This window comes from Aythya ferina (genome assembly GCF_964211825.1).
Source record: "Aythya ferina genome assembly, chromosome: 33".
NCBI classification, from domain to species: Eukaryota; Metazoa; Chordata; class Aves; order Anseriformes; family Anatidae; genus Aythya; species Aythya ferina.
Window position 1 is genome coordinate 1,015,276 of NC_140330.1, and position 263,438 is coordinate 1,278,713.

The 263,438-nt window shown below is 55.3% G+C and overlaps 25 protein-coding genes and 3 long non-coding RNA genes across 51 annotated transcripts; 16 read left to right on the forward strand and 12 right to left on the reverse strand.

The window, feature by feature from the left end:
• Nucleotides 1-479: 479 nt before the first annotated feature.
• On the reverse strand, nucleotides 480-7,730 carry MRPL4 (mitochondrial ribosomal protein L4). The gene is made up of 9 exons (XM_084501662.1): nucleotides 7,597-7,730; nucleotides 6,857-6,884; nucleotides 5,999-6,248; nucleotides 4,708-4,759; nucleotides 3,265-3,382; nucleotides 2,272-2,378; nucleotides 2,080-2,189; nucleotides 1,895-1,965; nucleotides 480-689 (listed from the first exon to the last, which is right to left on the reverse strand). Exons 1-9 carry the CDS (start codon nucleotides 7,657-7,659, stop codon nucleotides 544-546), a joined length of 945 nt encoding a protein of 314 aa, XP_084357788.1. The 5' UTR covers nucleotides 7,660-7,730; the 3' UTR covers nucleotides 480-543.
• LOC311425711 lies at nucleotides 2,311-3,043 on the forward strand. Its single transcript, XR_014686408.1, has 2 exons — nucleotides 2,311-2,440; nucleotides 2,710-3,043. It is a non-coding gene; the product is annotated as an uncharacterized lncRNA (long non-coding RNA).
• Nucleotides 7,731-9,572: 1,842 nt separating the features above from the next.
• On the forward strand, nucleotides 9,573-16,826 carry S1PR2 (sphingosine-1-phosphate receptor 2). Of its 3 annotated transcripts, none has more exons than XM_084501797.1 (2): nucleotides 9,573-9,603; nucleotides 15,350-16,826. In XM_084501797.1, the coding sequence occupies exon 2, from the start codon at nucleotides 15,401-15,403 to the stop codon at nucleotides 16,451-16,453; it is 1,053 nt and encodes a 350-aa protein (XP_084357923.1). In that variant the 5' UTR covers nucleotides 9,573-9,603; nucleotides 15,350-15,400; the 3' UTR covers nucleotides 16,454-16,826. The 3 variants fall into 3 exon arrangements, with proteins under 3 accessions (XP_084357923.1, XP_084357924.1, XP_084357925.1); XM_084501798.1 differs by lacking the exon at nucleotides 9,573-9,603 and adding an exon at nucleotides 14,188-14,220; XM_084501799.1 differs by lacking the exon at nucleotides 9,573-9,603 and adding an exon at nucleotides 14,343-14,359.
• On the forward strand, nucleotides 11,418-14,008 carry LOC311425669 (uncharacterized protein; the record flags this gene model as incomplete). Its single annotated transcript, XM_084501613.1, has 2 exons — nucleotides 11,418-11,496; nucleotides 11,595-14,008. The coding sequence occupies exon 2, from the start codon at nucleotides 12,917-12,919 to the stop codon at nucleotides 14,006-14,008; it is 1,092 nt and encodes a 363-aa protein (XP_084357739.1). The 5' UTR covers nucleotides 11,418-11,496; nucleotides 11,595-12,916.
• A 3,032-nt stretch (nucleotides 16,827-19,858) lies between the features above and the next one.
• DNMT1 (DNA methyltransferase 1) lies at nucleotides 19,859-35,776 on the forward strand. Of its 6 annotated transcripts, none has more exons than XM_084501666.1 (34): nucleotides 19,859-19,953; nucleotides 23,303-23,345; nucleotides 23,832-23,939; nucleotides 24,046-24,310; nucleotides 24,568-24,640; nucleotides 24,828-24,918; nucleotides 25,041-25,081; nucleotides 25,366-25,417; nucleotides 25,728-25,811; nucleotides 25,897-26,006; nucleotides 26,115-26,233; nucleotides 26,346-26,438; nucleotides 26,940-27,091; nucleotides 27,205-27,392; nucleotides 27,663-27,852; nucleotides 28,255-28,352; nucleotides 28,484-28,631; nucleotides 28,717-28,832; nucleotides 28,966-29,167; nucleotides 29,271-29,407; nucleotides 29,507-29,680; nucleotides 30,123-30,344; nucleotides 30,957-31,149; nucleotides 31,277-31,367; nucleotides 31,971-32,105; nucleotides 32,245-32,527; nucleotides 32,614-32,755; nucleotides 32,981-33,147; nucleotides 33,230-33,407; nucleotides 33,722-33,917; nucleotides 34,559-34,722; nucleotides 34,809-34,925; nucleotides 34,999-35,089; nucleotides 35,258-35,776. In XM_084501666.1, exons 1-34 carry the CDS (start codon nucleotides 19,895-19,897, stop codon nucleotides 35,302-35,304), a joined length of 4,569 nt encoding a protein of 1,522 aa, XP_084357792.1. In that variant the 5' UTR covers nucleotides 19,859-19,894; the 3' UTR covers nucleotides 35,305-35,776. The 6 variants fall into 6 exon arrangements, with proteins under 6 accessions (XP_084357792.1, XP_084357793.1, XP_084357794.1 ...); XM_084501667.1 differs by having other exon boundaries at nucleotides 29,274-29,407; XM_084501668.1 differs by having other exon boundaries at nucleotides 23,877-23,939.
• Nucleotides 35,777-35,890: 114 nt separating this feature from the next.
• On the forward strand, nucleotides 35,891-38,529 carry EIF3G (eukaryotic translation initiation factor 3 subunit G; the record flags this gene model as incomplete). Of its 2 annotated transcripts, XM_084501669.1 has the most annotated exons (11): nucleotides 35,891-35,997; nucleotides 36,235-36,284; nucleotides 36,726-36,818; nucleotides 36,913-37,001; nucleotides 37,082-37,141; nucleotides 37,317-37,421; nucleotides 37,508-37,697; nucleotides 37,803-37,910; nucleotides 37,991-38,127; nucleotides 38,232-38,338; nucleotides 38,457-38,529. In XM_084501669.1, exons 1-11 carry the CDS (start codon nucleotides 35,978-35,980, stop codon nucleotides 38,470-38,472), a joined length of 975 nt encoding a protein of 324 aa, XP_084357795.1. In that variant the 5' UTR covers nucleotides 35,891-35,977. The 2 variants fall into 2 exon arrangements, with proteins under 2 accessions (XP_084357795.1, XP_084357796.1); XM_084501670.1 differs by lacking the exon at nucleotides 38,457-38,529 and having other exon boundaries at nucleotides 38,232-38,342.
• Nucleotides 38,530-38,594: 65 nt separating this feature from the next.
• Nucleotides 38,595-43,766, reverse strand: LOC311425670 (suppressor of SWI4 1 homolog). The gene is made up of 13 exons (XM_084501614.1): nucleotides 43,629-43,766; nucleotides 42,688-42,858; nucleotides 42,491-42,592; nucleotides 42,230-42,280; nucleotides 41,984-42,154; nucleotides 41,824-41,900; nucleotides 41,618-41,725; nucleotides 41,423-41,546; nucleotides 41,244-41,322; nucleotides 41,028-41,157; nucleotides 40,785-40,942; nucleotides 40,280-40,579; nucleotides 38,595-39,702 (listed from the first exon to the last, which is right to left on the reverse strand). Exons 1-13 carry the CDS (start codon nucleotides 43,644-43,646, stop codon nucleotides 38,636-38,638), a joined length of 2,556 nt encoding a protein of 851 aa, XP_084357740.1. The 5' UTR covers nucleotides 43,647-43,766; the 3' UTR covers nucleotides 38,595-38,635.
• Nucleotides 43,767-44,906: 1,140 nt separating this feature from the next.
• Nucleotides 44,907-46,852, reverse strand: RDH8 (retinol dehydrogenase 8). The gene is made up of 6 exons (XM_084501671.1): nucleotides 46,707-46,852; nucleotides 46,056-46,217; nucleotides 45,790-45,969; nucleotides 45,614-45,707; nucleotides 45,343-45,526; nucleotides 44,907-45,238 (listed from the first exon to the last, which is right to left on the reverse strand). Exons 1-6 carry the CDS (start codon nucleotides 46,810-46,812, stop codon nucleotides 45,014-45,016), a joined length of 951 nt encoding a protein of 316 aa, XP_084357797.1. The 5' UTR covers nucleotides 46,813-46,852; the 3' UTR covers nucleotides 44,907-45,013.
• Nucleotides 46,853-48,293: 1,441 nt separating this feature from the next.
• On the forward strand, nucleotides 48,294-66,097 carry COL5A3 (collagen type V alpha 3 chain). Of its 3 annotated transcripts, none has more exons than XM_084501672.1 (67): nucleotides 48,294-48,398; nucleotides 49,838-50,005; nucleotides 50,109-50,322; nucleotides 50,395-50,557; nucleotides 51,010-51,132; nucleotides 51,230-51,385; nucleotides 52,134-52,247; nucleotides 52,328-52,489; nucleotides 52,644-52,691; nucleotides 52,812-52,853; nucleotides 52,933-52,995; nucleotides 53,177-53,251; nucleotides 53,321-53,404; nucleotides 53,485-53,541; nucleotides 53,658-53,711; nucleotides 53,795-53,848; nucleotides 53,989-54,042; nucleotides 54,122-54,175; nucleotides 54,251-54,304; nucleotides 54,391-54,435; nucleotides 54,608-54,661; nucleotides 54,775-54,819; nucleotides 54,941-54,994; nucleotides 55,072-55,116; nucleotides 55,192-55,245; nucleotides 55,359-55,403; nucleotides 55,492-55,545; nucleotides 55,667-55,711; nucleotides 55,939-55,992; nucleotides 56,172-56,279; nucleotides 56,372-56,425; nucleotides 56,512-56,565; nucleotides 56,691-56,735; nucleotides 57,752-57,805; nucleotides 57,887-57,931; nucleotides 58,098-58,151; nucleotides 58,247-58,300; nucleotides 58,409-58,462; nucleotides 58,565-58,672; nucleotides 58,801-58,890; nucleotides 58,985-59,038; nucleotides 59,183-59,290; nucleotides 59,403-59,510; nucleotides 59,838-59,891; nucleotides 60,037-60,090; nucleotides 60,266-60,373; nucleotides 60,488-60,541; nucleotides 60,670-60,723; nucleotides 60,810-60,863; nucleotides 60,988-61,041; nucleotides 61,166-61,273; nucleotides 61,405-61,458; nucleotides 61,645-61,698; nucleotides 61,831-61,884; nucleotides 61,989-62,042; nucleotides 62,155-62,262; nucleotides 63,191-63,244; nucleotides 63,332-63,385; nucleotides 63,481-63,588; nucleotides 63,703-63,756; nucleotides 63,977-64,012; nucleotides 64,147-64,200; nucleotides 64,295-64,538; nucleotides 64,647-64,759; nucleotides 64,905-64,973; nucleotides 65,097-65,333; nucleotides 65,430-66,097. In XM_084501672.1, exons 1-67 carry the CDS (start codon nucleotides 48,332-48,334, stop codon nucleotides 65,574-65,576), a joined length of 5,325 nt encoding a protein of 1,774 aa, XP_084357798.1. In that variant the 5' UTR covers nucleotides 48,294-48,331; the 3' UTR covers nucleotides 65,577-66,097. The 3 variants fall into 3 exon arrangements, with proteins under 3 accessions (XP_084357798.1, XP_084357799.1, XP_084357800.1); XM_084501673.1 differs by having other exon boundaries at nucleotides 51,230-51,376; XM_084501674.1 differs by lacking the exon at nucleotides 55,667-55,711.
• Nucleotides 66,098-66,576: 479 nt separating this feature from the next.
• Nucleotides 66,577-78,784, forward strand: OLFM2 (olfactomedin 2). 3 transcript variants are annotated; one of them, XM_084501677.1, is made up of 6 exons: nucleotides 66,577-66,700; nucleotides 74,040-74,189; nucleotides 75,000-75,155; nucleotides 76,295-76,517; nucleotides 76,808-76,914; nucleotides 77,838-78,784. In XM_084501677.1, the coding sequence occupies exons 1-6, from the start codon at nucleotides 66,644-66,646 to the stop codon at nucleotides 78,513-78,515; spliced, it is 1,371 nt and encodes a 456-aa protein (XP_084357803.1). In that variant the 5' UTR covers nucleotides 66,577-66,643; the 3' UTR covers nucleotides 78,516-78,784. The 3 variants fall into 3 exon arrangements, with proteins under 3 accessions (XP_084357803.1, XP_084357801.1, XP_084357802.1); XM_084501675.1 differs by lacking the exon at nucleotides 66,577-66,700 and adding an exon at nucleotides 70,503-70,678; XM_084501676.1 differs by lacking the exon at nucleotides 66,577-66,700 and adding an exon at nucleotides 70,503-70,678 and having other exon boundaries at nucleotides 76,298-76,517.
• A 6,968-nt stretch (nucleotides 78,785-85,752) lies between these two features.
• On the forward strand, nucleotides 85,753-87,298 carry LOC311425659 (microtubule-associated protein 1 light chain 3 gamma-like). Its single transcript, XM_084501602.1, has 4 exons — nucleotides 85,753-85,839; nucleotides 85,949-86,004; nucleotides 86,249-86,355; nucleotides 86,774-87,298. Exons 1-4 carry the CDS (start codon nucleotides 85,788-85,790, stop codon nucleotides 86,991-86,993), a joined length of 435 nt encoding a protein of 144 aa, XP_084357728.1. The 5' UTR covers nucleotides 85,753-85,787; the 3' UTR covers nucleotides 86,994-87,298.
• Nucleotides 87,299-99,597: 12,299 nt separating this feature from the next.
• Nucleotides 99,598-111,746, reverse strand: PIN1 (peptidylprolyl cis/trans isomerase, NIMA-interacting 1). Of its 2 annotated transcripts, none has more exons than XM_084501679.1 (4): nucleotides 111,512-111,746; nucleotides 109,967-110,167; nucleotides 104,029-104,139; nucleotides 99,598-100,878 (listed from the first exon to the last, which is right to left on the reverse strand). In XM_084501679.1, exons 1-4 carry the CDS (start codon nucleotides 111,597-111,599, stop codon nucleotides 100,769-100,771), a joined length of 510 nt encoding a protein of 169 aa, XP_084357805.1. In that variant the 5' UTR covers nucleotides 111,600-111,746; the 3' UTR covers nucleotides 99,598-100,768. The 2 variants fall into 2 exon arrangements, with proteins under 2 accessions (XP_084357805.1, XP_084357806.1); XM_084501680.1 differs by lacking the exon at nucleotides 99,598-100,878 and adding an exon at nucleotides 100,887-102,585.
• A 143-nt stretch (nucleotides 111,747-111,889) lies between these two features.
• On the reverse strand, nucleotides 111,890-113,860 carry UBL5 (ubiquitin like 5). Its single transcript, XM_084501681.1, has 5 exons — nucleotides 113,781-113,860; nucleotides 113,350-113,410; nucleotides 112,909-112,992; nucleotides 112,761-112,798; nucleotides 111,890-112,120 (listed from the first exon to the last, which is right to left on the reverse strand). The coding sequence occupies exons 2-5, from the start codon at nucleotides 113,403-113,405 to the stop codon at nucleotides 112,077-112,079; spliced, it is 222 nt and encodes a 73-aa protein (XP_084357807.1). The 5' UTR covers nucleotides 113,406-113,410; nucleotides 113,781-113,860; the 3' UTR covers nucleotides 111,890-112,076.
• Nucleotides 113,859-116,571, forward strand: FBXL12 (F-box and leucine rich repeat protein 12). The gene is made up of 3 exons (XM_084501678.1): nucleotides 113,859-113,993; nucleotides 114,197-114,269; nucleotides 114,533-116,571. The coding sequence occupies exons 1-3, from the start codon at nucleotides 113,887-113,889 to the stop codon at nucleotides 115,304-115,306; spliced, it is 954 nt and encodes a 317-aa protein (XP_084357804.1). The 5' UTR covers nucleotides 113,859-113,886; the 3' UTR covers nucleotides 115,307-116,571.
• A 1,362-nt stretch (nucleotides 116,572-117,933) lies between these two features.
• Nucleotides 117,934-120,862, forward strand: LOC311425720 (hepatic lectin-like). The gene is made up of 6 exons (XM_084501682.1): nucleotides 117,934-118,138; nucleotides 118,988-119,095; nucleotides 119,357-119,431; nucleotides 119,727-119,878; nucleotides 120,199-120,311; nucleotides 120,519-120,862. Exons 1-6 carry the CDS (start codon nucleotides 118,096-118,098, stop codon nucleotides 120,652-120,654), a joined length of 627 nt encoding a protein of 208 aa, XP_084357808.1. The 5' UTR covers nucleotides 117,934-118,095; the 3' UTR covers nucleotides 120,655-120,862.
• Nucleotides 120,863-121,550: 688 nt separating this feature from the next.
• On the forward strand, nucleotides 121,551-146,490 carry LOC311425721 (LIM homeobox transcription factor 1-alpha-like). 2 transcript variants are annotated; one of them, XM_084501684.1, is made up of 9 exons: nucleotides 121,551-121,604; nucleotides 122,436-122,501; nucleotides 125,599-125,785; nucleotides 139,883-140,115; nucleotides 140,619-140,776; nucleotides 140,870-140,947; nucleotides 141,601-141,733; nucleotides 142,117-142,275; nucleotides 142,631-146,490. In XM_084501684.1, exons 2-9 carry the CDS (start codon nucleotides 122,444-122,446, stop codon nucleotides 142,783-142,785), a joined length of 1,161 nt encoding a protein of 386 aa, XP_084357810.1. In that variant the 5' UTR covers nucleotides 121,551-121,604; nucleotides 122,436-122,443; the 3' UTR covers nucleotides 142,786-146,490. The 2 variants fall into 2 exon arrangements, with proteins under 2 accessions (XP_084357810.1, XP_084357809.1); XM_084501683.1 differs by lacking the exon at nucleotides 121,551-121,604 and adding an exon at nucleotides 121,860-121,949.
• Nucleotides 146,491-149,889: 3,399 nt separating this feature from the next.
• CHCHD5 (coiled-coil-helix-coiled-coil-helix domain containing 5) lies at nucleotides 149,890-151,705 on the reverse strand. Of its 2 annotated transcripts, none has more exons than XM_084501686.1 (4): nucleotides 151,597-151,705; nucleotides 151,400-151,525; nucleotides 151,130-151,281; nucleotides 149,890-150,352 (listed from the first exon to the last, which is right to left on the reverse strand). In XM_084501686.1, coding segments are annotated over exons 1-3 (279 nt in total). In that variant the 5' UTR covers nucleotides 151,599-151,705; the 3' UTR covers nucleotides 149,890-150,352; nucleotide 151,130. The 2 variants fall into 2 exon arrangements, with proteins under 2 accessions (XP_084357812.1, XP_084357811.1); XM_084501685.1 differs by having other exon boundaries at nucleotides 151,385-151,525; nucleotides 151,597-151,644.
• A 75-nt stretch (nucleotides 151,706-151,780) lies between these two features.
• Nucleotides 151,781-166,568, forward strand: ATP13A1 (ATPase 13A1). The gene is made up of 26 exons (XM_084501687.1): nucleotides 151,781-152,137; nucleotides 152,660-152,749; nucleotides 153,056-153,246; nucleotides 153,596-153,668; nucleotides 153,968-154,123; nucleotides 154,532-154,601; nucleotides 155,226-155,332; nucleotides 155,958-156,087; nucleotides 156,354-156,409; nucleotides 157,044-157,170; nucleotides 157,443-157,580; nucleotides 158,071-158,191; nucleotides 158,829-158,986; nucleotides 159,750-159,925; nucleotides 160,216-160,326; nucleotides 160,852-160,977; nucleotides 161,333-161,441; nucleotides 162,028-162,227; nucleotides 162,592-162,688; nucleotides 163,073-163,254; nucleotides 163,575-163,689; nucleotides 163,981-164,177; nucleotides 164,616-164,758; nucleotides 165,339-165,450; nucleotides 165,672-165,815; nucleotides 166,164-166,568. The coding sequence occupies exons 1-26, from the start codon at nucleotides 151,820-151,822 to the stop codon at nucleotides 166,272-166,274; spliced, it is 3,558 nt and encodes a 1,185-aa protein (XP_084357813.1). The 5' UTR covers nucleotides 151,781-151,819; the 3' UTR covers nucleotides 166,275-166,568.
• Nucleotides 166,569-166,826: 258 nt separating this feature from the next.
• Nucleotides 166,827-169,364, reverse strand: MVB12A (multivesicular body subunit 12A). Its single transcript, XM_084501698.1, has 9 exons — nucleotides 169,127-169,364; nucleotides 168,954-169,046; nucleotides 168,396-168,492; nucleotides 168,193-168,319; nucleotides 167,958-168,095; nucleotides 167,705-167,802; nucleotides 167,290-167,354; nucleotides 167,152-167,202; nucleotides 166,827-167,068 (listed from the first exon to the last, which is right to left on the reverse strand). Exons 1-9 carry the CDS (start codon nucleotides 169,214-169,216, stop codon nucleotides 167,006-167,008), a joined length of 822 nt encoding a protein of 273 aa, XP_084357824.1. The 5' UTR covers nucleotides 169,217-169,364; the 3' UTR covers nucleotides 166,827-167,005.
• An 8-nt stretch (nucleotides 169,365-169,372) lies between these two features.
• On the reverse strand, nucleotides 169,373-172,573 carry DSN1 (DSN1 component of MIS12 kinetochore complex). The gene is made up of 12 exons (XM_084501692.1): nucleotides 172,474-172,573; nucleotides 172,351-172,372; nucleotides 172,202-172,256; nucleotides 171,759-172,013; nucleotides 171,272-171,345; nucleotides 170,990-171,062; nucleotides 170,685-170,772; nucleotides 170,296-170,355; nucleotides 170,044-170,115; nucleotides 169,788-169,935; nucleotides 169,631-169,718; nucleotides 169,373-169,541 (listed from the first exon to the last, which is right to left on the reverse strand). The coding sequence occupies exons 1-12, from the start codon at nucleotides 172,506-172,508 to the stop codon at nucleotides 169,456-169,458; spliced, it is 1,056 nt and encodes a 351-aa protein (XP_084357818.1). The 5' UTR covers nucleotides 172,509-172,573; the 3' UTR covers nucleotides 169,373-169,455.
• Nucleotides 172,574-172,677: 104 nt separating this feature from the next.
• PBX4 (PBX homeobox 4) lies at nucleotides 172,678-191,838 on the reverse strand. Of its 4 annotated transcripts, none has more exons than XM_084501691.1 (9): nucleotides 191,661-191,838; nucleotides 183,613-183,686; nucleotides 176,272-176,513; nucleotides 175,723-175,913; nucleotides 175,273-175,408; nucleotides 174,868-175,024; nucleotides 174,563-174,669; nucleotides 173,857-173,943; nucleotides 172,678-173,481 (listed from the first exon to the last, which is right to left on the reverse strand). In XM_084501691.1, exons 2-9 carry the CDS (start codon nucleotides 183,659-183,661, stop codon nucleotides 173,389-173,391), a joined length of 1,062 nt encoding a protein of 353 aa, XP_084357817.1. In that variant the 5' UTR covers nucleotides 183,662-183,686; nucleotides 191,661-191,838; the 3' UTR covers nucleotides 172,678-173,388. The 4 variants fall into 4 exon arrangements, with proteins under 4 accessions (XP_084357817.1, XP_084357814.1, XP_084357815.1 ...); XM_084501688.1 differs by lacking the exon at nucleotides 191,661-191,838 and adding an exon at nucleotides 187,582-187,883; XM_084501689.1 differs by lacking the exon at nucleotides 191,661-191,838 and adding an exon at nucleotides 187,473-187,778.
• A 183-nt stretch (nucleotides 191,839-192,021) lies between these two features.
• Nucleotides 192,022-199,436, forward strand: LOC311425728. The gene is made up of 3 exons (XR_014686409.1): nucleotides 192,022-192,258; nucleotides 192,428-192,534; nucleotides 198,366-199,436. It is a non-coding gene; the product is annotated as an uncharacterized lncRNA (long non-coding RNA).
• A 413-nt stretch (nucleotides 199,437-199,849) lies between these two features.
• LPAR2 (lysophosphatidic acid receptor 2) lies at nucleotides 199,850-218,544 on the reverse strand. Of its 5 annotated transcripts, none has more exons than XM_084501695.1 (4): nucleotides 210,643-211,000; nucleotides 207,825-207,924; nucleotides 205,758-206,500; nucleotides 199,850-201,660 (listed from the first exon to the last, which is right to left on the reverse strand). In XM_084501695.1, exons 3-4 carry the CDS (start codon nucleotides 206,488-206,490, stop codon nucleotides 201,359-201,361), a joined length of 1,035 nt encoding a protein of 344 aa, XP_084357821.1. In that variant the 5' UTR covers nucleotides 206,491-206,500; nucleotides 207,825-207,924; nucleotides 210,643-211,000; the 3' UTR covers nucleotides 199,850-201,358. The 5 variants fall into 5 exon arrangements, with proteins under 5 accessions (XP_084357821.1, XP_084357822.1, XP_084357823.1 ...); XM_084501696.1 differs by having other exon boundaries at nucleotides 207,825-207,931; XM_084501697.1 differs by lacking the exon at nucleotides 210,643-211,000 and adding an exon at nucleotides 209,305-209,592 and having other exon boundaries at nucleotides 207,825-207,931.
• Nucleotides 218,545-218,641: 97 nt separating this feature from the next.
• LOC311425730 lies at nucleotides 218,642-223,044 on the forward strand. The gene is made up of 2 exons (XR_014686410.1): nucleotides 218,642-219,228; nucleotides 219,986-223,044. It is a non-coding gene; the product is annotated as an uncharacterized lncRNA (long non-coding RNA).
• GMIP (GEM interacting protein) lies at nucleotides 219,562-238,243 on the reverse strand. 2 transcript variants are annotated; one of them, XM_084501700.1, is made up of 21 exons: nucleotides 237,999-238,243; nucleotides 231,668-231,761; nucleotides 231,491-231,566; nucleotides 230,599-230,662; nucleotides 229,787-229,912; nucleotides 229,459-229,523; nucleotides 228,928-229,038; nucleotides 228,607-228,687; nucleotides 228,022-228,210; nucleotides 227,765-227,902; nucleotides 227,178-227,368; nucleotides 226,746-226,858; nucleotides 225,886-225,972; nucleotides 225,520-225,618; nucleotides 225,295-225,434; nucleotides 224,834-225,022; nucleotides 224,592-224,729; nucleotides 224,290-224,486; nucleotides 223,438-223,732; nucleotides 221,831-221,951; nucleotides 219,562-221,341 (listed from the first exon to the last, which is right to left on the reverse strand). In XM_084501700.1, exons 1-21 carry the CDS (start codon nucleotides 238,018-238,020, stop codon nucleotides 220,833-220,835), a joined length of 3,045 nt encoding a protein of 1,014 aa, XP_084357826.1. In that variant the 5' UTR covers nucleotides 238,021-238,243; the 3' UTR covers nucleotides 219,562-220,832. The 2 variants fall into 2 exon arrangements, with proteins under 2 accessions (XP_084357826.1, XP_084357825.1); XM_084501699.1 differs by lacking the exon at nucleotides 237,999-238,243 and adding an exon at nucleotides 234,014-235,351.
• Nucleotides 238,244-245,836: 7,593 nt separating this feature from the next.
• NXNL1 (nucleoredoxin like 1) lies at nucleotides 245,837-247,226 on the reverse strand. Its single transcript, XM_084501794.1, has 2 exons — nucleotides 246,888-247,226; nucleotides 245,837-246,278 (listed from the first exon to the last, which is right to left on the reverse strand). Exons 1-2 carry the CDS (start codon nucleotides 247,211-247,213, stop codon nucleotides 245,981-245,983), a joined length of 624 nt encoding a protein of 207 aa, XP_084357920.1. The 5' UTR covers nucleotides 247,214-247,226; the 3' UTR covers nucleotides 245,837-245,980.
• Nucleotides 247,227-247,684: 458 nt separating this feature from the next.
• SLC27A1 (solute carrier family 27 member 1) lies at nucleotides 247,685-258,407 on the forward strand. The gene is made up of 12 exons (XM_084501701.1): nucleotides 247,685-248,013; nucleotides 250,154-250,548; nucleotides 251,070-251,231; nucleotides 252,190-252,259; nucleotides 252,362-252,453; nucleotides 253,071-253,180; nucleotides 254,446-254,655; nucleotides 254,786-254,912; nucleotides 255,168-255,305; nucleotides 255,715-255,879; nucleotides 256,724-256,870; nucleotides 257,616-258,407. Exons 1-12 carry the CDS (start codon nucleotides 247,847-247,849, stop codon nucleotides 257,771-257,773), a joined length of 1,941 nt encoding a protein of 646 aa, XP_084357827.1. The 5' UTR covers nucleotides 247,685-247,846; the 3' UTR covers nucleotides 257,774-258,407.
• A 1,230-nt stretch (nucleotides 258,408-259,637) lies between these two features.
• Nucleotides 259,638-262,464, forward strand: PGLS (6-phosphogluconolactonase). The gene is made up of 5 exons (XM_084501702.1): nucleotides 259,638-260,159; nucleotides 260,248-260,355; nucleotides 261,097-261,198; nucleotides 261,621-261,761; nucleotides 261,987-262,464. The coding sequence occupies exons 1-5, from the start codon at nucleotides 259,653-259,655 to the stop codon at nucleotides 262,122-262,124; spliced, it is 996 nt and encodes a 331-aa protein (XP_084357828.1). The 5' UTR covers nucleotides 259,638-259,652; the 3' UTR covers nucleotides 262,125-262,464.
• Nucleotides 262,465-263,438: the final 974 nt, after the last annotated feature.

The window sequence follows — 263,438 nt, forward strand, 5'->3', positions numbered from 1 at the left end:
CCATGGGGTGGCTGTATGTCACCGTGGGGTGGCTGTATGCCCCTATATCCCTAAGGGGTGGCTGTATGTCCCCATATCCCTAAGGGGTGGCTATATGTCCCCACAGGGTGTCTGTATGTCCCCATGGGGTGGCTGTACGTCCCCATGTCCCCACAGGGTGTCTGTATGTCCCCAAGGGGTAGCTGTATGACCCCATGTCCTCACAGGGTGGCCATATGGCCCCATGTCCTCAAAGGGTGGCTGTATGTCCCCAAGGAGCATCTGTATGTCCCCATGGGGTGTCTGTGTGTCCCCATATCCCCAAGGGGTGGCTGTATGTCCCTGAGGGGTGTCTTTATGTCCCCATATCCCCATAGGGTGGCCATACATCCCCGTGTCCCCACGGGGCACCTGTACCACAAACCCAGGAGCCACCCAAACCCTAAAACGAAGTCTTCAAGCACACCCCCCCCCAAAAAAAACCAACAAAACCCGAGAGCTGGGCACGACCTCACTTTAATGGGGCAGGGGGAGGAGGCGCAGAGCCCCCAGACCCCGTCCCGGCTATGGGATGTCACTGTAGGGCATGGAGAAGGGGTAGAGGGGCGAGTAGCGCGTGTCGTGCCACAGCAGCTTCTTCTCCAAGAAGTCCACGGCGGCCACCGTCAGCACCAGCGTCTGGTGCTTCAGCATGCTGTGGACGTTGAGACCTGCGGGGACACGGTGGGGACACTTTGGGGACGTTCTGGGGGCGCTTTGAGGTTCTTTGAGGTGCTTTGGGGATGCTTTGGGGATGTTCTTGGGGGCACTTTGGGGACTTCTGGGGCGCTTTGGGGCACTTCGGGCGTGCTTTGGAGAGCTTTGGGGCGCTTTGGGGCACTTTGGGGATGTTCTGGGGGCACTTTGGGGACTTCTGGGGCGCTTTGGGGACGTTTTGGGGCACTTCGGGGACGCTTTGGGGTGCTTTGGGGAGCTTTGGGGCATTTTGGGGGTGCTTTGGAGAGCTTTGGGGCACTTTGGGGACACTTTGGGGCACTTTAGGGCACTTTGGGGTGCTTTAGGGCAATTTGGGGATGTTCTGGGGGCACTTTGGGGACTTCTGGGGCGCTTTGGGGACGTTTTGGGGCACTTTGGGGACGCTTTGGGGTGCTTTGGGGAGCTTTGGGGCACTTCGGGGGTGCTTTGGAGAGCTTTGGGGCGCTTTGGGGACACTTTGGGGCACTTTAGGGCACTTTGGGGCGCTTTAGGGCACTTTGGGGATGTTCTGGGGGCACTTTGGGGCACTTTGGTGACATCTGGGGCACTTTGAGGATGTTTTGGGGCACTTAGGGGATGCTTTGGGGAGCTTTGGGGCATTTTGGGGGTGCTTTGGAGAGCTTTGGGGTGCTTTAGGGTGCTTTGGGTATGCTTTGGGGACATTTTGGGGTGCTTTGGGGATGGTTTGGGGCATTTTGGGGACTTTTGGAGAAGCTTTGGGGTGCTGTGGAGGCTTTTGGGGCACTTTGGGGATGTTCTGGGGGCACTTTGGGGACTTCTGGGGCGCTTTGAGGACGCTTTGGGGATGCTTTGGGGCATTTTGGGGGTGCTTTGGAGAGCTTTGGGGCACTTTGGGGACACTTTGGGGCGCTTTAGGGAGCTTCGGGGGTGTTTTGGGGTGCTTTGGAGGCTTTGGGGACACTTTGGGGATGCTTTGGGGGCACTTTGTGGACATTTTGGGGACTCTTTGGGGACACTTACGGGGACGTTTTGGGGACGCTTTGGGGATGTTTTAGGGCACTTTGGGGATGTTTTAGGGCGCTTTGGGGAGATGCTTTGGGGACACTTTGGGGAAGTTTCAGGTACACTTCGAGGACGCTTTGGGGGTTGCTTTAGGGACATTTTGGGGACACTTCAGGGGACTTTTGGGGGCTCTCACCTATGACAGGGATCAGGGTGATGGTTTTGAGGCCGGCCACGGCTTTTTCGATGTTCTCCGGCATCTCATCGCTGGGGAGAAAAGGGAAAATTACGCTTTGGGGACACCGGGACGGGGTTTGGGGACACCGGGACGGGGTTTGGGGACACGGGGGGGGGATAATGGGGTGACAGGGGGGGGCTCACACGTCAACGATGAGCACGGAGCTGCCCCAGTGGCGGTACCGCGCCAGGTCCTGCAGGTACCGGGGGTCGGCCGTGGGCATCTCCAGGTTGTCCACCACGTGCAGCTGGTCCTAGAAAAACCCCAAATGTCAGCGGGGGACAGCCAAAAACCCCCCTTTGGGATGGATTTGGGGTTTTTGGGGTCTCCCGTACCTGCATCAGCTTGACGGTGAGCGCCACCTTCAGCCCCAGCACCCGCACCTTCATGGGCAGCATGTAGTAGTAGCTGGTGGGGCCCCGCGGGCCGTGCGCGATGCCACCTGTATGGGGTCGATTTGGGAGCTTGGGGGGGTCCTAAATTCGTCTCCCCCCAAAAAATAGGGTCCCAACATCTTAAATGGGGGCCCCAAGATCCTAAATTGGAGCCCCAACACCCAAAATAGGGACCCCAACATCCCAAAGGAACTACAACACCATAAAGGAAACCCCCATACCCTAAATGGGGACCCCAACACCCCAAAAGGAGACCCCAACACTCGAAAATAGGGCCCCAACATCCTAAATTGGGGCCCCAACATCCTAAATTGGGGCCCCAACACCCCAAATAGGGGCCTCCACACCCCAAAAGGAGACCCCAACACTCCAAAATAGGGCCCCAACATCCTAAATGGGGGCCCCAACATCCTAAATTGGAGCCCCAACACCCCAAATAGGGGCCCCCACAGCCCAAAAGGGGACCCCACAGCCCAAAAGGGGACCCCAGCACCCCAAATAGGGACCCCCACACCCCAAATAGGGACCCCAACATCCCAAAGGAACTACAACACCATAAAGGAGACCCCCATACCCTAAATGGGGACCCCAACACCCCAAAAGGAGACCCCAACACTCCAAAATAGGGCCCCAACATCCTAAATTGGGGCCCCAACATCCTAAATTGGGGCCCCAACACCCCAAATAGGGGCCCCCACAGCCCAAAAGGGGACCCCACAGCCCAAAAGGGGACCCCAGCACCCCAAATAGGGACCCCCACACCCCAAATAGGGACCCCAACACCCCAAAGGAACTACAACACCATAAAGGAGACCCCCATACCCTAAATGGGGACCCCAACACCCCAGAAGGAGACCCCCAACACCCTAAATGGGGACTCTGGGGCGCTTTGACAGCCCCCTCCGACCCCAAACACCTTATGGGGTCACTCACCCCCCCGCCACAGCGGGGATCGGATGCTGCCGTGCCGCGCTCGCCCCGTCCCCTTCTGGCGCCACGGCTTGCGCCCGCCGCCCCGCACCTCGGCACGAGTCTTCACCTTGGCGTAGCTCTGGGGGGGGCGAAATTCAAATCTTAATTAAAATCCTAATTAAAATCTTAATTAAAATTAAAATCCCGGGCACCGGGACCACCCCCCGAGCCACCCCAAATCTCCAAACCCGCCCCGGTCACCCCGAGGTTTGTTCGTCCTAAAAAATTCCCTCTTTTCGCCGCCTAAAGGTGTCCCGCTGGCACCCAAAGGTCTCCTTCTCGCCCCAAAATCTGCCCTCTCAGCCCCAAAATCTCCCTCTCAGCCCCAAAGCTCTCCCTCTCACCCCAAAAACCTCCCCCCGAGCCCCAAAACTCTCCTTCTTGTCCCAAAAACCTTGCTCACCCCAAAAACCTACCTCTCGCCCCAAAAACCTCACTCACCCCAAAAAACTCCCTCTCGCCCCAAAGCTCTCCCTCACCCCAAAAACCTCCCCCCGAGCCCCAAAACTCTCCTTCTTGCCCCAAAAACCTTGCTCACCCCAAAAACCTCCCTCTCGTCCCAAAAACCTTGCTCACCCCAAAAACCTACTTCTCGCCCCAAAAAACTCCCGCTTGCCCCAAAGCTCTCCCTCTTGCCCCAAAAACCTCCCCCCGAGCCCCAAAAACCTCACTCATGCCAAAAAAGTCCCTCTCGCCCCAAAAAAGTCCCTCTCGCCCCAAAACTCTCCCTTCTTGCCCCAAAAAACTCACTCTCACCCCAAAAAACTCCCCCTCACCCTAAAAATCTCCCCAACATCTCCCTCTGCCCCAAAACCTTTTCCTCCGCCCCAAAACCTCCCCCCAAACCTCTCCCTCTCACCCCAAACCTCTTCCTCTGCCCCAAAACCTCCCTCTGTCCCCAAAACCTCCCCCCCAAAGCCTCTCCCTTTCACCCCAAAACCTCACCCTCTGCCCCAAATCTCTCCCTCTCACCCCAAACCTCTTCCTCTGCCCCAAAACCTTTTACTCTGCCCCAAAACCTCTCCCCCAAACCTCTTCCTCTGCCCCAAAACCTCCCTCTGTCCCCAAAGCCTCTCCCTCTCACCCCAAAACCTCTCCCTGTCCCCAAAACCTCTCCCTCTGTCCCCAAAACCCCTTTATCTCCCCCCAAAACCTCTCCCTCTCCCCCAAATCTTTCCCCCTCACCCCAAAACCTCCCCCTTCCACCCCAAAACCTCTCCCCCTGTCCCCAAAACCCATTTCTCTCCCCCAAAACCTCTCCCTCTGCCCCAAAACCTCCCCCTCTGCCCCCAAACTTCTCCCTCTGCCCCAAAACCTCTCCCTCTGCCCCAAAACCTCTCCCTCTGCCCCAAATCTCTCCCTCCCACCCCAAAACCTCCCCCCCGACCCCAAAACCCCACTCACGATCCTCTTGAAGTTCTTCTGCCACGTGGCCACCGCGTGTAGGATGTCCAGCCTGCGGGACACGGGGTGGGGGCATCACCCGGGGGTCCCCCAGTGACCCCATACCCCAAAGGAGACCCCCACACCCCAAAAGGAGAGCCCAGCACCCCAAATAGGGACCCCAACACCCCAAATAGGGATCCAAAATCCTAAATGGGGGCCCCAACATCCTAAATTGGGGTCCCAACACCCCAAATGGGGGCCCCCATACCCCAAAAGGGGACCCCAGCACCCAAAATAGGGACCCTAACACCCCAAATAGGGCCCCAACATCCTAAATGGGGGCCCCAACATCCTAAATTGGGGTCCCAACACCCCAAAAGGAGACCCCAACACCCCAAAGAGGGTCCCCAAAGCTCCCCCTAGACCCCAAAGGTGACCCCCCTGACCCCAAAACAGCCCCCTCCAACCCCAAAACCCCCCCACTCCAATCCCAAAACAGCCCCCCTCCGACCCCAAATCCCCCCCTCCGACCCCAAAATCCGCCCCCTCTGACCCCAAAAGGCCCTCTCCATGACCCCAAAAGCCCCCCTCCAACCCCAAACCCCCCCCCTCCAACCCCAAATCCCCCCTCGACCCCAAATCCCACCCTCCAACCCCAAATCCCCCCCTCCAACCCAAAAAGCCCCCCCTCCAACCCCAAATCCCCCCCTCCAACCCCAAAATCCGCCTCCTCTGACCCCAAAAGGCCCTCCCCATGACCCCAAAAGCCCCCCTCCAACCCCAACCCCCCCCCTCCAACCCCAAATCCCCCCCCGACCCCAAAACAGCCCCCATCGACCCCAACCCCCCCCCCTCCGACCCCAAAGCTCCACCTAGACCCCAAATCCCAACCTGAAAAGCCCCCCCTCCAACCCCAAAACCCCTACACCGACCCCAAATCCCCCCCTCCAACCCCAAATCCCCCCCTCCGACCCCAAATCCCCCCTCGACCCCAAAAGCCCCCCTCCAACCCCAAATCCCCCCCTCCAACCCCAAAATCCGCCCCCTCTGACCCCAAAAGGCCCTCCCCATGACCCCAAAACCCCCCCCGACCCCAAAACCCACCCCCGACCCCAAACCCCCCCCTCCAACCCCAAACCCCCCCCAACCCCAAACCCCCCCCCGACCCCAAAAGCCCCCCCTCCAACCCCAAATCCCCCCCTCCAACCCCAAAATCCGCCCCCTCTGACCCCAAAAGGCCCTCCCCGTGACCCCAAAAGCCCCCCTCCAACCCCAAACCCCCCCCCCCCGACCCCAAAAGCCCCCCTACCTGGGCGCGATGGCGAAGACGTCGGGGTGCAGCTGGGCCAGCCCCAGGCGCTGGTGCTGGGGGTGCCGCAGGGACCCCACCCACGCCTGCGCCGAGACCCCCCCCGGGGCCACCGGGACACCGCAGGAACGCAGCAACGGGGACCGGGACGGGGACAACAACGGGGACAACGGGGGGGATGGGGGGGATTGGGGGGGTTGGGGGGGTTGGGGGGGTTGGGGGGACAGGGGGGGTGTAGGGGACGGGAGCTCTGTTGGGGGATGAGGGGATGGGGGCGGTGATGTCCTCGTGGTGTGCCCGACCCCAAAGCCACCCTGTCCCCAAAGATGTCCCCGATCCCACAGCCACCCTGTCCCCAGTATCCCTGACCCCAAAGCCGTCCTGTTCCTAATGTCCCCATGATGTCCCCGACCCCGCAGCCATCCTGTCCCCAATATCCCCAACCCCACAGTCACCCTGTTCCCAATGTCCCCAGCCCCATGGCCACCCTGTCCCCACGGATGTCCCCGACCCCATATCCATCCTGTTCCCAATGTCCCCAGCCCCATGGCCCCACTGTCCCCATGAATGTCCCTGACCCTATGGCCATCCTGTCCCCATGATGACCCCGACCCCACAGCCACCCTGTCCCCAACAATGTCCCTGACCCCAAAACTGTCCTGTCCCTAAGGATGACCCCAACCCCACAGCCACCCTGACCCCAGTGTCCCCATGATGTGTCTGACCCCACAGCCACCCTGTCCCTAATGACCCCAACCCCGATGCCCCCCTGTCCCCATGCCCCCCCCATCCCCCCAGTGTCCCCCAGTCCCCCCAGTCCCCCCAGTGCCCCCCCATCCCCGTCCCCCCCCCACTCACCTGCGCCGCTCCCGGTGCTCGCCGCCCCCTGCGGGTTCACGGCCGTCAGCGGGACCCCGGCCCCAAGGACCCCACCAGCAGGCCCCGCCCCCCTCCCCACAAGCCCCGCCCACATCTCCAGGCCCCGCCCACATCCCCAGACCACCGCCCACCCCTCCGAGCCACGCCCACCCCACACAGACCCCTCCCACCTCGCCCAGGCCCCACCCACCCCTCCAAGGCCCCCCCACCACTTACCAAGCCCCGCCCCCCTCCCCAGACCACGCCCACCTCCCTAAGCCCCTCCCACCAACTCAAAGTCCCTGCCCACCCCAAGCCCCTCCCACCACCTCCCAAAGCCCCGCCCCCTCCCCACGCCCCTCCCACTGCCAAGCCCCGCCCACCCCACACAGGTCCCGCCCAGCACCTCCAAGCCACGCCCACATCCCCACACCCCTCCCACCACCTCCAAAGCCCCGCCCACCTCACCCAGGTCCCGCCCACCTTCCCACGCACCTCCCAGCCACGCCCACCCCCCAGACCACGCCCACCTCCCCACGCCCCCACTCCAAGCCACGCCCACCCAACACAGGCCCCTCCCACCTCTCCCAGGCCCCGCCCACTCCTCCAAGCCCCCCACCCCCCGCAAGGCCACCTCCACCCAAGCCCCGCCCACCTCCCCCAGTCCCCGCCCACCTCCCCCCAGCCCACCCCCACCCCCTCCCAAGCCCCGCCCACCGCCCCCAGGCCCCGCCCCTCACCCGCGCGGCCCGGGCCCAGGCCCAGGCGGCGGCGGCGGCTCCGCGGGGCCCGGCGCGGAACATGGCGGGGGGGGAGGAGGGCGCCTGATTGTGACGTCACGGAAGGGGAGGGGCCTGGCGCGGCGCGCGCGGCGCCCAGTGATGACGTCAAGGATCGAGGGGCGGTGTGGGGCGGGGCTTCTGGGGAGGCGGGGCCAGCGCTCCCAGTACGGCCCAGTGCTCCCAGTATCGCCCAGTGCTCCCAGTACGTCCCAGTAACTCCCAGTGCTCCCAGTATGCCCCACTATCCCTCACAATCCCCCATCCCCAGTGCTCCCAGTATCCCCTAGTATCCCCCAGTGTTCCCAGTACCTCCCAGTGCCCTCCAGTATCCACCCAGTGCTCCCAGTACCCCCAGCACCCCCCTATCCCTAGTGCTCCCAGTATCCCCAGTAACTCCCAGTGCTCCCAGTACCCCTAGTTCCCAGTGCTCCCAGTATGCCCAGTGTCCCCAAGGGGCCCCCCAGTATCCCTCAGTGCCCCAGTACCTCCCAGTGCTCCCAGTTCCACCCAGTATCCCCAGTGCCCCCAGTGCTCCCACTAACCCCCAGTGCTCCCAGAACCACCCAGTGCCCCCAGTACCCCCAGCACCTCCAGTCCCCCCACTATCCCCAGTGTCCCCAGCGCTCCCAGTGCCTCCCCCCAGTATCCCCCAGTTCCTCCAGTACCCCCAGTATCCTGCAGAACCCCCGGTGTCCCTGTGCTCCCAGTATCCCCAGTGTTCCCAGTATCCCCAGTATCCCCCAGTCCCCCCAGTATTCCCAGTACCACCAGCGCCTCCCAGTGGCCCAGTGCTCCCAGTACCTCCAGTGCCTCCACTATCCCCGGTGCCCCCAGTCCCCTCCCAGTCCCCCCAGTATTCCCAGTACCACCAGTGCCCCCCAGTGGCCCAGTGCTCCCAGTACCTCCACTAGCCCCAGCACCCCAGTACCCCGCCCAGCCCCCCAGTATTCCCAGTACCCTCCAGTGCCCCCGGTACTCCCCAGTATCCCCAGTACCCCCAGTAGTGTCCCCCAGTAACCCCACGTACCCTCCAGTGCCCTTGGTATTCCCCATTCCCCCCCAGTATCCCCAGTATTCCCAGTACCACCAGTGCTCCCAGTAATCCCAGATACTGCCCAGTACCCCCAAGTCTTCCCAGTCTTCCCAGTACCCCCCAATCCCCCCGGTGCTTCCAGTACCCACCAGTCCCCCCCCAGTCCCCTCCAGTTCCCCCAGTACCACCAGTGCTCCCCAGTTCTCCCAGTACCTCCACTATTCCCAGTGCCCCCAGTCCCCCCCACTTCCCCCAGATACCCCCAGTCCCACCAGTACCTCCCACTACCCCCCAGTCCCACCAGTGCCCACAGTTCCCCCAGTACCCCCCAGTATCTCCCAGTCCCCCCAGTACCTCCCAGTCCCCCCAGTTTCCCCCAGTACTCCCCAGTACTCCCCAGTTCCCCCAGTACCCTCCAGTACCTCCCAGTTACCCCCAGTTCCCCCAGTACACCCCAATACCCCCAGTTCCCCCTGTGCCCCCCAGTATCCCCCAGTCCCCCCAGTACCTCCCAGTCCCCCCAGTCCTCCCCAGTTCCTCCCCCATCCTCCCCCCCCCAAAAAAAAAAAAAATAAAAATCTCCCTCCGGAAGCATAAAATCCCCCGATTCCCACCCAAAAATCCAGGGGGCGTGGAAGGGGGGGAGTGGGGAGGGACGGGACACACCTCCTATCCCCGCCCCCCCCCGGGAAACCCCCCCCCAAATTATTTATGGGGAGGGGGGGGCACACCCCAAAGATGCTCCAACACCCCCCAAAAGAAAAAAAAACGGGGAGGGGGGGGGAGGGAGATGGGGAAAGGGGGAGGGGATGGGGGGAGGGGAGGGGGGGGGCGTCACCGACCCCCCCCCCCCCCCCCGGGGGCGGGGAGGGCCCCGGGGCCGCCCCACCCGGAGCCGCCCCCGCGCACATGCTGGGAGCGGAGCGCAGCCGGTAAGAGGCGCCGCGAGCCCCCCCCCGTGGCCGTGCCCCGTGCCCCCCCCCCCCCCATCGGGCCCCTTTACCCCCCGACCCCCCCCACCCAAAAAAAAAAAAAAAAAAAAAAAAAAAATTTAGGGTCCTCCCCCCCCCCCGGGTTTCCTAAAAACGAGGCGCCAAATTCGCCCCCCCCCTCCCCAAAATCCGGTTCACGGGTGGCGACGTGGGTGGGGATTTTTTTTATTATTTTTTTTTTTTGGGGGGGGGGGGTTGGCGGGGAGAGGAGGCGGCCCTGCCCCCCCCCTTTCGGTGCCCCCCCCCCAAAAAAAAATAAATAAATCCGTGCGGATTGCGGCTGCCCCCGGCCCCTCTATTAAGGGGGGGTGCCCAAATTTGGCGTGCGCCCCCCCCCCCAAAGTAAAGGATCCGACCCCCCCGCGGCTCCCCGCATCCCTCCCCAATTTCCCCCCCCCCCCCAAAAAAAATAAATTATGGGTGGCCCTATCCAGCCCCCACCCCACCGCGATGGAGCGGGACCCCCCCTTTCCACGAGTGCCCCCCCCAAATGTGTGCCCCCCCCCCGGTGTCCCCCCTTGGGTACCCCCCCCCAATTTGCCCCCAGACCCCAAAAATCAGTGGGGGGGGGACACCACATCCACCCCATCACGGGGAGGGGGGGCCCACAAGGGACCGATCCTTGGTGTGGGGGGGGGTCTTAACACCCCCACTCATTATCTTTGGGGGGGGGGTCCTGGCCCCTGTGCGCCCCCCCCCGTGGTGCTGGGGCCGCCGCCAGCCCCCATTGTTCGCCCCCGGCCCCTTTGGGATGGGGCGGGGAGGGGGGGGGCCCTAATCCAGACCAGCTGCCGCGGCCCCCGCCGACATCTGCCCCGCAGCTGCGTGGCCCCCCCCGGAGCCTCGGCCGTGGGAGCGGGACCCTTGCACGCCCCCCCCCCCCCTCCATGTGTGTGTGTGTTTGTGTGTGTGTGCGCCCCCCCCCTCCAAGCTCGGTGTCCCCGGGGGGGGGCCGTTGGCCGGTTGTGCAAGGGGTAACGGCTGCGGTGCTGGGTGGTGGTGCAAGGAGCTGGGGGGGGGGCACTGGTATGGGTGTGCAAGGGGGGGGGCACTGGTATGGGTGTGCAAGGGGGGGGCACCAGTATGGGTGTGCAAGGGGGGGGGCACCCGTGTCTATGGGTGTGCAAGGGGGGGGCACCGGTATGGGTGTGCAAGGGGGGGGGCACCAGTGGGTGTGCAAGGGGTGGGGGCACCAGTATGGGTGTGCAAGGGGTGGGGCACTGGTATGGGTGTGCAAGGGGGGGGGCACCACTATGGGTGTGCAAAGGGTGGGGGCACCCGTGTGTACGAGTGTGCACGGGGTGGGGGCACCCATGTATACGGGTGTGCACGGGGTGCTGGCACCGATATGGGTGTGCAAGGGGTGGGGGCACCCATGTGTATGGGTGTGCAAGGGGTGCTGGCACCCGTGTGGCATCCCTGGCACTGGTACGGGCGTGCAAGGGGTGGGGGCACCCGTGGGTGTGGGTGTGCAAGGGGTGGGGGCACCCTTGTGGCATCCCTGGCACCGACATGGGTGTGCTCTTGTGCATTTTGGGGTCCTGGCACGTGCGTGGCCTCGTGTGTGTGTGCACAGGGTGCTGGCACCCACAGGGCACCAATATATGGGTGTGCACAGGGTGCTGCCACCCGGGTGCCATCGCTTGCACCAACACAAGTGTGCACAGGGTGCCAGCACCCATGGGGCACTGCTATATGGGTGTGCACAGGGCGCTGGCACCCATGTGGCACCACTATATGGGTGTGTGTCAGGGTGCTGCCACCTGTGTGCCATCGCTTGCACCAACATGAGTGTGCACAGGGTGCCGGCACCCATGGGGCACCGCTATATGGGTGTGCACAGGGTGCCAGCACCCACGTGCCATCGCTTACACCAACATGAGTGTGCACAGGGTGCCAGCACCCACATGCCATTGCTTACACCAACACAGGTGTGCACAGGGTGCCAGCACCCATGGGGCACCAACACACGGGTGTGCACAGGGTGCCAGCACCCATGGGGCACCAACACACGGGTGTGCACAGGGTGCCAGCACCCATGGGGCACCATTATATGGGTGTGCACAGGGTGCCAGCACCCACAGGACACCATTATATGGGTGTGCACAGGGTGCCAGCACCCACGTGCCATCGCTTACACCAACACGATTGTGCACAGGGTGCTGGCACCCACAGGGCACCAACACACGGGTGTGCACAGGGTGCCAGCACCCACGTGCCATCGCTTACACCAACACGATTGTGCACAGGGTGCTGGCACCCACAGGGCACCAACACACGGGTGTGCACAGGGTGCCAGCACCCACGTGCCATCACTTACACCAACACGAGTGTGCACAGGGTGCTGGCACCCATGGGCCACCGCTATATGGGTGTGCACAGGGTGCCAGCACCCACGTGCCGTCGTTTACACCAACATGAGTGTGCACAGGGTGCCAGCACCCATGGGACACCAACACACAGGTGTGCACCGTGGTGCCAGCACCCACGTCCCATCACCCTCCCACACCCTCGCGTGCCCCCATGGGTGCCGACACCCCCGACCCCCTTGCACACCCGCGTGCCCACCCCGCAGCCCCACTCCGCAAACACTCCACGGCCCCAAGGGGGTTTTGGGGACGTTCTGGGGACATTCTGGGGACACGGGGTGAGGGGGGGGGATTCGGTGGCCGTCCGGTGTCCCCCCCCCCCCCCGGGGCCGGATCCTGCCATCTGGCCCCCGCCTCCGCCGGCCGCTTAAACCCAGGCCGCCCGGGGGCTTATCCAATTTGCCGGGCGGGTATTTTGGGAACAAGCGGCCCCTGTGCTGCCCGGCCCCGCTGACCCCGCTCCGTGCCCTCGTAACCTAGGGGGGGGCCCTGACCCCTGTGCCCCCCCCCCCCCCCATGAGGTGCCTCGGGGGTTGAGGCCTTGTCTGGGCCACCTCCGATCCTTTTTGTCTGGGCCTTCTGTGTATAAGGTGCCCTAAATCCTGCCCGGGATCCCCCCAAAATGTCCCAGGATACCCCAAAATGCCTCAGGATACCCCAAAATGCCCCAGGATACCCCAAAATGTCCCAGGACTCCCAAAAATGTCCTAGGACCCCCCAAAATGCCCCAGGATACCCCAAAATGTCCCAGGATCCCTCAAAATGTCTCAAGATCCTCCAAAGTCTCCCAGGATCCCCCAAAATGTCCCTAGATCCCTCAAAATGTCCCAGGACCCCCCCAAAGATGTCTGAGGACACCCCAAAGCGTCCCAGGATCCCCCAAAATGTCCCAGGCCCCTCCCAGCCCCATCCCGCTCTGCCCCCCTCTTGCTCCTAGGCCCCCCCTCAGAGCCCAGTTTGGGGTCCCGGTTTGGGATCCCGGTTTGGGATCCCAGTTTGGAGTTTCAGGAGAGAATACCAGTTTGGGATCCCAGTTTGGGATCCCGGTTTGGGATCCTGGTTTGGGGTTTCAGGAGAGAATCCCAGTTTGGGGTTTCTGTTTTGGGGTCCCAGTTTGGGGTTCTGGGAGAGAATCCCAGTCTGGGGTCCCAGGAGGGAGTCCCAGTTTGGGGTCCTGGTTTGGGGTGCTGGTGCAGGATCCCGTTGTGGGGTCCTGGTGTTGTTCCCAGGAGCAGATCCCAGTGGGGCTCCCAGTTTGGGGTGCTGGTGCAGGATCCCAGTGCAGCATCCCGGTCCTCCCGGGATTTTGGGTCCCGGGGGAAGGATCCCGGTGGGGATCCCAGTTTGGGGTCACGCTTTGGGATTCCGGGGGAGGATCCCGGTGGGGATCCCAGTTTGGGATCCTTTTGGGGGTCCTGGATTTGGGTCCCGGTGCCGGATCCCAGTACTGGGACCCGGAATTTGGTCCCGGGGGAGAATCCCGGTGGGGATCCCGCTTTGGGGTCGCACTTTGGGATCCCAGGGGAGGATCCCGGTGGGGATCCCAGTTTGGGATCCTGCTGGGGGTCCTGGATTTGGGTCCCGGTGCCAGATCCCAGTACTGGAACCCGGAATTTGGTCCCAGGGGAGAATCCCGGTGGGGATCCCGCTTTGGGGTCACGCTTTGGGATCCTGGGGGAGGATCCTGGTGGGGATCCCGGTTTGGGATCCTGCTGGGGGTCCTGGATTTGGGTCCCGGTGCCGGATCCCGGGGGGAGAATCCCGGTGGGGATCCCGCTTTGGGGTCACACTTTGGGATTCCGGGAGCAAATCCCAGCGTGAGGACCCCTCTTTGGGATCCCGGTCGAAAATCCATCCCCCTTTGGGGTCCCTTTTTGGGGTCCCGTTTTGGGGTCCCGTTTTGGGGTCCCGCTGCGCTCTCCGGGGCCGCCCGTTCCCCTCGCTCCGCCCGGCGCCGCGTTCGCAGCCGCCGGTAACGGGGCCGGGGAGCCACCGGGGAACGGGGACGAGGGGAAGGGGAAGCGGTGGCCGCACGGCTCCGTTTCACCGACCCCAACCACCGGGGGGGGGTCCCCGGGGGTCCCGACGACCGAGGGGCGGTGCCCGGGCACCGGGCGCGGCTGCGCAGAGCCCGGGCGGCGGCGGGAGGCAGCGCTCGGCGGGGCCGGCACCGGCACCGGGACCGGAGGTGGGGGGCACCCGTCCCTTTTTCCCCCCCCCCCGACCCCCTCCCCTTCACCCTTTTCCCCTTGGGGGGGGTCCCAGGACCGGAGGTTTTGGGGTCCCGGGACCGGTTACGGGGTGGGGGTCCCGGGATTGGATACGGGGTGGGGGCCCGGGGATGGGTCCCGGGGGGGGGATCCCGGCATCGGTTGCATGGGGAGGGGGTCCCGGGGGTGGTTGCGAGGGGGGGGTCCCGGAATCGGTTTCGATGTGGGGCGTGGGGGTCCCGGGAGCGGTTGCGAGGGGGGGTCCCGGGAGAGGTTGGGCGGTCCCGGGACCGGCTGGGGGGGTCCCGGCAGTGATTGCATGCGGGGGGGGGGGGGGGGGTCTTGCAACGTGTCTGGGGGTCCCAGCATTGTTCCAGCCTTGGGGGGGGGGGGTCGGGGACACAGCCCCCGGAGCCCCCCACGTTGCTGAGAAAGCCCCGCCCCACCCCAAAAAAAGAAAAAGGGGAAAAAAAGGGGGTGTGGTGTCGCCATTTGGGGCTGCGTGGGCCTTATCCTGATGGGGGGGCAGCGCCGTGCCCCCTGTCCCCACGGGGAGGTGGCGGTCCCCATCCTAACTGGGGGGGCGCAGTGCTGGTCCCCCCCTCCCAAACTGGTGGGAACTGGGGGGTGGTGCTGGGTCCCCAGTCCCTAACTGGGACGAGCGCGGGGTCCCTGTTGTGGGATGGGTGCTGCGTGGGGGGGTTCGGGGCCAATATTGGTGCCCCCTGTCCCCATCCCCATGTGTCCCAGTCCCCACCAGTGTCCCTACTGGTGTCCCCATCCCTCCCATGGGCTCTGGTTCCTCTGGGCGCTCTGCGCCGGTGCCTGGTGCCGGCCCTAAAATGTCACCTCCTCCATCAATGGGGCCACCCACCGTGTCCCCAGCGTTGGGGACGGATCCGGTGGCCCCGCTCTGCACCCCGGGCAGCTCGGAGGCTCATCTCTTATCGCTGCCATCCGGATTTCCTCTCTGAGTCATTTCTGCTCCGTTGCGGCCACCCGGCGCCGAGCGCGAGACGCCGTGTGCGTGCCCGCGCCGTGACGCTCGGAGCGCACAGCCGCGTCGTCCCCGGTGCCACCAACCCCCCGGTGCCTTCCTCCCCGCAGGTCTTCCTCCGCCGGGCGCCGCGTCCCGGCTCGGCGGCCGGGCGGGCAGCCATGGGGAGCATCTACAAGGAGTACTTCAACACGGAGAAGATCCGGGAGCACTACAACTTCACCAAGGAGGACTCGGAGGGCTCGCCCAGCGCCTCGCGCTGGGCGGTCTCCATCCTCATCGTCGTGCTGTGCTGCTTCATCGTGCTGGAGAACCTGCTGGTGCTCATCTCCGTCTGCCGCAACAAGAAGTTCCACTCGGCCATGTACATCTTCATCGGCAACCTGGCCTTCTCCGACCTGCTGGCCGGCTTGGCCTTCATGGCCAACATCCTGCTCTCCGGGGCCACCACTTTCCGCCTGACGCCGGTGCAGTGGTTCGTGCGGGAGGGCACGGCCTTCGCCACGCTGGCCGCCTCCGTCTTCAGCCTGTTGGCCATCGCCATCGAGCGCCACGTGGCCATCACCAAGGTGAAGGTCTACAGCAGCGACAAGAACTGCCGCATGGTGCTGCTCATCGGCGCCTGCTGGGTGATCGCCGCCGCCATCGGCAGCTTGCCCATCATGGGCTGGAACTGCATGAGCGACCTGCACGACTGCTCCACCGTCCTGCCCCTCTACTCCAAGCGCTACATCCTCTTCGTCATCACCATCTTCACCCTCATCCTCCTCACCATCGTGGGGCTCTACAGCCGCATCTACTGCATCGTGCGCTCCAGCCACGCCGAGATCGCCAGCGCCCAGACCCTGGCCCTGCTCAAGACGGTCACCATCGTCCTGGGGGCCTTCATCGTCTGCTGGCTGCCGGCCTTCATCATCCTCCTCATGGACGCCTCCTGCCCCGTCCGGGCGTGCCGGATCCTCTACAAGGCGAACTATTTCTTCGCCTTCGCCACCCTCAACTCGGCCGCCAACCCCATCATCTACACGCTGCGCAGCAAGGACATGCGCCGGGAGTTCCTGCGGGTGCTGTGCTGCTGCGGGGCCGGCCGGGGGAGCGAGCCCCCGGGGCGCTGCATGCTGCCGCTGCGCAGCTCCAGCTCGCTGGAGCGCTGCACCCAGAAGCACGAGCTGCCCACCTCGCCCATCACCCGCGAGTGCACCACCTCCGTCTGAGGGGTCCCACGGACGCCCCACGGACACCCCCTGGGCATCCCATGGACACGTCACAGATGTTCCATGGATATTCCGTGGAAATCCCATGGACATCCCATGGATACTCCACGGACACCCCGTAGATGCTCCGTGGACCCCCCCCGTGGACACCCCATGGATGCTCCGTGGGCACCCAGGGACACCCCGTGGGTGCCCCGTGAACGCCCCATGGATATCCCATGGATATCCCAGAGATGCTCCATGGATATCCCAGGGTTGCCCCAAGGACACCCCATGGAAACCTCATGGATACTCCATGGGTGTCCTGTGGATGTCCCATGGGTACCCCCATGGACACCCTATGGATACCCCGTGGATACCCCATGGAAACCTCATGGATACCCCATGGGTGTCCTGTGGATGTCCCATGGATACCCCATGGAAATGCAATGGATACCCCGTGGAAACACCATGGAAACCCCATGGATACCCATGGAAACCCCATGGATACCCCATGGAAACCCCATGGCCACCCCAAGGATCCCCCATGGAAACCCCATGGCCACCCCATGGCCACCCCTGGCCCCCCACGGCCCCACAGACACCCCACAGCGGGCACAGCGGTACGAAGGGCGCCGTTTCGGGGGCCGGGCTTCCCTTTCCAGGTACGGACGGACGGACAGATCCCCCAAACACCCTCCCAACCCCCCTCCCAGTCTCCCCACTCTCCCGTGCGCCGCGTGCGTGTGCGCGGGCACGGCCACGCGTGCTCCTTCCCACGCCCTGCCCGAGCCCCGGGGCCGCCGCCGGGACCCGTTGGACGGGTCGGCGCGGCACCGCCGGCGCCGGTGGCGAATTCCCTTCCCCGTGGGGCTCCCCAAGCTCGGGAAAAACCCAGCCCCGTGGGAAACGCCGTGGGGTGGAGGTGAGGGAGGGGGGGTATTTTTTTTTTTTATTATTTTTTTTTGGGGGGGGAGGGTGAGGGAGGGGGACAACAGCGTCCTCCCACCGCGTGCTGGCGCGCGGATGGGGCCCCGCCGCGGACCCCCGACCCCGGCACCCGCCCACGGGCGATGTTTGTATTAAAACGTGGCTTTTCCACCCGCCTCCGTCTCCTTTGTGGGTGGGGATGGGTGTTTTTTTTTTTGGGGGGGGGGAGAGGGGGGCGACACTCAGAGCTTGGATGGGGACTTTGAGGTGTGGGGGGTGTGGGGTCGCACTGGGGACACGTCCCCGGTGCCCCCCGGCCGCGTCGTGCCGTCACCGGTGCCGAAAGCAGCCCCGGGGCTCGGTGCGGTGGCGGGAACGGGAAGCCGGGGTTTTCCTGTGCCGAGGGGGGGGGCCGGGGGCGGCCGCCTTCTGCTTTCTGTTCCTCTGGGACCCGGGGGCCAGACGGGAACGGCCCCGGGGGGAAGGAGGCGGCCGGTGGCGGCCGGGCCTGTGCGCACGTGCGTGCGCGGGCGTAGGGGTGTGGACGGGGCTGTGTGCGTGTGTGTGCTTGTCTGTGAGTGTGCACACGTGTGTACGGGTGTGTACGGGTGTGTACGGGTGTGTACGTGTGTTTTTGGGTGTGTATGTGGGTGGACGAGTGTGTACGAGTGTCTATGAGTGTGCACACGTGTGCCTCTGAGTGTGCACACATGTGTCTCCGAGTGTGCACACGCGTGTCTGTGTGTGTCCACGTGTCTACGCGTGTCTGTGAGCATGCACGTGTGTGTTTACGTGTGCACACGTGTCCATGAGCATGTCTGGGTCTCTGTGAGTGTGCACACGTGTGTACGCATGTGTGTTCACATCTACGTCCGTCCACACGCGTGTGCGAGGGCAGACGAGGCCCCGTAGGCCGCTGCTGCCCCGCGGCCGCCTCTGGCCCTTCAGGGGGGGGTCCTGGGGTTGGGCCTCACCCCCCCCAACCTCACAATGGTAGGACCTCGATCCCCCCCGGTCCCAGCAATGGTACGACCCAGAGCCCCCCAACCCCACAGGGTTTCAGCCCATATCCCCCCCATCCCTACAGTGGTACGGCCCAACCCCCCCATACCCACAATGGTACGACTCCCACCCCCACAATCCCCTCCCAAATCCCCCCATTGGTACATTCCACCCCCCCAATACCCCCCCCAATGGTCCACCCCAACCCCAATCCCCCCCCTCCAGTGGTTCAGCCCCATCTGTGGCCCCCCCCAATCCCCCCAATGGTACATTCCTCCCGAAATATCCTCCCCCCAACTCCCACAGTGGTACATCCCATCCCTGGATCACCCCCTAAATCCCCACAATGGTATGTCCCACCCCAAATATCCCCCCCCAAATCCCACAGTGGTACACCCCACTCCCCCCACCCACCCCCCCGCCATAGTTCAGCCCCCCCCGTGTCCCCCCAAATCCCCCAATGGTACATTCTTCCCCAAATACCCCCCCAATCCCCCCAATGGTACATTCCCCCCAAAATATCCTCCCCCAATCCCTACAATGATACATTCCCCCCCCCCAATACCCCCCCAATCCCTCCGATGGTACATTCCCCCCCAAATCCCCCCCCCAAATCCCCCAATGGTACATTCCCCCCCAAAATATCCCCCCCCAATCCCTACAATGGTACTTTCCCCCCAAATTTCCCCCCCCCATCCCTACAATGGTACATCCCCCCCCCCCCCCAATCCCGACAATGGTACATTCCCCCCAAATTTCCCCCCCCATCCCTACAATGGTACATTCCCCCCCAAATAACCCCCCCAGCCCCCCCAATGGTACATTCCCCCCAAAATTCCCCCCCCCAATCCCTCCGATGGTACATTCCCCCCAAATTTCCCCCCCAAATCTCCCCAATGGTACATTCCCCCCCAAATACCCCCCCAAATCCCCCAATGGTACATTCCCCCCCAAATTTCTCCCCCCCAATCCCTACAATGGTACATTCCCCCCCAAATATCCCCCCAAATCCCCCAATGGTACATTCCCTCCAAAATTCCCCCCCCCCAATCCCTACAATGGTACATTCCCCCCCAAATATCCCCCCCCAAATCCCCCAACGGTACATTCTCCCCCCCAAATATCCCCCCAAATCCCCCCAATGGTACATTCCCCCCCCAAATACCCCCCGATGGTACATTCCCCCCCCAATATCCCCCCCCCAATCCCTACAATGGTACGTTCCCCCCCAAAATACCCCCCCCAAATCCCCCAATGGTACATTCCCCCCAAATTTCCCCCCCCCCAATCCCTACAATGGTACATTCCCCCCCCAAATACCCCCCAATGGTATATTCCCCCAAATACCCCCCCAATCCCTCCAATGGTACCTCCCACCCCCACTCAGTTCCCCCCCCCACCCCCGGGAATGGACCCTCCCATCCCCAATCCTCCCCCCCCCCGCCCTCCCCGGAATGGTCCCGCCCGGCCCCGCCCCCGCCGCTTTCCGCGCGCTCCCGTCCCGGCCCCGCTCCCGCCGCCGCCCTCCCGATGCCGGCCCGGGCCGCGCCGCTGCCCCCGGCCCCGCTGCCCGCCGAGCTGCGCCGACGGTGAGTCCCCGGGGCACCGGGGGGGAACCGGCACCGGGAGCACCGGGAGCAGCACCGGGGCACCGCCGGGGCACGGCCCGGGGGCGCTGCGCAGGGCTGGTTGCGGCGGGGCGGCGCGATGCAATGCAACACGGTGCAATGCAATGCAACGCGGTGCAGTGCAATGCAACGCGGTGCAGTGCAACGTATTGCGATGCAACGTGATGCGATGCAACGTAATGCAATGCAACAGGGTGCAGCGTAATGCAGTGTGCAATGCAACGCGGTGGGTTGCGGTGCGATGCAATGCAACAGGGTGCAGCGTAATGCAGTGCAATGCAACGCGGTGCAGCGTAATGCAATGCAACGTAGCGCGACAGGCTGTAATGCAATGCAGTGTAATGCAGCGTGCAATGCAACGCGGTGGGTTGCGGTGCAGTGCAATGCAACACGGTGCAGCGTAATGCAATGCAATGTAACACGGCAGGCTGTAATGCAATGCAGTGTAATGCAGTGTGCAGTGCAACACGACGGGTTGCAATGCAACACGACGGGTTGCAATGCAACACGACGGGTTGCAATGCAATGAAACGGGTTGCAATGCAACACGGTGCAATGAAATGCAGAGTGTGGTGGGATGTGATGGGCTGCAGTGCAATGCAATGCAACGTGGTGCAACGTAATGCACTGCAACAGGCTGTAATGCAGCGCAGTGCAGTGTGCAATGCACTGGGCTGCAGCGTAATGCAACACGACGCAATGTAATGCAATGGGATGCAATGCAATGCAGCACAGCGCAACACGATGCAACACTGCAACAGAATGGGATGCAATTCAATGGAAGTAGATGCAATGGAACACAATGCAACATGGCGCTACGTAATGCAGTGCAGTGTAACAGGCTGCGTTGCAATGCAACGTGGTATAACGTAATGCAATTCAGCAGGCTGCAACGTAATGCAATGCAATATGGCACAGTGCGATGCAATTGAATGTAATGCAATGTGCTGCAGCACGCTGCACTGTGATGTCATGCAATGCAATGTCATGCAATGTAACGCAATGCTGTGCAGTGCAATGCAATGCAACAGTCTACAGTGTGATGCGATGCATCGTAGTGTGATGTAATGCGACATAATGCAATGCCTTGCAATGTAATGTGATGCAATGCAATGCAGTGCAACTCAGTGCAGTGCCATGCCATGCAATGCAACCTAATGCAACGTGGTGCGACATAACAGAATGCAATGCAATGCAGTGCAAGGCCATGCAATGTAATGCAACATAATGCAATGCAACTTATTGCTATGCAATATGATATAATGCAATGTGATGCGATAGCATGTATGCGCTGCATGCAATGTAATGCAACAAAATGCAACACACCACAAGGCAATGTACTGCAATGCAATGCAATGCAATGCAATGCAATGCAACAGAGTGACCCCCTCCACTGCTCTGTGCTTTGCAGCCCACCCTGGGCACAGCCTTGATGCCTGGCAGCGCCCTGCACCTTGTTGTATGGTACTGATAGCGCCCAGCAGCGTGGTGTGGTGTGGTGACAACACCCTGCCTTGCCCTGCACTGACAGCCACCCTGTGTTGCATCGCACTGCACTGACAGCCCCCTCGTTGCACCGTGCTGACAGCCCCCATGCTTTGCATTGCCTTGCACTGCACTGACAGCTCCGCTTTGAGTTGCATTGCACTGCAAAGACACCTCCGTGTTGCACTGCACTGCACTGCCACCCCCCTCATTGCACTGCATCTCGCTGCATGGATCCGACAGCTCTAGGCCGGGCACTGACCCACAGCACTGTGCTCCCCCCCCCCATGCAGAGCATCACCCCCAGGCAGTGCAAGGATCCCGATGCACTGCACAGCCCCCCTCTTTGCCCCCCCCCGCACTGCATTTCCCCCATGCACTGCCCTGAAGTCCCCCGTGCAGTGCAATGCCCCCTGGTGCTGTAATAATACCCCCCAGCACTGCAATAACCCTCCCAATTCTCGCCCTGACCCCCCAGGACTGCCGTAAACCCCCCCAATTCTTGTTCTGACCCCCCCAATTCTTGCCCTGACCCCCCAGCACCGCTCCGCACCCCCAGCCCCAAGCACCGCCACGGGGCACGGTTCCCCACGCTGTGCCCACTCCCCCCGTCGCCCCCTCTTCCTCTGCATGGGGCAGCCCCGACCCCCAGAATCTGGGGGGGTCACTGAGGACTGGGGGGGCCCAACGCCTGCCCCACGGCCGGGCCCCACGTGGCGATGGGGGCGCCCGCCCGTGCCCCCACGTGGCTTGGTCCCCGCGCTGCCACCCGGGGCAGGAAGAAAGGTTTGTTGGGGTTAGTTTTGTTGTTTTTTATTTTGGGGGGGGGGACAACATGCACACCACGCTCAACCCCATCCCCTCGTGGGGTGGCAGCGTGGCGGGGAGGGGGAGGCACAGAAATTCCTGCCTCGATTTCCCCCGGAGGGGGTGGTTGCGGAAGCGGGACGCCCGCCTTCCTCCGGGTGCCGCGGCTTTCGCGCCCGCTCCCGCTCTCTTGCGGGGTGCGCGTGGATATTGGGGAGGGAGGCGGGGGGGGCTTCGTAATGCGTGTGCCCCCCCCACACCCCAAAAAAATCCCCGCCAACCGTCTCGCCCCGTCCACGGGGAGGGCGCCCGGAGGGGCTGGCGCTTCCTGTGCCGCGCTCCCCGGCCGCTATTGTCCCTTCCGCTCTCCTCCCGGCATCCCCCCGGCCGGCGGCGAGGGGGGGGCCCCCAGCGTTCACCCCGTGTGTGTGTGTGTGTGCGTGCCCCTCCCCGTGTCCCGTGTCCCCCCCCCCTTCACCCCAAAACCCACCCCTTTTCCCCACCACCACCCCAAACCGCCCCGCGAGTGCCGCTTCGCTCTCCGGTTCGGCCGCCGCTCTTCCGGGCACGCCGCATCCGGCTCCCCGCGTCCCGGCTGCATGGCCGGCCCCGGCTGCCGGTGAGGGACACGTCCTGCCCGGGGTTAGAGGGTCTTGGGGGGGCTGGGAACGCTTTTGGGGATCCCCAAAAGAAGGGGTCGGGGGGCGTCCCGGCGCCGCTTTGTGCGCCCGCGGGACGGCGACACGTGGCTGCTCCCCCGGCGTTTCGGCCGTGCCCCGTGCCCATCCTTGCGCTTTATTCCCCATCCCCGGCGCCGTTTCGGGGTGTAGATTTTGGGGTACGGCGCCGTTTCCTGCTCGTGCACGCAGCGGCGACCTTCCCTGGGGTGCGTGCGGTTTGGTGGGGGGGGGCGGACACCCAGGCGCACGGACACACGCGAGTGATTTCGGGGCGCAGCCGCCCGGCGTTCCTCCCCGCCGCGGATTCCCCTTGACCCCCTGCCCCTCTCCTCTGGCAGGCTGCAAGCTTTGGAGCGGGATGAAGAGAGCCTGAGCGAGAAGGTGGGTGCCGGGTGCTGCCGCCGCCGGCGGGAAACGCCTTTCCGGGGCTCCCCCCCCACACACACTCCCCCCAAAAAAAAAAAAAAAAAGCGCGCGCCCTCGGCTCAGCTCGCGGTCGGGCTCTCGGTGCCTCTTTGGCGCGCGGTGATTCATCGGCGTGGCACGGGAAGGGAGCGCTCGCGAGGCTCCGGTTCGGGGCTCACCCCGGGCAGGGCGGGATGGGGACGGGCAGGGCGGGCAGGCCAAGTGAGAGCCCGTCTCCCCTTGCTGGCCCAGCTTTTTCCCCGGACACGTGCCCTGCGGTGAGGTCGCGGTCCCGCTGCGGTCCGTATGTCCCCGCGTCCCCGTTGTCACGGAGCTCGCCATCATGTCATGTCAGGAGGTCCCCCGGCAGCTGGGTGAGCGGCGCCCGGGTTCGGAGCCGAGCCCCCGCGGGGAGGAAGCCGCGTCCGCCCCCGGCCCACGCTGTCCCCTCCGTCCCCGCAGGAGAGCGTGCAGGAGAAGCTCAGCCTCATCCAGGGCTTCTTGCAGGCGGATGTGCAGGACCAGCTGAGCGAGCTCGAAGCCAAACTGCGCTGCGAGGAGCTGTCGGAGGTGAGACCCGGTGCCCGGTTTCCTTGCGGGGGGAGCGGAGAGCTCAGCTGCATTTTGCTCCTGCCCCGTTCAAACCCACGCTGATCCTCTTCCCCCTTCCCTGCAGGAGAGGTACCTGGCCAAGGTGAAAGCCCTGCTCCACCAAGAGCTCTCGGCGGAGAATGGGGACGCGGCGCCGCTGCTGCGGGCGTCCAACGGGTGCTCCAAGAACGGCGCCTACGGCAGCGACGAGGACTCGGAGCGGGCTGGGCCCGACGGGGAAGAGGACAGTGCGATGGAGATGGAGGAAGCGGCCACCTCTTCCTCTTCCTCAACCCCCGTGCCGCGGGCCCGCAAGGCCAGGAGGAGCAGATCCAACGGGGAGAGCAAAAGTAACGGCTCCGCTCTCGCAGCCGCGTAAAAAGCAGCAGGGAATCGCCCGCCGCCATTCAACACGGAGCGGGAGCGCGGTGGTTCCCCGTGGGGTGGATAACAGAGCCCCTCCGGATGGGGGTTTGGGGTCTCTTTGCCTTGCTGGGGGCTGGGGGGGGGCAGGGAGGGGGCTGTTGGCTGCCTGGGGGCTGGGGCAGGTGCAGGGCAGTGCGTCCCACGCCGCTAACGCCGCCGACCCTGGCTGTCGTCCCAACAGGGTCTCCTGCCAGCTCCCGGGTCACCCGCAGCTCCGGCCGGCAGCCGAGCATCCTGAGCATGTTTTCCAAAGGGTCAGTACGCAGGGTGGGACCCCTGCCTCCTTCGGGGGGTCCCCGGGGAGCCTTCACCCTCCTCCCTCGCTCCCCGAACCCGCCGGGTTCCCGCGAGGAGCCGGAGCCCCTCGGCGTCCCCCGAAGCGCTCGTTACGCCCGGCGTGGAACCCCCGGGGGCTGACCCCCCGGCGTTTGAAACCACCAGGTCCAACAAACGGAAATCGGAGGAGGTGAACGGGGAGGTGAAGCAGGAGGTGAGCGCGGAGAAGGAGGATGAGGAGGAGCTGGAGGAGAAGGTGCGTGGCGGTGCCGGCGGGGGGTGAGCTCGTGGCCGGGGTTGCTCGTGCGTCCGCGTTGTTCCCGAGGCCGCCGGGCGCTCCGTCCTCATCCTCGTACACCCCTTCGTTTCTCCCTCAAGGAACAAGACGAGAAGAGGATTAAAATCGAAACCAAAGAAGGGTGAGGAGCAGAGCCTGCTGTTCGAGCGTTTTCTGAGCGGACCCTGGGGACCCCGCAGCGTCGGTTCCGGCCCCCTTGGGGCTGCAGGGTCGGGGCCGTTCGGCCCCATCGGCACGGGGAGGAGCAGGGGGAAGCAGGGGGTTTTGGGGAGGAAGCAGGGGATTTCGGGGGGAAGCAGGGGATCCAGCCTGCACCACGCTCGCGCCACCTTTAGGGGCCAGTGGGGACGTTTCTCTGCTCTGTGCCTTCATCCATACCCCCTCTTTGTGTTTTCTCACTCCCAGGTCTGAGATAAAAGATGAAATTACTCAGGTTAAAACTACAACACCTGCTAAAGTAAGTCGCTTTCCCAGCCCGCACCCCGGCGTTTTTGGGGCTTTTTTATTCCTGCGGCTCTTCCACGTGGTGCCTGGGGTTCTCGGAGGGAAGGGGGAAGCCCTTTCCAAGCACGCACAGCTGCCCAAAAATAAAACCCCAGCGAGCTGGGGAGCAGCACGGCCCGCGAGAGCTGCCTTGGCTGCTTTCAAAGAGCCTGGATGCTTTGGGAACGAGAGCACGGGGCCGCTCGGGGAAAGGAGCTCGGAGCCCGAGGCTGGTGGAGGAGCGGGGAGAGAAGAGCTCACGCCGCCCCCCCCGTGTCTTGCAGACCACCCCTCCCAAGTGTGTCGACTGCAGACAGTACCTCGATGACCCTGACCTCAAATTCTTCCAAGGGGATCCCGACGATGCCGTAAGGAATCGGCCCTTTTTGGGGCACGGGGTGCTGCCGGGCGGGGAGCGCTCCTCCAACGCCCTCCTCTCTGTGTCTCGCCCAGCTGGAGGAGCCCGAAATGCTGACGGATGAGCGCTTGTCCCTCTTCGACGCGAACGAAGACGGCTTTGAAAGCTACGAGGACCTTCCGCAGCACAAAGTCACCTCTTTTAGGTGAGATTTGGGGGGAGCAGGCTAGGAAAACCCCCCCCGGATTCGCAAACCTGGTGGAAAAAAGAAACAAAACCAACACGAAACGCAACCTGCCTCCATCCCCACCAGCGTCTACGACAAGCGAGGTCACCTGTGCCCCTTTGACACCGGCCTGATCGAGAGGAACATCGAGCTGTATTTCAGCGGAGCTGTGAAGCCCATTTACGACGACAACCCTTGCCTGGACGGTGAGCGTGGTGCGGAGGAGCCCGGGGGGTCTGCGGGGCCGGCGACACCCCCCCCCCAGTGGGACTCAGCTCCTTGGGTTTTGGGCTGACATCTGCGGCTTCTCTCTTGCAGGAGGGGTGAGAGCCAAGAAGCTGGGGCCCATAAATGCCTGGTGGATCACGGGCTTCGACGGCGGGGAGAAAGCCCTGATCGGCTTCACCACAGGTGGGCGAGCCAGGGCGGCGGGCTCGGCACCTGTGTCGGTGTTTTAAAGTCCTTGCTTCAATCAGGGTCACTCCCGGAGAGGCTTTTCCATTTGTTCCTGGCCCTAACTAGGGGAAGAAGCTGAGTTTTTGGGGTTTGAAAGCGTTTCCCTTCCCGTTTCCTGCAAGGAGCAGGAACGGCACCCTTCCAGGAACCTGTTCTGTTCCAAACAGAGGTGGTGTCAGAGGAGGACGTAGCTCCCCTGGGCAGCAGCAAACGGAGTTTGTGGTGGCAAAGCAACCTGGGGTTGTCTTGGCTTTCTCCTGAGGTAGCAGCACGCCAAGAATAAAAGACAAGTCCCCGGGCAGGGTGCCACTACCACGTGTGCTGAGGTCCCTTGTAGCCGTGTGGACGGGCTGGCTTCCCCCCCCAAAAAAAAACAAAACAAAACATCTCCTGCAGTCCTAGCTCGGTCCTGACCGCCCGGTTCCCCGGTTCTTTACCTCCCGCTCTCGGCCGCAGCCTTCGCCGACTACATCCTGATGGAGCCCAGCGAGGAGTACGCGCCCATCTTCGCCCTGATGCAGGAGAAGATCTACATGAGCAAGATCGTGGTGGAGTTCCTGCAGAACAACCGCGACGTCAGCTACGAGGATCTGCTCAACAAGATCGAGGTGAGCGGAGCGACCCCCAGGATTGCGCCGGGCCGCGGGGAGATTTGGGGACGGTGGAGGGGGTTTTGCTCCGCCCGTCCTCTTCCCCACCCCTAACCTGCCCGTCCTCGCAGACCACCGTGCCTCCCGCGGGGCTGAACTTCAACCGCTTCACAGAGGACTCGCTCCTGCGGCACGCTCAGTTCGTGGTGGAGCAGGTGGAAAGCTACGACGAAGCCGGGGACAGCGACGAGCCCCCCGTCCTCATCACGCCCTGCATGAGAGACCTGATCAAGCTGGCTGGGGTCACCCTGGGGAAGAGGTGAGCCCCCATCCTTCCCCGCACGGCCGTGGAAACCCGAAAGTTTGCTCCCCGTCGGCTTTGCGGACGGGATCCTCCCGGGATGAAGCCCGGTGCTTGCTCCCAGCTGGGAGAACTCGAGGGATTTAACCCGGGTGCTTTCATAGCAGCGGGAGATGGGTGCAGAAATCTTCCCAAAACTGGCCCAGAGGGAATCCCTTTGCTCCGTGGGTGCTGAGCGCGTGGCGGGGGTCCGAGGCGTTGGGCTCACGGCTCTCACCTTGCCCGCAGGCGAGCCGTCCGGCGGCAGGCCATCCGGCACCCCACCAAAATAGACAAGGACAAGGGCCCCACCAAGGCCACCACCACCAAGCTGGTGTACCTCATCTTCGACACCTTCTTCTCGGAGCAGATCGAGAAGGACGAGAAGGAGGACGACAAGGAGAACGCCATGAAGCGCCGGCGCTGCGGCGTCTGCGAGGTAACGGGCGCGTGGGGCCAGGCGAAACGGTGCTGTCCCCACCCCGAACGCCCCCCCAGCCCCATTTGGGGTTCCCGCATCACGAGTTCGCTGGGTCCCTCGGGACGGAGAAGCGCGGAGGGGTTTGGGTTGGAAGGATCCCTTCTGGCCAGGGACGGCTTCCAGTAGCTCAGGTTGCTCAAAGCCTCGTCCAACCCAATTCCGAACGCTTCCAACGCTGGGGCATCCGCAGCTTCTCCAGGCAAAAGCTGTTCCAGTGCCTCAGCACCCTGATGGTGAAGGATTTCTTCCTGAAATCCAAAGAGGAGCAGTTCCTGAGGCCGTCCCGTAGCCCCTGCCCCTCCTGCCTGCGGGGTCCCTGCTGCTCCTGCCCGTGCTCAAGCTGATTTCTCCCCGCCACAGGTGTGCCAGCAGCCCGAGTGTGGCAAATGCAAGGCTTGCCAGAACATGGTGAAGTTTGGGGGCAGCGGACGGAGCAAGCAGGCCTGTTTGCAGAGGAGGTGCGTCCCCACCGAGCCACCCTGGTGCCATTTGTCCCCCTCCGGAGAGAGGGGACGGGGTCTGCAAAGCGCCAGGTCCGTCCTGGTCCCCGCACAACGGGGCTGCAGCCACGGTCCTTTTGTGACCCCAGGTGCCCCAACCTGGCTGTCCGGGAAGCTGACGAGGATGAAGAAGTGGACGATAACATCCCCGAAATGCCGTCGCCCAAAAAGATGCTGCAGGGCAGGAAGAAGAAGCAGAACAAGAGCCGCATCTCCTGGGTGGGCGAGCCGGTCAAGGTGAGGCTGGGCGCACGGGGCCGCAGTGGGGCCGTGTCTCCCGTGGGGATTTAAAGCTCTCCCCGACCGTCCCGTGCCTCCTCAGAGCGATGGGAAGAAGGACTACTACCAGAGGGTGTGCATCGACTCGGAGACCCTGGAGGTGGGAGACTGCGTCTCCGTCAGCCCCGACGATCCCACCAAGCCCCTCTACCTCGCCAGGTCGGTCCCTGCTCGTGGTGGTTGCCAATTAGGGAGCCCTAATTGCTCTCCTAATTGCTCTGGTGAGGCTCAGAGCAATGCAGCCCCTTCCTGGTGTCCCAGGAAGGGCATAACCCTGGCTCCTCGCCCGCAGGGTGACGGCCATGTGGGAGGACAGCAGCGGGCAGATGTTCCACGCGCACTGGTTCTGCCCGGGCTCGGACACCGTCCTGGGGGCCACCTCCGACCCCTTGGAGCTCTTCCTGGTGGACGAATGCGAGGACATGCAGCTGTCCTACATCCACGGCAAAGTCAACGTCATCTACAAGGCGCCCTCGGAGAACTGGTCCATGGAGGTGGGGGAGAGCCCCGCGAACTCCGGCTGGATTCGGCGCGCGGCGGCGCGCGGCGGCGGCGGAGAGGCGGCGGCGCCGCTCCCTGCCAACACCTCTCTCCCAGCAGGGCGGGCTGGACATGGAGATCAAGATGGTGGAGGACGACGGGAGGACGTACTTCTACCAGATGTGGTACGACCAGGAGTACGCCCGCTTCGAGTCGCCGCCGAAGACCGAGCCCACGGAAGACAACAAGTACAAGTGAGCCGCGAGCGGGGCGGCGCGGGGGAACCGCTCCTCGCCAGAGCCGCTGGAGCCTCCCCGCGGCCCCGTCACCGCGCTCCTGTCCCTGTCCCGCAGGTTCTGCATGAGCTGCACGCGTCTGGACGAGGTGAGGCACAAGGAGATACCCAAAGTGGCCGAGCCCCTGGAGGAAGGGGATGGGAAGATGTTCTACGCCCTGGCCACCAAGAACGGAGTGCAGTACAGGGTGGGAGACGGCGTCTACCTGCTGCCCGATGCCTTTTCCTTCAGGTTGGTGCTTGCAGGGGGCTGGAAGCACTTCTAGGGATGCCGTCCTGTCGATCCCACAAGCTAAGCACCCGGCGCCCTGATTTCCGAGAGCTTTAACCCTGATTTCACCTCCCGTTATTGAACGGAGCGACTTCGCTCCGAGAGCCGGATCGTTTCCCTTCAAAAGAAAGAGCTTGGGTGGATGAAAGAGGGAACAAGACCCTGCCTGCTGCCCTATAATTAGGGGAAGAGAAATAGCAAAGCCCTTTAGGAAGAGGGCTGCAGCGTGCAGGCACCTCATGCGTGCCCTATTCCAGAGTGGCTCGGTGCCCGTGCAGCAGCGAGGGGGGCAGAAGAGGTGGAAGCAAGCAGGGAGGTGGAAGGAGGATGCTCCGGGCTGCGTTATTTTATTTGGGGTGCTGGAAAGGGGCTCCCCAACGTGTTTTCTCTCCCCGCTCCCCAGCATGAAACCCGCCAGCCCGGCCAAGCGCCCCAAGAAGGAGGCGGTGGACGAGGAGCTGCACCCGGAGCACTACCGCAAGTACTCGGAGTACATCAAGGGCAGCAACCTGGATGCCCCCGACCCTTACCGCGTGGGCCGCATCAAGGAGATCTTCTGCAACATCCGCAGCAACGGCAAGCCCAACGAGGCTGACATCAAGCTGCGCATCTTCAAGTTTTACAGGTGAGCGGGGCCGGGAGGTTCCCACCGGGGCTGCCCGGTGTTTTGGGTGCCGGGAAGAGCTCGGTGGCATCGGCACAAGGTCTCTGCGGAGCCCGCTGGTACTTCGGGCACCTCTGTAGGACCTTGGGGAGCAGCGTGAGCACTGCCCGAAGGGGTTTGGGGCCGCTGGAGCCTCTGCTGCAGCGTGCTGTCAGCGCCGTCCCGGGGTGTGGGTGTTTACCCAAACATTTGCAGGCTCTTAGTCATCCCCCGTGCACCGCGGGGAGATGTGTGCGAGGAGCCTTGGCAGCGGAGAGGAGCGTGCTAACGCTCAGGCCACGTGTTTGAGGCCTCGCTTCCAGATCTCTCCGCCTTTAAATTTGCTTCGCTGCGCGGCGCTGGCTTCCTCTCCTTCCCCCCAGCAAACCCCAAAAGGTCCTTTGGGTACAAAACGAGTCAGCCCTTTGGTGCTGCGCCCAGCTCGTGCTAGCAGACGTGCTGCGGGAGGAAATAAACCCGCTTCTCTCCGCGGAGACGGAGCCGTGCAGCGGGGGGGGAGCACCACAACCTGGGCCGGACCGGGGTTAGGGTTTGCCCCCGAGCGTTTCCCCTAAGCAGGAGCTCTTTCTGCAGACCCGAGAACACGCACAAGTCCATGAAAGCCAGCTACCACGCAGACATCAACCTCCTGTACTGGAGCGACGAGGAGACGACCGTCGATTTCCGTGCTGTGCAGGGCCGCTGCACGGTGGTGTACGGCGAGGACCTGACCGAGAGCATCCAGGACTATTCCGCGGGCGGCCTCGACCGCTTCTACTTCTTAGAGGTGAGGGGCACGGCCCCAAGGGGACCTGAAAACACGCGCTGAGCTCTGCCAGCCCGCGCCTCGCATCTTGGCGAGGAAAGCTCGTAGTGTTCAAGCTTCCCCAACTCCTTCTCCCCCCCACCCCAAGGCTTACAACGCAAAAACCAAGAGCTTCGAAGATCCTCCCAACCACGCGCGGAGCTCCGGGAATAAAGGGAAGGGGAAAGGCAAAGGGAAAGGTGAGTGCCTAAGGGGGTGGGTGGCGGCGTGGGGCACCCGTTCGCGCCTGCCGTTGGGTGCTGCGGAGCCGAGATAAGATTTGCCACCAGCCAGATGTTGCTGGGCTCTTCTCCCGCTCCGGTGCTCTCACAGGATGCAACTCTGCGGTCTGTGGCTCTGTTCTTAAGGGACAGCTGTGCAAGGACCTCACCTCTGTGAAATAAACCTCTCAGCAACGGCATCTGGCCCCTCTTGAAGTTTTTTTTTTTCCTTGCTGGCAGCCCTCTGCTGGGGCTGGCCGCTCTCTAGCGTAGGGTTTTGAACCCTGCCAAGGCGAGGAGCTGCTCCGCGAGCTCTTGCGGCTCTGGTCTGAGCCTGAAGCTGTCTGACTGCATCCACGGGCTGTTGGGTGGAAAGGGATCACGGGGGGAAGAGGAGAGGCTTTCCTTCCAAATGCAGGGGCGTATTCTGGCAGTGGCAGAAGAATTACGGGTAGAAAGGTGCTTTAAGCCGATGGTTTAGCTGCTGCTGCTGCGGAGGAGGAGGGCAGAAAAATTCGCCTTGTAAGCACTGAGCGGAGGAAATGACTTTGCCTTTTGATGTGAGCGGGGCTCTGCTTGCAGGCAAAGGCAAAGGGAAGTCGTCCGTCCCCTGCGAGCAGAGCGAGCAGGAGCCTGCTGAGCTGAAGCTGCCCAAGCTGCGGACCTTGGACGTGTTCTCTGGCTGCGGGGGGCTCTCCGAGGGCTTCCACCAGGCAGGTGAGCGGCAGAGGGGGGGGAAATCTCGCTGCTCGCTTCCTCCAGCCCTTATCTTAGGAGCCCCGAGCTGGATCGGGGAGCACGAAGCGGCGCTCTGCTCATCCGAGCAAGCCCAGGACGCTCTGCCTCGTCTCCCCAGGCGTGTCGGAGACGCTGTGGGCCATCGAGATGTGGGAGCCGGCCGCCCAGGCTTTCCGGCTGAACAACCCTGGCACCACCGTCTTCACGGAGGACTGCAACGTCCTGCTGAAGCTGGTCATGTCCGGCGAGAAAACCAACTCGCTGGGGCAGAAGCTGCCGCAGAAGGGGGACGTGGAGATGCTGTGCGGAGGCCCCCCGTGCCAGGGCTTCAGCGGCATGAATCGCTTCAACTCCCGCACCTACTCCAAGTTCAAGAACTCCCTGGTGGTCTCCTTCCTCAGGTAAGGAGGTGGCGGGGTGCGGGCACGTCCCCGGGAGCCTCGACCGCTGCTCCATCCTCGTTCGTGGTCCCTCTCCCTCCTGGCAGCTACTGCGACTACTACCGGCCGCGGTTCTTCCTGCTGGAGAACGTCAGGAACTTCGTGTCCTTCAAGCGCTCCATGGTGCTGAAGCTCACCCTGCGCTGCCTTGTCCGCATGGGTTACCAGTGCACCTTTGGGGTCCTGCAGGTGGGTTCGGGGCACGAGCACGGCACCCCGAGGTGGTTCACGAGAGCAAAACCCCTTTGACTCCAGCCTGGCTCTGCTCTGAACCGTCCCCTCCAAAGCGGTGCAGTTTGAGCTCTTTGGTTTCCTTCACTCCTCTGCTTTCGAGGGAGCTTCCCAGCTTTTTAGGGGGGAAACTAGACAGGGATTGCCAGACCCCGTTGCTCAGGAGGGTCCCTTCCTTCCCAGGCTGGCCAGTACGGCGTGGCCCAGACGCGGCGGAGAGCCATCGTCCTTGCTGCGGCTCCCGGTGAGAAGCTGCCCATGTTCCCCGAGCCCCTGCACGTGTTTGCGCCCCGTGCCTGCCAGCTGAGCGTGGTGGTGGACGACAAGAAGTTTGTCAGCAACATCACCCGGTGAGCCTTCGGAGCGCCGCGTGGCTCGTCGAGGGTTTAGCTCGTAGGGTTTAGCTGCTCACGGCTTGCCCCGTGCTCCCAGGACGTACTCCGGCCCCTTCCGCACCATCACGGTGCGGGACACCATGTCCGACCTGCCCGAAATCCGGAACGGTGCCTCTGCCCTGGAGATCTCCTACAACGGGGAGCCCCAGTCCTGGTTCCAGCGGCAGATCCGGGGCTCCCAGTACCAGCCCATCCTCAGGGATCACATCTGCAAGGTACGTGGCGGGGGGGGGTGACGCTGCGTTAGCACCCGCCAGACCCAGAGATTAGGGCAGGGATGTTTTGTGGGTGCTGAGCAAATGGGGTGAGATCATCCCCGAGCAGTCCCTGTGTGTTTATCCCAAAACTTGGGGCAATTTGAGAGGCAAAAACGAGGCTGGTGGAGCTGCTGGGATCTCTCCCTCTCCCACAGTGATAGCAATGGGGCCGCAGACCTGGTGCTGGGCTGACCGGCGTCCCTCCGAGCCCCTTTGCCCTGCCACCGAGCGCTGGGGCGGTGGGAGGTGACAAGCAGGCTTGGCGTTTGCAGGACATGAGCGCCTTGGTCGCGGCGCGGATGAGACACATCCCCCTGGCCCCCGGCTCCGACTGGCGCGACCTGCCCAACATCGAGGTGCGGCTGTCGGACGGCACGACCACGCGCAAGCTGCGGTACACGCACCACGAGAAGAAGAACGGCCGCAGCAGCTCAGGAGCGCTGCGGGGAGTCTGCTCCTGCGCAGAAGGTAGGCGTCAGCACCCCAGCCCGTGGACTGGGAGATTTCCTGCACCTTGTGTGGTGGGACGGGGTCAAATCCACTTCTAACCTTGCTAATTAGGGTTAGGTAATTCAGCCCAGCGCCCCTTACACCCATTCCTTCCCGCGGACATCGTCCTGGTGTCCTCATCCCCGCAGGACAAGCTGCTCCCTTCACCATTGATATAAACGCTTGCAAAACCAATTTTCCCTCTGCAGCTCGAACGTATAAAATAATATCTTCTACTCACCCCGCTTCAGCTGATATTTGCTCTTTTAAACCTCCCGAGTGTGAATTTCCCAGCCTGCTCTATGAGCTTCATTCTTTAATTTCATCTGCTGTGGCTGGCGAAGTTATTTCATTTCCACGCTTTCCAGTGACACAGATGAGGCCGTGTTCCTCAAACGTGGACGTGTTCCTCAAATGCTTTTTTATTATTGCTGGCATTTACGGAGCTGCCTCTGATGGGAGCCACTCGAGAGGCGATTCACAGCGAGCTGTGATCAAGTTTAATCGGGCTGGTGGCACGCGCGGCCCCACAGGGTCAGTCTGGGGAGAGAGCAGCGGATTGATAGCTTTTGCTGCTTTTTTTTTTTAATGTTTGGATAATTGCTCCCCGTCTCCCCCAGGGAAGCCCTGCGACCCCGCGGACCGGCAGTTCAACACCCTCATCCCCTGGTGCCTGCCCCACACCGGCAACCGGCACAACCACTGGGCCGGGCTCTACGGGCGGCTGGAGTGGGATGGCTTCTTCAGCACCACCGTCACCAACCCCGAACCCATGGGCAAGCAGGTGGGTGCCGCCGGATCTCTCCCCCCCAAAACGAAGGGTGTCCCCCCCCTCTCTCTTTTCTTCAGCTCCTTCCTTTGTCGCCGCAGGGCCGGGTTCTGCACCCCGAGCAGCACCGGGTAGTGAGCGTGAGGGAGTGCGCCCGCTCCCAGGGCTTCCCCGATACCTACCGGCTCTTCGGGAACATCCTCGACAAGCACAGACAGGTGAAGCGCGGCCGCTCGCGCGCGGCACCGCCGCCGCTGAGCCCGCACCAACGTAACCCTACCTCTGTCGCAGGTCGGTAACGCAGTGCCTCCTCCTCTAGCCAAAGCCATCGGGCTGGAGATCAAATCGTGCGTGTTGGCGAAGCTGAGGGAAGACACCGCGGGTAGGTGCGGGGCCAGCGGTCCCTACACCTCACCAGAAGGGGCTCAGGGGATTGGGATTGGCGTTTCTGCTCGATTAAAGCAGGAGATGAGGGAGGTGGAGAATTATTGGGGGCAATAACGGGGGCTCGGGGAGCACCGCCGCCATCACCCCCCTCCTCTCCCCACAGCGCCCAGCGCCCCGGAGAAGATGGAAACGGTGGAACCGGCTGACTGACGCGCCTCCGGCACCAGGACTCCCAAACATGCACTGATTTATTTTATCCCCTTTTATTTTTTGGTTTTGTTTTTATTTTTTTGTTTGTTTTTTTTTGTTTTTTTTTTTTGGTTTGTTTTTAAAATTCTCGGTCCGTGGGACCTTCCCTGCGGCTGTGCTCGTGCCCACGTCTCTGCCCTCCGCCGCTGTCTGTGATGGTCGAACTCCACTACCGCCCCGGTTCCCCCCCCCCGGTGCAGCCCCCCCCGGCCCCGGCAGGGTGCCCACGGGGCCCCCAGCACCTCCGGCGGGACCCCCCCCAGGTCCCGGCCCTGCCCTGGCCCCCCCCCCCCCTCCCCACCCTCCCATCTCCCGTTTTTACGCCGCAATGTATTGAAAATAATCGGCCGCTTTGTACAAGTGGGAATTGATACTTTATGTAGTTTTTATATGTTGTAATATTTCTTCAAATAAATCTCTCCTATAAATTATAGCCCCCTCCCCCCACGCCTTTCTCAGGCTTCGGGGGGGCGCAGTAGGCCTCAATCCCCCCCCTCCCCCGCGGGCCGTTGCTTAGCAACCGCTTCCCGGCATGCACCGCGCAGCCGGCTCCCGGCACCGGAAGTGAGGCCCGGCTGGCCGGAAGTGAAGCGCTTCCCTTCCGGTGGGGACGCGTGAGGGAAGCGGCGGGGCGATGCCGACGGGCGACTACGAGTGAGGGAGCGGGGCCGGGCCCGGGGCGGCGGGAGGGGGCCTGGAGGGGTGGATCGGGGCTCGGGAAGCGGAATCGGGGGCCGGGGGAGGGAATCGGGGCCCGTGGGGGGGCATTGAAGGGAAGCGGCGGGGAGTCGGGGCCCGGGGACGGAGCCCGGGGGGGGGGGGGGGTTTGGGGGCCTCAAAATGGCGGAGGGGGGAGCGGGGCCGGCGCCTGACGCTGTGCTGTGTCTGCAGCTCGAAGCCCAGCTGGGCCGACCAGGTGGAAGAGGAGGGAGGAGAAGACGGTGAGTGATCGGGGCGGGGGGGGGCGGCTTCCCTGCCCTCCCCCCGCCGCCCCCCGGATTTTTTTTCTCAAAAAAAAGCTCAAATCCCCCTCAAATCCCCCGCAGGGCTCGGTTTGGGGCTCCCAACCTTGTTTTCCAGGACTGAGAGAGGGAGCGGGCTGTGTGTGACCCGTGACAGAGAGCAGCGCTCCTCTCACCACCCATATGTCGCCCATTTTAGGGGCGGAGGAAGCCTGATTGTTGCAATTTTAAAGCATTTCGGCTTTTTTTGTGCCCAGAAGAGAGCGTGGGGCTCCTCTCCTCCCTACTGGGAGAGGCTCTACTTGCCACGATCCCATAAAACCAGCGACCAGACCCCACAAAAGCAGCAGGGTGCTTTCCCCTTTTGCTTTGTTCACTCCAAACCCTGGCAGCGATGATTTTCCACTTCTCTTCCCGCAGACAAATGCATCACCAGCGAGCTGCTGAAGGACATCCCCCTGACAGGGGTGCTCGGGGGGAGCCTGAGCGCTGAGGCCGAGCTGCTGAAGGGAGGTAAGAGCTGCCTAAAATCCCTGGGGGGGGGGGGCTCTTCCCCTGCCCTTAAACCCCCCCCCGGGCAGCCCAGTCACTGCTCCCCACCCCGCAGGCCCGCTGCCCTCCCCAAAGGAGCTCATCAATGGCAACATCAAGACCATCACGGAGTACCGCGAGGAGGAGGATGGGAGGAAGGTGAAGGTGAGTGGGGCCTCTCCTTGCTGTCTCTCTCCCCCTCGTTGCTTTTGGGGGCGTTAATCGTCTCTGTGACCCTTCCCCAGATCATCCGCACCTTCCGCATCGAAACCAGGAAGGCCTCCAAGGCGGTGGCACGTCGGAAGGTGAGAGTTTTTTGTGGTGAGGGTAGCAGCAGGATGGATTTTCTTCCGTAGAAAAAGGGAAAAGCAGAAGGCAGCGCTCCAGGAGCTGCTGCTTTTTACCCGGTCTGCGTTTGGAACGGTTTGGGAAGGGAGCGTGAGTGAGGAAAACCTCCCAATCTGCCTCGTTTTTCCCCAGAACTGGAAAAAATTTGGCAACTCGGAGTTCGACGCCCCCGGCCCGAACGTGGCCACCACCACCGTGAGCGACGACGTCTTCATGACGTTCATCACGAGCAAGGAGGTGAGGCTGGGGGACGAGGGGGGGGGGACACCCCGGGGAGCCCCTAAACGGGCCCAAAAGGTGCTGAGCCCTCTCCTTGCGCCCAGGACCTCAACTGCCAAGAGGAGGAGGACCCGATGAACAAGCTGAAGGGCCAGAAGATCGTCTCGTGCCGCATCTGCAAGGGCGACCACTGGACAACGCGCTGCCCCTACAAGGACACGCTGGGCCCCATGCAGAAGGAGCTGGCCGAGCAGCTGGGGCTGTCCACGGGCGAGAAGGAGAAGCTGCCCGGAGGTACGGCACCCCAAATCCTTCCTCTTGGGGCTCTCCCCTGCCCGAATTTTGGGGCGGTTGGGGTTTTATCAGGCCTCCTGTTTGTTTTTTTTTTGTTGCCCGCAGAGCCGGAGCCGGTGCAGGCTCAGCAGAGCAAGACGGGCAAGTACGTGCCGCCCAGCCTGAGGGACGGCGCCAGCCGCCGCGGGGAGTCCATGCAGCCCAACCGCAGGGGTAAGGCTCGGCCTCCTCGGCCTCCTGTCCCCCCCCCCGAGTGTCCCCTGCTCCCCCCTGAGCCTCCCCTGTCCCCCCAGCCGACGACAACGCCACCATCCGCGTCACCAACCTGTCCGAGGACACGCGTGAGACCGACCTGCAGGAGCTCTTCCGCCCCTTCGGCTCCATCTCCAGGATCTACCTGGCCAAGGACAAGGCCACGGGGCAGTCCAAGGTGGGGTCAGGAGGGATTTTTGGGGGGGCGCCACCCCTCCCTGTTCTTCCTCCACACCTCCTCTTCCTCCTCCTCACCCCTCTCCCTCGTTTTTTTTCCCCAAGGGTTTTGCCTTCATCAGCTTCCACCGCCGCGAGGACGCGGCCCGTGCCATCGCCGGGGTGTCTGGTTTCGGCTACGATCACCTGATCCTCAACGTGGAATGGGCCAAGTGAGTACAGGAGGGTGCCGGGGGGCACCCAAGGGTGCTGGGGGGGCACCTAGGGGTGCTGGGGGCTTACCTCTGGCTGCTCCCATCCTCACCCCATCATTTTTTTTTTCCTCCGCAGACCCTCCACCAACTGACCCCGCTGCCTCCCCTCTGCGCAGCAGGCCCCTCGAAATAAAAATACTACAGCACTACGCCGCTGCGTCCTCTCTTCCTACCCTCCTAAGCTTTTCAGCCTAAAAAAAACAAGCAATTTCGCCCCAAAAGTCGCACCACGACGCGACGCCGACGTTTTAACCTTTACTCCCCCACCTCTCCGGGTGGAAAACGTTCACCCGAGGGCCTCGCGGCGCCCTGCGGCGGGGCCGTGCCCCCGTTCCGTGCTCCCGCCGCGCTCCGGGGCTGCAGCTCCAGGCTCTCCCCCTGCTCCTTGCAGCAGCAGCAACAGCAGCGCACGCTGTCGGCCAGCGCGGCGTACAGCAGCGGGTGCAGGCAGATGTTGAAGTTGACGAGGATTTTGCCGAGCTGGGCGGCGGCGTGGACGGCCCGCGAGACGCCGCAGTCCTCCAGGGCCGGCCTCTGGCGGCGCCTCCACAGGTTGAGGTTGCGGAAGACGTGGTAGGGCAGGTAGGAGAAGGCGTAAAGGGCCACGCTGGCCCCCACCAGCACCCCGATCCTGCGTTTTTCCAGCGGGCTGAGGTGCGGGTTGCGAAAAACCACGCGGGCCACGGCGCCGTAGCAGAAGGCGGTGAGCAGGAAGGGCAGCGCGCAGCCCAGCGCCGCCAGCAGCAGGCTGTAGGGGATGTAACGGGGCAGGCGCTCCCGCGCTGCGCTCCCCAAGCACTCCACCGTCCCCTCCTCCTCCTGCAGCTCCGAAAAAACAAAGGTGGGGGCCGAGAGCCCCGCGGCCAGCACCCAGACGGCCGCGCTCAGCGCTTGGGCGTGCCGGGAACGCAGCCGCCCGTGGAGCCGCAGCGGGTAAACGATGCCCAGGTAGCGGTTGAGGCTGATGCAGGCGACGAAGAAGGTGCTGCCGTAGAGGTTGCAGTTGAAGAGGAAACGTTCGAGCTTGCAGAGCGTGGCGCCGTAGCTCCAGCGTTTGGGAGGCCGGTAATAAGCCGCCAGGGCGGGCAGGGAGAGCGAGTAGAGGGCGCCGCTGACGGAGAGGTGGAAGGAATAAACCACGGGCGCCGGCCACGGGCGTTCGCGGGCCAAGCGGAACACGGCCAAGGCGTTGCCCAGCAGGGCCAGGGGGAATTGGGCCGCCAGCACCGGCCACAGCGCCTCCTGCGAGTGGCTGAAGTTGGAGCAGGGGCTGCCCGAGGTGGCGTTGGCCATGCCGGGGGTGGTTTTAGGGTCGCTGATTCAGCGTGGGGTGGTTGGAGGCGGATTGGGGAGGATTAGCGAGCCCCTTTGGGGTTTTTTGGGGGGTAGGATGCGTCCCCCTGTCCCGCTGAGCACCCCAAGGACTGTGCTTCGTCCCCTGCAGCCCCAAAACTCGTCCCACTCACCCCGTTGTGGCTCTGCGCCCGCTCCCAGTGCTCACTGTCCCCTCTGAGGTGGCAGCCGCGCTCTTCCTCACGCTGTCCCCGGTGCCCTTCGTGCTCCTCTTCCTCCCAGCACCCCACCCCGGGGCACCGAGGCTCAGGAAACGCGGCAGGGACGGGCGCTTCCCCTTCTCGAGCCACCTCAAAACCCCAGCCGTGACGGCCCCGTCCCCTTCCCGCTGGCACAAGCGGGCAGCTCAAGCTCTGCCCAATTAAATCACGCCCCACCTTAATTAAATTAAGCTGACCCCGCGTTTTCGCTCCCCCCCCCACGGCCAGCACAGCACCACGTGCTCATTCCAAGCGTGTATTGAGCAGGAGCAGGGCCCCCCCCCTCGGTGCCCACTTCCTTCTCCCCCCACAGTCTCCACGCGTGGCAGGCGGCTGCAGCCTCAGCGCTTCCCCTTCTTGCCGTGCCCGGGCCGCCTGAAAATGATTTTTCCCCTGGCCAACAGCTTCCCTCGCCTCTTGGGGCCGTGCTTTTGTCCCTCCCGGGCCGGCCGCTCGCTTCCTCGTCCCGCTTTTCGCCCGGCTGCTCCTTGGGGCTTGGAGTCCGTCCGCGCCGGGCCCTTTTTTCGTGCCACCGGGCGAGGTTTTGGGGCTCCGGGCTGCTCCTGCTGGCTGCGCCGCCGGCGTTTCCGCGGCACGGCAGAGCCCGAGGGGCCTCGCGGCCTCTTGGCGCGGTTGGGAAAGAGATCTGGGCGGGCGGATGCCGAAAATAAAAACACAAAAAGGGGAAGTTTAGCGGGGCAGAGGGGTTGGCCGGGCGGCGTTGGCGCCGGGGGGAGGTGTCAGCGCGTTTACTTGCAACCGAGATCACGGCAAGCTCAGGGTTTTTCGCTTCATCAGCCACGCAGGGAGGAAAAAAAGAGAGGCTGAGCCTCAGCCCCTCGTGGACTCACCTTCGTCGGGCTCCTGGCCCAGCTCCTGCCGATAATATTCGGCGTCGCTCTCGTCCGACTGCCCGGCCGCATCCTGCTGCTCCGGCGCCCCGGGGTCCTCGGCGTCGCTGTCGCCGTCCTGCTGCCGTTTCCTCCGGATCCCCGCGAGGCTTTTCTCCCTGCCAAAGCGTTGTCGGTGCCCACCCAGCCTCCGATCCCGCTGCCTCCTCCTCCTCTCCTCCCTTCCCTGCCCTCCCGCCTCACCGGTGAGCCTCCCGCTGCTGCCGCTTGCGCTCCACGGCCGCCTCCTGCTGCTGCCGCCGCTCCGTCTTCAGCTTCAGCTTCGCCTCCTTCCTCGCCAGGATCTCCTGCACCTCCTCCTCCGTTTTGTGAACTGCCGGGGAGAAAACCGAGCTCCAGGCGCCGACCTCAACCCCCCAGCAGCGGAGGCTCAGCAGGGAGAAGCCCGGCGCCACTCACTGAAGCTGTGGAAGAGCACGTTGCCCTGCGCCAAGCCCTCCTCCACCTTCACGAGCTGCAGCGTCATGCGGGGCCCGATCTAGGCGAGGCGGGAGCAGAAAATCAGCTCAGCCCCGAGCTCCCCGGGACGATCGCGGCCTCCACGGCGCCGTCGGGAAGCCGGGGTCCTCCCCACGCACCTCGGTGAGGCGCACGGCACTCTGCTGAGCCTTCATGTTGCCCCGGCCGGCGTAGGCTTGAGGCAGCTCCAGGGTGTTGTGGGTCCCGTCCTGCTCGGCCTCGCTCTCCGACAGGTTGATGTCTCTGCCCGGGAGGAAGAGGAGCGTTGGGGCTGGGAGGAAGGCGCCTCCGAGCCCTTCTGGCCCCGCACGCACTTCACCAGCAGCTCGCTGATGTCCTCCAAGCGGCTCATGTTTGGGAATTTCTCCTGCAGCAGCTTCTTCAGGCCCTTGCTCACACCCACGGGCACCACCTTCACGCTGCTGCGGGGCGAGGAAGAGGAGGAGGAGGTGAGCAGGGCCGGGCAGCGAGGGAAAAGAGGGGGAAAAAAGGATTTCCAGGCACACAGCACCGTGCTTACTAGTGTCGGAAATCCAGGAGCTGCGTCTCGGCGTCGTAGCTGATGAGCAAACACCTCTTGATGTTGTTGAGGTTGACCTGCGGGCAGAGGAGGAGGAGTTTTAGGAGGAGAAACGAGCCCCGCGGGGGGGATCCCGGAGCCGGAGCTGGACCCGCCTCACCTTGTGGACGTTGATGGAGGGAAACATGTTCTGGAACATGCTGGCCATCAGCTTGACGTGGATCTGCTGGAGGCCGAAGTTGCTGAGCACCAGCAGCGGGTGCTGGGTGAACTGCTGCTCGTGCATGCGGTGCCGTTTGAGGGACGAGACCACGTCCTTGATCAGCGAGTACTGGGGGGGCAACGGGGCGGTGAGGAGCTGCTCCACGACCCAACAGGGGTGGAATCAGCGCACGGGGACACCCACCTGCATCACTTTGAACGTCAGCGTCGGGCCCCCGGGCAGCCGAAACAGCTTCTGCGGGGAAAAAGGGAACGATGAGCAGGGGGGGAGGCGACTCTCAGCCCCCCGGAGCGAGCTCCGCAGCCGCATCAGTGCGTTTACTTTGCACAAAATCAGCGCCGAGGCTCAGCTGGAGTTTGTCATCAGCTGCAGCTGCCAGCAAAGGGATGAAATCCCCCCCAAATCGTCCCCTCCCACCCCCAAAAAAGACCCGCAGCCACTCACGAAGTTGATGCTGGAGGTGGATTTGCTGAAGACCAAAAAATGCGTCACCCCCAGTGGCCCGGCCACGGCCACGAAATCTTTCATCGAGTTTTTTTTCCGCACCTGCAGCGGGGGAAAGGGGCAAACCCTTGAAATCCTTCCCCCGGGAGGCTCCCGGTGAGCCCGGTAACCGGGGCAGGATCCGTCCCCGTGCTCACCTTGAGGGCCCGGGCGGTGTAAGGCTCCATCACCTTGCGCACGTCCAGGATGAGCTGGCGCACGTTCTTGCCCACGCGGCCGCGGTGGAAGACGAAGGAGTGGGGGACGGTGCCGAAGTCCTGCTGCGCCTGCTGCACCGCCGCCGCCCGCTCCTTCTTCTGGTTCTTGGTCTGTGGGGGCAACTGGTCAGGACCGGGAAGGGGCAGGAAAGGGGGTGCAGCCCTCCCCGGGACCCCCAATCCATGCTGTGTTTCCCCCCGGGAAGGACGGAGCCCCGGTTCTGGGGGTGCTGTGCCCCAGGGGGTGCCTGGTTCTGGGTTTCCCGTTCTCTAAGGCATGGCCTTGCCCCTTCCCCATTTCGTGAAGCCCGTTCCTGGCCTGTTCCCTGAGTTCTGGTCCCGGTTCCTGCCCCGGTTCCCTGCTCCTGGCCCCTTCCCGTTCCCCCGGCCCTTTCCCCGTTCCCTGAAGCCCGGTCCTGGTCCCTTCCCTTACCCCGTGGCCCCCAGGACCCGCTCCTGGCCCCTTCCCTGCCCCCTTTCAGCCCATTTTGGGTCCTTTCACCCCATTCCAGCCCCTCCCCGCTCCCCGAAGCTGGCTCCCGGCCCCTTTGCCGTTCCCCAAGGCCCCTTCCCCGGTTCCCTCCCCGCTTCCCCGAGGCCCGGTCCTTTCCCCGATCCTGCTCCCAGCCCCTCCCCGCTCCCCCAGACCCGTTCCCGGCCCCCTCCCCGCTTCCCCCAGCCCCAACCCCGACCCCCCCCGCTCCCCCCAGCCCCCCAGGCCCAGCGCCTCCCCGAGGCCTGGTCCCGGTCCCGGTGTCCCGAGCCCCTTCCCCGGTTCCCCCCCGGCCCCGTGACCCCCAAATCCCGCTCCCGGTCCCGTTCCCGACCCCCTCCCCGGTTCCGTGCCCCCCGTCCCGTTCCCGTTTCCCCCCCCCCCCGACCTTGCTGGGCCTCCCCATCTCCCCGCCGCCTCCTCCTCCTCCGCCGCCGCCACCATGCGGCCGCCGCCACTTCCGGTGCCACCCTTGAAGCGTTCCCCCGTTGCGTCACTTCCGGCCGGTCCCCCGGTCCGACGCGCCCCCGAGCCCGCGCCTCGCGTTCCGCCCCCTGTTACCATGGTTACGCGGCCCCCCCACCCCCCCAAAATTCCCCCCGGAGGCCTCCGAGGCCCGGGGGTACCGGGGGGGGTTTCTCAGCCGGTCCCCGGCCTGGCCCCGAGCCCCCCCCCCCGTGTAGCCGCCAGCACAAAGCTCAGTGCAGTGGGGGGTGAAGTCACAGCTTTAATGGAGCCCCCCGCGGGGGTCCCCAAAACCCCTCGGGGCTCCACAACGTCCTCAGAGCCCCCCTGGGGGCTCCCCAATACCCCCAGAGCCAGCAACATCCTCAGCCCCCCCTCCTCAGAGCCACCTGAAGCCCCCTCAGGGCTCCCCAATATCCTCAGACTCCCCCTCAGGGCTCCCCAAAGCCCCCCCAGGGCTCCCCAGTACCCTCAGAACCCCCCCAGACCTCCTCCTGACACTACTCCAAACACCCCAAAACCCTCAAAGCCCCCCCAGGGCTCCCCAACATCCTCAGAGCCCCCCTCAGGTCTCCACAACATCCCCCAAGTCCCCCCAGGACTCCCCCAATGCCCCCAGAGCCCCTTCCCCACATCCTCAGAGCCCCCCCCAGGGGTCCCCAACACCCCCAGACACCCCCCAGAGCTCCCCAACCTCCTCAGAACCCCCTCAGAACTCCCTAAAACCCCTCCAGAGCCCCTTCAGCGCCCCCCAAGCCCCCCCTCAAGCTCCCTCAGGCCTCCCCTTGGCACTACCCCAAACACCCAACAACCCCAGACCCCCCCCCCCGTGCCTCCTCAGGACTCCCCAACACCCCTAAAAACCCCCAAAGCTTCCCCCCCCAAAAAAACAGAGACCCCCCCTGGGGTTGCCCTAGGGTTCCCTGAACCTAAAGCCCCTCAGAGCTGCCCCCCAAACACCCTAAAACCCACAGAAATGCCCCAATACCTCCAGTTTCCGCCCCCCCCAAGCCCCGTAACCCTTTGAGGCCCCCCAAAACCTCCCCCCACCGGTCCCCAAGCCCCCTCCCCACCTCCTCGCTGCCCCCCAAGCCTCCCCGACCCCCTCCCCACACCTCAGAGGGCCGAGCCCCAGCGGGACCCCCACCCCTCTCCCATCCCTTCACCCCCCTGCCCGCAACCGGGGTGCTCAGGGCAGCGCCCCCACCACCTCCCCAACCCCAATCCCAACAAAGGGGGGGGGGCCGCCGTTGGTCCGAAGACCCCCCCCCCCACTTTTTTTTTTCCCCAGCAAGACCCCCGCCGCGCTCAGAGCGGGGCGATCCTGCGGCGGAAGCAGCCGCAGGTGAGGCACCGCAGCACGGCCATGCTGAGGTGGAAGAGGGTCCCGTAGTGGAAGAGGAGGCGGTAGTAGGTGCCCACCGACAGGTCCCCCGAGGGGTCGGCGTATTTGAGGGCCACCAGCGGCGTGTAGAGCCCGTTGGTCTGCGTGCGGAACGCCGGCCGCCGCGCCCCGATAACGCTCACCATAGCCTGGGGACGGATGAAGCCGCCTAAGCCTCGAGGTGGTGAGGGTCCCCTTCGAAGGCATGGCCCCAAATCGTGTCCCCACCCTTCCCACCCTGTCCTCCTCGCACCTCGGCCACGGCCGCCGGGCTCTGCCCCAGCGTGGCGAAGATCTCGTGGGAGGCCGGCAGGTAGACGTCCTTGAAGTACCGCACCGTGGCCTCGTCAGCGCCGGGGAATTCGGAGCGCGCCACCTCCTCCATCAGCTTCAGCTCGAAGTCGGTGTTGACGGGGCCCGGCTCCACCATGGAGACGCTGTAAGGGTGTGGGGAGCTCAGGGGGGGCTCTGCGGGGTCCCCCCGATCCTATTCTCCCCCCTCCCCGAGGTCTCCTGGTGCTCACAAGACGTTGAACTGCAGCAGCTGCACGGCCAGGCTCTCGCAAAACCCCTCCACGGCGAACTTGGAGGCGGCGTAGACGTCGTTGAAGACGATCCCTGAAGGAAAAGAGGGTCTGGGGTGGGCGAAGCCCCCCCAAAACCACCATCGTCGTCATCGTCCCCCTCTTCGGGGCCTCACCCTGCAGCCCCATGACGCTGCTGACCACCACGATGTGGCCGCTGCGGCGCCGCTTCATCTCGGGCAGGACGGCCTTGATCATCCTCACCGCCCCGAAGAAATTGGTCTCGAAGACGCGCTTCATCTCCTCCACGCTGATGCTCTCCACGGGGCCCACGTGCCCCACGCCGGCGTTGTTCACTGCGGCGGCCCCGGAGGGGGCTCAGAACCCAATCCTGGTCCCCATTTCCCCCATATACACCCCCTCTTAACCCCGCTGTCCTCACCCAGCACGTCCACCCGGCCCCCGGGGATGCTGCTCAAGCACTCGGCCACCGAGCTGTCGCTGCAGACATCGAGGCGTTGGATGCTCAGCGTCTTGCCCAGCGCCGACCCCGCCGCCTCCTCCAGCTTCCCCTTCTTGCTCAGGTCCCGCATGGTGGCGATGACTGCGGGGAACCCCGCAGTTGTAGGGCCGAGGGTTGGAGAGCCAAACCCGGGCGGCCTTTTTCCCCTAAGCTGCTTTGGTAACACTCTAAAGCCTCTAAATCCTTCTCCCGGAGACTAATCCCCGCTGTAGGGTCGGCCACGGGGTGCACGGGGTGAGGGGACGCGGTGAGCAGGGGGCACGGGGTCGAGCATAGGGTGCGGGGACCCCGTGTGGGTCCGCTCGGGTGCTGCAAACACCGGCCCCGAGCGTGGTGTGTGCTGCAGGTGCCGTCCCTGACCCCGTCCCTGTCCCTGTCCCTGTGTCCTCGCGTCCCCAAGCACATGGGGGACACCTGGGTGAAAGGGGGCGTGAAATTTTTTGGGGCGCTACGCGGAGGAAGAAACCCCGAGGGTGCCCTCGTTGGGGTGAGCGCAGCAAGGTGGGACCCCAAACCCTTCACCCTCCCGACCCCAAAAGGATTTCTAGGGCCGAGGGTCGCCCTCCTCACCCTGGAAGCGGCGCTGGGGGTCCTGTGCCAGCCTCACGGCCACGGCCAGGCCGATGCCGGAGGAGCAGCCGGTGACGAGGACGGTGCGGGGCGCGGGGCCGGCCATGGCTGCGCTGGCCTCGAGTCCAAAGGCTCTTATGGGATCAGGACCCGGCGTCACGTGGCGGCGGGATCAGCCTCCCCGAGCCCATAGCGGGGTCCCACCGCCCCCAGCCCCCATCCTTTGCCCATAACCCCCCCCAAAAACAAATAAAAACCCCAAACGGGGGTACGCGGCGCTGCGGCCCTATAGCGAGGTGCTGCCACGGGGACCCCATATCCCCCCCCGGGGCGGTTTAGGGGCGCTGCCACAAGGTGCCCATGGGGTTGGGGAGGGGGCTGCGGTGCCATATGGGGTCGGGGGGCTCGGCTCAAAGGCCGGGGGGCGTCCGGGGGGGGCCCTGTTACTGCAGAAACCGTGGTAAATATTTGCCAGGAAATGGGAAAATGGGGTCAGCGGGGCCGTGACTCAGGCGATGAGGCAATGGGGTGGCTGCGGCCAGCCGGGCCCCGGGGGCCAGCACGGGCGAGCGGCAGCTGTGGTGTGGGGCTGGGCGCCCCCAAATCCCCCCCCCTTTAACCCTCCAGGCTTTGCTGTGGGGTTGGGAGCACCATAAGGGGGGGGCTGCGCACCCCAAAACCTCGCTGTGGGGCTGGCAGTGGGGTTGGGGGGTGCGCGTTCCCAATCCTGCCGTCCTCGCTGGGGGGCTGGAAGTGATTTGGGGTCTTGCGGCCCTAAATTTTGCTGTTTTGGGGGGGGGGTGCAGCCCCAAACCTGGCTGGGGGGGTGTCTTGCACCCCCAAACCTGCTCTTTTGTGGTTTTTTTTTTTTGAACCCCTAAACCTGCCCATGGGGTCAGAGTAGGATGAGGGGCTCAGCACCCCCAAACCTGCCTGGGGGGGGGGATCTTGTACCCCCAAATATGCCCATGGGGGGGTCCTGCACCCCCAAATCTGCCCGGGAGGGGGCAGTGCACATCCAAACCTCCCCATTTGGGGTTTTGTGTGCCCCCAAACCTGCTTGTGGGGCTGAGAGTGGGGTGGGGGACAAGTGCCTCTAAACCTACCTGTGTGGGGGGGTCTTGTACCCCTAAATCTGCCCCGGGGGGGTTCCTGCACCCCGAAACCTACTCATGGGGGGGCACTTCTGCACCCCCAAACTTCCTCATTTGGGGTTTTGTGTGCCCCCAAACCTGCTTGTGGGGCTGGAAGTGGGGTGGGGGTCATACTCCTCTAAACCTACCTGGGGGGGGGGGTCTTGTACCCCCAAATCCACCCCGGGGGGGGGCAGTGCACCCCAAAACCTCCCCATGGGGGGGCACTTCTGCACCCCCAAACCTCCTCATATGGGATTTTGCGTCTCTCCCCCCCAGCCCCTCTTTTTGGGGGCCGTGTTCCCGAACCGGGGGGGGGGGGTTAAATTAACCGGGGGGGGTGGGGGGGCTCCGCCCGGGGGGCTGGGCCGGGCTGGAGGCGGGGGCTTTGGGCGGGCCGGGGCTTCCCCCCCCCCCCCCCCCCCCCCTCCCGCCCCGCTGGGCTCAGCACGGCGGCGGCAGGGCCGAGCTGTGCGCTCCGGTACCGGGGGCATGGAGCCCCCCCCGCGCCCCGCCGCCCTCCTCGCCCTCCTCGCCCTGCTGCCAGCAGCCACCGCAGGTACCCCACGGGGCGGGGGGGGGTATTTTGGGGGGGGGGTTCCCCTCGCCCACGCGTGTCCCGTGCTGCGCACCCCCCTGCCGTGGGCACGCGTGGGGGTCCCCTCTTGGGGTCTGGGGGGGGGCTCGGTGACTTCAGCACCACGGACAGGGGTGGGGAGGGGGGGAGGTGTCCCCCCCCACCCCCCCCCACCCCCCCCTACCCCGGGGGGGGGGCAGGCAAGCACCCATTTTTGGGGGGCACCCGCCCGGAGGTGGCTGCGGGGGTCCCCCTGGGCTGGGAGAGGGAGCGGTGAGGGTGGGGGGGTCACCGCGTGGGGGTCGTGCCCCCAGGGTTAAGGGTGCCCCCCCCCCACCCAATTAAGGGGTGCCCCCCACCCTGGTTAAGGGCCCCCCCGTGCAGCCCAAGGGCTTGGTGTCCCCAAAGGCACCCGTGTCCCCTCCACGGTGCGTGGCTTGGAGCAGGTGGGACACGAAGCTGGGTCACTCGGGGGGGCTGTCGGGGTGGGGGGGGGCATTTTGGTGGCAATAACGGGGATTCACCTTCAGCATTCCCACGCCCCCACCCCAAAACACCTAGGCCAGGCATTTCTGGGTCTGGGGCCACCCACGACCGCTGTGCCGGGAAAGGGGTGGGTGGTGGTGGTGGTGGTTTTTGGGGGGGGTCCTGGCTTGCTGGGGGGGGGTCCCGGCACGCCACGAGCCCTCCCCGGGGAGCACGAGCAGGAAACCAGCCCCATGTGCCGGGGTCAGGAGGGCCTGAGATTCGGCACGGCCGCCGCGGGGTCAGCCCGTTCCCAGCCCCGGCCGTGTCCCCGCTGTCACTTAGGGTGCCCCAGATGGGGGGGGGGCACAGCGTGGGGAGCCCCAGGAGGAATTTTTCCCCCCCCCCACTCAACCTCCTGCACCCGCTTCCCCCTCCCCAGCTTGCCCGGACAGGCTCCTCCGTGCATCTGCCGCCCCGGGGCGGGGGGCCCGGTGCTGTCTGATGTGGCTGCATTCACCCCCTCCCACCCCAAATCCTATGTCCCCCCCCCGTCCCCACACACCTGGCCGTGCCGGGATTAACCCTCAGCACGCCCTAAACCCTGCGGGATCCCCTCGTCGCCCAGCCAAACGGGGCGCTCAGGGGGAGCGCGTGCGCGCGTGGGGGGGGGGGTAAAAGGGTAAAAAAAAAAAAGGGGGGGGGGGTCTCCAGCCCCTTGGGGTGCTCCCGTGCCGCGGGGGCGGAGGAATGCGCCGGAGGAATCTGGCGGCCGCGGACCGGACCTTGGGCCCACACAGCTGCCTGGCACCGGCCCCGTTTTGGCAGGACGCAGGCAGGGGGATGGGGACGCGGGGCGAAAATCACCGCCGAGGGTGATTCGGGGCTTTTCGGGTTGGGGGGGGTCCTAATAACCCTCCGGGGGGGGTGGGGGGGGGTCTCTTCTCGCCCCGCAGCCGTGCCCGTGGACGTGCTGCACACTCTGGGCATGAAGGACGGCCGGGACGGCGTCGCCGTCACCGCCGGGATCTGCACCCAGCGCCCCGGCACCGAGGACCCCGATTTGGCTTTCCGCGTGGACAACCGCACGCAGCTCAGCGCGCCCACCCGCCAGCTCTTCCCCGGTACCCCCCCCTCCCACCACCACCCTTTTTCTTTTTTTGGGGGGGACCGCGAGCATCCCTAGGGCTCGGGTTGAAGGCCCCCCCGGTTCCACCCCTGCTGCAGATTCCTCCTTCCCCGAGGATTTCTCCATCCTGGCCACGGTGCGTGCCCGGCGCGGCGGCCAAGCTTTCCTGCTCTCCATCTACGACGAGCGCGGGGTGCAGCAGCTGGGGCTGGAGGTCGGGCGCTCGCCCGTTTTCCTCTACGAGGACCAGGACGGGCACCCGGCCCCCGAGCGCTACCCCGTCTTCCGCAAGGTGAACCTGGCCGACGGCAGGTGAGCGTCAGAGCCACGGGGGGGAGGCCGGATTCTGCTCCTTTTCGCCCCAAACCAGCCCCGTCTCCGCAGGTGGCACCGCGTGGCGCTGGCCGTGGAGGGCACCAACGTGTCCCTGCTGGTGGACTGCCACCTCCTCGCCACGCTGCCGCTGGAGCGAGGACCCCGGCCCGTCGTCAGCACCGAGGGGGTGACGGTTTTCGGGGCGCGCCTGCTGGATGAGGAGGTGTTCGAGGTGAGGGTCCCCCCCACACACACCCCAAAAATCCCCGTGCCGTCGTCCCGGCTGTCACAGGAAAATGGGGTGACGCCTTGGGGGTCGCTCCCGCTGGGGGCTGCTCCCTGTCCCCGTTCCCCTCCTCTCATTCCCTCCCGCTGCAAATGTCAGGGGCCACGGGCAAAGAGGACGCTTTGAGGCAGCGAGGCGATGGAGCTGCTGTCCCCCCCCCGCTTATTTTTCCCCCCAGGGAGCAGACAAGGCTGCCTTTGTCCGCTCGCCCCCCCCCTGTGCCTGCAAGCCAGGGCCGAGGGGGTGTCCGTGCTGGCTGTCCCGAGCTGTGCAGGGACAGGGCACGCATCCGGGGCGTCTTGGGAGGGGGAATTAAAAAAAAAACAACAAAAAAAAAGAACAATTTCCCCCCCACCACCCTGCTGCCACCCCCTTCGCCCTCTCCTTCTTCGCCGCAGGGTGACATCCAGCAGCTGCTGATCGTGCCGGACCCTGCGGCCGCCCACTCCTACTGCCAGCTCTACATGCCAGCCTGCCACCAGCCCCTGCTCTACCCGCTCCTGGCCCCCTTCCCGGAGGAGGTGGGCACCCGACCAAGCTCGGGGGGGGACCCTCGGGTGCTCCCCTCCTGCCGACACCCCCCGATGCCCACGTTTTTCTCTGCGTTGCCCCTTGCAGAGCGGCCCGGAGCCCAGTGCCGCCCCGCGTAGGAAGGGCAAGAAGGGCAAGGGGAAAGGCAAGCGCAAGGGCAAGGGCAAGAAGAGGAGGAACAAGGAGCTGCAGGAGCAGCACGAGGCCCCCGAGCCCTCCGCCGTGGCCAGCCAGGTAGTGAGGGTGAGCAGCCGAGCCCCGAATCTGGTTTAAATACGGAGCGGTGTGAGTGGCCCGAGGGACCCGGATGCGTCTCCGAGCTGGCAGTGCCTCGGCACGGTGCTTTGCCTCCAGAGCAGCTTCCCCGCCTCGTCTTTGTGCAATTTGGGGCAAAACGGGCCGGCTCCGGCAGCGCTGGCCCCGGCGGAGCCAGACCTTTGGGTCTGTTGGATGCGATTTTGGCAGGGCGCTGGCCGTGCCGGCTCCTCCCCGCGCCTGCAGGGACGCCGGTGCCGATTGCACCTGGGGCTGAGCCGTCCCCACGGCTCCTGGCCTGGTCCCAGGACCCGCTGGGGGTCCCCTGGGGGCAGCCCCCTCTTCGCCTTCGTCCTCCCTTGGCTCTGGAAGTGGGTCGGGGCTGCAGCTGGAGGCCGGAGGCTGGCCAAGGGCCGCGGTCCCTCCTGCCGATGACTCAGCCTTGGCCGGGTGGGAGAGCCCCGGCGAGGGGTGGCCGAGCTCCAGGTGCTGCTCGGAGCCAGGGGCTGCACGGCCCCGATGTGCAAGGGAACGGCAGCCCCGGCTGCCCAGCCCTGCCTCGCCCTCCCCAAACCCAAGAGACCAACGGCTCCGGCGTCCCGAAGCTGGGCTGCGGCTTTGGGGACACCCCAAAATCGCGGTGTCGCTGCGGGACCCCGTGAGGGTCGCGGGCCAGTGCCTCCCTTTGCTGTAGTGCTGAGATCCTCACCCCGTGCCCTTTCACGCATCACCCAAGGGCATCACACCCACCCCGACGCCGCCGTCCTCGGAGGACAGCTCCTCGCCACCGGTCACCTCCAGCCTGGCCACCACCGTGAGCGTCGCCCTGAACCTCACCGAGCCCTTCGAGGTACCGCCGGGGCCGGGAGCAGCAGCGGGCAGGGGATCCCCAAAATCTGCGCATCCCCAGCATCAAACCCTGTCCCTCAGGACGCTGGCGAGGAGCTCGTGCTGGAATCCGGGGAGGACGGAGCCGCTGGGGTTGCCAGCGGGGAGCCACCGGGCTACGAGGACTACTACGACGGGGACCCCGCGAGCCCGGAGCGCTTCGGCCCCGCCGAGCGGGAGGAGACGGTGATCCGGGCTCCCCAGGTAACGCTGGGGACGAGGACCGGGACCCCCTCCAGGCACGGCCGGACGAGCTGGGGCCACGGTATGGGGTCCGGGGGTCCTGCAGGCGGTTCGGAGCTCAGCCCCGAGCTCGTGGCCGCGGTCCCTGACCCCGGCGCCGCGCTGCGTCCCGCAGGAACCCAGCCTGAAAGGGGACAAGGGCGAGCCGGCCGTCGTGGAACCGGTGAGCAGGGGGGCGCACGGCCCCCCGGGGACACTTAGAGCCCTCTTGTGGGTCACCTGTGGGTGGTGGCTTGCAGGACGGGGCGCAGGGACGCGCCGTGCTCACTCCTTTCTCTTTTAGGGTCGGCGATTCGAGGGGCCGCCGGGACCCCCGGGCCCTGCGGTAAGGAGCAGGGGGGGGTGCTGCTGCGGGGAGGGCTTGCAGAAGCCCAAGCATTAACGCTCCTCCGTGTCCTCCGCAGGGGGAAACGGGACCTTTGGGACCACCGGGGCTCCCAGGGCTGCCCGGGGACCCCGGAGAGCAGGTATGGAGCAGACGGGGAGGGAGAGCTGCCCCGCAACGGGGCCGGCTGTGGGGCCGCAGGCGTTTCGGCTGCGTGCCGGGGCGTGCGGGGCGATGGAGCTGCAGGCCCTGACCTGACAGCTCGGCTTCTGCTGGCGTGACGGTGACGAGCACCCCCCCATTCCCCCTCCCCAAAAAAAAAGGGCCCCGCGGGACGGCCGGGGCTGCCAGGAGCCGATGGGATCCGCGGCCCCGCCGGGACCATGATCATGCTGCCGGTAGGTGCTGGGATGTGAGGCTGGGGGGGCTGCTGGCTCCCCCCTGCCCTCACCCCGCTCCTCTCCCAGTTCCAGTTTGGGGGGGACTCCCTCAAGGGCCCCACCGTCTCCTTCCAAGAAGCCCAAGCCCAGGCGATCCTGCAGCAGGCGAAGGTCAGGACCCCCCCCGCGCCCACCCCCGCGGCTCAACCTCCCCCCTCCCGTCTCACCCCTCTCCTCCTTTCCCTCCCCAGCTTGCCATGAAGGGCCCCCCCGGCCCCATGGGGCTCACCGGCCGCCCGGGTCCCCTGGTGAGTGCTGCTGGCGTGGGGGCTGCTGCGGGACCCCCTTGGGGTGCCCACCTCACACTGGGGTCTTTGGGCACCCCCCCGTGGCGGGGGCTCCACGCTCTCCGTTTTTTTTTTAGGGTCTGCCAGGACACCCGGGCCTGAAAGGGGACGCAGGGGACATGGGGCCGCGGGTGAGTCTCGTAAGGTTGGGGGGGGGGGGGGGGGCTGTTGGAAGCCTTCCTCTCCTCTCACTCCTCTTCCTCTTCTCCATCAGGGTCCCCGGGGACTGCAGGGACCCCCGGGACCACCGGGGAAGCTGGGCAGACGGGTAAGCGCTGTGGGTTTTAATTGCAGCCCCCCCCCCCCAAAACGCCTTACCCTGCTGCCACACGCCCCCAAACTTGCCCCCTCACCCCTGGGGGGGGGGGGCACGGAGCTTTTTGCCCCTTCCTCACCCCCTTCTCGCAGGGTCGCGCTGGAGCAGACGGTGCCAGGGGACTCCCGGGGGACACCGGACCCAAGGTGCTTGGGGTGCCAGGACGCCCACAGCCCCCTTTTTTTTTTTGGGGAGGGGGCCGTGGGCTCATCTTGTGCCCCGCAGGGTGACCGGGGCTTCGATGGTTTGCCAGGGCTGCCGGGGGAGAAAGGCCACAGGGTAAGTGCCACCGCGCCGCGTCCCCTCCTGCCGCCACCCGTCCCGGTGTCCCCTCACCTCCTCTCCGTCCCGTAGGGTGACGTGGGGAAGCCAGGACCCGCGGGCACCCCCGGGGAGAAAGGAGCCAGGGTGAGGATCCTGGGGGGGGGCTGGGGAAGGATCAGGCCCTGGTGGAGCGGGCAGGACACGCTCAGCTCCTCTCCGTCCCCCCCCAGGGCTCCGACGGCTTGCCGGGACCGCGGGGACAACCGGGGGAACCCGTGAGTATCCGTGGGGGGGGGCTGGCCTCGGTTGTCCCCCAGCCCCAGGAGGTTTTGGGGGGCACGAAGAACCAGGACAGCCACGTTTGGGGGGTTTTGGCCCCCCCGCAGCTTTTTGGAGGGGAGATTCGGGCTCTGGCCCCCTGCTAACGCCTCCGTTCCTTGGCCCTAGGGCATGCGGGGGCTCATCGGCTCCCGGGGTTCCCCCGGCCCCCCGGGACCACCGGTAAGGGGCAGCGTCCGTCTGTCCGTCCCCGTCTGTCCGTCCGGGCTTTTTCTGCAGGGCGTCGCTTTGGGGTGCAGCGCCCTGAGGCTCCCTCCTTCCCCCCCCCCCCGCAGGGTGCCAGCGGCATCGACGGCGCGCCGGGACCCAAGGGCAACGTGGTGGGTGCCCTGCTGGGAGCCCCCACCCCAAATTAACCCCAAGGGTGGGGAGGCACGGGAGGGTGCCCGCAGGGTTTTTTTTTGGGGCCGTGCTGATGGATTTCCTCTGCCCCCCACCCAGGGAATCCAAGGGGAGCCGGGCCCCCCGGGCCAGCAAGGAAACCCCGGTCCGCAGGTAAGGGATGGGGGGGCCAAGGGGGTGTCCCCACGGGGCTGGGGGTCCCTTCTCAGCACCCCACTGTTTTCTCACAGGGTCTGCCCGGCCCCCAGGGCCCCGTTGGGCTGCCGGGGGACAAGGTGAGTCTGGAGCTGGCACGGACGAGGGGGTGGTCCCACCGTGTCCCCCCCCCCTCACATCCTCCTCTCGCCCAGGGCCCTCCGGGGAAGCCGGGAATCCAAGGGGTGGCTGGGGCCGACGGGCCCCCGGTGAGTAGCGGCGAGGGGATTTGGGGTCGGGCTGATCCCCGGCACCGCGGGGACAACGGGGACACCGCTGTCACCTCCCCATCTTGGGGCTCAGTTTTGGGGTGTCCCTGCAGGGTCACCCTGGCCGAGAAGGGCCGGCCGGAGAAAAGGGCCTCCAGGTAAGGGGACGGGTCCCAACCCCGTGTCCCAGGCACGGCTGTGGGGTCTCCCCTGTGGGTTTCTTGCTGATGTTCAGCCTGTCCCCAGGGTCCCATGGGTGCCCCGGGTCCCGTCGGCTATCCGGGACCCCGTGGGGTGAAGGTAAGCTCAGCTCCCCCCCACCCCACGCGCTGCGTGGCCCTGCTAAGGGACGAGGTGGGGGGCCCAGGGGGGTGTCCCCCGGGGTTGGGGTCCTCCCTCGGCCCCCTTTTTGTCTCTGCAGGGAGCTTTTGGGGTGCGGGGCCTGAAGGGCAGCAAAGGGGAGAAGGTAAGGGGTGGGGTGGCGAGGGGGTCAGCGGGGTGGGGGGGTCTTGGTCCCGTGGTAGCCCCAGGTTTTGGGGGGCACTCGCCCCTGCCCTGGGGTAGCCTTGGGGTTGGGGGGGTGAGGGCTGCGGCTGGAGACAGCTCTGCATTGGGATTTGGGGCTCGGCCCCACGCTGCGACCCCATCCGCACGGCCCCATCCCCTTAAAACCTGCTGCCCCCCCCCCCTCAGGGTGAAGATGGATTCCCTGGCTTCAAGGGCGACATGGGTCCCAAGGGTGACAGGGTAAGCGGGGTGCTGGGGTCCGGGGGGGGGCTCCTCCCCACAGGGCTGCAGGATTTGGGATCATACGGAGTGGGATGGAGCTGGAGGGGGAGATAATTTGGGGAGGGGGAGATATTTTGGGGAGGGGGAGCTGGGGACCAGCTGGCAGCGTGCTCCCTGCACCTTTGCCTTGCCTTTAGGGTGACCAAGGCTCGTTGGGACCCCGTGGCGAGGACGGCCCCGAGGGGCTGAAGGGGCAAACGGGTCCCATGGGGGAGCCGGGTGCCGCTGGCCCCGCGGGGGAGAAGGTGAGAACTGTCCCCATGTCCCCATGTCCCCATCCCCGTGTCCCCATGTCCCCCCCGTAGCCCACACCTCAACCCTGCTCTCTCCTTTATAGGGCAAACTGGGGGTGCCGGGCCTCCCAGGCTACCCCGGCCGCCAGGGCCCTAAGGTGAGCAAAGGGGGGGTGGCATTTGGGGTGTCCCCAAGGTGTCCCCAAGGTGTCCCCGGGTTGTGACCCGTGCTCTCTGCCCTCAGGGATCCGCTGGCTTCCCGGGTCCTGTGGGGCTGGCGGGAGAGAAAGGGAAGAGGGTGAGTGCCCTACAGCACGCCACAGCACCCCATTGGGACGTTCCCCATCCCCCACGTCCTTCTGGGGTGGGGGGGACACCCCCCGTGTGCTGCTGTCCCCCCCCCCACCTCGTCTCTCCCCACAGGGCAAGGCTGGCCAGGCCGGGCAGACGGGACAGCGAGGGCCCCCGGTGAGCGGCCGTGGCCCCCACCCCGAGCTGGGGGTGATGGGGGGCACCCCTGGGTGCTGTTGATGGGGGGCACCCCTGGGTGCCGTCGGGAAGCCTGCTGGGGGTGGTTGTACCCCACAGGGACCATAAGGAGGCTGGTTGTACCCCACAGGGACCATTATGGGGTCAGTTATATCCCACAGGGACCATTGTGGGGTCGGTTATACCCCACAGTGACCACCATGGGGCTGGTTTTACCCCACAGAGACCATTGTGGGGTCGTTTTTATCCCACAGTGACCATTATGGGGTCGGTTATACCCCACAGAGACCATCATGGGGTCGGTTTTATCCCACAGTGACCACCATGGGGCTGGTTTTACCCCACAGAGACCATTATGGGGCCGGTTGTACCCCACAATGACCATAGTGAGGCTGGTTATATCCCACAGTGACCATTGTGGGGTCGTTTTTATCCCACAGTGACCATCATGAGGTCGGTTTTATCCCACAGTGACCACCATGGGGCTGGTTATACCCCGCAGTGACCATTATGGGGTCGTTTTTATCCCACAGGGACCATTATGGGGTCAGTTTTACCCCACAGTGACCATTGTGGGGTCGGTTTTATCCCACAGTGACCACCATGGGGCCGGTTGTACCCCACAACAACCATCACGGGGCCGGCTGTACCCCACAGCCACCACCCCGGGACCGATTTTACCCTACAGCAGCCATCCTCAAGGGCAATTCAACCCCGTTGCGACCATCCCAAAGCCATTTATGGCCCACGGCACCCATCCTGGGGCCATCTTTGGGTCCTGCCCTACCCCACAACCCCATGCCCTGCATCCCACCCACATCCCATGGCATTTAGGATCGGGGGGGGGGGCTCTCATTTCCCACAGCAGCCAGCCCCAAACTTCCATCTGCGTCCTACAGGAGCTGCTTTGGGGACAGCCGTGTGTCACCCCCCTCTTGTCCCCTGTCCCCCTCCCAACCCCACAACTCCTCACCCTGCTCTTTGCCCCCCCACAGGGCCTGCCGGGGGAGCGAGGGCTGCCCGGCCCTACAGGGAAACCCGGCCCAAAGGTTGGTAGGAGCTTGGTTTTGGGGTCCTCCTTGTCCCCACTGTCCCCCCCCCTCGCTGCCACCCTCTTTCTGTCTCCCCAGGGAGATCCTGGCCACGATGGGGCCCCCGGCGTGGTGGGGGAGAAGGTAAAGACGCTGCACAGCCCCAGGGTGCTCCCCTAAAAAGCCACCCCAAAAAGGAACGGGGCCGAGCACGGGGGTAACGGGGTGCCAGGCTCGACGGGGGGGGGGGCACCAGAGCTTTTGGGGGAAGCTCCAGCGCCACCACCAAAATTTTTCCTTCTTCCCACAGGGCCCTCAAGGTCCGCAGGGTCCCCACGGCTTCCCGGGCACCAAAGGGCCCCCTGTAAGTTTTGGGGGGGGGGGGGCAGCGTGGGGAGAGGAATGGGGTTTTGGCGTGTCCCCCTGCCCTCCCCTCCACAACCCCCTGCTCCTACCTAGGGCCCCCCCGGGAAGGACGGCTTGCCGGGACACCCAGGGCAGCGTGGCGAGCCGGTGAGACCCCCCCCACCCCGAACCCCCGGCCCCCCCAGGGGACAGCAGGCGAAACCCAATTTTAACCATTTTTTTTTTTTTTCTTTTTTTTTCCTTTCTCCTCCGCAGGGATTTCACGGCAAAACCGGCCCCCCCGGCCCCACGGGGGTGGTGGGACCCCAGGTGAGGGGGAAAATCAGCAGAGCTCGGTGTGGAAGTGAGCTTGGATGGATGGAGAGACCCCCCCCCAAAAAAAAAAATGCTCACCCTGTTTTCTACCCGCAGGGAAAATTGGGCGAAACGGGGCCGGTGGGCGAGAGGGGGCACCCAGGCCCCCCCGGCCCCCCCGGGGAGCAGGGTCTGCCCGGAGCTGCTGGCCGAGAAGGAGCCAAGGTAGGAGCAGGGCTGGGGGGGCCGCACTCCCACCCCCTTTGTGAGCTCTGGGGGGGTCTCGGGGGCTCTCCCCGGGCTCTTTGGGGTCAGAGCAAAGCTCTCTGCTCCTCCTGTCCCCCCCCCCGCAGGGAGACCCCGGCCCGGCTGGTGCTGCAGGGAAGAGCGGCCCCCCCGGCATCCACGGCTTCCCCGGCGCACGGGGGGCACCCGGAGAGACGGTGAGTGCTGCGCCGGGGGGGGGGCACAACCCAAAACAGCCCCCCCGGGAGAGGGGGAGCGGGCTCCTTCCTAACCCCCCCTGCCCTCCCGTAGGGTCCTCCCGGCCTGAAGGGTGGCGAAGGGCCCCCCGGCCCCCCCGGCCCCACGGTGAGTACAAAGTTTTTGGGGTTTCCCTCGTGCGCAATTCGGGGAGCGGATTTGGGGAGGAGGAGGAGGAGGGTGACTGGGGGGGGGAGGAAGGCTGCTGAGCCTTTCTCTCCCCCTCCACCCCTGCCTCTCCTTTCTCCCCAGGGTTCCCCCGGCGAGCGAGGCCCCACGGGGGCCGCGGGAGGCATCGGTTTGCCCGGCCGGGGGGGTGCACAGGGCCCCCCCGGCCCCCTGGGCGAGAAGGGGTCCCCGGTAGGTGCCGCAGGGCGCAGGGGGGCGAGGCGGGGGGGTTTGGGGCAGCTCCGGGATGAGCTGGGGGGGCCCAACTGGCCTCTTCCTCATCCCTTCCTCTTCCTCCCCGTAGGGTGAGCGGGGTCCCATGGGGCCGGCCGGGCACGACGGGATCCAGGGCCCCCTGGGGCTGCCGGGACCCCCCGGCCCCCCCGGCCCCGCTGGAGAGGATGGAGACAAGGTGAGTCGTCACGGGAGGGGGGTGCAGCTCAGCCCCTCCAGCAGCATTTTTTTTAATTTTATTTTGATTTTTCCCACATTTTGCTGTTGATATCACCTGGGGGGGGGCTCGGGGATGCGTCCAGGGGTCTGGGGACCCCCCCCGATGGGTTTGTGGCTTCCCCAGGAGCGGGGGGGATTTTCCTTGGCCCTGCTTCCCCAGCCGTGCCAGCTTTCCCTGGCCTCCAGCGCTCCCGGCTCGCGTGTGGGTGACATGGGGGGGGGGGGACAGCAGTGGGGGGGGGACACACAGGAGTTTGTCACCTTGTCACCGTGTCCCTCTGGCCAGGGCGAGATGGGGCTTCCCGGACAGAAGGGCAGCAAAGGAGACAAGGGCGAGGCGGTGAGTGCCGAGGGGCTGCTCTGCCCCCAGAGGGGTCCCGGAGGGGCAGAGCAGCTCCAGGAACGGGGCAAGGTGGGGAGGAGCGAGGGGAGAAAGGTTTTGGGGCCCCCCCCCGAACCCCACGGGGGTGCTGCTGTCCCCGCAGGGCCCTCCGGGACCGCCAGGAATCCAGGGACCCATTGGGCACCCCGGCCCTGCGGTGAGTTTTTTTTTTTGGGGGGACCCTTCCCACCCCGTTTCTTCCCCCGATCCCACAACCGAGCGCTTGCCCGCGCCGCTTCCCATCTCGGCTCCATCCGCTGCCCCCCCCCGGACCCCCCACCCCCCCAAACTGGGGTCTGCGGGGGGCCTGACCCCGACCCCTCTCTTGGCAGGGAGCTGATGGGGAGCCGGGGCGCCGCGGGCAGCAGGGGATGTTTGGGCAGAAAGGAGACGAGGGATCGCGGGGTCACCCCGGCCTGAGCGGCCCCCCCGGCCTGCAAGTAAGGAGACCCCCAGCTGGGGGGGGGGGGGGGAGCCTGCTGGGTCGTTGGGGACACCACGGTTTGGGGACAAGGGACACGAGAGACCCCCAGCTAACCCCAGCTCCACCACAGGGCATGCCGGGCCCCCCGGGCGAAAAGGGCGAAAACGGCGACGTTGGCCCCATGGTGAGGACCCCCCCCCCCGGATTCGGACCCCCCTCCGAGTCCCTCACCCCCATCTCCAGCTCCCCACGCAGCCCCTGTGGCTCTTTGGGGTCTGACCCCGCTCTGTGCCCCCCCCCCCTCCCCGCCAGGGACCCCCCGGAGCGCCAGGACCCCGTGGGCCGCAGGGACCCAGCGGTGCCGAGGTGAGTGCAGCTCGTGGGGGGGGGGGCTCGGCTGGAATTTGGGGTGCCGACGGGTGTCCCCCCCCCCACAATCCTCTTGCTTTTAGGGTCCCCAGGGAATGCCGGGCGGCGTAGGACAGCCGGGGGCCGTGGGAGAAAAGGTAAGGATGTGGCTGGGTCTGGGGGGGGCGACGGGGGTCTCGAGGTCTGGGGGGAGCCAGGGGGTTGGGGGGGGGCCACGTGCACCTCCCTGTGCCCAGGGGGGTCTCTCTCCTCACTTTTTAGGGTGAGCCTGGTGAAGCTGGAGACCCCGGAGCCCCTGGAGAGCCTGGCCCCCCTGTGAGTATTGCAGAAAGGGGGGGTGTCCCTTTTGGGGGGGGGGGCAGAACCCGGCGAACGTTTTCCTGCCCAAAACGCCCCGAACCCCCCCCTCCCGCTCTGATCGCTCCCCCTCCCTCTACAGGGTGTGAAAGGAGACGTGGGGGAGAAGGGAGACGCGGGGCCGTCGGGGGCAGCCGGCCCCCCCGGCAAAAAAGGCCCCCCCGGAGAGGATGGAGCCAAAGGCAACCTGGTAAAGGGAGGAGCGAGACGCCCCCAGCTCCCCCCCCACCCCACAAGCACCGAACCCGTGCCCCTTCCCGCTGGCCCAAACTCTGGGGCTCCCTCCCAGCCCCCCCCCATTTCCCCCCCCCTTTTTTCCAGGGTCCCATCGGCTTCCCAGGGGATCCCGGCCCCCCCGGAGACCCCGGCCCACCGGTGAGTTTGCCCCCCACCCCCCCACACCGTGCCCCAATGTCACCCCATGTCCCCACCCCGGGCTTGGGGGGGGTGGGGGGGACACCGCGGTTCTCTCCTCCTCGAGGCACCCCAAAAACCTTGGGGAGGGGGCTCGGGGAGGGGGGGGGGGGCAGCACAAAAGCTCCCCCCTGCCCCGTGTCGCAGGGTCTGGATGGGGCTGTTGGAGAGAAGGGTGACAGCGGGGACCCCGGCCTGCCGGTGAGTGGGGCAGCAGGGGGGGGGCTTAAACCCCCCTCCCCAGGGGTCTTGCACATCCGTGCGCCCCCCCAGTCCCCGCTTTGGGGCCATTTTCACCCCAAAATCCCCCCCCCCTCCCCGGCTTTGTTTTAGGGTCCGCCGGGCGCATCAGGAGAACCGGGCCCCCCGGGCCCCCCCGGGCGGAGGGTGAGTAGGGGATGAGCAGGAGGATTTTGGGGGGGGGGGCACAGCACAGTGGGGCTGCAAATGGGGCCAGCCACAGCTCCTGGTGCCCCCCCCCCTTTTTTCAGGGACCCGTGGGACCCGTGGGGCGCGAGGGCCGTCAGGGCGAGAAGGGTGCCAAGGTAGGTGGCCCCCCCCGACCCCCCCCAAAACTCACTGCCCCCGCCAGCCCAGGGCAGGACGCGGTGTGGGGCCAGCCTCAGCTCCCCGTGTCCCCCCCCCCCGTGTCCCCAGGGGCAGCCTGGCACCGAGGGGCCACCCGGGAAGATGGGACCCGTGGGGGCGCAGGGACCCCCGGGGAGACCGGGCTCCGAAGGGCTGCGGGGGATCCCCGGCCCCGCGGTGAGTGCTGGGGACGGGGACAGCGGGGAGGGGGACATTGGGATGGGGACAGTGGGGACAGTGGGGGTGAGCTACAGGGATGGGGGCAGCTGGGATGGGGACAGTGGGGACGGGGACAGTGGGGACGGGGACATTGGGATGGGGAGAGTAGGGATGGGGACAGTGGGGACAGTGGGGATGAGCTATAGGGATGGGGGCAGCAGGGACGGGGACAACGGGGATGGGGACATTGGGATGGGGACAGTGGGGACAGGGGCATCGGGGTAGGGGACATTGGGATGGGGACAGTGGGGGTGAGCTACAGGGATGGGGACAGTGGGGATGGGAACATTGGGATGGGGACATTGGGATGGGGACAGTGGGGACATTGGGGATGAGCTACAGGGATGGGGACAGCGGGGACAGGGCAATCAGGGATGGGGTATGGGGATGGGGACAGTAGGGATGGGACAATGGGGATGGGGACAGTGGGGACATTGGGAATGAGCTACAGGGTTGGGGACAGGGGCATTGGGATGGGGACAGTGGGGACAGGGGAATCGGGGATGGGATATGGGGACGGGGACAGTGGGGATGGGGACAGCAGGGCCAGGAGCATTGCAATGGGATATGGGGATGGGGACAATGGGGATAGGGACAGTTGGGGACATTGGGGATGAGCTACAGGGATGGGGACAACAGGGATGGGGACAGCGGGGACAGGGGCATTGGAGATGGGCGACAAGGATGGGGACAGCGGGGATGGGGTCAGCAGGGACAGGGGCATCGGGGGCAGTGGGGACATTCCCATGCGGCCCCAAAACCATGGCTTGGAGACGTCCCCTCGGCCCCCACCGCTGCAACTGGAGGCGACGGCAGCTCGGAGGGGCATTTTTTGGGGGCGGGGGGCTCACCCCCGTGCCCCTCTCCCACCCCAAATCTCTTCCAGGGCGAACAAGGCCTCTTGGGGGCACCGGGACAAACGGGACCACCGGGCCCCCTGGTAAGGCAGGGCCATCCCGTAGCCATCCCGGCCGGGCGCAGCGCGGGCACCGTGACCCCCCCCCCCCCCCCACTTTGCCTCTTTTAGGGTCCCGTGGGATTGCCCGGCCTCAAAGGAGACCCCGGCCACAAGGGAGAGAAGGTGGGACGGGTTTTTTTTTGTTTTTTTTTGGGGGGAGGGGGCTGGGGGGCTGCTCCTTGGGGAGGTGGCTGCCTCACCGTCCCTTTTGTCCCCAGGGCCACGCCGGTTTGATTGGGCTCATCGGACCGCCGGGGGAGATGGGGGAGAAGGGAGACCAGGGGCTCCCGGGCATCCAGGGCCCCCCAGGACCCAAAGGAGACCCCGTGAGTGTTTGGGGTCTCCCCCGAGCTTCAGGGGGAGCTGCGCAGCTCGTGGGGGGGGGGGGGGAGACGAGGCACAGGTAGGGCGAGCACGGGGCTGATGCTGACTCCCCGCAGGGTTTGGCCGGCCCCATCGGCCCCACCGGCCCCCCCGGCCCCCCCGGGTTGTCGGTGAGTATTTGCCTGCACTTTTGGGGGTGCTCCAAGCCTCCTCCTGAGCCTCCTGCGCCTCTCCTGCCTGCCTTTAACTCCCCTAAAGGACCTGGGGGCTTTGTCCCCAGGATGGGAAAGGGGCAGGGGGGGGCACGAGCCCCGTGGGGGGGTCAGGGGCAGCTGCACGCCCAGGGTTGCTCCCAGCCCCCGCCGCTCCCCTCTTTTCTCTTCCCCGCAGGGTCCCTTGGGCCAGAAGGGCTCCAAAGGCTCCCCGGTGAGTGCTGGGGAGGGACGGGGATGGGGACAGGGTGGGGGCTCCCATCGTGTGCTCCCATGGGACCCCCCCCCCACTCCCCAAAGCTGGGTGGCAGCAGGGGGCGAGCACCGCGTGGCCGAATCCTTTTGCAGGGCGCTCTGGGTCCCCGAGGTGACACCGGGCCCCCAGGCCCCCCAGGACCACCGGTAAGGGACGTTTTGGACGCAGGGACAACGGGGGGGCTCTGCTCTTGAGCCCCCCCTCATCCCGCTCTCACCCCTTTTTCCCTGCCCTCCCCAGGGCCGCCCGGCTGAGCTGCTCGAGCCGCTGCCCTCGAGCCGGAGCGGGAGGCACCGGCGGGCAGCCCAGGGGGCTCGGGGCGAGCGGGGACCCCCCCAGGACTACGAGGGGCTGGAGGAGGTGTACGCCTCGCTCAGCTCCCTGCGCACCGAGGTCGAGCAGCTGCGGCGACCCCTGGGCACCCCCGAGAGCCCCGCGCGCGTCTGCAAGGAGCTGCAGCTCTGCCACCCCCACCTGCAGGACGGTGAGGGCTCGGGAGGGCGGGGGGGGGGGGGGTGACAAAAGCGGGGTGCTGGACCGGCCCCGTCCGTCTGTCTGTCCGTCCGTCTGTCCTTCTTGCCCTCCTCCCCAGGCGAGTACTGGATCGACCCCAACCAGGGCTGCTCCCGCGACGCCTTCAGGGTTTTCTGCAACTTCACGGCCGGCGGCGAGACCTGCCTCTTCCCCGAGAAGAAATTCGAGGCCGTGAGTTCGAGAGGGGAGGATGGGGGGGGGGTCCAAAAATCCTCTCCGCCAGCTGGGAAAGCGGAGGGGGGGCGTTTCGGGGCTCGCTTTTCCCCGAGGGGCCGCGGGTTCGAGGTTTTGCCTCCTCTGTCACCCGCCCCCCCAGGTCCGTCTCGCTGCCTGGAACAGGGAGAAGCCGGGGACGTGGTACAGCACCTTCAGGAGGGGCAAGAAGGTAGGAGCCACGGGCACGAGGCTCCTCGAGGGAGGGCGCACGGTCCCCCCCGCGGGGGACCTCAACCCCGCGGGGGTCCTCAACCCCGCGCCGTGTCCCCCCCCCCCACCCCCATCCCCGCAGTTCTCCTACGTGGACGCGGACGGGAACCCGGTGGCCGTGCCCCAGCTCACCTTCCTGCGCCTCCTGAGCTCCAGCGCCCGCCAGAATTTCACCCTGACGTGCCAGCACGCCGCCGCCTGGTACGACGCCCGCGCCGCCTCCTTCGCCCGCGCCCTGCGCTTCCGCGGGGCCAACGACGAGGAGCTGGGCCACGACCACCCGGCCGCCCCCATCCGTGCCCTCCACGACGGCTGCCAGGTGAGGCTCCTGAGGCCCCGCAGCACCCCGTTTGCTGGTTTTTCTTTTTTTTTTGGGGGGGTTTCCCAGCCCCTCGACCCGCTCCCGTCCCCGCAGGAACGCCGTGGCCAGGAGCGGACGGTGCTGGAGGTGTCCTCGTCCCGCGTCGAGCGGCTGCCGCTGATGGACGTGGCCGTGGCCGATTTCGGAGAGGCCAACCAGAAATTCGGCTTCGAGCTGGGCCCCGTCTGCTTCGTGGGCTGAGCCCGGCCCCCGGACACGGGCGGGCGGGGGTCTCCGTGCCCCCCCCCCGCCACCCCCTGCGCCAGGGACAGTGCCCCAGGCTCTGCTCTGGCATTCTCAGGACTCGGAGCCGCCGCAGCGCCGTCCCCTCCTGCCCTCGGGGGCCCCCCCTTATTTATACTGCCGGCTCCTCGAGGCGGGAGGGGGGCAAAGCTGGGGCAGGGCACCCCAGATGGTAGGGAGGGGGGGCCCGAGCCCCCTCCCCGTGGTGCTACAACGCTCCCTTAGTGAAGCACTGGACGTGCCCTCGGCACGGCGACACCGGCGCGCAGGGACCGGGGGGGCACCAGATCCGCGGCAACCCTCCCGGTGCCATCGCTGGGGATACGATTTTACCGTGGTCTCCTGCGTGGGGAGCCCCCTGCCCATTTTTTTATGTTTTTTTTTTGGGGGGGGTCTCCCCGTTTCACCGTGGGGCAGAGCTGGGGAAGCTCGGTGCCGGTCCCGGTGCCGTTACTGTACGATAAAGCGACTGTATGGAAGCTGGCTGCCCCCCCAAATCCTTCCCGATTTCCACGCAAAGGGGGCGGCTGGGGAGGAGGAGGGGGCCCCCCCACTTCGGGGGGGGGGGATTTACCTCGGGTATCCCTGAGGGGACGAGGTGGGGGGGTCGGGGAAGGCTTCGTGCGCCCCCCGGCGCCGCGGCGCAGCGCCCACCCGGTGTCCCGCTACCGCATCCCGGTGCCCCCGCGCACCCCGAGCATCCCGGGGGGGGGGCAAGAGGACACCCCCCCACCCACACACACACGGCAGCCCCCCCTCCCGGTCCCGGTGCCGTTCCACCCAGCTCAAAACGTTTCGGTTCCGCCCAGCACGGCCCCGGCCCGGTGCCTCCAGCCTCCCCTACCGGGCGCGCCGCGCCCTGCACCGGGCCGGTGCCGCGGCTGCAGCCGGTGGCGGCGGCGGCGGCGGCGGGGCCCGGCCGCGGGGATGCGGCTGCGGCGCTGAAACGGGCGCGGCTCCGCTCCCCGCTCCGCTCCCGGTTCCCCGGCGGAGGCTCCGGTAACGGCGGAGTCCGCGCCTCCACCATGCGCCTCTTCCCCGGCCTCCTCCTGCTGCTCTCCGCCGGGTCCCCCGCGATGCAGGTAAGGGCGGGGAGGGGAAGGGGGGGGGGAACCGGGAGCTGTCCGACCCCCCCCCATCATCAGGATGCCCGGTTGGGCACCGGGGAATCCCCCAGCGCCTGCCCCCGGGGTGTCCCCGAAAGGGGTGGGGGGCGCGCCACCGGGCACCCCAAGGTGCGGGGGCGCACGGGGTGGGTGCCGAGCGTCGCCCCAATGTCCCCCCACCCGCCCTGCCTCGGGGGTCTGGGGACGTGGGGACACGGGGACGGCTCCGCGTCCCCTCCCTGGGGGTGAGCCCCGGGTTTGGGACCCCCGTGGGGTGGCGGCGGGGACGAGGCGGGGGCCACGTGGGGACGCGCCTTCACACGTGGCCGCCGAGCACGAGGGACACGGCGGCGGCCTGGATCCGGGTGCAAGGGGGGGGTCCCCAGGTTGTCCCCAGCTTGGGGACACCGAGGGGGTGTGAACGTTCCCTGGGGATGGAGCTGGGGGTGGTGGCAGGGGGGTGACACCCATGGGTGCTCCCCAGTGGGGTTTGGGGACGGGCGTGGGTGGCTCAGGTCCCCTGGGTGGCCCCGGGGTGGCACAGGACCACGTGCCATCACCCCGCCGATGTCCCCATGTGCCGCTCGGCCTTGTGCCAATGGCAGTGCCACCATCCCCGTGGGGACAAAGACACGAGGGGGGGGGGTCTTTAAATTGTCCCCGTGTCCCCCATGTCCCCGCCGTGCCACCCGCACCACCCTCCGACCCACCCTGGCCCAGCTCAGCATGGCTGCTGCGGGAAGGGACCGGGGTTTTCCTGGAAAAATGGGGGTCGGGGGTGTCCCTACCTGTCACCCCCCCCAAAAAAAAGAACCCCCAGGCCCACGGGTGGGCGGCCGGAGCCTCGTGCCGGGCCTGCAATTAGGCTCTTCATTATGAGCTGCTCGATATTCGGCGGCGGTTGTGCAGCCTGTTGAATATGCATGAGCCCGGCTTGCGTGGGTGGGGGGCCGCAGCCGCATCCCAAAAAGGGGGGGGGGTGCTTTTGTGGGATGCCGGGGCGATGCCCGGTGGAAACGGGGCTGGTTCCAGGTGGGATTTGGCGTCTCCGTCCCCATTTGTGGCCCCTGCGTGGGGATGGGGCTGGGGGCGCCCCAAAGCAACCTCGGGGTCCATCCGGGGGGGGCAACGGGGCAGGGATGGGATATGGGGACCCAAGGGTGGGAGGGGGCTGCGGAGGGTTCCCAGCCATGTCCCAAAATGTGCCCCTCCCAAAAAAAAATGCCCCCTCGCCACCCCTTTTGGGGTTGGGTTTGGGGTGTTCTCGGTAACGAGCGGGGCTTAACGAGCTTTTTGTTCCCGCTCCACGCTGGATGGGGACGCTGCAGCGGGGTAATAAAGTGGGGAGGAATTTGGGGGGGCCACTATGGGGTCTCCCCATCCCCTGGCTGTGTGATGCCCCCGGGGGGAAGCTGCCACCCCAGAGGTGAAGCCCCCCCCCCCCCCAATTCTGGGCATCTGCCAGCACCAGGGCCTTGTCCCCATACCCAGGGGACACGGGGACATGGGGACACGGGGACATGGGGACAGCCGGCCCTATAGGCACTGCCCCAATCCCTCCATGTTTGCAGCACAAAACCCCAACCCCCCCCGCCCCGTTGGTAGCAGGTGGGGCTTTTTTTTTTGGTTATCCCACCCATGGGTGCCAGCGCGGGGGAGCCTGTGCTGTGCGTGGCCGTCCCCACGCGGGGGCACTGCGTGACCGTGGCGAGGGCCGGAGCCGGAGGCCCTAAAACGGGCTCAGAGCCTCGGTGGGGCCCCTGCACCGAGAGGGTCGGGGCTCTGCACCAGTGTGCTGAGTGTGTCGGGGCTCTGCATCGATGCACTGAGTGTGTCAGGGCTCTGCATCACTGCACTGAGTGTGTCAGGGCTCTGCATTGCTGCATTCAATGTGTCGGGCACTGCATCGCTGTGCTGAGTGTGTCAGGGCTCTGCACCACTGTGCTGAGTGTGTCAGGGCTCTGCATTGCTGCACTGAGCAGGGTCAGGTCTCTGCATTGCTGCACTCGGTGTGTCGGGCTCTGCATCGCTGTGCTGAGCGGGTCGGGGCTCTGCATCACTGCACTGAGTGGGTCAGGTCTCTGCACCAATGCACGGAGCAGGTTGGGGCTCTGCATCGCTGCACTGAGTGAGTCAGGTCTCAACACCAATGCACGGAGCAGGTTGGGGCTCTGCACTGCTGCACCGAGCAGATCTGGGCTCTGCATCACTGCACTGAGCAGGTCAGGTCTCTGCAGTGATGCACAGAGCAGGTTGGGGCTCTGCATTGCTGCACTGAGCTGTTCAGGTCTCTGCACCATTGCGTGGAGCAGGTCAGGGCTCTGCATTGCTGCACTGAGCGGGTCAGGTCTCTGCATTGCTGCATTGAGCTGTTCAGGTCTCTGCACTGCTTCACCGAGCAGGTCGGGTCTCTGCAGCATTGCACGGAGCAGGTTGGGGCTCTGCATCGCTGCACTGAGCTGTTCAGGTCTCTGCATTGCTGCATCAAGTGGTTCAGGTCTCTGCATCGCTGCACTGAGCTGTTCAGGTCTCTGCATCGCTGCATCAAGTGGTTCAGGTCTCTGCATCACTGCACTGAGCTGTTCAGGTCTCTGCATTGCTGCATCAAGTGGTTCAGGTCTCTGCATCACTGCACTGAGCTGTTCAGGTCTCTGCATCGCTGCACCGAGCGGGCTGGGGCTCTGCACCCTGCGCTAGGTGAGGGGACAGCACAAGGAGGAGGTGAGGATTTGGGGGGGCGTCTGAGAGGGTCTGGAGCTGGGGGGTGGCTGCAGCCTCAAAGCAGGTTGGGGTGCAGAGGTCACTGCTATCACAGCTGGGGGGGGTGGGGCAAGGGGGCCGGGGGTCCTGCTCCCCAAGTTGGGGGGCTCTGGGGGTCTTGCTCCTCAAATCAGGACCTGGGGGTCCTGTTCCCCAAAGCAGGGTCTTTGGGGGTGCTGCTCCCCCCAACCCGGGGGTCCCTGGAGGTCCTGCTCACCCCAAACTGTTGGCTGTAGGGGATCCTGCCCCCCCCCAAAAAAAAAAAAAAAAAAAAAAGAGGGGTTTCTGGGCTTCTTGCCCAAAAACAAGGGGCTCTGGATGTTCTGCTGCCCCCAAGCGAGGGGCTCTGGGGGTCCTGCCCCCCAAAAAGGGGGGTCTCTGAGGATCCTGCTCCCCCCAAACCATTGGCTCGTGGGGGTCCTGCCCCCCAAAATGAGGGTCTCTGGGGATGCTGCTTCCCCAAACCATTGTCTGGGGGGGGGGGAAGGGGTCCTGCCCCTCTCCCAGGTGAGGGTCCCTGGGGGTCCTGCTCCCCCCCAACCATTATCTCCGTGTGTCCAGCCCCCAAAACCATTATCTCTAGGGAGGGGGGGGGTCCTTCTCCCATCCCAAATGAGGCTCCTTTTTCGGGGGGTGGGGGGGGGAGTTTTCCTTCCCCTAACCCCCCCCCCCACCCCCTTCCCATCCTTTCCCATCCCTTAACCCCTTTCCCATCCCATCCCATCCCACCCTCCGGGGGCGGGATAACCCCTACCCCAAAAATTAAAAAATTAAAAAATAAATAAAAAAAATAATTAAATAAATAAAAAATCTTTCAAAAAAACCCCAAAAAAAAGCCCGGGACCACCCCGTGCCGACGTCACGGCGGCGCTATAAGGGCGCCGAGCGCCGCTCTTGGGCTCCGCAAGCGGCGGGGGCCGGTGCGGGGCTGAGCCCCCCGGTACCCGGTACCGGGCGGCGGCGCCCCCGAATTTGGGGAGGGAGGGGGAAAAAGAGGGGAAAGGGGGGGGTGGGGGGGGGCATGCGGCGGCTTGGGGGGGGGGCGGCGGCGGCGAGATGACGGTGCCGCTGCTGAAGATCGGGGCCGTGCTGAGCACCATGGCCATGGTCACCAACTGGATGTCCCAAACCCTGCCCTCCCTGGTGGGGCTCAACGGCACCGCCGTGTCGCGGGCGGGGACCTCGGAGAAGATCGTGAGTGGGGTTTTGGGGGTGTTTTTTTTTTTTGGGGGGGGTAAAAAGGGGGTACGGATGGGGTTTGGGGATGGGGACGGGGGTGAGGAGCTGCCCTTGGTGATGGGCAGGGTGTGGGATGCAGAGGTCCAACATTTTCTTCCCCCCCCCCCCCCACGGTAATATTTCCCCCCCCCCGGTAATAAATGGGAGGAGGGAGAGGTGGGACCCCCCCCCCACACACACACACACGCACCCGCAGCGTGTTTATAGGGATCCCAAAGCATCGGGAGCCCCCCCCCCATCTTCTTCATTGGGACCCCAAAGCATTGGGACCCCCCCGTTCCCTTCATGGGAACCCCAAAGCATCGGGAGCCCCCCCCATCTTCTTCATGGGGACACCAAAATATAGGGACCCCCCTCCCCCGGTTAGGGAGCACCAGGACCCCCCCCATCCCCTTCATGGGGACCCCAAAACATCGGGACCCCCCCCATCTCCTTCATTGGGATCCCAAAACATCGGGACCCCCCCTAAATAGAAAGCATCGGGACCCCCCCCATCTCCTTCATGGGGACCCCAAAACATCGGGACCCCCCCTAAAGAGAGAGCACCAGGACCCCCCCCATCCCCTTCATGGGGACCCCAAAACATCGGGACCCCCCTAAAGAGAGAGCACCAGGACCCCCCCATACCCATCACGAGGACCCCAAAATATCGGGGACCCCCCCGGTTCAGGAGCACTGGGACCCCCCCCCCTCCATTCCTGGGACCCCAAGGAACAGGGATCCCCTCCCCACCTCCAAATGTACAGGGACCCCACTGCCCCCCCCCCGGTCAGGTGCAGTGGGACCCCCCCCATTAATGGGGACCCCAAAGCACCGGAACCCCCCCACCCCATTCAGGGAGTGCTGGGAACCCCCCCATATTCATAGGACCCCAATGCACCGGGTCCCCCCCCCTAATTTCCCCCCCCCGGGTAGGGAGCACTGGGGATTCCCCGAATTTGGGGACCCCCCCGCGGGCATGTGAACCCCCCCAGGTATGGGGACATCCCTTAGATAAGAGGAGCCCCCTCTGATCACAGGGACCCCCCCCAATCATGGGGAGTCCCCCCCCCCATTATAGGGACCCCCTCTGGGTATGGCCCCCCCCCAGGTATGCGGAGACCCCCCCCAGGTATGAGGAACCCCCCCCTTTGGGCACAGAGCCCCCAGCCCTCCCCCCTCTTGGGCAGTGCACTCCAGGACCCCCCCTCCCCAAAAAGAAGCCCGGAGCCCACTCAGGGAAAGAATCCCCAATTTTTAATATATTTTTTTTTTTGGGGGGGGGTCCTGGCCCCCCTACGGGGTGTCCTGTCCCCCCCCAGACACAAAGCAGCCCCCCCACAGGACCTCCCTGCTCCCTGCAGCTGGGGGGGGGGAGCTCCAGGGGGGGTTTCTGGCCAGGGGAAGTGGGTGACCCCCCCTTCATTTTCAAGTCCCCAAGCTGGGACCCCCCCACGTGTGTTGTGTCCCCCCCCAAAAAAAATTATGGCATTAAAACCTGCGTGAGGAGCATGAGAATAAGTTGGGAGCAAAGCGGGGGGGGGGGGACAGAAAACATTTTTTTGGGGGGGGGGGGCTGCAACCACAGCACCAGGGCTGGTGATGCTGCAGGGGGGGACCCTGGTGACGTGGGGGGGTGTGGACACGACCCTCCTGTCCCCCCCCCCCCCCCCCATGACCCTTCTTGCCATAACCCCCCCCCCCCCAAAAAAGCATCCTGCCCCTCCCTGTGCTGCACCCCACTGCGGGGGAAATCCCGCTGGGTGCTGCGGGTGCTTCGGGCACCCCCTTTCCCCCCCCCTTGTACCCCCCCCATCCAAAAGGGTCTCTCCCCATAGCCCCCACCCCACAGCCGCTATGGGGCGGGGGCTCCCTTGGGTGCCCCCCCCGGCCGAGCGTCTGCAGCGGCCGAGGATGAGCGCGGCGGCCTTCGTCACCGCAGCCCCCCCCCCCTCCATCCCCCCAGCGTGTCGCAGGGCAATTAGCGGCGCTGGGGGGTACGCGGCGTTAATTAGTTAATCATTAGGCACTCTTTTTGGGGGGGGGGGGACCGGGAACGCCGCTCACGGGGTCAGGCTGGGAGTCGCAAAGTGCCGGGAGGTTTTTCTAGAAAACATTGTTTTTTTGGGGTGATTTTTTCTTTTTTTATTATTATTTTTTTCTTTTTTTTTTTTTTTTGGGGGGGGGGGGGCGCGAAGGGATTAAATCATAAAAGCGGAGGTTGGAGGTCGAGGCTTTCGGCCAGGCCGGGGTAGGAGGCGGCGAGGCCGCTCGTCCTCCCTAGGGGGTTGAGAGGGGACCGCTGATGCTCGGGGACCCCCCCCCACGGTGTCCCCAAAAAGATGGAGAGGGGCTGGCGGCCCCCCCAGCCCCCCCCCCCCGGCCGAGGGTGTCAGCAGCGAGCAGGCAGCTTGCCCGAGGAGCTCTAATTAATAACCCCGTGACAGATTGCACAGGCCTTCGGCCAGGCCGCGTTTAACCCCCTACTCCCACCGCCGCCGCCACGATCCTCTCCCCCCCCCGCTGCCTCCCACGGGGCACGAAGCATCCTCACGGACCCCCCCCCGGCAGCTTTTTGGCTTTTGGGGGTGCTCCCGGCGCCGCACGAAGCCCGGGGTGGCGGTGGGAGCATCGCTGCCAATTTGGGGCTCGGCGGCTGAATTATGCCCCGAGCCCTCCGTGAAGAATTTAGGAGCGAGGGGGGGTCCCAGGGAACGTGGGTTGTGGATGTTCCCTGTGGCATCAGGTTTTATGAAGTGCGTCACGGCACACCCCGGGGCGTTTTTTGGGGGGAGATGGATGCTTTTTGGGGACGCTCCCTGCTCGGGGATGCTCCGCGGGGCCGCTGCTCGCCCATGGGTGCCAGCCAAGCGCTCCCTTCGCCTCCTTCTGCCGCCGTTCGGGATCGGGGCGACTTCACAGCGCCGCCGGCTGCTCTCTCCCCGGGATTTGGCCACGGCCGTGCCCAATAAATCCCTTCCCGGGGGAGCCCCCGAGCTCAAAGCGCTGCGTGAGAAGCCAGGCAGCGTCCCTCGGCTTGTTGCAGGCGACGGGGTCATTTATCTCCGCCCGGCTCGGCGAGGAGGAAGCCGCTTTGGAGAGAGAGAGCTGAGCTCGCAGTCGATTTTCATAATTAATAATTCTGATTTACGCATGAAACGCGAAATGGCCCGGCACGACGAAACGCCGCTTTGTGGCGTGAATAAATCAGGGGAATCTCCCCCTTCGGCTTCCTGCCTTAAAATTGGGAGGGGGAGGGAAGAAAAGGGAATAAACGCCCTGGCTGGAAGGCCAAGAGCAGGAGGGCGAGCTGCTGACCCCCCCCTCTGTCCCGCAGACCCTATTCCAGAGCCCCGACGAGGGCTGGCAGGTTTACACCTCGGCACAAGCCCCCGATGGCAAATGCCTCTGCACCGCCGTCATCCCCGTGCAGGGCTCCTGCTCCCGCGACCTGCGCAGCCACCAGCTCCGCCAGCTGACCGAGAAGGTAAAAAAATTCCCCGTCGTTACATGGGGTTTCTTTTTGGGGTGGGGATTTGCTGCCCTGGAACAGCACCTGGGTGCGGGGTGGGCTGCGGTGGGCGCATCCCTTCCCCTGGAGCAAGGATGCTGGCGGTGATGCTCGCCCTTGGCATCCTTGGTGCTCCTCCAGGCAGCCAGGCGCAGTCGTAGGGTGGCTGGGAGGGACTTCCAAGGAGGAATCATCCAAAAAAAAAAAAAAGGAAAAAAAAAAAAAAAAAGCAGCAGAAGCCATCAATCAGCTCCTCTCTCCCCAAACCGACCCCGTGCGGTGGGACTGGGGCCGCGCGCGCCACCAGCCCGATTAAAGTTTGATCACAGCTCGCTGCGAAACGCCTCCCGAGCGGCTCCCATCAGAGGCGGCCCCGTAAATGCCAGCGCTAATAAATAAATAAGCGTTTGAGGAACACGGCCACGGCCGCGGCGTTTGAAAGCGTGGAAATGGAATAATTTTGCCGGCTGCGGCGGATCAAATTAAAGAATGAAAGCTCGTAGGGCGGGCTGGGAAACGTGGGCTCGGGTGGTTTTTTTTTTTAAAAAAAACACACAAATATCAGCTGAAGCGGGATGAGTAAAAGGTATTGCTTTATGCATTCGAGCTGCAGAGGGAAAATTGGTTTTGCAAACGTTTGCGCGAGCAGTGGAGCGGGAGCAGGGATGGGGACGCCAGGACGACGTCCGTGGGAAGATTCGGGTGCATACGGGCACCGAGCTGAATTACCCTAATTAGCAAGGCGGATTGGGTCCCTGGTAATTAACTCCCCGTCCCACCACGCAGGTGCAGAACATCTCCCAGTCCATGGAGGTGTTGGACCTGCGGACCTACCGGGACCTGCAGTACGTGCGCAACACCGAGGCGCTGATGAAGGGCTTGGACTCCAGGCTGCGCGTGGCCGCTGAGAGCCAGAAGAGCCTCAACGCCAAGAGCTTCCAGGTGAGCCCGACACCCTTGGGTGCTGCTGGGGGTGGCTGCAGGGGCTGAGTGCACGGCGCTGCAGGGTGGGTGTGTGGCCTGGGGGGGTCGTCGATGGTGGTGGGCTCAGATTGTGAGCGCAGAGGCCAGCACGAGCATCCTCGTGGGGGTCCGGGTGTGTCAGCATCCCCGTGGGGGTCCCAAAAGTGAGCATCCCTTTGGCGATCCCAAACCGAGCATCCCTGCAGGGATCCCAGAACCGAGCATCCCCGTGGTGGTCCCGAAACTGAGCATCCTCCTGGTGGTCCCATAGCCGAGCATCCCTGCGGTGATCCCAAACCGAGCATCCCCGTGGTGATGCCGCGATGCCACGTGGCCAGGACGGCCGTGACGGCCAACTCCCAGCCCAGCCAGCCGCAACGAGTCACCTTTAATTAAACGGCCACCTTTAATTAAATGCAACGCTGCTCTTCCCCAGCCAAGGCCCGATTCCCACCTGGCGAGGGGCAGCTGCGAGCGCCGGGTGCCAACAGCTGCAGCCCACACGCCGATGCCGCCGGCCCCGCGCCCCTCCAAATCCCATTTTGGGATTATTTGGGTTTATTTTGGGAACCTCTTGGCTTCATCCTGACAGCTAAGGCGTGTTTCTGCCTCGGGAGCGGCTGCTTCTTGGCACTGAATGTGGCCGGAGGAGGCTCAGGGCCCTGCCAGTTGCAGGGGCGAGGCATTGATTAAACACCGGGGCTGCAGCAAAGCTCGCCGGTTTAATTGCTGCAGGAGGTGTTGGCCCCCAGACCGGGATGTGATCCTGCCCTAAAATGACAGGCAAGGAGGGAGAAAAGGCACAGGGAAACCAAGTCATTGCCTGGCCGAGGTCAAAGCGCCCTCAACCTTCTCCTTGGGCTAAAATAAGCAGATTTTTTTACATCTCTGACCTGGTGGAGGGGGGAAATTCTGCTCCCATTCCTGCATCCCTCGCTGCGTGCAGCATCTGTGCATGCTCCCACCCTGTGCGTGCAGTGACAATTAATTTCCACCCACCCAAGCGAATTTTTGGGGTGAACCGGGGGCTGTCCCGACAGCCAGACATCACGGGGCAAGCACAGCCTTAATTTAAGGAGTGTTTCTCTTTTTTTTTTTGTTGTTTTTGTCCCCCTAAGCAGGAGCTCAAGGACAAGATGACGGAGCTGCTGCCGCTGCTGCCCGTGCTGGACCAGTACAAGGCGGACACGCGGCTGATCGTGCACCTGAAGGAGGAGGTGAGGAACCTCTCCGGGAGCCTGCTGGCCATCCAGGAGGAGATGGGCGCCTACGACTACGAGGAGCTGCAGCAGCGGGTGCTGATGCTGGAGGCACGGCTGCACGCCTGCATGCAGAAACTGGGTACGGCGGCATCCCAGAGCTCACCAGTCCCATGGGATGCTCCTGCTTGGAGGGGGTTTCCTAGGGGGAATTTTGGGTGGGGGGATTCTCCCAGCCCCGGTGACAGCAGTGTCCCCTTCCTGGTTCATCCCATACCCAGCTCCCCCTTTTGGCAGCTTCCCATCCCTCTGCCCCATCCCTGTATCCCTGCCGAGCTCCGGTTCCTGCTGCGGGATGCCCTGGGAAGCTGGGGAAGCCGCAGCCCCCACGTGTCCCCCCCTCATAACCCCGCTCCCTGTCCCCCTCCCCAGGCTGCGGGAAGCTGACGGGCGTCAGCAACCCCATCACCATCCGCGCGTCGGGCTCCCGCTTCGGGTCGTGGATGACCGACACGATGACGCCCAGCGCCGACAGCCGGGTGAGTGCCGGGGACACCCCCGGGGACACCCCCGGGGACAGACCCACCTGGGCTTCCCGTGGCTCCAGCATGGGTCTTTTGTGGGTGTCTTACCCCAAAAACCCTCCAAGCCCCAGCAGAGGGGGGTTTCGAAGTGGTCAGCCTCCAGCTCGGCAGGGTTGGAGTTGAAGTTTTGCAGAACTCCTGCACGCAATTTGGGGTGCACGCTGCCTGTGCGCCCGTGGTGCAAGCTGCCTGGTGTGCAACACCCCTCGGTGCATGCTCTCTGGGGTGCACGCTGCCCGGGCACTCAGGATACACGCTTTTTGGGTTGTGCATGCTTTTTGGGGTGCACACCTGTGGTGCACGCTCTCTGGGGTGCACACAAGCTCTCCAAGCTGCATGCTACCTGGGGTACACCTGCATGCCCCCACTCTCTGGGACGCATTCCCCCTGGTGCATGCTCTCAGGGGTGCACGCCCCCTGTTGCATGCTCTTCAGGGCACAAGCCCTCTGCAACGTTGCTTGCAGGACACGTGCTGCCTCCACGGATCGCCACCAAGTGCTAGTGCAGGGAACGGGGCCGTGCAAGGTGCAGAGGGGCCGTGCAAGGTGCAGAGGGGCCGTGCAAGGTGCAGGGGGTCCGTGCAAGGTGCAGGGGGTCCGTGCAAGGTGCAGGGGGTCTGTGCAAGGTGCAGAGGGGCCATGCAAGGTGCAGGGGGTCCGTGCAAGGTTCAGGGGGTCCGTGCAAGGTACAGAGGGGTCGTGCAAGGTTCAGGAGATCCGTGCAAGGTGCAGAGGGGCCATGCAAGGTGCAGGGGGTCTGTGCAAGGTGCAGAGGGGCCCTGCAAGGTGCAGGGGGTGCCATGCACATCCTACAGCCCACCCCATCATCTCGAGGCCAGGCGTTTGGGCCGCTCACCCCTCACCCTCTCCCGCTTCAGGTCTGGTACATGGACGGCTACTACAAGGGCCGGCGCGTGCTGGAGTTTCGGACGCTGAACGACTTCGTCACGGGGCAGAACTTCGTGCAGCACCTCCTGCCGCACCCCTGGGCCGGCACGGGCCACGTGGTCTTCAACGGGTCCCTCTACTACAACAAATACCAGAGCAACGTGGCCGTCAAGTACCATTTCCGCTCGCGCAGCGTGCTGGTGCAGCGCAGCCTGGCCGGCGCCGGCTACAACAACACCTTCCCCTACTCCTGGGGGGGCTTCTCCGACATCGACTTCATGGTGGACGAGAGCGGGCTCTGGGCCGTCTACACCACCAACCAGAACGCCGGCAACATCGTGGTGAGCCGCGTGGACCCGCAGACGCTGGAGGTGCTGCGCAGCTGGGACACGGGGTACCCCAAGCGCAGCGCCGGCGAGTCCTTCATCATCTGCGGCACGCTCTACGTCACCAACTCCCACCTGGCCGGCGCCAAGATTTACTTTGCCTACTACACAAACACTTCCAGCTACGAGTACACGGATATTCCCTTCCACAACCAGTACTCCCACATATCCATGCTGGACTACAACCCGCGGGAGAGGGTGCTCTACACCTGGAACAACGGCCACCAGGTCATCTACAACGTCACGCTCTTCCACGTCATAAAGACGTCGGGCGAGCTGTGACCCCGCGCCGGACTCCTCCGCTCACCCCGTTCCTGCTCTTTATTTTTCTACGCCTCTCTCGGGGACGGAGCCTTCCTCCTCCTCCTCTTCTTCGATGATTTTTTTTTTTTTTTTTTTTACATTTCTTTGGTTTCTCCCCGCGGTTCATGGCGCATGGATCTCGTCTGCCTTCATTTGAGCTCGCCTTGGTTGGTTCTGTTTTTTTTTTTCTTTTTCCCCTGATTTTCTTTATTTTGACGGCAAATAAAAGCAGTCTCTTTGACATTTGACGAGGCTCGTGCTTTTATTATTATTATTATTATTTTTTCCCCCGCTCTTTTTATGATCTGGCGCTCAGCAGCTCGGTTGTCTCTCCTGCGCCCCCTCTGCAGCCGGCTGCGCTCCTCCAGATGTGCCGGAGCCGTTGTTTACGGGCATGTTTAATGCATGCGGGTGCGGCGCCGGGGAAATGACAGCAGAGCCGAGCAAGGCAAGAGGAAGGGAAAATGCAGCACAGCTGCGGCGAGCGGCTGGAGCAGGCGCTGCAAGGGCAGCGAGCCCCAAAACGGGCACCCAGAGGGGTCGGGGCGACAGGAACCTGGCCCCTGGGTGGGGGGGAAGGATGGAGGGGATGGGATGGAGAGGTTCAGGGGATGGAGAGGTTCAGGGGATGGAGGGGATGGGGAAGATGAGGGGATGGAGAGGGATGGAGGGGGTTCAGGGGATGGAGAGGTTCAGGGGGTGAAGGGACAGAGGGGATGGAGGGGTTCAGGGGTTGGAGGGGCTCAGGGGATGGAGGAGGTGGAGCAGATGAAGAGATGAGAGGATGGAGAAGATGAAGGAGTGGAGGGGATGGAGAAGATGAAGGGCTGGAGGAGTTGGGGATGGAGGGGATGGAAATGATGGTGAGGATGGTGGAGATGGAGAGGAGGAAGGGGAGGAAGAAGATGGAGGAGACAGAGTGGGTGGAAGGAAGGAAAGGATGGAGAGGACGGAGGAGGTGGGACAGAGGGGGTGGTGGTGACAGCGAGGCCAAAGAGGTGAGGGACAGGAGGACCTGTGGGTGGAGGTGGCAGAGGGGCCAGGGTTGTCACCAGGCCTTGGCAGGAATCCCCCCAACCTGGCAAACCTCCAGGGGTGGATTTGGGCACAGCCCAGCCCGCTCCAACCTCGATGATCAGTTTGTTGTGTGGGGGCTGCAGCTTGGGCAGGGGGGAACCAGCTTGGGCGGGGGGAACCAGCAGCCCTGGGAGCTTCACATAACGAAATTGGGGCGACCAAGGGGTTCGGAGGTGGGCAGACCCCCCCCTTGTGCACCCCTTCTGCAGCGCATCATTGGCACCGGGGTGCTCCGGGTCTGGGGGCTGCCCCCCAGCAGCGCCTCTGCCCCAGCCCCAGTGATGGGGATGCGAGTGGGGGCTCAGCCAAGTCCCCCTCCAGCCCCATTTGGCGCCGTGGCTCGAGGCTCGCTCATGCAGGGACTTTAATTTGCTGCCGGGGCCGGCGGCCAAGAGCGAGGCACGACCCTGGCACGGGCAGGGCGGGCATCGAGCAGAGCCAGGGGAGGAAGAGGAGGAGGAGGAGGAGGAGGAGGACGGGGCTCGGCCCCGTGTGTGATGCACAAGCGCCCGGCTGCTGGCTCCAGGCAGCGGATGGCAAATCCCCTGCAAGGGTGATTTAGCAATTAATGCCTGAGCAAGGCTCCCCGCCTCGGTGAGGCCGTATCCAAGCGACCCGCGGGCCGCAGACATCAATGCGGGGCCGGGCTGCAGCACGGCTGCTGCGAGGAGCCCTCGTTTGTCAGCAGCAGCTTCCAGCAGCGCCGGGGGCTTTTCTCCAGGCTGCTGAGAGCGGGGCTCAGCAAGGAGTGCAAGCCCCATCCCATCCCAATTGCCTTCCCCTTCCCCTCCTCATCCCATTCCCATCCTTATCTTGACCCCATTCCTCTCACCGTCCCCATCCCATATCCATTCCATCCCCTCCTCCCTATCCCCATCCCCATCCCCTGCCCATCCCATCTCAATTCAATCCTCATCCCTACCTCTGTCCCATCCCATCGACACCCCATCCCATCCTATTCCGTCTGTAATCCCCATCCACTCCCATATCCACATCTCGTCCCTGTCTCCATCCCCATCTCTTTCCCTATCCCCACCCCATAGACATTCCCATCCCCATTGCATCATCATCCCTGTCCCTATCCTCACCCCCATCCCATTCCTATGCCCATCCCATCCCATCCTACCCCATCTCATCCTCATCCCATCCCAATCCCATCCCCATCCCATCCCCATCCCATCCCCATCCTCATCCCAATAACATCCCATCCCCATCCCATCCCCATCCCCATCCCCATCCCATCCCCATCCTCATCCTCATCACAATCCCATCCCATCCTCATCCCATCCCCATCTCATCCCATCCCATCCCATCCCAATCCCATCCCCATCCTCATCCCATCCCCATCCCATCCAATCCCATCCCATCCCAATCCCATCCCCATTCTCATCCTGTCCCAATCCCATCCCATCCCCATCCTCATCCCAATCCCATCCCATCCCATCCCATCCCACAGCCCCAGCCCCTTCTCCCCAAATTCCCTTCCCCTTCTCCATGACCACCCCCAACCTCCAAACCCAGCACAGATTCTCCTCCTCCGAGGCCACAAAACGCCCCCGAGCCCGACGGCTCGCTAACGAAGATTAATGGGGTGAGCGAAAGCTCTGGGGGACAGCGAGGGCAGCGTGCCCTTATCCCCGCCACCAGCACCTGGGGGCACGCATCCTGAATCGCTCAGCATCGCGTGTGCCCCCCCCCAGCACTCGGGGCCGAGCCGGTGGCCCCGTGGGAGCGGAGGCGACGCGGCGAGTGCTGCAGTGCAGCTGCCGGTGACGGCGCCTTGGCTCGGGGAGAAAAACGCTGCCTTGCCTCCGCGCCGTCGGAACGGCTGCGAATGGGGAAGAAGGGGGGGAGGGGGGGAAAAAAAAAAAAAAAAAAAATAAATAAATAAATAAACCGAACGCAGGGTGTTTAATAACCTGACACGTGGAGAAAGCCTGCTGGAAAGCAGCCTGACGCCCTGCCCGAAATCACTCATCCTGCAGGCTGGGTTTTTCCAGCCGATTGTGATTCCTGCGAAGGCGCAGCCCGGCCGGGAGGCGCATTGGTTATTCCGCTCCCATCCCAGCTGGGGACTCAGCACCACGCTGGGCATTTTCCCCCGATATTTCCCCCAATAATAGGATGGTTTCTTCACTCCCCCCCTCCAATGCATACAAAAAGTGCCCCAAAACCACCAAAACCTCCCCGGAATGGCTACGAGGGATGCGAAGGTGGCGTCCCAAGGCTCGCCAGGCACCAGCCCTCCCGTTACTAACGAGCTTCGTCATTAAGCGTCAGCAGATCCACACCCCCGCGCCCGCCCGAGCCGGGGATTCGGCGCTAATCATGTTTACTGCAGAGACTTATTGTTGTGTTCGCAGCCGCCGCTCCCGTCACGGCCCGCCGGGGACTTTCCCCCGAAACGAAAGGCAGCGGGAGCTCGATAATTGAGGCTTATTTATGGAAGGGAAGCGGGGAGCAGAGGGAGCTAAAACCGGCCACCGAAAAAAAAACGAGCGCCGGGCTCCGCTCCACCAGCCTCCGGCGCGTTGAGATTTACACCTCAGCCTCCCCACGGGACCTCCCCGCTCCCCGCTCCGGGCTTTTAGCATCCATTGGGAGCGGGAGATGCGGCCCCGGGTGGATTTATGGCCGCTGGAGATAGCGGCGAGGTCGGGGGCTGCTGCTGGAGGAAGCCATCCATCAGCAGCCTCCATCCTCCCCGGGTGAGGCCGGGCCTCCCACCAGCACCACCCCGCTGGTGGGCAACTGGTCGGGGCTGGGCGCCGTGGCTCAAACAGGCAGCGAGTCCAAGAGTAGTGTGCACGGACATTTTGTCCATAATGCACGGAGCTGCAGCCTAAATTGTGTCGTTAGATGGGGATGGGGTTGGGGGAGGAATTGGGATGGGTTGGGGTTGGGGTTGGGATTGGGGTTGGGATGGGGTTGGGGTTGGGATGGAGTTGGGGTTGAGGTTGGGATTGGGGTTGGGATGGGATAGGGATGGAGTTGGGGTTGGGATGAGATGGGGATGGGATGGGGATAGGATTGGGATTGGGATGGGGATGGAGTTGGGGTTGGGATGGGGTTGGGATGGGGTTGGGGTTGGGACAGGATGGGATAGGGATGGAGTTGGGGTTGGGATGGGGATGGGGTTGGGATGGGGATAGGATTGGGATTGGGATGGGATGGGGATGGAGTTGGGGTTGGGATGGGGATGGAGTTGGGATGAGGATGGGATTGGGATGGATTGGGGATGAAGTTGAGGTTGGGATTGGGATGGGATCAGGATGGCGTTGGGATTGGGATTGGGATGGGGATGGAGTTGAGGCTGGGATTGGGATGGGATGGGGATGGAGTTGGGATTGGGGTGCGAATGGGGATGGAGATGGGGTTAGGATGGGGTTTGGGGTGGGGTTGAGATGGGGATAGGGTTGTGTTGGGGATGGGATGGGAATGGGATGGGAATAGGGACAGGGATGGGGTCGGGATGGGAATAGGGCTGGGAATGGAGATGTGGATAGGATGGAGATAGGGATGAGGATTGGGATTGGGAAAGGGGTGGGGATGCCATGGAGCAGCCAGCATCTACCTCTTACCCCTACACCCCATCAACACACCCCAGAGCCCCCCAAAACCTCCCACCCCCCAACCCTTGGGCAGCCTGCCCCTTTAATATTTAATGTGAGATTAAAGCCAAACCTAGGGGGATTTTTTTTTTTTTTTTTTTAATTCCAGTGTATCACGAAATGAGCTATGAATAAAACTTAACTTGGGCAGAAGAGGATTTATTTATGAGTTTCAGCTGAAATTTGCTCCGCCAGGGCCCCGAGCGGAGCAGGCAGGAATACAGATGAGCTCCTGCTTCCAGCAATGCCAGCCAGCAGCTGGGGAAGCTGCAGGTATAAATTTTACCTCCGCCTTCCTCCCTCCCTCCTTCCCCATATCCCGGCCCCGACGCCTGCTTTTTGTCTTTTATTTGGATTATTCCGGCGCTGTTTGCTCTCCGAGGAAATTACAGTCGGGAAGCTCGGGGGCTCCTCGTGGATGCTCCTCGTGCCCCCACAGGGCAAAAGCCACCTCCACAATGGGGTTTTTTCCCCCATTTCCCCCAAATCGAGCCCCCCGTCCTCACAGAATGAGCACCCCAAGGCTGAGCATGCCCCCCCCCAATCAGGAAAACCAATTTACTTCCACCTTTAATTAATTAGCTCGAGCTAATGAAAGCATCGCATTTCCACAAAGACCCCGGATCCCAGGGTCCAGCCCGGCATCGCAGCAATATTTGGAAATTAAACCGATAAATAATAGATGCTCCCCGTTAATGAACTGATTTTTAAATGGAGATCCTTTATTTATTTATTTATTTTAAATTTGCGACTTTTCTGCTCTCAGGAAAGTCATTAGCACCTGCCTGGGAGCAGAATTAAGTCGGAGAGCAGTAATCGATTCCTTTTATTAGCAAATTGCGAGGCGCTTTAATATTTATTGGCTTATTGTTTGGGAATCATCTGGGAGGAAAATGCCCCTCTCCCCCTCTGAATCCCACGCAAAGTTTCGAGAATTAAATTTATTAGGGGTATAAATTTATAATGGCTTAACTCGCTACACAGATGGAATATATATCGCTAATGTAATTTTCCAAACCAGTGATGAGCGTGTCTGAGGGATTTTTTACGGCAAAGTAATACAGTCTAATATATTGCAGAACAGCAAAATATATTAGATATGTATATGAAACACATCCAAAAAAAAAAAAAAAAAAAAAAAGGGATGATGGATTGTGCTGTGCTGCACCCAAAGTGCCGGGGATGCTGCTTGGCTGAGATGCTCGGCGCCCACGGAGACTGCGTGGGGACAGCAGCAGCCAAAGCACGGGGTGGGGGAGATGCTGATCCCCCCCCCCAGGATCCCGAGTGGTCCCTAAAGTGTCCCGGGACCCCCAAACCTCAGCCCTTGGCTTTCTGCCTCTCTCCTGCTGCTCCTCCGAAGCCGGTGCCTTCCTCCCGCAGCCCGAAATGGCCTCGTTATGCCAAGGAGCTCATTTAAGCGAGGCCAATTTCAGTCCCTGGCATGTCTAAATGAGCTGGGCTGCTTCCCTCTCCTCCTCGCTTCCCAAGGTTAGCGTGCATGAGTGGCTCTGGAAAAAAAAAAAAAAAAAAAAGGAGGAAAGAGAGAAAAAAAAAAAAAGACAAACAGGGTCTAATTGGCGTAATGGGGGCTAATTGGTTTCCAAAAGCCGCCTCTCCCCTGACCCAAGGAATTGGCATTGCCTGAACAACACCAGCAGCCTGCTCTCCCGTGGGGACCGCGCTTCAGCGTCTCCTCCTGGGGGCACCAGCAGCACCCAAAGGTGCGAGGCTGGGTGCTAGGGGGAGGCTGCTGATCCCAGCACTGAGCTCTCGCCTGCTTGCAGCCTCCCAACCACCCGGCCTTCCTCCTCCCTCCCTCCCTCCTTCTCCCTTCCCTTCCCTCCCTCCTTCCATCCCTCTTTCCTTCCATCCTGCATCCGTCCTTCCTTCTTTCTCCCTTTCCTTCCTTCCTTTCCTCCTTCCCTTCTTCTATTCCTCCCTCCCTCCCTCCTTCCTTCCATCCTTCCTTTTCTCTTTCCATCTGTCCTTCCTTCCATTCATCCCTCTCTCCTTCTCCCCTTCCTTCCTTCCTTTCCTCCTTTGCTCCTTCCATCTCTTTCCATCCCTCCTTCCTTCTCTCCTTTCCTTCCTCCATCCCTCCCTCTTCCATTTCTTTCCTTCCTGCCTTCCCTTCCTCCTCCCATCCTTCCCTCCCTCCTTCTTCTATCCATCCTTTCTTCTATCCATCCTTCCCTCCATCCATCTCTCCCTCTTTCCCTCTATCCATCTCTCCTTCCTTCCTTCCCTTCCTCCTTTACTCCTTCCATCTCTTTCCATCCCTCCTTCCTTCCCTCCTTTCCTTCCTCCATCCATTCCTCTCTCCTTCTCCCTTTTCTTTCTTTCTTTCTTTCTTCCTTTCTTTCTTCCTTCCTTTCTTCCTTCCTTTTCTTTCTCCCTTCCTTCTATTGCTCCCTGCCTGCCCAGCAGAGCCCAGACCCCCCTAATCACCCCCCCGGCCCCTCCTACCCCCCCGCAGCTGGGGCGGCCCCAGCCCTATATCAGCAGCAGCTGCCCCCCTCCAGCAGCCCCTGCCTGCCCCCACTGCCCCTCCAGCCCCAAAATGCAGCAGGCCGAGAGCAGTGCTCGTCCCTTCAAGCAGAGGAAGAGCCTGGGTGGGTCCCTGGGGGGGGGTGGAGGATGAGGATGAGGAGGATGAAGGATGGGGATGGGGATGGGGGTGGGTGGTGCTGTGCTCACTGCTCCCCCCTTTTTCTCCCGCAGCCACCAGGATGCACGAGGTGACGGAGATCCGCATCAAGTACCCCAACAAGATCCCGGTGAGGGCTGCGCCCCACTCCCTTCCCACCCCCCAAAATGAGCCTGGGGGCTCTTCCCCAAACCTCAGCATCCCAAATGAGTCCCCAGTGTCCCCCTCCAGGACCTTGAGCACCCCCAGGGGTGGCACCTTCTCCCCCCAGGAGCAGCTTCAAAGACCAACTCTGCTTCCCTGCGCCCCCCCTGCAAGTCCCTGAGCCCCCCAGCCCCTGTCTCGTCCCCCCCAGCCTCTTCTCCCTGCTGCAGGTGGTGGTGGAGCGCTACCAGAAGGAGAAGAACCTCCCCCCCTTGAGCAGGACCAAATTCCTGGTGTCCCAGGACCTGCCCCTGGCCCAGTTCGCCGTCACCCTGCGGTAAGCGACGAGGGACACGGAGGGGTCTGGGGGCTTATTTGGGTGTGGGGGGGGGCATCGACACCCCCATCTGGATGCAGCTGATCCTGCAAAACCCAACTTGGAAGCTGCTGCTTCAGGCATTTGCCCCAGCGGGCAGGCCTTGATTAGCCTCAGCCTGATGCAATTAGCCTCTTGCAATTAGCTGAGAGCGTTTGCTCGCCGACGTCTCCAACCTGCCCCAGCCCTGCAAGCGAGCAGCATCTGGCCACGAGCTTGGGACCCCCCCCCCTCCGTGCTGTGCCCCATCTGCTCGGGCTCTAGGAGGCTGGGGGAGGATGCGGGTGAGCTCTGCACCTCTCCTCCGGGTGGTTTTTTGGGGTCCTGCCCCCGCCAATCCCCCGCAAAACTCACCCCGTGCCTCCCCTCCCCTTGCCAGGTCGCGTCTCTGCCTGGCCTCCTCGCAGACCCTCTACCTGCTGGTGAACAACAGGGGGCTGCCCAACATGACCGTCACGATGCAGGAGCTGTATCGCGACAACAAGGACGAGGACGGCTTCCTCTACCTCACCTACGCCTCCCAGGAGATGTTTGGGGGGCTCCTTCCCCCGCAGCCCCCATCCAGCCCCGACCTCACCCCCTCCCCGGCCGTGCTTTGATGGCCGTGGCTCTGTCCCGGTCCCAACCCCTTAATCTTTGGGATTTAGGCCCAAATCGCTCCCCTGGTGCAGCAGGGGCTGGTGCTGGCTCGCTCGGGGCCACGCAGAGGTTTTTCTTTTTTGGGGGGGGTTTTGTGCAAGGCTTTGCAGCCCAAGAGCCATGTGGAAACCTTGGGCTTCTCTAAGCCACTTTGCTCTCCTTAATAGGATCGGGGCTGAGGAGCTGGATGGGTTGTGGGGGTTTTGTGCTAAGCTGCTGCTGGAATAAAAGAGAAAGAGAGCGGGCTGGTTCCCCCGGTCATCAACCTGGCTTCATCCCTGTCTTTATTGGGGAGAAAACACAGAAAGGGGCAAGGATTTTGCTCCCCGCATCGGATATGGGGCAAAAGCAGCCCCTGGAGCAGCTCCCCATGTCCCTTCCCTGCTCAGAGCCTGGGGTTGAGCCCCCCATCATCCCCCCCAAGAGGGCACGGGGCAAAAAACTGCAGCAGAGCTTCAAACTGGGCTCAAATCTTGGCGTCGTGCTGTGAGTCAGGCACCGCCGGTGCTGCAAAGCGCTGCTTAAATATTTAAGGCTTCCCTGGCGAGAAAGTGCCTCGTCACCCTGGGTGAGTATTTCATGCACGTTTTACGGTGGAAAACGTTAATAAATAAGCTCTAAAATTAGCCGCCGCCAGCAGCAGGAGCTGGGTCCCTGATGTGGTGGGGGGTGACTCAGGTTTTACCCCCCCCTCCTCCTGCACAAGGATGGAGAGAAGGGGCTGGGGGCTGCCCCTTGGTGCCACCCAGGTCCCTCAAAGCCATCTCTGCCCCCCCCCAAGCAGTGCAGCACCCGAGTTTTTGGGATGGGACGAGGCATTTCCATGGATGCCAGCAGCTGGGGAAGTATTTTGGGGCACGGTTTGCCTCCTGAATTGCTTCAGGAAGCTGGCGCGGGGTGTTTTTGTTGCAAACAGGTATTTAATCCGTCAGCCTGCAGCTGATCCAGCCCAGCCCCAAACCCTGCTGAATAGGGAAGGGGCTGGCACACCTCGCAGTGTTTGCACACTCCTGTTAGCTCTTGGCATCCTGTAATTAAGGCCGGGAGCTCGTCAGGGCGAGGAGTCTGTTTTACCCACGTGTGTAGCTCCACGGGGCTGGCTCGGAGCACCCCAGCAGCTCCGTGCTGAACCACCTCGTGCGAGCACGCTGCTTTTTTCACCAGCAGCATCCCTCTGACACCTGAGACCTGCCTGGAAGCTTTCAGGCTAGGAGCAAAGCAAAAAAGCACCACGTGTGGTACGAGGGGGCTGGGGAGAGACCCCCCTTTTCCATCCATCCTCTCCTTCCCTCCCCTCATCAGAGCAGGATGGATGGAGCTGGCATTTGGGAGATGAAAGCGCATTCTTCACCGCTAGCGGGGAGAATTGCTTCCCAGAAAGCGTCTGCAACCAGGAGAGGCTGAAAGCAGGGAGGACCTGAGCTGCCTTGCAGCTGTGCTCCCCTGCAAATCCTCCCCCAACGCATCCATCCCCTCCTCACCGTGTTTTGTAGTGGTTGCAGAGGGATGGAGAGCCCTTCCCTGCCAGGAAAAACTCTCAGTTATCCAGGTGGAGCCGGTGCTCAGTTAAATCCAGCACCCTGGGAAGCCTCCAAACCCTCCTGCAGGGCTGCACGGTGTCCTGGATGCAAGCTGCTTGTGCACTTTTTGCACTAATTGCTGTTTGATTTTTGCACTGATTGCTGCCTGCAATTATTGATGGGTGCAGCCAGGAGAGAGCTCAGGGCCAGAGCACTGACACCTTGGGGGGGTCCCACTGCTGGCCACCAGCCCCTTCCCACCATGCGGGATGTGGTGCTACCCCCAGCACCCCCAGTTTGATTTGGGGAGGGGTTTCAGAGCACGGCAGCTGCTTGTCCCACGCCCTGCTGCTTGCTGAGAGGAGCCCCCAGCCCCTTTAACCCTCTTGTCCTGGCTTCAGGAAAAGGATGGGGTTGGGGAAGATGGGCAGTTCTGCTCAAAACGAAGGGGCATTTTAAGGGGAAGAGCTGCCTGGAATCCCGTTTCCCTTCCCAGAGTAATCCCAGGCTCCAGCTCCATCGCCCCCACCCTCCCTTCCCACTTCTTCCTTCCCAGCTGATGGCAAATCCCTCGCTCTGGCCCCGAGCTGTGCCAACCTCCCCGTTACAAAAACTCTCCTGTGGTTTAATCACTTTTCCCTGTGTGTTTGGAGCTTTTTTTGGTCCTGGTGTGCTCGGTGCAAAGCTGCTGCCAGCCCCGTAAGTGGGGAAATCCCTCCGGGGAGCAAACCACACGTGGAGGAGATGCCTCAGGATCCGCACTAGTGTTATCCATGGGGGGCTTTGGGCTCTCTACTCGCTCCAGATCCAAGCAGAGACATAAAGCGCTGAGGAGCCCAGTGAGGATTACCCAAAAGTGGCTGTTTATCCTATAAAAAGGCTCCTCGGAGGGATGGAGCAGCTCGGGGAACGCGGCACACAGGCGCTTGACTTCTTCCCATTACAAATCCCTGAATGGAAGCAGCTGGGAGATGGGTCCCCAGGGAAAAACCCTATGGTGGGTTTTCCTGGGGAAAAAAAGGCATTTTTAGGGCCAATGGGAGGCAACTGATGTGCCCCATGGGATGAGGAGCTGCAAAATGAGCATTTTGAAGGCATTTTGGCTGCTCTGGGTGGCCTCAAAGGGCACCCAAGGAGCATGGGTGCAGGTGGTGGGGGAACTTGGGTCCATCTCCATCACATCCTGCAAGGAGAGGGCAGCTTGTCCCCGGGGGGGGGGTGATGGATGGGGGGCAGCTCTGCCCCGTGCAGATGTGGCGATGCTAAAAGATGCCACCTGCCTTCTGCTTGGGCCGTCAGGAAAATAAAATAAAGCAACCAGCTCGGAAGGGGCTGCTGATGGACTTTTCGGCTGCTTCGTTTATGTTGCTGAATGCCATTTGTAATCGTAAGCTGTCCCTCCTCGCGCAAATATAATCACATATTTATTGCCAAGACAATTCTGAGTTAATTATAAGGCAACTAATTTTCTCAGCAGGGCCTTGCAGTGTTTGGGTGTGAAGGAGCCAGCTGTAACGCCGAGCACTTCTCCTCCCCGTTTCTTACACACAACGCAAGTTACTCAAGTTCCTAAAACAGAGCGAGAGAAACATGGGCCACCAATGCCCTTTTTGGGCTCAAATCCCTCAAAAAAAGGCGAGAGCAAGCTGGTGGCTGTGTCCTGAGGCCAAGCACCAGGTCCCACCTGCACCAGCTGGGCAGGATTTTGCCCCTTGCTCCTCATCAAGCTCCCTTCACAGCTGGTGTGTGGCTTCATCAGCAGGGCAACATCCCTGCTTGGGCTCTATGGGGTGGGAGAAGTGGCGTGCCTTGGGTTTATAAATCTGTCTTTCATCTCTGAAGACGCTGTTTGTGTGACAAACACTGCTCAGCACACTGGCTCCTGATTATACTCAGTTCCTTTTGTCTCACCCTTGAATAGATGTTTTCCATCCCAGCCGGGATAATGAAGCCATCTCCACATTGAGGTGATTAAGCCCTCGCTTACACCCGCTTCCTCTGCCTGCTTTCAGTCCCCATCCAAAATCTGGGGGCTCCTTCCATGGAGCATCTGCCTTGGGTTTCAACCCTGTGGCCACAAAGCGATGGAGAAGGCTCAAAGGCTCCTGCACCATCCACTGCCCCCCCAAACCCATTTTTCCTGCTGTCACTGGGGTGGGGGTGAGGCTGCTTGATGCATCAAAATAGCCCCAAATGGAAAAAAAATTAAACCCCAACCCCCCAGAAGAGGGTTTGCTGCCCGGTGGGACGTGGCACCTCTGCGCATTTTGCAGGGCTTGAACGGCTTTGAAGTGCTCAGCGAGCCCAGCCTCAACGTTTTCACTTCTTCGGAGCCATTTATTCCCCTTTATTTATCCTGGGATCCCCCAAGGCTCTTTAATTTCAGCGCTAAATCCAGCTTGATCCGGCAGCGGTGATATTTCCTGCCTGCATCCCTCCCCTCCTCATTACTCGATATTAAAAGCGGTTTCGCCGCAGTCACATCCCGCCCTATTTGTAACCCGCAGGAGGGAAATATTTCAGAGCCGAGCTGGCTGCACCCAGCCTGGCTCCTCGCCTGCACCCTGAGCATCGTAAGGCACCGAGCCTTTGGGGGATCGCAGGATTTTGCTCGCCCTTGGCCACCTCAGAGCTGGGTTTTGGCCGGCGCTGGCTCCCCAGCGGGATGAGGAAGGGCAATGATTCACCTTCCCGATCAGGCAATTAGCACCAGGTCTGCAGCTAATGAGCTGTCCTGGCTCGCTCCCGGGCAGAAGAAATGAAAGAGAGAAATAGGAAGCGCAGCGCTGCCCTCCCAGCACAGCCCTTTGAGGAGGGGGGGGGCTGGCAATTAGGGAAGGGCTGCGAGAGGCAGGGGCTGCAGGACCCCAGCGCCACCCCCAAAAGGATGCTCCAGGCGTGCAAGGGGGGGGATCCCTCGCAAATCCCTCCGCTTCCCAGCCCCAGCAGGTTTTTAGGATCGAGGGGGGACGATGCTGAAGGCACCTCGGTGGCGTTAATGCGACGAACTTCTCTAATCGACGCTCGTTTATGAAAAAAAAGCCTTCCAGGAACCCAGCCTCGTCTCTGGCTGCTCTATTAGCACCGATCGGCAGGCTGCCTCTCAAAATAAAGCCTTGGATGTGACCGGGGGGGGGTTGTGTGAACCCTTTTTCGGGTTGTTTTTTTTGCAGAGGTGAGAAAGGAGGCGCAGGAGGGCAGAGCAGGGGGGGGAGCAGCTCCATTAACACCGCTGCTAATTGCGTTCCTGCTGTGCAGCGCGAGAGCAGCCAAAAAACACAAATACATAGAAAAAATCGCTATTTTGCTCCACGATCCCGGCTTTGCCTGAATTCTCCCCATCGGCAGGGGCCCCCTTGGTGCCCAGTGATGGAGCAGAGGCCGGAGAGGGGACACGAGGACACCCAAACGCCAGCACCCACCCAGAGGAGCACCTGGGGGCTGCCTCTGACCCATCCCAAAAAGCACACGAAAAAAGACGAAGCGAGAAAAAGGAGGAGGAAGGGGAGCTGGAGAGGAAGAGGAGGCTCTTCCCAAGGACCAGGCTGCCTCAAACCTGCTCAGCTCCACCGCGAGCTCCATCACAGCCTCGTGCGTGAAGATGGAAACCCTGCCTGGCCCTGAAGCTTCAAATAATTCACCGCTTTCCCCGTCCGTCCCCCGAAACCGGCAGCGCTGCTTTGTTCAAATTAAAGATTTCCCCCGGGACCGCAACCTGGCTCCTGCTTTGCAGATTTACAGCTGCTGGAAAGGGATAAAAAAATGTGCTTTTTTTTTTTTTTTTTGGTGGCAAGTGCTCCCGGTAGGACTCCTTGATGTCTGGGTAATTTCGTTATCCGGGCACGAGGGGCCCCTTCCTTCTGCACTTGGCATAATAAATTCGCGGAGAGCAAGGGAGGACTTTTACCTTCTTACCCAGCGTCGGAGCGGGGGAAGGAGCAGGGAGGGAAGGGGATTCCCTCCACCAAGCAGCCCCGCAGCGAGGCCAGGTGGGAGGAACAGATCTTGGCAACAGCTGGACGGCCGCGAAGCTCGCCCTCTCTCCGCCGTCGCCTCCCGGTTATCTGCAGGCAAAGCAGCCAGACAAAACTCCAGCAAAATAAATAAATTCCTCCGATGCGAGGAGGAAGGAGCCTGGGGAACAACCTGAATTGCCCCTGCCCGAATCCAGCAAAAAGGGGAAATCCGTCCACTGAATCCGCCGGGGCTGAGTGGAGAATCAAGGTCGTGACTTTTTTTTTTTCCCCCATTCGTCGGGGGGGGGGATGCAATCACGCTGTGAATCCCCCGTTTAAAGCCACGCTTCGTGGCGTTGCAAAATCACAGAATCACAGAATTCCTAGGTTGGAAGAGACCTCAAAAAATGAAATGAAATGAAATGAAATGAAATAAAATAATAAAGTAAAATAAAATAAAATAAAATAAAATAAAATAAAATAAAATAAAATAAAATAATAAAATAAAATAAAATAATAAAATAAAATAAAAAATAAAATAAAATATAAAATAAAAGCATTAAATGCACTAAAATTGGAAGGGGACAAGGGGAGAGAGGCACCTGGCCAGAGGCAAAGCTGCTTCTGCCCACCAGGGCCTCATCCTGCCGGTGCACTCATTCTGCATTAGCAGCACATTCCCTGGAAGTAATAGCAGCCCCTCAGGTCATTAATATGGAAATGTATTCCCGCTCCACGGCAGCGAGATGTTTGTGCAGATTGGGAGCAGCTTGCTGAGCTTCGCCTCTGAATGCGTGGACATTAAAGCTTCCCCATTACAATGTTGATGATTTCTTCCCTTGTGATGAATAGCCTGCCATAAATAGACTCTGATTAATTGCGGCTGCACTTGGAGGGCTGGAAATGCATCATTTGCCGCTGTGGATTGGGATAATGGTCATCATCTGCCTTTGAGAGCCATTCAGCAGGAGAGGGCTCGGCTCTGCCGGGGAAGCCAGGTGGCTGCTCGCGAGTTTCTGCGCCAGACCCCCAGCTCCCAACAAAAGGCTCGGGTGCCTCGCCGCAGGCTGCCTGCGAGCTAATTGCAGCTCTTTCCACTCCTCGCTCTGATTTACCACCCCTGCTTCGGGCGCGGGCTGGCCGCTGGGAAGCAGAAGGGACCGCGCGTCCTGAGGAAAGGGGCAGATTTTGAGAACCGAGCCGCGAAGGGGACGGAGACGGGCGGAAAAATATTTTTATTTTTTTTCCCCTTAGCTTGCAGGAGCCACGAGGGCGTCCTCGCACGCTTGAATAAACCAGAGGGAAGGCACCCAAACCGCAGGGCACCCCGAGCTGCAGACGGAGCCGCGGGCACCGCGCCGTGCCCAAAAGCTGAACCCGCTCCGGGCAAAGCCGCCCCCCCCCACGAAAGGGCTGCCCCAAATTACACGAGGCAGGGAAGCAATGCCAAAAGGTCCCTCTCCAGCACGGGAGATGCTGAGCCCCCCTCCCAGCACCGCAGCAGCAGGCTGGATGCTCGGGGAGTTGCCATGGAAACCCGGGAGCTTTGGGATGCAGCTGAGCATCCTCACGGGGTGGGACGGTGCAGTGGGGCGCGGAGGGCTGCAGCCCCAAACTCAGCAGGGATTCGGGCAGCGGTGCTCCCTGCAAACAGGGGGGGAAAGCCGTTCCCCGCCTCGCCCACCGGGCTTCACTCCCTGCTCATTAACGGGGCTGAAATGAGCTCATTAGGCAGGGCTCGCAGCCCTGGGGTGCTGCTCCTGGACAACCCCGAAACAGCCGATGGGAGCAGGTTGGGTGACAGGTCCCAGCAGGGCAGAAACTCGCGGCTCAGGAAGGAGTAATAGGATTTTCCAGCTCTGCTGGCTCAGTGGAGGCAAACAAGGGCTCAGAGATTAAAGCCCGTAAGTGAATTATGGCAAGACAGCCCCGCTGCCGGGCCCACGGGGAGGGAGCTGAGGCAGCACGACGTGCCGGGACGGCCGCTTACTTGGGGTCTGTTTGTCCAACTTCAGCTTCAGCCGCTGGCTTTTCATGTCAGGGGGGTGAGCTACAGCAGGTTATCAGCGTCGTGCTTGATTTACTGCACCCAAACACCAAAGGCGCTGAAATAAATCGTGAGCTCTGCATAACGAGGTCATGAAGGGTGAAAAGCAGCAGACTGGGGCACGTCGAGGGCTGGATGCATCCCAGGGTGTGTTACTGCAGCGAACAGCAGGCGTGCAAACCGTCTCTGCTTTGCATTTCTCTCACTCCAGCTTCCAGCCCTTGCCTCTCACCCTGGCTTTTCTCTGCTGGCCTCAGAGCCACGGGGATGCTTGCCCAGGGGCTGGCGAAATCTCCTTTTCCTCCCCCAAAAGAACGATCCCTCCCGGCGCTGCAGGTTTCCAAATATTTGTTTGAAGGGACCGTGTTTAATGGGCCAACTGAAGAGCATAAAACCAGGCACTAATTGGCTCGGCGAAAAGCCGAGCTCCGGCCGTTCTGCAGCTCCCATCACTCCTGTCACTCGCCAGGGCTGACGAGGTGCAGCGTGATTCATCATTGCAGCCGGGGCTGTGAGAAGGAGGAAAAACAAACAAACAGCCCACTGGGCAAACCTGCTGCAAGCTGGGGAAGTTTCTGACTCATCTGGAATGACGAGGAACGGCGGCGGCGCTGCCTGCTGCGCTGGGACAGGTTTGTGCAAAGCTGCTCCCACCTCCAGGGCCGTTTTTCCAGCTCGTGGCTTCCCCACAGCAGCTCCCAGCAGGGCGAGGAGGCAGCAATCTGCAGGAGCAGAGCCCGGCTCCTATCCATGCCCAAACCTTTTGGAGGAAGGAGGTTTAATGCAGGAGCCTGGAACCGTGCACGGGAGCCGGGCAGCGCTACCCCACCCCAAAGCATCCCTGTGTAAATTCCAAAGCTGAGTAGCTGTCCCAGGCTCCTGCCATCCCAGCACGCAAGCACCAGGTCCTGCTGGCCCCACGTGCCTGATTTCCAGCCACAGGGAAGAAAATCCTCGGCCCTGCCACGGGATTTACCAGCACTGTGGCCACACACGCCTTCGAAGCACGTTGGGCTGGATCCAAATAACAACAGTGATGCTCAGTTCCCTGCCCGAATCCTATAGGAAGCAGAACTACGAGAAGGAAAGCAGCTGTGATGCATTTGGGGTGGAAAAACGGTTGCTTTTAAGAACAGTAATAATGAAAGAAATCAAAACAACACTTTTAAAAGCAAAAGGGGACGTTTGGCATCGCGCAAGGGCAAAAGGCTCCCTATACTCGCGGCCAGGTGCCCATGGGGAGGCAGGAGGGGGACAAGGAGCCCTCGCTCCACTGAAACCACTGGAGTCTTTGTCACATTTAAACATTCTTCAAGCCCTTTTGTGGAAACAGCGACCTGAATCCTCGCCCATGCTGCTGAACATGAATAAAGCATGCTCCCCATCCATTATAGAGCAGCCGGGCGGCACGCGGCGCCGCCGGCTCCCCGCTCGGGTCCTTCCCTGCTGCTCACGTGGGCAGAGACCAGAGGTGGTGAATGCCCCGAGGAATTCGGCCTCAGCTGCGTTTTGAAGGCCAGATTTCCCTCCCCTGCTCTCCAAGCAAGCAGCAGCCCCCTGTGACTTGCTGCTCTCTAATAATTCACCGCTGCAGGCACGGCTCCCACCCTTCCAGCATGAGTTTGCAAGCCTGGTAACGCCCTGTGAGCCTGGCTGGGCTGCGGTCTGTGTGTTTTGGGCTAAAATATAGGGAAAAAAAAACAAACATCTTGGTTCTCTCTAGCCCCTTTTGGAGGACGAGCCCGGTGCAGAACATCGCGTCCCTCCACGCTGTACCCGTGCATGCTCCCTGTCCCGTGCCCTCCAGCCTGGACAGCCAACGAGAGCTGGCTGTCCTTTAAGCTCCCTAAAAATAATTAGCAGGAAAGTTCATTACAGCAGGGCTAAATGCTCCGGCGGCGTCCTTGGAAGCTGCCAGCAGCTCTCCTGCAGCTGGCAGCGGGCGCGCACGCCGCTCGGCTGCCCAGACCCGTAATGAAGCGCGGGGGGGAGGCGCGCTCGGCAAATTAGATCCAGTTGATGATCCAATTAAGGGTTATGTTTGCAGAACTATCGGAAGCAAAAGACGCTCCCTGGGCGGACGCCACGCTGAGAGGCAGCTTGCACAAAATGGCCCTGCAGGGAGAGGCCTCTCGCTTCTTATTCGTTGCAACAGCTGCACCCAGAGGTCCGGGCGCCCTCCGAGCCAAAAACCGCGACCGGCTAACGAGGGCGACGGCTCCTTGCTGGAAGATTTGCAGTCCGAGCAGCACGTTTCCTCATCTGTAACAGATATAACAGCTCACGTAAGCAAAACGCGAGCGCACGCAGCAGGCGAACGAGCCTGAGCACACGCAGGTCCTCTCCGGGCCAGACTTTGCCTCCCCCAAAAGTCCTTGCACCATTTCCTTTGTCGGGGTTGAAGGAAAAACGTGTGGTGCCAGGAGGGGAAGGAGCGACCTGAATGTAAGGGATTAGCCAGGAAACCTAGCAGATTTGTTAACTGAATGCAGAGCAGCACCAGGGCAGCTGAGGAAGGGGAGGAGCGGGCTTCTGTGGATGCGAAGAAGAGGATTTTGCTGCACTTGTGACATTCCTGGGGAAAAGGATCCAAAGGATCAAGGTATTCGGGAAAAGGGATTAGATGGAGCCCAACAAAAACAACCAGAAAACGTGCACGCCTCAGCAGAGCTCCTCTGCCCCTCGGTTGTTTCGGAAAACCCAGCGATGTGCCAGCGAAGCCCTGGGAGCAGAGGCACCGAATCGAGCCCCCGAGCACGCAGCTCTACTGCTTTTATCCAGAAAAGGCGATTTTTGTCAAGCCTCCGTAAAAACCAAACTCGTTGGGATCGAACCACTCAGCAGCACAAGCAACGAGCGCCGTTTCAACACAGCCACCACCAGAACCTCACCCCAACGTGGCTGTTATCCCCTCAAGACTTGGAGCCACGAGCCCGGACCGTGCTCCGTGGTGTGCTCTCTGCATTCCCAGGGCAAATTTTGGGCTGATCCAAGCCCGATTCCCTCCCCAAACCCCTCTCCAAGGCTGGAAGCGGGGATCCCTGAGCCGGGCAGCCCCGCTTTAATTCTGGATACGAAGTGCCTGCTCTGCCTCCAACCCAGCTCTCGATCTCCTGGGATGTGACAGCCTCCTCCTGGAGAGCAACCAGAAGAAATCCCTCAAATGATCCTGCTGGAGAAGTGAAGGCTTCAAACGTGGCACAGTCACAAGCGGTTACCGTCAGCGTCACCGCCCCGGTGCCGGCATCCAAGGGCTCACACGCGCTCGGAGGACGGAGCCAGAGCCCCTGCAGGCCCAGGAGCCGCGCCGCTCACCCGTGACTCCCCCAGGAACGATGCTAGGAAGGGAAGAGCCCCGAATCCAGGCCACGACGGCGTGCCAAATCGGGTTACTGTATCACAGATGCTCGCCGAGCGCAGCAACAAGCGCGGGTTCCCCGGGGAAAGGGCAGGAGACCAAGGCAGCTCATGGTCTGTCACCCCTGTGAAGAGGAGAGCGGGCGCAAACGAGGCGAGGACGCGGCTGTTTCGGGATGGAGGAGCCGGGGGTTTTGCCACGGGGCTTTGGGAAACGTCGCTGCTGCTCCAGGCACATCCCTTTGGTCATCCCGAGCCTGTCCCAGCCCCTCCAAGCTGCTCCACGGCCACCCCAGCGCAGGAACGGTTGTTCCCTGCCCTCACCTCTCCATCTCCTGCTCCAAAGATCCAAGAGATGTGCAGACGGAGAGGAATCGCTGGCGAAAACAACGACAACCTGCAGAGGAAGGGCCTCGCCGAGCAGAAATGCCAATCCCCACCTGGAGCTGCAGGCCAGCAGCCCGTAAGCGAGGTATTGACCAGATCTTGCCCCGAACCCCTTTGGCTTTGACAGCTGCTTTGTTTTCAAGCGTATATATGGCAGTCCAAACCATGTTTTCAAGGATTTATCCCTCGTGGCATAAATCCCAAGGACATTTATTGTCTCTTGCTGCTTGGACACCGTTGGACAGCAGAGCCCCAGCGGCGTAACGCTTTAGGGAGCTCCCAGCAGTAGGAAATACCCCACAGCTGCTGCCTGCATGAGAAACCCCCCCCACCATGCACTTTTTAGAGGCCAGCTCCCTCTCACACAACCTCACAGAGCTCCTGCCCCATTACAACCCACCGGTAACATCTTCACCCTCACCCCAAAAAGCTCCCCCCCTCTCTCTCATGGCCACTGGTCCCAGTTTGAAAGCCTGTGCTGGGACCAGCACAGCACCAGCACCAACTGGGAAGCAAAAACCCCTGCAGCAGCAGAAAGGCTCTCGCCTGGTGCGTTTCCAGACAGAACTGCCACCTCCGCTCTCATTCATTTACCTTTGATCCTGCTTTCATGATACCGCGCGGTTATTTGAGGTAATTTCCCTTTTTAAGTCCTCACCTGCTTGTCACCCTGTGCTGGGTGTTTTTTTTTTTTTTTTTTGAAATCGATGCGTTGCTATGGAAACCAACTTTTATCTGAAGCACAAAAACCTTCAATTCCCCCAGCATAACCAGTGAGGGTAAAAGCAAAAGCAGAAACGCCGGTGATACTCGCGTGTTTGTTTTAGGTGAGCACGATAATTGCAGAGACGTTGCCTTTCCCCAGCTCTAAAATGGGAGCTCTCAGGAAAAAAGCACACCAAGGAGCCGTCGCGGCTGGTTTGGAAGGGGACACCTACGTTTGCAGAACTCGGGAGGGAAGGATCAGTTATCAAATTGCACTTTTAGTACTTTTTTTTCCACCCGAATTAGCAGCTTACGGCAGGATTTGAACAGTTCTTACAAAACGAGACAGCGACTCGACGCGAAGCGCGTGAACCCAACGCCAAGAGGGAATAAAGGATATTAGCTTACAGCTTAAGACAGAAATGTTGAGAAGTTTTTCTTAATACCACGCAAGCCACATTTCCATTTGAAGGATTAAAACAATCAGCATCAGCCAACTCAGCAGATATTGCAGAGGTTTTCATTTGCAGTGGGAGCGGCGAGAGCTCTACAGACAGAGGAGGAGAAATAATCAATACCAGAGCTCCTGAAATGTTTCATTGGAGAGGGCTTTATTTTCTGCTTACGAGAACTGGAACTTTACAGCCGGTTTGCATCGGACCAAAGCTGGGATTTCATTTTTTCTTTCCTGTTTTTATTTTGCTAAACATAAGCAATGCAAGTGGAACCGGAAAACAATGACTTAACAGTGTCTAAACCACAAGTGGATCGAGAGCAACTCGAGAAAAAAAAAAAAACAAAAAAAACAACCAAAAAAACAGCCTTCTAGCTAAAAACTGAAAATCCACAATACAGTCCGCCCTACAGCATGGCACTGCCTGACGAATGGAGCGACCTCGGGCTGGAAGGGGCAGCACCCTAGGGACCGCGATGCAGCTCGGGCTGCCTACTGCTCTCCCTGCCGCGGGAACTACTGGCCGTGAACCTCTCTCGGTTGCTTTCAGGACCAAAAGGCATCTTCAAGTTTTAGTCCAAAGCGGCGGCGGGAGCGGGGGGAAGCTCCAGGGGCCACCACGGGACGGGACAGAGGGACGATCCTCACGGGGAGAGCTGCAGCGAGGGAAGCTGGGGGAGAAGGCGCGGGTGCCCCACGCCAGCTGGCTCATGGCTCGCTAGCTTAGGGTCAATTTCCAAGCGGCCGGAGTAAATCGCTTCTACAAACCGCCGGGCTGGACTGCAGAGCAAACACAGTTTATTCTGGTTAAAAAATGTGTTTGAACAAACATGCAGAGGGGCGGGGAGTTCATTCCGTCATAGCACCAGAGTTCACGAGTCAGCTTCACCATCGTCAGTGCTGCGCTGCAATAAATACTCTGCGTCTCTAACGGGGAGGAGGTGGGAAGCACTGAAGTGTGACCTTTAGCATTGACAATTCCTCGGCTTAGGAGACCTGTCAATATAACTCAAGCAGCTGTGGCATGCCAGAACTGTTGTTTTTAACATTCTCTCTGCTCATGAAAGATGCTACTGTCTCATTTTGATTGCGTTCTCACCCTTGGCTAACCATGCATCTCTGCAGGTGAAAAACATTGTGTCAGGTGCCACAGGAGATATTGAGATATGAAATGAGCTTTTTTTTTTTTGTTTTGTTTTGTTTTTAAACTGGATATGAAGTTCATCTGGGAGAGTGCAGGGTTGGAGTAGGTTTTTTTTTTTTCCTTTCTTCCCCTCGCCCTTTCCTTTCTACGTGTCACCAAGGCACTTCACTCTGTGCGTAGGATGATGTGGATCCCTGATTCTGTGAAAACTGGTCCGCTCATCTCGCCCGCCCTCAGCGCAAATGAGGCATCTTCAAAAGGTTTCTGCATCTGACCTGCAGAGAGCAGCAACGAGAAAGTTCAATTAAGCCCGGCAAAGACTGGAAAAGCTTTCTGAGCAAGCAAGCTTCAAATGAAGACAGCTTCCAGGCAAACAACAAAGTCACCAATTAATAACTTGCAGGGGGTGTTTGTTTTTGTACACTCCCAGAAGATGATCCAAAACAACTCATTCACACATGCGTGTACGCACTTCTTTTTTTTTTTGGTTGTTTTTTCCTCCTTGAACAGAGATTTTCAGATCCTGCAGACATCACTGCAGCAAGGGGGGATATTCGGAGAGCTGCAGACTCGGAAGGCAGAGGAAATCTGTTCTGCAGACTCACGGGCACAAGGGGCTGTTTTTGTCTTCCAGCCTCATGCCCCCTCGAGGTGCGCAGGGAGCGCGGACGCGGTGTGCATTACAAGCTGCGCTAAATAATTTACAAGGCACACGTGGCTAATGTCATGACCTAGATAAGAGCTGCTGGTAGGGCTCCGAGGCCCTGGCTTCCAGGAGGTTCAGCAACCTGGGCTCAGGAAAGCCAGAGGAAGTTCCCCACGAGGGGAATAACGAGCAGAACGAGCGCGGTTCTGAGGGGAAGCAGAGAGAATAAGCGGCACGGGGATGGGATTTGTGCCTGGTCTCCTGTAACAGAAGTTAAGGCGAGGAAACCGGCAACCCCCGGCCAAAATAACGAGGCTCTGGCATTACCAAAAGGCCAAAATCTTGTTGGGGGGACTCTTGGCAAAAGCTTAAGCAGCAAAAGGAGATGCCTGCGAGGTGACAGTGCAGAGGAAACCCTCGCTCTCTGCTCGCAGCGCTGGCCACATTCGTGACACTTGCCTGCGGAGAGTTACAGCCCGGTGCCTTGCCAAAAACGCAGCATAAATCTCCTGAAGGTTTGCGACCCCTGTCTCCAAGCTTCAAGGCGACGCTGTGGCTTTGGATTCTGCTACACACGAGGAGAGGGCTGCGGAAAGCTTACAGGCTGGATCATCAGCAGGCGTTTCACCAAAATACTGTGTTTTTTGGAAATTAAAGCTTCCCAGCCCGCTCGGCGGCCACACAGCCGAGAGGCACCGTGCGTAGCCAAGCAGCATCGCCAGAATTTAGGTTTTATTTCGGGTCCTACACCCAGCTGTACCCGTTTCTCTAGCAAGGCTGCTAAGATGCCACAAAAGCTCAGCTCCTCCCTTTCAGGATTAGCCCGAATAGCTTCGGCTTGGTGTTTTCCCCATCTGAAAAAACATTTGATTACTGAAGCGATCCGATGCCCCTGACTTTCCAGTTTCAATTCTCTCTCTTCAGCATTTAAATTGCTAGGGGAGGCAAACAGCTTGCCTGGCTCCCAGGCTCCAGTTACAAAGCCAGCGTCAATCACCATCAGATAAAAACCACCTTGGCACCTCAGGTTTTCGGTTCTTTTCTCCTAAGACCTGAAATCTTTCCTTCAGCTCAAGTAACGGCCTCACCGCTACCCTGCGGCGCTCAGTCGAGCAGAAGCAAGACTTATTTGAAGGGTTTCAGGAAGATAAATGGAAATGTTTTAATAACTTCACCTCTGAAGAAACCAGTGTTCCAAGTTCTAACAAATTACATTTGCAGCCCTGGAAGAAAAGCGGCAGAGATGGGGACAGCGTGACAGCTGAGTTTGGCCACCGCTCATAGCTCTAGTGTCATCTAGTGGAGACTGCCTCTTGCAACATTCCTTTAGGTTTTGCTGCAGCCAGAAATAAATAAATAAATAAATAAATAATGTATTTTTGTTTTCCCTGCACTCCTCCACAGACCACAGGGAGCTGAGAGGTGCTACTGAACCCGGCCTCCTAGGGCGGATGTTTTGTTGTATAGGAACCCAGAAAATATCATCGTCTTGCCCTGTGACTGCAGAAACAAGTCCCTAAAGAAACAAGACCCTAAAAAGAAGCAGTGATTAAATACAGCATACTGGCCAAAAAAGAATAATCAAGAAACCAGAACCTACATTCCTGAATACAGTTTCACCTGCCAAAACCAGGTGGGCTTCGGGCAGCAGGGGCTGAAGCAGCAGCTCCGGAGCCCCTTCCAGCATCACCCCTGCAGCAGCAGCACGCCCACCGGTGCCTGAAATATTTCGGGGGCACCCTCCCTGCGTGGGTGACAGCCTCGGGGCAGCTGTGCAGGCTCCTCCTGCCAGGTTCGTGCGCTCACCGCAGGGTTAAGAGCCTGGGACGAGCTTCTGAGTGCTCCAGCCTGCTTCCCACCAGCCCCAAGCGTGAGCTGGGGCTAGAAAACACTTCCACCAAAATGACAGCAGGCTTCGACGCGCTGCTTGCTGCTTCAGACGTGGGCAGCTCTTACTACAGATCCTCCTCTGGGATTGCTGCAAGTTCCTGCGACTCCGGGGCACGGATTAGAATGACAAATATAGCATTTTCTCTCTTTGACGGGTACCTTTCTTGACCTTCTCCAAAGAAAATCTGCACGGACACCCTCGCTGCAAAGATTTGGGGTTGTTCTTTAAATACTGCAGCCGCACTCGTGACATCATTGCTTTTATCTTTTGCTCCTAGTGGAAATTACTGCAAAAAGCGCTGGTGAGATAAAGCCAGACAGGTTTCAGCGCTCCTCTTTTCCATCCCTAAGATCAGTCCTCCTGCCCTCGCAAATCTCATTAACGAGGACACGTCCACGAGCTTTTTGTTATTGCTCCCTGACTGCGCCAATCGATAGCCCTGTAACGAATTCCCTTGCCAGCCACATTCTTTTGGTGGGCTGCAAACTGTTCCCATTTCCACAATTTGTTAATAGCTCTCTCATTTAAGACTGGGATGCCAAATCATTTATCCGGCATGTCCTTCGCGAGGCTTAACCACTTCTTCCTTACCCGTGGCCTGTTACATTGGGCAACTGGATTTCCACTCAGCACAACCAGAGAAATCCTTCCCTAGAGGGAAAAGCCAATTCCAACATCCCCTCTCTGCCTGGAATAGCATTATGGTTGCACTGCTAATTGGTTTAACGTCTAGGCAGCAAGCTACATTTCCTGCCCAGCAGGCTGCCGAGCACACAGATCCATTTTGGTGTCTCTTCCCCTGCAGTTACCCAAATTTGCTCCCTGCCAGGGAGCTCAGCACCCCCTCGGGAAGCTGGTGCTGGTGGTGCTGCTCCGAGCTCGACTCACCTCGTCCGAAGGCGCCCAGGTCGCCGCCCGCTTTCGCCGAGCTGCAGTCGCTGAACTGGGAAGCGAGGGATTCAAAGTCCTCTTCTCCCGATTTTATCTTCTGGATGTAGCCTGTAGGTACAGGGAATAATTTGGTCAGGAGAGGGAAAACAGGGGGGGAAAAAAGACAAAAATCAACACCTCCACCCCCAAACTTGACCAGGGACAGTGCAAGAGAAACATTCCCAGCAAAGAAGGGGCCATCGTCGGTTTTTGGAGGTGCCTGAAGCATTGCATCCCACAAGAAAAGGGGTGCAGAGAACCACATCTGCACAGCACTCGATGTTCCCCCTCCCACAAAGCCTTTCAAGCCCGAACAAAGACAGCCAAAACTTCCCTAACACCCCAAAAGCAATTGGCACAGAGTTTTTATTCTGCCGAGCACGTTTCCACCTTTACCCCAGGGTCCGTTTCTATTTAAGCTTCTGTTAAAAGAAAAAAAAAAAGTTAATTCCACCGACTGCTACCCCTAAAGCACGGGAATTTATTACTGGGCTTCGGAATAGATGAGCTTTCGACTTCAGAAGGGCTCGCCTCGGTGGAAGACCAAGCACGAAGAAGCCCCAAGGAGCGAGTTATTTGCAAAGCCAGCTTTTTAAAAGGTCAGTAAAGAAACATCCGTAGCCTTAACCGAGAGCCCTGCCTCACTGAGCCAGACCCACAGAAACCCCTGTGGTAGCTCATGAGACAATCCAGGAGCTGGTTCACCTGGCAGAACACATTTTCCAGTTCCCGGCGTGCCAGCAGGGCTGGGGAGCCGGTAATTACAGAAGCTGAGCGTGTGCAGCCATGAGCGAAGCTCAGATGCCGCCGCCGCATCCCTCAGCCTTTCACGGATGGCTGAGATGAGAAAACCCCGTGCAGATTCCTGCGACTCGACTGACTTTGGCTCCATCAGGAGCCAAAGCCCAAGCCAGCGTGGGTCCAGCTGACTTGCAGCCACCCCCTTCCCAAATGTGACTCAGCAGCGGCCACGGGAAACGTTTTTGTGTGAGGACAGCTGCCTAAGGTGGGATTTTGGGAAGCCTTCTGCCTTCCCAGCACAGCCTGCTCCTGCTGGAAGGGCCTGATTTCTGTGCCTCGGCCCATAGGTGAGGAATTAAGATGAAGCCACGCTGAAAAAAAAAATAATTCGTTTGCATTTTAAGCAGGGAAACATCTCCAAGAGGAGGCCAGGAAGCAACGGAGCCACAGGTCCCTACCCCAGAGGAACAGCCCCAGACCGGGGCTGGTGAAACCTGGCTAAAACCTGGCTAAACCAATTTCTCCGGAGAGCTTTGCTTAGGTTTTAAATCCCTCCTTGCAGAAACCTCCTCTCAGCTTCCAAAAGAACTGGCAAAGCCATCTTCCGTGTCAGACCAAGGCAGTCTTCCACCTTCAGACAGAAACACGAAGAAGGCGGCGGCGGCAGCAGCGCCGCTTGGCTAAAATTTTGGCTGAATTCAAAGCAAAACGAGGCTGGAACAGGGCAGTAAGAGCAGCTCATGTTCCTCAATGAGGAATCAAGAGAAAAGGAACGCGACCCCAAACGCTGAAGCTGTTAAGGAGGGACCTGGAGGGATGCTCTCCGGAGTTTTTGCTGCAAAGGATGAAGAAATTCGTATTTCCCAGCTCGATTTGATGCCATAAAGCTGAGGAAATAGCTGGGAGGGCAGCCAGAAAATGGGCGTGGAGGTTGCCTCTTAGCAGCTGAAACAGCAAAGCGAGTTACCTTCATTCCTGAAGCACCCATACCTGCTTTAACGGAAACCACGGGAATTTCAACCAAAGTGAGCTTATCCCACCCGCCCCACGCGTACAGGCGGAGAAAGGCAGGAGATCCCCAAAATCTGCAACTACAAGGCTTCAGGCGACAGCTCCACATCCTGCGATGGGGAAAGCAGCAGGATTATTTATCCGGGTGGCTGGCAGCTCCCAGCAGGCACGCAGGGATGCTCGGGGAAGGCAACGGGCGCTGCTCATCCTATTAAACTAAGCTGCTTGAGCATGAACAGCCTACTTGCTGACAAAACAGAGTTTATCCTAAAATACATATTTGCACCACCGTAAATACACATCTAATTGCATAAAGCTGCCAGTCCCCAGCAAGCTCCCATCATACCGGGGCACCTCACGTCCCGAAGAGTCAGGAATTACGCTTTAAAGCAACAAAGCACCCAAATTAAGGATCTGAGGGTCTACATTTAAGCATTTATCTCTTAAAAGCACCCACGCCGGTCGCATCAGCTGGGTCCTAGTGGTAGAACCTCTCCCAAGCTTGCAGAGGAAGCAGTCGATAACCCATTGGAAGGGAATTTGGTCATTAAAACTTCCTAATTTCACACGAGCAACCAGCCTAAGAGCAAAATCTGCCTCTCAAGCGGGTGAGGGTTTTCCTGGGTAAAAGCTAAAGCTGACAGGGCTGCTTCACGTCCCCCCCTTGCATCGTGTCTGAACTCTGGCTCTGTGAGGAGGGATTCGTGAGATGTCTCCCCAGGTGATCTCAGCTGTTTAAAAGCAATCACCCAGAAAAAAAAGGCACTGCCCAGCTTTGAATAAATCCCCCCGAAAAATCCCTTGGGTATCAGTGAAGTGAAACAGCAGGAGACCAACGCAAGAAGAGCGAGATGAAGGATCATGCTGAAATGAAACGGAGAAATTTTGGGGTGAATCCTGGCATTTCACGAGCTGATTCCGTGGCATGAAGGAGGGCCAGGCTAAGAGAACACGCAAAGAGCGAGCTGGAGGGTGGGGAAGCACTGTCAGCAGAAAGGAGGACCGGAATGCTAAACGTGCCCTGAATGACCAAGCAAGATTCATCGGCGCCAAGCGAAGCGACAAAAACGCAGCCACGATTTCTGCTGGGGGCCGAGAGCTCGAGCAAGAGGAGGACGTCAAGTACGGAGTCAAAAACCAGCAGGAATCGGGCAGCAGGGCTTTAACGGAGAGAACAACGCTCTGAAGTCGCGGCATCTCCACGAGAGGAGGGTAATAGAACAGTAAATGCCACGGGAGAAGGCACCGCCAAGAGCTAATGCGGAGTGCTGCATCCCATGATGAACCCGTGCTCAAGGAAGATTAATTGAAAGTGAAGTGCGAAAAAGGGCTAAGAGTAGAAACAGCAGAAGGGGTGACCTACATTACCAGCAACTAAAAGCCTGGCTGGCTTCGCGGGCAGGAACGGGCTGGTAAAAAGAGCAGGATGCTATAAATCCACTGGGAGGTCAACATCAGGAAGAAACTCAATTTAATTAAGTAATAAAGCAGCTCTAAATGCAAGAAACAACGGAGAGAAAGTGATTATGAGCTGGAAACCGGGCTTCCACGCATCGGAGCGGAGACGTTCTGGAATAACCTTCAGAGCAAACACAGAGAGGAGAAACAAAAAACCCTCGGTGTGTTTCAAATGGTGACTGATCAAGCTTGTGAGAGGGACCAGAAGCTTTCCTCCCCCTTACCAGGAAGGCCCAACCTCAAGTCGCCAATTTCTTGCTGTCGGTGCCTATCAGAAAGCACCTGGCAAGAGGCAGGTCCTCCAGCTCTGGCAAGGCGAGGGCTAACCTACATTTCATCCCCTGCTGCACCTTCTTTAATGGATGAAAAACCATCTGTGGCCAACACGCTCCTCCAGCTCTCTCGCTCCGCTCTGTTTTTACCGGAGAAAAGCTGTCAAAGGGAGTATTTGACGTTAATTGAGCTCACCTACCTAAAACATTTATCTTTAGCACCGTCCCCTCTCCTGCGGGAGCGGAGAGCTCCCTAATCAAATTACCTTCTCGGGTTTTTGTTGCGTAAAGCATTAACGCCAGCGCTGGATATCCCAGACAATAAGCCATCTCCCAACAAAAACACGGCGACGCGCGGTACCCTGCCTGTCAAACAAATTCCTCCCCCGAGATCTACTTAGACAATTCCACGCTATAATTACAGCCAGCAGGTAACAGCGCATCTGCTCGGGGAAGCTCGCCGATGCCTGACTGACGAAAGCCATGGCAGAGCTAAGCTGTGCCTCCTCGCAGCGGGTTTCAGCTGTTCTAGAAGCTCTGAACGCTTGCGAGAAGCTGCAGAGCCGATGTTCCCTGCGACCTTCCCACCAGTAACGTTTACTGGGGACAGACACAGAGCAAAAAGACTCCTTTCGATGCCTGTTTCCCAGATTTAGGAACGAATTCCCTCATGGCTGTCAGCGGGGAGGCAAACTGGGCGTTCACACAGTTTTAAGCACAACTTTTCCCTCTCCAGGCACCACGGAGAGGCTGGGAAATGTAAAATCTGCGAGCGAGGGGGCTCGGGAGCTGCTGAGATTCATGGCATCCTTTGGCACCGAGGGAAGATGAAGCTGTTTGGGGTTTTTCTGGCATCGCCTTACAGGTAGCAAAGAACCGCGGCACCTCGGGGAGAGAAAAGCACCTAAAGGAAATAAAAACGATGAAATTGTTGAGCCCAAATAATGCTACCCGGGCTCCTAAAGACAGCCAGTTTGAAGAATTCGAGCTACCAAAAAGCCAACCCGCTCACAAGCTCCTGAAACACCTCCTGAGACCCTTCCCTACTAAACCACCACCGATTCCCTCTGCTGTTGAACCAAGTTCAGCCACGCCAAAAAGAGAGGGGACTAAAGCAGTTCTGTTCTTCAAACACAAAAAGGAAGAGAGAGAGAGAGAGAAAAGAACTGCAGGCTTGCAGCTTGGCTGCCATCCTTCAACCTGTTTATCTTTACACCACTCTCAGCGCCCTTGGCACAGAGCTGCACGCCAGGCACACATCCTGCTCCGTCGCCCCCGGCCACGCTTCCTCAGCCACCCTAACCTGAGGGAAACGATTCCCTGAGAAAATTCCCATCTGTGCCAGCTATTTCAGCTCCCCTTCCAGAAGGGCTGCACACCACCTGCTGGTCACTGCCTCCCTGCTTCCAATTATGCAGCAGAGAGAGATTTTTTCCCCACCCAGGGCTTTCAAATGAGACAATCCTTCCATTTCTTGCTGGTCAAGATCAAGGCAGTAAGTAAAGCACGCTCCCTATCTCCTTTCCCTCGCTGCTGAAGCCAAAATAGAAGATAAATAAGGCAGCTCTAGGACTGCAGAACCCATCTGTGGGCTCGTAGGGTCTGCACAGTCCCCAGCCTTTGAAGACAGCACCGCCCACTAGAGAGCACGGGCTCATTTCTTAAATTAATCAGCGGGTGTGATTTAATCCTCACCTCGAGCCCCGCGTTTCTCACCCCAAGAGGAAAAAGCCAGCAGGAAGAGCAGCGCTTGCAGCGCGCTTCCAGAGGAAGCAAAACCTCAGCACGGAAGAAACACAACATCAACTGCCAGAGCTGCAAGGATCAGCGCCACCAGCTGCAGAAAACGTGCAGGATCCTTGCTCCTAGACCACGCCACGAGTCAGAACGCATCGGGAAAAGCCCGGGCTGACAAAATCAGCTGCACGGCCTGGGCAGGGCTGACTGCCTCCTGCAAGCAACTCGGTTTCAAGCAGAGGTTAACGGGAACTTGGCTGCTCTCAGGGCAAGGAGTCGAGTGACATTAAAGAAAAAGAAAATGTTTAAAGGACATTTGGTTTTAGCTTTAAATAATTTTATTTTCTTTTTGATGGAGAAGTACACATTTACAAAGAAAATACAAACAAACCTGAGGAAACATCACAAAAAAAAAAAAAAAAAAAAAGGGGAAGATGGAAGGGCTGGGACCTATCTTTACATCATTTAATTGTGCTGAGCAAAGCACAGGGCAAAAAGGGTTTCTTCCAAGTGGCTGAGCCACGTGAAAAGTCCACGTTCAAGCCTCTTGGCTTAAACACTGCCTCAGTGAGCCCACGACACACTGAGCCACTCAGCTCGGGGCTAAGTCTAGCCTTAAAAGGACTTTTCCCCGACAACGGAACCGTTCTCTCTCTCTCTCTCCTGCATTTACTTGCCATTTATAAGCTCCAGAGCCTCATCTTTGGTCCGCGTGATCTTTTCCTGCCTCCACGACGAGGGCCTTCTGGACTGGTTGTGCTTCACCAAGAGGTGCGAACACCGCACCTTGCTGGGCTCCCCTTGGCCGTTCTTCCCGCTGCCGCTGGGGCGCTCCCACTGGCTGGCATTGGTGATGTGGTTGAAGTAATAAACGCGGCCTGTGGACAGAGAGAGGGCTGGGGTTAGCACGAAAACCTCCTGAAAAACCACGTCGGGCACCACGAGCTGCGTTGGCACAAGCAGCCGGCCCCATCAGCTCGAGCACAGACGGAGGGAACGACGCCTGACAGTGCCGGGTTGGTTCCTACACGAGTCAGGAACGAGCCTGGGTTGAGTCAGAGCAAAAGCTCCACGCAGGAGCGGCTCCAGCTGCCTTTCCTGGTGCCACAGAGCGATGGCTGAGCACCCACGGACACAGCCAGGCCCACAAACGCTCGCAGGCAGCTCCCTGGTGGACGGCGCCGCGGTGCTGGCCTCAGGAAGCATAAAGTTTTCCTTTTGAAGTCAGTTTTTGACCCAAAAATGTGACCTTTCCGAGGCAGAAAGCTCGCTCTGCTGACACCAGGGGTTGAGAAAAGAGGCGAGCGAAGCACAGCGAGGGATCACAGCAGCAACTGCACCTCGCGGGGGAGCAGAAAGCCAAGATCTAACAGCAAGACGTGTGATTTCCTAATGAATCCACAGCTAACGAGCTGGTAATTCCAAGCAGCCACAACGCTTCCAGCAAAGCAGGGCCACGCAGGTCTTTTTTTCCCCTCCCTCATCCCCCCTGCAGCCAAACAAAGGATAAAACTGCTCACGAGCTGCTCGGAGCCCATTTTCAAGCCACTAAAACCCTAAAAGCTCTCGCTGCAACGCAGCAAACCGTGCTGGAAATGCCGCCCTGGCCCCAAACTTCTCCCAGCCATGCTCTGTCTTAGAACATTCTTTACTGGGAGTGCTTTTTGCTTTACTGGGACCATTTTTTGCTTTACTGGGAGCGCTTTCTGCTATTATTTACCTTCTTCTGAGGGCGACGGAGCACGGGAATCAGTTGCTCTGAGAGCATTTAGAGCCTCCATCCCCACAGACACCCAAACCCACACCCGGCTCCTGTACGAGGTGCTCGGATCCATGCTGCCGGTGTCCCCCACGGCTCCCTTCCAACCTCGGCCGCTTCGGGACCCCCCCCGGGACCAAACGGCGGCTCCCCCAGTTCCCAGGCCCCGCACCCACCCCCTTCAACCCTCCCCAGGCCCTGCAGCCGCCAGCACCGCCCCGCACGGGTGCCGGGAGCACGGACCCGGCCCCTCCGGGCCCTGCGGCCTCCAGCGCCCAGCCCCGGGGCCCTCCGCGGGGCTCGGCTGAGGGGAGAAACCGCCCGGGCGCAGGCCTCGGGGCCTCCCCCGGTCCTTCGGGGCCTCTCCCGGTACTTCGAGGCCTCCCTAAGTCCTTCAAAGCCTCCCCCGGTGCCTCGGGGCCTCCTCCGGTCCCCGTCGCCCCCTCCCCGGTCCCCCCCGTACCGGAGCTGCGGCTCATTCGCTTCTCCCAGCCCGCGGGCAGCTTCTCCTCCTCCGCCATCTTCCCTCTCCTGCGCCTCCCGGCCCTCATTGGTCCCTTTCCTCCCCTCTCGCTCTTCCCATTGGTTCGTTCGGCCGCCGGGCGCCGCCCACCCGCCACGCCATTGGTGGAGCCGCGCGTCGCTCCGGTGGATACGGGAAAGGGGGGCACGATGAAGTGGGGCGGGACCCTGGCACGTGATCAAGGAAAGGACGGTGGCCGCCGAGGGTCAAAAAGGGTAAATGTGCTCATTCTGCCCCCGCCCCCCCCCCAGCGCTTCCATCGTGGTCCCGGGGGGCACCGATCGCGGCCCCCGCTCCCAAAAGCACGCAGAGAGCAGCGAGTGGGGAGAGGAGTTTATTAGAAACTAGAAAAAAACACCCGTGGGGACGTTCAGAGCCTCAGCGGGGCCGGAGCCCAGCCGTGCCGGGGGAAAGGAATGGGAGATTCCATGGGGAAACACTGGTTCTACTGGTGGGGGGGAACTGGGAGCACTGGGAAGGGATGAGGGGGCCGCTGGTGGCCCGGCTACTGGTAGTACAGCTCCAGATTCATGCCGTCGTGGATCTCATCTGCAGGCTGGAGTTAAGGAGAGGGGGAAGGAACGGAACGTGAGCCGGCCGCGTGTCCCGGTGGCCAACGGCATCGTGGCTAGTGTCAGGGGTGGAGTGGCCACCAGGAGCAGGGGGGTGATCGCCCCCCTGTACTCAGCTCTGGTGAGGCTGCACCTCGAGTTTTTTGGGCCCCTCACTGCCAGAAGGACATCGAGGGGCTGGAAAGAGTCCAGAGAAGGGCTACGAGGCTGGGGAAGGGACTGGGACACAAGAGGACACCAGAGGGAACGGTCCCAAATTGCACCAGGGGAGGTTCAGGTTGGAAATTTTGAGGAATTTCTGCTCAAAAAGAGCAGTCAGGCTTTGGGACGGGTTGCCCAGGGAGGTGGTGGAGTCACCGTGCCTGGGGGTGGTCAAGAAAGGTTGGACGTGGTGCTTGGGGACATGGTTTAGTGGTGACATTGGTGCTAGGGGGACATTTGGACCTCAAAGAGCTTCCCCAACCTTAATAACTCTACGAGGTGGCTGTGACGGGGGCGACAACACCCCCAAATCCCCGCCTGCTAACGGCACGGAGCCAGGCACCCGCCCTCACCCCCTCTTTAACGGGAAGGCGCCCCCGGAGGGGAGCCACCGAGACACCCTGTGGGAAGGATACAGTCCCCGAGCGTGACGTGGTCCTTGAAGATGGTGTACCTGTAGGGAACGGGACAGTGAGGCGCGGGCCGGTCGGCACGGCCCCGTCCCAAAACGCCCCCGGGGGACGCGGTGGGTGCCCCGCATCCAGCCCCTCCCCGGCCCCTCACCATTTCTTGAGCACGATCTTGTCCCAGCGGGTCCCCGTCTGCGCCGCGATCAGCTTCTTCAGGTCGCGGATGGAGTCCTCGGTGCTGGCGGCCCCGTTAAGGAAAGCAGAAGCAGGAGGAGCCCCCCCCAGTACCCCCCAGTGTTCCCCTGGTACCCTCCATTGCCCCCCCATCACCCTCCAGGTGCTCCTTGGTGCCCTCCTGGTCCCCAGTACCCTCCCGGTGCCCCCCCCAGCACCCTCCTGGTGCTTTCCTGATCCCTTCCCAGTGCCCCCCAGTGCTCTCCTGGTTCCCTGGTGCCCCCCAGTCCTCCCTCTGGTGCCCTCGCAGCCCCCTCCCAGTACTCTCCTGGTCCCCTGGCACCCCCCCGGTCTCCTCCCCGGTGTTCTCTCGGTCCCCTGGTGCCCCCCCCCCGGTCCCGGTCCCGGTCCCAAAGGATACTTGCATTTCACCCGCACCTTCTTGCCCAAGCGGTCGTTGCAAACGACTTCGATCATGGTTGCTGGGGAAAAGGAGGAGTCACCGGGGGGTGCTCGGGGGAACGGCGGCGAAAAGGGCGGGGGGGGGAGGGGCAGGGGGTTACCGGGAACGGGGGGGGCTACCGGAGGGAGGGTTACCGGGGCTGAGGGTTACCGGGGGTGGGATTTACGGAGGGTTGGGGGTTACCGGTGGCGGGGGGATACCGGGAACGGGGATTACCGGGAGCGGGGCCTACCGGAGGCGGCGTTACCGGGGGAGAGGGTTACCGGAGGCGAGGATTACCGGGAACGGGGGGTACCGGGAAGCGGAGGGATGGCTGAGAGTGACGGGAGAGACCCCGGGAAGGTTTATTGGGGCTAACGGGGGCCTCACGGGGGGGTCCCGGCACTCACCGCCGCCGCCGCCGTTCCCTGCGCAGCTCCGCCGCCGCCTCCTCCTCCTCCGCCGCCGCACCGGAAGCGGAAGTGCGCGGGGCCGGAAGCGCCGCAGCGCCCTGTCATGGCGGCGCCCAAGATGGCCGCCAAGATGGCGGCCGCGCTGCCCGACCCGGTGCTGCTGCGGGTCCTGGGGCTGCTGCCGCTGCGGGACCGGCTCCGAGCGGCCAGGTGGGGCCGACACCGGCGGCCAGGCCTCTCCCGCGGCCTCCTGCGGAGCTCTGACCGCTCCCTTCGGTCTCCAAGCCCCGGCTGCCTCCTTCCCCGAGGGTCCCCGCTCCCCCCGCCGCCTCCTCCCCGGTCCCCCTGGGGCTCGGCCGCCTCCTCCCCGCTCCCCCGGGCTCCTCCGTGACTCCTTTGTGTCCTCCCTGCAGGGTCTGCCGGCGTTGGAGGCGGCTGGTGCAGGACCGGGTGCTGTGGGCAGACGTGGACCTGAGCCCGCACAAGGTGGGCTTCACCCCGGGGCTGGGGTCCGCACCCCTCCTCGCCCCCCCTTGTGTGATTGTCCCCCTCTTTTTATTATTTGTTATTATTTTTTGTTATTTGTAATTATTTTTAATTTATTATTATTATTTTATTATTATTTCATTGTTTTTATTATTATTTTATTATTTTATTTTTATTAATTTTTATTATTTTTTCATAATTTTTATTATTTATTATTATTTTTCATTATTTTTCATTATTTTTTATTATTTTTCTCCCCCCAGCTCAGCTCCAAGACCCTGTGGCAACTGGTGCGGCACCACCTGGGCGACAGCCTGAGGACTCTGCGGGTTCGGGGCGCGCTGCTCGCTGGGGGCAGGCAGCGGCTGCTGAGCCCTTCGCTGCTGGCCGCCCTGGCAAAACGCTGCCCGCGGCTCTCCCGGCTCTGCCTGGCCGAAGCCGACCTGCGCCCGCTGCCCTATGAGAGCTTCCCCGCTTCCATCACGGCCCTGGAGCTGAGCCGCTGCGAAATCCCTGCTGCCTGGTTCTGCGGCTCGGCAGCCCGAGCCCTGCCCCGGCTGCAGCACCTCGTGGTCTGCAAAGTCCCTGCGTTTTCCAACCAGCACCTGCTGAACGTCTCCTCCCGCTGCCGCCTGAAGACGCTGACCCTGTCGGGGACCTACCGCGTAACAGACGCGGGGATTCAGAGCGCGGCTCCGCACCTGGAGGAGCTGGAGCGCCTGGTGCTGCGTCACTGCGTCGTTACCGACTCGGCCCTGCACTTCATCGGGCGCCACATGAAACGTCTCCGGTTCCTGCAGATCAGCAGCGCTGACTCCCTGACGAACGCGGGCCTGGCTTGTTTAGCAGCCCTGGAGGGCCTGGAGACGCTGCACCTTGACCACTGCGATAAGTTTTCCCCCGACGCCATCGCCACTTTGTGCCGAGCGCTTCCCCGGCTGAGGAACCTGAAACTGGACGGGGCTGACTTTGGAGATGAGGCCATGGGTAAAATTCAGGCGAGCTTGCCCAGCTGTAGCTTCTCACACACTCCTTGAACAGCCCAATGCAGGAGGGCGTTCGCCATTCATCACTGAGCTTCCAATTCCCCTTTTTGGGGGTAAAACCTTATTACCTAGGAGCTGCTGTTCACCTTTCAGGGAACAGAATTATTTAGGGGCTGAAACAGTGAGCCAAGCTGGGCTGGCTGAGTTTAGAGGGTGTGTGTGGCCGGTTTACAAGCTAAAGCTCTGTTTGCTCCTCTTCCCCCTGCTGCTGAGCATCAGGCAGCAGCTTAACCCCTGCCGAATTGCAGGAGTGAAGCCAGGCGCCCTCCTGCTGCAGAGCCCAGAGCCCAGACGTCCAGTTAATGCCTAACCCGATTGCCTCACTGCCCCGCACGTAGGCTACAAGCTGTGCTGAGGAAGAAATATTTCAGCCACACGTGCCAGGGCTGTGTTCTGGGAAGAGCTGGGGTGATTTGCCCAGGCAGCACTGTCACAGACTGGGCTGTCATCGCACTCGTGCCTTCCTCCAGGACTGGTGTTTGAAGCTCTTCTCCAGGAAGTTTTGGTCCTGGGGCTTCCTAAATGGTGCTAAGAACAACACGTGGCCACAGGCGGACTGCTGCAGGCTTGCAGGCATCGTTGAGGCTGCCGTCACCTCTCTTGGCTGTCCTGGGAGCAGCCACGTTGCCCTGTCACTTTTTATTGCCCCCAATCTCCTCCTACCTGCAGTGTTTTAACCCCAGATAACAGACATTGCGGCTGTAACGCTGTGACATTGCTGTTCTTGGATCCCGGAGTCAGCCAAGGGCATTTTTAAATCAAATATTGTATTTATTAAATAAATAAATATATATTTTGACTTATGTCTCCTTCCTGGTGTAAGGTTTTAACTGAACTAAATAAAACAAAGAAGTCAGGCAGCTTCTGACACCAAGCACTCGGGTATTAACAAAGCTGCAGTGAGACAAGGTGCCTCGGGGACACCCGGGGATTTGTCTCCCACTTCAGCCACCCCTCCAGTCCTAGGGAATATTTTCCTTTATGGTGGGGACAACGCTCAGAGAGAGCTCGAGCAAATGTCCAGGTCCAGGATCTTCTAAGAGATTCTTTTGGACGTTCACATCCCCTCTGATAGGAACCAGTTTCCTGCAGAACACAAGTACCTCAATTGTTTTCCCCGCTGGGAGCCAGGAGAGATGAGAGAGAGATTTCCTAGGAAATGCAGTGGGAGGAAGCATTAACGGCTCAGCTGAGCCTCTCTCCTACCAGGTACTGCTTTGAGATGCGGCTCTTTTCACCCCCCACACCCCCTCCCCTCCATTCAGCTGTGGGTTGTGCAACGAGCTGCTAGGTTTTGGCCAGCCCTGGGTGGCAGTGACCCCTGTGACGAAACCCTCGTTGCTGTGCACCTAGCTAGCCGCCGGTCTTTGTGCCCTGGCCTCATTCTGCTTTCCCATTCCTATACACAAACAATCTCGCTGTAGCTTTGGGGCAAATAAACAGTGGTAAATGCCCCAGCTCTGCTTTGGAAAGCATCCCAAGGCTGCCAGCTTAATAACCGCTGCTACGTGTTTATCGCAGGCCCAGAGATTTACGCTGGAGTAATTAGCGTTATTAAAACTTCAGCACTATCTGTCCCAGCACTCTCTGGGCTCGGAGAGCGAAGGTAAAACAGCAAAAGGGAAAATTAAAACCAGCCAAATTTGTCAGTCAGTCAACGTGCAGCCTGATGCCGGGAGAACCTAAATGTTCTCCCGATGTTTGCAGTGGGATGTTTGCGAGCCTGATGGCACAGCGCACCAAACAACGTAATTTAATATCTGACGGTCCCAACTCGCCCATTTTCCTTCGTCTCTGCAGAATGCACAATTTCTGAGTGTGGAATAGCACAAAACAGTAATCGCAAGTCCACGCACCTCAGAGCAGCCCTCCCACTGCATGAAGTTTTGGCTGCTGGCTATCGCATGAGGGGAACTGTGAATGTTGGGTGAGCAGAGGCAAAATGTAGGAGTAAAGGACTGGAAGGGTCCTCTGAAGTCATCCATTGATGCCCCTGCAGCACAGCATTGCCCCTCTTCACCCATCAGCTGAAGCATCTTCTCCTCACAAGCTTTGGGGAGCTCTTCCAGGGCCTCGTTTCTTCTCAGTCCCAAACTCGGAGGGGTCCGGTCTCCATTTCACCTTTGGCCATCACGTAACTCCTTGAGCTTGCACGGTTCTTCCCCCAAGCCCACCTCATCACAGCATCAACCCCCTACACTTCCTAAATGCGGGCCCAAAGACTTGCAGAAAGCCAGCTACAACCCCAGCCAAGCCGGTGTACAGAACAGGAGACGGGGTTGTGTCGGGGCTGAGGGAGGTGAAGGCCACGGCCACCAAAATGAAAAGAATTCACCAAAGAGAGGCCCTAAAGTCCAGGTTATTGATGAATTTGGGGAGCAGCGTTTCATCAGAAGGCTGACGTTCCCAAGCAGCTCCTTCCCAAACCAAAATCTGTTTTCCAGGCCTGCTCTGGAAGTGGCGCGTTCGCTCCCTTCCACTCGAGGGAACTGCCTCAGAAAGCCGACAATTTGCCCTTTTCACTCCAAAGGGGATGTTCAACCCAAACGGGTGCCCAGCTCAGCTGGCCGAGAGCCCCCAGACGGGCGGGTTATTGGAAGTGGACGCGATCCAAGCTGCTATTTTGAGAGCAGGAGCCAATAAGAGGCAGCTCGAAAACCTGCTGGTTGAATGCTAACCTTTGGACCGAACGTCCCCACAGGCACTGCGCGTCCTCTCCCCCAAACACGCTGATGACCAAGCTCCTACCGAGCTCCTAGGGCCAGCCAAAGCTCGTGGCGATGGATGAGGAACATCTCCACGATGACCTGCACATCTTTAAAGGTAAACCTCAGCCCTGCTAAGCCCTTTGATCTGCTGCTTCAAGGAGAGGGGCACCGAGCCCCGATCTCCTGGCCTGCTCTTCCCCTGCCAACGTGCCTGGTTTGTGAGGAAGAGGAAGGTCTGGGCTTCAGGGCACCCGTTAGGGAGCTTGGCTAATTGGATCTAACGGGATTGATTGGTTGGGGTGAGGAACTCGGCCCTAAGAAGCTGCTCCCTGAGTTGAGGCTCAGCTGGAGGACGGGCGAGGGGGGCAGCGAGGGGCTGTGGGTGCTGAGGAAGAGCTGGGTGCCCACTCAGCAGCACCCGAGAGTGGATTCATTCAACTTGCAATGGTCCCAGGGTCCCAAAATGGGCTCCCAGCTCCCTCAAAGACCTCCCAAGGGTGGCTCTGACCCCCTCCGAGCTCCCCAGCACCATTAAGGGACAGCAAAGACCCCCCAGAGGACTGTCACTAGGGGAACCCATTTTGCTTTTCCACCAGGCAGCCAGGAGGGTCTAGAATATGTCATATCCCAAAATACACAGTGTAAAATCATCATTTCTGCGGAGGAGGCACCAGTTTTGTTCCATTTGTGTGATACCTGGCAAAAAAATCACCTGCCCTGCCCCATAACACGGGGCAATGCTAGCACAAGGCAGCGGCGTGACAGCCGTTGTGCCCATCGCTGTGCCCCAGAGGGGTTGGGACAGGAGTTACCATCCAAATTTTGCCTCCTGTAGCAAAAAGTTAACCATTCCAGGTTATTCATTAACCCTTCTATCAATGGAGCCCGAGGAGCTATGAAACTCAAATTAATCCGGTGGCCAGAGGGGAACCGTTTTTCACATCTCTTGTGTTTTATTTTAAAGACAGAAGCTTCTTCCAGCAGAAGCTGAGGTCCTTTCTCACCATTTACCTTCTGCTGGCGCTCTCCTTCTTGCTGATGATCACCTTGTTCGCGGTGTCGCTATCCAGAGGTACCAAAGCCCCTCTGAGCGGGTGGAGGTTTCATGTTAATTCATGCTAATTAATTAGGTGGGTAGGACCAAGAGATGCATGAGGTTGTGGGGCTGGGGGCTGGCACCATACTGGGGGCTCGGACCTCCACGGAGACCTCCAAAGGACGAGGCCTGGAGCAGGGAGTGGGTTAAATGCAGCAGAACAGAGCTCATCCTCATCCTTGGCCGATACCAGTACAACCAGCACACCACTGTGTCTCTCTCCCTCTCTCAATGCAGTTTCTGCCATCTCTTCTAAACTCAACGAGGTGCACACGGAGAAGAAACAGAACTTTTCCAACAGGGATTCCCTCTGTAAGTCCCACGTGCTGCCCAGACCCACGGCTTTGTACCCCCTCTGTGCTTTCCCTAAGCTGGCACCTGCACAGACAGGGCCCCAGGAAGGCTGGGTGGTCCAGCGGGGTCTGCTCTCCTGCCTTCTGACAAGTTTTTTTCCATTGGAAATAAAAATCCACCTTGTAATAGAGGCATCTTTAAGGTGCTTTTGTGGGAAGCCAACATACAGCTGCAGGATTGTGCCCATACCAGTTTGGCACTGGAGCACTGCTGGGGAATCCCTCCTGACTTCCCCCCATCCTTCTTCCCCCAGTGTTTCCCTGCGGACCCGAAGCCAGGGAGTGGGAATATTTCGATGGCAAATGCTACTACTTCTCCATCGACAGAATGAGCTGGTACAAGGCAAAGACCCAGTGCGAGGAGATGCACTCGCGCCTGGCCATCATTAACAGCTTCGCCAAGCAGGTAAAGACCCCAGCAGCCACCAGTTAGCCCCAGCTCCTCTCTGCATCCTTTGCTCCATGCCTCACACCCCAACTTTGGGATGCCGGAGCGTCCCAGAGCCTGCTGTTGTCCTCGGCAGCAGCCAGCAGAGAGCAGGCAGAACTCGCGCTGCCTGCCCGCCAGCCCGGGCTCCGCGGCTCTGCGGGATGCTCTGGTCCCCATCCCACTCCTCCGCGACCCCAAGGAGCAGCCAAGAGCAGGGCTCGTCTGTGCCCCGAGCCCCCTCGCTCCGGGAGCCCCTTTCCTGGTGCTTTCCCTCCTGATCCCTCTCCCCGCTGCAGAATTTTGTCATGTTCAGGACAAGGAATGAGCGCTTCTGGATTGGGCTGACGGACGGGAACTCGGAAGGGGAGTGGGAATGGATCGACGGCACCGACTACAAGAGCACGTTCACGTGAGTGCCAGCCTGCCCCTCTGGGCACCCCAAAACCGCAGCCTGCTGGCGCACCCCTGTTTCGCATCAGGTCTAACACAGTAGCAGAGCCAAGCACAGCACCTCAAGGCACCCAAAATCATCCGAAATTACCCAAGCCAGGCGTCGCTAGCCCCCACCCCACGCTCCCCGCGTTTCCCTCGCCTGATTTGGCATTTCTCTGCCCAGATTCTGGAAGGAAGGCGAGCCCAACAACAGCGGAAACAACGAGGACTGCGCCCACGTCTGGACCTCCGGGCAGTGGAACGACGTCTACTGCACCTTCGAGTGCTACTACCTCTGCGAAAAGCCTGTGCCCAACTGAGCGGTGCCGAGCAAAGCGGCGTGCCCGTGCCCTGGCACCCCAAAAGTTTCCTTTCTCTTCTTAATTTATACTATCCTGCCCGTTTCCTGCCGGTTCCTCTCGACCGCCCTGTCCTGCTGGGGATGGGGATGGACTTCCATGGTCCTAAGCAGGAATCCAGCTTCTCCATGGGGAGCTCAGCCGAATAAAGGAGGATTATTGCTCAGGAGCAATGGTTAACATGGCCTCCCTGCTCCGGGGAGGCCGAGCTGGGGCGGTGGCGGGCACGAAGGGGACGCAGGGTGCGGGTCAAGCGCTGTGTCTGGGGAGCTGCTGCCAGCTCCGTTTTCCTATCAGGGAAAAAAATCGTCATTTGGGGAACTTTTCTTTTTTTTTTCTTTCTTTTTCTTTTTCTTTTTTTCTTTTTCTTTTTTTTTTTTTTTAAATTTGGATTCCGCTTTGCGAAACTGCCCGGTCCCAGCTTGGCGTCGGATGAGCCCAGCTTTGCGCTGTGCCAAGAGGGGCTGCTGGCACCAAAGGGTGGGCGCCCCCCCCTGCCACGGCACCCCCCCCCTACCATGGCGTCCCCCTGCCATAGCGCCCCCCCCTACAAGGACACCCCCTCCCTATAGGGACACCCCCCCCTACAAGGACACCCCCCCTACAAGGGCACCCCCCCATCGCACCCCATCCTGGGGGTCTCCGCCTCCTTCTCGCCCCGGGGGAGCCCCCGGGGTTCAGGGGGCGGCCGGGCCGGGCAGCCCCCGGGGGGGTCCCCACCGTCGCCCCCCTCTCCCCGCTGCCGGGACGGCGCCGGCGGCGGATTCGTTTGGAAGCCAAGGGAGGGCCGGGGCCATCGAAACGGACCGAGCCCGGGCACCGCGACCGCCCCGACGGCGGGAGGACGCGCCGCCGCCTTCCCTGTCGGCGACAAGGCTGTCGCGACAGAACCGGCAGCCCTTCGGGGAGCGGTAAAGCGGCGGCTTAACGCGCCCGGCTGCGCGGAGCCCCACGACGGCCCTATTCCCACGGAACCCCCACCTCGGCGCCAGCGGGGAGCGCCGCCTCTATCGCGACAGTCGCCGACGGGGCTCTGCGCGCAGCGGGCTCCAGCTCGGGGGGCCCGGCGGGATGGGGCCCCCGACGCGCTCCCGGCTCAGGCGCGCTCCCGGGGGAGGCGGGGGGCGGCGGCGCTCACGGGCACGGGCGCGGACACGAGCGGGGGCTGCGCGCTCTGCCCCGCGCACACTCGCGCCCCGCTCCGCTCCCCGAAAAGCGCCGGTGCCGGTACCGGTGCCGGTGCCTCCGGTGCCCCGGTAGGTGCCGAGCACGGGGGGGGGGTCGCGGGGAGCCGGTACCCGGTTGACGGCAACCCTGGGGACGCGCTCCCGGTGCGCCCCGTCCGGGCGCGGAGAGCCCAGCACCGGGAACCGGGAACCGGGCACCGGACACCGGACACCGGGAACCGGGCACCGGGAGCCGGCCCGCGGGTCTGGGGGGGGGTCCCGTCGGGTCTCACGGACGCGGAGCTGGGGATGGGGGGGGAGCGACCCCCGCCGCGGCATCGCCGGGAACCGGAGCGGGCGGGGAGGCTCCCGGGGATCCCGGGGGCAAGGTCGGGGCTTGCCCCAACGGGACCGGGAGGACCGGGGCGGGTGCGCGCCGCCGTCGCCGGGATTTCGTTGCCGTTCGTTTACCGGGACGCGGAGAACGCCGGGGGCCGACGGAACCCACCCAGAGCTGGGTGGGGGCTTTGGGCTCGGTCCCCCCCGGCCGGTCCTAACGCTGCTCTCCGCCCGCAGCCGCCGGGATGAAGACGGAGGAGGCTCCGTCCTGCCTGCAGCAGGCGACGCCGGTTCTGGGCTTCGGTGAGTGCCGGGGGCGGCGGGGAACGAGCAGAGCCCGACCCCGACCCTCCCGTCCCGTCCCGTCCCGTCCCGTCCCGTCCCGTCCCGTGCCCCCCCCTCCCGCTGTCCCCACTCCTCCGTCCCTACCGGCTCCGGTGCCGGTGCGCAGGGAACGGGAGCGGCCCCCGGCTCAGCCCGGTTTTGCGGTTTGATGCTTTGGAGACAGCCCAAGCCCCGGGAAAGCTGCGAAATGTCCCCCCCGACCCCCTTCCCCTGCGACCCCAAAACAGCTCCGGGGGGCTGCTGCTGTCCTTAGGGCGTTCGGTGACTCCAGCGAGGCACCGAGCGCGGGATGGACGGGGACAGCCCCAGCATCCGACCTTTCCTTACCTGCCCTGACCCCAAAAAAGCCCTTTCGCCTCCTCCGAGCCCCTCTCCCCCCCATTTCCTCGCTGATTTTACGCACAACCCAGCTGCGCACCCGCACCCCGCATGGGGTTCGCCGCTCCCCAACGGAGCGAGGCCGGATCCGGCCACCCCAGAAAGGCCTGGCCGGGAGGGACACGATTTAGACCGAGGCACCCGAGAGCTGCCCCCCCGGGCACGCCGATGCCTTCGCCCCATCTCGCAGAGCTGCGGCAGGGTGGGTGGAAATTGCTCTTCGTTAGCATCAGCGGCTGGGCCAAACTGTTGCATTTCTACAGCTGCTCGGAAAAAGCTGAGGTCTTTGGGGCAGAAAAGGGCAGAACCTCCTCTGCTTTCGGTTCCCGCCGGGGAATGGAGGCAGCCGGCGTTCTCCCGGGACTTTTCACATCCCCTCTGCCCCCCGAGCTCGACACCGCTCGCCTTGTGCTAAGGGCATCGTTCACCTTCGTGTCTTTGCACCGAGCGAGGCTCTGGTGGGAATCACAGCCTGGCAGAGCTGCGCTGCTGTCCCTGCCCCTGCATCCCGACCCTTCCTCCCCCCAGCAGCCTCCTTGCCCACCCCCTCCACTCCCAAGTTTTCTCCCTCTCCCTTTCACAGCGCTCCCCCCTTTGCTATGAAACGCTCCCCGGCTGTTTAAATATCCGCCCTGGGCTAATTCGGCGTGAAACGATTCCCTGCTTTTTCCCCCCAAATTAAAGAGGAGTTCGGGGTTGTCGGCCACAGACCGTAACCCACTGGCGGTTTGGCCCCTTGGGATGCAAGAAGGGTGGAAATGTTTGACTGCAGGAGTTGCTAGCAGAGGAAAAAGGGGGACCTGGACGGAGGTTTGATGAGCACCCACGGTCCCACTGTGCCGGTGCTGCGCCATCACAGCCCTCCTCACGGCCCCGGTGCCGTTGTGCTGCTGCTCCAGCACGGCACACATTTCATTTGTCACCTTCCTGAGCTCAAATCCCCATTTCCAGGGGCTGCAGCGAGGACAGATCCGTGCCTCTGCCCTTGAGGAACGCATTTTGGGCTCGCTGCAGCACCAAGAGCCCCGACACCGGCTCTGTCCCCAGCCGTTCAGGGTGGCTGCAAGAAGCACAAGCTTTCAGGGTCTGTCCCCCTCCCACAGGAGCTGCTGTCCCGTTTCCAAGCCCCAGCACTCGATTAAGAAGCTGTGCTGAGCCCAGGAGCCGTGAGGGGCTTGGGCAAGCAGCTGAAGTCAGCTGGGATGGGATGCCAGTGGTGCAGGACCCCAGGAAACGTGGCAGAAGCTGCTGTTGCCCTCCACACCCCCATTTTTGGAGGTCCTTGTGAGTGTAGCAAACCCAAATTCCTCAAATTCACTCCCTGCTGACATTTCCTCCTGCCTTGGTATAATGGCAGCAGTGCCCAAAATGCAAAGGGGATCACCTGCCTTTACCCAAACTTCCCAGAGCCACCCTCACATTTGCTGCGGTTTCAGATGATTTCAGGACATTGTGGCTTCTCCGTCTCTGGCTGCAGCTAAACTTGGGCAGAGCGAGCGCTCGGAAAGCTTCCTGCATGCAGACACTTTCTGCCCACCTGCATTTTGTCCCTGCAGCAGCCCTGCCTGCTCCATGCCCCCTCTGCACCTGGGGCACAAAATTCCAGCTCGCCGATGCCCACGAAGCTGGAAAGCCAGCTGCCGAGGGGCTGGGTCAGGGCTCCTCCGTGTGTCCCAGCCCAGTTTTGGTGCAAATCCCTCTTTGGCCAGCACAACCCCTCTCCACTCCTCGCCCCGGAGCAGTGACCTGCATCTGGTCCTGCTGCTCGCCAAGGGCTCGAGCCCTCCGAGCCCCCCGCTCCTCCTAGACCTTGTTTCCCCTCGGCATCTTCATCCCCGTGAAGCCACCGTCCCCCTCCAGCCCTGCTGGGGCAGGTGTTCCCAGGCTGGGGAGGGAGAGGATGGCGATAAACACTCGTAAAAGCCAAGGAGCTTGGCACCGTGGAGGCTGTGCGCATCGGAGGGGGCGTCTCTGCCTGGCTCAGCCTGCAGCCCAGATCCAGCGCGGCAGATAGCGCATTTATTGCTCACTCCTCTACCTTGAAGCTATCATGACGAAGCCTTTGAAGAGCAGCCATAGATTTGCATGTTGATAACGCTGAGGGGAAAAAAATATATATATATCCCAAATCTCTGCAGCCTTTCCTCTTTTAAGCAGCTCAGCACCGAGCGTGGGGTGAAAGTGGGCAAAATTCACCCCCGGGGCTGTGCGTTGGCCTGGGTCAAGGTTTGCAGCCCCACCACCTCCTGCGTGGATCTGCTCCACGTTGGCTCCCCGGTTCCATTGTGCGTGTTCCCCACATCCAGCTCGTGCGATGCCAGGAGCACGATTCCCCTGGAAGTCACCGCTCAGAAACCCTTTCCTCTGCTTTCGCAGGAGCAGCTTTGCTGCTGCTTTCACAGGGCCAACTTCTGCCTTCATTTTCAAGGCTGAGCTCCATGCCGAGCCTCCCTTCTCGCCCTCCTGTGCGTGCTCAGCCGCTGACACCAACACCACGTGGTGTTTTTTTTTAAAAAAAAAAAAATACAACACCCAAACCAGTAGGTAATCGTGCAAGCAAACAGTTGTGCGAGGCTTAGCGTCGCCCCTTCCCAAAAGCCAGACACCCCCTGCACGGAACATGCGCCCCGGGGCAGAGCCCAGCTCCTTCTCACGCCGCCTTCTCCCCACTGCCCAGGTTCCGACCCCAAGATGCGGGAGGTGTGCGCCGGCTGCGACACCCCCATCTCCGACCGCTTCCTCCTGCGCGTCAACGAGCGCTCCTGGCACGAAGGCTGCGTGAAATGCGCCGTCTGCCTGCAGCCCCTCTCCGGCACCTGCTACTGCCGCAACCGGCAGCTCTACTGCAAGCACGACTACGAGAAGTAAGTGATTTTTTTTGGGGGGGGTCGGGCTCGGTGCTGACCGTGTCCAGGCAGGGAGGGAGGTGGTGCAAAGTGGGGTCCTGGAAGCGTGGCCACCGGTGGCACGCAGGGTGGCGAGCAGCAGGTGAGGTGAGCAGGGGCACGGAGGCGTGCTGGCTGTCTTGATTTTCCGCCACGATATCGGGATCAAATGCTCTTCTCGGCTGCTGGGATGGAAGGAGGGAGGCTGAGCCTCGGAGACACACGGTCCCAGCTGGATGCTTTGCGTCCTGGTGATGGGGCAGGAACTGGACCCCACTCCTTGGTGCAGAGTTGCCCGTCCCAAAGGATGCGCCATGGGGCTGTGCTGTTTTTTTTTGCTGTTGCTGGGCTTGTTGCAGGGAGGCCACCACCAAGTTCTCCTTTTGGAACAACTTGCCAGGGCTTCCGAGAGTAGAAGGACTGCTGCCTTTCTCTGCTTGTTGTTTCGTTTTAATGGTGTGGATCAAACGAGGTGTTAAAGCGCGAATCTGGAGGTGCAGCATGGAAGCAGGCACCCCAACATTAACCTGTGGCTTCCCTCTACTGCTGGGCTCTGCCCTGTGCATTGGATAAAACACAGCCAGTGCTGCGTGTGGGATTATTTGGAAAAAAAATATATAAATCTGTTTTTTTAGCTTGATTTCGTCAGCAGGGGTAAAAGCTAGAGTGGGATGGTGGAGGTCGTGCTTTGTCATGAGAGTGTGGAAGCAGAAATGAGAAAAACGGGGCTGCGGGCAGGGTGGCATCGATGCAGTTAGCGAGTCAGGGCCTCCGTTTCGCACATATTTCCAAGAAAACCGTGTTTATCCCCAGCTCAGCCTTGTCTGCAAAACTCAAAGATGTGAACATGGGCGTAATTTTGGGGTGTTTGGTGTTGGCCGGGGAGGTGGTGGCAGGCCACACGGACACTCCACGGCATTGCAGGGTTGCTGGAGTTTGGCAGCGTCCTCTAAAGGCTTTTCTGACCGGCCTGATCTTATCTCCTCCGTGCTTCATCAGAGAGCGCAGCCTCCTCCCCGCCAGTGACGCAGGCGCTTGGCAGCGATGGGGATGGCAATAAAAACACCGGGGCTTGCCCGCTTCCCCGGGGTGGCTGGGAGAGCCGGGCAGGCACGAGGAGGCTTCTCCCTCACCCTTCAGCCACAAAAAGGGTGAGCACCAAGGGCTGCTTGGATCTGAGCAGGATGGGCCTCCGCCAGGTCTCTGCTTTGGCTAGGAGGAGCTGGTGGCTGGAGGGGGTTTGGTGGCTGTGGTTGTGCGTAATCAGACACAAATGTGTTGGCAAAACCCGTCTGCGCAGAGCCCCTCGTCCCTCCGAGGAGCTGGGTGCCTGATTTGTGATGGGGTTTCCATGGGGTATCGTGGAGACCCCAGCCTCCACGCTGCTTTTGGCCAAAAAGGGAGGCTGTGCGTCCTCAGGACAGCGTGGCCGTGCCATTTCCCCTCGCCCTGCACTGAATTTGACCACGCTGCCGCTGCTCGGTGCTGGACCCGGTCTGCTCCACCTCGCTGCAGCGCTCGAAGGACCTCAGCCCGATTTGCAAAGACACTTTTAGGGTCTGCAAGCCCTGAAAGTCGGTCCTCCGGGCGCTTCCGACGGCGTCTGCTCAGCACCTTTGTGCTCCCAGCATGGGAATTTCCAGGGAGGCAAACTCTCAGTCCTGCTGTTTGGAAATCCGCTCCCCCCAGAGTCCGCATTCTTGGCCTTGACTCTCCAAAAAGTTCCCGGGTTTGGCCAGCGATTAATCCCAAGCTGCAGGACCCAGCGTCGCCCCGGGGCCGCGGCGCAGACCGTGGCTGCAGCAGGGTGACCTGGAGGGGAGACCCATCTGGCATTTATTCCCCCTCATGCGAGCTGCGCAATAAGAGGAAAATGCTTTAATGGCGAGATAAGCCAGCAGCTGCAGCTGAACGTGGGGGAAGGAACGGGCTGTTGATCTAGAGATGAAATGTTAAGCCCGAAGATGGATGTTGTTCTGCAGTCCCTATCATATAAAACCACAATCTGAAGGCTTTTGGGAAGCTTTCCTCTTCCCCTCTCGCCTGGGGCCCCGCCAGCTCTCCTGCGCTTTGCTCAGGCACCTGCCCTGTAAATCCCGCTCCGGGCAGCTCGCGTAAATGCTATCAAACAGCAACGGCTCGGGCCGGGACGGAGGGGGGAGGAAGGAAAATACTCCTGAAGGATGATAGAGTGGCTGCAGCGGCCCCGTCCCGGGCGCCTTGTTTACTTTGAAGTTTGTTTTGTGGAATGACAGGCAACGCGGGGGCTGCCGGGGAGCTGTCGGGAGGGATCTGAACCGCGGCCGCGCGCTGGCAGCCGTCCCCCTCTCCTCCGCGCTCTCCTCTTGCCCATGTGGAGATGATTTCGCTCGTCCTTGCTGGAGATACGGGGTGAACTCGGCTCGAACCTGGCTCGCCGGCTCCCCATCGCCGCGCTGCCGCCACGTGATCGAGCGCGGGCTCCGTGTGCCCTCGTGCTCCCCGTTTTTGCGTGAATCCCCGCGGCTTCTCCGGCTGGATGCTAAGGGATGAGGAGGGGGCGAGCGGCACAATCCGTCCGTCAGCCCTCCACGGGTGCCTTTGGGTTGTTAGCTTCTTGGCCGGGCATCACGCAGAGCCCAAGCTGACCTCGAGCCCACCTTAAGCAGCCTCCTCCCCACCTATTGCTGCGCTCGGAGATCATATCCACAGCCAAAAAGTGGTGTTTTTTTTTTCCCTGCTCGGTCAGATCCTGAACCAAGAGCAGCAGCAGCTTGCTTCGCCTTTTGAAGCCTCAGGCACCCCTGAGCAGCAGGTAGGGATGGTCAGAGGCAGGGAGCCTTGCAAAAACCAGTCTGAGAGCAGCAGGCTGGGTGCACACCTCCAAAATAGTGATGGAGGTGCACTGCCGGGACACCCGGCGGCATCCTGCTGTGTCCCGTAGCGCAGGGTGGCATCCAGCACCCATACTGGTGTCCAGTACCCATACTGGCATCCAGCACCGACCTGATTTGGGCTGATTTTCCGGGTGGAGCAGGTTGGGAGAAGTCCAGGAGCTGGGGTTGGAGGTGAGAAATGGGAGATGGGGAGGCAAAGGTGGCAGCGAGCTGCCTTGTTCCTTCGCGGGGGGGGGACCCAGGCTGCAAATCCAGGCTGGCAAGCTAAGGGGGGGCAGAGGGGACCCAGAGGGAGCTCTGCTGAGCGGTCTGGGTCATGCTTAAAGCCCTGCGGGAGGGCTCCCCCCGGGCACGGATCCCCTGGAGGGCAGACGCCGGGACAGGGCTTTGAGAGCAGAATGAGCCCAGGCGCTGTCTGCAAACCGCACACATTCCAGGCGCGGGAGTCAGGCCCTAAAAATGATGAAATTGGTGTTGAAAGCAGAAGGATTTGGGATTTTTGCTTGTGACGGGCTCTTTTTTTTTTTTTTTTTTTTTGGCTTTTGAGCATAAAAAACTTTGCCCTGTTCGGGACGTTTGGTTACAGCCAGCTCCGAAATTATCAGCGCGCTTCCTAGGCCCGAGGAATTTCAAAAATGATGCTTGAGATGCGCCTGAAATGCCAGAACCTGACAAGCGGGGACTCAAGGACAAAACGTGATGGATTGCAAGAGCTGCTGACAGGCGCTGCTCTCGGGAAAGGGCTTCTGGCTGCCCCCTGCTTGGCCCAGCTCTGCTTTGCGGAGCGTTGAAGCTCCCAAAGGTGCTGATTTTCCCCCAAAGGCTGCGGGTGAGGACATCAGCCCTGCTCGGCCACATCCAGCTTCTCCATCGGGGTCCCCCCGTGTCTCCTCCTGGCCCCTGCCGCCCATGGGGCAGGTAACGAGAAGTGACAGCGCTCCGAGAAGTGAGCAAATAAACGAGATAATGAGCCCCGCGACAAGGCAGTGATGAATGGGGGCCGCACGCCCAGCGAGCGGACCCTGCGGGTGCCTCCGTGAGGACAACGGGAGATGAAGGAGGAGGAAAGGGAACGTCCCACAGCTCCTTCCAGCCCCCCTGGGCAGGGAGAGAGGGTGATGCGAGGTGCACCTGATGTTTCAAGCCCCCTTTCTGCTCCCAAGCAGCCCGTGATGGTCACGGGTGGTTGCCACTGTCCCGATTGTGCCAGTGCTTGGGGTCTGCAGCAAGGGTGGAGCTGGGATGGAAGGAGAGGGGGTGGAAGGAGATGGGATGGAAGGAGCTGGGATGGAAGGAGATGGGAAAGAGCTGGGAAGGAGCTGTGATGGAAGGAGCTGTGATGGAAGGAGCTGGGATGGAAGGAACTGTGATGGAAGGAGCTGGGAAGGAACTGGAAAGGAGCTGGGATGGAAGGAGATGGGAAGAAACTGGGAAGAAGCTGGGAAGGAGCCAGACACACAATTTGCAGCCTTACATCCATGGTTTATGTGGAGTAAAGCAGCTCCCCAAAGCTTAGGGCACGGCCAAGCCATGGGCTCGCCGCGATCTTTTCCCCGTCCCAAGCCTTCCCTCTCTCCTCGTCGGGTGGGTGGCTGAGCCCCGTCTCCCACCGCGAGCATCATGATTAATGACGTTAATTACACAAAGCTATTCCTACCCCAGTTCTCACTGTTCCTCGCCTTGGTTTGTTCACAGGGCCCAGGAAATTAAACACTAACTCTATAATCACCGCAAAATGAAAGAAATATGCAGATGCGCCTTGAGCATGATTAAGAAACCAGCCACCACGTGCTGTCTGTTCCCCATCGCTGTTGGATTGTTTTTCTAATGGGGGAATACATAGGGAAGGAAGAGATTTTTTTATTTTTTTTTTCCTTGCGCCGCACATTATTTTTCTGGTTTAATTAAATGTAATTTACTCTGATAGATTTCTCTCTCTTTTGGCCTGAATTTTCCTTCCTTGCCTTGTGTCCCGTGGCTTTGAGCCTCCCTTAGACCCACGTCACCAAATTCCACGCCGTGAGTGGGCACAGCTTTCTTACCACGGTCCGATAGCAGCCAGGCTTGCCTCTAAAATCTTTTGCTTTCTCTTGTGCCTGATGAGGAAAAGGAAAATATGAACCCCCAAAGGACTTGGAAATCAAAGTAAACTACCACGGGTCAAGGTGACAGCCCCCTGCAGCAGAGAATACAGATGTAAATTAACAATCAAGTGCTTGCAAATGCTTTGGGTCCTCGGTGCTTCCAGGATTAGCGATTTCTCTGGGATTAGTGCTTCCAGAAGTGGTGGAGAGAGTGGCAAGGGGATCGGTGGCAGTTTGGGGAGGACGTGTGAGCAGGTGAAAGTTTTGCACCAAGGTGCAGAGCCCACGGCTGGTGAGACTGCAAGGGCTGAAGGGAAGGTGACTTATGGAAAGGTTGCTTGTGGTTAGCCCTGAAGTGCTTGGGCAGTTGGACTTGGTGGTCTTTGTAGGTCCCTTCAACTGAAATATCCCCTTCCCTTCCCTTCCCTTCCCTTCCCTTCCCTTCCCTTCCCTTCCCTTCCCTTCCCTTCCCTTCCCTTCCCTTCCCTTCCCTTCCCTTCCCTTCCCTTCCCTTCCCTTCCCTTCCCTTCCCTTCCCTTCCCTTCCCTTCCCTTCCCTTCCCTTCCCTTCCCTTCCCTTCCCTTCCCTTCCCTTCCCTTCCCTTCCCTTCCCTTCCCTTCCCTTCCCTTCCCTCTGCTACCGTCCCCACATTTCCATGGTCTTTGTTGTCTCACTTCCAAGCCTGGCTAGCACTGGAAGGGCAGCGCTTGCAATCCTTCATCCCATTTCTTCATCCTCTCTTTCCTTCCTCTTTCCTTGTGGCCCCTTCTTTCCTTGTGCCCCCTTCTTTCCTCATGGCCCCTGCTTTCCTCGTGGCTTCCCAAAGCAAATTACAACCCAGAGCCGTCGAGTGCTTCCACCTTCCTTTCCCTCGCCCCCTTTAACAATTAGGCTTCCATGTGGCTAATTGCAGCTTACCCTAACTACCTCGGTGGCAGCTCCGCACCTCTGCCTATTCCCACATTGCTGGGATTCCCCTGATACAGCCGTGATCAGCCCTGCAGAAGCCCCATCCTGAGCCTTTTTCCCAATTCCTGTAAAATCAATGCACCACTTTAACCTCTTCTTACTCTTTTTTTCCCACCACTTTGAACTTCCCTTCTCTTCCTTCTTACCCCGTATCACAGGCTGGGGGAAATCTCCCTCAGGCTAAAGGCTGGGTTCCTGTTACGGGACAGCTTTTGCTGTTTAAAAAATCTCTTTTAGGTGCCTGATACGAGCTGCACTCTGTTCAACTCACATCTGCTGCTTAAGGGCATCCCCACAGAGGGGGTCAGAAGCTGACCACACTGGCTTGGTGTGCTCTCTCTCACAGACCACTCATTAAGGCAATTTTCCTTCGAAAACCTTTCCTAAGGTGGCTGCTCGCAGACTCTCACCTTCTCCATCCTCCGTCCTTAACACAGTGCTGAAATATTTTGGGGTCACGGTCATGCCGGGGGGGCATTTGCATCATTTCCAAAACGAGTCCTGCTTTAAAGGACTTTCAGGGGGTGTTGGTGCCCTCGCTGCGGGGATCTCCGTTCCTCCTGACCCACGCAGGGATCTTGTGGGACGTGTAAAAACCCCCACAGGGCACGGTCACATCCGAGCACCCTCGATGGCACCGGGGGCGTTTTGCTGGTGGCAGCCCGGTGAAGCTCGGTGTCACCCGTGGTGGCCCTGCCAGGGACGTGTGTCCTGGTGCTGCTGCTGGCTTTCGAGCCTCCCCCCCTGCTGCTGCACAGCCCCTTCCTTGCTTAAAACGGAGAGGGAGAGAGCCCGGAGTTTAATTTAAATCACATCTCCCCAGCTTGTTCTTTTCTCAATCAATATTGCTTTTTACATCATATCTAATCTCTCTCTCTTTTTTTTTTTTTTCTTCTTTCTTTCTCTCTCCCCTCTTCCCCCTCCAAAGTAAAATTTAATTAAATAATTCTAATGAATGTTTAATGATGTTCTTTTGTCATTATTAAATCTGTAATAAAAGTGTCGGCAGCCCTTCTGCCTCCCCCCCCCACCCCCCCTTTCCCCAGCTCCCCCTGTTAATGCCCCCCCCTCCCCTCCCCGGCACACACTGTCCTGCTGTCTCCCCCCACCCCTGCCAGCCCCCCTCGCGCTGTGACAACGCTCGCATTCAGACCTGCAAACAGGAAATGAGAAAAGGAGAAACAGGATATTGAGCCGGGATACTATCGGGGTGGGTAATATCACCCCTAGCTACTAGCGCAGGAGCCCTTCTCCTGCCGGGCATACTAATGGAGCTGCCCGCCGCCCCGCAATAAGGCAGGACAAAATCAATAGGAATTGATAACTCCGGCGTCGAGCCCTCGTAGCCTGGGCGAGCTCTCGGGTCGTGTCTTGTTGGCTGGAGAGAGGGGAACGGGAGAGGAGCATCCTCGAGGGGGTGTCTCGCCGTGCGGGGCTTTGCAGCATCCGTCAGAGGTGCGGTGCCTGTTTTTTGGAGCTTCCTCGGAGCTCAGTGAGATGCAGGAGCCAGGCTGAGTACAAATGTCAAGCTTTACACTTGGAAGAGGAGCTGGTTTGCAAAGGGAGAGGAAAGCACCCCCCTTCCTGGGCATGCAGGCAGGGGGCTGGGCTCACCTCTTCTGCGCTGCAGCAGCATCAGGCTCTGCTCTGTTCTTTAGGCAGCTGGCAGAACATCACCGAGTGATAAAAATACACACCAAGTGATAAAAATATGCACCAAGTGATAAAAATATGCACTGAGTGCAAGGCCCCACCAGAGCTTCCGAGCTGCAGCAGCAACTTTCAACGAGCTACAGAAAAATAAACGCTGCGCCCGAGCTCTGGGCATCCCACAGCCTGCTCTGCCTGCCCCTGGTCAGCCCAAGATGGGACCCCCATGATCTGTATTTAAAAAAACAAAGCATTAAAGCGTGCTCCAGAGGACCCGAAAGCAAAGCTGAAGCCTAGTGCCAGAGCAGCCCAGGTGTGCATCCCACCTTCCCACAGCTCAGGGATGGCTTGGTATGGGATCCAAGCCGGGAAGGAACCTTTTTGCCACAGCATGGTAGAGGTGAGGGTGATCACAGAAGCTCGAGAGCTGCCAAATTTGCTGCACACATCACCCAGAGCATCCCCAGCTTCGCAGGGCGCTCTCAGGGCAGCTCGGATGTCCAGCAGGGTGTTAGGGGCAGGGGGCAGCAGCTCCAGGCACGGTCCCGCTGCCATCCCTCTCTTCTGGACCTGTTTTCAAAGTGTGGTCCTACCCCGCTCCTCCCACCATGGGGTGCCTGCATGGAGATGGCTTTTGCAGGCAAAACTCAATTTTGGGACCAGTTTTCCTTGCCATCGAGCCGTGCCCACGGGGAGCACCCATGGGGTGCAGAGGGAGAAGGTTTCCCTTCGCCTTTCCCACCGCCTTCCCCTGCCACCTCCCTTTCACCTGGCAGAGCCACCGCAACACAACCCTCCCCGGCGGTCCTCGGAGGGGGGGGAGAAAAAAAAAATAATAAAAGAAGAAACACGCATTTTTTGTTAGCATTCAGCAGTGATATGACAGGCGCCCTATGAATTCTGGGAGATTTTAATAAAGAAGACAGGCCTGTGAAATTTAATAAAAGAGTTCATCAGATTATATGGTGATGGCTCGGTGCCACCGTGCTGGCAGTAATATCCTCGCAGTGGGGGGGTTAACCCCTTGAGGGACAGAGCAGCAGCACAGTATTAAATCTTTCAGTAGCATTTCACTCGTGTCACTTTAATATTTATGAATCTCTCCGGCTTTGGGAACCTCTTTGGTGTTGTTTTGCTTTTTTTGTTGTTGTTTTGTTTTGTTTTGTTTTGCTTCTGGTTCGGATCTTTTCCCAGCATCGGTTTCCATCTCTGACATGAACAGAACCAAGCCCCGGGAGCAGGGCTCCTCACACCTCTTGGCTCCTGGATGGATGCTGGGTGCACTCACGGGGTCAGGACAAGCCAGACCACACCTGTGAGATGCTGTGGACTGCTTGCTTTTCATAACCAACATCCCCAAATCCTTCCATTCTCCGTGGTCGTGGCGTTGCCCTCATCCTTCCAAGTTGTGTTCCCAGCGATGGATGGCGAGGGTCAGCTTTGAGTGTGCCTTGCACAATTCTGTGCACAAAGTGCCCTTCTGGGGGTAAATCTACTCACCTAGCCCACAAAGAGCTTTGGAGGTAGCCGAGGGCAGCTCGTTGTCCCCCAGTTTCCCCTCTCTCTGCCCCAAACGTTGCTGCAAGAAGCCAGAGATTCAGCACAAGGAATTTTTTTCCCCACCGTGCCCCGGTGCCACTCTGTATGGCTGAGCCAGGGGACGTGGCTGGTGCGGGAGGGAATGAAAGAACATATTGTGCTGTCATTGCCTCCTTGTTTCCCCTGTGTGTCCCCATCCCCGTCACGCCCCTAGCCCCCAGCCCCAGCCCGAAATCTGGCCTGCGGCTTTGCAAGCTCCACTTCAATATTTCAGCCAGCTACAATGGATTTTGCAGCTCAGTGTTAAGTAAACAGACCTTGCTTAAGCCTGGACTGCTTCATTTTGACTAAACCCTAACTAAATAAGCTAGTTCCATGAAGCACAGGCCTTCCAGCTTATTCCTTGCTTCATTAACACCTTTTAATCCCAGCGATGCAATCGTACGCGCTCCAAATTACCCTTCCCAGGCCTGGGTCAGCATCCCCTGTGCTGCTGCTGCAGGTCAGAGGCTCTCATCCTGCACTGCAATGGGGATGCTCGGCGAGGATTAACAGACAGCCAGGCACTGGGGTGGTTTACCAGGACTGGAATCTGATAAACACAGTCCATGAAATGTCTGAAAAGAGGTGGGAAGTCCCCAAAGCAGTTTGCAGCTCCTTGGCAATATGCAGGGGTGGACGCAGAGGATGCTTTGCTGTGATGCCTCGTGCCTGGGCTCAACGCTTAGAAACTTTACTGAACTTCCAAGGGAAAATGAACAACGTGCTGGTCTGACCAGCTGTTTGGCCGGTCTCTGTTATTAAAAGAAAAGCAAATTAGTGGTAAATAAAGAGTGAGGACGCTCGTTTGAAAGTGTCAGGCGAGCAAGGGAAATGAATAGTGGAAAGAAACTGTTTTCCATATCGCATAACTCCTGATGCTGAGCAAGATTTCGGCTTCAAAAAGGTGCTGGGCATTGCTCAAGTGCCCAGGCATGAAAGGAGCTGTAGAGCAACATCACTGGGACTTCCAGACTGTGAATCAGTGAGCTGCTGCGTGAGCTCCTGCACGCAGCGTTTGGGGTTTTCTGCAGCTGTGCCAGCCACGCAGCCCTGCTGCTGGTCTCCGAGAGCTCCCTGCAGAAACAGCGTTGGCAGCTGGTGAATTTGGCCTCCGGCAGCAAAGCTCCTAAGATGTGCTGTATCTCCACCCTTGTTGGGTGACAGACACGCTGCCTCCGAGCCATAGAGCAGTACAGGTCGATGCCCTACATCGCGTGGTCGCTGCACGCTGCTCTTCTCCCCACACTGCTCTTCTTGCATCCAGCATCCACCAGCTTCAGGAACTGGCTGCCAAAATCTGTCCCTGGAGCCCCAAGTCTCCCTCACGATGCTGACCTGTGAGCAGCCATGCAGCTTGCAATCCCCAAAGACATTCAGGCTTATAAACCCATCCACCTCCCAGCTCCAGATGGTTTTTCCATCAAGGTGAGCCTTTCCCCAGCAGGAAAATCCAATCTTATCTTTTGCAAAGGTAAAATTAATCTGAGGCAAGCAGGTAAGGATGTGGGACATGTGTCTGTATGCATACTGTGAATGCTGTGTGCAGGCACGTGCCTCTGCTTGCTGGATGGTTTCTGAACATCCCCAGGAATAAAAATTGATAGCGTTATCACAGCTTCAGTAAGAAATCTTATCAGACACTGCTTCTTGAGGAAACGTGGGTGTTGAGGACCTGGGAATGTGGAGACCCAGCCAAAAAGTGGGGTCAGCAGGGGCATTTTAAGACAAACACAGACACACGGACCGCGAGGCTGAGACTGCACAAGGGTCCTCTCAGAAAACGGGATGCGGCAGCAGCGAGCTACGAGCCCTCGGAAGGGCTCCTGCTGCTGCTCCCTCTCCTCGCAGACATCCTGCTCGTGTCGCTGCTGCTCCTCAACGCGCTTTTCATTACGAACCCAGGAACCCGCTTCGGTTTTGGACCATCCCTCGGCGTGGTTTCTCCAGGCAGCCGCTCCCAGACGTCGGGCAGCCGCGTTTGCCGCTCAGCCTCCCCAGCCTCCTCGGAACCCACTGCCAGCCACGGAGATGTGTTTTGTTCCTATGGCAACCTAAACAATATTACCTTGACTTAAACGGATTCAGGCAATATTAAAACCAGCCTCTTTAGGAATTCCTGGTGTTGGAGGGGCTGAGAATTTTAATTTTGTGTAATGCGAGCTGACACCGTGTTTATGAGCTGCTTGCTGAATGTTTTCTTCAATTAGTACAAAGCAGAGTGGATTTGTTTTCGGGGCTTAGCTGGGAGATGGAGTGTGCGAGCCTCGCAGTGCCAAAAGCATTATTGAGTTACGCTGCAGTAACGGCACTTCCCTCACCTGGTAGCTGCACAAAAAAAAAAAAAAAAAACCTTTTCGGGGAAATCTGGCACATGACAAGATCTTCACATGAGGCTTGCTAACTGCCTGGTCCCAACAGGGGTGGGGGGAATGGGTTTGTTGCTTTGTGGGGGAATGGGTCTCCTTTCCCAGCCCCAACTTCTGTACCTCCATCTCCTTGCTCTGCTCCACACATCCCACTGCACCCAGGTTCAAAGCTTTCCTTTATTTGCTGTTTCTGGGCAATTTTCTGGACATTTTGCCCAAGCAACCAGCAATGTCACTGAGGGTGGAGATATGAAAGGCCCCAGGAGTGCTGGGCACCTAACTGGGTACAAATAATTGAGGAAACACAAGCGTGGATCCATACAGAGAGTTTTCCATCGGTGTCTTCCCAAACTCTCCCCTTCCTTGCTTGGAGGCAGGCCAAGATGTTGAAGCAAAGCTTTGGTTTGATGGGCCTGTGGTCTTACCACATCCCCTCTCTGGATCTGGGGCTCTTGGGCTGAACCTGGGCTCCCTACAGGAGAAAACCTCTGAAAAATTCAGCGGGACCGGGTGGGAGCATGGGGCCAGCTTGTCTCAAAGTCAGATTGTATGTGTGGCTGCAGATTCAGCTACACAGCAGCATACAAAGAGGCATGGCAGAGCTTTCTTTGGGGACAGCAGTTCTGAAATTCAACGCTTGCTCCTAAACTGGTTGTTTGCGGGATAAGGGACAGGAACTTTGAAAGAACGGTGTGATTTCCCACAACTGGCATAACAAATTATAAGTGGCTCTCAAGAAAACAAAGACGTGACAGTCTAGCCGCTGATTCAAGGCAGATTCAAGTTGGAAATGGGGGCTGAGGACGTGGTCAGCCTCTGGAGCCCCTGCCAGCGACGTGGGCAGATCCTCCTCCACCTGGAGCCCTCCACCTGTGGTGCCACGGCCAGCGGGCAGGATCAAGGTGGGAACCCCTGGGTGAGAACGCAGCAGGCAAGGGCTCCAGCTACACGATCGTTACGCTCCAGCCGGGCTTGAAGTCCAGGAACATTAATAACTGAATAGTTGGTCGCATGTCACTTGTTCCTGACCGGTCCCAGAAAGCCACGACTGCAGATTGGCTCTCTTGATGGGTTGGGTTGGTTTTTTGTTGAGTTGTGTTTTTTTTTTTTTTTTTCCTTCCTTTTTTCCTTTTTTTTTTTTTTTTTTTTTTCTTTTTTCTTTTTTTCTTTTTACTATTTCACTTCTGCTGTTACAGAAGGATGTCGGTGTTAGGAAAGGGACAGGTTTGAATTCAGCCCAGATTTGGGCTGGGCTTGTGCCCGGAACACGCTCCCAGCTTGCTCCTTCCGTAAGACACTGAGGTTATGGCTAAAAGGCTGCTCTTTACTCCCCGCAATTCGTCTCAAATTCAGTTATTATTTTTCAAGTGTGAATTACGGAAAGACAAAGAGGAAAGGGAGAGAGGGAGAGGGAGAGGCAAGGCGAGGAACATGCGTACAAACGCACTCACACAAAGGAGAGAGAAATCCCACACCATTCCAGTTGGAATGTCCCAGACACCGCAGCCGAAAGCCACCGCACAGCACAAATCCATGGTGGTATTTGGAAGGGATGAGCCCACCCCTGTAAGCCTCTTCATCCTGCTCCACAGAGTTTGCCAGGAGGATTAACCTAGTCTTGTTCTCAATCCCAGTTTATGAGTTCCCTGCTGGTGGGGAAGATCCTGTGTGTTTAAACAACAGCCTAATTAATCCCTATTTTATTACTTTCTCTTGTCAAGTGGCTAAATAGAAGCTGTCAGCCGGCAGCCACCGCCGCTCACATTTGTTTAGATCCCAAATTACTTCATCAGAACCATCTGCTCGGTGCGCGGGGCGCTCGCAGTTGTTTATTCCTCTCTCTGGACATGGAGTGGGGCACAAACACCTCCCGGTGGGACTCCCCGCGCCAGGCTCTGCCAAGCCCTGGGGACTGTCCCGGGGGGGTCCACAGTGAAATCTGCCATGAACCTGGTGAAGCCAGGCAGCCAACAGCCCTGGAGAGGAAAAGGGGACACCCAGCTCTGTCCTGATGGGCCAAGCACGTTTGCGTTCCTCCCTGGGGTTATAGGTGGTCAGGAAGCCCCCAAGAAGGACACCCGCTTCCTTCCTTGGTTCCCGAGCCCCTCAGGGATGGAAGGAGCTGGGTGTTTTCACCCTGGAGAAGAGCAGGCTCAGGGGGACCTCATCACGGTGTTCTGGTACTTAAAGGTGGCTACGAAGTGGATGACAGCTCTCTCTCCACGAGGAGCCACGTGGAGAAGACAAAGAGCCATGGGTACAAGCTGTACCATGGCAGATTTCATCTTAATGCAGGAAGGAAATGGTTTACAATGAGAACAATCCCAGGAGGAACCTCCCCAGGGGTGTGGTGGAGTCCCCATCACTGGAGGATTTCAAGGTGCGGTTGGGCAGGGCGCTGGGTAATCTCATCTAGGCTCCCTTTTCCCACCAAAAGCTTGGATCTAGGTGAGCTTTTGGGGTCCCTCACACCCCAGGGATATTCTGTGGTTATGTGATTCTGCCCCAGCAGCCCCGTGCAAGTGCCTAACCCCAGGACCTTCCCCGCAGGCTGTTCCAGACCAAGTGCAGCAGCTGCCTGAAGGCGATCGCCCCGTCCGAGCTCATCATGCGGGTGCTGGAGAACGTCTACCACGTCCACTGCTTCTACTGCTGCGAGTGCGAGCGGCGCCTGCAGCGGGGAGACGAGTTTGTGCTCAAGGAGGGGCAGCTGCTGTGCCGCAGCGACTACGAGAAGGAGAAGGAGATGCTGAGCGCTATCAGCCCCGCTCCCACTGAGTCTGGTGAGGGGCTGGAGCAGCACCGAGGGTGGGGAGCGGGGCAGGCAGGGTGGGTTTGTAGGGTACGGTGGTTTTTGGAAGGGGTGAGCTCATCCCTGTGAGCTCTTCATTCTGCTGCCAGTCCCTAATTAACTCCAGGGGAGGCTCCAGAGGAGGAGGAGGTGGGTGGAGGTTGTGGCACCTTGTCCCCTCGGTGAGGGCAGAGGGGCAGCCCAGGGGGTACCTCGATCTATTTGGTGTGTCTGGAGAGGTTTGGCTGGGCTGATTTAAGACATTATGGGATGGAAGGTGCGGGGCCAGGCTGGTCCCTCAGCACCACCTCTTATTGACTGTGTTCCTCTGAGCCACAACTCAGCCTGCGAGCTCTCCTGGCCTCATTCTGCGCTTCTGGCCCAAATTTATCCTCATGAGGAGCAAAACTGACCGTTTCTCTGAATCCTTGCCCTGGGAGATGGCCTAGAAAGGCCGCTCTCTGCTGAGCCACAGCTCCCGACCTTCTTTTGCAGTGAAAAGTGAGGACGAAGACGGCAGCCACTCGCACGGCAAGGGCGGTGAGGAGAGCAAAGACCACAAGCGCTCCAAGCGCCCGCGCACCATCCTCACCACGCAGCAGCGGCGGGCCTTCAAGGCTTCCTTCGAGGTTTCCTCCAAGCCTTGCAGGAAGGTATGACGGGGCCGTTACACGGTTGCAGGCCTGGACCCTTTTAAGCGCAATTAATTTCTGATTCTGCTCTCCTTCCCTTCATTTTGCGGACAGGTGAGGGAGACCCTGGCAGCTGAGACGGGCCTGACCGTGCGGGTGGTGCAGGTCTGGTTCCAGAACCAAAGAGCCAAGGTGAGCAATGGTCCCTGCCCCACAGCTGTGTTCCCGACACGTCTGGGATATCACACACTGATCCAATTCAAAGGAAATACAGAACAGGAAAAGAGAAAATTGGTCAGATCAGAACAGCTACACGGGACCAAACCACGGGTCCACCTCGTTGTGCAACAGGGATCTAATAATAGCAAAAGCCTGGAGAGGAATGTAAGAAACCTATAGACGTTTGCAGAGCTTAAATGTTCTCCTTTTTGTTTTTTTATTATTCTTTTGCTACATGCTACTTTCCCCCCTCACGGTGAGATTGGGAAGACTGGAAGGATTTCCCACTTCTTCCCTCTAGAAGTTGCAGGGAAAACTTTTCCAGTGGTGCAGAATGCACAGGGTGAAAGCAGAACCTGACCTTGCAGTAGACCAAAGCCCTTTGCTTTTTAAATTGTGTGTGGCATCTCCCAGAAAGATTCTACAGCCTTTCCTGCCAGCCCCGCTGCTCATAGGGCTTGTCTTGGCTGGGTACAGAGGATGGTGACTGCAGGGGAGTCACCCCGAGCAGCCTGGCAGGGATATACCATGGCAATGCTCGGTGGCGACGAAAGGCAGGTGGCAGTCATCTGCTGCCTCTCCCCCCTGCTCAGAGCCTCAAATCTGGGGTCTTGGTCTCCTTGCAGATGAAGAAGATCGCTCGCAGGCAGCAGCAGCAGCAGCAGCAACAGCAGGAGCAAGACCAGCTGGGCAACCCTCGCCTGGGGAGCGGGAGGGGGACCGGCCGCAACAGCAGGCAGAGCAACGACGACAGCGAAGGTGAGGAGCTGGGGGGCACGTCGACAGCGCTGGGGGCTGCAGGCTGGGGTGGGGGGATCAGCTCGAATAGATCGGAGAGGGAATGCACACGGGGATTAGCAGGGAGCAGGCAGGTTGTGGCTGAGTTGGTGTGCAAGTTGTCAGTGACCCCAACGGTGGAATGGTGCTGGGAAATGCTTGGTGGGACTCAGGGGTACTCACGATGCAGCATGCCTGTCCTCTTCCTGGGAAGAGGATCCTTTTTATAACCTTGAGTGGATGTTTATAACCTTACATCCGTGTTGCAGGGATGCCCTGAGCAGTGCTGACTCCACTTGGGGTCATGTTTTTGTACCCATGCTGCGCGCCCCTTCTCCAACCCATCCCACTGCTTGTGTCTTTAGACGGTGCAAGCGTTCACGGCCTGGACGGGCTGATGGTTCCCTATCCTCGCATCCCCCAGCAGCAGCTGCTGCCCCTGGATCAGAACGGCTACAGCACAGACTTGTACAGACAAGGGCTCACACCGCCCCAGCTGCCAGGAGACCATCTGCACCCCTACGGTAGGAGAGCTCCGGGGAGCTTGCACCGAAGCCGTGTCCCTGCACCAAAGCTGCCCAAGCCACGAATCCAACCCTGCCAATGGTCCACGGGACTTGGACGTAGCTCAGAGGAAGTTTGGCGAGGCCACAGCCTCGGGCTGAGCTCTGCTGGGGTCTGGGGAGTGAGCCTGGGGTCTTCTCTCCAAGGAGAGACATTTGGGTGAGGGAGGAAAGAGCTGTGCCCGGTGCTGGTCCTGGCGTGGGGTCCCCTCGTGCTCACGGTGGTTTATCTTTGTGATGCAGCCACACACCAGCTCCCCCTGTACAATGTGCCCGTGCCACGTCCCCACTTATCTCCCTCTCTTTCCTCTTCCAGACTCAGAAGGAGTTTTCCACGACATGGACAGCGACAGCATCAGCCACCTGGGAGACTGCCTGCTGTCCACGGCTGAGGCCAACCTCCTCCAGGCCCGCGTGGGCAATCCCATCGACCGACTCTACTCCATGCAGAGCTCCTACTTCACCTCCTGACCATAGAAAAGCTCCTGGCTCTTCGCGAGGATCTCGGGTGGATGCTGCTCCAAATTCAGAAGTGGGTTTGAGGGAGGAGAAACCAGACTGAGACCGTCAGAGACATTCCTCGAGCACTGCACAGCGGAGGAGGCAGCTGGGGCCGCCACACACGAGCACCAACCCACGGGGACCTTTCACAGCCTGAAGGACTTTGGATTGCCTCTCTCCCTTTTTTCTAGCCACGAGTAGATCAATGGTATGATGTTGTTTAGCTGTACCTTTAGCAGTTTGTCCAGTGTTTAAGCTTTTGAGCGTTATGTCCTTCAAACAAAGACTGGCCAAGCTAACCAGGGCGGCCCCCTGAAGTAGCAGGTGCCCTTCCCACACAAACTCTGTTTATTTAAGCCCTGGTTGCAGCTGAGCTGCCCGCCGGGCTGTTTTGCCTCATTTCCCAGCCTATGGGACAAGGTTAATTTTCAACAGCAAAAGCCAAGGTCCTGAGGCATCTCTAAGGGATGCCACTGCTGCTTCAGAGATTCTCTTCGTGGCTGTCGACGGGTTGGCACAGTACGGTTTTTTAATGGTTGACATTTCAGAAATGCATGACAGCCTGGCCCTGGAATGAAACGGCTGTGCTCGGGTATCTGCTTCAAGAAACGGGAGTACTCGTGCTCTGTCATGCTCAAGGATGCCAAGAGAAGTGTAACACATCCACAGCGAGCTTTCTGTTGCCTTTACGTCTGTCTTTCTTTCTCTAAAGGGGCACTTCTACTCCCTTTATGGGCGGAACAAAGACTATCTTCTGTTTGTTTCCTTTTTAAAACAGCAAAGCAAAATGGTTTTACTCTAAAAATATTCCTGCTAGAAAGCCCCTTCTCTATAGCAGGATTTCCCACTCTGGCTCCTCTTTCAGGCATCCTAACGCCCTGCTTCCCTCCGACAAGAAAGAAATAGCGTTGCATTATCTCACTTACCTCCAGCAGGCTACATCTGGTTGTTGCTTTGAGGACGGTGACAGCAGGACTCAGTCAAGAGAAAAGCGTGTCTCTGCTGTGGATAGCAAGCAGAAATCCATTTTCTCCCATTTTTTTCTCATGAAAGAATCAATTTCTTTCACCACAATGCCCTCCTGCGTGAGGCAGGCGAGAGTTACGAGAAGCCAACGGGTGCCGATGTGAACAGCCACAAAAACTAAAATGGGCAAGAAAGAGAGAGCAGAGACTGGGAGCCTGAATTATTACCACAGGGAAACCCTTCGGTCTCCTACCCAGGACCCAAATCTGGGGTTTGGTTCTTTGTATTTATGAAGGACAGCCAGAATTCCTAGAAAGGTCGGGTTTCCCCAAGAGCATGCCAGCTGAAGGGACAAGGTCCTTCAGACCCAACCTTCCCACATCTGTTTGAACACTATCTGGCAGACAGCTCCAGAAGGAAATGACGACTTCTTTTCGCATCTCGATCTCCAGGGTTGTGAGCCTAAGAACGCAACCTGAGAACCTGGCTGGCTGCTGTTTCTGTATGTGGTGTTTTACTTCTGCGCCTCCACAGGCTTGCCGGTCTGATTGTAAAGGTGTGTATCCTCTCCAATAAGAAAAAAAAAAAAAAAGGAAAAAAAAAAAAAAAGGCTAATTATTGTTGTCTGTGGTTGTGGAGGAAGATACCCAGGAACTATATAATCCTGGCTTTGGGGAATGAAAGGAGACGCAGTCCTGATGCATTTTGCTTCTTGTCAGGAATTTTTCACCTTCTCAAGACTACTTATAGAGAACATAAAGGACATAAAGGTGCTGTGTAACAGAACCGCAGCCCTATAAAGCTCACTCCAGCATTGCTTCACCTTTAATAAAGCTGTGTGAATGTGACACGTCCCGTTGTGTTTGCAGTGCCGGATTCTGTAGCTGGACTCTCCTTTGCTCTCACCCTCAGCCTGTGTACATAGTTTACAGACACTCTGGCATTTCTTTTCAGGAGGGAAGGGGGAGCCTTTTGCAGAAACAGACGTTTCTGACGTATGTTTGCCCACAAAGACAAGTTCTAGACCCAGCTACTGCAGTTGGTTGGCTTCCACCTTTGTTGTGTGGTCACCCACCCGTAAGAAATGACACTGAAAAACTCCTGAAGCTGTACGGTTCTTTTTGCACAAAGACGGTCTCAGTTTAGATTAAGTTTTAAGAGAATGTTACGGTGAACTCTGTGCAAATTGGTGTTTCTCCCGGACGCTGGAGCCAGCTTCACCCACTGAAACCCTCCCTTCTCTTCGTTGTGATCTTGTGCTGTGATGTGCCGATGTTTTTTTTTTTTTGGTTTGTTTTTTTTTTTTTTTTTTTTTTGCATGTACATTTGAAAATAAAAAGCAAACTGTAAGTGGAAACCCAAAGCTTGCCTCAGCACAGTCAGACAACCTGCACGCACAGGCAGCCCCAGGGAAGGCTGGCCTGGGCTCCTCGGACAGCCCAGCCCTTCCTTCCCTTTCCCAGGAGTGAGGAATCCTGGAGAAGCCGAGGAGCTCGTGCTGGCAGCTCTCCACCTCCCCAGGCAGCCAGCTCAACAGCAGGAGTCCCAGGTAGCTGCACGAGGAGCTAGGATCCCAACGAGAATAAATAAATACAGCGAGCTGCTGTGAGGAGCTGTGCTAGACCTGGAGCTGCTGAGAAAAGGAGTCTGATGGTGACGAGAGATCAAGTGCCAAAGCCACTTCAGAGCTATACCCTCTAGAAACGAGCAGCTGTTAGCGTGCAGGCGCTCTCCAGGGCTGGATTCTGCCTGAAAGGAGCAGAGGGAAAGCAGAAAGGTGGGCACCAAATCCACAGCTGATGCTGTCCATGCCTGGGGAGCTAACGGGCTTGCCAAGCGAGTCCTGATGCCTCTCCTGGCATCAGTCCGAAGGACAGGGCTGCTTTTAGCATCACCAGGATGGCCAGGGGTCAGTTTGGTGATCGCAGGTGAACCTGCTCTCTCTTGCAGCTCTCACATCTCCATTCTTGCAGACACAAGGGGCCGGGGGAGGCACGGAGAGGAGCGGCAGCGAGCACCGACCCTGACAAAGGGGAAGAGGCAGAGGCAGCTCTGTGACCATGGCGCAGAAGGGATCTGACCCTTCTGCACCTCGGGGGTAACAGCGTGCATCCCAAAACCCCATGGACGTCAGGGAGCTAAGTCTCACGGCTATCACGGGACCTGGAAATCATTCCAGAAGGCTCCGGCTGCTTGGCAGCAGAGTGAAGAATGGAGCCACAGCATACTGAAACACCTGGACGCCCTCTCTTTTCCCTCCAGAGAGAATAAAGGTGAATAAAAGCGAATCAAGGTGACCACCGGATGAAAAACGTTCCCCCTCTGCCCACCCAATTCCCCTCGTGCTTGCGAGGGACTCGAAAACCAACTGGACAACAGCCAAGCAAAGCAAACGTGTGTGGGGATGGAATGTGGCTCTGCACAGCTCCCTGCCCTCGGCTGCTGCCCATTTCAGCCCTGGCCCTGCCAGCAGCACTAAATCTCTCCCGGTGACTGCAAACACCAAAGGAACACGCTGATTTATGGCTCCTTTAAGTAAGAGAAGCAGAGTGTAAAACGAGAATATTTTCTGGATGAAAAATTAAAGAGATGTTTTTGTTAGTTCCTCATTCTAGGATCGTGTGTAATTTACCTTATTGGTTTTCGAGTTCCACTTGAAAGGAAAAGTGACATCAACAGGAGTTAAAGCAACAGGCTGAAAAAAGCCCTGACACACTTAACTTCGTATGCTGAGATCTAAACCAGAAAGAAATTGAGCAAAAATAAAGGAAAGAATGAACTCACGATTCTTAGCTTTCTCTTAGTTAAGGACCTCAGAACTCCTTGCATATATTAATTAATGATCCCTCACTGCTCCCCAGCCAGGTAGGTGTTATTTATTTTAAAGGTGAGTAATCAGAGGCACAGAACATGTCATGATTGGCATCCAAGGCCCCACAGAAAGACGGAGGGTAAGTGAAAACAGAGCTGACAGCCAGGTTGCTTAAACTACCAGCCAAAATGCACAGCTGCCTGAAAACAAGCGTTGAGAGCAACTAAAATTGAAGAAAGCACAGGACCAGGAGACTGAGGGAGAACGGAAAAGCCCATGCCAGAAGTCACAGGACTAGAGACACAAGGACTTGGTGAACGATGGAGTGTTTGCCCTCAAAAGTCTGACACTGCCTTCCCAGTCCTCAGGCATCTCAGAGCTTGGTCCTCTGGGTTCTTCTCCTCGCTGTTGCAGTGGTTTGGTGTTTATTTCGGCTATTTTGTGTTCATGAGGATGTGAGAGGTTCAATCTAGAAAAATCCTGGTCTCAATCTTTTTTTTTTTTCTTTTTTTTTTCTTTTTTTTTTTCCCGCCCCTAAGCCTCCCACTCTGGGTAAGACAGGCTTATTCACTTATTGATTTCAGCCACTCGGCGTTAATTTAGCCGAGTCTTTGCAGCCTTTGGAGATCAAGCTGAACCTACCAGCTTGATTGACTGCCTGAGGTCTTCTTCCCCTTGCTTGGCTTTATGTCAGTGTCTGTCCTACCTGTAACTGCTTCCTGCGCTCGTTTCCACAGCCCTGGCCTAACCAAACCCAGTGGTGTGAGGTGTTTTCATCTTCCTGCAGTACAGGAACAACAACAAAAAAAAAATGCTTCCCAGGTCCCCAATTCTTGTTCCAGGTTTTTCAGACCTCTGCCTTGGCAATTTGCACCTTGGGAAAGATAACGGAGCAACCGATGCTCCTTTTAGGAAGCGTTTGCATGGCTGCATTTCCAATGACAGGACTAGAAAATTGGATTTGGAAGAGCTTTTTCCTACACTTCCAGGGACTTGCCCTCTGCATCTGGCTTTGCCCTATTTCCAGCTTCTATCACACACCCACAGCCCTTCCCTCACGTTTGCCAACGCCAACAACTGCAGTAATTGCTGTTCCATTTTTATTCCAGCAGCCAGCAAGAACAGGTAGCCCCTGCAGTTAGAAAAAGAGCTGCAAAACTCCTGCTCCGTGCTTAGGAGAGGGCCTAGCCTCAGCCTGCTCCAGCACGCAGCTACAGATTCCCTTCAGGCTCAGAAGCAAAACACTCCTCGGCTTCTTCCAGCCATTTTCTGGCACAGCCACTTGCAGGGAAGAAAATTGCTGATATTCCCTTTGCTTTTCGCAACGTTTGCCAAATTTGCCAAGGCTACAAATTGATTCAGCCTAGAAACTCTTCCCAGGGTGCTGGTAAACTGGAGAAAACACCGATTTCAAACCACAGCCCCCACCCCAAGATCTCCCTCCACAGGGAGGTTCTGTCCCAGTTCTCTGTTATGTGACATTTGGGTAGCGAAAGCTGCACGAGGACGTTCTTTATTCAGAGTAAAACTTGCAGCTGCCTCACCAGTTTGTTCTCAGAAAGCCTTTATCTCCTCGATTGCACGCAGAAGCAGGATGGAGCAGCATCTTCCTCTGCCCCCTCTCGCTAGGAATGAATTTACTGAACCCCACAAGCGTTTGGCTGCTCGATGGCAGTGGCAGCTCAGCGGTTAACGCGCCTGAGCAAGTAATAATAGAGCAGCTCAGGCTCCTGAGAAGGAGGAGACATACCCAGGCTTAAGAGGGGGCCCACTGCACCTTAAACATAATGAAAAATGGCTTTTCTGCTGACAGGCTGACATTTCAATACAATGTCAACAACATGTAAAGCACCTTCGCTCCCGTCTAACGGCACCCTTAATAAAGCCATTCACGCCACAGACATTTCTGACTAATAGGGTCCTGCCCAGAACAAATAAATTTCAAAAAGATTTCTCCTCCTTTTCTGGTAGCACTTGCCTCCTCTAAATTCACTTTGAAGCAAAGCTACCGTCACCTGTTTCTCTCAGCTTTTCCACCAGGAAATAAAACATGCTTTATCTTTACTTTTTTTTTTTTTTTTCTTCCTACATTTGTGGCATTTGATAAAAGGAAACAAAGTGGGTTTTGCATACATGTTGTTAGACAACGACCCAGCATCCAGACACACTTTGAATCTCATCACTGCTGAATTGCAGCCATGCCGACGGCCAGCTTCATGAGTCAGGCTCTGCTAGAAGCTGGAACAGATCAACTTCAATCTGCTGCCCCTCTCCCCAAAGGAGTTAAACTCTGCCCAACTGGAAAATGCTAAGTGATGTTTGCCAAACACCACAGGCTCAAAGGCAAAAGCTTGGACTTGTGCCTGGCTGAAGCACGGCTAAAGATTAATGTGTCCCAGGAAGGGGGTAAGAACCCCTGGGAACCAGGTCAAAGCCAAGGTTCCTGCTCCATGCCTCACCCTCAGGGGGACAAAAACCTCACGCTGAAAACACAGCAAAGCTGTGCCATGCTTTCAAAGACTGCTGGTGCTGTACATGACACTTTCTGCATGTGCTCTGCTGGCTGCACACTTCGGGAAATTGTTGGTTTGTGGTTCCCTGTAACTTTTCTGGAAGCTGCTACTCTGGACAGCAGCAAAGCCCTCGCTGTGAAGCTCAGCAGACGTTGTGTTGTGTAAGCAGGCCGTAGCAGCTCGTTTCTCCTTGTAGCTGGCCTGCGAGTATCCCAAAGGACTTTCTAAACCTCAGAGACCTACTTTTTGCTGGGGGGTGGTTCTCAGTCCCACCTTACACACTGCACATCAGCAGACCCACAGCAGTTTTCAGCCACCAGCATGCTGGAGGAGAGCCACAGCTTGCGGTGCCTCTGCAGAGTGCTCACAGGTCTCATGAGCCCTGGCTCTTAATCCATTCCCTGTAAAACCAGCGATTTTTACATCGTTGTATATTTTTCTCCCCACCAGTTACAGCCCAGAAACCGCCTTTACTTCTAGCTGGGCTCTTTGTCCCCCTGTGTGAGAACACCAGTGGTGGCCCGCCCTTGCACTGAGAGATCATTGTGCCGTCGATAGAGCAGTGGGGTTTGAGGAAAGCTCTCGAGTCCACGCTTATTCTGCCGTCTCTGCTGGCAGGAAGACTCCCTCTGCTGTTCTAAAACAGCAGAAGAGCCAGGGCACCCCCAAAACTGGGAGCTGCACAGCAAATTTTCAAGCAGGGACCTTTGTGGTCAAGGCAACATCACCGTAGGCAGTCCAGCTCTGAGGGCAGCTTCCATCATCAGGGGGAAAAGCCAGAACTGGCCTTTGATCTTCAGGAGTGACTTTTATTGGGACGAAGGAAAATACTGTACTTAATTATCAAAGAAATTGTTGAATACAGACTGCAGAAAAAAAAAGAGGTAAAGGCTGATTTTAGCTTTTGGTTCCTATTGAAGTACATCTGCAGGTTGCTCGCTGATCCTTTGGTGTTCAACACAGCTCTGTAATTTTTTAATTATTTTTTTTACTTACAAAGCTGCTAAGGGCATGGAGCACCAGCAGAGAAAACCCAGTGTTAGCAGCACACAAGTGCCAGCAGATCGGGAATGCTCTGACAGCCGTGTCAGAGTCCAGCTGGTTGTTGAAGACAAGCACCAAGAGAACCACGTCGCAGGGCTGCACTCAGAGGGGAGCAACAACCCAACTGAGCATTGGAATGAGACTCCAGAGTACAGAAAGTTTTCATTCACTCCTGAGGATGAACATTAATTCCGAGGATCCCCTATAAAAAAGAACAAAAAACAAACAGCACAAATAAAAGAATCAGGTATGCAACACCCCAGTCATGAGGCAGAGTAAGTTACCTTTTCAGGTGACAGGAGGATGTCACAGTAACTCTGTTCCTATACACTTAGTAGCAAGTTATTTGCTTTAATGTAGCTCCACAGAAATTTACAGGACCTTTATCACAGTGCTGTGTGCTGCAGCCTGACCCACCCAACAAACCCATTCTGCATATATTACCATGCAAACCTGACGACCCAGTCGATTAATCGAGCTGGACCAATTAAACCAAGACTACTTTCATCCCAGGGTCTTTCACCACAGGGCAGCGCCTCAGTCCAACATAAAATGACCATTTGGAAAAACAAACTGCTGCACTTGTGGTCACAAACGGAGGAAATACTTCCCCTGATGAACCACACCAATGGGTTTAACCTTGATATAATTTCCTGCTCTGCGTTCAGAGTAGCTGGGGTTGGAAGAGCCCTCGCAGATCACCTGGCTCTGACACCACCCACTAGATCAAGTTGCTCAGGGCCTTGAGCACCTCCAGGGATGGGGCCTCCACAGCCTCTTTGGGCAACCTGTTCCAGTGCTTTATGTTTCTTGGGAGGACTCTAGGTCAGAATTAACAAGGGGAGGGAGAGAAACAAAGGTGCAAGCAGAATTTGGGCTGGCCTATTGCGATGTTGCTGGGCTGGCTGATAGCAGCACAGCCGTTCCAGCTGCTTAAGTGAGAGAAATGGAGCGTGGAGCCCCCGCAGCCCCCACTCACCTCACGCAGCGACCTTCACCTGCTCGGCGCAGCGCAGGAAGGCGGCGACGTGCTCGCTGCACTTGCCCACGGCGGCCTCGTTCTCCTGCAGGCACCTCTCGAAGGCGGCGAAGGGCTCGGCGCAGTCGCTGCGGATCCTCCTGACGATGGGGCTGCGGGGACACCCCGGCACCCTCAGCCCCCGGCCTCCCCCTACCCCCCTCACGGCCTGGCCTGGCCTGGCCTCCCCCCTTATCCCCCTCGCCCCTCACTCACTGCGCGGAGGCGCACCGGGAGATGCCGAGGCGGAGGCTGTAGCAGTCCCGCTGCCACGAGGCCGGGCTGGCGGCCACGCAGCGCCCGTACTGCTCCAGCTCGCTGCGGCAGTACCGCGCCGTCACCTCCAGAGCCGCCTCCCTGCGGGGCGACACCGGAGTGAGCGCGGCGCGGCCCTGCCCGCTGCCCCCCTCCGCCGCCCCTCTACTCACATCCCGCCGCTTCCTCCTCAATGCGCATGCGCCGCCGCCTCTCCCTCCCTTCTGCGCATGTGCCCTCTCCTTGCACGGCCGCCAGGCTGACAACGCGCATGCGCACTCTTCGCTGCTCCCCCCTCCTGCTGTACGCCCCCTCCCCTCCATAGTGCGCAGTGCGCGTGCGCGCCGCCTCGCGGCCCACACCCGGAAGCGGAAGCGCGCCGTTGCTAAGGGGAAAATGGCGGCGGCCGGCCCGGCTGCGGGCCCCGCGGACGAGCTGGTCTCGTCGGTGACGCTGTACCGCCGGCGGCCGCGGCTCCTCCACGGCACCGTGCTGCCCTTCGTGGCGGGGCTCTACCCGGCCTGGTTGTGGCTGTGGGGGCCGCGGGTGTGGGCAGCGTGGGGCGAGGAGGAGGCGGCGGCGGAACACCGGGAGGGCCCCGCGCCCCCCGAGGCCGCGCTGCTGACCCTGGCCGCCATCGGCGTGCTGCATCTGCTGACGGCGCTCTCGGGGCTCTGGTCGGTGCACGCGCACTGCGCGCTCACCTGCGTAAGGGTGAGTCCCCGGCGCGGTGCTGGCCGCGGGGCCGGGCCGGGAGGAGCTGCCTCAGGCCCCCAGGGAGGTGCGGTGGGTCGCTGTGCACCGAAACGTCGCCGTTTCGCTTGGTCCAACCCAAATCTGGGGTGATTTGAGTGTTGAGAGCAGGGTTGGCTATCTTTGTGACCGTCAGGCCCTTTGCCCTTCCGTGAGGGGCGATTCCCATGCATTCGTGGCAGTCGTTGTTTCAGCCGTGCCTCACTGTGCGTGGTGTCTGCCAATAAAATGTTGGCTTATAATTTCTTAGCATAGTCATAAGTTGGGGGCAACCCTACAGATAACACTAATTGGTGGGTTTCTGTTTTGAGGAGGGATTATGATACCCCAAATGTCCCCGATTGTCATGCTTTTGGTCTGCAAAAACACCTTGCTGCATGGATTTCTTTACTTTTTGTGCCTTAACATGGTCATAAAACATTTCTTCCTGTCTCTCAGAGTATTATAGTCTTCTTTACGATGTGCGTATTGTGTGTGTTTCAGGAACCTAGTCCTAAGAAAGCCACGTTAGCTAAAGTTGTGCCAACCCCAAATAACGGATCTGTAGAACTAGTGCCGCTCCACAGAGACCAGGTAAGGACGTGGCCATTGCAAGCAGAACTGATATCCATCACATGCCAGAAAACGGAATTTTTATGTCAAATATGCAGACCTCTTGCCTGACTTTTCTTAGCTCCTAACTTAACTTCTTGGGGAAACATCAGCTGCAGTCAGTCACAGGTGGGGATGTTGGAGATTGCACTTTATTTCCTGTTGTCTGTACCACAAGCAGAATCATACAAGAATTAGAGATGTGAGGGATTGGGAGTTCTTTTCCTTTTTCAGCTGTAAAGTGAGGTTTTTGATGTGTATTCAATTGTTGTTTTTTCCTCTTTACAGGATGAGGATGGGCAGGAAGCTCTTTCCTTTGAATTTCAGAAAATCAAGTACTCGTATGAAATAAACGGCAAGAAACAGTTTCTTCCTGTAGCTTTCCCTGTGGAGCATCCCCTGTGTTATTACCAGAACGCCCGAGGCTATCAGGAAGACAAAGAGATACGAGCAGCTGAGAAGAAATATGGCACAAACAAGTGAGTTTTCCAGGCACAGATCTGTCTTTTCAGAGTGAGAGGGGACCAAGGTATCTCAGTGTGTCAGTAACCAAGGGGTAGAACTACAATCCTGGTGCTGATTTTCAAATGCTTGCTCCTGGCACTTCTTTTGCATGTGTGAAACTTATTTAAGGCCTTAGAACAGTGTCAGACCAGACTGGGGATGGAAAAGAATTAGGGGTAGCAAAGTGGCTGAGACAAAGTAGCTGAGAAGAGGGAGATTGTGGATACTGTGAAACAGCCTGGACTGACACCAAGTGGCTTTGGGGTTGGGCTGTTGTCCAGAGTTGAAAACTTCTAGGTTAATACGGATTCAATTCTTTCCCAGGGCTGAGATGGTGGTGCCAGAGTTCTTGGAACTCTTTAAAGAAAGAGCTACAGCTCCATTCTTCGTCTTTCAGGTAAAATGAGGAGACGTAAAGGGCTGTAAATACTTTGTCCTGTTACAAATTGAAAAAAATCCTTATAACCCTGGTTTGAGCATCGGAATTAGTTTCATAAAATCAAAAGTACGTGCTGTTCTCACACCCTTAGAATGATTTTATTTGCCTGTTGTGGGAGTGAGCCTGTTTTTCCCTAATGAGTTATTACAATTAAATGCATACCAAATTAGCTGGGGAAAAAAAAATAACTGGAAATGGAAGGCTTTTGTTGTCTGAGTGAGATTAGAACAACTTCTGCATTGTTTTTCTCCCTGCAGGTGTTCTGTGTGGGTTTGTGGTGCCTGGATGAGTACTGGTATTACAGCGTTTTCACCCTCTCCATGTTGGTTGCATTTGAAGCTTCCCTGGTCCAGCAACAAATGAGAAACATGTCAGAGATCCGAAAAATGGGCAACAAGCCATACATGATCCAGGTAATCAGAATTAGAGAAGGAATGGTCACAAACACTGGAAAATTGGTGCTTGGCAGTGAGACCAAGAGCCTAGAAATGGGAAAGATCATCACTGGCTGAGAATCTTCTTTCTAAAAGGAACAAAAGTCCAGTGTAAATGGGATAAATTCTTGCTAGTTTAGTCTGAAATTCTTCTTCTTTTCATTCTGTTAATTCTTAAGGTTCTGGCTTTATTTTCTATTATATGTTCTTTCATGGTTGGGTTGTTTTGTTTGTTTTTTTTTGGATTAGCTTGCTTTGCATAAAGTTCTTGACAGAGCTCTCTTTCAGCTGGCTTGCTGTTTCTTTTTCCCATCTTTTTTCACTGTCCTTTTTGACTACGCAGATGCATGCAGGGCTTCTCAAAGTGCTTTTTTTTTTCCCCTGCAGGTTTACAGAAATCGGAAGTGGCGACCCATTTCCAGCGATGAGATTATTCCAGGGGACATCGTTTCCATTGGTAATGGCTTGCATGATGGTTGTAATCAAATTCTTGTTTAAAATCAGCTTCCTTTTGGTGTGTGAGGTTGCACAGGGAATAAAAATGTAACAGTCTTGGTTAGGTGCTCTTGGGGACTTTGGTTTTTAAATGTCACGATTCAAGGGTCTGAGGGATTGATCCTTGGGCTGGATCTCTTGGACTTTCTACTGTCTTGAAGAAAGGTAAACACCGAGATCAGTCAGCTGCAGGTTCCTACCTCAGTTTAGGATTGTGAAGGTGAAGAGTTCCCTTCCTCCCAGCGATATCTTCCTTGAATAGAACAGGGAAGGAAGTGCAGGTCTCTGTCTTAACCGTACATTCTTTTTGAGGTTGTATTACCTCAGGATGCGTTCCCAGTTCAATGGGAACTAAGTGACTTCATTTTGAAACTTTCCCGGCCTGAATAAAGTCCTAACCTTCAAAGCCTCTTATTTCTCAGCAATGTGGAGTCAACTGAGAGACATTAGCCCTTGAGTAGTTTGGACCTTTAACAATCTTCTTTATCTCAGCTAAACTGAAGGAGAGCTGTTCCCTCCCAGCCAGATAGCCACGCAGTAGTTATTTCTGCCTTCAAACTTCTGTGTTCTCTTGTATTAATTGCAGGCCGATCTCCTCATGAAAATCTAGTGCCATGCGATGTGCTGCTGTTACGTGGAAGGTGTATTGTAGACGAAGCTATGCTGACAGGAGAGTCCGTGCCACAGATGAAGGTCTGTGTGAAGCATCTTCTTCGTTGTCCCTTGTTGCAACCTAGAAAAGTAAAAAATAATTCAAGCCACTGGAGTAGCTGTGAATGCAAATGAATCTCCTTGTGTGAATGCTGGCTCAGGCAACCTGGTTTGTTTGTTATCAACTCCCTATCAGTGATTGATGTTCTCTGGTAAATGAGAAACAGAATGCCTGTTTTGTCTGGCTGTGTCTCCAGCCTTTGAGCCTGAACTGCAATGTGGGCACGGCATCGCCCTCCTACGCATTCCCCCCAGTCTGGATTCTTTCGGCTGGGTAGAGGTGGGAGGAACAAGTGTAAAGCACTTCAAAACCCTGCACCTTCCTTCTTTTTGTGCCAGTGAGTGACTTAAAAATGATAAAGTAGTGCTTACAGAGCCTCCCTTGCTAAATTCACTGTGCCAAGGGTGAACTAGTCCTCTGAAACCAGAATTTCCACAGGAACCAGGCTATAAATCAGAAACTGAATGACACGTTCGTGTCTAGATTCAGTTTAGGCCACCTGTGGCTGAAGTGAAGCTGAGAACATCTCGTGTGAGATAAAAGAAAGCAATGCTTGAAGATTACTTTAGATAGCTGTGAATCTGAGATCTGCCTGTTGTCCTGCAGGAGCCTGTGGAGGATCTCAATCCAGAGCACATCTTGGACATGCAGACAGATGCCCGGTTACACATCATATTTGGGGGAACAAAGGTGGTGCAGCACATCCCGCCCCAGAAAGCCAGCACAGGACTGAAACGTATGTACCTGCACAAGTTCCCTCCAAGAGGGCACGTAGTATGCTCACAGGTTTATTTCATGTGGCTTGGTGCAACTTTTGAAGGTGGTTATTGAGTTAAATCTCCTTGGCCCTGCTTACTGTGATTCTTAGACTGGTTTTCAAGTTGACTGTATCCCCTTGTAAGTGAGAGGAGGGTGTAGTTTCAAGTGTATTCTTTCTGAGATAAACCTTTAAAAGATTTGCAGTAAACTTACTGTCTTCATTCCTTCCTGCTGCTGTTCCAGCTGTCGATAATGGATGTGTGGCATATGCTCTGAGGACAGGCTTCAACACATCTCAGGTAAGACGTGAATGTGCCTTCTCGCCTCTGCCTTGTCAGTGATGCTGGTTCTGTTGTTTAGTGCTTTGCTATAAGGAAATCCTCACGAAATACAGCGGTGGAAAATATAAATCAGGGCATCAAAACTGCTTGTTTGGTTGGAAGAGGGATAAATAAAGTTGGTCTCTGGCACTCTGTCCTGTGTGCGCCAAGTAAGCTGTCTGATGTTTGATGCAGAAGCTTGGGAGTCAGCATTCAGGGCTGGTCTTGTGACTGGCAACGTTCTGTGTACATGCTTAGCTCCTGGTTATCCCTGTTTGTGTAACAGTAATTGTCAGGAAGGGGTAACTGGGGTGTGTTTGCAGAGGCTAGAGATGTGAATGTGAGCTTCTTAGGAGTCAGTTCAAAATTTAAGACTGATTAAAAAGCTATAGTGAACTTAAGTGGCTTAGGAGTGGGTTTATTTTTTAAATAGATTAATTGTGGGTGGCTCTAGGCTGATGGCTATTAAGAGGTTCTCAGAACTGGGAATACATTTCAGGCTCTGGCACCAGCATACCAGAGCGTAACTTTAAAATTGGGTTTCATACATATTTGTAACAAACCACTGCATGCTGCAGAGATAGCTTCTTGCACTGAAGGCTGTTCTTCTCAGGGGAAATTGCTACGTACAATCCTCTTTGGGGTGAAGAGAGTGACAGCCAATAACTTAGAGACCTTCATTTTCATCCTGTTCCTGCTGGTCTTTGCCATTGCTGCTGCAGCATACGTCTGGATTGAAGGTGAGCTTTCTTCTTGCCTCTTCCAGGTGTCTGCACAGGAGTTGTACCAAAGCTTGTGGGAAGGACAGTTGACGTAATTTCTGAGAGTTACAATAGCTGGGTTGGGCTGCTCCAGTGTTTCAGTGTAGGGGCCCAGACTGCATTCTGGATGCTTTTCTTGCCCTCCCACAGCTCTTCCTAGGTAGGTGTGCTTCTTTGTGCTATTTGTCTTAGTTCTGTGGGGCACACAGTCGAAGGACGAGGAGTTACAGCTCTCCTGTCTCATCCTATAGGCACGAAGGATCCTAGCAGGAATCGGTACAAGCTCTTCCTCGAGTGTACTTTAATACTGACTTCGGTTGTCCCACCTGAACTTCCCATTGAACTCTCTCTGGCTGTCAACACCTCCCTCATTGCCTTGGCCAAGCTTTGTAAGTACCAAGCCTAAACACAAAACCAAAAATCAGACTGCTTTCTTGCACCTGGAACTGTGGGGGACATTGATGAGAAAATGGGTGTGAGATTGCTGTAGTCTCCTCATTTCTACGCTGTAGCAGTATCTGATGTGGGTTTTGGAGCTGGTCTGTGAGGTTTAAGCCCCCCTCTCAAATGCAAGAGCCTAGGAGGGGTATGTTTTGAAGTGGATCCAAAGTAGCTGAACCAAAATATTTACATGAAAGCCTGCTTGCTCAACAGTTCTGCACTGAGCAGGTTCCTGTATGCGGATTAGGAAGGTCAGGGGCTTCTGTGTTGAACTATGCTGCTATAACTTCGTGTCTGTTCTGGTTTTAAACACTACAAGGCTTCAGAGCGGAGAGCTGAACACCATGTTTATAGCTTCTGTCCTGTGATAAAAGCTGCTGATCTGTCCTGGCGTTGTTGTAGCTGATGTGTCACAGACTTTCCTCTGCTCTCTTCTAGACGTGTACTGCACAGAGCCCTTCCGCATCCCCTTTGCAGGCAAGGTTGAAGTTTGCTGCTTTGACAAAACTGGAACGTTAACCAGCGATCACCTTGTAGTGAGAGGAGTAGCTGGGCTCAGGTAGGTGATTGTTGTTAGAGTGACTTGCTGTGTTTTGGGCTTTGGGCACGGCAGCACTCCTCAGGCACAGCTGAAATCACGGTGGGGAAGGGAAGAAATTCAGAGATTCAGAGAGTGAAAGAAGTGGATTGAACTGGAAGGGGAGAGGGTTGTTAGTCTCTGGCAACAACACTCAAAAACAGGCTTCCTGACCTCTGGATTTCAAAATGTAATTGCCTCAGGGGATTTCTCACACAGAGTTTTTATGCAGCTGATGTATTTGCAGCCTTGCTGTGTGGTAGCATGCTGCCTTCTCGTTCACTGCCCTAATGAACTGTGCTAGAAAGCTAGACGCCACAGCAGAGGGATCTCTTGGCCCTTTGATTCTGCAGTAACTTAAACGTGTTAGTTCAGTCTTCTGTTTTGCGTGTTCTGCTTGAATCAAGTTTGCTCTGGAGAACTGGCAAAAATTACAGGGTTTGGCGCTGTTTGCAGTTGAGACAGAGCCAGGTTTCCCATGGCTTTGATCTTGCCATGAGAAGCTCTGCTGTTTACTGTGTTAGAGTAGAATTATATTTTTTTCTGGGAAAAATTCCAGGGTTTGTTTGAGATAATGTGAATGGGTCTGCTAACATGGGCAGTCTCTTTTATGCTGCAGGGATGGGAAGGAAGTGACACCAGTATCTGACATTCCTGTAGAAACCCACCGAGCGATTGCTACTTGCCATTCACTTGTACAGTTGGATGACGGGACACTGGTGGGAGACCCGTTAGAGAAGGCAATGTTGATGGCTGTGGACTGGACCCTGACCAAAGGTAAAACCTTCGTGTGTTTGTTTTGGGAGGGTTGATGATAACGCTGTTTTTTGTCGGTCGGTTTGAGCATGAAATTATCTGGTCTCTGGAGATCTCCTGTGCCTCATGCTGGCTTTCTGTAGATCATGAATTTGATCTAGTGTGGTCACAGGAACTGGCTTGGGGCACTGGAAATCCTTGCACTGCGTGTCTCGGGGACAGCAAATAGTAAAAGGCTGTTCTCAGGACTGCAGATAATGCATTCTGCAACCAGTGTGCTTGGGTTGCTGCCTTTTGGTTCTAATTAAGCAAACCGCAAAATGGGGGTGTGACTGGCTAGTGAAGATCACAGTTGTGAAAACACGACAGTGTGTGTTTTTAGCACCGTCTGCGTGCAGTCTCTGGAGGTTTTCTGCTCTGCTTCCTTGGCTCTGGCACACACAAGTAACTAAAGTAAGAATCCTCTAGAAATCCTGAATGCATATCTCACCGAAACTCATGCTGTTGTGTTTTCTGCTTCTGGATTTTGACCTGTGATAAAACTATAATGGTGTAAATGCACCTTCAACCTTCTGCGTTGCTGTTTATATTAATGCACTTAGACATTCTGACTGGTTACGTCCTTTAATTCTTGGCATTAGAATTTCCAGCTTTGTATGCTTGTATTTAAGGAAGAAATTCTTATGATCTCGGTGATCTGTGGGTTCCTTTGGGACCTGAAGGGAGGGGTGTTGCTTTTGATACCGAGAAACCTTTCAGGATTTCCTGATCTGTTTGTTTCCAGATGAGAAAGTTTTCCCCAGAAGTATTAAAACTCAGGGACTGAAAATTCACCAGCGCTTTCATTTTGCCAGTGCCCTGAAAAGAATGTCTGTCTTGGCGTCGTATGAGAAGATTGGCTCGACTGATCTCTGTTACATTGCAGCTGTGAAAGGGGCCCCAGAGACGCTGCACAAAATGGTGAGCGCAGCTCTCTAGGAGAGGAAAAGCCTTCTCCAGCACGTGTGCTCGTGCTATTACACCTCAGTTTGTCCCTGCAAAGTCTGGAGCCTGAATACAGGACATAGCTCTTCTGCAAGACAAAATTCCATACTGAACCAATGCCTGAGAACAAACTCCACCAGGGAGTTTCAGTCTACCCAAATGTGCCTCTTTTCGCTCTCAGCATTATTTAATGTGAAATACTGGAATGTGCTACTGAATTGTGTTTGGAGCTGTATTAACGTGACTTTTCCCCACATCTCCTCTAGTTGTCTCAGTGCCCAAGCAACTATCATGCTGTCCACACAGAAATTTCGCATGAGGGGGCGAGAGTGCTGGCCCTTGGCTACAAGGAACTGGGGCACCTCACTCACCAGCAGGTACACCTCTCTTTTTAAACCTTCAAATTGAGCACCTGTGAAAGGAAGCAGATGGCATGAGCAGGGCTGCAGAAGAGTGAGGTCTCTTTTGGTTTGCTGTTGCCCAAAGTTGCAATAGTTGTGTTGATTTTACAATATGGATCTTCTGGGAAGATTGCAGCCTCTGCGTTGTGCTCCCAGCTTTGACTCCCTGTGTGTCATTGATTCATATTTTTTTTCCCCAGTTTGTAAAGCAGGGTCAACTCTTTTCCTTGTAGCAGCTGGGGAGAGGATTAGCACTGAACTTCTTAGCTGTGAACCTGTTACTGTGTGGGGATGGGCATGTGTAACTGTTCTCAGGGCCATCTCTGGGGCTTTGTCCCAAAGAATTCTGTCTGGTAGAGCAGCTGATGGGTTGCTCTGTGCATCTCAAAGCACCAGTTGTCTTTCTAGTGATGCTTTGATTGCCAGGAAGCACCCACAGGAAGAGCAGATTGCTGCTCTGAAGCACCAGGTAATGCTGCGGTTACTGATTTGCTTTGGCAGGTGCGAGAGATGAAGCGTGAAGCTTTGGAGTGTGACCTTAGATTTGCTGGATTCATTGTGGTTTCCTGTCCTCTCAAAGCTGACTCCAAATCTGTCATCAGGGAGATCCAGAATGCATCCCACCACGTAAGCATCAGCAGCATCCTGGCCTTTCTGGCAGACTTGGTATTCAGGAAGTGGAATTTCAGTGCCAGAAACCTTTGTGGAGTGAGGGCAAAGGCTTCCCTGTGATGAAGGCAGGGAAGCTTTGTGGATGTGAAGGCAGGGAAGCTTTGTGGATGTGATAATACTTTTATGATGGGATTTGCCTTGACCTAGAGAGAGGTGGCCTTTCTGCAAGGTGCTGCACAGAGCTACATCTCACAGGGAATGTGTCCAGCATGCCCGCTAGACAGAACTCTTTTCAGTGTAAAGGAGTTTCACCAAGAATGGCCACTTGCCTTCCCGGAACTCATTTTGACCTCTTGTTCTTTCCCTTCAGGTAGTGATGATAACAGGAGACAATCCTCTCACTGCCTGCCACGTGGCCAGGGAGCTCCACTTCCTCCAGAGGGAGCACACCCTCGTTCTGCAGCCTCCTGCGAGCAAAGGTGACTGATTCCATGCAGGAAAGCGTTCTGCATACTGGGGGACAGCAGCTAAAGCCCTCCTGGGATTGTATCAAAGTTAGCCACGTGACAGCAGTGTGGTTGCTTGATGCTGATAATGGAAGCTGCTCATTTGCTTTCCAGAGCCCCAGACAAACCTCTGTTCTTTGCCCCTTTCTTCTCTGAGTACTATGAGAGCTCTGCCAGCTCCTAACCAAGCCACCAGAGCACCAAAATTAACAAAAACAGCAGCAGCTGGAAGGTCTCTGTCCTGTGCAGATTCAGAGGCCAGAGCTGACACAATAGGAGTGAGCTTGTCCATCTGTTAAAGCACGGTGCAGCCGGGGGAAGCTGAGAGCACTGTGTCACTATCTGACTGCCAGGGGCTGCAGTGCAGGGAGTCCACATAAAGACTGCAGCTGGATGGGAGGCGGGGGTGTCACTGTCACAAGAAGCAGAGGGGCCTCGTGTCTTTCATGGCGAGGGGCTGCAGACAGCAGGGTTAGTGTACGTTGGGTGTCTGGGAGCGTTACTGACAGCCAGGCACCTCACAGGCACGTTCATGTCAAGTTTGTGCTTCTCTTTCCAGACTCCAGCTGGCAATGGCAATCCATCGATGGTGCTGTCGTGCTCCCGATCTTGCCAAGCTCCTTGCGAGAGCTGACCCAGCAATACGACCTGTGTGTGACCGGGGAAGGTCTCTCTCACTTGCAGTCTGTGAACAGACAGCAGCTGCTGAAACTCATACCACACATCCAGGTGTTTGCCAGAGTGGTGCCAAAGCAGAAGGTGAGGGGTTTCTGCTGGGGTAAAACCCAACTTTGGCAGGTTTGCCAGCAGGGCTTAACTGGTGCCTGGGAGCAACACAGATACTAGCACATGATTAGTGCTAAAGCTGCTTTCAACAAACCAGTGTAACCACTCCTGAAACCCATGCCAGCTGGCAGTGAGAACCAGAGATCAGGATGTGTCACATAGTGTTCCTAAAGACTCTCAAGCCCATTCTAGCTCTGCATGCATAAAACGATGCCTGAGGGTGAACCTTTTGGAGCCTGGGTGTGAGGCCAGCAAGTTCCTGCAGAACAGAAGCACTTGACCAAGACATGTAGATCACCCCAGGCTGCCAAGCCTCACTGCACAATTCTTCTTGCAGGAGTTTGTGATCACTACGTTGAAGAGCCTGGGCTATGTAACGCTGATGTGTGGGGATGGGACCAACGATGTTGGAGCTCTGAAGCATGCAGATGTGGGTGAGTGTGCATGCAGGACTCGTGTGGCCTCGTCTGAGTTTGGCTGGTGTTCCTGCACACAAAATTAGTGTTCATTTCTCTGGTGGTTTGCGGGCTGGGATTGATCTGAGCAACATCATTTGAAGAAGGATCTCTGTGCTGGTGGAATACTGCTGTGTGTATACAAGCAGGTAGTGGGAATTAGCTGCAAAGCATTTCCCTGGGAGAAAGATTCTTTGTGATTTATTTTTTTCAAAGCTTTGCTTCAGCAAGTGTAACCTGTCTGAAGTCTCTGTGTAACCAGCCTCTCACCTGGCTCCAGTTGGGATTTCTGTGTGGTAAAAATGCTCTGCTAGCAAAGGGATTACAACACTTCTCCCTACAGCTAATGTTTTGGTCTTTCAGGAGTGGCTCTGCTGGCAAATGCTCCTGAGAGACTGCCCGAACGGAAGAAGAGACCTCGAGATGGACCCAGTGATGGGAGGCCTCCGGTGCTGTCAATGGGGAGTGGGACTGTGAAGCCCACGTCCCGTGGTGCCAAGCACAGAGTCATGTCCCAAAGAGAGGAACAACTGGCCATCCAGAGGGTTGGTAACTAGGTGTTTAAGAGTGTTAACTTATCCTTGCTCTTGGTTCTTCCTCACGTTTACTGCTAATTCATGAGAACTGGAAATTGCAGGATGTACTGGGAAAAGACCAGCCTCTCTGGTCTCTTGTTATCCTGAAATGACAGAATTAATTTGGGCAGGGAAGATGCTGCTTTGCTAGACAGCTGCCGAGCTCCAAGAATGAAGATTTCTCAGCCTCACCTTGGAACTAGGGTGTGGGGGAGGATAGGGAAGACTGTCATCAGTCCAGGTTGTGAAAGAGAGGTGTGAATGTGTGTCTTTTTCTTACTGGCCTGCAGGAGCGGATTAGTCAGGTCCTGAAGGATTTGGAAGAGGAGCGTGTGCCAGTCGTGAAGCTGGGTGATGCCAGCATTGCAGCCCCCTTTACCTCCAAGCTCTCCTCCATTCAGTGCAGTAAGTGCATGGGGGTAGCTGAACAGTTGGTGTGGATCTCCATGTGTTCACATTCCTCGGTGAGAATAAGTCTGGATTTGAAAGAAGCCCCAGAGGGCGTGGGGTGGTGAGAAATGCTCCCAAACCCATGGCTTTGCCAGTTGGTTGTGTGCAGAAACCTTGTGGAGGGTTCTCAGACAGGGATGCTGTGTACTGCTCCTCTCTGCACTGCTTCAGAAGAGAAGACTGAGGGACAAAGCCCCCTGACTTGTTTTGTTTTGTTTCCAATCGCTGCTTCTTCTTGCTCCTTAGTCTGCCACGTGATCAAGCAAGGTCGTTGCACACTAGTGACAACACTCCAAATGTTCAAGATCCTTGCCCTGAACGCCCTGATCCTTGCCTACAGCCAGAGCGTCCTCTACTTGGAAGGGGTGAAGTTCAGCGACTTTCAGGCAACTCTGCAGGGTCTGCTGCTGGCTGGCTGCTTCCTTTTCATCTCCAGGTCAAAGGTACGGGGAGAACGTGCATTAGGACAGTGGCTGGTTGGCATCAGTCATATCAGAATTACTGGAGGAGTGCCTCTCTCCAAAATAAAACAGCGGTTTTAATAAATCAACAGCCCAGAATGCCCCAGGGGGGGAGGGTTTTAGTTCCACTGCATTTGGAAAACTCCCTAAGGCCAGTGCTTGCTTAAGCACTGCATCTTGTGGTTGTGGGCAGGCTGCTTTCTTCAGCTTTGGGAAGAAGTCGAAGAGGTGGGAAGGGTAATGCAGAGAAATGGTTCAATGGAAGCTGTTACCTGCACCACCCAAGATGTGGACCTTATGTTTGTTTGCATGAAGTGGAATCCTTGCAGGCATTTCCTGAGAAATTAGATTGTGCTGGACAACTGCACATAGGGATGGTCAGAACTGTTCTAGTCAACCCTGCTTGGTTTTTGCTCCCAGCCTCTGAAGACGCTGTCCAAGGAGCGCCCGCTGCCAAACATCTTTAACCTCTACACGGTTCTGACAGTGCTGCTGCAGTTCCTGGTGCATTTCCTCAGCCTCATTTACCTGTACCACGGTGCCCAGGTGCGCAGCGATTCCAAGTAAGTGTCTGTTCCTCCAGCACTGAACATGTTTTCTCCAGCTGCTGCTAAGCAGGAGGGTGGAAAAGACATCACAGTGCTCTTTCTCTGAATGCTCTGTTGAGCACACTGAGCGTTAGGAGTTGAAAATGTGCAGAGAAAGCGTGCTGTGCTGTACATTGAGTGTGCTGGCAGCAACCCAGCAGGGCAAGGATGATAGAAGTGGTGGGAATATGGTCTGTGATACCCTGCAGTTCCAGTGGTCTCCTGGCCCCAGACTGATGAGGTGGATTACTGGAAAGCTTTTTAAAAAAGCAAATAAAAAAAAAAACTTTTCCACTTGATTTTTGTTTTGTGGCCAAGAACCCCATGCTTAATTTTGCTTGCAGCATATGCAGCTCCACTCTCAGCTGTGCAAACATACGTGCGTGGGGGAGGGCTGCTGCTAATGGGAGCTACCAAAATTTGGGAATAACTTTCTGCTGGCCAGCAGAAGTTGTGCATAATTTAAATAAATCAATGTCAGTGGGGTGAGGCAAGGGAAACTGTTCCTGGTGATCCGGAGTCTGGTCCGCTGATGTTCAGCTTTGTTCTCTTTCAGACGGGAGGAGTTTGTAGATCTCTACAAGGAGTTTGAGCCCAGCCTTGTGAACAGCACTGTGTACATCATGTCGATGGCAATGCAGATGGCCACCTTTGCTATTAACTACAAGGCAAGTTGTGTTTACTTGCATCTCTAGTAGAACCGAAGGAGTGATTTTACAACTAAGATACCACAGAACAGAGCAATGTTCTTGCTTTTCTGCAGAGAAAAGCTCCCTCTCTTTGTGTCCCAAACCATGTCAGGAATTGCTCTATCCTCCAGCAGGAACATGTCACCAGTGGGTGAGCACAGTGTCACTTTTGCTCATGTTTCTTCCCTGCTGTGTTTCAGGGCCATCCTTTCATGGAAAGTCTGCAGGAGAACAAGCCTTTGCTGTGGAGCATCATCCTTTCAGGCCTTGCCATTGTGGGCCTGCTCACTGGCTCTTCTCCAGAGTTCAACGAACAGTTTGGCTTGGTAGAAATCCCTACCGAGGTGAGCAGGCAACATTTCTCTGTGCCTACTGCATTCCACACACAGTTTCCATGGGGAGAACAGGAATCAGTCTGTTTTCAGAAACTCTGAAGGAAGCTAAAGGGTTTTAGCAGACAATAACTTACAGGAATGCTAGCTACCCAGATAGCTTTAAGTAGAGAATGTGGTAGCAATCCTCCTGGAGCATTGGGGTAACTGTAGCATGCTGCAAAAGCAAGTTCAAGCCTCTGGTTAAGCGGTTGCTGCAGAGGTACTCTATTAAAGCGCCTCAGAGCAGAGGTTTTGTGCTGCTGGGACAGTCACTGGAGTGGGGGAGGAGAAGGGGCTAATCACCTGTTTGTTTCCTAGTTTAAGATTGTGATCACGGAAGTGTTGCTGGCTGACTTCTTCCTCGCCTTGTTAGTGGACCGAATTCTTCAGTTTCTGCTGGGGAGCGCAAAACTTAAAGTGCCTTCCTGAAACCGGTTACAAGGTCCTCGCCCCCAGCAGGGCTACACGAAGGACAGCACCCAGGGCCGTGTTTTGACATCACAAGAATCATCCTTACTGTTTTAACAATAACTCTGATCCTGTTCAGAAACAGACATGGGGAAGCTTTCTTCCGTATCCCGTGGAAACCACCTCTGTGAAACAAGACCTGACTTTTTAATGTTTCCGGGACACACCACCACCTGTCGGGAGTTTTGTACTGCCCTGTTTGAGGAAACGTTTACAGAATTTGGTTAACTAAATCAAAATCGATGTATTTTGAAACATGTTTGGAACTTCCTTTGTGGGGCTGAAAGCTTTGTGATGTTTTTAAAAGACTGTGAGACAAAGCACAGGAGCAGATCAGCAGTAAACTAAAGATTAGGGTCAAAGGCAGGAGTTCTTACACAACAGGAACACTACATGCTCTTGCACAAGCTAATGCTCAGAATAAAGAGTTGACAAAGCATAGGAGAACACTGCCAGGAGCTCCTATACAGAGACTTTGGTTAAATCCTCTATTTCAAAAACATTACAAAAATATTTTGGCAGTCGAGAAGAGAAACGCATTTATTTTTCTTCCTTGGTGATTCCTGTAATTGCATATTGATTAGGTTTCTTCAGGTACCCTGAACTTTTAATCTGTGAGAGAGAGAGGAGCTCAGACCAGCTTGGATGTTTGTCAGCACTTTACATCCTCACAGGACTGGTAGACCCCAGTGCTAGCAAATGCTGGGTGGGAGTCTGGCAGCAGCTGTCCTTTCCACTACAAAAGCGTAATCGTACTGAAAACAACAACAAAAAACAGTCAGTCAAGGCAAGACACAGATATTCAAGAACTCAGGAATGGTAAAAGCAGCCTACTTACCTCTTTCTCAATGTCCGCAAGCGACTTAACATTCAGCTCTGCAAGAACAGCCTAAAAGGGGCATTAAATGTTTCTAGGTAAGCCTAGTTAGGAGCTGGGGCTAACCAGCAGCGTGTCAGCACCTTAAAGAATACTCACAGTACTGCCAATGCTGAGGCTGTTTCCAAATCTGGGATGTAGTGTGAAAGGTACCCCATCCATAGCTGAAAGGAGAAGTGAGGGGCAGAGGCTTTAATAACATCCAAGGAGCCCCCCCTGAAAACACCCAGGGTGCTACACCGAGCAGCTGAGGACATCTTAGCACCTCGAGAAGAAAAACTTTCCACGAGAGGCCAGGGATGTGTCTTAATGCAAGCCAGGAATAGCTTTCAGGGAGAAGTCTCACTAAAAGAAATTTCCTCTGAAAACTGTGCTCAATTGCGATGTTTACAAGGATCAGCTGTGCAGAAACAGCTTATGAGCCAACACTAATTTCAGTTGAAGTTCTCCTTAACTAGGGGTATACTTGCTTTACGCAGCTCCTTGGTGCGTGGCAGATGAAGACAGAGCTTACCTGAGAGGTTGTAGATGCTGGAGGCGTCATCCACCGAGTTGTGCAGTGTGAAGGAAGATCGCTTGGTGCCACACCGAGCCACGGGTCTCTCTGGTGACCTGGGGGACACCAGAATTAACTCAAGTCTCACCGGGATGCTGCATTAAAATGCAGCTGACCCTACAGGGTGGGAACCACGAGGTGGCAGCAGCAGGAGCTGTTCCCAGCGCCGGACAGGTCCAGGTAAGACTGGAAGCGTTTAAAGCACACATACTTCTGCTCTGAGTCTGCATCCGGCTGCAGGGAGAGCTGCTTCAGCCCCAGGCTGATGGACCTGGGCTTGGGGACCGGTGGGGGGCTGGATTTCGACAGCGGCCCTTTTTTACACCAGACAGCAAAGCCACCCAGTTCTCTAGGGAGGGGAAAAAGAAAAAAAAAGGCATAAAGGGCATTTTGCAGCAGAAAGCTGGGAAGGGTGAGAGCAGAAGTGAGGGGTGCAGCCTCCCTACCCGATCTTCATGTAGTGTGGGATGGCTTTGCTCTTGCTGCTCAGCTTGATGTCGAACACGGCCGTGTCGGCAGCGCTGAGCGGCTGCAGCCTCACGTACACCCGCTTCTTGCGGGACACCCCAGCACCTGGGGGGGGGAAAACAGCGGGCAGCAGGGGCTGGGGGCCGAGCTCTGGGCCCCGTTGCCCCCTCTGAACACTTACGAGGTTCTGGGAACTCGGGGATGCGGCTGTAACCGGCGGGCTGTGGGCTTCGATCGTTCAGCACCTGCACGTCGGTCACCACGGGGCTGGCTGCTGCCTGCACGGGATGGGGGCTTGGCAACGGGATTGGAACGGGGCTGGGGACCAGGACTGGGACCAGCTCAGCACCGAGGTCCAGACTGGGACCAGCTCAGCCCCAGGATGAGGATGGGGGCTCAGCACCAGTACTGGGACCAGGATTGGGACTGGCTCAGCACCGAGATCTGTACTGGGACTGCCTCATCCCCAGGATGAGGACAGGAGCTCAGCCCCATTACATTACAGGGACCAGGACTGGGACAGGCTCAGGACAGGGACCTGGACCAGGGGGCTACTCAGCCACGGGACTGGGACCGGGACCGAGATTGGCACCGGGGGCTTGGGAGCAGGACCCGGACTGGGATCGAGGGTTTGGGACCGAGACCAGCTCAGCACCAGGACCCTGGGGGTCTCAGCACCAGGACCGGGGGCCTTCATCCCCCTCCCACCACCCCTCCTCACCCCACCCGCTCCCCGTACCTGCCCTCCGGTGCTCACGCACAGGTACCCGCCGCCCTTGTGGCCGAAGCCCTTGCCCAGGTTGGCCGGGGCGCCCTCGGTGCTGGTGGCGAGCTGCGGGCACGGGGAGGGTGAGACCGCGGCCGGGCCGCTCCGGGCACCCCCCTCGCCCCCTTCCTTTCCCCCCCGCTCACCACGCTCCACCCCGTGGGGGCCGCCTCGGGGGTCGCGGCCCAGCCCACGCCGGTGAGCGGGGCCGGCGGCTCCTCCACCGCCGCCGCCATGGCCGCCGCCGCCACTTCCGCGTTGAGGGCAGGCTCCGCCCCCCACCCCGCTTTACGGTGCGGCTATTGGCTAACACCGACAGGAGCGCTGAGGCGATTGGAGGCGGCGCTTTGAGCGACGCGCAAAGAGACCAATGAGCTGCGACGGACGCTGAAGGCGGAAGAGAGCTGTGTTTATTGAGCTCCCCGCGGCCCGGAGCCGCTCCCGGTACCGCTCCCGGTGCCGCTCCCGGTCCCCTTCAGCCCTCCGGCGGCGCCGGCCTGCGCGGGGCAGCGAGCAGCTTGCGGACTGGCGAGTCCTGCAGGCGCTGGAAGGTCCGTGCAGCTGGAAGAGAGGGGCAGAGAGAGGCCGTCAGCCCCCGGTTGGGTGCTCACGGTCCCGGTAACGGTCCCGGTGCCCATCCCGGTGCTTACCCAGGTGCTGTGACAGTCCCTGCAGGTACCGGCGGCTGTCCTCGCCGAAAGCCCGCAGCAGCTCCACCGCCTGCCGCAGTTCATCGAGCTGCAAAAAGGCCGCGGGGGCTCAGCGAGGAGCAGAAAGGGGCCCGGGGTGCGGGGCAGCGCGACTCACCACCAGCTCCATGCACTTCAGGCCCTCGCCCTGCGCGTCCAGGACCGCCTGGTAGTTGGGTTTGCTGCTCAGGACCTCGGCCTGAGATGTCTCCAGGTAGTTTGGAGGCTCTGCGTGTCCTTGATTAGCCTTGCACTCCTCCAGCTGCCTGGAAAACAAGGCGGTTAGCTGCTACACGCTGCCTGCGGCATCTCTCGGAGCAGGCTTCTCTGTTTCTTCTTCTGCCAAAAGGTTTTCTTTTCAGCTACCAACGCACCTGGCCATTTCTTCAGCTCCCTTCTGGTAGCGCTGTAAGAGCTCATCCCAAGCCTGACATTCAGCAGAAAACCTAGGGAGAGAAGAAAAGAGGTCTGCACACGACCAGTGTTCCCTTCATAAGGCTAAATTACAGCACTCACCCTCAGAAAGAGGAGCCAGAGAACTAAACACACCACAAATGCACCTTAACCCTCTTTGAAAACCCATTTTGGTCTTTATACAGTCTCAGAGCACACACAGCCCATCTTACCTGGCAATATGCTCCTTGGCTTGGGCCACTGACTCGTCTGAAACAGAATCCAATGAAGCCCTAAAGCAGAGAAGTGCAACGCAGTACGATATACAGAGATGAAACACTTGAGTATCGTCACAGAGGGCTCTGGTGACTGCTTAGTGCTTACACATCAACGCTTTAAACTGCACAGCACAGAAGAGAGAAGCCTCCTTGATCTCCTCAAGGAAAATAACAGCCCTGTAAATATTCACTGGACTGTTTGCTCAGCCATGTCGTTGCCCCCCACGAAGCCTGGCACCCCCAGGCAACAGGTTCACTGTTTGCAAATTGAGACATCTGGGCAGGGCATGAAGTAAAAACAGAAAAAAAATAATAAACTAGAGATGAGCCAGGCGAGCCCTTACATTTCAGTTTTCTCTATGCAGGTCTTCAGCGTTCCATCTCGCTTCAGCTTCTCTATGTATTGCTTCAGGTCTTCTGAAACCGAGCTGACTGGAGATGAAAACAAAGTAAGATGGAACGCTTGTACATACAGAATTTGTAATACCAAAAAGCAAATATCATCATTCAGGTAATTTTGGCAGCACCTGACCCCTCCGACCCCTCCTTTCAAGGACAGCTGGTTTCATCTCAAGAGAATGCCAGTGAAGAGTTGGTATTTAAAACTTTGGGTTTACCCCTGCTTTGTGATGCACAAAATACAACTTACCGTTAGCTTCGAAAGCCTCAGGACTAAAACCCTCTGTCTGCTTCAAGACGTGTTCAAGTTTCTGTGCAGAAAACTATGAGAACATAGAAAAGGTCTTAGCACCCTTTAATGTGCTATATGACAAAGTTAAACAGGTCACCCCTAAGCTCCATATGCTGTGTGGCTGCTCTTTTTTTTTTTATGTAGGTAAACACCTACATAAGGTGTTTAAGCTCAGTTACAGGAATCAGAATGTCAGAGAAAGTTAAAAGAATAACGAGCTTCTACAACAGACAAGCTTACCTGGAAACTGGACAGCAACAACTCAGAAAGCCGATCTGTCTCCGGCAGATCAAGGCTAATTGACTGGCACAATTCTGAAAAACAAAATTTAGGAACAACTTTACGCCAAGCCGCAAGCAGCTGAAATCATTCCACAAGACACTAAAGCCTGTTTTTGTTGTACAGGTGTGCCATCTGCAGGACACGGAAGAGGCAGAAAGACCTCCTAGCAAGAAAAATCCTCCTTAAGACTCAGCCATAATAGTAAAAAGGCAGAAACTGCAAACACAGCTCTCCAGAACCCATTAGCACAGCAACCTCCTCTTAACGTCAACTACCTGGACCTCAGAGGCCATTGCCAACACAGCCATAGGCTAGTAGCTTGGAATAATGCAATTACTCCGTAATTACAGTAAAAACCATTCCATGAAATCAGATTTCAACTTGCAGCAGACTACTGCATGAGTTTTTCAAGAGAGCTTGATAAGGGGAGGAAGAAGTGCATTACCAGTGACATCCTGGTGAAAAGGAGGCAGAGATTTCCGGCGTTTCGTCCCCTTCAGGCTTGAACGATGCCAAGAGCGACGCTTGGCTTGAGGAGTGACAAGGAGCGGGCTTTTCCTGGGGCTTGGACTTCCACGGCAGCTTTTCCTTGTACCTGCTCCAGCGTTCACAAGGGAACTAACATTCTTGCTAACAGCAGTTACGTCAGGTGCCTTTACGGGTTGCTCAGCATCACCTTTCTTTTCTCCGGGGTCAGGTTCTGAGAAAAACCACTCAAAATCACCACGTTGCTAACGCCAGATGGAGAATAGAGAGAAAAAGGCTTTTTCTGGAGGTTTAAACGTACAGGGCCTTGCTCAGAGGAGCAGCAGTGCAGTGTGTGAGGCTTAGACCAGCACCATTCCCTCACAGCACCCCAGGACTGCTGCTGCCCGCGGCCTCCCCTACCTGACACAGCACCGTCAGCCGCACAGGGGGTTGTCTGAGCCGCACCGGGCGATGTCTGAGGGGAAAAAACGGCCCCGCAAACGTTACCACACGCTGAGGGACGGCCCCGCCGCCCCCTCAGGCCGCCCCCGCATCCCTCCAGCGCTCACCTCCTGTGGCATCTCCTCGGACCTGCAAGAACGCTGCGGTCAAGCTCGAGGCGGCCGGGCCCCGCTGCCCACCCCCTAAAACCTCCGGGCCCCGGTTCCCCGGTTCCCGGTCCCGTCACTCACCGGCACCGGGCGGGCTCCGCCGTCCGAGCCAACATGGCGGCCCCCGCTGCCCGCCGTTGGGCGCGGGGAACGCCGGGAAATGGCGGCGCCCCCTGAGGAGGGCGCATGCGCGGGAGCTCCCCTCAGCGTCCTCCCCCCCCCCTTCCCCTCACGGAATAGGCGGGAAAGAGGAAAACCAAAAAATAATAGTAAAAAAAAAAAAAAAAAGGCTTTGGAAGTTTATTATCTTTGATAAAATCTCAACTGAAAGTGGTGGTCTTTGTATTAACAGCGGCAGGAATGCACAGAACCTAGGGGGGGAGGCGGTTTTACACTAGACATTAAATTAGGATTAGGGGTGACACAGGATGGAAGGGGCTACCCGAGAGCCAAGTCCAGTGAGTTTTGGTAAAGCAACGTTCTGATTAATCAGCTCAGAATGAAGTCTAGGTAAGAAAAGCTTATTTTCCTATACAAAATTACAATACAGAGAACGCATACAATTACAATACAGGGGGTTTAATTGTTAGTATCTATCAGCTAGAACAGAAATTTCAGAGTAAAAAACTTCATGGAAATTAAAATAAGTCAATTTTCTTAAGCTGTAAAACTTGAGACAAACGCCAAGTTCTAGAAGAGACACTTTCAGATTCTTACCATAAAATTGATATTTAAAAAAATGAATTTGGTTAGGAAAATGAAGCAAGTTCTTTTAAAACAATTTCACATCCCAATGGGCATAAGTAAAAAGAACTCAACTGCGTGAGGCTGAGAGGTAGAGAGGTATCATTGTAATCACAATCTTCTATTGGTTCCAGGGTTTTTCTGAGGTAATTAGCTGTGTGTCAAGTTGTATAAACAAGAGTATTGGCAAAAGAGCAACATTGACAAATTACACTAATGACCTCTTTCCTCTCATCAATAGGTCCTAAAAACTTAATTAGACGCATCCGAATTAACACTTCCAGGATCTCCAGCAGGTGAAGTGATTGATGAAGGGGTGGTAGCATCCTGCCAGCTGCCATTAGCCTGAAGGTAAAACAAACATCATTTCATTAGATCTTTTAAGAAACTACTTGCAGACAATAAAGTATGCCTTTATATGCTTAAACCCTACAAGTAACAGTGCTTATGAAATCAAATAGTTGTTATTTCCTGGCAAAGAACAGTCCAGGAACACCCCATAACACCTCCTGCCTGCCCCACCCCGATTTTACAGTAGCATTCTTACTGCCATCTGTTTGTGGCAGGAATAAACCGAAAGCTTCTACTTTCAGCTTTTTCCTGTCCCCACAACAGACATCTCAGGGGGTAGGAAATGAAGTTAATGTTTATTTACAGATTGTTAGCCAATCTCAGGCATGAGTTTTGGTTCAACTAAAGTAATACTTGAGTAGATCTTACATCTATGCGCTGCGTCGTGTACAAAGGATTCCCCACAATTGTGTCATATCTTCCTGTCTGGTGTATGACATGATGCAAGGAATCCATCTATAACAAGAGCCCACAGAATAACAACAATAAGAGAGGAAAAAAAATAAGTCAAGTCAAAGAAATGAAGTATTATGAGTAGGATTACCTATTTTATTTTAAAACTTTGAAGTTTTCTTTGCAGCTGCTTGCTATTAACTGAGCTATACTTAAAGAGGTCATTTAACAGAACTAGAATCTGGTATCGAGCCTACTGTCACATGCAGCTTTTCATAGAGCAACTCGGGTTCTAGTGAGAGGAACAAATTCTGTGCGGTTCATGTGCATTCAGGAATTCATCAGAAAGCTTACAGTGCATCTGACAACACTATTAACAGAAATACTACAATGCTACACGAAGTTCTCTATATACAGATCAAGACTGACTCTAAAATAAGGAAAAACCATTTAGTAATGTAAATTTGAAGGATGGAGGAATACCAGTAGGTTAATTTAGATCTTATTCATTTTAAAGGGTCTGGTTGCAACAGAAAACATATATTTGAGCAGGTTTGTTTCTTGACTCGTTTCAGCATTTTGACTCTAGTCACTTCTTGCATTCTGGTCAGGGCTAGCTAGAGAACCAAAAATCCATCCTTATCTGATATTAAGAGAATCTAGTTTTAAAAAACCTGCTTACCTGCGACTGCACATTGCCTCCCACTGGGGAGCTCTGGTAGGAAGTCAATGACTGCAAGTTTATAAACGAATCTCCGGAATTTGTCATCTTAAAAGATCCAGAGGAAGCTTAAGAAAAAATGAACAAACAAAAACCACTTTGTGATGCAAAAGCATAGATACTGTAGTACTCCTAGAAAAAACTAAGTTTAACAGAAAAATAAATCTTGTGACTGGTTCAAAAACCAGTAGTTCATGGTACTTGTCATTGCAGGAAATAATTAGACTTTTCAAGCAAACACTCTCCTCACTAGTGCTCTTGCTTACCTGAATTTGGTGTGGATGGAGAATTTGCCTGGTTGCCTTGAGCCACAACATTTGTTGCATCTACAGCTGTTTTTGCAGCATAAATATTGGCTTCTTCTTGGAACTTCCCCATGTTTTTTTTGTATCGAATTCTTTTGTTACCAAACCAGTTGGAAACCTGGAGACATATATCCCCGTTAGAATTTGATTAAACTAATACATTTACACTCTATTCACAAGTTACTCATAGGCAGCATTTTAAAGCAGGCTTCAAGCAAAAAATGCACCCTACTAAACCCTTCAGAATAACCTAAATGCTGTGTACTATTTCACAGCAGCAAGTGAAGCCTCCTGCTAGCTACTGGGGACAAAACATTATTTAAGAAAAGAAGTCACTTAATTTAATTCAGATAAAATCCTTCATACCTGTGAAACTGTGATGCCACCTTTCTTTGCTAGCTCTTCTTTGGCCTCTTCACTGGGGTAAGGATTACTCAGATGCGAATAAAAGTATTCATTCAGTACTTCTGTTGCCTGTTTGCTGAAGTTACGTCGTTTACGCCTATCAAAAGAGCACAATTATTCCTACTTAGACCGCGTGACAGAGTAGACCTGACAGAGAACAACAAGCCAGTGGTCTACTCTAAAATATATCCCATTTGAAGGAGAACATAAGAATTGCACGGAATTAATCAGATGTTAATGTCAAAGCAAGCATACCTTAGCAAGCAGAACAGGTGGCAAGTTGTCAATATTTAAACTAAGTCAACACTGGGAATGACAGACTCAAGGCTTCTTAAGCAGTCATTGGCATCGAGCAACAGAGAAAGTCCAGACTTAAACATCTGTTATCACTAGGTTGTGTTTTCACAGTACCTTGCATCAAGAAACCGTGAACGCAGGATCATTACTGCCTCGCACGTGCTCTGCTTCAGTTGCATCTGGATGGTGCTGAATTTGCCATGGATTATGTTCACCATGCGCTCTATTTCTTTTGGCGAAATTGGTCTTGTTCTACTCTGTTCCCTAAGCAGGTTCATAACGTGGGTAGTAAACTCACTGCAGGCCTGAAAATAAATACATTTGTATCGACAAACAATAAAATACCCCAGAATTAATTTCCCCAACAAGAATACATATCCAAAAACTTTAGAGGAGTTTCCATGTTTCAGTTTTACTTTTATTTACTCTTACAAAATGCTGCAACAAAGATAAACGAGACATTTATTATCTTTAGTTTGATGTCCAGTCCCTCTATCTTCACCTTACTTCTGTAACACTGAGATAAGTTTTCAACCGAATTTGATATCCTTGCATTCATCTGAATTTATTATGCTTCCTGTTCTGTTCTTAAAACCAACACCAAAGGAAAAAACGGTTATTTTTAATTGAGATGATAAAAACTCTTCCATGCAGAAAGATCACCTGTTCATATTTCTCTAGCTCAGAGTGGTATATCTGTCGGATCTGTGACAGCTTGGCCCTGTAGTCAGAGTGTTCAATGCTATTGTCATTTGGACAGCCACCTGATGTTGCTGCTACAGCCATTGGTCCTCCTCTTCCTCTTTTCTCGGGCCCGGAGACACCCTCTGCCAGCAACATGTTATCTAGTCTCATTAGTTGAGCATCGGGGGGATCTTCTTCCTGAATACCACGAATACTTAACACTAGATAAATATAAAGAGGGAATCAAAAGATTAGTTCTGAAACAGGACAAAGCATCCACTTCAGATCTGGTAGAGCATGTAAACACCCTTCACAGGCTTTAGAGAACTTCTTGAGGTCAAGGAAAAAAAGGAAGTATTAAAGAAGCCAGGAGACAGCACATCAGAAGAAAACATCAGTCAGATCGAGAAACATGAAGTCACAAGGTGAGTTTTCCAAAGCATGCAGATGATAAGATTACTCAGGGTCCTACTAGTTTACACTCCATACACATTTAGAAATGATTTTAGAGCTCACACACTAACACTCCTAACAGCCTGTACAAATCAGGAAATTCTTACAGAGCTGCTGACCACCTATCAGCCTGCTGCCTGGCTGCTTGCATGGTCCTCAGCAGTAACCGGTCCTGGATCAAGAAGACAGACTGCAGTAGGTGAACAAAAGGCCTGAACCACTACAGCTGCTACATTTCCAAGTCCAGGAACTGGAAAGAACACCGCACCACTGTAAGGTCCTGCTGAAATCTGTCCACAAGGGACAAGTTTCACTTAGGCTGCTTAATATGCCAAGGACACAATTATAGTGTACAACAACAGACTACATTTTGTCCTGTTAAAATCTGAAAAAAAAAGAAAATATGGATGAGAAGCCAGTTTCATTATGCTTATAACCAACAAAGCCGGACTCTGTGCTCAGATTACTCAAGATTGATTCTGAGCAAATTTGTTTTGAAAACTTAATTTCCCAGTTTTTGACAATTTATCATGAACTCCCTTAAAAAACAAAACGAAAAAAAAAAAAAAAAACAACTCATGAGATACTGAGTCAATTCAAAAAACGCCAAGAGCTCTTTGCCTTTTAATTGGATTTTAATTGCTAGGCAATTTTAGTTTAACGAACAGTTGGTCTTAATCTTGTGAAGCTACAAAACTCAAATGACCTTTTCCTATTTTTAATCAGCAGGTTAACACGAATATTTTATTCCCTACCAAAGCTAAGCACAGAACATCTCTTGTTATGAATAGATGCTAGTATGAGGGCACGAGAACATTGTATATGTACAGAGACATTTAATGTATGAATTCATAGTAATATTCAGCATTTTATAGGCAAACTAGCATATTTTTTAAAAAAGCAACGTGCCAGGTGCACAACTTTGAATGCACAGTCTGAACTTACAGTCATGTAGCTGAACTTGGTATTTTGCAGGCCATACAGAAATTACTACACAGTTCTGAAGAAAAGAGAGCATTTGGGGTGGCTGCAGATCTGTCACAACAATCAAGGTCTTCTCCAGGACAACCCAGAGCTCTTTGCAAGCAGAACAAGGTAAAGCAACTGCAGCTAAAATGCAGCACATGGTATGGCCACTAAATATAACTGTTGAGCTCCAGATACAACGATAAGGGAGGTGTCCTGGTTTTGGCTGGCATAGAGTCAGTTTTCTTCACAGTATCTGGCACTGTGCTGTGTTTTGGACTTGGAAGGAAAATAGTGTTGATAACACACCTATGTACCATTGACCCAAACTGACCAAAAGGGGGCTGCTGTTGCTCGTAGGCTGGCTGGGCATCAGTCAGCTGGGTGTGTTTTACATCACTTGGTTTGGTTTTGTGTTTTTTTGTTTGTTTTTTTCCCGTTTCTTCCCCCCACCCCTTTTCTTTCTTATTATCCTTTCTTTATCTCAACCCATGAGCTTTCCCACTTTTCCCTGTTTCAGCTCCCTCCTCCATCCCACCGGGGGGGGGCACTGAGCAAGTGGCTGTGTGGTACTCAGCTGCCTGCCAGGTTAAACCACAACAGGAGGGGCCTGTTAAATATGTAAAATGTTAGTTGATTTTCTAACCATTATGTAATTAAAATGAGAATATCTTAAAAATAATAGCAGACCATCTACAGCATAAACCTGATGGTACCGAATGAACAAGAAACAAAACACAAAAAGGGCTCTTTTTTCCAGAAGGCCTTGGCACAGCAGAGAATGCTCCTTGTTGGTTTTTGTTTTTGTTTTTTTTGACAAAACCCACATTAAACTGTTTGGACTGGCAAGTGTAAGTTTGGAGGAACAGGTATTTTGGTGTCGTGTTCTTATTTGAATGCGTTTCTGCCAAACACCTTTTGATGCACATTATGATGCATATCAGCATACCTCATGTTGAAGTCAAGCTCCCAGCTGCAGCTTAATTTTATGTCACTTGTCTAATTATGGTAATTAGACATTAGTTATCATCAATTACACATAAGCTCATCTCAAGTTGACTGCTGAAAAGCATGTATAAAGCACTTCCACAATCTCAAGGGAAGAATCCGGTTGGCTGGAAGAATCTGGTAAGTCGCAAGAAACTAGAGAGGAGTTAACTACCACTAACATGCTGTAAACTGCATTTCCAACCTAGTAGTTCAAGGGTTTATTGAATGAACTCTTTCAAAGATGAACAGACCTAAGAACGGATGAATGCAAGCAGCTCAGTCAGTCCAACCTGCTCTCTCAGGTTGATTTCAAACTTTTTTTTTGGCATAACTGCATCTTAATTTGCCTGACAGGTAAAATACAAGTTCTACAGAAATCATCAGCACAGATACTATTTTTAAAGTGATGCCATCATCTCCTGGAATGGATGCCTTGTGCTTGAACTTTATCTTTACCCCTAGCATCTTCACCCGGTGATAATATTTGTACAGATCATAACTTACACGAGATTCAGTCAAAACTACCTAGTCAGTGAATTCATAACCATGTTTGCTGCGTGCAGCAGCTGATTCTAATTTCCAAGTACAAGAGCTGCAGTCACTTGTCTACCAACCTCCCAGAGTTGATAATCTCACCAAAGTGACAGAATGGGAGAGCAAAACCCTTGCCACTGTAGGAGTGCCGTGTTCACACCAGCTTCTGCAAGTCTCTTTTGACAGTCTAGCAAGAACAATTCCAGCAGTACGCGCTGTACCAGCAAGCAGTTTGTCAAGGCAGCTTCCTCTGCCCTGTGAGCTTTTGGCATGCTCTGCAGGTCAGGCATCACCCCCTTTCTGCACACAGTCCTGATAGATAGCAAACTCCTGCTGGCATTGTGGCTTCTGTAAAAACTAGATTGGATTAAACAAAAAGGATTCCAAAAGGAGAGAGCTTACCACTTTTAACCAAGCATACTAATCGACAGACTTGTTAAATACGCCTGTCCTTACCTACTGATTATTTTCTACTGACTCACAATGCTTATAAGGCCAGAAAGAAAGCTTCCCCCTCTCAGCAGCCTTCTGACCATCAGATTTCTGAAGTTCCCACAACACTTTAAGAACGTAGCATATGACAGCTCTTTATTAACACTCGGAGCTTTGAGTCAAGACGCGAAGACACTGGAGCATGGGTACAGCAAAAGCACCAGGAAAAAACACAGCTGCTCCCAACAGTTCTGGCAAAGACACAAAGAAGCTCAGTAACTATGTGATTCTTTGGCTGCCTTTAAATACAAGCTTTGAGAAAATACAAATTATCCATTTTCTTTCCTACCTGTTGAGAGGACAGCTGAACACTGGGTTTGCCCTTCCACTAAACCAGTTACTGCACAGTTAGTGTTATTTAAATGTACTGTTACATCAGAACTTTATGAATTTCACAATATTTCACTTTTATGAACGCTTAAGAAAACCCTAGACTGGATTAAAACGCCTGAAGAGTCACAAGCACTAATATAATATTGTGCATTCTCTTGCACATCACCTACCAGATATTCATCAAATATGTAAAATAATTATACTAAGCAAAATGAAATTCCCATCATTTCTAATTAATCTTTAATTAAAACACATCACAACCTAAGGTGCTGAAGCCTCACTCAGTATGCAAATGCAATCATTACAATATATTTACATATCATTAATTAAAGATTTGCAGTTCTGTAATGAACTGTACAAGATCAGTGGTACCAAAATAAGTGATGCACACTTTGCTTAGACTTGCTTTCCTTTCCAGATTTTCTTTCAAAGAGCAAATAATGCAGAAGAACAAGATAAACGCATCTAGTGGGTATAGAATATACTAAGTTAAAAACAAAAATTGTCATCTTAGGGCCAGAAATGAACAGCCCATACTGTATTTAGCAGGAAATACCTATGCAGAGTGCAAAGAAGTAGGCAGTTGGGTCCCATGTTGGCCACCATTAGTTTGCTTTTGATTTTTGTTTCTTTTTTCAGTGAAAACACAAGAACATGCCTCGCCAGCACAGCACCAGCAGTGCACGCAGACAGTAATTTGCACTAATGCTGTGCATGTCCAGTTCCACAAACCTGCATCCCTCCTCCTCAATGGCTTAGTCTTCCCCCCAAATGATCCTATCACCTATGTTACACCTGCAAACATTTATCCTATAAATACTGCTAAATACTGACTTGTGATGTTTTATTCAAGCAGAAGGGTTTCCTCCATTTGGCATTCCATGTAGCAAATCAAGCTGTTAGGTGAGAAAGCAGCATTTTTTTTAGTAGCAGGTCACCTTAAAACTGGCTCAAAACCATCACAAACCGTTTCCAAACCACCTCTCAGTGCTAACATAACCCCGCACACACATTACCAAACAGATTTTTCATCCAGCAGCCACAAGAACAATCTTCAGGCATACAAAACACTGCATTTTTCAGTTAGTTAGGATACCAGCTTCCCAAGAATGCCAGCACAGAGAATGACAGCGCTGTTGGTTCAGCTGGTCTCAAAGCATTGTAACAGGAGAGCACTTTCTCAAAATTCAAGGCAGTCTTGCTCACTCAGAGAGACAGAGGGGGAGAGAGAGAGAGAGGAAAGCGAATTGAAACAGAAGACAAAAGCCAGCAGGGCTCCGAGTGCTGAGGAACAAGGCACAGCTACGTAAGAATGTCAACAAACCCAGCAACAAAGAGAAAGCGTGTTCTTTGGCCACACCGTTTGCCAAGTTTTATGACCAAATCAAAAGGTACCCATTGAACGGACCGAGCTGAGTGCCAGCACATTAAAAGGAAGGCCAGCAGATTGCAGCTAGCAACGGCAACAAAAAAAAGAGAAAGAAAAGGCAAGGGGAGGCACGGAATGTGTTTGTGGAGTACCACAGGTCAGAAATACAGAATCTGGGTCCCACTGTGCAGCATGCTCCACAAAAGTGTGCAGAAACACACTCTCCCTGTGCCAAAGGGCAGCAAGCCCCATCACAGCCCAGCATTCCCTTAGCACAGTACAGCCAAGACCTCCAAAATGGAATATTCAGCACCAAAAGCACGTATCTTCCACACTACAGACATTTAATTCTGATTTTTATTATAGAATTAGGCCATGCTTGAATTCATATAGCTTGAATCTTATATCTGAAGCGTAACCCAATCAGCAGCACACCAAAACCCTATTTGCTGCATAGATTAAAAATGCTCCTGCTTCTGTGAGTTCCCCCAAAAAAACTAAGAAGGATTTATTGGATTAGATGCCTCTTCAAACAGCTACATATGCTCCAGGCATACATATTTAAGACCTACCTGAAAACAAAATATCCATTTTCCCCATAACTGAATAGTTTAAAATAAAAAATATATAAATATATATTTTTAGAGGAAAAATTAGGGCTTGAACAATTATTAAACGTGGCCAAATCAGAGTCATTTGTATTTTTTTAATTAATATGCTGCTATTGGGCAGAATTTTTCAGCACCTTTCAGCTGGCTGCCCCTTGCAAAGGCGTACGGCTTATCCTGAGCTATTGTGAATGATACTAGCACTCCAACAAAGGACGAAAGAAAGATGGGGGGGGAGGAACATGTTTTAAACTGATTTCAGAGCTAGAAAAGGAGCTTGTGTGCCTGGGTCACAAAGAAAGCCCAAAACCTTGTGCTACAGTATGTCCAGGCTTTTGTTTGCTTGAAGCCGTAACATCTGCTCCCCATAATTTAAATAAGGAATAGACAGACCATCAGACATTCAAAAACCTATGAGACCAAAACAAATCCAGCATAACCGAGATACCAGAGCCTGTTCCTGCAAGTGCATTTAGCTCGGAGAAGTCACAGCTTCAATCAATAAAGCACAGAAGGCAGCTTTCAACGTAGAAAGGAAAATCAGATGAAAGACCCTCTTTTAAGGATATCGACACTCAAAGTACAGACAGAAGGAAAAGCAGATCCAGACAGCATACTCACACTTATTCTACGTTTTTCTTATAAAACTGCTACCGTGAGAATGGGATATATGCAAGCAAACCCTAAAAAGGGAACATCAACGTCTGCCTTAAAGCTACCTGGGATGACAAGGGCAGCACAGGGGACATAACCATATGGTCTTTATTCAGTGATGTTATGAAATGTACTGCGAGGTGCAACACACTTTTAGAAGAAATAATGCAAACACAGCTTCAGGTTGTCAAGCATTCATACAGCTAGAAGCTGAAAAAGCACCGATTTAGTTGCAGATAATGGAAATAGATATTTTGTTTTAAAAAGTCCAAGTTCACTACAGCTTACAGAAATTAGATATTCAAGCAACATTGTTTAAGAGTTTATGTATGAGTATACATTAAGTGATCCAAAATTGAAATTTGTTTGCTCCTGATGCTTCTGCTCTTCAAAAAGACAGTTGCACGATATACCCACCAATTCCACTCCCTGCCACTTCTGTTTTCCAGTATCCCAAAGCTTTCTCTCTTACTGTCTCTTTTCCTCCATAATACAATTATTTGTCAGCTTAGAACTCTTACTACCACCACAGTTTTGGTACCAATTCCTTAAAGGAAAGGGAAAAAAAAAAGCACAACAGCACAGACACATTATTCAGGACAGTCTAGGTATTTTGCCAGATATCAAAAAGGAAAAAAAAAAAAATCTATAGATTTCCTCCCTCAGCACAAGCAAAACACTTGTACAAACAAACAAACAAACATTGTTTTCTCCAAATGAAAACACTAAAAGCATTATGAAAAACAAATCAAAACAATTCCCAGCTTAGAGAACATTATTAATCCCCCAAAATAGCCGTAAGTAGTACAACCAATAAGGGAAAATGTGGGCCACATCAAACAAGAGCAAAGCTAATCACCGACTGTTGGTGGGGTTGGTTTTCTTTTTTGCAAGTTGAAACCAGAAGAGACACCAACGCACCTGTTTTTTCCTTGATCTCACACAGCACGCTGAAAAGAGCAGGCTTCATTCTGTGGCAGTTCAAGGCATGTTTTCTGAAATGAAAGAAGAAAGAGTGAGTGAATGCCAACAGGAAACACAGCGAAGATGCCAAGGCTTGCAGAGAACTGGATCGTGCTTCAGTAATAGCAGGTTAGCGTATAAGATTAAGAAGTACATTTGCAAGTTCTGGTGATATATTTCATTTAAGTGCCATACTCATTCATCACTGGGAGCAAGCTGTCACAGAAACACACAGGCCTTTAAATTCAGAATTTTGCATAGCTTATATGAACCATAAGCAACTTCAGTTCTACCAAAAGAGTATTTTATGTGGGGGCAAGAAGTGCAGTCTTCAGTTAGTAAACTTCTCTATAATCTAATAATGGAATCCAGAGAAAAAGGAGAAAAACACCCGGGGTTTTTATAGCATACAGAACAACAGAGAACACCACTACCATTCACGGGTTTGCTCAATTTAAACAGCTAGCAGCCACCTGATTAAAAACATGCCTCCTCTGAGAGGGAACTCAGGAACTCGTAGTGATTAAGGGCAGACAGGTACCCAGATACCTCCTACAAGATAAAGAACAAGGTGTTTTTAGAGGGGAACCTCAGGGAGGGACGGAGGGCTGCTGAAATCAGACTTGACCATATTGTAAGGAGATGAATATAAGGCCAGAATCTCTTGCATATCATCGCACAGATTGCATTTAACAGCATTTTAGTACAAGTTTTACAAGACGTGCTAATACTACCTCGCTGAAGCTGAGGATAGAGACATGCTTTAGGAATTTTATCTCTTGCTTTGTTGAAAACAAACATGAAGTGTGGAGAGCAGCATGTAAGACAGGAAGCTGAAGTTGCTCACAAAGGGTGAGCAGCATTTTCCAGAGATACAGGCTGTTACCAATTTTAAACAGCAGCCAGCAGGTAGGTGCCTCGCTTGGTTAGCGCCTCGCTTCCGCTGACTGGCAGTGGAAAGAAGTGCCTAGCTGCAACGTACGCCTCAAAGAGTCTCTTTTGCTTCTCGCGACCTCTTTTGTAGTTCAGAAATAATATTTAAATCACCCTCACGCCTAGGTTTCAATGCTTTTGATGGTTTTTATGTAAACAAATTAGCCTTCGGTCTTGCACATCAGCCAGTTCTCAGGCTATTGGAAAAAGCACAAACACAGGTGCTCAGCTTCAGCTTCCTTACAAGCTTGCACCAATAACATTCACAGCAACTGAACCACCAGTGAACGTCAGAACACAGGCTTTTAACAAAAATAGCAGAAGCTGAAGTCAATTGGCCAGTTTCCTTCGTTACACGGCCAAAAGAAGCATAAACCCAGTTCATCTATATAGATGTTTGATAATATCAACCCAAAGACAAACAGCCTGAGAACAAAGGCAGCTGAGAAGACAGCCTAGTGGAGTCTATTGTCCTTGCCTGATGAGGGAAAAAAAAAGGGGGGGGTTAAGGGGGGAAGGGAAAGGGAGAGAGAGGGAAAATGAACACCAAGCCTCAAGACTGTACTCTCCACCCGGGTTTAAAAAGTGGTGCTTTACGTCCAAGGCAGGAGGGCAGAGATACTAGAGCCAAGACGCTTCCCAGGAATAACTGCATAATTAATAACGCCTCTAACTCTTGTCAAGAGCTGTAAGTTGATAAGGTAACACGTTTAATAGCAGTGTTAAACTTATCCTTGCTACATTAATTTTCTCTAAATCAAATTTTGACCCAAGCTTTCACCTTACGGTTTAAAAATCCGAGTTATCTGCACTGAAAGAACCTTGGAACTCAGGAGAACCCTCGGACATTCAAACCTACATATAAATAATACATTCAAAGTACAGCAACATGCATTTTTAATGCAAAAGAATAAAAGTAATTCCCAACAAATAAAGCCGTTAATCATAGCAATGCTGCTCCACTGAGGTATGAGAAGTCCCAAATCCCCATTTGTGTCCCTGGAGCTATGGGTTTAAAATCAGGCCCCAGTTTTACTTTCTCAGCATTAAGTCCTCTTAAGGAGATGCAGGTTTTCTGAGTAAACCAAACAAACTTCCTGTCCAGAACACAAAAGCCTCTGTTATGCACATAGACATGAAAATATGGTAAAGGCACTGTAAAATTTCGGGGCCTTCAGGTCTGCTGTGCTTCAAGTATATTTTGACAGCATTTCTAAGACAATGAGTGCAGATAAAATAACATCATTTAAACAAAGTTCAAGTCATCTTTCCAAACCCATTCTTCACCTGTTATTTGGATCTGAAGTCCCTGACAAATTTCTTTTGCTCTCAGTTACCTTAAATATGAGGCTGTGAGAGCTGCAATTTTCTTTTCTGCTACCTATAGGCCATTCTACTCCTATAGAAACTTGATGGGAGCTGCACACAGGTATTTCTGAGATCTGGTGCCAGGTAGAAAAGAAAATCAAACTTGAGCGTTGGGATGACTCCTGCATTACCAGTGGTCATACGCTTGACCCAGAGCAAGCACCACTTACAGGGGTTATTTCCCTACACCCTGCAGTTGAAAGCTACCTGGAAGCATTTTCTTTAAGAACAAATGATGACTTTTGTTGAAAGGACCATTTTTGCTTATATTCAGACAACCCACTCAAGCCGCCAGGAGCCTAGCATCTGCCTGGGCTGCATCAGTCACTGACAGCATCCGACAGCAACAGGTGTACCTGAATAGGGCTAAACTTCAGGCAGAAATAAAAAAACCAAGCTGCTAGCTTGGCACCATTACAACCAGATCTGCTGGGGGAAAACTGGGGGCAGGCAGGGAGGTTCAACGGGCGCAGAATCTCCAAGCTTCGCAGCGGGAAGTCGGAGCAGCACGCGACTGACTGGAAGAGGAGGCCAGAAAACCATGTCGCCGATTTCATAAGCCCGCTCTGTTACAGTCTCCACCTTCTTCCAAACTGCCTCATCATCGGGGCTGCCCACCTCTCGTAACCAGCACACGCCAAGTAAGCAAAGCATGTAATTACACAGCGCCAATCAGGGCCAGACGTACCTCTAGGGCAAAGAGAATACACGAGAAGATGCTGAATTATGGTGATTTCTTTGCAGCACGTTATGTTATTCTCTGCAATTATTTACATCCCAATGAGGTCAACAAGGCACTACAGCGCGCCCAGGAAAAGAATGAACCCGATTCTTTTCCCTAATTTTTATGTGATTCTAGCAAAACTCAGAGCAGCAAGGGGGTGGTGACAGATCTTTGGGTGCACTTGCACCGGGCCAGGCTCCCTCCTTCCCTGCCAAGCAAACCGTGATCCAAGCGCCTCGACGCTCAACGGCGGCCACCGCTTCGCCGCTCCACGTTGAGGTCCCACCATGCAGAACAACCCCAATTTTACCGGGGATGGTGGCTGCGGTCCGAGTCCGAAGCCCAAACCTGAATTTGTCAGCGGGCTCTAACGAAAAGGAAGGGGGCTGAGAAGTAGACGTGAAGAACCCGCGTCTCCTCCAGGCTCCATCCAACTATTCAAGCACATCCCAGCGGAGGAGAAGCGAGGATGCAGGAACACACCGGGAACTTTGTGCCCCCAAAACCCCAGCTCCTCACCACAGACCCTTTAACACCGATAAGCCCAGTTCACAAGCAGGACACATCCCGAGCCGGACTGGACCCCGGAGGCCCAGACCCCAAACCCCAGCAGCGTTTCCAGGCGGCGTTCAGCGGCCGTGCCCCCCAAGCTCTCGGACCCAAACCCCCCCCCCGGACTCCCATCGCGACATCCCCGACACCCAGCTGAGTCACGGCACCGGGCTGCGAGGGAAAAGGACCGGCACCCACCCGAGCCCCCCCCTCACCCATCACCCACCACCCACCTCCATACCGGGGGTGTCGGGTGCTGGGGGAACCCCGAAGCCCCCTCCTCACCCCCCCCCGGGGGCCGCTCCCTCCCCACCGCCGCCTTCCACGGGCCCACCGCAGGCCCGCGCTACCTGGCCTGGGCCTCGTCCAGGCTCTGGTCGGTGATGGCCATGATCTGCTGCAGGACATCGCCCGTATCGTGAGGAGCGGGAGGCGGCGGCGGCGGCGGCCCCGGTGGCGGAGCGGCGGCCGGATCCCCAGCGGCGGCGGCGGCAGCCCCGGCAGCGGCAGCGGCTCCTCCGGTTGGGGGGATGCCCCCGGGCAGAGCCACCCCGGTTCCGTGAGCGGCCGCCGCCACCAGCAGCCGCGCCGGGTCCTCCATGGCGGCGGGGCCGGGGCCCCAACGGCTGCCACACAACAGGGCCGCGGCGGCCGCGAGCCCACCCGGTCCCCCCCCACCCACCCCCTTCACGCTCCCCGCCGGGGCCGCTCCGCCCGCCGCGACGTGGCCCGCCCCCACCGCCGCCCCTCCAAGCCCCGGTGGCCGCCGACCCCTCCCCGGTCGCCGCCGAGCTCCGCCCCGGGCCCTCCGCCGCCTCCCGGTCGGCCTCGTCCTGCGCGACCACCCCCCCCCCCCCCTCCTCCCGCCTCAGGCGCCATCACGGGGCTGGCCCCTGAGGGCTTCCGCACCCCACAGGGCTGCTCCCCGCGGCTGGAGAACGGCAACGGCGATGGCCCCTTGTCCCCAGCCCCGGTGTCCCCAACCCCGGTGTCCCCAGCCCCAGTGTCCTCAGCCCCGGTGAATCCAGCCCCAGTGTCCCCCAGCCCCAGTGTCTTCAACCCCAGTGACCCCAGCACCAGTGTCCCCAACCCCAGTGATCCCAACCCCGGTGTCCCCAACCCTGATGTCCCCAGCCCCAGTGTCCCACTCCCTGTTGTCCCCCTCCCCAGTATCCCCAGCCCCAGCGTCCCCAACCCCGGTGTCCCCCTCCCCAGTATCCCCAGCCCCGGTGTCCTCAGCCCCAGTGTCCCCAGCCCCGGTGTCTTCAACCCCGGTGACCCCAGTCCTGGTGTCCTCCTCCCCAGTAACCCCAGCCCCACTGTCCCCAGCTCTGGTGTCCCCAACCCCAGTGTCCCCAGCCCTGGTTTGGCCTCCCCCCCAGAGCACTGTGCAGAGGAAAAGGCTCTGGAGGTGCTGGTTGATGCTCGCCTGAACACGAGCCAGCAGCGTGCCCAGGTGGCCCAGATGGCCAACAGCATCCTGGCTTGTGTCAGGAATAGCGTGGCCACCAGGAGCAGGGGGGTGATCGTCCCCCTGTACTCAGCGCTGGTGAGGCCGCATCTCAAGTGCTGGGTTCAGTTTTTTGGGCTCCTCACTGCCAGAAGGACATCGAGGCCCTGGAGCATGTCTAGAGAAGGGCTACGAGGCTGGTGAGGGGCCAGGGACACAAAAGGGAGGTGTGGGGAGCTGGGGTTGGCCTCTTCTCACAGGTAACTGGTGACAGGACCAGAGGGAATGGTCCCAAGTTGCGCCAGGGGAAGTTCAGGTTGAAAATGTTGAGGAATTTCTTCTCAGAAAGAGCAGTCAGGCGTTGGGATGGGTTGCCCAGGGAGGTGGTGGAGTCACCGTCCCTGGGGGTGTTCAAGGAAAGGTTGGACGTGGTGCCTGGGGACATGGTTTAGTGGTGACATTGGTGGTAGGGGGACAGTTGGACCAGATGATCTTGGAGGTCTTCTCCAACCCTTATGATTCTAGGATTCTTTGTCAGGGGGTGTAGCAATGGCTTAGGCTTTAAACTAAAAGAGGGAAGATGTAGATCAGACACGAGGAAGAAATCCTTCACCATGAGGGCAGTGAGGAGCTGGAACCAGTCTCCCGGAGGAGCTGCAGATGCCTGGCAGTGCCCAAGGTCAAGCTGGATGGGGCTTTGAGTGGTTGTGCCCATGGCAGGGCTTGGAATGAGTCTTTAAGGTCCCTTCCAACCCAAACCATTCTGTGGTTTTATGATTCCCCAGAAACTGGCAGGATCAAATTCATGCCATGTATCAGCGCGACAATCAACCATTTTACAAAACTATATTCAAATAAGCTGTGGGATTCACCAGCTAAATGTCCCATAATTTGTCTGGAATCACAGAAAGCAATCTAAACATGCAAATCCACATTCAAATGGGAGACAAGGATTCTGGAAATGTTCGAGAGGCATGTGGATAATGTCCTCATTCCTTTAACTTTTGGTTAGCCCTGAAGTGGTCAGGCAGTTGGACTTGGTCTTTGAAGATGCCTTCTATCTGAACTATCCCATCCTATCCTGTCCTGTCCTTTGCTAAGCCACCTTGGTTTTCACACACACCTGATATCAAGCCAAGCACTGAATAAAGAATAATTCATCCCAATTCTCCACATTTTGCACTCAAAAGAGATGAGAATGATTCTGATCAATGCTCATGGAGTCCCATCAGTAAGAATCACAACTGAGGGAAGAATTAGATTATATATTTCTTCTTTGTTTCTACTCAGTCTTTTAGGTAACCTGAGGAAACTGAACTAATTTATTCTGCTCAGTTGGCACTAAACTACCCAGCTGGCATTAAACTACCTGAAACACCACCACCACAAGCACCAAACGGCACCAGAATTGACATCTTCCATCAGCAGGCAGCACAGAGGGCAACCTGGACTCGGCTGGGATTTTGTCGTACTCACTCATGGTTTTGTGACCTTGGAAATGGGCTTTAACGTGACCACACGCGGATCTACACTTGCAGAGGTTTTGGCACCAAAGCTGATGCAGATCTCACATTTTTGCTGCTGAATAAGGTTTGTAAGCACAAAGCAGGGTGGGAAAAGTTTCTTCTTGCAGAGGGTCACCCAGATGGCTCTATATGAAGCCTGGGCACCTTCCTAACCTGCTACATTAAAGTCATAGCATTATACCTAGGCCTAGGGTTGAATAAAAATATAATTTTAAAAGAGGAAAAAATGCAGATCTAGATTATGTATTTCCACGCTTGTGCACAAGCACAGAGCTCTCTGACTGTCAGTTGTCGTTTATCATCTTTTTCAAAGTTTTCCCTCCCGGTAGTGTAATGTGCTTCCAGGATTTATGTCCCTTTACAGCTGCACTTCAAGTAGAAGCATCTTCCATGCTCCCGATTGCTAACAATCCAACGCTTGAATCTTCACCTCATAGCCAAGGGTAATTTAGCATTCAGTGTTGCAGTTTTAGAGCTGTTTAAAATAACAATGATATCAATCCTGCAAATACTAAACACTGCAAGCTGGCACTCAACATTCCTCTGCTGCTTCTGAACACAAAATTCAGATTCAAACCCTCCGTCAGATGCCTGGAGCCCAGGTCTCTGCATCAGCCTGGAACACCAGCCTCTCCGACTGCTCAGCAAAACCTTGGTAAAGAAAACATTCCCTCCTAGACAAGATGATGAATGATGAATGTGCTGCAAAGTGATCTGGAGCTTCCCCTCTGGGGATGTTCCACGCGGAGCAAGTGCAGCGGATGGGCAATTGTTCAGCTGAAGTAGCTGAGCTCTGACAACATTAAAGCACCTTTTCCATTTCTCCGAAGCAAGCACATGGAAGTTGTTGAGCAAAAAGTTTATTAAAAGCGGCAATTGCGGTAACGCGCAGGGTCCTTCTTATCACCCTGCTGCAAGCCCTGAGTTCACCACACCTCGATTGCCTCAGCTTTCAAAAACAGCGACACGGTTTTATTTCTGTGCCAGGCTCCTACTTAGAGACCTTTTATTCTTGGAGTTAAGCAGAACGAGTGCAGCTCTTGTGCAGCACTTGCTTCATTGCTCTGTTTGATGAGTGACCACAGATGATGATCCTCTTTCACCAGATAACTCCAGAAAAGATACAATGACTGTGACAAGTATTTTACATCCAGCCTTAATCCTGTTTGATAGCAACTTTGCTCCTCTCCCTCCCAGGGAAATGGTCTAATTGATTTAGAGGAAGGAGGATGGATGACTTGTGGCTGGCTCAGCCCTGTGCTGCAACGAAAGACTTCATTTCTGTAAAATTAATGGTGATGACATGAAGAGGGTGTTTCTCCACTAAATTTTTAAAACCTTGTTGATGCTGTTAAGTTTGGCACTTCACTGTTTAACAGCTCAGAAGACTATACACACACACACATTTTAAAGGAATCAGGGGACTGAAAGCATTTAACATATTTGTTAATACCTGTGTTTTGTTCATATCTTTTGGAGGGAGGCAGAGGGAAGTACACCATAGGTGACTCTTCTGATCTGCAAACAACTGAGAGCAGGAAGAAATTCTTCCAGAATTACAAAGGAGGGAAATCTCATCCTCCTCCCGTTCTCGGTTTAGCTGACTCTCCCCTGTAACCCCATATACTTAAACCTACTGCTAAAACTAGAATCAAAAGTTTTAGCATTCCACTGCTGTTAGGGGGCAACTATTGTACCTAGAAAAACAGGCAAAAAATATGTCACTTGAGAAAGTTTCCAAGAAATTGCCCTATCAGCAAACACAAACATGTAAGTACTGAGTTCCCAGAACTCTGCTGGCCTCCGTACAGATCATGAAGTCTTGTTTCCAGGCAGAGCCTTACCTTTCTCTTCGTATCGCTGCATTTATTGATTGAACTGACTGAAGCTTTAGATCTGAAGGGAAAACAATAACCCCCCATAAGACTCTCAATCGACCTGATCTTTGTATATTTATCTTGAAAAAAATCATTGGGCGGTGTTTGGACCATAATCAGCATTAATGTCCAGAAACAGAGCAGCTTCTTGCTGTTTTATTTATATATGTGCATGTGTGTATATATATATATATATATATATATAATTGTTATGGTATCCCATTTACAGTGTTATGGTATGGCTTTTTGCCTTAATTATGGCAATGGTATGTCGTGTTTTTTTTGTTTTTTTTTTTTTTTTTTTTTTTTCCTTACAATATGTTTTTTGCTTTTGTAATTTCAGGTCAGAAGTTTTAGCTAAAACTCCAGTGGAATAATACAGAGAACATCATGAACAAGGGACAATATACTTGGAAAGGCATCACAGTGGAAGTAAGAGGATGAAAGCAGGTGAGAAAGAGCAAAGCAGGGATAAAAATGACAGTGAGAGGAAACAACACTGCAAGTCCCTGGGTTGTGGCTTGGCTCAGGTCAACCCCCCTTCCTTCATTACCCTAGCTGGGATCAGCAAGCTGGCCCTGCTCACCAAGATGCGTGTAAATGATCAGCGATCATCCCACAGCACAACTTCTTGGTGGAGTTCTGCAGCATGTGGGGATCTTCCATCTGTTCCAGTGTTAGAACAGATTTAGGGCTCATCTTAGGCACCTGCCCAGCTCAGTGTGACAGTGACCCCCTGCTTTGTGATGCTGAGCACGTGCATATGTTTTTTCAGGCTTTATTGCAAGCAGCATCTTTCATAAAACACTTGGGCCAAGTCCATGTCTGAGTAACACCCATTAAGAGCCCAGAGAAGGCAAAACCCAGCTCCATGCATTCACACTTGTCAGGTTTTCACAAGGAGAGAACTAATTTTCCCATGTCACAGGGTTGAATGTTTATGACCCTGTGGCTCTCTGAGTACTTGGGGAATGCTGACTGATGAGATATAGAGCAAGCACTGCTGAAGAAATGCTGTATTTCTCAGCCTTTTGCTAAAATGATTAATAAACCATCTTTTCTCATTCACAGGCTGACTATAGGGGGAAAGGGAGCTGGATTAAAAGATGACAAGAAATTAAATTGTCTCGCAAAAGTTCTTGCTGATGCAGCCAAGGGAACAGGGAGAGCTGTCTCCAGCTCCCTGATAAATCGCCCTGTGCATTTCGATAGGAAATGGACTGGGGTATAATTAGCAAGTGAATTCTCTCCTGTCAGCACAAAAAAAAAGGGGGGTGGGGGAAGAGTTCATTTTAAAACTAAAGCCAGGACTTCACATGTCAACTGACAATTTATAAACTGAGCCTGAAACCCACAGAGCATAAAATTCACAGGGAGATGCACCCCCGCTGTAATCCATGCCTTATCTCTCGGCATTTCCATAGCAGGAGCTGAAACCCAAACAAATGTTTGTGTTGTGATGGGATTAGATGAGCTGCTAGACAAGCAATCGCTGCTTTTCGCAGCCATGAGCTCCCTCTGGAGAAAGAAAAGCAGCTCAGTTTGGGAAGGAAACTTGACCCTGGCTGTGTCACAGAGTCCACCTGGGCAAAGAATGGGCTTGCTTGTAAGGGCAGTGCCTATAAAATGGGTAAGTTATACGTACACAGGCAAGGAAATACCTGCACTCCATCCCTGTATGCTGTTCATTCATACAAACATCAGCATCTACCAGCACATGGACTGGGTTCCACTAATAACATTTTTTCTGCCAGAGGTTTCAATCAGCCCCGAGCCCAGCAGGGAAGCTGTAGGAACCGAGCTCACCACCTCAACAAGCTGTCCAGCCCCTACACTCACATCCCACCAACAGCATGGGTGGCACAGCCCCTCAGGCAGCACTGGGAGTAATCATAGTACTAAAAAGAGCCAACAAAGCACTGAGTTATTCCCCAGCTAGCTACCAACCTCAAGAGCATAAAGTATCAGCTTCAGTCTTCTGGCCTCTCTGCTCTTGGGCTTCTACTGGGAAGTTTTACAAGAACACCAGTACCAAGTTGAGAAGATCTGGGGCCAGAAGCATGTGCTGGGGTAGGGGATGATGCATTGCCATTATGAACATCTAATGTAAAGGAAAAATAACGAAAAAAGCTTTCTTACTACATCAGAAGTTTCCTGTGTGGATGATGCATCGCAATAAGTATTGGACATTATGACTCACTAATAGTTTTGCTCCAGATGAAGCCATCGTGAGACACTTTGTGGCGTGGTTGGTCTGCGTGTTGGCTGTTAGCATAGCACTTGTCAGGAGCAAGATGAAAGAACTGAGAGAACCCAAAGGGATTTGGTTGGTCTCTGAGTGGTGTCAGAGCCTCACGGGGCACAGCAAGTGCCCTCCTGGCCCTAAAAACACGGCCTTGTGAAGACCCCATGTGCTAGGTGGTAAGTGATAAAAGATGGCTAAGCTAAAACCCTTAGCATTAGGTTCCTCTCCTGGTCTGTTTTGCCAGAGCACAGCCAATTTCTGGCAGAGACGGGGCTCCAGCAGCCTGCTCCCACCCCTTAACGCAGCAAGGAGCAGCAGCACCACGAGTTTTACACACCCGTGTTATGAAATCCAGCTCTCAGCAAGCCCGGTGGACAAACCCCCTCCAGTGGCTATTTACTCCAGCATTTCTAGAAGTGGGGACAAGTTCCAGGAAAACACTCAGTGCAGGTGAGACGAGAGCTGCCAAACTCAGCAGGCTGTGGCTGTACAAGCCTCCAGGAACCTCTGGCTGCCCAAGGCTGCGCATCCCCTCCTCGGGGAAGAAGGGCACCATGCAGAGACCAGAAAATAATCCCTGGTGAAAGAAAGGCTTGGTGAAAGAAAAGCTTGCCCTACATTGCCTCCCGGCGGAGGAAAGCTACAGCACACCACAGACAGCTGCTTTTCCAACTAGGAAGGTGAGTGACTGCAAGGAGAATCTTACACTCACCATTTCCAAGCACCCTCTGTAAAGATCCCCATGGGCTCTGGAGAGCTGCATCCCGCTGTCACACTGCTCCTGTGGTTGTCCACGCATGTCCTGGGGCTTCAGCCCCAAATTGCTGACGTATTTCCAAGTGCTGATATGGGTTTTGCTCTGACTGGGCTCTGCATTAAATGGTTTCTTAGAGCTAGACCAAGCAAATAGTGAAGTAAAGCACTGAGAGCTGCAGTGCGCACCACAGACCACGGCAGAAACCACCAAGATACAAGGATGCATCTCTGAACCCTCCTCGTATTATTCCAATTTCCCTGACAGCCAGCAGCAAAGAGCAAACACTGCTTCAGCGAAGGTCCCCAAGCCACAGACAGCAGGGAGAAAGGTAAAAACCAAAAAGCAGTTCTGCTCCTCTGTCCCCAAACAGCACAGCAGCCAGACAGCTTTGGACAGCCCCAGATCCTGCTGCTACACCTTGCTCTACCACCCACAGTTATCCTGGCATCAGTGCTAAAAAAAAAGAGAGCTGGGTAGCACCAAAAATTGTGCTGTGATGAACAACAGCAGGGCAAAATTCAGCGTGAAAGTTCCTCTTACCTACAGGTTGATGGCACTTATCTAGATGACCTCATGGTTATAATACTTAAATTCTCTTGCTGCCTTTGGACTTTTCCATGGAGTGCTCAGACCAGCAAGGGTGTGACAGGGACACTGGAGCATTAGAGACATCTACAGGCACGTTTTTGTGTAATGCAGGACAGATCTTCCTGAGAAATCCTAGGCGTGATTTGTGTATTCCTTGATTTCAGTGAGCAGATAAATGCTTGAGGGGTAAGGCTGGTTCTAGCACGAGAAGGGGCAGCACAACACAACCAAATGCTCTTTTTTGGGTGCAAGCCAAGCAGGAGTCAGCTGAGTGCTCTGTCACCATTGCTGAGGAGACTCTGACACAAGATTTATCAGCCAGTGGGTGTGAACAACTAAAGGACAGCTTTATTTTCCCTGCTGGGGAACACATGTGAATCAGAGCTCCTCCTTACCTCTTCCTTCTGGGACCTGCTGTGACCTTGCTCTGTTCACCCTAAACTTTCTGATCGTCCTGCCAGGTGAAAGGACAGGCAGTGCTGGGTGCAGTACGCACAGAGAACACAATTTGGGGATCATTCAGCTTGAATGGTGCACTCACCTTTGAGAGGATTATATCCAAAAAATCCTACAATAACAGCAACAGATCCAGAAGTACTCCTTGTGCAGCAATACTTACAGCATCAGCTAGAAACACTGAATTTCCCTGGAACATCCCAGCAGTCAAAAGAAATATGCTCATGCCAAGAACTCTGAAAATAACTGGCTAAAGGATACGAGGTTGACATTCACATCAGATTACCAACTCTAATGACCACAGAACAGCTAGGGACTCTGAAAAGCAGCCTCATTTTCAGAGCTGCTGAGCATGCAAAAATATCAAGCCCGGTCAACGACTGGAACTGCAGCCTGGTGACTATCCCCAGGACTACTTATCCTAAATTTAGGGAACATCTCAAGCTAGCACTGAAGCGTGATGACTTGGAGACTTACCTCTCACTGTCACGATGTACTTGACATTCTCTGCGACAGCCACAGCCTAAGGACAAAACTTGGTAAAGACCAGTTAGAAAGGTAGCATCATCCTCCAGAAGCTCAGTTTGAAGCTGGACTGAGCTTTAACAACCTTCAGACAAGGTGAGATGTGGGCTCTTCTCATTTTCTGCTCATATTGTTCAGGAGTGCGGATTCACAAAACCCAGCTACTGCTGCAAAGCACCGTGCTTTTCCTAGAAAAGCTTTCACAGAAACACCCTGGGAAGGAATTACACCATCGTTGTAACCTTTCTTTCCTAAATTTTCTCAGCTACACATGCTTTCCACTGCAGAAAGGAAGCAGGCTTCACTTCCCACCTGTATTATCGTGTGTCCAAGCCAGGAAGGATTATTCACCCCGAGAGCTTCCAGGTGCTTGCTGTCCTCAGCCTGGGGAGCACAAAGCAAACCAAAGCAGACCAGGGGCAACAGGTATCACACCAGCCATCCTTGCACATTAAAAATAACCCCTTTGCCCTGGTATTCCAATATTGTCCAAGACCCAGAAGAGCCCAACTGATTCCAGAAAGCTTAACCGTAAGCGTGGCCAATGCAGAAGTGCATCAGCACGTTTGATTTTCCATTTTCCATGTCTCAGTAGGTCAGGAAGAACTGAACCTTAAAAGCAAAAAAAACACACCATCACCAGCTTCCCCTTATTGATCTTACTTTCCCTCTTTTTTTCTGTCTTCCCCCTTCCTGGAGGCATTCCCCTCCCCAAAAAAAAAATAAATAAAATTTTTCAAAGTCTATCAGTCCCTACAGTATTAGTCCCCAGCGTTACCCTCCCCAAAAACACGCACCAAAATCTGTATTACTTTTGGCAGCAGCTTGCTTCAGGAATTTCAACCAGTCAGCAAGGCATGACCTCTCATTCCTGGAGCCGTACGGCCTATCTTTGATCAAGTTGTGTGTTCCCACTTGTCCCACATTCGATCCCTTTCAAATAGTTCCTAGGTGTCCCTTCCTTCCTCCCACCCAATGCAAAGCAAGCCTAGAACAATCACATGCCTGACAAAAAAATAAAATAAAAATGCTAATTTCAGCCTCCAGGGAGATTTCCTCTTTAAAAAAAGTGATGAAACCAGCAATGAACCTTAAAAGGCAGTTTCATACTGCGATTTAAAAAGAAAAGGGGGAGGAAGCTTCTCTACCTGAACACGAGAGGTATTAAGATAGCTAATTTAAGGTAGATATAACCACATTTAAGATAGATATACCAAAGGCTGGGGATCATGCCTTTACAAGTGAGCTACCCCGTAAATCTGGCAGCAACCAGCTCCTTCCTTACTCAGTGACAGAGTTATACTTCAGGTCTTCTAAGCAGGTTTGGAAAATTAACGTGTAATCAGTAGCACCACACCCTTTCCTGCAGCTTCTTGTTTAGGACACAAAACAGCGAGCAGGAAACACAGCAGCGTGATTCCTGCCTCCATACAGTTAAGCCAGGCTGTGTGTTTCAAAACAAAACTAGGATGAGAAGTCGTCACAACACTGAAAAGCTTAAACCTCCCTGTTCTGCACTGCAAGTTCTTTATGCACCATTTATAGCTCCCATTCTTGCTTCCCCCATCTTCATTGCTGGGAGGGCTGTTAAAATCCTTCCATCGTTTCTGTTTCATGCAGTCACCATTTCTTTCCAAAATCGCACTGAAAACAGCATTCTCCAGGCTAGCTTCTATGCTTCCTGATTCCCTGTTCTCTTGTCTATTGCAGCCAGCTGGAAACAACTGGAAATCAAAGGGTCCCAAGTCACCCAGGAAGAGCAATCTCCAAGAATTTCATCTCCATTCCTGATGCACAGCAGCCATCACTCAGGAGCAAGCTCCAATAAAAGTTTGGGACTTTTTTCTTCCTTACACTCACGAGTTTCTATTCACCTTTCCGAAAACATGCATTTTGAAGACTGCTAGAGCACAAGCTGCACTGATACATTCAGTTTTCATTATTAATCAGACTATTTTTATACAAAAAGCATTGACCTTGCCTGGGTTCTGCTTGGTACAACCTGGTCAAATCCTTGATACGCTTTCCAGCTTTGCATAGAGTTTAGTACTTACACCAGTAGGGCCATCAGGCTAAATTCAAGTAAGCCATTTAAAATATTGGGGGAAAAAAATATGATCCCCTCTATATGGTGATCGTAAGGCATCAGGAGTCAGTCATCAGCAATCATGTCTGCCTGTGTTGAGGGTACCTGCATGAAAGCACTTGTCAGAGTGGGATCACATCGCTGGAACACAGCTCAGCAGCCAGCCAGCAGAAGGGTGAGGTAAGGCTAGTTAGCAAAGCCCTCAGGGAAGAACATGTGCAGCCCATTAGAGGCCCAATTGGGCATAAAAGCCAATTGCAGTGCTTTTGGGAGCCAAGTGTCATCTCACCCACTACAAAGATTTCATTCACAACTAAATTCAATTCCATTTTACAGTTCAGACTAGTACTAACCCCACATACAGTCATTCTCCTCCCCACCCCCTTTCCTTTGTTAAGGAGCAGCAGCAGCTCGACATGTATTTATTTGAAAAATTATCTTTGCATGAAGTAGGACTCACGCACTTCCTGCTTTGGGGATGTTCAGAGAAACAGAGAGAAAATGTCTAAGTTTGTTCCATCCCAGCTTCACTCCCAGTAACAACTTTCCAGGTGTTTCACTATTTAGTCTTCCTCCAGCTCCTGCAGATTGACCACCTGCAGCACGTACACACAGCCTGATATCCCAAATCAATCTTTTCCAAGGAAAAAGAAGCTAGAATTATTTGGCAATAAAAACCATTATCTATTCTCTTAGCCCTGGTGCCTTGTATACTTTAATGGTGAGTCATTTTCTAAAAACGAGACAAGCCTGGTATTTGTAAACAGAGGACCAAGACTGTAGTCTTACCCTCTGCTCTGGCTACAGTTACTTCCTCCAGTTCTCTTCCTGGTCTCTTTCTGGAGGCTATAACATCTCCAGACACCTTCTGGAGGCTATGAAGCCTCAAGACGCTCAGGCAGTGCCCTGCTGCCCACCTAGAAGGCAGAGCAGTGGCAGGGCAGTCCCCCACACAGCACCTTACAGTGCATGCAAGCATCAAGGTTGGTATTTGTCCCTTCCAGCATCACAACACAAAACTGGAGAAGGGCACTTTTCCCAGAGCCAGGGCTTTAGGGGGGAGAGGAGGGGAGGAGGCAGGGGAAATAGGGAAAAATTCCAAGTCTTGTTTCTAAAACCCAGGACAAAGTATTTATTCAAAGAGTCTCTGGGACACAAAACCATATTCCAAGGCTGTTTTCATTGATCCAAGAGTGTGTCGCCTTAACACAGTCACTTTCCTGACCATGTTCTGCAATAAAGTCCATACATGTGCATTTGAACAACAATCCCTCCAGTACGTTGTCTTCTCTGCCAAGTCACCTGAGGTGATCAATCAGGAAGCTGGTCATCTGACAGAACCAGGCCATTTTATTAAAAAACCCTGAAACTCCAAGTTTAGACTTCAACGCAAATACTCAAAGAGACTGCCTTCTGTTAGCCTCTCCGCTCTCACAAAAACCCATGACTCTAGATTTTGGACTGATGCAGGCACATTCACACCATTAAAAATTTAACCGGGTGAAGGTGAGGGAAACCTGCAAAAAGCATTTACAGCTCCTTGGCCACGAATATTCTTCTGCCAGCAGAGCATCTGCTCTTTGTGGCCTCACAAGAGGGACATCGCGTGTCAGATGCAGCAAATGGATTTGCTCAGAAAACTAGATCCTACTCGCACTGATATTAAATAATACTGCTAACTTCTTATGGTGCTTTGCTGAGAGAAAGACTACATTTGAACAGACTTAACACATTATTGGCACAGTTGAATATTAAGGTACAAACTGCACATGATAGCCTAAGGCAAAAATACTGATTGCCTTGGAATCTAACCTAAACCTGTCCCAAAGGGCTTTCAGTGAGTAGAAAGATGGCTTAATGGGAACATGACTCACTCCACATTTATGAATAGGCAATGAACTTGTGCATACCACATGGTATCACTTAGCAGAACACAAACACAACTGCAGTTAGTTACAGCACCACTCTCCATTTTAGGGAGGAATTAGGTGCTCTTAAGACATCCTCCAGCAGCCCAGAATACTTTGAAATTCAGTAACAGACACTTCGGAAAGCAGGAATCTGCTTCTCAGGAAGCAATTCAAACAGATTCCTCTCTGAAGAGGCTTTAAGAAGAATACGACTCCTGAAAAGTGTGGAACACAACCCGAATAAGACCCTCTTGGGAAACACTAGGCAGCTCTGTTTAGGAAGCGATGAGTAAAACTGAAGGGCTTTGGGTCTTTGGAGCACGCTACCACCGGAATGACTATTTCTGAAGGCAGTAATACTGAAGTACCAAGAGAATACTTTCCTTGCGGAGAGATCACACGAGATTCCCGTTGCATACAGCATGCTTCTAGAGGCTGCTAAATTAAATCAACCTTGCTTTAGAAATAGCAGTCTTTAATAACAATACTACTCAAAGTACGTTTGTCCTAAACAACGCACCATTCAGCAGTTCCTTAAAAGCACCTCGTCCTTTATCGATGACAAGCATTCTATAGAAACATTTATGCTTGAGCACAACAGAGAGGTCTCTACTGCTTTAGAAGCAGGTTGCTCTTAGCCTCTGCTCTTTTTTTTTTTTTTTTTTAAATCCAGAAAGTGGCCACCACAGAGCAGCGATGCTGAAGAGCTAAATAGAGGAGTCCACGGTAAAGTGCCCGTTCTGAGAAAGTGTTCTGCGGTCTGTGGTGTTTAACTTCACCACCGTGGGTGTGTATTTGGAATTCCTGTAACAGATGAAGCAGAGGATCCTCCGGAACGTGCTACGCATCTCGTTGTCCCTATAAGAGTAGACAATAGCGTTTATCAACGAGTTGATCTCTGCCAGCAAAAGGACGTATTTCTCCACCGCTAGAACATTGCAGCTCTTGCAGCCCAAGCCATCCAGCAGGAGCACAACTTGTCCTGGAGTCCAGCAGATAACAAAAGCACCTGGGAAGAGAAGAACCCCTGTTAGAGGAAAAAAAAGCAGGTTCCTGGCCCTGCCCAGTCACTCACCACAGGGATGCTCAACTGGTGTTTTACGTAGTGGAAAAATTAAACAGGGAAAACACCAGTTTTCCCCTCTAAATTTTTGCTTCGTGCTTGGGAGGAAGCCTGAGGATTCTGCCACAAACTACTGAAAATGGAGACGTTGCCTTTTCTTCCCCCCCTTTCCTCCACCCTGTTCATTCACAAACGTTTCCAAGTAGCTTGACTTACCTCTCCCCTCACTGCTTTTAGAAAGTGGAGATGAAGTGCTGCTGTGGTTTAACACCGATGGGCAGCCAAGTCCCACACAGCTGCTCCCCCCCCTCAGCAAGAGGGAGGTGGAAGAAAATTGGAAAAAACTTGCAGGTTTGAGATAGGAACAGCTTAAAAATCAAAGAAAAGCACAAGCCACAGGGAAGCAAAAGGAGGAAAATTATTCTCTACTTCCTATCAGCAAGCAATGCTCAGACATGTCCTGGGAAGGAGGGCTTCAGCGTGCCTAGCTGGGGAAAACAAAATGCTTTGTAACGAAAGCCTCCCCTTCTTCTCCCATTACAGTTAGGGAAGAGCCAGAGGAATACAAATTGAACGGAGTCATCCTCACTGTCCCTGCAGCTTATGGGGATTTTGGAAGAGCTGTGACCAACACTGGGGCAGCGCGATGGAGTCCACCTTGCACAACCACACACACAGCCGAGCGATGGGCTGGCCAACGCGAGGGCTGAGCCGGATGGACTCCACCACTGGTTCAGTCTGTTCTTGCCACCACCTGCCCAGCTCTTGGGCTAATTGCTATTTTGCATGGAGTGGGAGGTGCCCCGCAGCTCCTAAATCCCTTTTTACGGTCGCGGTTTTAACTCTCAGGCTGACGTAAATGGAGCACTCGCCCAGCAGCAGCGCGCCGGGAGCTCATGCAGAAGGTTGAAGCACGGGAGCTGCACCCTGCTGCGTCTCCTGGGAAGGGGTGGAAGGGAGCCAGGCTTGCCGAGAACTTCACAACTACACCCTTTACTGGAAAACATCTGAGACGGGAAAGAACACCAGCCAGAGGAGTCGCACCAAAACGAGAGGCTGAATTCAAAGCTGTCATTAAACGAAACGCCGCACTGGGGAAGAGCCAGGGGAGCACACGTAAAGGATCTCCAGGGTTTCTTGAAGCGTTTGGGGCTGATTATAGGCAACTGCATCCTGCAACCCTTTTTATTTGAGCAAACTGTGCTCCCAGAAGGTCAGCACAGCAGCCACCACAACTGGGCCAGGCAGCTTTCCCTGCACTTGCAGCCAGCACTCTGCTTTGCCCCCTTTAAAATTAGCAAAGCTGTAAAATAGATGCCTGGCTGTCACGAAGGAAGGTCCAACGCTTCTCCTTTAAATCGAGTCAATCCGCAGGAAAGGGACCTGCTTGTTTTGTGATGCAACTTTCTTTTTTGGCCAGGTTTTCAGCATCTGCAATGAAAGCCAGATTCTCCGGAGAGACCGGCTCCCAGCAGCACTAAGTAAAGCCAGGCGAATATTAAAGATGTGAATCTTAAAGATGGAAGGGGGAAAAAGGAGTACCTAGAAAGTTTCAGCTGCTTGCTTTGCTCCTTAATGGAAACTAAAGCGTGCCAAAAAGAAGTCTGAACTCTTAATAATCCCCTCAGCATGGTCACAGCAACTCAGCCCCGTAGTTTACTCATCAGGGGATCCCGTCCCGCTCAACCAGCCTGTGGGAAACTCTCCATCGCCTTCCAGATGTACCTTGAACTTCTTATTGATTTCTAGGGACCGGCTTCTGAGTGCCCAGGACCTGCAGGATTTCTACGCTGCGGGTACTTTGCCTTGCATGGAGGAGGCATGCAGCTTCCACACCGCACCCTCGGCTTCCTCCACGCTCACCAGCAGCTACACCCTCTGATGCATAAGGCGCAAAGCATTCCTCTGAGCAGAGTCCAAGTTTGCAGAAGGCCAGGGAACTAGGGTGGAGAAGGAATTATACCAGGGCTTTCACGGGGAGAGGGGAAAAAACCCTCTGCAGTCACAAGCACACGCCAGGTCTGAGCTGGAAGGTGTTGGCCCTGGGTTGGGGAATTCCTCCTCTTGTTCCTACCCGTGCGAGTGACCTGTATGAAACAGTCACTTCCTTCCAACACTGCAGGAAAGGGAAAAAGCCCTCGGGTTACGGGAGTCCTAGAGGCCCGAGGAGCTCCTCGCTCTCCCTCAACTTTCCACATGAGTTTCCTCCCCACTCTGTCCAGCCCCAGCCACCAAATTCCTCGTGAAACCACAGCAGCTTTTCCAAGCCTCCTGTGACCCAAGCTTTACTCACTCGAGGGAGAAGACAAAGGCAGGCAAGCCAAGCCAGGAGCGGGGACAATAAGAGGAACGGGATATCCCAAAACAAGGCGATGCACCAAGCATGAATTGCTTTTTTCCTTGTAGCCCAGCACTCCCACCCTGCCAACCCTCTTCCAGAGGAGACTGAAGTGCCATAAAATTAAGCAGCCCTGCTGTTACCATGGGATGACCCCTCGGATACTTTTCAGGAAGAAACGGAGGAAACAAAGCTTTCCCCTCTGCTCTGGATTGCAGAAAAACAAAAAGCAAATTCTTCTTTAGCCCCTCTACACTGCATCTGATCAGCTCCGAGGCAGCCGGAGCTCCCAGCTGCGCACAAGAGATGGCGAGATCGTAAGGCAGGCAAGGAGGCATCCCGCAGAAGGCAGGAACAGGCACAACCCCCCCCAGTTTCGGTGCCTGCAAGTTACAACAGGACACAGCAAGCAGCAAAGTGCCCCCGAGCAGGGATGCACCGAGCAGCAGAGGCTGCTCCTCTCTGCTCCCCCCACTGCCGAGCCCGATGCTGCCAGCAGGAGTTTGCAAGGGAGTAGTCTTTGTTTGCAGCTCCGAGGTTTCCCTGACTGAGCAAATTCTGCACTTATCAGGCAAGATTTACAAGCCAGGGGGTTGTGACCGTAAGCCCAGAGTCGAGCAGGGTTGCAGAAAATCCAAATGTGTTGCTTTATTTCGCTCTAAAGGAACATCGCTAGCCCAGTAAAACAGATTTTAAAACGCCGTGATCTGCTGATCAGCTCACAAGCATGCCAGCCTGCCTTGTTAGATCTCTAGTATTCCTCAGAGGTGTCCTTCAGAGACACTCGCACGCTCGCTGCTGTCTGGGGATTGCAGACAGAAGCCTCTGCACAACTTACACAGAGACAAAATGCACAGAATGGTGTTTGGAAGCAGCATTTACCCATTCATCTCGGTAGCCTGGCTACCAAGACGCACAGCACCGTGCGGAACATACCCGCATAAGGTTAGGTATCTGGAGTGTGTTAAATGGCTTGGAGAGGCAGAGCCTCAGTGCCAACCACTTCCAGTCACTGATCTGCTCCTATTTGCACTACAAACCGAACCCAGCTGGGCTAACTCGTGGGCACTTAGCACTCTGCTGGAGACCCCGCTCAGACCAGGAGCTGAGACGTCCCAGTAATTTATTTACCAGAGCAGACAGACCCAGCACTAGCTGCTTAAAAAAAAAAAAAAAAAAAAAATCGGAGCAAAGTTTAGTGCTTTGTTCCAGTAAACAGTCGGAGGAATTTGGACAGAACTCCCTCATTGTCTTCCCCGTCACCTTGTGATGTCTGCCCCAAACCTCCTTCCATCCTCTAAAGGATGAATCCTTCTTGATAAGGGCTGTCTATGGGCTCTAGTGCCGTGCAACCGTTGTGTGCTTGCTCTGTGGAAGAGCAGAGGGCTTTTTGCTTGCCTAAAGCACACGAATGTAGTCAGATGTTACAAAAATGACATCAGTAACAGCCCCTTTTCTCTCTGCTAGCCAGAGAAGGGATTTGGGAGCTTGCATTCTCTCTGCCTGCCTGCCCCGACCATGGCTCGCACAAAATTCAGTCCCAAATCCATTGAATTACCCAGCAGCCAAACCCAACCAGCACCCCAGCAGCTTCAGAGAAGCAGAGAGGCAATTCCCAGCCTCCCCTGACCCAAGCACGTTCACCTGCAGCCCCACAAAACCCAGGATGGAGCATCAGGGCTTCGACTCGAGCAAGGGGACTTACTTAGGATAATCGTGACCGTCTTGACGAGGCTGATCATGGTCTCCTTGTAGCGGGGGTGGAAGCTGGTGTGCTTGGACATCCGCGTCATCTTCCTCTTCACGTAGATGAAGATGTGCGTGTACACGACCACCATGATGAGGAAGATGACCAGGTTGGAGATGGCCCAGAAGGTCAGGTAGCTCCTGCTGTAGAGCGGCGCCATGCTGGAGCACTTCTCCAGGGCACAGAGGCAGTGCCAGCCGTAGGACGGGATGAGCCCCAGCAGCAGGGCCGTGACCCAGATGCAGAAGATGAGGATCATCACGCGCTGGTTGGACATCTTGCTGTGCAGCTGCATGGTGAAAACAGTCTGGTGCCTCTCCACCGCGATTGCCAGCAGGTTCACCACGGAGGCGGTCAGGCTGGTGTCCAGCAGGCTCTGACGGATGAACCAGGTCTTCAGGGAGAGCTCCGCGGTCCTGGGCCCCGTGTGGAACATGAGGAACATGTAGGCGATGCCAGCGAAGAGGTCGGCAGCTGCCAAGTTGCCCAGCAGGTAGTAGATGGGGTAGTGGAAGCGGCGGTTGATGATGATGGCGGTGATGACCAGCAGGTTGGTCAGCAGCACGATGACGCTCACCGTCAGGCCCAGGGCAACCACCAGGACGTCCTTCGTCCTCCAGTACGTGGTCAGCTCCTTGCGGCTGTTGTTGTAGAAGAACCCCACCGTCTCATTGTAAAAGCAGTGCTTCATCGCTGCTGTCCTGAGGAGGGAGCAGAGCATCGTTAGCTCGTCGTGCCCACACAATTCTTACCAGCCCAGGGGATGCTGAGCATCGCTTTAGTGCCCTTGACGCACACAGAAACAGCCTCAAATACAAGAAAACATTCTGTAAGAGAGAAAAAATTACACGTCTCCTGAGCTGGATCCTCATCTGTCCTCAAAGCCATGCTGAGGATGCAGCGAAACCTTGAACGCTCCCGGCAGATGCCTGCCAGATCTGATAAGAGATTCTCCCTGCCTGCCCCACACAGCCTCACAGGGGTGACAGACAAAACTATTTTTGTTGTCCCAGATGTCCCGCTTCAGAAATGTGCAAACAAAGCAGCAGCAAAGGAGGTTTATCAGTCAATCGCTAAAAAACTCTGATGGAGAATGAGCCCCTGCAGCTGTTGCAGTCCCCAGGACTGCTGCTTCTGGTTCAGGAAGCACGCATCTCATCTCGCCTGGGGTAGCTTTAGTGCTTCAGGGCTGATATAACCTCACCGTTGCTCCTGAAGACCACTACACACAGCATTTGCTGGTCCTTCCAGACCAGATGAGCCCTCTCCAAAGTCAGAACCAAGTGGAAAAGTACCTAGAGCCAGGCCCAAGGAAGTCAGTGACAGCAAGAAGCCTGCATGTACTGCTATAGGGCTGGGTCTTGATGAGCTGGATCATCAGGAAGAGCTGCAGCACTTCGAGGCTACACACCACTATGTGGGTCAGCATCCCACGCTTCCAAACACCAACCAGCAAGTCACCTGTGCAGGAAGCAACTCCCTTCCAGGTCTGGAACAAGGCTGCAATTCAGGACTCATTATACTTGGTGACAATTTGATAGGAAGAGATGTGCAAGTCTCAGGAAGGGCTTTCCACGTTTCTCTGAAGCACTGGGCATTGCTGGGAGCAAGAGCAGGCAAGCCATTTGTCTGGACCATGACAATAAGTCTTAATTTTCAAAGCCCACGCGCCTCTCTGACATTTTAACTTCCTGTCCTGTGGGCAACCAAACACAAGGCAGCACGTTAAGCTGAAAGATGCTTTACATTACAGCTTTAGGGTCAGAATTTAAACCTGGTAATTGACACATCTTTGCCTGTCTGTGGGAAAAAAAGCGACAAACGCAGCACTGTGAACCAACCCAAGGGACGAGAAGCCCAAGCATTACATCCCACAGCAGATATTCGTGTTCCTTTCCTAACCAAGGGCTTGGAAATCTCAAGTCAGGGCTGGCTGCAGTCCCTGCTGGGAAGGGCAGACCCAGCCTGCAGCCTCCTTCCTCCCAGCACCGCGAGGTGCTGAAAAGTGACATCGTTTTTCCTTACCCTCCTGAGCTCTGCTCATGAAGTCACTGGTTCCTGTCCTCTCGTGAGCTCAGCCGCCGCTCTCATTTTAGAGAAAGCCTGAGACCATGCAGCAAGAGCGCTATCCTCTCCAGACAGGGGAAAAAAAAAAAAAAAACACACAGTTACCAACTTACAATTCATTTTAATCACCCTGAACCCGCAACAGAGTTCAGGAGTCTTAATTACATCTTCCTCTGCTCTCTTGGCAGCAACCTCCCCGTGTTCCTGGACGCTTCAGCAGCAGCTCCTGGCACAACAGCAACGCTGTCGCTGGTACCAGGGAGGAGAGGTAATCGCGGGCAGGCTGGCTCATTATCACCCACACCGCACCCAGCCCTGCCTGCGCACACCACCGAGCTGTGCAAACAGGACGGCTGGGTCTGGAAAGCCTGCTGTGCTCCTAAACTTCTGATCTCCACTGCCTGGTGGGCTCCTCATCAACCTGCTTCACATCTGCCATGAGATGGGAACAAAAAAAGCACAACTCTGCTTAAAAATCCCATCTCTGCTGCTGAATAGGGAAATATCCTTATAAATGCTGGTGAGGAAAAAGGATGAAGAGAAATCAACCGATCCCATGGGCCACTTGGGGCACAGTAAAGTAATTCCATCCTTCTCCTTTCAGGTAATGGTGGCTGTAGATGTCAAGCTGCTGGGCTGTTTGGGAGAGCAGCGTGGTCCAAGCTCAGCACAGGGGGGTGAAAGCAACCAAGTAGGTTCTGCCGAGATACCACGTGGAGACTTGGCAGACCACTGGTAAGGGTTTGGGTTTCAACAGCAGAAAGCGATGGAAGAATGAGGAAGGGAGGAAAGCTTCAGAACAGGATGAACACAACCACGGTGAATCACAGGCAAGTAGATGACCACCTGTGCAGGGTGTATCTGGGGAGGCACCGACCACATCTCCACGTGTAAATCATCTAGGTGAAATCCAGGGCTAGGCCGCTCTTATTGCAAAAACAGTTTTGAAAGCACAAACCCCAAACCAAAAAGGAAACCGCTGCCGAAGTCAGATAAATCACTTTGTTTTTAAGATTACGTACAAGGATTGCCCAGGGAGGAAGGCTGGAAGAACCTGAAGTGGCATCAAAGTTCAAAGCGCCCCATACGCTATCCACCCACGTAAGCAGGGAGCAAGTTTCAAGGGCCCTTTAATCCCATTCATATTTCTGCTGGGGAGCAGTGTTAAATGCTCCCTCCCTCAGGACACGAGTCTGAAGATCATCATGGCACAGGCGCTTGCCTGTGCACGCTGCAGCACAAAGACAGCTCATACCACAGTTAACTTTAAGAAGCCTTTGCAATATCAAAGTGAAATAACATGGCGATGGATCTAGGGTTTTCCTCAGTGATTTCTGAGCAGACACTAAAACAAATGAAATCCAGATTAAACTACCTTTAAACCAGATTAAATCCAGATTAAGCTACCTTTAGTTGCCACTACGTTACAGAAACCAACCTGATTTTGTTGCAAAAAGAAGTTCAGCAGCTATGATGTGCCCCGCCAGCTTCCTGAGTGCTCGCTCCCAAATTGTGAACTTTTTTCACAGCGTTGCACAAGTACTTCAGTGGTACACAGACAGGGGGAGGGGACTACAGAGCTGCACAAACCCACAAAGGAGCTGTGCTCTGCATGTGTAAAGCAGCAGTGTAGAAAGTTCCCAATCCTAATGACAGTTTCTGAACCGCTTCTGTAGGCAAGACCCAGCTGGAGCACAGCAAGAAGCCGGAGAGCTGCGATCCCTCTGAAAGGTGGCGAGGTCACGAGCTGGACCCGTGCAATTCCACGAGCTGGGTGGGGTAAATGACAGGTAAATGCCTGTGGCAGGCCCTGGGAGCTGGCACACCAGCTCATTGCCACTCTGCAATTAGAAAACTGCCCTCGGAGCTTGGCAGCAAGGGCAGACAATGCTGCAAATCAGAATTTAGCAGGCCAGGAGAAAGAAACACCCTGCCCACAGCAGCAAGCAGACAGAAAGGCAGGCTGGGGCCATGATGCACAAAGGAGCTGGAGGAGCCTATTGTTCAGTGTCCGAGCAACCCCCATCCGTGGCCTTACACTCTTTAACGGGATCCTACAAGATTTTCCCCTAGCAGTACTGCTGACTTGGTAAAACAAAACGCTGGCTACACGCTGCAACAACTACAGCGGCCCTTTGAGCAATGCACAGACCTGTCCTCTGCTCTAACCACACTGCTTCAAACTCGGCTCAAGTCTCTCCCCCTTCACACCGAGTCTGGCTCTGCAGGCAGTCCTTGGTAGAAACCACTGCTGTGTGAGCACACAAAATGAGTGCAAAATGCCTTTTTCTCCCTGCCTGAGTTTTACACACACACACGCGCTCTCCCCCTTCTAACTCAGGTAATCACTGCTCTGGGTTCACAGTAAAACTCAGAGTTTTTACACAGAAAGTAAAGGTGCAAGCGTCCTCCCTTCTCCATTTCCTCCTGCTTGCACAAGTGGAAAATGCTGCTCAGCTCCTCAAGACCTGGGAGGACGTTTAGCATTTGGGAACAAGCCACCAGCCATCGATCGCAGCGTGGAAACAAACAGGAATGAATGGCTGGTTTTACGTCCCCTCCTCCCCCCAAAAAACCACAATTAGTGTTGATTAAAACAGAACAATGGATAGGGAAGTCAGCTTACAGGGACTCTAATCCAATTTGTTTCTACCGGTGTCCACTGCATGTAAATTTCTGTGGCCAAATGTTCAAACCACTGCTTTTTTTTGTTGTTGTTGTCGTCATTTAAGCCATAAACAGCACAAGGTTTTACTCTAAAGAAGAGCGTTCTTACCTGGAAGCACAACCACCGCATCCAAACCTGACATTTAGCATTGGTCCCCCCACCACAGGAAACCAGGCCAGCTCTTCAGCAAGGAGATCCCCATCTCGGGAGGACAGAGGTGCTTCCCAAGCCACAGAGAGCCAAGTGCCTTCCAAGCAAAGTTTCAGGCAAAGCTCGCTCCGTGATGGGCTGCGAACCACGGGCTTCTCAAGGCAAGTTTGCGAAAGCTCTGCGAGCCCGTCCCTCCTTGGGTCCTCCCCTAGGCGGGCCCTTGCGGGAGCCCCGATCCACCCCGCAGCTGTAACCCGAGTCCTTTTCGCCTCTCAGAGGCATTTTCCAAGCACCTCCGGTTCTGGAGGAGCTGGCCCGGGGCTGGTTGGAACGAGTCTGCTCCGAAATGCTGCCATCAGCCTGGTGGGGCAGCTCCGCTGCTGGCAGGAGGAGCAGCGAGGTGTGGGAACGGGCACCCTCTGGTCCTGTTCTCCCCTCGCCCACTGCCCCAAAACCTTTGCAGCGCTGCAGGATTGCAGATGAACAACCAGGTGTGTTCCTGGGACGATGCGTTGCCTCCAAACCACAAAGTCTTGTTCTCGTAGCACAGCTATGCTGTGTGCTATTGCGTGCTACAGCTGAACGCGTCTCCAGCGTGCTGCTTAGGCAGGATCTGGTCACCCACATCTGCTGCAGCAGACACTTGCCTCACACCACAAAGGAAGCCTTGATGAACATGAGAACGGGGGCATCAGCTTTTTTTGGTAGGGTATAAGAGATGTCTTGAGACAGAAGGTAAACTGAGGCACGGGTGGGGAAGAAAAGTTACCCCAAGTCGGTAAAAAAAAAAAATGCCGCTACTAGAAAAAGTGCTCACATTCCTACTACGTCAAGGACTGTCCAAGATTGTATTTGTATGGCACTTAGGTAAGACAGACAGCACACTTCGTGCTACCAAACCGTAGCTGTGTAAGTTATGAACAAAACACAGAACACGAGATTTGCGACACACTCGTTTTGATTTACACCTCTTGAAAAGGCCCCAACAATTTCCATTCTGCTCCAATTTCCTATTCTCCCACCCTCCTCCTACCATCGTCTGTTCCCCAAGGAACAATGTTATCTCCAAACTCAACCCTAATCTACTGCCAGCCAGATACATGGTAGAGCTTGGCAGAGCCGAGTAAGGTTTTGTAAGGCAGGCAGAGATTTACAAAGCGAGCTGAACACAAAAGGGGAAAGAGATAAGGCCAAGGATCCAAGAAATCATTAACAGAAGAGGACAGCCAAGAAGTGGAAGCAAGTCAGTACAAGCACTAGCAGAGGAAAAGATGGAATGGGGCAGACTGAGATATCAAAGGGGCAACTATGGAGCCCTACAGAAGCTGAAAATGGCACCAAGCTCCCTAAGCTCCCCTTCCATTCTGTCTCTATGCCCTGTAGCCACCAAAGGTCAGAATCATGCCAGAAAGCTCATGCAGGCCACAAAAAGACCCTGAAGGAACCGATCATTGCCACCTGCTTACAAATGCTGCACCTTCAGACTGGCAACACAAGCCACAAGACAGCACCAGGCACAGGGCCTCTCACAAGATTTCTACGTGCGCTTTAGAAGCAGCAGAATGCTGCATGAATGACCCAGAGTCCTGTCCCGGAATCGCTGAATTTTAACAGATTTGCTTTCTCATAGCAGGGAGCGACCAAGGAACCGAGAAGTCAGGACCTGACACGGGGAGCCAGAAATCCTCGCTGTAGCTAGACCCCTTGGTCATGGATTTATGACAATATTGTGGGTACAAGAAGTCATTTCAAATGATTTCTACGATTCTGTGTGAACTGGCTGAGGTGACACAGGGCTGATCCTCCACTTTCCCCCAAGGCATTTCTTAGCCATTTGGTTGCATGATGGCTTTAAGACCAAAGAGGCAAGTGCAAGCTGGAGTAAAGGATCCCCCCCCATATCCCCAGCCCTTCCTTTGGTCTGCTCCAGCCCTTGTGCTGCCAGCAGTGGGTTTAAGCCTCTGATCCAACCTGCCACAACAGAGAACGAGCAGCAGAGAAGCAGAACCCAGCTTGGGGCAGCCCTTTGGCAGCAGCAGAGGCATCAAGACAGCGCAATCCCCGCGCTGCAGCTGCCGAGTGGGATGGCAGCAGGCTTTCAGGTTAAACTGGCACTCACCGAGCGCTCTGGAGGCGATGTTCTCATAAACAATCAAACACCCAGAGCAATCAGGAAAGCGGCCCAGCATAACTGGTTTCAACTGAAGTGTCAACAATCCGCCACAATAGCCCAGCACGTCAGACAGACCCAGCAGGTTCGCAGCACCAAGGGCTGACAAAGGGTCAGGAGCACGTTTGCAGTTCTGGCCCCACACACGCCAGATCCAGGACAAAGTGGGGTACAAGAAATGCCAGGTTGGATCAGGCCAGGGCTTGTGTAAGCCTGTCACAGACAGTGTCTGCTTTCATATGGAGGTGAAGGAATATTTCGGACCTTAACAGCATTTTTTTTTTTTAGTGGTTTTGTCTAGTTATAAAGAAAAAATAAAACTTTGTTGCATAACAGTAAAACAGGGAGTCTATTTTCAGATTTGGGGGATATTTAACAGACAAATTTATTGTGTGTCTCTAACCTAGCTGACTAAACCCTGCACAAGCTCACCTTCCAGGTTGCTACCTCCAAAATCAAGCACACCTGAAAGCCTCACGCCAGCTTTTGCAGCTGTGCAACTGCTTCAGGACTGAGCTCAGGCATCTCCCAGCAACAACATGCTGGAGTGAGCACAAACAGGACCAAGGAGACGAGACACCCATCACATCCAGCCCCTCTGTAACCCCCTTTCTCCTCCCATCACTCTGGGAGTTTTCCTGTTTTTCCCCATCCAGAAGGGGCTCTCGGAGCCTTGTGCAGCCTCTCGCCACCAGCAGAAAGGCCACTCGAGCACAGTAACCTGATCTCAATGCAGCCCGCAGATCCGATCACATCCTGGTGCCCAGCAGAGAACCGGTAGAGAAATGTTTCTGAAGTCAGACGTTTCCCTCCCCGTTACTACACTTCTGTTTTTCAAAGCAGAGTTAATTGCTTTTTGTAGATTTTGCATTTTCAAACAGACTTCAAGCCAAGCTTTTTCTTTGAGCCTCATAGCTGTGACCGCTCCTGTTGATGACAATCTGAAGGTTTTTTTTTCCCCTCCTCTTTTCTGTGACCCCTCTCCTGGAATCCCTGGAATGTTAAAAACCTCCTGGAAGGAGCATTCCCCCCTTTCCCTCAGCCCCCCCAGCAGCTCTCTACAGAGAACCAGTTCCTCAAATTAATACCTCCAAGTCCCAACTGGCCCAGAGATTCCCAAACTCAGTGAGGAGCACTCCCTGGAGTGCAATAAAACCACCCCATGGTTCCTACAGCTTCAGCTCACAGCCACATCTTTCGCTGGGAAGCAGCGCGTGCATCAGCCTTAGAAATGCAGGAATTTCATAACACCCACTGCTGCTGAAATGCTGCCAACTCCGAGGTGGAGCAGAGCCGTGGTTGCAAGCCTGCAGCATCAAAGAAGAGTTTTCAACAAAGGTGTGGAAAAAAAAGCAGTGCCCACACCAGGAATTTTCTTTCACTCTGGCAAGTTCACAACCACTTACAATCAATTGCTGCAGGACAAATCACAGCGAACCAGGAAAATTCTCCTCCTCCTTCCACCTCCCTGAGGTTTGCCCTGGCTGTGTTTTGATATTTCAAATCAGGGCATTTCTATAGCATAGGCAACACCTTAAATTTACATGGGGAGACCTCCGAAGCAAAACATAGCGTTGGACCTTGCCACATTTGCCTTGTTAAGCAAGATGGAGAAAGAGCAGCCTGGATATTCTCTCAAATGTGCCTGGGTCCTGGCAAAACATCCCTCTTACCTTCGCCAGGTAACTATCCTGGAAATGGGTTTTGTGCGCGTAGGGCTAGCTTCCTCCTGCCTGCAAGTTACTGCCTGTTCGAGCCCTCTCCAAGATGAAAACATTTGCTCTGCAGCAGTGGAGAGAAACCAGGGCAGGGAGGGAAGAGAGGGTTATTTGCAGTGGTGTTTTGTTTGGAGTCGGGATGGTCTAGGGGCCCCTCTGCTGCTGCTCCTCCTAATTCACACAGGAAGAAGGAGATTATCCTGCACAGAGACAAGCAACGCTGAAGGCAGAAGCAGCAGTTCAGAGAAAGAATAGCTTGGCCCCTGCATGATGTCACATCATTAGAAGCCACAGCGAGGTTAAAATCGAGTCAGGATGCTGTGTTTATGGAGCAGGACTCGGCCTCATCTTCGCCCAAAGATAATTTCATCTGGCGCTTCGCACTATTGTCAATAAAAACAGAACTGGATGGAAATTCCCTTCCCGTGAGCCACACGCAGACAGCCCCCAGCTCAGTCTCCTCTTGCAAGGAGGCTGCACCCTGCCTTGCTCTGAACCCTGACCTTGGCTGGCACCCAGCAGGATGAAGCCTCCCGGTTTAGTTGGCACTCGCCAGAAGAGTCAGGGAACTTTACAGGCGCTCCAGCTCCACATGCCTCAGCCTTTGCTTTTACAGGGATTATTTCTGAAAACCCACTTCCCCCGTGTCTCCACTTGGTTTCATGTCGGATGCCTGCAGCTTATGGCTGGAGAGTCATAAAAAGCATTTAACATGCCTTTCTGCTTAAGTCTGGAGAGGAAAAAAAAACACAAAACCAATTCAGAAAAGCCTCCAGCTAGAGAACAAGCAGATGCAGCACAACTGCAGCTTTATCTCAAGCAAGAGCATCAGGGACTGACACTTAACTACTACCCCCAGCAAGGAAAGGGAGAATCCGCCTCTTCAAAGACGTGTGACTTCCTCCTGCGAGCTTGCCTTTGGGGTGGTCTTGGTCAAAACGGATCCTTGGTGAAGGCAACGTGGCTTTTCCCCAGTTCAGTAAAGGTTTCAGATCACTCCAGGGATATTTAATTATGCCCACAGTTGCCTTGTCGATGCACTGAACCATGCTACCGCATCTTGCATTTCTTAAGGATCAGTTCCCACAAGAGTGAGGTCATGTAACAGACACAGATTGCAACAGCCCTACTTTTATAAATAAAATAAAGTGCAAGTTCGTGACCCTTTTGGTGCCCAGACGACTTGGCAAGTGCAGCTGCTAACACCTGAAAATGAACACCGTAAGCAAAGGAGCCCAACACCGATCATTTTAATTTGATGGGGTTCCCACAAATAGTTGTTCAGCAGTGGAGGACCAGCAAAGTGGATTCTACGATGCAAAGTCCCCTTTGTTGGTGCATCAGGAGCTCTATAATCAGCAGCTCCCTCTGCTAGCAGCCCAGAGCAGCCTTCATTAGGACAGATCCTGACCTGATCACTTTTGGTGGCATTTTTCTAATTTTATGAAGCCTTTAGCCTTTAAGCACTTTTCTAATGCAAGATTACTTCCATTCTTGCTCCCATGCCTTTTTCTGCTGCGAAGGCTTCAAAAGCAACAAGAAAGTTAAAGGAACATTTATCTTGCAGCAAGACCTAAGTCATTCTTGTAAAGGGCACAGGAAGCCTACAGGTTCCATCTGTTAAATAGATTTATACTGAGAAATAAACTGGCTTCAAGAGAGTTGTATAAGATACCTACAGAACTGACTGCCTCTAGGGCCTCGGATGCCAAGTATCTGAAACCCACTGTAGAAGCAAGGCTTGAATTACAGCTCTACAAGTCTTTTTTTAAAATAAATGATAGGGGAAAGCAGCCAGTGCCCTGAAAGGACTCTAGCCACAAGCTGTGGGCCTGGATGGATGGACATTGATTTGGTTTAGCTCATCCTAAGCTTTCTGTTCACATGCTTTTCTTGAATGTCCCAAGATGCGTGATGCCTGCAGGTATGTCTGTACTGCAATACAAAGGAAGGGATGGAAGCACGCTGTCTCGATGCCTTTTAGCAAAAACTCTCAAAGCAAATTGCTTTCTGCACTTCAGATGGGTGAGTTCTGGCTGATCAGATATGCCTGGCTTACTTTCTCTCCCAGCTCCCACATGGCTATAGGTACTGTTACTCTGGGCAGTCACAAAAGCAAGAACATCACAAAACATCCCGGGGCAGAGGGAGAAAGAGAAGAAAATAAAAGCTGTTTGTCTCCAGCAGCATGAACTCCCAGCAAGAGGTGCAGAGCAGCTCACTTTTCACTACCTCATCTGCCCAGTGCTCTGCTGCATCCAATCTGCTAATTAATTGTTGGAAGACAGCTTTTAAAAATAAAACAAGAAAGCAGTGATGCTGACATGTCTTATACCCTGCAGTACTCCAGATGTGTTAAAGCTATAGATAGAAATCATTTCATTCACCATGAAATAACAAAAAAATTACACAGCTCTCCTGCTGTGAGACATTCCGTTGTAATGCAAGACAACAAAACAGCTTCAAAGAAGGAATTAAAAATAAGTTTTGTACCTACTGGCGACTGCTGGAATAGCAAGGCAGACCAGAATAACCTACACTGATCTTTAGCTACAACTGGGCAAGGAAGCATCCTGCACAAGGGTAACTTTAGAGCTTCTCACCCTAAAGGAATGAAACCTTCCATCCAAATATAACAGACCCCAAACACAACCCCGAGTTGTGTCTGAACTAGCCTCAGGAAGACGGCAGAGGTGCTGCTTTATAAATAGCTTCACACAGCAACCCCAGCTCGACTCACAGATTCGCAGGAAGACGTTTGCTATCTGGTCACAGGAACATTCAGTGACAGTTTATCTTCTTGGAAGCATTCACTCCGCGTGCTCTCAGGGCATATTGCACATGCACACTACACAGACTGCTAAATTTTGGCATGCTTTAAGTCCCCATGCCCCAGTGACTCCTCTCAATGCAGGCAGCAGGTGAGCCACAAGGAGAACCCAACTGATAAATCAGTTTCTTGTCCCACCACCTTGTATTTGGGTGGCTAAAATGAAACAAAAACTGTCTCATTTTACACTTGAAGAAGGGTAACCAGTTCATCAAACGCTGATATACTTCTTACCCTTAGAAAACAGATTGTGAAGCATAAAACCTGCCAGAGGAAGAAGAAAAAAAACAAAACAAAACAAAAAAAAAAAAACAAAACAAAAAAAAAAAAAAAACTGCTTCTGGGAAACCAGCAGCAACCCCACAAACCACCCCTATTCCCCCCATCACAGCCTCAGGCCATAAACAGGCCCCAGGCCTTGTCTTCATGCTCTAGGGTCACTCTTACACATGCAAACAGTGACAGAGTGTCAAGGTTCAAAAGGTAACACCTGTGAAGGAAGCCTCTTTTCAGCTAATTAAATGGCCTGAACTATCTTTTATTTCCTTTATTTTTTTCCCCAAAGATTCTCCTGCTGGGGGTAACTTTAAGAAATATCTGACATGTGTGCTTTAATCTCCATTTAGCCTCTCCAATTAGGTCATGAGAAGCAACACCACCAAACAAAAATTAAAATGGAAAATGAAGAAATAGTTAAAGAAGGAAAAGAGAAGATCAAGAATGGGACCAAAGCCTTGAGCTCCCTAAAAAAAAAAAAAAAAAGGTGCTGCCTGTTGCTTTGCTCACCTTTGCTTTGTTGGAACACCATAAAGGTAAATCCCTCAGCAGTCTTCACTGGAAAAACCTGAAAACCCTTAAGAGTTGTGGTACTTGCAGGTTTATTTGCTTTGAGCTTTTCAGAAGGATAAAGGTAAGTTGAAGAGCTCCTTTATTGGAGGGCAGGAAGTCTGGGGGAGATCTGCTGAGTTTGAGATGCACTCTCATGTAGCCTGCTCGCAATTAAACACTCAGTGATTAGCAAATGACAAACTCCAAGGGGCTTCTCCTAGAAAAGGGCATCTCCACTCCCTGCCTAAAATTAACTGGTGCTGCAATTTCCCTAATTGAATTCAGAGGGCACCATACGCAGCCCAGCTGCGATCCCTGTTTGGGGAGTCCTGGGGCCTTTGACCTGCTCAGTGAGGGAATGGAATAATTGGAGGGGAAAAAAAAAAAAAAAAAAAAAAAAAAAAGCTTGAAATAGTTTGGTTTTGCTGATTAAAAAATAAACAAATGAGAAGATTGCTCTGGTTTCATGCTATCAGCTGCATGGCAAATGCTGTGATGTGGCAGCTCCACAAGGTGCTGCTGTGAGAACAGCTGGCTGCAGGCAACATTAGGAGCTGACAGGAGGTTTTAAAGAGTTTCCCTGCTCCAGCTTTGTAGTAGGAATGAGGAAAAAAGATGATGAGGTGGTTCCTTGTCAGCATTTCCCAGGACTGGTGCCTGTCCCTTGCCATACGTATGTGCGGCTGAGGTTCCTTTGAAGTGAAGATAGAGTCAAGGAGGGGGGAGAACATGAGGAAATGATGTTTCCCCTCCCTGCCAAGCTTGTTTGAAATTCAGCACTTCACTTTCCAAACCAAACTGTGTTAGCTGTGGCTGGATGACAGAAAATCCCCATCCTAAGCAGGAGGAGAGAGGTTTCTGCTGCTGCGTCCAAGCTCTCCCCGTGTGAGTGAGACCTGGCAGCCGTACAGCTCCGGCTGGAAACGATGCTTTGGCAGCTCTCAGCCCCAACAAATTACCAGCTCTGCAGAAAGCAGCAAGTAACGAGGAGCTACAAGGTAAGAGTGAGTGTGTGTTTTTTTTCTAATAGACTTTTTGTATGCATTGGACTGCTGGAAGGAAAAGCAGAGGGCAGAAGTGCTGTACAAGCCCCGAACATTTCTCCTTGTAGAGCAACTCTCCTATTTAACTATTTAAGTGTTCAAAAGGAAACTAGCATTTTACCAGGGAGCCTATTCTGGCTCTGCTGGTTCCTCAGATTATGAATTATTGTGAGCAATTTACACTTTGGTTTATAGAGACCTGAGTGCAGCTGGCACTCACAATAATAGCCCACTAAGTGTTTACTTAAGCCTTCACTATGTTCGTTTAGCAAACACAGGATAAGCTCATAATAAAACACCCAGTCATTTATTACAGACGCTCTACAGTAAAAGATAACTTAGTACGCCAGAACTCAAAGCAATATATTAACAAATGTACATTGCTCCAGAGATGCAAACTCTCTTTAGGCGAAACTGTACAAATGCGAAGAAGAAAGAGATGCTAAAGAATTAGCATTTCTTTTACAATTCTGTTAAGACCAAAACATATCTGTTGATGAGATGAAAGAGACCTGGAAGGTGGATTGTTCAACCTCTTCAGCTGGCTGGGAAAGTGTAATGTTTTCTTTTAGCACTTAGCTCTTACATTTTCATACACGTGCTAGTGTCTTTGCAGCTGGTGGTTATCACTGAAAATAACCCCAGTGCAGGGTTGTTTTCCAGAGTAAAACCAGAACTTTATAACGTATTTATATTTACACTGTATACACAGCACAACGCCGAGGGAACCTGTAGCATGGCCCATCCTACAGCGCAAAGCTATCCCCAGGATGAGCCGTCGCGAGGTGGCACTGTAGGACCGAGATTTCTCCCGTCCCATTTTGGTGGGCAGAAAATCTGCTGCTGGGGGCAGAAAGGATCCTTGGGGTGAGACGGAGCCCCAGCACCTCGGGGTTACCTCCTTTTAAGACTGATCTGAAGATCTTCTCATCTGCTGGGGGTTCAGCCCCTCTGTGACAGCACCGGCATCACAAGGACTGCAGAAGCTCGAAATGATTCGAGGGAAAGGGTTAATGTTTTGGGGAAGTGGGCCTGGCAGTGTCTTTCCCCTTTATAAAACGTCTTTGTGCTGACCAGCGAGTGGAAGTTCCAGCAACGGAGGCATCCGGAGTGCATGTGCTTTGCCCATGCACCCTGTTTTATTAGCATTACGCTAAAAAATGCTGTGAAATAAAACCAAGGAAAATCAGTGCTTGTTGCAGCTGCCAGAAAGCGGCCACTTGGGGATGTTTTCTGCCCAGTGTCCTACATTTCAGTTACCTCCTGCCAGGCTACATCCTTCCAGCCAGACAATCTGTGTTTCCTTTCCCTTTATTGTGCTTCGTGCTAAACTGGGCACGTTCCAGAGAGAGACACCAGGCTCGTGTGGGTTTGCTGACAAATAAGCAAAGCCTGGGCCAGCTCAAATTCCAGGTAGTTCCCAGCAGAAGCCTTTTCTCCAGCCTGCTTTGTAAATGCAACTGCTAGGATGTTATTCTCACCCCGCTGCTATTCCATCCTTCCACAGGAATTGTGGCGTGGGATTTCAGTCCCCTTTCTGCTGCTTTTTGCCGTCACTTTTAGGGGCTTTGCTCCGGGAGCGTCTCTGGGTTGAGTTTCACTTCTTTCTCAGCAGACCCCAGGCTTTCCAGAGAACCTTCTGGGGATGCTGAAGTGTCGTCGGCTTTAAGCTTTGAGATGATCCTGGCGGTTTCCTCCGTGATCTCAAAGTGTTTGAGCTGCTGTTTGCCTCCTGAGCGGCCCCTGAGCGTGCTGGTGTCGGGCGAGCTGTTCCTGCTCCGAGTCCTCTCCCCCAGGACATCCTTTGCCATGGAGCTGCTCTCGGTGGCGTTGCCTTCTGCACCGGTGTCCGTGGCCATGCTGGATAACGTGGTAGTCCTCAAGGGCAAACTGGAAGGCTTGGGAATGACTGGTTTTGTTTTTGCCTGCACGCGGATGTATTTCACAGGCTGCCGACTGAAATGGCCCCTGGGCTGGGTGCCCATGACAGTGTCCGAATCGCTGTCGGTCTTCTCCTGCACGGAGTCCTCCAGGTCCTCCAGCTCGGAGCCAGTGCTCGTATTCATCTCTGAACAACAACAAAAATAAATAGTTATCTTAGAGCAGTGAGACAGGGTTACTGCAGCAAATAGTTTTGGCTGAGGATTTCTGTTGCTGTTAGAAAGGATGCTGAAAGCCCTGCTGCACCACGAGGCGAAAGCTCCACCCTCTAACAGCTTTGTTCATCGGAAGAAATGTGAGATGCACGCTTGGAAGAGGCACGAGGAATGAATCAGGTTTATATTCTTAGAGCTGTCCTCGGTACACCAAAGCCAGCAGAGCTGGCAGTTGGCTGTGGGGCTGGGAGCTGAGGCAGAAAACCTGTGAGCACCAGAAAACGTGCTTGCACTGCCAGGCAAGCTTTGTGGTGCTATTCTGCACTCAGTGATGAATAATTATGCTGAAAAAGGCCCGGCTACGCTTCCCCTGCTGTGTACCATGGAGGCAGGAGGTGCACGACACAGCCAGCATGGTACCAGGCAGCCTACACCAGCACCAAGACCACCGCTTCGTTTACCTAGGGCATCCGTGCTTAATGGGCTGGGGGCTCCCTCCAGAGTCAGCTCACTGACGGCTTCCCTGGAAGACGAGTTATCAGACACACTGTCCACGCTTAAACCGTGCTGGGAGGAGAAATTCTGTTGGAAAAAGCCAGGAGTGTTTATACAGGACGCTCATTTGACATGAAGACAGCTCCCGCTTCACCCCGACTGCTGCTATAGCCCAGTGAATGGAAGCAAAAACTTAAGTAGAAAATGCCCTGATTTGTCTTAGATTATCTATAACACTTGAGGGAGTAGGGAGGGAGCATGCAGAAGGTCCCAGGGCTGGGCCAGAGGAAAATATTTTGGTTCAAGAGCAGCCTCCAGGCCACAAAACCCGCCCAGAAAGCGGTCGTGTGCTGGGACTAAGGTTCCTGTGCCACATTTCAGGATAGAAAGGGGGAAACATCTGAAACCAAGCAATTATAGCACGGAAATTATGATCGAATGCAGGTGGACAGGTGAGGGAAGGACACGGGGATGCTTGGGAGCTGGAGCTCGCGTGGAACCAGTGTGAGTTTGCACAAGGACCAGGACACCTGGGGCAGGGGCTCCAGAAGTCGGTTTTATTAATCACAAAACGAGTGCCCTCAGAAGCAACTCCCCTTCCTAAAGGCTTGTGACACCTGTAGGATTCAGTCACGCTGCGGACGTTTGCAAAATGCCCTTAAAAATAGTCCAAGGCAATAGCTGTGCACATCTCAGTGCTTTCTGTGGATGTTTATGAACCCTGTGGGATTTCTGCACACAGGGATGGAATTGGTGGTTGTTGGTGATTTCTTTTATTATTTTTTTTTTCATCTGTCTTCACAGTTACTCCAGTTTCTGCTTCCTCAGTGTTTCTACACGGCTGGCATGGGTGTGATTGTGGCAGACGGGCTGTCTTGCAGGAGGCAGAGAGCCCCAAACCAGGGTTCAACTCCCTTTGGCTTAACTTTAGGAAAGTAATTTCCTCTTTTTTTCACTCATCACACTAGCCTTGGAAAGGAAAGAGCAGCCATTTCTGGCTCGGGGGGGTGTTATGCCAATTTTTTTTTTTTTAAAGTGCTGTGAAGTATGTGTGAACTATTGTGAGGAGAGAACCATGGAGCTGGGGAAGAACTCAGAGCCCTCAGGAAAAATAAAATAATTAAAAAAAAAAAAAAAAAAAAAGGATTCACGGCCAGGGATCAGGAATGCAGCAGAGCCCTGTTGGGTTCCACCAGGGAACCTGCTGGCTCTGATGTAGCTGCTTCCAAAATTGTCGAGCTGTTTACACAGGGAAACAGCAGTGTCCCGAGTAATTTAGCATGGAGAAGCCCACAAGTTTTCAGAATGACTGGGATATAAACCATGGAGCAAAACCCACTGTCCAGAGTGGGCTGAGAAGCTGATGAGTGATCTCTAGCTTATATATATATATTTTTTTTTTCTAGTTCTCCCACTCCATGTGCAACAGGCTCTCTGCTCCTTCCTCTTGGAGTAACCCCCTGACAGCGAACAGCTTTTTTTTCCTGTGAATAAAGTTCTCTTTATCTGCCAGTTTGCCTTCCTGTCCCTACAGCAGGGTCAGCAAGCCCAGCTCAGCGTCTGGCAGCTCTACCTCTAGGGTTATTTTCTGGACTGCGCTTGGGCTCTGGTGTCCTTCATCCTTTTCTGTCGGTGCTTCTTGCGAGGGGTTTTCACAGCTGAGGGATAAGGATGGAGGCAGGTCATCCATCCCGAACACCCTTTCGTAGTTCTGGATGAGAAACTCCACGATCTGGGCTTGGTACCCGGAGTCAACGAGGCAGGACATCGAGACGTCGCTCCCCGAGCCTGGCCGGATCAGGGTGGGCCCGAACACTATGCCCAGGTTGTTTGGGGACATCTTGTTCTCTTCGTATTTCTCTGCCACCCTGGGGAAGGGAAACAGGACTGTGAGGGGCTTCCCAGCTCTCAGCCCCAAAGTACTGAGTACACAGAGTGAATGCACCAGCCCCACATCTCCTAGTAGAGAGAGAAACCCCAGCTTTTACAGGGGAAAAAGAGCTCTGGTCTGTGCACAAAAACAAGACAAAAATCCCCAAGGTTGCCCAAATCTGTCCAGGCAGCTCTAATGAGAGTTTTTTTTTCTTGGGACCCCCGCTCTGAGCTGCACGAGAGGGCCCTGATTCACGTTACGTGACCTCTTGCTCTGCACTTAAACTACGGAGTATTGTCAGCAAGGAGCTGCTTATATTTTTTTCTTGTATTTTAATGACCAAGCTTGGTCATTAAGACTTTCTCCTAATTGCCGCAAGTCTCTCCTTCCCACCAATGACTTCTTACCCTCCTCACAGCCTCCTGCTTGGCTCTAGCCCAGGCTGAGGAAGCCCAGGAGCTCACCTTGGATGCTTTTGGTGCTGAGCTGGCAGTGGGGTCTCAGCAGTGGCCCCCCGGGGTCAGCACCTAACGCCCCCAGCACGCTCCTCACCTGTACAGGTGGGCGATGAGGTGCCGCAGGGTGTTGTAGTTGCTTCCAGGCAGTTTGCTCAGCAGGTCCTTCATGCTCTGGATGGGGTCTGAAGGGAAGCCGGCGCAGTCCGTCCTTTCTTCCCCGGGTTTTTGAATCTCTTTGGCGAGCGCGATGAGGCTGTTGTAGAGCTGGTACAGCAGCACCGGTCCTGAAAGCTGCAGTGAGAGGAGGGGGGAAACTGTGTCACTTCATCCTGCTGGCCTGGGGCTGAGGGATGTGGAGGGCTGAACGTGGTGGTCTGGCGGAGGTTTGGTACCCACTTCTTTCAGGAAATGCTTCAGCACCCCGGTGATGTCGTGGGGGGAGTGCTCGGAGAGCTCCACCAGGCTCCTGCCGTTCTCAAAGGCCTGGCACAGCTTCTCCACCCGGGCTTTGGACCCGCTTATCCGATAGATCCCCTGCGTTGGGGAAAAAGGGAATAGATCAGGAGTTTGGGATGGAGTGAGAACAGATCGGAGAAGGTGATGACAACTGAGACAAAACACCCACGGGAACAACTCACCTGCACTCCCAGGGCACGAGCTTCGATCTCCGACGTGCATTTCACCACGATGAAGGGGACCTCCTCGGGGAAGTCTCGAGGAACTTGGGTGAAATCGATGCCGAAAAGGGGCACTCGGTTGGGCAGCTTCCTGTGGCCGCAGGTGATCAGCAGGCTCTCCAGGCACTTCTTGTGGCAGGCCAGGTAGCACTGGAAAAGCAGAAATCCCCCCGAGTTATGCTCTAGCTGCAGTCCAGGTCTCCTTGGAGGACTTTTCCTATTCCCACTCTACCAAAGTCCCTTCCTGGGGTACGAGGGGGCTGTTTTGGGCAACTGGCAGCATACCCATGCACTGAAAAACATGCCTGGTGTCAGGAGAAAAAACACAAAACTTTACAGGGGGGCCTTTCATCCCCTCAGACCTCCAGTGGGATGATCACAGGCTGCTCACGAGGTGCTTGTGATGAAGGCTGAGCTCTCACCTCCTCACATTCGAAGCCGTTGACCATGAAGTTGTCGCAGTCCCGGCACTTGGATGGCCCCCGCAGCTTCCTGAGCCGGTGGGTCTGAGCCGCGCTGGAGAGGAGGATGTTCCTGAATTGTTGCTGGGATGAGCCATTTTCTGCAGAAACAGCACGAAAATTAACTGGTAACTGGGCAGGAAAGCGCGGTGTTCAGCTCCTGAGTCAGATATCCAGGTCGCTCACCGTTTTCAAAGGTTTGCAGTGAATCTCTTTCCTCGAAATCGTCCGAAGAGGACATGGTGCCGGTGGATGGAGCTTTCAGCAGCTTCCTGTTAGAGTTTCCTGGAGAAGAGAGAAAATGCAAAGAGCTGGTCTCATCCTTGTGATCCTCTACAAGTAAAAGCAACTTGTAAAACAAACACAAACTATTAAAAAAAAAAAAAAAAAAAAAAAAAAAGGCAAGTAAAACAAACAAACTATTAAAAAAAAAGGCAAATAAAACAAACAGAAACTATTAAAAAAATGTTTTGTTTTGTTTTGTTTTTAAATTTTAAAATAATTTACTTGTGTCTGTTTTAAATCCTAGGTAAGAATCTGTGCAGCTCTCACCTGGGCTGGAGTTGGGAGAGTCCAGGGATCGGGACTCACAGCTCCCACCGAGGCTTTCTGTGTCACTGCAGAGGGATCTGTTTGTACCTGCAGGAGATGGGCACAGTGACCAAACATCCCCTCCAACCTCCTGGGGAAATTGCTAAGAATTGCCTTCAGCTGAGGTGATCTGTGAATGCCTCTAACTGGATCTTTATTGTTAGCAATTATTTCTCAAAACATCTGTATATTTATCGGTGAATGGCCTTTGAAGCAAGAAAAACAGGCAGGTGCTCAGTAAGTCAAAGCAGCAATCAGTCCTGAACAAGTTAGGCTTCAAAAGATATCTAGATAATAAAGACATCTAGATAATGCCCTTTCTATTAGAAAAAAAAATAAATTAGAAAAAGTTGACAGCTTCTACTCCAGAAAGGGGTGCGTTACAGATGCTGTTAGACAGTGAAATATATTTTTAAACCTGTAAAGAAATGTAATTTTCCTTGCTAGAATGATATAAATACACTTAAAGAAAGGCTGAGCTGAAACAGCAGCTGTGAAAGCCCCACGAAGCTCCCAGCTGCATCGCCGTTCATCCTCTGACACGATTCCTGCCAGCAACAGTTGAGCCTGAGTTAAGGATGGGTTTACGAATGTGCCACTGGCTTTATACAGGTTTGGGTCAAAATTCAAGCCAAACTCCCAGAAAATCTGTGTTTTTCAAGAGTAAGAAGCGGCAGCACAATCTCTCCCAGTTTGAGCAAAACCTTAAACACTGCCCGAAAGATCAGAGAACATCTCCCACCTCTTTTTGGCTACACCACTATCTAAGTTAAACTACGATGACTCTAAAAAAAATTAGGTCTTTATTAAATTCAACCTACTCTGTTCACCATTTGGGGAGAACTGCCTTCTGGACGTGTCTTCTGGAGTGCTGGCGTCCTTGCTGCCCCCCGTGTGCTGCAGTGACATCTTCTTCCTGCTGCTGGGGGGAGACCTGGGAAGGGGTCGCAAAAGATTTTCCAGAGATGAAGAATAACGAGCAATATTGCATTGTGAGGAGATTCGTGGATGCCAAAAGACGTCTGTTTCAGGCAGCTTTTGGGTATAAGCCAAGTTTTCAAGGAGTAAACGCTTGTGTAAAACTAGGAAACATTCGTTTAATCTAATTTCACCTTGTCTATTCACAGGAAAAAATGGGAATTAAAGCAGCACCAATCTGAGAACAGAGTGATCCAAACCTTTGGCAAATGATAGAGATAACCACTCTTTCATCTTCCACCTTTTTTTTTTTTTTTTTTTTTTTTTTTCCTTACCTCTGCCCTCCGGAAGCAAGAGACTCGAATTCAAACACTTCCATGTGAATGTCTTTCTTCTGCAGAGCCTGAATGAACTCCAGGTACTTCTCACCCACTTTGTACGGCTTGCAGACCTCGGCCAGGTGCTGGTATCCCACCGGGATGTGTTCTGACTGAGTCTGCCGCTGCTTAAACATCCTTAACGTGACCTTACAAGGGAAAAAAAAAATAAAAGGCATTGCATTACCCACCTCCGTTACCTGTACTTCTGCTGAATGTCGTTATTCTGCTCTGCAGGATGGACAGAACAAATTATTTGTTGCTGTTGCTTGTTTTTGCTTTGCTAGCTTTTCTTTCTGGATATCTGTCCTGCAAGCAGTACTAATTGAAAATATTCTTATGTATCTGAGAAGTGTTTGAGCAGCAGGTTGGTGACAAAGCGCTGTCCAGAGCGCTCGTCTGATTTCTCTTGCTGGAGAATGGTTAGGCATTGGGTAAAATAAATAAATAAATAAAAATAAGAGGGAAGTGGTCTTATGCCAAAGAGGATTTTCTCTGAAATGAGGGTTGGAGGAGAAATTATGAGAAGGAGGAATTACACGTACCCATGTCAGCACCTCGTCTCCCTGGTAAATGAGCTTCCGAATGTGGGAGACGATGCGTGCCCGCACTTTCTCCAGTTCCTGCCGCCGAAAGTTGGCGTCGTTAATGCACATCTTGTACAGGGCTTCTGTTTCCTGGACCTGTGCGGGGTGGGGAACAGAGCAAAGGGAGGAGAAAGTCACCGGGATGGAAAGGGAGCTGCCAAAACACAGCTCACGGGCTGCATGGGGATAACAGCAGCCGGCCCGAAATTCGTCACCTTGGCTTGTGCCTCCTCGCAGGAGCGGCGCCGCTTCTCCAGCTGCTTGCTGGCACTGCTGGGGTTGACGACTGCTGCGCTCTGGTATTCGTCCTCTGCCTTGGCACTCAGGTACTTGGCTTTCTCCAGCTCCTCGCAGCGCTGCGCGTACTGCAGGCGGGACTTGCGCAGGGATGACAAGGACTCGTTCTTGGACAGGCAAAGAAATAGGGTTAGGGGTCCACATAGGGTTAGGGATCCACGTAGGGTTAGGGATCCACGTGGGGTTAGGGGTCCCCGTGGGGCCGCAGGAGGAACAAATCACAGCAGGGCTCCTCTCGCGAGGAAAGCACCTGCCTCGTCCTTCAAGGGACTGTTTCAGATATTATCCTCCAAACACTCCCCCTTCCTCTCCTCTCAAAGCTCAGGCGCTCCTTAGGAGCCATTGGCAGGATGCATATTACACTATTTAGTTATCGCTTGTTCGTAAATGTTTGCATTTACAAATTACGTTTACAAATTTGCAAAATGGTTACGTTTTCGTTTGTTTTCAGTGTTTTGAGCTGTGACCAGCATAAAGGTCAGGCCCATCTTTCAGCCTCTTACCATCCTCTTTTGCTCCTTTGTCCACTGGTCTTTGAATTCCTTCCTCCACTTCTCAATCTCGTTCTTCTTGGCTGACAGAGGCTGCAGGGGAGTCAGAGTTAGGATGGCAAGTTTCTTAAGAGGTGGGAAAAAATATCTGGCAGATGAGGGCATGACATAGAAAGCAAGCCTTGCAAGGTGCTTCCTTCTCCCTTAATCCTGGTGTGCGTTTCCATCTCTCCTTCCCCCAACCCCACTCCTGTTAGGTTTCTGTAGCACTTCAGCAGCTACCACTGCCTGATTTTCCAGCAAAGTAATCTGTTCTCTGCAGAAATCCAGTACCTGGTAGAATTCCTTCTGTTGGAGCAACCCCACGGTCTCACTAGCTGAATTTCCAACCTTAATGTCGTGTTCTAGGACCATTGCATAGAGTGCTCGAAGAGGCATGTTGGACTGCAGAAAAAAACAACAACAAAAAAGGTATAAAATGACAGATAACCACTCCAGCTTTCCTAAATTCATGAGCTATGACCAAACTTTATTACGGTAACACTAGAGCTGTGTGCACTGGTTAAATGAGCAAGCATTGTATTGTATTTTATTTCAGACACAGATTTGCAGAAGGGTTTTTATGCTGCACAGCATCGTGCTGACTTCCTGCCCTCTGATTCTCCAAGCAATCACTCCCTGTGTTGTAAGCCCACAGAAGAAAAAAAAGGAATAGTTCCAACACTGAGAAGTTTAGGAAGGTTTTTGGAGGGTTAGTTGCTGTAGGATTTACATTCACGTGTGTGGACAGCCTCGCGTTTGCTCCGTGTAGGACTCTGGAGGAAACCCCACGCAGCAAAGCAGGAACATCCCGGGGACCCGTACCTGCTGGATGATGGCATTTCGTCCCGATTCTGCTATCTTCACAATCCCTTTGGCAAACTCTGTTTCTGTGGAAGGATCAGACAGCACGTTAACAGCCGCAGGGGTGGCTGTGAACACCGGGTGTTGCCAGGTAGGATCATTCAGGTAAAGAAAAAATCTGACTCAAGCTCTTTGTCTTCTTATTTGGGCAAAGGAAGTAAAAGGTAAATGTTTGGCTTAGTTCTCACTGCTATAATTTCATTTCCAATTTTATGTTCTCGGCTACAATTAAAAAAAAGCTATCAGACAACGTACGAACTCCCAGCTGGTACCATACACACTGACTCACCGTAGCTCAGACGTTTTTCAATCCAGTTGAGAAGCTCTTTGACATATTTACACCACATTTTGGCATACTCGAGGGCTGCATCAATGCCACCTTCACATTTAATCAGCATTTCATCTGCCTCTTCAACTGGGAAAAAAAAAAATCCAGATTCAGCGTGGCTCTAACTGATGGACAGAGGCTCCCCCAGGAGTGGCAAGAATTGGAGTTGGTGCTCTGAATGCACAGATAACAGCCATAAAAAGAGGTCTTTCCCTGAACAATCATCATGACCTATTTCATGGCAATCCCATGCTGTCCTACCTGTCAAACCGTACAGTTCCAGGTGGTTTAGACCTGTGTATTCCTCCACCCCCACTTTTAATTAGTGCTTTGATTTAATTTGAAAACCACAAGTGGGGAACTTAACGCATTTCTGGGTGACAACGTATGGAGTTGCAAGTATTCTTGTTCCTTAGAAGAAGATAATTACATCATGCTGCAGTAAGCAAATCTAAATACATTTTAAGTTGAAACCTGTGAGAAAGCAGCTTAGAAAATCTCCTTTTTTTTTTTTTTTTTTTTTTTTTCCCTCTGTGGGGACTTCATATAAAAAAAAAATTAGTGTTGTGTTTTATGATGCCAGTGACAAGCACAGACCCAAAGAGAATCATCCCAGTGGGCAACAAAAGTGCTTCAAAGAAAGATCTTCGCTGTGCCTAAAACCTTTTGAGACTGAGGTCTCAGTAATTGGAAGTCAGGACGTCACGAGCACCTTCCTAACAAGACATTAATTGATGAAATATTCACATAATCGTGTTAATTTGTGATCTTACCTGTCATGTCTGCGTGCGCTTGTTTTTCTGAACTGCTTTTGCTCTTGCAGAAACTTTCATTCAGCTGTGGGGAGAGAAAAAAGAACAAGAGGAAAATGGTGAAGGAAAAGGAGTAGTGAGAAGTTGGGAGGATTTTTCAAAAAAGAATAAAAAAGAATAAAAAGTCTGCCATGAACAGAAACGTGGAGGAAGCACATTGTTAATGCAGAGAGATCAGGGCTGGAAAAGGAGTGCTATGATTGAACGCTGGCAGCTCTTATTTTATTATGAATCACAAAATATTTGATTATTATTTTTTTAAGTTTAGCTCTGAGGATAATATGATTACATGAGGACAGTGGCTGTCAGAGAAAAATTAAGTTCCTTGCCCCTTTGTTTACACAGAAGGGCATGAAATGAGGCCAATTACCCCCAAAAGACCCACACTGCCCAAAGCAAGCAAAAGAACCATTAAATTCTACTTTAAAGGGCTTCTGTTTGTCAAAGCCAGAGCTTTAGAAATTTTTGATGCATGACTCTCATACGTATTTTAGGTCTGCTCCCTTGTCTGGTCTTTTTCTTAGAGTGCAGAACTTAAACCAGCAATCTCCACATCTCATTTTTCAGAAAATAAATAAATAAATAAATAAATAGAAAAAATTATCCTATTTATGATATAATCCTAATTATCCTATTTATCCTATATGCCTGAATGCTCCCACTAAATATTGTCCGTTCTTTTGCCACCACCATTACTGCAGTAACCAAATGTTATGCAATTCTTTTCTGTCTACTCAAGTAAAAGCCATAACTATTTTTTTCAGAGGGTCACCTAAAAACCAATTGGAGTAATGTGCATTTTGGCAAAAGACATTGTTAATTTTTTTATTAAGATGGGTAATTCTTTGCCTACCGGAACAATCTCTTTTTCTGCAGACAGGTCTGTGTCGTCAGTGCTGTCAGCATCACCAATGAACAAATCAACTGTCCTGTAAAATGAAAAGGAATGACGTGAAATAAATTGAAAAGGAATGATAAGTTAGGGCTGCAAAGACCCAGAGAAGTGGTTCTGTCCCGTATCTCTACGTACGCGTTGCCGATGGAGATCTCCAAGTCGTCCAGGCTCCGGAATATCTCACTGTATCGCTTCTTGTTTTCAGGTACCCGTTCTTGACTGTTGAGACCTGGGGTTGGAGAAGAAATTGTTTCACTGGAGCACTCAGCCCAGAGCTCCCTGAGGTCTGCAGGACGGTTTCCAGAGCTGCAGGGGGATGCAGCTGAGCTCTGCTATTCTGAGTGGATTCATAGTGACAAACTGCAATGGCCAGGCAAAGTGTAAGGTGAAGCCCAAAATGAGATGGGATTTAAAAGAAAACACTGAGCAATAAGTTTGCCAGGTTTCCCTGGGAAGGACCCCCTGGAAAATGAGCCTGCAGGCGTCCCCAGAAGATACCTGTGATATTTTAGGGCTTGCAAACAGACCCAATGTGTGAAAAGCTCACAGAAATCTTTGTTACAGCTGCGCAGAGCTGAAGCCAGGGCACTGTGCTTGGTTCGGGGCTGGCAGTGCACTGGCAGACCTGGTGGAGGGGCTCACGGGGTGCAGAGGGGTGCTCTGAACCTGGATGGAGCACAGCATGCCCCAAAGGACCACGTGCAGGGCAAAGCAGCAGAAGTGGCTGCAGTCGAGCGGTGCGCGGGCCGAGTTGCACAAGTCGCCCTTTCCTTCTGCATCACGTGCGTGTTGCAATGTGCAGAGCTTCCCCAATATTTCATACGTGCTTATTTATGGTGATAATCCCCATCATGAAATACTGCATCTCGTTCAGTCCCCAGCAGGTACAACTTATTGGGCATGAAAAATATAAATCGGACTCGTTCCCACACGAGGGGCAATGGGTTCCTGCCACAGATCTTCGTAAAGTCTAAGCGTGTCCTGCCTGCAGTCACACACACAGCACGGAGGAGGTAAGCACATGCAATGTATGTGAGGTGATCGGTGCCATTAATCTCACTTTCCACTCAGTTGTGCATTTGTCACTGCAGGCAGGAACTAATGTTGAGTCAGGCTGAAAGCCTGACTTGAGTCAGTGGCTGAAAGCCACTGCAAAAAAATAAAATAAATATATGTATATATAAAAAAGTGGGCACAAGTGTTAAAAAACAAAAGAAAACTTCACTGTTCTTTGTCCTTTTGACATTCCAGGAAACAGGATGTGGTTGACCTAAATCTAAAGTTGCTTCACTTGTAGTTGAGTTTGCTGTCAAAATGAGCAAGTGCTTGCAAATGTCACTTGAATGATGCTTGGTGGAAAAGTCAGTTTGTGTTTCATTTAGCTATAGCTACTCCTGGGCCTTGTGTCAGTCCTGAAAAATACAGACTTTTTGAGCCAGGAGCTGCCATACCATGAAGCCTACAAACGTGGTGGTTTAAACCATGATTAACCAACAGCAACAGGAAGAAAAAAAGAAAAAAAAGGGGGGTGTGAATTAAACCCATCTATGAGCCTGAAAACAGAAAAAAGTGTGAAGAAGGCTGGGTGGGACGCTGACGGTGTGCTTCAGCACAGAGGGGTGCAGACCAGATGCCGTGCTCACTTCTGCACCCAGAAATGAGCTGGAACACTCTGAGCTTTACTTGCCTTTGAGCAAATAATTCAGATTTTTGCTGGCCTTGCTCTTTAAGAGTTTTATGAGCATTTTACTCCAAAAGCGAATGGGACGCTGAAAATGTGTGAAGCCGCTCATTTTTTACCATAAACCTGAAGGAACTGCAACAAACCATTCAGAAAGACCTGGGGAAGGGATTAAAAGCACTGGCGGTGCTAATGCTGTGAGCCGTACCTGGTGCCTGTCCTGGTTAATCGTGATAAACCCACAAAATCCACGTCTCTAAACCCACATCTCCCACCCTGCTCAGCCAGTGCCCAGAGGGGATCCACAGGGGGTTTGCCAAACCCCTCACGCCTTTTCTCTAGAAGAGGCACAAATATTTCATAATCCAAGGCATAACAAATCCAAGCGTGTTAATTTAACGTGAATCCTGACGGCTCTAATGACTTTGTTTGAGCAGACAGACGTCTTCAAGTTCTTGTTTACCACTAGTGGAGGCTTGTACAACAGGAAGGAATGACTCAATTTAGCGGTGCTGGTGACGAGCAGAATGAAACATTTCGCTTTTGAAAGCAGTCATTGTAAGGCACGGTAAGATAAGCCAGAGCCTCGAGTTCTCACAAATCTTTTGCTTATCTTTTTGCTTACAGCAGCAGGACGCTAGACAAGTCGAACCCAAGGAGTGTAGGTAGCCTTGCTGTAGCCGATGTCACTGGCTGCATTCTCATGAGTTTAAGCGTGTGCTTCCCCATGTGCAGCCCCTTCCCTTTATATTCCCCTTGTCCTTCAGCAGCAGCACCGATTAGCCCTGATCCCTACGCACCCTGTGCATATCTCCCGAAGGAAATGAAGTGCCTCAAATGTATCGCCACAGCTGAGCTGCCAGACACCATCCAGGTGTCCCTTCCTGCAATCAAGCCCACCCGTTAAATGTGCAAACCTCTGTCCACCTTTGCCTGGCAGGCTTGCAGGGGCTCCCATAAATATCCACAAATTCATCTGTCAAATCCTGCTCACAGGGAGGATCAGGTCGCAGGCTCACAGAGCATCGGGGTCATAGGACTCCAGGCCCGATGGAGATGCAGGTTCAGTCCTTTCTGTCACTTCCCTGTGACTCTGTTGCTTCACTTACAGATGGAAGCTTCATTTCGAGGCCAGTTATCTCACTGGACATCCCAGTGACAACTGATGCTGATGCAGAAGCTCGCTCTTCTGGTGATTGAAAGCCCACATTCCTAGTCTTGTTTCTCTTGAAGGACCTTATTCTCCTTATTCTCCTTATATTCATCCTCATTCTCCTTCTTCATCTATTCTTTATGCAGCTCTTCAGGCTTCCTGATGCAGTTTTCTCACTGAGAAATGCAATAACAGCTTCAAATGCTTTGCTTGCATGCCATATAACTATTTTTAAATACTACTCTTTAATAAGAGCTACCCAGATAATCCAAGAGAGCGTGGGTTCTGACAAGGGATTCTCTCACAGGTATATACTGTGCGCTGTTTTTTTTCCTATTCCTGCAGTGTTTTTTTCCGATAACCTGCACTGTTTTTTTTTTTCCATTCCCTTCAGAATATATACATAAAGATATGGCAGTTCTTCACCATGTCTGTTAGCTCTTGGGCAAAGAGTTGATTCATGAAAGTGGGGAAAAAGGTCTGCTTGGATAGCAATTTTTTTTTTTTTTTCACCTGAAAAACTCAGAGTCCTGTACACAACTCACTGTGAAGGACGTGGTTATCCCAACAGCAGGTAAAGTGACTAAGACTGAGCCTACCCAAACATCTCGCAATTTTGTCCTAAAGCAAAAGGATGGTTTGAGAAATTAGTACAATATTGCCCCTGGAATATAAAATGGATGTTATCACATTCTTCCAGTCTGCAAATATTTTCCTTTCTGTGTCCTCTGATGGTGGTTATTGTTTAACCCTCCTTCTTCTCCCTGACATCAAGCAATTCCAGCAACAGGGCAGAAATCCTTCCCAGCACCAGCGCTGGACCTGCATCCTGGAGAAAACCTCACACCGGAGCCGACCAGCCGTCATGCAAAGCTCTGCCCCATCTGTGGGTCTCGAGGGAAATGATTCTGTCCTCTGATGTGCATCGACCGTCCGGGAAGCCTGCTGCTCTTCGTCCTGTGCTGCCATCGCGGGGAGAGCAAGCTCCCGCAGAGGTGGGTGTGCAAAGTGCCACGGGTATTTTTAGAAGCCCTTGTTCTGCAGTTTTAGCAGAAGCATCACTTCCCTCTCAGCTAGGGTTACCGTGAAATGAGATAAATGTCTGAGCCCGAATTCAGCATGGCACAGTCGACCGAATATCGCAAGTCTGTCTCAAGAGTTCCTGGTAGCGCCTTCCTCCTCCTCTGCACTCAGCTTTGCAGTTTGCAGCGCGGCTTCCGAAGTTCTCCACCACAGCAAATCCCCTGCACGAGACTTGCACATCGCAGCAGCAGCTACATAAAATGCACTCGCTCTTAAGTCACAGCATGGTTTGCAACAAATTGGGCCAAATCAAAAGCTCAGGTCTGAAAACTCAGATTTTCATTATCTCTTTCTGTGTGAAATCCTCCCTTTTTAACCAGGCTGTTAAAGGCTGCCTAGGTCAGCATCTCTCTGCCTGGAATTAGAACAGCCTTGGAACACCAAGCTTCTCGACAATGGTTTTGCAAAACCAAGACCACTTCCCATCTGCTGCTCTGATTTCTCATGTTATCTTCGTTCAAAAGCCCTGGAACAAACTGAATTTACAAAATCAGCTAATTCTTGAGCAGGTCAGGACTGCTGCTGAACAGTGTGATCACAGGAAATACCCACAAAGACAGATGTCTTAAATAGCAGTACATATTAACAAGGGGATTAATGAAACATGTCAGTGTAGAAAAAGGAGAATTTCCACTTACTACATCAATTCATTTAAAAAAAAAAAGTGTAAACTGCAGATGTTTCTGAGATGTCTGACAGCAGAAACTTAGCACAGGTGCATTAGCTTGCAAAATAAAAATGAGATTATTTCATTAATACTTTTCTTTACAGCTGGCAGAGCTGTGTCTTGATAGATTGCAGCACCATGCAGTGTTCAGCTGCTTACTAAGCCTCACTTTTTTAAATGATCAAAGAGCTGCATTAAACTTCTGGCTTCTTGTTGCTCTAATATTAAGAATAAGGAAATGTCAGCCACAGTTAAGAAGGATTTAGGCTGACAGTGAAGCCCACTAGATGTTTCCAGTACTGGAAAGCAGTAGAAGGAACTCCCAGTTAGTAATAGAAGAATGAATCTAGGACACTTACTGGCTAAAAAGATAAAACTGAGCAAAATAACTCACACCAGTCATCTTGGTTTTGCACAAGAGCTGTTGAACAACCTCCCTTTAAAACAGGAGGTTCTGTTGATAAAAGGAATTCTGTGGATACAGCTCATTTCGATTTCTCAGAGGACTTACAGATATACCCCATTCTGGAGGGGATTCTTGGTCACGGGTTTGTCGGTGAAACCTTTTTTAACATAAAAATACAGCTTTAATCAACGCGTGGGCTTCTAGAGAGGTCTCAGAAACAGATGTCTGCTCCTTGTGGTCAATGAGATGATGATCATAAAGCAACAGACTAAGGCAGACAGACATTAATTGCAGTCTTTAGTGACCTCAGAAATGGTTTTGCTTCCACTGGGGAAAACAGCTGAGCAAATTAGGCGTGGATGCCGTTCCTCCAGGCTGGAGGCCTGCCTTGAGAAGCAGAGAGGGACACGGCAGGTGGTTGCCTAACAGGAGGTTCACATGCAATGCTGTGCAAAGAGGACCTCTGCAAGCCCTGGGTGTGTACGAAAGGGGAACTTCAGGCAGAAAAAAAGCTCGTGCTTCTGCACAGTGCTGTATGGTGAGCACGTCAGACCTTAAAGTCACTCGTGGGGCCCATATGGTGGTGTTGCTGAAGACACCGAAGCAGTCTGTGGGGCAAAGGTGCATGGAAAACTACTCTCACAATACAACCTGTAAGCAAACTCAGCTTATCAAAGACAGTGAAGCATCCCTTCATTATCCCTGCATGTGGTCACGAGATACAGAAATCCTTTTAGCTATTTTTTTTCCCAATTTTTATGACAAAGACAGGACAAGACCCAGCTGCTGGAAAGTGAAAGGCGAGCTGAAATAATGAATTTTCTAGCTACAAGTTAATGTAGCATTTAAATATAATAGCAGGGAAAGGTCTAATGTTTCTTCTTGTGTTTCCTTGATTACAGAGCCAGGGAGCTTTTTCCACCTCTCTCCAAAGTGCCAGGGACTGGCCCTTGCTGAACACGGGCCTCTGGCAGGAGGGATTCAAGCTTGGTACAGAAAACTCTTACACGCTCAGTAACTGTTACTCAGATTCATGCTAATTATGTTCATAATTTAGGCTGACACCTTTAATGACGAGGATTTATAGCAAAGTTTCGTCAGACTTGAACAAACGATGTGCAAGTACCAGCATGATGTACCAATCTCTTGAGAGAAAGCTCTACCTGCTGCCTCCTGGAAAATAAAAGGCAGTTTGCATCCCTGCCTCTTACGTAAGTCAATGTCCAGCACAGATACATCAAATAATTTGATCCGTCAGAGAAAGATTCAATGAGCTCAGCAGCCAGGATCATCATGGAAACCCCATTATCACCTATATTTGCTAAGTGGCTCGCAGGCTGATCTGCCACTCACGTCACACCTTGCCCCCAAAAGCTTACTTTAAAGCGAGTATAAAAGGTTGTACAAAAGGTAGTATAAAAGGTTGTACAGAAGTATAAAAGGAGTGTAAAAGGTTGTTTCAATGCCATCACATACCACTTGGTTCTGGGTCCCCCATGGCTGAATCCTCAGTGTTTTGGTCTGAAAGCAGCAGAATCCCAAACTACCCAGCTTTGAATCGCGGCGGAATTAAGCAAAACACGAATTCCTGGTCGGAGGAGATGCTGTGAGATGATCCGGAGGCTGCATGTGAAGGGGACCTGCCCGAAACAAGTGGCAGGGGCGCCGCCGGTGAGTGTGCGGCCGCTGCAGCCAAATCTGCTTCCTGCAGACACGCTTCCGTGTGGGGAAACAGTGCACAGCACACATTTATTTGATCATCCCATTTGCATAACTCATTTCAGTCTTGGCACACAGCACCGAAAGGACCATTCTGGGGTCCGTTTTTCGCTTATGCCCACGAACTTCCGAGCCTCTGCTGCATTGCTGAGTTTCACCCCAAATGGTTTGCCACGGGTGTAGGATTTTTCACAAAAACATGGCCACTGTTTTAAGGGGCTGTGGATCTCATCCCAAAGGTGATGCCAGGCCACGAGGGGTGGGTTTGGGATGGGCAGGTGACCAGGAGGTGGTGGAAAGAGACCGGGGGGGTCCTCCACCGCTCCTCCACTCTATTCATGTGTGGTATAAGAGTGTAAGGGAGCCTTCTCGAGATCACAGCCCGCCTCGGTTTTAGCCCAGTAAAACTGAAACCTAACCTTTTGGGGGTTGTTTCTTTAATAAAAACAAGCCCTGATTTTGTAGGTTTTTGACAAGCTAAGGAAAAAATCTGTCGCTTGTATCAAGATGTTTTTCAGCCGGGGAGCATTAGCCCAGCAAAACTGAAACCTAACCTTTGGGGGATTGGTTCTTTAATAAAAACAAACCCTGATTTTGTAGGTTTTTGATAAGCTAAGGAAAAAATCTGCCACTTGTATCATGTTTTTCAGCCTGGGAGCATTCTCCAGACCCTGGGCTGGGGGGTGAGCCTTTACATCCCACCCATCCATCCCCCTTGCTGGATGTTTTGCTGCACCTTGGCTACAAAATACTGATTTACCAAGTGCAAGAACCTAGCTAGCAGTGCTGCTGTTAAAATCAGTTAATTTCGCCTTCAATTTGGTGAGAATTTAGAGATGAAGCTGTGATATGGGAAACAGAAAATGTTTATTCAAAGATTCAAGCAAGCAGAAATTTAAGGGAACGTTATCTTCTGCAAATATTAGTGTGAGAAAACGAAGGCAAAAAATGTGACAGCCAAAAAAACCAAGCTTGTGCTAAGCAGTGAAGCTATTGTTCTTGACTAAACCATGAATAATTAAAAAAGCTCTGTTTTCTTATGCAACCTGAACATATAATATTGATTCAAATCAGTTGAAATCACAGTGCTAAATCCCTTTCATTTTATCTTCCTTCCTAGCATGAGCTCTGGCCTCCGAGGCCGTTTGGTGTGTGGAGCAGAGGAAAGCACTGCCCATTTTAGGGGGCATTAATCCTACACTCTAGCTACTTGCAGGTAGGTAAAAAGGGGCAGGTTTCCTGCAAATCTGAGTGAAAACAGTATTTTTAAAGTGCAGGGGCTGACTGTTTTTTACAAGTTTCTGTGGTTTTAAATACACAACTGGGGACACAACACATGACAGTTCCCTTAAGTCCTCCTCTTCCTCTTCCTCCTCCTGAACTCTAACTCAGTTTTGTGATCTTCCTTTCTTTTATTGTTGTCTCTGGAGTGGGAAGTCCGATCCTACAGCTGCTGTGGCACATTATGAACATTTTCATTTGAGCTCCCCAAAATCATTTCCCTTTCCTCAGCATTTGCTGGAGGCTGAAATAATGCCGCTGAATTTCTTCTGCAAAATTTCTCCCTGTGGTTGTGCTTTGTGGCAGACAGATCTATAGGTTTCTCCCCCAATACTTAACAGCATATAGCCAGGAACAAGTCATAGCTAAGGCTGACCTTTCTATCATTAACAGTCATTTAACATTAAAAACATAAAAATTCCTGGAATCCTTGAGTTACTGCTTCTGTGTTGAATGTTTCAGGCTCAGGTGGCTGTGGCATGTGTGAACTCCGGTGATTTCTGCTCAGACTCAGGAATTAACGATTTACTTTTAAAAGGCAGCAGGAGAATGAGGATGCACAGCCACGGTGAGGTGCTGCTGGGATCAGCAGGCTGTCAAGGCGATGAGTTTCTCCCATCAAAGCTTTCCAAGCCCATGTCTCAGCTCCGTATACTCAACCCATGTAATTACAGGTAGGTTTACTCAGTGTAATTATCACATCCAGTTTGTAAAGGGCCGTATTTACAGATAAAAGCTATAAAAAGTGTGTCTGCAAAGGTATTTATAGCCAAAAGGGTTGCAACAGAGTATGTCAACATCCCCAGTTCCCGATTAATAAAAAAGCTAATAAAAGCTAAAAGAGGACAGGGGGGTGTGACTCCTCATTTTCCAGAAATACAACTCATGATCCAAATTCCCAGTTTCATCACTCTGTCTCCCAAACATTCTTGCTGAATGAGTGTGTCTCACCCTTTTTTTTTCCTGTGTCTCGCCCTTTTTTCCCTGTTGTAAGAGTAGGGATGGTAAAACTCCAAACTTTCTTTTGCAGATCAGAGGAGCATAAAAGGGAAGCACAAGAGCTTCTGAGATAGGGTTCATCTTCCACTTCCAAGGCAGCCTGGGTTTTTATACAGCATAATAACACGGTCCCTTAGCAGCAATTTCCACTTGCTGGTGTAGGCAAATCACCATTGATTGTGGAGCAGAAAGCTGCTTCAGCTCTTGTGTTACTGAGATCCCCCAGAGCAGCCTGCAAACTCATACTGCTTGTCTAAAGAATTAATTTTATGAATTACTATTTTAGACCAAGTACAATGGCAAGCTACTACTGTGCACTCTGACAATACCCAGGAGCAGCCCACCACCAGATCTCATTAAACTTCCTTTTACGTCACTTCTGCTATTTTATAAGTCAAATATATTTTCACCTCAGTAAGGCTTTTGAAGATGGGGGAGGAAAGGAACCGCAGAGTGAAAGCAGCTGTTCAGTTGGTGCACTTTCTTTTTTCTCCAGTTCCCTGATGAGAACCTCATGCCAGTGCTAACTCTGCTCTGTGGGGCCCATACGGCAGAATATTGAGACAGGACATTCAGTATTCCCTCTTGAAGCTCACCTGGTCCCAAAACAAGGGCCAGAAACCATCGTGTTTTCAACCAACTAGATTTCAGGTGAGGTTTTCCACTAGATTTCAGTATATCTGAGCTCCCAAGAAAGTAATATACAATGCAGGAAAAGAAAGAGCATTAAAGACTCATATTCCAAGAAGGTCAGAGTGGAGTAGAACAGTAATATTACTTATTTCTTCTTTATATATATACATATATTAGTATATTAGTAATTATTCTTATTTCTTATTTCCTGGAGGCTGTTATCAGTATTTCTTAGTTAGTGTGTGGTGCCCTGGCGACCTCCAAGGGTTGTGTAAAGAAACTATCCCTACAGTTCTGTGGATCAATCTTATTTTCCTCCTGCCATGCTCTCACAAGCAGACGTGTACAAGCATTTTGCACAGCGTTATGCAGGAATTCAGCACTTACAGCTGAATTCAGCTTTGGGAGTAACATGTGCTTTATATACCCATGCACGTGTGCTGAGCCTGGTGTGAAAGCTTTCCATTAGCACTGAGCAGAAGGCAGTGACCACAGCAGCTGTCAAGTTCTCTAAGGTTTTGGATTTACCATGGATTTTGGTGATAAGGGTCGCTACGGCGGGCTGGATGGCATCCCCAGTCAAAGCAGGGTACGTGTTCAGGAAGGAGGAGATGGCTTGCAGGAGGTCTGCCAGTCTGGCTTCAACAGGGCCTGAAAAAACTTCTCCTAAAATCAAGAAGGGGAAAAATTATGATTTTTTTTTTGCATGCATAAACTCTCATCCTCACTTCTCCCAGGGACAAGTCGCTTCAGTGGTGCAGCACAGGTACCCTGTTCTTCCTAAATACTGAAATTATTTGCAAACCAGAAAATAACAAACCCTGAAGACCAAACATCCTGGTTCCTACTGTGGGACTGTTGCACATCCTTGTGTCTTTACATCTGAAGGGTTTAAGAGAAAAACACAGACCTGAGCTGAGCACTCAGATATTCGGTGAGGGAGAGGGAGCCAGCAAAGCAGAGCCAGCCCAGGCAAGCCCAATTTCCACGTTCAGCTGGCACGGTTTGGGGGCTGTTAGAAGCAAGCTATGAGCACCACCGCAGCTAGGAGCTGGCTGGAGAAGCATCACCGACCTGACTCGTTCGGCGTGCCTGGGGTACAAGTCCTGCAGGAACGGAGCTGTTCTGGGAAGAAGGGAGGACAAAAATGCTGGTGTGCAGGGCAGGGACGCACAGCACTTCTGAAAAATCCCAGTTCTCTCAACGGAGTCATCGCAGACACCCTTTTTTTCAGCCAGTTTAACTCACTTGCAAGTAATTGCAGTGTTGTCGGTAGCACTTGGGTATTTTTTTGCATTGCATTTGAAGGAAACTTGTGCATTTAGATGGCTAAGTGCTGTGAAATTTGATCTGTTGATGCAATTCATTACAGGAGAAGGCATTTGAATAATTAAATATCCATACAGAGAGAAGCCACCCTAAATTATCCGAGGGCCATCTAAATTCATGGTTTTAAATACTGCAGCAAGAACGACGCTGGGTTGCTTTTGCCCACGGTTGGGATGTGTTGAACGTTAAGCTGTAAGCAAATAAATGGATTTTTAAAGGTTTACCTTTTCGGAAGAGCTCCCGTAAGTTCTGAAATCTCCCGTCAATGTCTCTCAGGTGTTTGGCGACGCGAGGCACCTCGCTGGCCATGGGGTCCCCACGGCTGCCCCGGTCTTCAGGGACAGGGCTCTGCACCGAAGCCCAGACAGCAGCCAGAAATTCGGAGTCGTGGCCCGGTGGAAGGATCCTGCTGTGGGGCAACCTGCCCACGGTCTGAGCAGCACCGGCTTCATCCCAGGCTCCTGTCCCATTCATGGCACGGCTGCAATGCTGCACTTCCCAGTCCCCCAGGTGAGCTTTTTTTCTCAGGCTATGTTTTTGGGAGCAGATTCCCAAAGTCCTGCAGGTCCTGAGCACGCCTCTCGCTCATCGAAGAGAAGAGGAGCAGCATTCTGTAAATGCTGCTGGAGACACAAGATGAAAAATGTGGAAAGAGATGGAGGGGGTGAGATGACTTCCCATGCTCTCAGCATTTATTCATTTTCTGATCCAGGAGAGCTGTATCCAGTGGCTTCTAGGTTTCTAGCTTCTTCATCCTGCTAGGTTTTAATTACCAAATTTCATTCTACCCTTTTCAGCAAATAGAAACCCGAGTTTAGGAAACTTTTTCCTAGCAAAACTCGGAAATCAAAACAAGCCCCAAATATCCGTATGCAAAGGCGCCGCGTTTCCATATTGGTCTCTCTTATTTACCATACTTTTATCTGCAAGTAAAAACATTGTCTTGGGCAACCTGTAGAGAACATTTTCCACCTCTTCCATTGCCAGTCTTCAGCTGAAAGATGGATCAGGAAAAAGCCATGACCTCTCCGAGGGAGAAATCTCTTGGCCATTTACTCCAAGTCCCGCAGCATCTCGGTGTGTGCTGATGGAGCCCGAAAAGTCTCCTTGTTCCCTCCTGGGGGCTGCAGAGGGGCTCCGGAGGCTCTGCTGTGTCCTACCCCGTGCCAACCCCTGCAGGGGAGCGGAGCTACGTGCCGTCTGCGTGGGGTGAGTCTGAAACCCCAGGCAGGTGTCAGCCGATGCGGATTTTCCACATTCCTCTCGGGAGTTATGAAATTACTCACTTCCCAGGCTATCTCTGCCATCTGTAGGATCAGGCTGATCCTCCTACCTGGCTCTCATTAACTCTTTGCTTTCTAAAGCCTGGGAAGCATCTCTGAGATTCTGCACATTTCTTCCTAGGTTATGGGTCCAGTGCAGCGTGGCCTTTTGGGGGAAGTATGGTGTGACATGAGAAAAAGGTAAAGCAAGAATTACACAGCCTTAAAGTATAACTTTTGAAGAGAATAAATATTTCTTTTTTTAAGTAAAGCACGAATTACACAGTCTCACTGCAAAGTGTAATATTTGAAAAGAATAAATATATCTTTTTTAAGTAAAGCAAGAATCACACAGTCTCACTGTAAAGTATAACACTTGAAAAGAATAAAGATCTTTTTTTTTTCTCCTTTTTTCACTAAAGGATACTTAGATACAACCATAAGCATTCAAATACCTTTTGTTCTACACCCTATACATATAAACCATGAACATGACACATGAAACCAGAGCTAAATGTCTTACAACGCCATGCAACGCTTCCATGCAGCGAATTGGTTGGAGTGATTTTCATATCTGATGGAACCTGAGAAATAATGGTGGTGGCTGATTGTTCTTTGCAGGATTTTTCTCTCACCCGCGGCCAGCCCTGGGTGCAGTGCTGTGTTCGCTCACTAGGCAGAGGATCTGTGGTCGATGTCCCCTCCTCGTTATCAGATCCCCGGAGCCACTCCTGCCCACGATGTGGCTTGAAGATTTGGTTTTGTTGGCTTCTGACGTACTGCAGAGCCTTCTTAGTTATAAGACAGGAGTGGCTCCCGCTCAGTTTTTGTCTAAAGTACATGCGAAAGCATCATGGCTTCTTTTACTTGGCCAAAAAAAAAAAATTGAAAGAAATTGAAAGAAAAATAAAATAAAATTGAAATTGAAGAATAGGAAGCAAAGCTCTGGTTTCTCTTTATTAGAATGATGATGTTAGTAGCACTTCCCAGTGCCAGCACCTTCACTTTCACAGTTGCTCAGTGGCCCTTTCTTGGCCTGTTTTTTTTTTTTTCTCCTCAACACAATAAACCAAGAAAAGAGTAACTTCTGGTTTTGAACCCAAAATAATAAAAATACCATGCTTTAAAAAAAAGAAAAAAAAAAAAGTAGGGCTGGTAAAAGTCCCCATTTTATATTATTTTATGTAAATTTTGGTGCAGCGCATCCTTTTATTGCCATCAGAGTCCCATGGGGGCGAGAAGCACAACCTGACTGCCAGTTAATAGCCACGGTACTCACATGGGCAGCACTTACAGGTGAAAACATTGCCCTTTGCCTCCCTCTTATTTCTCCATGTTCCTTTTTTGTGATTTATTTCTTTTTTTTTTTTTTTAATACAGCTGTAAGTGTTTGCAGACGTTGCCCCAGGTAAATAGAGTACTGCTTTATTACTGACCATCAGAGCACACCAGACAGAGGAGTTTCACTCGTCCAGCAGGTGTGTGACCCGAAAGGACTCTCAGATTTTATTTGCATCCCTTCGTGCAGTGTCCATGTGCCACAGAGAATACAGGGAGCGTCCTGAAAAGGAAGTACCCTTCTTGTTGTGCAGAACGCAGCGTCCCTCCCATCCATTTGTTTTACAGGACTTCTTCCCTCGCCTACCTGCCAGACTTGCTGGGTAAAGAGAAGGGAGGATTAAGTGAGAAAACGAGTTGAACGAGCCGGCCTTGCACAGCCTCCCTGTCTCTCTTCAATGTGCACATTACTTCCCAGGTCCTTCATGCATCCAGTAAAGCTTTTTTAAATTCTCAGCTCACCCCTCAGGAACAGAATAGAGAACCCAGAAAGCAGCAAACGAACAAATCCCTTCCACTGTGCTGCTACCCTTCAGAGCACTAGGTTATAGACAGGGGAGGGTGGGTGCTGCACAATTCCCTGCAGGCTCCATAAGCAAATTTTTGGTTACCGAGCATGCAGCCAAAGGTGTAAAACTGCCCTCTTAGCTGCTCAGAGAGTCACCTTGATACAAATCTCTTGAAACTGAGAGGATGAAGCAGAGAGCTGCTTGCCAAGGATGCGTGCTCAGGAAAAGCTGTGCAAGGGAGTAGAACACATTTGTCCTAGAACAATTTACCTTTCAGAATACTAACGCAATTTTAGCAGGTGTTTATAACACAGATGTTGGTGCTACTGTTGAGAGGCAGCCAGGCTGGGGGCAGCAACCCAAGTGACCTCCCCAGCCAAGTCAGCCCCTACGAAGACTCCTCATCCTCCCCTTTCCTCTCTTCATCCTTGGCCTCCGTCCTCTTGTCCACCTTGTACTTGAGGCGGCGGAGGGGGTCGGTGATGCTTCTCCTAACCCAGTCATCGAAATCCTCTGCCAAGAGGAAATTCCTGTCCACCAGCTCGGCAGCCTCCTGCCAGTTTCGGAAGCAGGCAGGGCCCAGGCGGCTGATCTCCTCCACGGCATTCCCAGTGATCACCTCCCCGTTTGGCTTCAGCACCACCACCCTGGGCACGTCGGACACGGCGAAGCGCTGCTCCAGCTCCCTGGAAAGGGGAAAAAAAACAAAAAACAAATCAAGACACGTCACGGTCCTCCCACCGCACCCTGAGCTCCTTATTTCATTCATTAGGATGGGTAAGAAAAAGGGAGGCTGCCATACGCGCTGCGGGATTATGTGCAGGTCTTGTATAGTTAAGTGATGTTTGGCTGCTTGCTGAGTATCTGCCTTGGGCAGAAGTGGCCTTTGGAAGCAAGACAGGATAAAAACCACCCTGCTCATTTGTTTAAGTGCTGGTAATTATGCAAAGCAGAGCCATATGGAGATTTCTGCAGGGCCAATAAGAGGGGAAGGGATCCAGGTCTTCGGGATAACTGCTGTGACTCGTTTTACACGAGCAGCACACGAGTAACGATAGCAGCAAGAACCCTGAAACTGTGACGTGCTCCCATCTGAAAAGGAACTGGAAATAATCCCGAGGATTAACCACAGCGCGCCCCGTGGCTAACGAGGTTACGGCGAATCCCTGCACATCTCCCACCCGTCCCACCGCACAGGTCAGTGACCGCTGCCGTTTTACGTGCCCTTCCCCGGGGGATGCTTCACAGCCGGAGCTCCTGGGACGTAGAGGCACGACCCTACGCCGTGACCCTACCTCTTGAACTCGTCCTCGAAGGGCAGGGACAGCCACCTCCTGGGCATGGTCCTGAGGAAGGCGTCCTGCTGCTGGGCGGTGGCATCCCGGGAGACGTAGACGAGGCCGAGCTGCGAAGCCCGCTCCACGTAGAACTCATCCGTCAGCCTCACGAAGAAATCCTTCAGCACCGGGGCGAACCGGCGGCACCGCGGGCACCCGGCCGCCCCGAAATACAGCAGCAGCACCTTATTCTCCAAGGCCTTCCCCAGCTCCCGCTCGGTCTCCACCTCGTCCCGCTCCCAGTTGTTCACCACCAGCACCTTCCCGGCGAACAGGGAGGCCATGGGTGGCCTCGGCGGACCTCCGAGACCGATTTACCGACCGGTGAGTGCGGGCTGGGAGGATGCAAGGTGTGCGTGTGTGTCCCCCCCCCTCCATGCTCCCAGCTATTAATAGGGGCGGATTGTGCCCAGCCTCCCGTGATCCGCTTACACCGGGAGGCCGGCGCTTGGAGGCACTTCAGCATCCCGCTGCGGAGGCCGGTCCCGGTGGGGAGCCCTCTACCCTGTCAGAGCTTGCACAGCGCAAAAAAAACACCAGACACAAGGAAGACAAAGCCATTTTTATTCAAATTCACCCCAAAACGGCCTCCCCCCCCCACACAACCTCCCGGCGGCACCATCACGGAGCCTCCACTCCGCGGCGCTCCGGAGGCCGAGCCTCCACCGCCCCTCCCCTCCTCGCCTCGACCAATGGCATCGCGAGCTGGGGGGGAGGCCCCGCCCCCCTCAGGGAGACCCCGCCCCCTTTGGAGGCACCCCCCGGACTCCGCCGGCTCGGCGGAGGCCGGGCTCGCTGCGGGGCAGCGGGGGGCAGAGGCTCAGCCTCCCTCCGCCTCCCTCCCTCTCTCCCTTCCCGGCCTCCCGACAGCCCCGTCCCGTTATTTTTTCCCGTCCTCCCCCCCCCCAATAAGCAGCATGCAGCCGGTGGGGGTCTGCACGGCCTCCCTGGGCTCCCTGGGGCTGATGAGGTTCTTCGGGGTGCCCTGGTCGTGGAGCCTCGCCGCCACGCTGGGCATCTGCCTGGGCAGCGGAGGATGGAGGCTGCTGCGCGTCCTCTGCAAGACGGCGCTGAGGGACCTCTTGTAAGTGCCTCCCGCTGCCCCGCAGCCCGCGGGGCGCAGCCCGCAACGCGGGGCGAGCGTTGGGTGCCAGCCTCCGTTGGTGCCGCTGAGCCTCCGCTCCGCCGGCGCTGAGCGGAGGCAGCGTCCTCGGCCCCCTTTCTCAGCCCTCAAGGAGGAAGAAGAGCCGGGATCGGAGAGGCACGGCCTCAAACGGAGCGAGCGAGGGCTGGGGAATTGTCCTTAGGTGCCCCGGAGGAGCGCGGTTTGGCCCCACGAGCGGTGGCGGGGCGATGGAGGCCGTCCTCTGTCGCTGGCGGGGTGATGGAGGATGAAAATGAGGGGTGTGAAGTGGTCTCGGGGGGGCTTGGAGGTGCGGGGAGCCTGCTGCTGGCTCGTGGAGGTCTGCGGTCTCCGGGCCTCCGCGAGGCTGTTGCCTCCATCGCCGGAGGATTTAGGGCTGCTGCCGCTGCCAGGGCTGCCTGGCTTCGCCGCGGCTGGCAGCGCGCTTTGAAGAGCTGTTTCCTCCCCATCGCCTGGCCGAGCTGGAGAATAAAACCGGGCGAAAGAAAGCCCCTGAAGTATCTGGGAAGCGCAGCAAACCCGTGAAAAGGCTCCTCTGTTCTGCCCTTGGCACGGCTCGGCGGCGGGTCACCGCGAAAGCCCCGCGGGCACTGCCAGCAACTTGCTGCCAAAGGGATCCCTTCCCCCTCCGCCAGGGTTTTGCTGCCCCCGCTGCTGCTCCCGGCACAGCCCTGAGATCTGCGGGGGCTTCTGAGGGCTGATATTAAACGACCTTTCCATTTTTGAGGATCCTTCCAACTTTTTATCGCCGCTGTGAGACCCATTATGTGCTCCCGCTGTCCTCCTTCGGACAGTGCTGGTGAATTTATTTCTGTGCCTGGCTTGTAACCGATAGCCGAAGGGAGGGAGCCGCCAAGTCCCCAAAGATGCCACCAAATCCCCAAAGATAGCATCCTCTGAGGGCATCGGAACGGCGTCCATGGAGCGGCTGGAGCTCACACAGCAGCTTTGCCATCAGGCCAGAAGTGTGTCAAGGTTGAACTGGCAGCCACAGAGACTCGGAATAATTATGTAAATTACAGGAAGCCCCGTTAGATCAGCCTGCTTTGTGCACGGTCACTCTTCATACCCACAGAGGCAGCATTTTTTTTCTTTATAAGGCCTCTCCAGGCTGGGTTGTTTTGATTTTAATTTAAATCTGTGCTTTCTCTCTGGTAGTTTTTAGGCAGCCTGGGTTCCCACCAGCCTGAACAGCATCAGAGGCTGACTCATGGGAGACGTGTGTGCGAGCAGCATGCTGGCAGCTCTGCCTCCTCCTAGAAGCAGCATGCCCGCGTGTCTTGGGGCTAAAAAGGGAGCTTTTGGCTTCATTTGCTTGAAGCTGAGCTCACACGTTGCTGTTGAATGATCAGGTTGTCTTCATCATTTAATTACCTTCAGATCCCGAGGGGTACAACTGTACAAAACAGCACTAAAATGCTGCAGAGTGTGCCAGCAGGAAGGATGCTTCCTTTGTAAAACATCACCTTTTTGGGTGAAAGCAGTGGTTGCAAGGTCCTTTTTTTTTTTTTTTTTTTTTTTTTTTTTAATTATCACAGAAGAGATCCTTAAAAGAAGGGCTTGTAATTTAGCCCCTCTGCTATTTTCCACAGGCTTGTTGGAATTGGTATCAGCGTGTGGATTTTCCCTGATTTGTGGCATGGGAAGTTAGTTACCAAAATGCTAAAATAGGCACATAATACTAAAATAATCATCTTTCTCTGTAGAGCAGCAGCCATTCAATGTCCCAGTTTCAGCATTTAGGGTTAAGCTGTCCAAGGGCAGCCGAATTCAAGTGGGACCCCCACATGGGGTACATGCATCCTGTCCTTTTCCCCTATAACATGGAAATCTGAGCAGAATATTGATCTGAAAGTGTCAGCCTTTTAAAAAAATCGTTTAATTTCAATATCAACTGAAGAATTTTACCAAATTACACAGCAGACAGCCAAAAGCCATCGCCAAACTTGGTGGGGGTCCAGCTAACACAAAGTGGCCCTGCAGAGGGAAGGACCCCAGCATGGATGTGTGAATCTCAGGTGTGGGTATCAGACTGCCTGAGGATGTTGTAATTCCTGCTATGCCTTTTCTTTATTTGCAGCGGCCTCTCGGTGCTGTTACGAGTCAAATACAAGCTGCGAAGGCATCAAAGGGCCAAAAGCACCATTCCGAAGATGTTCCAGGACGTCGTCCGCAGGCACCCCGACAAAGTGGCCCTGATTTACGAGGCCACCGGTGAAAAGTGGACCTTCAGGGGGCTGGACGAGTACTCCAACGCCGTGGCCAACTACTTCTACCAGCAGGGCTTCCGCCTGGGGGACGTCATCGCCATCTTCATGGAGAGCCGCCCCGAGTTCGTGGGCCTCTGGCTGGGCATGGCAAAGGTTGGCATCGAGGCGGCCCTCATCAACTTCAACTTGCGCTTGGATTCCCTGGTTTACTGCGTGACGACCTCGGGTGCGAAAGCCGTGATCTTCGGAGGAGAGCTGTCTTCAGGTGGGCCTCGGGGTGCTGGTGGACGGTGAGCGGCTCGCAAGCTGTTTGCTCGGGCCTGAGAAAGTTGATAGATCTTGGGAAAGATGATAAATCATCTTGGGAAAGGTGATAAACCTAATGGTGTTAAAAAGCAGAAGCATTCTGTTAGTACCCAAGGCTAAAAGAGGAACAAAGCTGCAGGACAGGCTTGTCAGATGCAGCTTTTAAGTGCATCCTCGTTTCCCCAGTGAACTCTGTTCCAGTGGTCATTGTTAGACCCGATGATTTATTTTCCTGGCTCATCTGTGTGAAATCATGGTGAGCATGTGGAGGGGCAATTTTGCACCTTTTTTTTTTTTTTACTTCCTTGATGCAGGTGGTATCTGGATAGGTATGATGTAAATATTGGAAAGGGGTCCCTGGCTCTTCAGGTCCTTCCATGGCAGTGATGTTTTGGGGCAAAATAGGATGTTACGCAGATTATTTTTGCCACTGCCTCGAGGGCTGTGCTTGTTGCGAAAGAGCCTTGCTTTGTGTTGCAGCAATATCCGAGGTGAATGGGATGCTGGGGAAGAACATGGCAAAATTCTGCTCGGGTGACTACAACCCAGAGGTTGTTCCAGCGGAGACCCGACATCTCGATCCTCTTCTGAGCACTGCATCCAGATCGCCCCCAGCTCAGATCCCAGTCAAAGGTTTAGATGGTAATTGCATGAGTGATTTTTGTTTCTCAGCGTGACGCGTGTAAGAGCTGGGTTAGGTGAGAGCAAAGCAAGAAAATGAAGCAAGTAAAGACAGAGGGATTAAATCAACCCACTTTGGGGTCAGAAATAGAAGAAGGGGGGGAAAAAAAGAGAACAAAAACTAAGATCTGGGTCCAGGGTATTCTCATTTCCCAAGACTTCCAAACTTCACCTGCTGAATGTGTTTAATACCTGAAAGAAGGGGATGGATGCATTCCCCAGAACAACTTCTGTTACAGGAGAATTGCCACTGGTATGTGTATGGGGTGAAGAAACCCGTGTGCCAAGGCTCACTACTGCTTTGCTAGCTCTACAAATTTATCTTCTTCATCTGTAGCACAGGACAGCCCGCGTTACCTTCCCCCACAGCTGCCTTGCATGCAATGGAAATCTTTTCTAGTGATATGCCTGTGCGGAGGATGCGTGTCGGTGGTTTTGTGATTCAGGAAAGGGAAAGGAAGAGGCCAGCTGGCCTCCAGTCTGTATTTAAAGAGAGCGAAGCACATCCGAGATCGATGAGGATGAGACTCCCTTTTGGGACTTCATGTTCTGTGGGAGGAACGGTGCTGCGAAGAGGCCTGAGGCATTTCTCCCTTTAGATTTATTTGTCATCAGAGTCTCAGATCTCCTGCCTGCTGTCAGATGCAGGGTAAGACCTTTCCTGTGGGTTGGTTTGGAATTAGTGTCTGGCCTGGAGCACTAATTGAGTTCCAGGGCAATTTGCTGCCTGTTTACCTCGGTGGGTGACATTCAGACCCTCTGCTCGGGTGCAGTGGGACTTCAGAGTCCGCCTCCGGTGCTGTCTTCGTTTCAAAGCCTTTCTCCATCTGCTAGGAACAAACCCTAAAACACCTTTTCCCGAGGGGTTTTCTCAGGCAGCTGAGAGCAGCCTGCCTGACACCTCTCTCCATTCTTCCAGACCGGCTCTTTTACATCTACACTTCGGGCACCACGGGGATGCCCAAGGCTGCCATCGTGGTGCACAGCAGGTGAGGACCTGGGGAGGCCCTTCCCTCTCGCCGTGCTTTTCCCGTAGAAAACCCCAAATCTTTACCCGTCTCGTGTCCTTAGCCTGTGCCGTGTTCTTCCAGGTATTATCGCATCGCTGCCTTCGGTTACTACGCCTACAAAATGCACCCGGAGGACATCGTCTACAACTGCCTCCCGCTCTACCACTCTGCAGGTAAGCCTCCTCCTGCTCCTCCTCTGTGGCAGGGGGGTTGTGTTGGTCCCCCCGTGCCTGCTCTGGAATCACAGAATCACAGAATTGTAGGGGTTGGAAGGGACCCCCAGAGACCATCGGGTCCAACCCCCGTGCCAAAGCAGGTTCCCTAGAGCAGGCTGCCCAAGTAGGCGTCCAGATGAGCCTTGAATATCTCCAGAGGAGACTCCACAACCTCCCTGGGCAGCCTGTCCCAGTGCTCCATCACCCTCACGGTGAAGAAGTTCCTTCGCCTGTTCGTGCGGAACTTCCTGGGCTCCATTTTGTGGCCATTGCCCCTAGTCCTGTCCCCACCGACCACTGAAAAGAGGTTGGCCAAATCCCTCTGTCTCCCACACTTGAGATATTTGTAAACATTGATAAGATCCCCTCTCAGTCTTCTCTTCTCCAGGCTGAACAGCCCCAGGTCTCTCAGCCTCTCCTCACAGGGAAGATGCTCCAGGCCCCGTATCATCTTTGTGGCCCTCTGCTGGACCCTTTCCAGGAGATCCCTGTCTTTTTTGTACCGGGAGATCCTTCTTAGATCCTCCCAACGACCCAGAACAGCCGAAGCTGACTCCGGGACCCTCGTTTTTCAGGTAACATCATGGGAGTCGGCCAGTGCCTCATCCACGGCCTGACAGTGGTGATCAGGAAGAAGTTCTCAGCCAGTCGCTTCTGGGATGACTGCACCAAGTACAGATGCACGGTGAGGGCTCCGCTGGCGCCTTGCTGAGCAGTTGCTGTCTTCGGTGCTCGGCTTGAGAGTCCCTGGTTCTTGCAGTTCGCTGCTTCTTTATTGATTTCCAGATAGTTTCCCATTTTTGGCCTGTCCTCCATTCCTGGCGTTTCACACCTCAGTCCCTGCCTGCCCAGCTCTGTGCTCCTGCCCCTCCGCTCAGCAGCAGCTTTCCCCCAGTTCTCAGCGTCCTCCCTTTGCTTGTCCTCCCTTGTCAGATGTCGAGGCTCCTGTGCCGTTCTCTGTGGGTGGGGAGGCTTTAAGTTAGGCAGGAAAGAGGAATTGAGAATGGGATGGGGAGGCCACAAAGAGGGGGATGGGGTGGACACCCCCTTGTCTTGGAGGCTGCTGCTCCAGTGGTGAAGGATTCCTCCTGGCTTTGCTCATGCAAGTTTGCATTTGTGAAGCTTGGGTCTCCAGCACGGGGAAATCAAACAGGAGAAAAAAAAAAAAAAAAAAAAAAAGATTAAAAAGGAGCTCTTGAGCAGTGTGGGAATAAATAAAGGGTCTGGACAAAGGTAGGAGGAAGGAGAGGTGAAGTCCCTTTGGGAAGAGAAATAAATTTTAAATTGCTAAATCTGGACTGAGAGACTTTTTGAAGTCTTTCATCCATCCTCACCTGTTTCCCCTGTAAAGTTCTCGAGACAGACTCCTAAAACACAAAGGGATTTGTTTGCCTCCGTTGCTGTTGGGGGAAAGCTGTCCCTGAACTTAACCACACTAGGAACGCCTCCAGAGGAATTCTCTTGACAATCCGTTGCCAATAAATACCTGCTTGTGTTTGTGTCAACATCACCCGCTAATTTAAGCAGCTTTTTCTCCTTCCTGGTGTTTATCTTGCCTGTCCCCCACAGGGAGTATTTATAGATGGTAATTGGATCCCCGCTCAGGCTTCGTTTGTGGCTGACCACTCGTTCCCCACATCTTCCTAGGGTGCACCTATTAAAGCATGAGGGGTTTTAGTTAAGGGCTATCTTAATTCACACCTTCTCCACTATTTTGTGCTGTTAATGTGCAGCTTCCAGAGGGCAGTAACTGATTTACTTTTGTATATTTTATCATGGAAGAGAAGAAAAAAACAAACTTAAACTTGCAAACACTGATTTTTATTAAAATGCCTGCCTTGTCTAGCTCCACGAGGTGCACTGGTGCGGGTGGCCTTGTGGTTGGCTTTTTCCAGGGCGTTGTAAGGGTCACCTGAAGCCTAAGCTGTGTTTTTGTGTTTGCTGCTTCAGATTATTCAGTATATCGGGGAAATCTGCAGGTATCTCCTGAATCAGCCGGTCCGGGAGTCAGAAACCCAGCACTGCGTGCGGCTGGCAGTGGGCAATGGTTTGAGACCCACCATATGGGAGGACTTCACCAAGCGCTTCCGCATCAAGCAGATCGGCGAGTTCTACGGAGCCACGGAGTGCAACTGCAGCATCGCAAACCTGGACGGAAAGGTGAGGGCGATTTTGAGGTGGTTTTGCCTGTTTCCTCTTCAGTGGAGGTTAAAGAAAGATTCCCAGAAAGCGGCAGTTCCAAAACCGAGAGGTTTTCCTCAGCCTTTTGTTTTTCCCCGTTTTTTGGAAGGTCGGCGCCTGTGGCTTCAACAGCCGGATTTTGCCCAATGTTTATCCCATTCGTTTGGTGAAGGTGAACGAGGACACGATGGAGCTGATCCGTGATTCCAGGGGGCTGTGCATCCCCTGTCGCCCAGGTGAGTGTTAACCTGAACAAATCAGTCGCTCTTTGTTCTAAAAAAAGGATAAACAATAATCTCTGATAGGTTTAAGGGGCTTCTGGTGTCATATATGGGTTCGCTTCTGGATGTTTCCCCCAGAGATGGGTCAGTTTGGTTACTGAACATCTTTGAGACAAAGCAGGCACTCACTGGCACGCACAGAGCTTAACAACTTGTGGAATACATCACAAGCTGGTGTCATCTTGTGCTGTTTGATCCTGTTGTCTGCAGGAGAGCCAGGCTTGCTCGTGGGGCAGATAAATCAACAGGATCCCCTGCGCCGGTTCGACGGCTACGTCAACGAGAGTGCCACCCACAAGAAGATTGCTTACAACGTGCTGCAGAAGGGGGACCAGGCATACCTTACAGGTACCCTCAGTGGGAGCATGGGATTCACTGCTACTGACTGCAAACGTTCCTCAGCGTTGTGCCAAGACGGTCCAAAGAGACCTAAACCTGAGGCTCTCTTCTGAGAGGAACAGATGTGTTAGTGTTCTGAAGCTCCCAGCCTTTGAGCTGCTCTGGGTTTAAGGAGAGATGTCTGCACTTCGAGGAGGGAGAGATTTTTCCCTGCCTTTTTTCTACGTCTGCAGCTTCCTTCTCTCCTGTATTTTGGAGGTGCAGAGCATGGTGGTGGAAAGGCACCGACCTGGTTCTGTGCTTCTGTGGGAAGAAGGCGATGCAACGTCTGACCCAGAGATGAGAGGGCAACAAGGCAGGCTCGAGTGCTGCTGAACTGCATCGTGACATGGCTCGGTGTGTCTTCTCTCCCTCCTAGGAGATGTGCTGGTGATGGATGAGCTCGGCTACATGTACTTCAAAGATCGCAGCGGTGACACCTTCCGCTGGCGAGGAGAGAACGTCTCCACCACAGAAGTGGAAGGGATGTTGAGTCACATCCTCAACCAGACAGACGTCGCAGTGTATGGAGTGGAAGTGCCAGGTAAAATCTCAAGCCACAACTCTGAAGCCTTTGGGAGAAAAGGCAAACATACCAGATCTGTGTCACACTGCAGAACAGGAAGAAATGGGTCACTTTTATTGAAACCGGGCACCTGAAAATGAGAAGATGTGATGGAGGCTGACAGTGGAGTTTGACAGAGTTGCATTTATTCTGAGCAGTAGAAATAAGCTGAGCTGCAGGGGTAGAATCTTTATTTCTTGGAAAGGGAAGGTTATTTTGATGCGAACTTTGCAGAAGCAAAGTGTGAAAAGACCATTCTCTGTATGTGGAGGCTTTAAGTTACGCAGGAAAGAGGAATTGAGAATGGGGTGGGGAGGGCACAAAGAGGGGGATGGGGTGGACACCCCTTGGAGGCTGCTGCTCTGGCGGTGAAGGATTCCTGGCTGTGCTCATGCAAGTTTGCATTTGTGAAGCTTGGGTCTCCAGCACAGGGAAATCAAACAGAGGAAAAAATAAAGGATTAAAAAGGAACTGTTGAGCAGTGTGGGAATAAATAAAGGGTCTGGACAAAGGTAGGAGGAGGGAGAGGTGAAGTCTCTTTGGGAGGAGAAATTTGTTCTGGACAAGCATTGGCCAGAAGGGTGCCCACTGTGGCAGTGTGGTCCCCTGAATTTTTATCACAGCATATGTGAGAGAAATATGATGAAAAAGATGAAAATGCTTTGTCAGTGGACTTGGTATTAAATTGGGTTTTCCTCAGTGTGTTGCATGGAAAGAGGCAAGGGGGAAATACCTGTCCTTGAGTCTGTTAAGTTTCATGCTTAACTTCTGCTGCTTCTTCGTGTCCTGGTGTCTGTACCCGAGCTGTGCTCTCTTATTTCAGGGGTGGAGGGAAAAGCTGGAATGGCAGCAATCGCAGACCCTAAAACCAAGGTGAACCCCAACGTTCTGTACCAGGAGCTACAGAAGGTGCTGCCTCCCTACGCCCGGCCCATCTTTCTGCGTCTCTTACCCCAGGTCGACACCACAGGTATGGGGGATTCGCATGCCTGCTGCTCTCTGGGTTCAGATTTCAGAAGGAACTGGGTGTTGCCACCTCGGGGTGATGTGAAAGCTGAGAAAGCTGCCCTTAGTGCTGTAACTGGAGTCAGTTGGCTGCTGTCCCTCTTCTTCAGAGGTTGCGTAATAAAGTCCCCTCTTGTAGTACGCCAGGCACATAAATACCATTAATAAAAACTGCTTTTGAGCATTAAACAAGAAACGAGCTAGTTCCAGGCCAAGAAAGCTGGAGCATTTTGCCCAGCAGTGAGGTTCTTGGGAATGTCTGTGAAGGAGCCTTGCATGTGTGCAGCGCCACAGAAGAAATGTGCACAGAAGCTCTTGACCCCTCTAAACTCCTCTGTGCACCCTCTGCTCCCATTCCTGGGCTGTCACCTGGCTTTAATCTGCTCACCCCATGCCCACACGCTCTTAACCTTCCTCACAGTATGACCAACAGCTGTTAACACAAGTAATGATTTGGCTGCCTTTGATGTTTTCAATTTCCTGGAAATCCAGACAGCCCTTCTGCCACCTTATGCGTACGGAGAAGCAAAGATTGCACAAGCTTTCTGTAAGAGCTGGGTAACGATCAGTATAGTTGCTTCAGATAGCTAATTCTTGAGCGAAACTGAACTAAAAATGAAATGCCATCTGTGATGTTTCTCCCTCACTGATGCTTGCCCAGCCTTTTGGATACAACGTGTTTTGAGTATTTTTTTTTCCCTCCTTTGAAGGTACTTTTAAAATTCAGAAAACCCGCTTGCAGAGGGAAGGATTTGACCCCCACCAAACATCAGACCGGTTGTATTTTCTGGATCTAAAGCTGGGGAAATACGTTCCTTTGGATGAATGCCTTTATGAAAGGATTTGTTCTGGAAAAGCCGCTTTATGATCTAGTCTGGATCTCAAGCCTTTCAGAGGAAACTGTGACTAATTGGAGGGATGATGCCTGTGGGAAGCGGCAGATTCCTGCTTAATATGCAATGTGAGATCCTCCTACAGTGAATCACCACCGGGGAAACATCTCGTGGGGTGTTGCCCTCGCCTAAAGCACATTAACCTGTGACCTGCGCCTTTAGAGAGCACTGACACCCAATTAATCTGCTGTTACACACCTAGAGAGAGTATTTTTGTAACCACTAACCACTTAGGTGGAAGAAGTTTTATGGTTTATATTTATTTGTATCCTGAGGATAAGCGGAGATGCTCCTGCCCCGCGTGGGTTTCTTTTTGCTTCATCTCCGAACTTGACTTACCAAGTTAACTTTTAACAGTGCGGGTCGGGCAGTCTTTAATTGTGTTAGGTGATGTTTTACGTTAACTACACCTGGAAATCTCACATTCACGTGTGCCAAGCCCTTAGGGCCGGGGAGTTAAGGACATTAGTGCTTAGAGGCTAGCCTCTGGACTCAGAGCAGGGTGGGATGAGCACCGGGACCGGGGGTCGTGATGGGCTGGGGGGAGAGGAGGGAGCCTGGCGGTGCTGTACCGTGCTAACGTGAACTCTAAGGAAATGTTAACGGCAACGCTGCTGTGCGTGTTCCTTGGGGAGGGCAGGGGGGCCCGGCGAGCCCTGAGCCCAGCGGGATGGTGGCAGGGAAAGGGGGATGAGACAGGGATCAAGGGAAAGCACGTTGATTTTGCAGGTTTTAGCTGCAAATACACAGGATGTATGTTGTGTATCAGTCCTGTCCTTGTGGTTGAGGCAGGGAGTATGAGCCGGGGACGACCCTAAAAGATAAGGGAAGAAATGACTTCATACACACAGGTAATAGAAACAGCAAGAACTGACTTGGACTGCTGAAGTCTGTAAAAAAGAAAGGAAGGGTCAAAAGTTTAGCAGTGAGGAAGACTTCTGGCCTTCATCAGAAGACCACCAGAGTACGCTGGACGACCACCCGAGGACCCTAGAGCGCATGTGAATATGGGTGGGAACCTATGTAAATGATTCTTTGGAGACCTGATGAATATGCAAGAGACTTATGGGGTTGAGGGGGTGAGATGAATATGTATATATCCCACTAATATAAGCAACGTGGCAGTAACCCTTGGTGTGGGTGTTAGGTGGCGCGATCCCCCACACACCCGGTGCCGTAATGAAGAATACCTGCTTAATATCTTTGGTTATTGAGTTTTCACTGTGTCAGGAAGGAGGAGAGCGGCTCAAAAGCTGTGCAGAGGAAAAAGATCTGGGGAGCCAGCAGTGTGCCCGGGTGGCCCAGAAGGCCAACAGCATCCTGGCTTGTGTCAGGAATAGTGTGGCCACCAGAAGCAGGGGGGGTGATGTCCCCCTGTACTCAGCTCTGGTGAGGCCGCACCTCGAGTGCTGGGTTCAGCTTTGGGCCCCTCAGTACCAGAAAGACATCGAGGTGCTGGAACGTGTCCAGAGAAGGGCTACGAGGCTGGGGAAGAGCTTGGGACAGAAATCCTGTGAGAAGCAGCTGAGGGAACTAGGGGTATGTGGTCTGAAAGAGGCTCAAGGGAGACCTCATTGCTCTCTGCAGCTCCCTGAAAGGAAGGGGTGGGGAGCTGGGATCGGTCTCTCCTCACAGGTAACTAGTGAGGAGGGAATGGTCCCAAGTTGCTCCAGGGAAAGTTCAGGTTGGAATTTTTGAGGAATTTCTTCTCAGAAAGAGCAGTTAGGCATTGGGATGGGTTGCCCAGGGAGGTGGTGGAGTCACCGTCCCTGGGGGTGTTAAGGGAAGGTTGGATGTGGTGCTTGGGGACATGGTTTAGTGGTGACATTGGTAGAAGGGGGACGGTTGGACCAGATGATCCTGGAGGCCTTTCCCACCCCTAACGACTCCGGGATTCACCGCCCCAGCGGCCGGGCCGGGGAGGCCACGGGCTCGGAGGCGCAGAGCCGAGGCCTGGCTCGGGGCCTAGGCCGCGGGTTGCTAGGCAACGCGGCAGCGTTCGGCTTCCGGGTTCGGCTGCGCTTCTCTTCCGGCCTCCGGCTCCCCGCTTCCGGCCTCCGGCCCTCCGTTTCCGGCCCTCCGCTCTCCGCTTCCGCCGCCGCCATGTCGCGCCGGGTCTCGGTGTTCCCGTCCCCTCAGGAGCTGGGCCCGGCCCTGGCGCAGTTGGTGGCGCAGCGGGCGGCCGGCAGCGGCGGCCGCTTCTCGCTGGGCCTCTCGGGGGGCAGCCTGGTGGCTCTCCTGTCCCGGGACCTTCCCGCCGCCCTCCCCGGTGGCGGCGGCGACGAGCCCTGGCTGGTGGCGTTCTGTGACGAGCGCCTGGTGCCTCCCGAGCACCCCGAGAGCACCTCCGGGGCCTACGAGGTGAGCGGGGCCTGACCCGCGGGCGGCCGCCGCCGGTCCCCGGCCTCCCCTGAGCGCCTCCCCCCACTCCTCCCGCCCGTGTCCGCAGGCCCAGCTGCTGCCCCGGCTCCCCGGGCCCAAGCCCCGGGTGCTCAGCGTCACCCCCGGGCTGTCCCCGCACGATGCTGCCGCTGACTATGCTGCCAAGCTCCGAGAGGTACCGGGGGGGAGGGTTATGGGGGTGAGGGGGGGTTACCGGGGTGTTCGGGGGGGTTACTGGGGTGTATGGAGGATTACTGGGGTGTTTGGGGGGGTTACTGGGGTGTATGGAGGGTTATTGGGGTGTTTGGGGGGGTTACCGGGGTGTTTGGGGGGTACTGGGGTGAAGGGGGCTCCCCGGGGGGGCTGGTGGGAGATACCGGGGTGAGGACCCGGAGATACCCGGGGACTGGGATCTGGGGGCTCCCAGCACGGCCGAGATCGGGAGGGATCCCGGGGGATCTCCTGGTCTAACCGCTGCCGGCAGGATCACCGTGAGCACAATTTGTGGGATCCGGGCAGGTATCTGGAGGAGAAGACCCCACAGCCCCCCTGGGCAGCCCGTCCCTGTGCTCCGTCACCTCCCGGCACAGAATTATCCCCTCATGTTGAGCCAGAACCTCCTGGCCTTCAGCTTTTGTGCCCGTTACCTCTCCTCCTGTTGCTGGACACAGCCACCAAGACGCTGGCTCCATCCCCTCACCGCCTCCCCTCAGATATTCACACACATCCATGAGCTCTCCCCTCAGTCTCCCTTTTCCCAGCCTAACCAGTTCCAGCTCTCAGCCTGTCCAGTCCTCCCACCACCTTCACAGCCCTGCTCTGGGCTCACACCAGTAGCTCCGTGTCCCTCTGGTACTGGGGAGCCCAGAACTGGGCACAACACTCCACGTATGGCCTAATGCCACCTTTCTTGCAGGCTTTTCGGGGTGCCAGCGTGCCCGTCTTCGACTTGCTCATCCTTGGAGTGGGGCCGGACGGCCACACCTGCTCCCTTTTCCCCGACCACCCCCTGCTGAAGGTGAGCTCGCCAGGATCAGACTCCGGGGCCGTTTTCTCCCTGTATGGGGTCAAACTCTGACGGGTTTTACGTGGGTGCCACTGCCCTGGTACCTAGCAGGTGGCTGCTGTGTGTGAAGCATCACAGGGGTGTTGCATTTAAAGATATCAAATGTGAAATTAAAAAAAAAATAATGTTGGGAGAGTAAAAAGAACATCCTGAACCTGATTAGCTCTCAGGGCTCTTCTAAATTCCTTCTGATTTTGGGAGTGGAGGTAAAAAGGAATAAATAAATCGAGGTGGGTCTTTGCTCGCCCTCAGCAGCCGTCCCTCCCCGTTTGGTGTTGGTGTGGCTGGAGCCAGGCAGCTCCCCCTCCCGCCCCGTGCTTTGTTCTGATCCTTAACCGCCTTTTTAATGCCTTTTTGTTGGTGTTCTCTGCCAGGAGGAGGAGAAAATCGTTGCTGCTATCACCGATTCCCCCAAACCGCCGCCGGAGCGGATCACCTTGACCCTCCCGGTGCTGAACGCGGCGCGCACCGTGGTGTTCGTGGCCACGGGGGGAGGCAAAGCCGCCGTCCTGAAGGTACCCGGGGCACAAATCTCAGCGAAAAGCCGAGCTGCCAGGGCTTTTCTGACCCTCGTTGCAGACTTTTCAGCTGCCTTTCCAGCAAGGGAGGAGTTAAGAAGTTGTACTTGGGGGAAAGCGCGGTGTTTTTAGGCGCAGGGAGCGCGTGGAGGCTGGCGGTGCCGGTTCGTGGCTCCTTTTCCCTGCCCAGCTGTTCTGAAACGCTCTCATTTCTTCCGACAGCGCATCCTGGAAGGCTCCGAGCAGAACCCCCTCCCCGCTGCTCGCGTCCAGCCCCACACGGGGCATCTGCACTGGTTCCTGGACGAGGCGGCGGCGGCGGAGCTGAGCATTCCCCTGGAGAAACATTCCGTCCTGTAGGGCCCAGCCCCCCCCAGCCACGTTTTTGGGAGCCGGGTGGCAGCGACCTCAGCGCCTGCTGCGTGCCATCCCGCTTCAAGGACTCCCCGTCTGGTACTCGGGAGGGGCACGAAGCTGCCACGGGCTTTTTGTCCCCTGGGAAAGAGCCAAACTGCGCGGAGCACAGACTCCTGTGCGATGATTCCTTCGGTTTGGCGTGGACCACGTCCCAGGGCGGTGTCCGGGTGCGACCGGCGGCGCTGGGAGCTGCAGGGGGCGGTGGTGTCGTGCGGGCTGTGTCGTGGGTGGTCGCTGTGGTGTGAAACGAGTGCACGGCATTAAACGAACACATTCCAGCTCACGTTTACTCATTCACTTGGTCTTTCTCACCCTAAATAGCAGCAGCAAGCGGCTGACGGAGCAGCCGTGGGCTTTGTGGCAGCGCGCAGGTGTCAGGGTGATGCGAGGACATCCAGATCTCATCTGGACCAGCCCCGAGCTCTCAGGCTTTCCGTTTCCCTCCATAGCTGATCCCTCTCGGCTCAGTTGTCTTCGTTGTAACCCTGACTTGAACCTCAGTTTGTGAGAAACGTGGGGCTGTGGCTCCCTCCTGCCGTGATCTCCCGTTTATTTGTGTGTCGTGGTACGGTTTTGCCTTGGAGGCTTTCGGTCCCAATCTCCCAAAGCTTTCTGTTGCTTTCAGAGCAGCGGCAATAAAAATGCTCTGACGTTGCGTGGTGCCCAGCAAAGAAGCAGGGCTCCCACGCTGACAGACGAAGAAACTCTGCCAAAAACAAAACGCAGAGGACTTCTGTGCCCTGGGAAACACGGTGCTCCCGTGCCAGATCTGGGAGCAGAACCCAGGAACTGAGCTTCCACCGAACGCGACAGGTCAGAATTTGACAGGTTCATAGCACAGAAGCTGCACAGGGGGCACAACGCAGCTGCCCGGCCCCTTCCTGCACCCAGGGCAGGGAATTGTGGCAGGACACAATCATTCCTGGTGGCCAAAAAGGCCAAGGGCACCAAAACTTTTTGATGGTGAGGGTGACAGGGCGCTGGAACGATTCCCGGTTCTTGGACAAGTTTTAGTGCGATGGATTTGCAAACATGAGTCCGAAAACATGCACTGGTAAATTCTGCAGCTTTCTTTAAAGCACCCCCTGATGATTTCCTTCCCTTGGAGTTCCTCAGCTTTCTGACCAGCCCGAGGACTGATGCAAGAGCTGAACGTTTCTGTTTCCTGTTTCTACACGTCCTGTGGGGTGCGAAGGGCATCAACAACCGCTCGCTGCGCAGCAGCAGAAATGGAAGATTGAGCTCAGCGTGGTTGGG

Coding starts and splice junctions, on each gene's coding strand:
- MRPL4 (XM_084501662.1), bottom strand. CDS start 7,659: ATGTTCCGCGCCGGGCCCCGCGGAGCCGCCGCCGCCGCCTGGGCCTGG. Junction 6,885..7,596: donor CCTGGGCCCGGGCCGCGCGG/GTGAGGGGCGGG, acceptor GTGAACCCGCAG/GGGGCGGCGAGCACCGGGAG. Junction 6,249..6,856: donor GAGCACCGGGAGCGGCGCAG/GTGAGTGGGGGG, acceptor ATCCCCCAACAG/AGCTCCCGTCCCCTACACCC.
- S1PR2 (XM_084501797.1), top strand. CDS start 15,401: ATGGGGAGCATCTACAAGGAGTACTTCAACACGGAGAAGATCCGGGAG.
- DNMT1 (XM_084501666.1), top strand. CDS start 19,895: ATGCCGGCCCGGGCCGCGCCGCTGCCCCCGGCCCCGCTGCCCGCCGAG. Junction 26,234..26,345: donor CGACAACCCTTGCCTGGACG/GTGAGCGTGGTG, acceptor TCTCTCTTGCAG/GAGGGGTGAGAGCCAAGAAG. Junction 31,368..31,970: donor GGGGAAAGGCAAAGGGAAAG/GTGAGTGCCTAA, acceptor CTCTGCTTGCAG/GCAAAGGCAAAGGGAAGTCG.
- LOC311425670 (XM_084501614.1), bottom strand. Junction 42,281..42,490: donor CCACCTCCAGCATCAACTTC/GTGAGTGGCTGC, acceptor TTTTCCCCGCAG/AAGCTGTTTCGGCTGCCCGG. Junction 41,323..41,422: donor GTGCCGTGCGCCTCACCGAG/GTGCGTGGGGAG, acceptor CGCCTCGCCTAG/ATCGGGCCCCGCATGACGCT.
- RDH8 (XM_084501671.1), bottom strand. CDS start 46,812: ATGGCCGGCCCCGCGCCCCGCACCGTCCTCGTCACCGGCTGCTCCTCC. Junction 45,970..46,055: donor GGGCCGGGTGGACGTGCTGG/GTGAGGACAGCG, acceptor GGGCCGCCGCAG/TGAACAACGCCGGCGTGGGG. Junction 45,708..45,789: donor CAGCGTCATGGGGCTGCAGG/GTGAGGCCCCGA, acceptor CTTTTCCTTCAG/GGATCGTCTTCAACGACGTC.
- COL5A3 (XM_084501672.1), top strand. CDS start 48,332: ATGGAGCCCCCCCCGCGCCCCGCCGCCCTCCTCGCCCTCCTCGCCCTG. Junction 56,566..56,690: donor CGGGAGAGAAAGGGAAGAGG/GTGAGTGCCCTA, acceptor CTCTCCCCACAG/GGCAAGGCTGGCCAGGCCGG. Junction 60,864..60,987: donor CGGGGGCCGTGGGAGAAAAG/GTAAGGATGTGG, acceptor CTCACTTTTTAG/GGTGAGCCTGGTGAAGCTGG.
- OLFM2 (XM_084501675.1), top strand. CDS start 70,541: ATGACGGTGCCGCTGCTGAAGATCGGGGCCGTGCTGAGCACCATGGCC. Junction 70,679..74,039: donor CGGGGACCTCGGAGAAGATC/GTGAGTGGGGTT, acceptor TCTGTCCCGCAG/ACCCTATTCCAGAGCCCCGA. Junction 74,190..74,999: donor TCCGCCAGCTGACCGAGAAG/GTAAAAAAATTC, acceptor CCCACCACGCAG/GTGCAGAACATCTCCCAGTC.
- LOC311425659 (XM_084501602.1), top strand. CDS start 85,788: ATGCAGCAGGCCGAGAGCAGTGCTCGTCCCTTCAAGCAGAGGAAGAGC. Junction 85,840..85,948: donor CAAGCAGAGGAAGAGCCTGG/GTGGGTCCCTGG, acceptor TTTCTCCCGCAG/CCACCAGGATGCACGAGGTG. Junction 86,356..86,773: donor CAGTTCGCCGTCACCCTGCG/GTAAGCGACGAG, acceptor TCCCCTTGCCAG/GTCGCGTCTCTGCCTGGCCT.
- PIN1 (XM_084501679.1), bottom strand. CDS start 111,599: ATGAGGGCCGGGAGGCGCAGGAGAGGGAAGATGGCGGAGGAGGAGAAG. Junction 110,168..111,511: donor GCGAATGAGCCGCAGCTCCG/GTACGGGGGGGA, acceptor CTCTGTCCACAG/GCCGCGTTTATTACTTCAAC. Junction 100,879..104,028: donor CCTGGGCGCCTTCGGACGAG/GTGAGTCGAGCT, acceptor TGCTCTCTGCAG/GTCAGATGCAGAAACCTTTT.
- UBL5 (XM_084501681.1), bottom strand. CDS start 113,405: ATGATCGAAGTCGTTTGCAACGACCGCTTGGGCAAGAAGGTGCGGGTG. Junction 112,993..113,349: donor AAGGTGCGGGTGAAATGCAA/GTATCCTTTGGG, acceptor CGGGGCCGCCAG/CACCGAGGACTCCATCCGCG. Junction 112,121..112,760: donor CCACGTCACGCTCGGGGACT/GTATCCTTCCCA, acceptor TCCAGCCTGCAG/ATGAGATCCACGACGGCATG.
- FBXL12 (XM_084501678.1), top strand. CDS start 113,887: ATGGCGGCGCCCAAGATGGCCGCCAAGATGGCGGCCGCGCTGCCCGAC. Junction 113,994..114,196: donor GACCGGCTCCGAGCGGCCAG/GTGGGGCCGACA, acceptor TCCTCCCTGCAG/GGTCTGCCGGCGTTGGAGGC. Junction 114,270..114,532: donor TGGACCTGAGCCCGCACAAG/GTGGGCTTCACC, acceptor TTCTCCCCCCAG/CTCAGCTCCAAGACCCTGTG.
- LOC311425720 (XM_084501682.1), top strand. CDS start 118,096: ATGGATGAGGAACATCTCCACGATGACCTGCACATCTTTAAAG. Junction 118,139..118,987: donor TGACCTGCACATCTTTAAAG/GTAAACCTCAGC, acceptor TTTATTTTAAAG/ACAGAAGCTTCTTCCAGCAG. Junction 119,096..119,356: donor CGCGGTGTCGCTATCCAGAG/GTACCAAAGCCC, acceptor CTCTCAATGCAG/TTTCTGCCATCTCTTCTAAA.
- LOC311425721 (XM_084501684.1), top strand. CDS start 122,444: ATGAAGACGGAGGAGGCTCCGTCCTGCCTGCAGCAGGCGACGCCGGTT. Junction 140,116..140,618: donor CCCCGCTCCCACTGAGTCTG/GTGAGGGGCTGG, acceptor CTTCTTTTGCAG/TGAAAAGTGAGGACGAAGAC. Junction 140,777..140,869: donor CCTCCAAGCCTTGCAGGAAG/GTATGACGGGGC, acceptor TTTTGCGGACAG/GTGAGGGAGACCCTGGCAGC.
- CHCHD5 (XM_084501685.1), bottom strand. Junction 151,282..151,384: donor TCCCGGTGCGCCTCCGCGCA/GTGAGTGAGGGG, acceptor GTGTCCCCGCAG/CCCCATCGTCAGGAGGATCC.
- ATP13A1 (XM_084501687.1), top strand. CDS start 151,820: ATGGCGGCGGCCGGCCCGGCTGCGGGCCCCGCGGACGAGCTGGTCTCG. Junction 153,669..153,967: donor CTCCATTCTTCGTCTTTCAG/GTAAAATGAGGA, acceptor TTCTCCCTGCAG/GTGTTCTGTGTGGGTTTGTG. Junction 165,451..165,671: donor CCTTTGCTATTAACTACAAG/GCAAGTTGTGTT, acceptor GCTGTGTTTCAG/GGCCATCCTTTCATGGAAAG.
- MVB12A (XM_084501698.1), bottom strand. CDS start 169,216: ATGGCGGCGGCGGTGGAGGAGCCGCCGGCCCCGCTCACCGGCGTGGGC. Junction 168,320..168,395: donor CCCCGAGTTCCCAGAACCTC/GTAAGTGTTCAG, acceptor TCCCCCCCCCAG/GTGCTGGGGTGTCCCGCAAG. Junction 167,803..167,957: donor GATGCAGACTCAGAGCAGAA/GTATGTGTGCTT, acceptor GGTGTCCCCCAG/GTCACCAGAGAGACCCGTGG.
- DSN1 (XM_084501692.1), bottom strand. CDS start 172,508: ATGTTGGCTCGGACGGCGGAGCCCGCCCGGTGCCG. Junction 172,373..172,473: donor GCGGAGCCCGCCCGGTGCCG/GTGAGTGACGGG, acceptor GCGTTCTTGCAG/GTCCGAGGAGATGCCACAGG. Junction 172,257..172,350: donor CCGAGGAGATGCCACAGGAG/GTGAGCGCTGGA, acceptor TTTTCCCCTCAG/ACATCGCCCGGTGCGGCTCA.
- PBX4 (XM_084501688.1), bottom strand. CDS start 187,832: ATGGAGGACCCGGCGCGGCTGCTGGTGGCGGCGGCCGCTCACGGAACC. Junction 176,514..183,612: donor TGAGATCAAGGAAAAAACAG/GTGCGTTGGTGT, acceptor ATATTTATCTAG/TGTTAAGTATTCGTGGTATT. Junction 175,025..175,272: donor GTGGCATCACAGTTTCACAG/GTATGAAGGATT, acceptor ATATGTCTCCAG/GTTTCCAACTGGTTTGGTAA.
- LPAR2 (XM_084501693.1), bottom strand. CDS start 210,683: ATGCTAAATGTCAGGTTTGGATGCGGTGGTTGTGCTTCCAG. Junction 206,501..210,642: donor TGCGGTGGTTGTGCTTCCAG/GTAAGAACGCTC, acceptor CTCCCTCCTCAG/GACAGCAGCGATGAAGCACT. Junction 201,661..205,757: donor GACGGTCACGATTATCCTAA/GTAAGTCCCCTT, acceptor TTCTCTTCCCAG/GTGCTTTTGTTATCTGCTGG.
- GMIP (XM_084501699.1), bottom strand. CDS start 234,083: ATGGTGTCTGGCAGCTCAGCTGTGGCGATACATTTGAGGCACTTCATT. Junction 221,952..223,437: donor TCCAGAAAATAACCCTAGAG/GTAGAGCTGCCA, acceptor TTTTTCCAACAG/AATTTCTCCTCCCAGCACGG. Junction 221,342..221,830: donor ATTAAGCACGGATGCCCTAG/GTAAACGAAGCG, acceptor GTTGTTGTTCAG/AGATGAATACGAGCACTGGC.
- NXNL1 (XM_084501794.1), bottom strand. CDS start 247,213: ATGGCCTCCCTGTTCGCCGGGAAGGTGCTGGTGGTGAACAACTGGGAG. Junction 246,279..246,887: donor TTCGAGGACGAGTTCAAGAG/GTAGGGTCACGG, acceptor TCCCCTTTCCAG/GGAGCTGGAGCAGCGCTTCG.
- SLC27A1 (XM_084501701.1), top strand. CDS start 247,847: ATGCAGCCGGTGGGGGTCTGCACGGCCTCCCTGGGCTCCCTGGGGCTG. Junction 255,880..256,723: donor GTATGGAGTGGAAGTGCCAG/GTAAAATCTCAA, acceptor CTCTTATTTCAG/GGGTGGAGGGAAAAGCTGGA. Junction 256,871..257,615: donor ACCCCAGGTCGACACCACAG/GTATGGGGGATT, acceptor CCTCCTTTGAAG/GTACTTTTAAAATTCAGAAA.
- PGLS (XM_084501702.1), top strand. CDS start 259,653: ATGATCCTGGAGGCCTTTCCCACCCCTAACGACTCCGGGATTCACCGC. Junction 260,356..261,096: donor ATGCTGCCAAGCTCCGAGAG/GTACCGGGGGGG, acceptor CCTTTCTTGCAG/GCTTTTCGGGGTGCCAGCGT. Junction 261,199..261,620: donor CCGACCACCCCCTGCTGAAG/GTGAGCTCGCCA, acceptor GTTCTCTGCCAG/GAGGAGGAGAAAATCGTTGC.